This window comes from Neolamprologus multifasciatus, chromosome 11, assembly GCF_963576455.1.
Source record: "Neolamprologus multifasciatus chromosome 11, fNeoMul1.2, whole genome shotgun sequence".
Lineage (NCBI taxonomy): Eukaryota > Metazoa > Chordata > Actinopteri > Cichliformes > Cichlidae > Neolamprologus > Neolamprologus multifasciatus.
The window spans coordinates 7,316,655-7,605,012 of record NC_140449.1 but is presented as its reverse complement, the minus strand read 5'-3'; the positions used below and the strand labels follow the sequence as shown (position 1 = coordinate 7,605,012).

The 288,358-nt window shown below is 40.9% G+C and overlaps 4 protein-coding genes and 4 long non-coding RNA genes across 15 annotated transcripts; 4 read left to right on the top strand and 4 right to left on the bottom strand.

The window, feature by feature from the left end:
* Window positions 1-30,348: 30,348 nt before the first annotated feature.
* Window positions 30,349-32,309, top strand: LOC146507736 (uncharacterized). The gene is made up of 3 exons (XR_014876927.1): window positions 30,349-30,734; window positions 31,359-31,466; window positions 31,986-32,309. It is a non-coding gene; the product is annotated as an uncharacterized LOC146507736 (long non-coding RNA).
* A 20,228-nt stretch (window positions 32,310-52,537) lies between these two features.
* Window positions 52,538-253,284, bottom strand: ptprub (protein tyrosine phosphatase receptor type Ub). Of its 4 annotated transcripts, XM_085178198.1 has the most exons (31): window positions 253,051-253,284; window positions 195,531-195,662; window positions 150,984-151,255; window positions 142,532-142,613; window positions 137,734-137,849; window positions 131,778-131,952; window positions 128,852-129,145; window positions 123,167-123,484; window positions 119,716-119,825; window positions 116,228-116,429; window positions 114,028-114,130; window positions 113,671-113,944; window positions 107,201-107,237; window positions 103,644-103,782; window positions 102,661-102,684; window positions 102,256-102,410; window positions 101,452-101,639; window positions 89,640-89,712; window positions 89,459-89,535; window positions 84,987-85,004; window positions 83,413-83,449; window positions 82,433-82,530; window positions 78,520-78,636; window positions 77,396-77,550; window positions 75,883-76,018; window positions 75,070-75,219; window positions 71,900-72,214; window positions 69,295-69,420; window positions 66,691-66,848; window positions 60,009-60,144; window positions 52,538-59,903 (listed from the first exon to the last, which is right to left on the bottom strand). In XM_085178198.1, exons 1-31 carry the CDS (start codon window positions 253,118-253,120, stop codon window positions 59,841-59,843), a joined length of 4,350 nt encoding a protein of 1,449 aa, XP_085034324.1. In that variant the 5' UTR covers window positions 253,121-253,284; the 3' UTR covers window positions 52,538-59,840. The 4 variants fall into 4 exon arrangements, with proteins under 4 accessions (XP_085034324.1, XP_085034325.1, XP_085034326.1 ...); XM_085178199.1 differs by lacking the exon at window positions 84,987-85,004 and having other exon boundaries at window positions 253,051-253,283; XM_085178200.1 differs by lacking the exon at window positions 102,661-102,684 and having other exon boundaries at window positions 253,051-253,283.
* On the top strand, window positions 91,327-96,392 carry LOC146507735 (uncharacterized). Its single transcript, XR_014876955.1, has 2 exons — window positions 91,327-92,393; window positions 93,442-96,392. It is a non-coding gene; the product is annotated as an uncharacterized LOC146507735 (long non-coding RNA).
* Window positions 147,923-150,665, top strand: LOC146507734 (uncharacterized). Its single transcript, XR_014876956.1, has 2 exons — window positions 147,923-150,337; window positions 150,421-150,665. It is a non-coding gene; the product is annotated as an uncharacterized LOC146507734 (long non-coding RNA).
* LOC146507733 (uncharacterized) lies at window positions 216,500-253,044 on the bottom strand. Its single transcript, XR_014876954.1, has 2 exons — window positions 222,716-253,044; window positions 216,500-222,409 (listed from the first exon to the last, which is right to left on the bottom strand). It is a non-coding gene; the product is annotated as an uncharacterized LOC146507733 (long non-coding RNA).
* A 196-nt stretch (window positions 253,285-253,480) lies between the features above and the next one.
* Window positions 253,481-266,642, bottom strand: LOC146507731 (glucocorticoid modulatory element-binding protein 1-like). 3 transcript variants are annotated; one of them, XM_085178208.1, is made up of 10 exons: window positions 266,320-266,642; window positions 264,047-264,188; window positions 263,167-263,225; window positions 262,799-262,920; window positions 262,535-262,638; window positions 261,910-262,094; window positions 261,455-261,601; window positions 258,366-258,503; window positions 258,011-258,127; window positions 253,481-257,926 (listed from the first exon to the last, which is right to left on the bottom strand). In XM_085178208.1, the coding sequence occupies exons 2-10, from the start codon at window positions 264,169-264,171 to the stop codon at window positions 257,391-257,393; spliced, it is 1,533 nt and encodes a 510-aa protein (XP_085034334.1). In that variant the 5' UTR covers window positions 264,172-264,188; window positions 266,320-266,642; the 3' UTR covers window positions 253,481-257,390. The 3 variants fall into 3 exon arrangements, with proteins under 3 accessions (XP_085034334.1, XP_085034333.1, XP_085034335.1); XM_085178207.1 differs by lacking the exon at window positions 266,320-266,642 and adding an exon at window positions 265,354-266,305; XM_085178209.1 differs by lacking the exon at window positions 266,320-266,642 and adding an exon at window positions 265,354-266,305 and having other exon boundaries at window positions 258,020-258,127.
* A 62-nt stretch (window positions 266,643-266,704) lies between these two features.
* Window positions 266,705-282,636, top strand: LOC146507730 (discoidin, CUB and LCCL domain-containing protein 1). Of its 2 annotated transcripts, none has more exons than XM_085178202.1 (15): window positions 266,705-266,914; window positions 269,507-269,728; window positions 271,137-271,274; window positions 272,573-272,624; window positions 272,707-272,779; window positions 273,877-274,010; window positions 274,125-274,162; window positions 276,650-276,841; window positions 277,020-277,132; window positions 277,215-277,395; window positions 277,522-277,614; window positions 277,787-277,880; window positions 278,029-278,072; window positions 278,171-278,266; window positions 281,078-282,636. In XM_085178202.1, exons 1-15 carry the CDS (start codon window positions 266,812-266,814, stop codon window positions 281,455-281,457), a joined length of 1,953 nt encoding a protein of 650 aa, XP_085034328.1. In that variant the 5' UTR covers window positions 266,705-266,811; the 3' UTR covers window positions 281,458-282,636. The 2 variants fall into 2 exon arrangements, with proteins under 2 accessions (XP_085034328.1, XP_085034329.1); XM_085178203.1 differs by having other exon boundaries at window positions 266,779-266,914; window positions 269,479-269,728.
* On the bottom strand, window positions 282,274-285,409 carry LOC146507729 (uncharacterized). Of its 2 annotated transcripts, XM_085178204.1 has the most exons (3): window positions 285,147-285,407; window positions 284,746-284,983; window positions 282,274-284,662 (listed from the first exon to the last, which is right to left on the bottom strand). In XM_085178204.1, exons 1-3 carry the CDS (start codon window positions 285,309-285,311, stop codon window positions 283,113-283,115), a joined length of 1,953 nt encoding a protein of 650 aa, XP_085034330.1. In that variant the 5' UTR covers window positions 285,312-285,407; the 3' UTR covers window positions 282,274-283,112. The 2 variants fall into 2 exon arrangements, with proteins under 2 accessions (XP_085034330.1, XP_085034331.1); XM_085178205.1 differs by having other exon boundaries at window positions 284,746-285,409.
* Between the last annotated feature and the right edge of the window lie 2,949 nt (window positions 285,410-288,358).

Sequence of the window (288,358 nt, the reverse complement as noted above, 5' to 3'; positions counted from 1 at the left end):
AAGTTGCGAACAAAAGACAAAATTGTCTTAAAATGGATTTGGTGAAATGTGGGAAAAAGCATAACTAGCAGTCAGGGGCTGCAAATCAAGCACTTGGATGTCTGATCATCAGTAAGTGTGTGCAGAAAAAAAGAGCTTCATTTCAGACTCTACAGGCCTTAGTTAGCATGTTAAATGTTAACATATATAATAATAATAAACTGTATTTGTTTGTGCTTTTCAAACCACTCAGGGTCACCTTTCAGTACAAAATTAACAAGAACATTATTAAAAGAGGTTTCAAATCCAGGAAGAATAAGATTGTAAAACGTATAAAACAAGATGCTTGTGAGTGATACTCTGATGGAAAAAGATGGGGTTTGAACTGTGTCAGAGATTGTAATGGACAAAGGTGAAGTGGTAATAAGTTCCAAAGATGAGGTGCAGCTCAGGTAAAGGCTCCGACACTCATGGTGTTAAGTCTGAAGCGAGAAGCTGTCAGGAGAGCAGCTGAAGTTGAGTGGAGGGCATTGGAAGTGGTGTAAGGATGAAGGAGGTCAGAAAGATATGGGAGTGCCAAGTCACAGAGAGCTTTGAAAGTGAGAAGCATAATCTTGTACTAGATACGCTGGGGAATGGGGAGCCAGTGAAGCTGGATGAGAATAGGTGTAATATAGTCAGTAGACCTGGTGCAGGTGATGACTCTCACTACAGAGTTCTGTACAGTTTAAAGAGTATTTTTGAGAAGATGGCATTAAAACAATACAGATGACAGGGGACCAGAGCATGAACCAGGATTTGTGGGCTGTGTTGAGAAAGAAAAGATTGTGGCCTTGAAATGTTATGTAGGTTGAAGCACGGTGAATGTGAAACATTATTTGATGATAAAGGAGAGAGTATTGTCCAAGACTTTTGACACTATGGGAAAAAGCGGACCTGAGGTTTTTTGGCCACCAGAAAAAAAGTCTCGAAAAAGTACACGACAGCATGACATAGGTTTGCAAAGTTGTATCTGAACAAACCATAAGACTTCTGGAACAATGTCCTTTGCACAAATGAGACCAAAGTATGGCGGTCTGGCTACAATGCACAGTGCCATGTTTGATGATTGCCAAACAAAGCATATCAACACAAACATGGGGGTGGGGGAGATGTATTTTGCAGTCACTGAATCAACCATGAATACCAAAGTATTCTAGAGTCAAATGTAAGGGCATCCATCCAACAGCTTAAGCTTGCCCCAAACTGGGTCATGCAACAGGACAATGATCCCAAACACAACAGCAAATCTACAACAGAATGGCTAAAAAAGAAGAGACTCAGGGTGCTGCAATGGCTCAGCCAAAGCCCAGACCTCACCCTAATGGAAAAGCTTTGGCAGGACCTTAATGGAGCTGTGTATCATTCCATTTACTTATCACTAAGTAAAAATGCATTGCCTCAAACAAAGAAATCACTGTCGTTTGCTAATGAATCTATTCAAATGCAACAGTTAAGACAACACCTCTGGTCATGTTCGTTAGAAAGGATGATTACTATCCTGGCTCATCTTTTTTGTACTGTACTAGAGAGGGAGAAAAAACAGCAGTGCTCTGACTTCAGTATAATTAAGGGACAATGGTGCAACTGTGATGTCTTACAAGCCGATAATGGAGCCTTTAGTCAATAAGAATTGATCTGGGAGTCATTCATTAATAACCGAGGCTAAAAGTTATGGTGGTTTTGTCTTAAAGAGTCAAAATAATAGACTTTTTTCAGAATGAATGTTCATGTAACCATTTAACATTTAGCTTAAATTATACAGACTGGATGAACTGTTACTGTGTGTTAAAGGATTGCACTACAATAGCTAACACTTTATTAAATATTCTACTAAATAAACGCAGATGCGAAGATTTATACTGATTTCATGACTATACAATATTAACAAAAATAACATGCAGAATTAATCTATCATGGTAGAATACAAATGAGCTAAAATCTGGCAACGCCTTGCTAATGCTCCCTGGTTAACATGATGTATCTATTTCTAGGTGCAGTGAGACCTTTTGTAATATGAAGCATATATTCCCCAATTATGTAAAAAGAAAGAATCACTAAAAGCAAAATAAATAATACCTAATCTAATAGTTCGGCATTCAACTGGAAGAATCACTGACTAATAATTATTTATTCATTTCTTTATTTAAATAGGCAAACCAAAGGAATTTTTAGTAAACAGGTTTATTTTGCCAATAGTGTGGGTTGCTGCACAGCTTACACTCTCAAACAAATGATGTAAATTCTTCCACTGCAATATCAAATATAAGCAGTCACCCACAGAAGAAAATTATGCTAGGAGCATAACTTGCATTTGCATGCAAATGCACCAAGTGATTTTTGGCAGAGGCAACGAAGAGGAACCATCATTTAATGGTTGCAGCTTGACATATTGTGTGTTTCTGCGCAACTCACTAATCCTCGACAGTGTAATTGTTGGAGTCATACAGGGTTGTCAGGGCATAGAAAGGTCCTGATTAGCTCACACCTTTTACCATTCAGGGCTCTGTTCACAGGCATTTCACAGCGCTTTTAGCTTTGCCTTCTCATTAGTTACACAGGAGACCCGAGGTGGTATCCCTTCATTTAAGCTGATTATTTAACTCTGAGGATGGGCCTTCTCTTCTTTGTAACGTACAACAAGGCTGCTCTCAAACTTCAACCAAGAATTTAACAAGGCAGACTAATTTGCTCCACAGGTTACACGTTCAGTCGGCTAAAAACAATAGCCTCGGTTTAAATTCAATTAGTATAGGGATAAGTAATAGTACTGGCTCAAACATTTAGTTGAGTCCATAAAAAAATACTAAAAATGTTCAAATAAAATTGTGATTAAAAAGTTCTACAGCTGCAATTATTAAAACAAAACAATTATTTGATTTGTAGATTGTTTTTAATATATGCTCTTTGAGCTATAGTAGGGGAGAAAGGACAATTTTATATAATATAAAGATGTTGCATTTTATGAATGAATGATCGCACCTCATAATCGTTTAATTGTTGATAGCATGGCCTGACATTACCAGCATAAAAAAAAAAAAAAAAAAGGCGAAAATGCGTTTGTTTCACTGCATTAAGTTGGAGTCATTTTGAGTTTTAAGGGCTATTAAACACTCACATCACAATGTCTAACCCTTCTAATTGTCCCATTTGAGCTTCTGTGGTTTGTTTGAGCAGATTTTGCCCTGGTTCCTGCAGCCCCGAGCTGGTGTTTGCTTCTGCCTCCCTCACTGCCTCATGTTCTGATGGTCCTGGGGTGTGTCCACCAGGAGGAACAGCGATCACACTAAACACCTGTTTTTCATCATCCCACTCATCTGCAATACACCAGCACCAGCCTTTCCTCTCCAGCTTTGCCACATCATTTCAGCTGCCAACGTGGTAATACCAGGCTTCTTGGGATTTAATCTCTTTCAAATATCGGTATTAGTCTACTTACCTTTTGTCTCGTCTGCTTCCCTCAGGATTCCCCCGGTGTGTGTGTGTGTGTGTGTGTGTGTGCTGCTGACTGGCTTCCCTTAGAAAGCTCTGGACTGTCAGGAAATCTCATATCTCTACCTGTCTCCCTGTGAGTCAGGAGTGAAACTCAGTTTCTGGAAATGCTGCAGACTCACATGCAGGCCCACTCTGCAGTGTAGCTGTTTGGATTAGATTGGACTTTTGATTAGTCGCCCTGTCTGGTTTATTTACCTGTGGATTTTGGACTTTAACATATTTCTAGTGCAATATTTAATATTATAATAAACCTGTTAAACTGCTTCTGCCATCTACGTCTGCTCTGGGGTCCTTCTGTCCCAGTGTACGAAATGACCAAAATGAGTGAGTGCTAACATTCACAGTTCTGTTACATGCAGGCAAAAACAGTCCTCTGATAAAGACCAAGTAATTTTGACCAAAGGGTCAGGAATAACTAGTAAATAGATCTAGTGTCAGGCAGAGATGGGCAGTAACGCGTTACTTAATCTGATTACTTTTTTCAAGTAACGAGTAAAGTAAGGGATTACTGTTGCAAAAACGGTAATTAGATTACCGTTACTTTCCCGTGGGAACGCTGCGTTACTGCGTTACTAAAACCGTGATTTTTTTGCGACAATGTCTCATGACAATGACGGAAGCGAGTGCGACGTTTGTGACAACAGCTGTGTGCAGATCAACAATGGATAATATATAGAGTGCGGGAGAGATTATGAGCGTGCAGCGTTTAAAGCGTGGAAGTACTGACCTTACTTTGAGTTTGATTCCATTAAAAAGTGACAAAAACATTAGTGTCCGTTGTGCGTGGGAAGAAAACTTCTTTTTACAGCGAAAAAAAACCCCTAAACAAGCACCGAGTGCGCTACGACGTAATGGGAAATTCACAGAGAAACTCGCGGATTCTTCCACTGACCGCTGCGGCACACCTGCACCAGGGTAAACCTCTGCCTACCCCACTCCTGCTTTACAGTTGAAAATAGAGCAACAGGACCGCTAGTCTTTGATTTTATTTATTTTCTGCTGTGTTTTACTTGCATTTACTCTATTTGAAAGACTGAGTGTAAACACAAAAAATATTTTATTTTATGTGCTGGAATGTGCAGAAAATAGGTTTAAATGTTAAACTAATTTCTTCAAGTCAGAGAATGGTGCATATAATTTAATTTTTGCTTGATGCATAAAGTTAAAAGATTAAAATTGATAAGTTTTAAAAAAAAAGAGACTTTTCCATTTGATTACATTTTGTTTGATGGATTATGCAGAAAAAGTAGAATTGGGCTGAAAGATCTATCGCTTTATCACCTATTCAGGTTGTAAATCGTGTTTTTAAAAAGTAACTAAGTAATTAATTACTTTTGAAAATAAGTAATCAGTAAAGTAACAGGATTACTTTTTTGGGGAAGTAATCACTAATTAGTTACTGATTACGTTTTCCAAGTAACTTGACCAACACTGGTGTTGGGGCTGTTTGTCTCAGCCACTCATGTCTTGTTGGGAGAGATCACGGAATCAACTCTGCAAGAGAAAGTAGAGTAGATAGAAACTATGCTGTAAGGAATACAAGTTTGCTCTGCAAACCATAACACAAATTATCAATGCTACTGCTGACCTTTTAAACTTATGGGCACTACTGAATAGGTCTTTTGTTATTCACCACACATCTTCTGTACTGCGAATGTTCAGCTGTGCCACTGCCGGTCAGCCTAAATGGCCCGAAAATATGATGCTGGTGATTGAGGCCTGAGACATTTTTCTGTGATGGTCACAGTGCTGAAGTGAACCTCTCAGACAAGTATTAGAGTCGACAGTGGACCTGCATTGCAACCTCTGTATTTATTTGCAAAGGGCCACCCGTCTCTGTCTTCTCTGTGTCTTTATCTGCATGAAATGATGTATTGCTACTTCAGTGCATAAAATAGGCACATAAAGCGTGTGCTGCCTGGGCTGACACAAGACCCATCACTTGTAACTATGTGACACACAGCACAGAGTAACAGGGAGAACAGGCTAAGCTAAACCGCTGACTGCTTATGAAAACCTCAACTTTGGGTCCGTATGCATGAGCATGTGTTTATGTTCTTTTGAAGCAGCGACAGATGTTAAATTATACAACTATGAAAGAATCTCTGTGTCAGCGATTTTTTTTTCCCAGCCATTACAAGATCTTTGACTGTTTAATAATAGATAAGGCTTAATAGCTTCTTCGCTGCTGCTTCTGGCTGTGTTTGACATGTAGTGAGATAATGAATGTAAAAGAGTGTTGGGGACATGGGTCACATGGTTAACATCTTTTTCTGGTGCTAAAAATGTCCCCTCGCTCCCTGTTATCCCCCGACTACCACCTGTCTGTGTGTTTTAGACATATTTCTAAAGAGCTCATTTCAGTGTCAGTATGCCAACAATCAATCTTACTCCACGCATCGCCAGCAACAGTATGTTCAGCTTTCTGTTTTTCTCACTTAATCGGAAAAAATTTCCTCTAAAAATTGGTCACTTTATTTTCTCTACCAAATTAAGCAATAACACTTTAAAACCTGGACACATCAGTTTTTAAACTAGAAAACTGTTATTACTACAGCCCCATTTGTGACTGTCTGTAGCATGTTTGGGCCATTTTGAATGCAGTGAACAATGTTGGGTAGAGATTCAGATAAGCCTGGTACTGAGCACCTCTCATCCCAGCACAGGAACACGCTGTCATTTACAGTAAATACTTCACTCAGCCATAGCCAAACAATATGGTGACAGTATGTTGACAGTTTTGCTTCAGCATGGAAATGACAGGTTATTTCTGTTATATAAAATTCAGTCAGCCAGACACTTTTTAAAGCAGTCAGTATGTTACCTGTGCACATAAAAATACCTTCTGATTTTGAATTTACTTTCATGTGAGTGCACTTTGTTTGCTTTTTAAACCAGCAGGGATGATTGATGGAAAGCAGTCTGACTGGTCTGAGTCTGTTCTCTAAAACCTAAAAGAGGAATTATGGATTTGATCAACTGGTCCCTAAATGCAATTGACACCCCTTTCTCAACGAGAAGTTGAGAAAGTTGATATCTTCAGAGTGCTGAAGATATCAACCTATTCGGAACCATGGTAACAGGTTTCTGGCTGATCAGAGCTGGCTTAGCCCCGACTTATTGAAGAATTAAGAAAGCCAACGGCTGTGTTTAGACTGCTCCTTCCTATTCCATGCAAGGCCACCTGGGTTGGCTGGAAGACTGTTTACTTAGCCTAGCAGGGCGAAGGACACTGTCTCAGCTGAACTCTGGACACGCACACACATACATATACACTGATATGCTGGAATGGTAGCGCTGTGCAGGGCGGCTGCTGTGTTTGCTTTGGATTACTCCTCACCCTCCACCCGACCCTGTGGCTTGTCACGTGTTCCATACTGTTGTGCTGTGGACATTTATGTGCTTTTTTGTGCAGAGGAGTTTTTTTGTTTCCTGTTCTCATGCTGTCCTCCCAGGAGCCCAGCATGAGTAGAGGTCTCTTTTTTTCCTCTTGTACTTTCCCATTGTAGTGTATATTTCAGTGTTTTTCTTTTCTGTAATGCTACCGATCTCTGACCTGTATCCCCATGTGATGTCTGTGTTGTGTGTGTAAGGTCGGGGGGTGGGGGTGGGGGGGGGTGGGGTTCCTATTTCACTGCAGGGCAACCTGCACGTGGCGAATAAACCCTTGATTGATTGATTGATTAATTGAAAAGCACATGCGAGAAGATTTAACTCCTTCAGGTGCATCACTCAAGAAGTATTGAACTTAAATCTCATAATCTGCTGGTGCTACTGTCTTATTTTCCAGAAAAGGTTTGGATTACAGGTATAGATTTGTTTGTTTTTTTAAGGGAACTAAGTGTTTCTGCACTGCACTAAAAATGACTTGTAGGGAGGCAGCTCGGGTGGATGACAGGAATACAGATTGGGAGTTTTGCTTCTGTAGAAAGCGCTGTTGAAATATTCTCCAATAACCCAAACTTCTGCATTTACCCGATGGTATCCTATCTGAACTTACAGTGTTTTGTAAATGTCTTATTTCCACTTTTCCGTGGCAGTTGACACAGGTTCTCTGGTTGATTGATTTTGCTGCTGGTGCCTTATGCCTGTGTGCGCATGCGATAAGGCAGGTGGTTGTTAAACATGGTTGACATTAGTTAGAAGGTATGAACTCAGATTGAGGTGAGGCAGTATAAACAGATCTCTGTTAGTGGGTCCATCCCTCTGGGTCTGCTGCGCAGTGAAGCACAGAGATAGCCTTTCCATCCTTGTGGAGAACTGCTCAGAGAAAATTAGAGGCAGATTATTGATGAACGGCTTTAAGAAGTGAAAGCTCCTCCAGTGTGACAATGGGTGAATTATTCATTTCTTCACAGAGACCATTAAAATTTCATCAAATCTAGTTTGTTGTCATTTTTTGGCTTTTTTTTATTTTAATCGTGGATTGAAATATTCGCAGTCAGAGCAGAGAGAGGCAACAACACGCAATCATTTTTTAACCAAAACATGGCCACTGTAGTAGTCCTCATATTTATATTTTTCTTGTTCACAAGTATTTTTAAAAAATCATTTATTTTTTTCAAAGGTATTTGGCTATTTTAAATTATTTCTACTTCCACATCTATAAAAAGCTGCGATTTAAGCAAAAGAATCACACATTGTTCTTTTAATGCTAACACGTTACCACATATCAGTTCTTAATGCAAATCAGAAGGTGACAAATGAAATGTTAATCACTGATATATAGTGTGGTTCTTTTATGTTTAATGCAAATTTCTATGCGAGTGTCCGTAAAAATAAAGATTAATTAAGATTTGAGATGCTAGATGGCAATCACTGATGAATACGCTTTTGCTTTGACAAGTTTCCCACAGAAAAGCTCATTGTGTTACTTATAATTATTACTTGGAATTTGAAAAGATTTTTTAAACGCCCATAATTTGTGGAAGAAAATCAGATGTAACAAAAAAAAACAATGCATCAGAGGCCAGATAAAAGCATTTGTGCAGATAATGTTCAAAAATAGAGCGTGTCCAAGTGCATTGAGTTTTAAATCCTTTTTTGGGGGGTCCAGTTGTTGGGGATTGATATAATAACCAATATCCACGGCCTGAAACTAGTCACTTTAGTCCCCTTATTTTTAAGGCCCCTTATCTTTTTACTGGCCGTCCTCTCACCTGGTTTCTGTAAACACAATCTGGTGTTTTGGAACATCACATCCTCTGTTTTTCTCAAATTACCCAAAAACCAAATACAAACCTAGTAATAGATATAAGTTCATTCTTCGTATTTTACTGACAAACTGAGAATGATTTTTGGTCTAGACCACCTTAAAAACATTCTCAAAGACAGGATAAATGTAGCATTATCTTATTGTCTTTAATGTGGTCATCTGAGGCTGACAGCTAAGCTCTGAGCCTGAGATGACACATTAAGAAAATCTCTTCTTTGATGTCAAAAAACATTGAAAATCAAGCAGTCTGCAACTGCCTGATAACACTCATACATACACTGAGTTCATCATTAGAAACTGCTTATTTTTTAATATGATGATGCACTCCTTTAGTGGTTCTTTGTTACCACTGCAAGCAGGATTCAATTTATAGTGACCGAAAACTTTTTTCTTTTTCTTTTTTTTTTGTTTTTGTTTTTTTTTTTTGGCGCAAATGTAGAGGTCAACAGCAACACTTCAAAATAGGAAGGTCTTGGGTTTGAATACACGGCCCAGCTCGGGTGCCCCAGTATGGAGTCTGCATGCTGTTCCTGGAGGCAGCCTCCATCCCCCTGCAAATGTAACTTGGACAAGTGGAAGAAGACTGATGTATGCTTATCCATCACAGTGTAATGGGTAAAATTCAAAACCTGGACACACATATTATTACACTCCATATAATTCCATGTTCCTGTTGTCTGTCATAACATACTTTTGACTACCTGCAATTACTGAACGCTTGGTTACAACTGCCTGCCTTGTCCGTAGTGTGAGCTCCCATCAGGTATTTCAGACACAGGTCACCACTGCCTATGTGTGAGGAAAGGTGGAGAAGAAAATTATTGGAGTGAAGAAAGACATTTAAAAAATTGTGAGGAATACAGTGAGGAAAATTAAAAGCTTCGACCGCTGCCAAGTAGCCCTGTACACTGACAGTCTCTGTGGACGTTCCACCGACAGCTGAACATGTCTGATAAGAAGTGAGCCAAGAAACAGTAGCAAAAAGAGAGGTACCGAGACTTAAAGGCAGAACGGTGAGGGGGTGTGAGGAGGATGGTGCTTATTTGATAGAACAAAACTATATCTAATATTAACTTAAATGAAACCTCCTCTCACCTGTTTCTGTACAAGTGCAACTTTGTAATGTAATCGTGTTCTTTGATTGCCCAGCAGTAGCATTTACATTGCTTTAATTATTCTAATTTAAAAAAAAAAAAAAGATTTTTAAAAAAGATGTCCTTTGGATCAAGGATAAAATATAAAGTATGGTTTATAATTCTAACAAACTTGAAAGTCAATTTATGTCAACATCTTTATTTTTCAGCACAGCCATAATTATCTTAGGCAAGTTTTCTGCTAATTTGCGAGACATTCAAAGCTCTTCTTTGGATGTTGGCTGCATTTTGCTCTGTTCTCGGTCAAGTTGAACCCACACTGCTTCTAAAATGTTGAAGTCCGGACTCTGAGGAGACCAATCCACGACTGACCACGTTCCAGGTGCAATGGTTTGAAGTGTTTGCCCCCTTCATGAATTCCTATTTTTGTGTGTTTGTCACACTTAAATGTTTCAGATCATCAAACAAATTTAAATATTAGACACAGATAACTGAAGTAGTTCAGTTCAGTTCAGTTCTTTTTTATTTCAAACATATACATTCACCAACGTTTCATAAAATCATTCCATGCAGTTGTTTGAAAAGGAGTAGGCAGAAGTATATACTTATTTAGCCCCCTCGGGTTTACATCCTCGTCATCTAAATTTGAACAACAAAAACGTATACAACGCCTTCAACTTAGAACATAACATCACAAAAAAATATTTTCTCATGTTCAACTAAAACTATATTTAGATTTGCTAATTTGCAGAAGAAAATAAACATCAGTTTGACTGCTGTCTTGGGTTAATTGATTTTCTTCATGCTTATACTTATTTAAAATTTCTTTTTTGAGTTTTATTTTAAACTGGTTTATATCACTACTGACCTTTATTTCTTCTTTTAACTCATTCCAGAATTTAACTCCCGCTATTGAAATAGACATCCTGTTCAATGTTGTTCTTACTCTTTGTCATTTTAAATTCCACTTCCCTCTAAAATTATACCTCCCTTCTCTTTCTAAGAACCATTTACTTATTTCGATTGGGAGCATCCCTTTCCTTGCCTTATATATTATTTGCACTTTTTTAAACTTCACCAGATCCTGGAATTTTATAGCTTGCGTCCTAATAAAGAGTGCGTTTGTTTGAGCCCTATACCCCTCCTGATTTATTAGTCTAATGGCCCTTTTCTGCATTATGATTATAGTCTGAATATTACTTTTATATGTATTTCCCCAAACGTCTACACAATAACTCATGTATAGTAATAGCAAAGCACAATATAACATATACAATGTTTTCCTATCCAGAAATTGTTTTACTTTCCCCAAGACAGCAATGCCCCGTGCTAACTTTCCCCTCACATAAGTGATGTGTGATTTCCAACAGGCCTTTTGATCAATGATCACACCAATAAATTTTATGGCATTAACCCTTTCTAGATATATATTATCGACACAAATTTCAATGTTAATGTTTTTCTTAAAGTTTCAAGTAAACATGAAATGCAGTCTCTAAGTGAAGGTGTTTATTATTAAGGGGAAAAAGAAATCCAGACCTATGCCCCTGCATAAAAAAGTGATTTCCCCCCTAAACCTAATAACTGGTTGGGCCACGCTTAGCAGCAACGAGTGCAATCCAGCATTTGCGATAAATGGCAATGAACCTTTTCCAGTTGTGGAGGAATTTTGACCCACTCATCTTTGCAGACTCATTGTAATTCAACCACACTGGAGGGTTTGCAAGCATGAACCACCTTTTTAAGGGCATGCCACAGTATCTCAGTCTGATTCAGGTCAGATCTTTGAGTAGGCCAGTCCAAAGTCCTCATTTAGATTTTTCTTAAGCCATTCAGAGGTGGACTTGCTGATGTGTTTTAGATCATTGTCCTGCTGCAGAACTCAAGTGCAGTTAAGCTTGAGGTCACGCACAGATTGCCAGGATGTTTTGGTAGACAGCAGTGTTCATGGTTCAATTTACCACAGCTAGTCTTCCAGGTCCTGAGACAGCAAAACAGCCCCAGACCATCACACGACCACTACCATATTTTACTGCTGGTAAGATCTTCTATTTCTGAAATGCTGTGACAACTGTAATACGACATACACCTTCCAAAAAATTCAACTTTTCTCTCATCCATCCACAGAATATTTTCCCAGATGTCTTGGAGATCATCAAGATGTTTTTGGGCAAATATGAAACTTTTTGATCAGCAGTGGTTTTCTCCTTGAACTCTCCCACGGATGCCATTTTTTCCCAGTCCCTTTCTTATTGTTGAATCATAAACTCTGACCTTAACTGAGATGTGTGAAGACAAAGATTAGACGAAGACACATGTCTTAGTTAAGGTCATGAACTCTGACCTTAACTCAGACATGTGAATCTTGTTGTTCTTTAATGTTGAAACAAAGCCACCAAATATAAAATCTGAAAAAGATCAAAACAAAATATACAGAAATGAGTGGTGGCTCCAGATTTTGCAAAGTACTACACATGCCATGCATTTAGATCTCGTTTGTGTTTTTAGTGTAGTAATATTCACTACTACAAAGTCACAGAGACTGGAATTAGTTCAGTGCATTTTTTCATTAAAATACACAGTTTCTAAACTTGAATTCAAATAAAACTGAGCCATCAGGGTTTTAACATAGAGCACATTAATCTGCTCCTCCCAGGTGAGGAGTCGTTTTTAAAATCCATACATACTGTATGCTGTGGTTGCCTTAACAGACTCTTTAACCTTGTATGACTCAGGCTACATGTAATGATAACCAAAACAGAGCTTTTGTGACAGTTGTCTTTAGTAATGTTTCACTTTCAGCACAATGCACAAGAAAACAGGAGTCTTCGTGCCTGCATTTGTCCCTGCGTTAGTGGTTCACATTATTAAATGTTGTGCTTTTATATTGCCAGGTCTATCAGAAGTCAGAAAATAAACAACATCCACAAAGTTGGCCCACAGGCCTTCAATGTGGCTGTGGAGATTAGAATGCAAATTTATTGGAAAGGGCTTTCTTGTACATTCCCAATCTTCACCTGAAAAACTCAGGTTTATAGAAGTCTGCTTCATCTTTCGCTGTTGCCTCTATAGCTGAATAAACAAAGGAGCTTTCATTTTAATCAGCTGAGTGAGTTGTTAAATTCAGCACATAAAAGGGTAAAACCTTGTGGGTCAGAGAATTTGAATATTTTCTTTTTGGACCTCCACAAAAAAAGAAAAATAAATATTTCTGAGTATGCGAGACTGCCTTTATCAGCCTGAACATTCAACCAATATTCCATTTATGGTTTGAACAGCAGGCGACTGTTTTTAAAAAATAATCCAAGAACTTAAATAAACAAGAGCAAAAACACTGTATTTTGGATTGAGCTCATTTCCCACTAACATTCACATCTGTCTGAGGGTGTTTTCAGTTCCATTGTTTCTCAGCGGTTTTGTTTTTTTATTAACCATTTCCTCTATGCAAACTATTTTCACAGCTGTGCTGTTTTCTTCCTGCCTTCCTGCGGCAGTGTAGCTGGCTGATATGGAAGAATGAACTGCCGGAAAGAAATTACCTTGGACTGGATCTATGCTAAGTAAAACCATTTTTGAAAGACTAAAGAGCGCTCCCAGGGTTCACATCACATGAAGTATTACCGTCAATGTGAAAACGGTGTGATAATTGTGTCGTCTCATGACACCTTTTGGTGTTTTCTGCCCTACTGAGTGCTAATAACAGTTTTTGTCAATCAGTCAAACCTGATCCCAAACACCAGACTTTGTGATCATCTCTGTGGGACCCTGGTTATCATGTAGTTTCTTTGTACCTGAACAGAGATCACTACACACTGCTGTGCTCATCACCCCTGTCCACCCTAGTCTTTTAATCTGTCATGTTCTCTGTCTTCTTCACATGTTCTCTGACAGGGAAGCGTGTCTGTTAGACCAACAAGTATTTCTTGTCAGCTGTGTCTTGGTCTAAAATTGCTACACTATGGGCCCAGACATGCTAGGGCACCCAGAAGTGGTGCTTGCAGACCAGCAATATTGAAGGTAGTCGGCAGTGTTTTTCTTACTCAGGGTTACACAGTCTGCAAATTTAGAAAGGCTTTCTGCATTTACCTTGTTTGCTGAGGAATTAAACTTTTCCCAAGTGGGCTTTTTTGAAAGGGCTAGTTGTTCTCCCAGTCCAAGTGCATAAGAGTGCAAATTATTTAAATTATTACAAGAGGTCCAAAGGAAATAGCAGTATTCACTATCCATTTAGCCACAAACCATAACCTTATATGGACTAGACTAATAACGTTGTATATTAGGCCTATTTGCAGGACTACTATTACCTGGGGATCACAAGTCATTTGTAATATTTGCAGATAATCTGTAATCTTAATGCTAATGCTAACATTCCACTGCAATATACCTAGCATATTTTGCCAAACACAGACGTTTAGACCATATTTGGTGAATGTGAATGACTTTTCTTTTTTGTTTTTATTTTCCCATTGCTCTGTTCTTTCTCTTTAGTAGTTGAATTATGGAGGCTCCATTGGCAGTTAGAAATAAAAGTCCTGAATGTATTTCCCACTGAAAGTTAAGTAAGTCTTGTCTTGATGCATGCTCAATGATCCAGGTAAGGAAATCCGAGAGTTGATTCTGTTCATCTGGATGTCGCGTTTTCAATGGGAGAAACATTTAATCAGTCATCCTAATGACTTCTTTAGTCTCACCTGAATGCAGGTTTCCTCAACCTTATAAACAGTACATTTGCATAATGATTAAAACTAGATTTCTATTCATCTGGATGCTGTGTCCACGTGAATAGAATCAACTTTTTAAGTAAGGTTTGCACAGCAGGGAGACTCATTCGTAGAAAGAGGAAAGCTTAAAGGTAACTGTCATATTTTGGCTCTGCTGGCATTTTCTAAGTGTTTATTTAAAGGCTGGTGTGAACAAGTGGGCAGCTGGTGAGTATTTACAGGTAACTGGTTCTCAGAAGCTCTGTCAGAGAAGAGAGAGTGTTAGAAACTGGGAATAGTCCAGAGGGAATGCTTTGCTTATTGAGTGTTTTGTGAGAGATGAGATTTCAGAGATTTCAGCCTTACTTGCTTACTAGCTGCTCACAGGTGTGGAGTGAGCAGGGAGGTTCAGAACTGGTATGTCCTTTGCTTTGCAGGGAATGTGAACAACTGATTGGAGCAGGAGAGAGAAAGGCTGTAGGTGCCTGCAGTTCCAAATCAAGGCGAGTTTCAGGACTGCTTCCAAAAGCTGAAAAAGAAGGAGTACTGAGAAACAGAGTTACAATGTGAGGAATTCGTAATGGCACAGGTAACGTAGAGAGCCTGATCTGCCAGAAACCTGTGGCATCCATCAGCCTGGATATACTGCAGTATTGATTGCTCTTCTTGATTGATTCTTCAAAGCTGTGGAAAGGACGGCATGAGCTAGAGGAAGTCGTAGAACGGGGAAAAAGGAGCCGGTCCAAATACTCCACCTGAAACAAAACCCTACCCAGCTCGACCATGGCATTATCAGAGGTGCAAAAAGTCTGCCGGATGGTCGGATAAAAATATGCATTGCCACATTTGGTAGGAAACAATGTCTGCCTTTCAACCAGCTCAGCAGTTATGATGGACTGTATTCGAATTAAAGTTTGGTCTGCAGCTGGCAACACAGAGGTTTGTACATGAATAATGTGAATAATGTGAATAATGTGAATAATGTGAATAGTACTTTGGACAATCTAACTTTTATGATCTTGTAATTAGAGGCTAATGAAGTATTGCTTTCTTTCTGACCAGGATTTTATCTGCAAAATGCAGCTAACCTGCAACTAATATATTATAGATGTTACACTAAAGATATACCCACAGTGATTAAAAACAGTTGATAAAATGAGACGGTCCCGCAGTAAGTCAAATTTCCACATTATTGCAGTGAAAGTGCAATAATGTGGAAATTAGTTTGGAATCAACAGTGTGCCACCATATGTGACTCCAAGTACAGTGTTTGCCTTTGCAACTGCCACCATATGAGGGGAAGCAGTGTGAAAATGATGAATAATAAAAGGATTAATTATTTCTCACCCGTGCCACCAAGGGAGAAACCCCATATGGAGTTTTCAGTGAATGAATTAAACTCACAGATGTTTCAGCATCTGGTTGATCCTTTTGGCATTTGCCAAGGCAGGATGCATTACCGAGGGGGACCATACATGCTCTTTCCCCTGTTTTTGTGTGCTCACTTAGGCACTTCAAAGGACTAGCACTTAGTTTACACAAAACTAAAATAAACTCCTGACAGGCCTGCCGCCAGCTCACTTTTGGTCTAAATTCACACTGAAGTTTGCTGATTGCTTACAGACCTGTAACTCAGATAGTGGGATCAACACAGCTATCGTTTACCTCTTGATTTGATTTTCCTTTACTTCTGTTAGTCTTCAAATTGTGCAAAACTTTCAGAAACAAAATACACAGCGGAAGGTGGGCCTGTAATTGAGCTTGGCCAGAGCCGTCCTGATCACGGAAATCAATACATGAACATATACACAGGGCTGTACACGAGGCTTAAGAAGCTCTGGACTTCGTCATGTTGGAGCCTAAAAGCTTTCAAACGCACAGAGTGTAAAGAGAGGTAGCACAGATCATCATTGTGCTACAGGAGTGAGCTATACTGTAATCAATGTTTTCATAAAAAGAAGAGCAATCACTTTTTTTTATCACAATGTCAACATCAGAAGTTAATTATTTTTTAAGTCCGCATAACAAAGATTATTTTTTACACTAACAGGTCAATTTATCTCTGTAGATAAAGCAGACACCATGAGATTACAAGATAATTTACCAAGACAAAAATGAAAATAGTTTTGTTAAGATCACAGTGTAGTTATGGAGAAGTCTGCAGAGATAAACAAGTCCCCTAATGTGGTTACTGGCAAAGTTAGCAGGATGCAGTGCCAGTAGCTTATCTCTATCAGAAAGACACAATGCAGTTTCTGTCCATGTTAGATCCTGATTGCAGGCTGTTGCACTGATCACTAACAGGTACCACTTAATTATTTTCTACAATGGACAAGATACCATCTGTGCAGTTTAACACACAATGTGAGAAAAATAATACTTAATATAATAATAATGTTTTATTTCACTTTTTATGGTGAGAAGGGGCGTTTATACAAAATTTATAATAAGCTTTATTAAGTTTTTATTTATCATTAGCCATATGGATGTGAGCAATAACAAAAGAAAACAGATATAGCTACTGTGTGTCACACCACCAACTGTTTATTTCAGAAATCATAGTAGCTCACTTTCTTGCCGATGAAGAAAAAACAGGATCATTTCACAAATCCACCCTCCTGTTGGGAAACAAAGTCTTTTTATTTTTTAAATTCTATGCTAAATTGTCTACATTAACTATTTGCGCTATTTTATTTCCTCTTTTAAAGTGTTGACAAAGAAAAAAAAGCCTAAAAACAGCATGCTTGTCGATATCTTGTCTATGTCCTCTCAATGCTAATGTTTCATTGGATCCATGCAGTTGAAGACATATAAAGATAGATATGCTAATAATGTCAACATTAACAGACCTCTTAGAAAGCACGCTGCTGCTGCATGCAGGTTGAATGTAAGTATAAGTGTGCCAGGGTCACTTACCATGATTCACTTCTTCCTATAAGGGCTACATTGCTTTCTCTTCTGCATACACTTATCAGGGTGTGGCTAACCTATCCCAGCTAACATAGGGCGGTGTACACCCCTCACAGGTCCCCAATGTGATGCAGGGCTAACACAGAGATTCATACTCACATTCACCGCTACAGTATGGACAACTTAGAATCAAGCTAACCTCAATTTCAATAATGAGAGAAGAATTGCAATTCACTTGGATGATTTATTTAGATAGAGAAATTAATGTATTTGGCGATTCGATTGGCATAACTGGAATCCCAGCAATAATAGGATTTAGGACTGGACCCCCTCAGAGTCTAGACGCTGGTGGTGGTGAAGATGAAGACTGAGGATTGAATAGAGCTCTGACTGAGGTGGAGAAGTGGAGGAGGTTGCACAAAAGAGAGTGTGAAAGGGAGAATAACAAAGCACACAGATTTAAACCACGCAAAGCAGAGGCTGGATGGCTCAAAGAAGGCCAGCAAGAAGAATAAACTCTTGAGTGTCTCCCTCTCTTTTTTATTAAACCATTAGCAGCACTTCTGTTTTTTTCTGTATTTAAAGTTATCTGTTTTCATGGACAGAGTACTCAATAGTGTCAACCAACTGCAACAAATGCCAACAGAGCAAAAGGACTTGAATGAACCAGTGCAACTCTGCCTGAAAAATTGAATATAATATTAAACTTTGTCTGATGGAATCCAGAGGTAGTTGAAGTATGCATTGTAAAGGCTGGAATCTACTTTTCCCTTTGAATCTTCATCAGAATTTGTTATGTAGTCAACGTTTTTAAGATGCTGTGAGTAACTGGTGCTTCAAAATCTGCCTGGATTAGAAAGTAATCCCTCCTCAATCCTATCATTTTGACTTAATCTGAAACCGTTTTGTCACATCTGGGACTGAGCAGACCATGACATCCGAGCTCTAGCAAATTAATTTTTCTAACACTTCAAAGGCAGTCTGCCACAGCAAGAGCACCACTTTGCAACAGCAAGTTCATCATGCTCAGACCTTCGTACCAACTTTATACACAACCTGAATTGTTCTGATTCTTAAATATAAGACATTTAAAGTGAATAGACTCAAGTTAAACATAGTGGATCTCCTTTTGTTTCCCCCTTTTTTCCTGTGCATGCTTATTCCTATACCTATGTAATGTAAGGAGCATGGAAACAAAGAAACAGGACTTCTTAAGTTCTTCCAGAAACTTCAGAAAGAAGTGAAACGTCCAGTCGTTTTCATACTAACCGCCTTGACTACTATGACCTGGGTGACTGAGAACCTACACAGACATATTCCTATGTAATGACTTTACAGAAAACATACATATAAAGAAATGTGTTACTCCCCAAGTGATATAAACTTCTGAGTCACTGGGCATTTTTTTAGCATGCATCAGAAGTTATGATTGGATAATTACATGAAAGGATTTTCCGAGATTTCATTTGGTTTGGCCAATATTTGTCAAAATAAATTAACTTCTTTTGAAGCAAAGAAGCCAGACATCCACTGGTGTAAGCTCTAATCAGACAGCTATGAAGAAACTAAAAAGGAAGCTGTTTTCCAAGATATAAAATAAAAATATTCATGTGCTATCATTCAGCCTCTACCTACAAATAAGCCTGGTCCAGGGACACGCTGACAGTCTTTTTGAAGGAGACAGATACAAATACACAGAATGTAATTTAGGGAATACATTTAATATTTAAACGTATTTAGACACAGTAAAATAAATTAAGTAACAACTGACGGCTATAAAGGAAATGAGAAAAATTGTTCTGTAAGTACCTTTGGTGGGGTCTCTCTCTGTGGAGTTTGTATGTTATGTCTCCACGGATTTCCTCCTGGGTTTCTTTCCACAGTCCAAAGATATGCATTCTAGTATTACTACTGCTTCTGCTACTACTAATAATAACTTTATCTATAAAGAGCTTTCAAACAAAGTGCCAAACAGTTATTTGAAGATAAAAAATAAATAAATAAATAGCAATTCAAAAACTAATAAGCATAGAATTAAGACACATAGGATAGCACACTCCCCAATAGTCTTTTTTCTGGCTTTAGGAACTTTTAGTGGGCTAATTTAGGTGATGATTCTAAAGCCGTCCTATGTGGGAAAGTGAGATTGTATGATAGTTCAAAAGACAAAGTTTTTAAAAGTTTAAAACGCTGTTTTCAGCTGTTATTGTTCAGGATAATTGGTAAGTTTTTTGTTTTTCAGTTTAAATTAAAAATTTGAGAGTAAGCCAGCCCATAATCTTTGCTAATCATTGTAACCACTACAAGTAACTATACCTGTCATTAATTATTTTTGTAATGAAACTTATGTGTTAGTTTAACTCCATTTATTAATAATATTTAAGTGGAAACCTGAGCTTTGATAGTATCTTGGAGTCTTTGGTAGAGCTGAAGGTTCTAGTGTGTTAAGGAAGAAGGTTAAAAAGAGAAAGAATAGGAAATGTGCATCCTCTCTGGGAAAGTTGTGCATTTTTACTGTGTGTGTCATTAAATTCTTAATAATATTTGAATTATACTAATTGTTTCTACTTAAATTGCCATCGCTGGATGATTAAAAGCGCCATCTTCAGCTGACTTTAGCAATTAAAAAGAAATCACTCTGTTTAATATTACAACCAGTTATCTTTAATACTCCCCATTGTGACAAATGTCAGTATGTTAAATATGTTTGTTTTTCATGGAACAACCAGCGCATTTAAGACATACCAGTGTAATAATCTTTTACAATTATAGAAATAACCGACTCCCATACAAACAGTAGCCTTCATATAAGTAATAATAAAATAAGTGGTGCTTATTGTTTAATGTTGTATCACGTTTTCAGTTGTTTTAACAATTGATGTATGTTTTTATTTCTTTTACTGTGTAATTAAACTGAAGCAAAGAAAATGAGTGTTGTCATTTTTAAGTCCTCTTTTGTTTGAAAAAAGGGGGTTTTGTTTTATGGCAGTACAAACAAACAAACATGTATAAAATAAGCCTGAGTAGACAAATTACATGGTTTTCATCAACACTGCTTCCCCTCAGGCATCGGTGTAATCTGAAAAGGAAAGCTAGTGTTGTGCAGTGTAAGGTAATGGCCCCAAATTACATTGTTTTCTGCTGTAATTTTTGGTCTGTTCAGCAAAATAGCCTCACCCAGCCATCTGTTTGCTCTTTGTGTGTCCTTCAATTCACTGCTATGTGCTATTAGTAGTGGCTAATCACAAAGCTGAAAGGTGGACTGAGTGGACCCACCAAAACGATGAGAATAATTTGTCGGGTATGTAATAAATTAATGTGTGTTATATATCATTTTGAAATGTTTGGGGTTGTCTGTGTTCCTCAATTCCACATCATCACTGAGCTGTGACAGGGCAGGTGAAGCTCAACACAGGTTATCTAACAAATGTCTGTTTACGGGAGCCTTGCGGGATTGTTCAGAGACATTACGAATGTACAGCACACTTAATATTCCCCCATGTAACCATCATCTAACCTCAGCTTTGTTCAGACAAACAAAAACCTCTAAGATCATATTTTCAGAGATATTTCATTTTAGAAATATAATAAACATGTAAACACACACACACAAAGGGCCATAAAAACAGGGGGAAAACACATCAATCAAAAAAAGCAAATACTACATCTGTTTCCATTAGTGACAAAAACACTGTATAGTTGATCCATCTCATATCCATCAGTCTAACACATACAGAAGAAACTGAAAAATTTATTTGAATTATGTTACTTTTGTCCTCTTTGCTTTGGAAAGACAATGTGAAACATAATCAGAAAATATTTACCATTTACTATCAGCTCCTGTCCAATAGGAGCTTATTAAATCAGTTACTGAAGAAATCTATCTATCTATCTATCTATCTATTGAGCACCTTATATTTTGAGCATCCGTTCTGATTAGAAAAGAAAACTTGCCATCTTTGCCTCAGTCCAAGTGTAATTGTATACCAAACCGCTCATCTGGAAGGAATGTAAATCACCATTTCTCTTAAAATGCCTGATCTCACTCCCACAGATGGACAAACTCAGGCTCTTTAGGATCAATCAAGAAATTACTAGTACTTAGACAAGGACACGAGGAGCTTAGTGACTCTTCCTGCTAATCTGTGATGGACCTCGTTTGTACATTCCTAACTGAGCATTTTGCATTACAGCTATGTGCTGCTATGCCATGCTCAGTAGCGGTTTTTGATACGGGCGACACGGGCGGTTGTCTCCGGGCGGTTGCCCGGGGCGGCATCGTGGTGGGGGCGGCATTACGGGCATCGGCAAAAAAAAAAAAAACTACTCGTACTCATGCTGCCCCGACATCATGCCAGCGCATATCGGGAATGTCGTAGGCACCGATTGGGTTTGCTGGGAGTAAGGGCGCCCTCTGTTTGCGAGTGCGCCTGCTGCTTGCGGCACAGGGAGGAGAGGGCGGGGCGGCGGGGGATTCTCTGGCTGGCTGGAGCAGCATCTAATAACCAACTCGCAAAATAAAACAAAATTAAAACAAACCAACAAACATGAAAACACCAGACATTATGATACAGACTTATAATTTGCACCGATGTTCTTTCGAAATTCTATACGCGAAAAGTGAGCGCGAGAGCCCTTGGTGCGCCTGCTCGCTGCTGAAGTCAAAGTAAACTTTATTGTCATCTCGGCTACATACAGTCCAGTATATAGAGAGACGAGACGACGAGCCTCCAGTTACAGCAGTGCAAGTAAACAAACAATAAATATAAGAAGAGTAAGAAAATAAATATGCACTTTAGGACTCGGGGTAAAGGGATCAATAACAATTGTTATTGTTATTAAAATTATAAATTTTAAATTAATTTAAAGTTTATAATTTACAGTTTGATGATTTAAAGTCTCACACACAACCTGTCGACAGGGGAGGGGGGCCCTGCTGCTTCCAAATAGAGCACATTTCAGTCATAATGTTGTAAATCCAAGCCCATTATGTATTCATGATTTGAATCCTGGGTTGTGCGAAATCCCAGAAATACACCTTAGACCAGGGGTGTCAAACTCAAATACACAGTGGGCCAAAATTCAAAATTGGAACAAAGTCGCGGGCTAACATTAATATTTATTGAAAAAAAAAATCTTCCTCCAGCTTTAAGAATGAATCTTTTCTTATGGACTCAAACAAGTTTTGCTGAAAAACTGAATATGGAACAAGCAAAGCTTAATACTAAACAATATATATATTAGCTGTATAATACCAGTAGGCCAGCTCTAATAGTAATTTGGTATGGCTTCGCGGGCCAAATATAATTAGCGGGCCAGAGTTTGACACCTATGCCTTAGACAAAGTGAATCTGTGAACTAAGGTGTAGGTCTGTTAGGTTATGTTGTGGTGATCCTCGAGTTGGGGGATGGGTGTTCATACTGGAGTGCAATATTAAAACCAAGATGGACAAGAAAAGTTCAAAGCCACCAGGTCCTCAGTTTAGAAAAAAGAGAAAACAAGAGGAGGAGAAACGAGCAAAAGATACAGATAAGCAGATGTGTCATTGGCTAATGGCAGGTCATGTATCCTGAAACAATCAGAATCAGAATACTTTATTAATCCCTAAGGAAATTATATGGGTTACAGTTGCTCCAAGAAGAAATGGTAAAAAATAGTAACAGTAACAGACTAAACTCCAAACAATACCTTATGTGAGAGATTTTACACATTTAAGAAATAGCTTACATACAGATATACAGATCACTCAATTATAAATATTATAAATATCAAGGATTAACAGAGGTGATTATAAATAAATATCAAGAAAATTAGTGAGAATATTCCAGAAAAGAGCATGTGTTCAGCACAATATTAATTAGTCATTGTCAATTCTTTATTTGTCCTGTTCTCATTGTATGGTGAATTATGATGGCTGTTTGGTAGCCGTTTGCATAGTATGCATACTCTCTCTCTTTCATGTATGTGTGTGTTTCTCTGGTGAAATTCAGTATAGTTCCAACAAGTTTTATGTTAATGTACAATCCGTAATGTGTGTGTGTGTGTGTGTGTGTGTGTGTGTGTGTGTGTATCCATAGGGAGTGTTCGCCCAGGGTGCCAAACAGGCTAGGACCGCCACTGGCCATGCTAGTAGTAGTAGTAGTATGATTGTTGCAGTTATTTGTATTACATTAGTTATATAATCAAACGGCAAGGGTAATAAAAATGCAAAACACTTACATTAGTACCCTGGACGTGTGATCTTAAAGCCAAATTGATGCACATTTGTATAATAACAAGGCATCGAATTATAATAATTACAAGCTTTTAAGTAATTTTTGAGTATCTGTTCTGCTGCTGTACCTTTGTGGATTACATTTTTCACTCTTGTGGTTAACGTTCATCTGCATCAGACAGTTGCTTCAATACAAAAGCTCTAAAACACCACCCACTCATTAACAAGCAGCAAAGAAACACAGTAACTATCTAGTGAACACAGTAGTGCATTTATCATCAAGAGAGCGAAAGAGATAAATCTCAATAGAAATAAGAAAATAAAGAAATAAAAAAATAGAGCTAAAACTTAAATTCACTACATAGCCACAAACTGCCTTTAAATGAATACTAATGTTGCTTGGTGACAGCTGGATATGTAAGTATATAACGGTTAGCTGACAACTTAAATATAATGTTTAATTTTTGTGTCTGACACTTTCTCTAAATACACCAAGAAGGAAAAAAAAACATACAGCCATACAATTTAAAAGTGTTTTGTCCTCCAAAAGAAAAGAACAGGTGGTCTTTTCCTTGAGTGGATTGTAATATATTAGTATTCATAATTAAGTGCAGCCACACCATTATATAACTTGAATATTGAGCACTGGCACAACATGTAACACAGAAGTGTGTTTGTTTTTATTTTGACATATATGATGCTATTAATTATGTAATAAAACATGAAAACTAAAGGTTACATTTATAGTCTGAAGATATTCCAGATAGAAAACAAGTGAGAAGTTGCAAACTGGTGTCACGAATCGATGTAGCAATGTCAGCTTTGTCATGGAGGAAATCAGGATTTGATCAAAAATAATGATAGTATAGAAAACTGGCATTGAAACAGTGAACACAGTTTTCACACTCAATAGCATAATGGCCTGAAAATTGTTTGATAATTGTTTTCCTACAGGCTTTTAGATGCTACTCAAGTTGAAGTCACAGTTCTACTTACAATACAAATGTTTGAGCATCAAATTATACGTATAGCACTCGTTGTGCAGAATGGCCCTTCTGAGAATTATAGACTTTAACTTATTAGATCATAATTTCTGAGTGGTTAATTGTATATCATGGGCAGGAGATTATTTTAATTCTGTTGATACATGTAATGCAGGGTTGCTTTGTTTATAATAATCCATTATAATACAAACTCACTGAGTCCAAGTACTGCTGTAAGAACTGTTTGGACTTACAGTTATATCCATCTCACTGCAAACTTGCACTACAAACATAATGTTACATAACTAACATGACATAATTTTTGAATGTTGAGGGTCTGTGCTGACGGACGTGGGTTACTGACCTGGTAGCCTGGCTGCCCCTGGGTGGGTCCGGGATGGGCGTGGGGTTCTGGGGGTGCTTCGTCTCTGGGCTGGGGCCCTGGCTGGGCCTTGGGGGCTTGGGTCCTGGTTGGTGTGTTGCCGGGGTTGTGGGTGGGTGGGTGTATGGGGGCCCAGCCCTGGCGCAGGGTGCCAACGCTGCATCGAGCCACCTGGGGGGGTCTTCAACTGGTGGGGGAGGCTGTTACATCTTGCAGGAGGTCTCCTCTCTTCAGGAACTCACTCTGCAGGAAGGGGAGATATAGGAGAGATGGAGGAAGATCTCAGCCTGGGCGTCTATTGTCTTGTGTAGTCTGAAAGATGAGTGGATGACGGGGTGGGTGCAGTTTTCTCTGTGGTGGGGTCGGGTGGGCTATCCCGGGCTCTGTGGGGCCAGGCAGCGCTGCTGAACTGGGCCCGGTCCGGATGGGCCTGGGCCCGCTTTCCCTGGCGGGTTGCAGAGTATGGGGGTGCCTACTGGGGTCAGCGGGGGAGCTGGCCCCAGGGCGGAGTCACTTGCCCCTCCCTTCCTTCCCTCCCCATCTCCAGCTGCCTCCCTCTTCCCGCTCCACCACAATCACCCACACATGCAGGGCCTTGGGGTAAAGGTGTGTCACCAGGGTGCAGGGGAGGAATCCCCCCCTCTGTCCCCTTCTGGCTGCCTGTGCTTCAATTTTATCTCACAACTTAGACATTCACATTACTCACACTCTCATAACACATACATATAGGATCTTGGGGGTGGGCACGCTACACGGAATCCAAAAGACCATCAGGGTGTACACCTCACCCCTGGCGTCGTTGCCCACCTCTCAATTTTAAATACATGTAGACATTGAGGGCTGTCAGGAGGGGCTATGTGCTTACCTGCTGCTCTCTGGCAGGTAGCTCCATGCCCTCCTGGGTTTTAAATGCACCTTAGAACACACATGCATCAACACTACATATGAGCGGGCGGAGGGAGGTTTGGAGTCTTCACACCCCCCCGTTCTCTGCGGCCTGTTGGAGCGGGGGGGCCAGGAGGAGGAGTTGGCCGTCCGATTGGGGTCTGGAATGCGGGGCCTCCCTGCTGCTGCCGAGTTGGGGCGGTCTGCTTCTCTCCACCCCAGGGAAAAGGGTAACACTACCTGGGTCTGGGTGCATTTTCATTCTCCAGGGGCAAGGGTACCTAGACCTGGGGCTTAGAGTACGCTTGGGGAGTGTGATTGTGTGTACAGTGTCTCTCTATGTCTGTCTCCACGTTGGGTGAGTGTTGAGTAATTGCATATGAGAGCATGAGGGTGGGAATGGATGTTTGTACCTGTGTGTGCCTGTATGTCTGTGTCTATATGTCAGGTTGGGTATCAGACGCCACCTCTCTAGGGACATCTCAGGCCCTCCAAGGTATGGAGGCCTATCTCCCCCCACCACTTCCCCTGCCAGTGGCAGACGCCCTCAGACATCGGTGCGTTGGTGGTTCTTTGTGTCCGAGGATGGACGTCCAGGTACACACCGGCTCACTCCTTGGTGGCTGCTTGTCGGGGCCTGGAGCCTGGGGCTCGCTCGGGCCACTTCAGGGGTGGGGTGCCCTCAGCCTCTCGGCCTGGGGCTTGGTCACTCTGGCACAGCTGGCTGCCAGTGGAGCTCACGGGCACGTCACTGCAACCCCCCCTGGCTTCTGCTCCGCGGTTGCTGAGTGACCCCTCATCTGGGACTCTCCTCAGCTCTTTCTGGGACAGTGGCGCAGCTGCCCCTCTGTTGGTCTTCCTTGGTCTCTTGTGTTCTGAGGGCCTCTGGATGTCTGGAGTCTTGATCTCCTCCATACCTGCTTCATGCCCTGGAGGACGGGGCTGTGGCTCCCCACACCCTCTAGCAGATCATTACATGAAGGAACCTTTTAAATACAAACGCGATCATGCTCACAGGTGTACACACGGGTGCTCACACACACAAACTACACCATTTTTGGCTCCTACCTCAAAGCACACTGTGCGCTGTCGATATTACGTGCTGCACAATAATATTTAACATTTAGTATTTACTGTCATATTCCCATATATCATCGTGATGATGTTTATTATATTGCTCTCTTTTTCTTCTGCTTGTTTTCTCTTTTTTTCTTTCTCAACAGGTGATCCAGGTGATTGATATATCTATTTTTTGTCTGCTTATTTTGTTGGTCTTTGTTTTTTGCCCCTTATCCCCATCCCTCTTCCCCGCTGTTTTTCTTTCCCTCTTTCTTTCTCCCCTTTCTTTTCCCCAGTCAAGTCTGTCCCGTATTTATCAAGTGAAAATAAAATAAAAAAAAACAATAAAAGGTGAATCACAAACGGGCCAGGCAACAACAAAAAAAAAGAATGTTGTTTTCCCTTTTATGCTGTATATTGTCTTGTCTAACAAAAATATTTAAAAATATATACATGTTTCAGTGCAAAACAAAGGACAATACTTGCATCAAAAATATATTGGTGTAAACGTACAAAATACTTTTAAAAAACTGTTCAGTTCAATTCAATTCAGTTCTATTTATATAGTGCTAAATCACAAGTCACCTCAAGTTGACCTCATATTTTAAGGTCAAGACCCTACAATAATACAGAAAAAAACAACATTTAGGTGACCCCCTATGAGCAATCACTTTGCGACAGTGGGAAGGAAAAGCTCCCTTTTAACAGGAAGAACCCTCCAGCAGAGCCAGACTCAGGGAAGAGCAGCCGTCTGCTGCGACCGGTTGGAGGTGAAGAAAAATTGTTACGAGTGTACTAGTTCTTTTTTCAGAAGTTGGATTCCCATTTGAACCATGCAACAGATTTTTAACAGGAAGCAATTCTGATGCACAGGAGAAGTTGAAGTTTAGAGTGTTACCTCATCTGCTCTCCTTGATTATAACTGTGGCATCCTCTGAAATCCACATCACTTTTATTATTATGGTTGAGAGGTTTGAAGAGGTATAAACAAAAAAGGTAAATGGTAACAGGGTTTTATAATGTGGCAACTCTGAAAGGGGACTTCACTTAAGTCAAGATGAAAAAGATGATAGTGCCACCAGTAACAGGTCGTGTCTCATTTGGATCAAGAGTGTTTTGTACAATCTAAAGCCAAGTTATCAGCCGCTGCTTTACTGAAAGCGTATTTTATAATCTGAAGAATATGTATCTTTGTTTTCTTTATATTGCTTATTTTTTGTGCACCTCTGTCCAAAGTGAGACACCACTGGTTGGCTTTCTATCCTTCGGGGAGCACTTTACATAAACAGCTACAGCTGGAAGAAAGCACTCTGCATTGAGCTTGCAGCTCTTTCAATTTATGCGTTACAATAGCTTTCACAAACATCATCAGAAATCCTCTGCTGGCAATAATGGACCTCTATTCAGTCGCTGGCTCACACTTATCCCGCCAAGTGACATTGCCTGGTCTTTTGGACATCCTAGATAATATTATCTCTCCTGCACATACAATCATTATATTTCTACAGCACACGCCGTGAATGATCAGTAAATACCACACACAATAATGCAGGATCTACACACTTACATACCAGCACCAATGCAGTAATTAAAAATACACACTAAAGCACAAACGCACAACATTTACTGCAATATATGAGAGAATAATGAACAGCTGTCAGATATACAAGCCTTTTTAGGTTTGGCTTAGGTTATCATTTGAGGCTGATTAATTTGCTGTAGTTTGTCTATCATCCAACAATATAGGTTAAGTTTGCATAAACTCTCAGAAACATGTAAGCATATTTTGTGTCTCTATATTCTAGAACTGTGCCAGTTGTACAGCCCGGCCTGTCTATCACAGGGACAAAGAGACAACCGAATGGCTAATTAGTGATTCTTAATTATTATTATTATTATTAGTAGTAGTAGTAGTAGTAGTAGTAGTAGTAGTAGTCAGTGTTGGTCAAGTTACTTGAAAAAAGTAATCAGTAACTAATTACTGATTACGTCCCCCAAAAAGTAATCCTGTTACTTTACTGATTACTTATTTTCAAAAGTAATTAATTACTTAGTTACTTAGTTACTTTTTAAAAACACGATTTACAACCTGAATAGGTGATAAAGCGATAGATCTTTCAGCCCAATTCTACTTTTTCTACATAATCCATCATACAAAATGTAATCAAATGGAAAAGTCTCCTTTTTTAAACTTGTTTTATTAGTTTTAATCTTTTAACTTTATGCATCAAGCAAAAAAAGTTTTGTGTTTACACTCACTCTTTCAAATAGATGCAAGTACAACACAGCAGAAAATAAATAAAGTCAAAGACTAGCTGTCCTTTTGCTCTATTTTCACCTGTAAAGCAGGAGTGGGGTAGGCGGAGGTTTACCCTGGTGCAGGTGTGCTGCAGCGGTCAGTGGAAGAATCCGCGAGTTTCTCTGTGAGTTTCCCATTACGTTGTAGCACACTCGGTGATTGCTTGGAAGTTTAGGGGGGGGGGGGGGGGTTTTCGTTGTAAAAAGAAGTTTTCTTCTCACACAAAACGAATGCTAATGTTTTTGTAACTTTTTATGGAATCAAACTTAAAGTAAGGTCAGTACTTCCACGCTTTAAACGCTGCATGCTCATACTCTCTCCCGCACTCGATATTGTTGATCTGCACACAGCTGTTGTCTCGAACGACACACTTGCTTACGTCACTGTCAAAAAAATCACGGTTTTAGTAATGCAGTAACGCAGCGTTCCTACGGGAAAGTAACGGTAATCTAATTACCGTTTTTGAAATAGTAACCCCTTACTTTACTCGTTATTTGAAAAAAGTAATCGGATTACAGTAACGCGTTACAAGTAACACATTACTGCCCATCTCTGGTAGTAGTATTAACTGGATTAATTCAGCAGAGAACATGCAAACTCACACAGACCCAGGTACGGTGTACATTTTAGGACATCGTCAGGTCTCAAGAAAAAAGTTGTCAGGTATCAGACAAAAAAATGTCAGGTCTCAGTTCTCAAGAAAAAAGTTGTCAGGTATCAGACAAAAAAATTGTCAGGTCTTAGTTGTCAGGAAAAAAGTTGTCAGGTATCAGACAAAAAAATTGTCAGGTCTCAGTTGTCAGGAAAAAAGTTGTCAGGTATCAGACAAAAAAATGTCAGGTCTCAGTTCTCAAGAAAAAAGTTGTCAGGTATCAGACAAAAATTGTCAGGTCTCAGTTGTCAGGAAAAAAAATGTCAGGTATCAGACAAAAAATTGTCAGGAAAAAGGTTGTCAGGTATCAGAACACAAGGTACCAGACAGAGAGAAAATCTTCCTGCAGGTGGCGGTGTTGTCATGTCCCACCCGAATTGATTTCCAAATACGTCATCAACATGTGACAGTGGGAGAGCATAAGGTCATTGACCTCACAGGAGTTTTACCACGGTTCAGGCTCCTAATGACACAAGGTAAGTTGAACTTTTTCTCCCTTTTGTTCATATTTTTTGCCACAGTTGTGTTATATTAAGTTGCGGTTATGTTGTGAAAGTTACATATCAGAGAAGGAAAGCTAGTTTTGTACGAAACCAAATCAGTACTATTTTTGTCTGGCTAATTCATTCTAGCTAGCGACAGTGATGAAACGTGATTTTTTGTTTTTTAATCGGAGATGTTTCTGTTTTATTAGGAGACTTTCTCACCCCAACATCGTCAGACTCATAGCAGTTGCCCGCACTGAGTCCTGCTTTTTGCTGGCAGCTGAATACATTCATGGCGCAACCCTGCAGCAAGTGCTTCACACAGACAGCTGCTTGGTGAAGGTACCAATACTCATATTTTTATGTTTAATACATTTAGGTAGATGTGAATAATGTTAATACCCTCAGTATGTCTGTGAAGGTTCTCAGTTAATACCCTCATATTAAAAAATACTTTTTATTGCTGGCATTTGTTTAAATATGTACCTGAAACCATCTTTGTGTACAACATATAAAAAGACTAATGACTTTTTTTCTCTCGTGTTTTCAACCATTTAGAATTACCAAAATGATCTTTAATTGCCAAATGCCAGAAAAGTATTAGTAAAAGAACAATCTTAACTTTTTAACAATAAGCTTCCTTACTGTTTTGGTAGAATTGCTTTTTTTTTTACCTGGATGAGTTAAAACATTTTAGGTTTTCTTCTACAATATTCTGAAAATATTTTTCAGGAATTTTTGTCCTCCAGACAGGACTGGTGTAAGAGAGGACTGCAATCAGGGCTTTTTGATGGTCACTTCCAAACATTGACTTTGTTGGTCTTAGGTCCCATTGTAATTTATTGAAATTGCAATTGCAATTGAATACTAATCCAATTTGAAGTAATACATTTCCAGTGGTAGACCTGTTATAATGTCACACCTGGCTCCTCATTGTTTTATTAATATTATATATTGTCTTGATAGCTTGAAGGGGATGATGCCGGTTTCATATCACTGGACTTATCCATGGCAGTAGAGTACATCCATGCACAGAGAATCATTCACCAGGATATAAAGCCAGCAAATGTCATGGTAAGCCATACTTTATTTTTCTTTAGTTTGTTTTTGAAGATCAAAATAAAAATAGTATATTATTTATTTAACTTTATTCTCTTCAGTCTATTAAACACAACAGTTTCTCATTTGTCAAATGTACTGCCAGTACATGCCAGGATTTTTTTTTTTAAGTAAGAAGCCTTACATTGTTTCTTTAATAGTCCCCAAAATATATTGGTTGTTGCACACCTACAAAATTCCCAAACATGTTGTAATCAGTGTAGGCTTTACAAACTGAAAGTTTCTATTAATTTATTAGTCTGTTCCACTTTCTTGAAGGTGCCAATATGAAGCCATTTTTGTATTGACAGTAGAAATTCAGAAATCTCTTATTGTACTAGATGTAGGCTTTTTAGGAAGACACAAAAAAGAAAGCACATTATAACAGTTTTACACTCATTACACTGGCTTTTTAGAAAATTCATTTTAAAATTTTAGTACTGACTTTCAAAGCTCCGAATCGTGAAGCTCCTGCCTACATTTCTGATCTCATAGAACCCCATGCTCCCTCTCCCAGCCTGAGATCATCTAATCAATGGCTGTTGGTAGTTCCACCAGAAGACCAGAGGCAATAGATCTTGCAGAGCGGTGGCTCCCAGGTCATGGAATGCTCTGCCTCCATCATTATGTTTCCTTGATTGTATTTATTCTTTTAAACAGCAGCTTAAGGCTCATTTACTTAGACTGGCTTTTAACTCAATTTGTGCTGTAATTGTGCTGTTTTATGTTTATCTGTTTTATATTGTTGTGAAGCCAATTTGTGGTTTTTATCCTGTGAAGAGTGCTATATCAATAAAGTAAAAGTAAACTAATGAAAGGGGGGAAAAAAAGAAAGAAAAAAACCCCACAGACTTTCAAATGACATACCAGGAGGTGGTGAGGTAAACAGAAGGTCAGGTTTCCCAAATGGACCTGGTGCATTGCGTTGCTTGCGGATGTCCTGGGTGTTCCAAACTGTTTGCTCCATTTTTAAATCTCTTTGACAGTAGCAATATATAAATAATGAAATAAAGAAAAAGAGCGACAGAAAGGATGCAGGCTGCTCGTAAGCTTTCAGCTTGTCCATTTGCTGAAATGTATACAAAACAATTACTGAACAGTTTAAATTTAAATCACGTTTCACCACTGTCGCTAGCTAGAATGAATTAGCCAGACAAAAATAGTACTGATTTGGTTTCGTACAAAACTAGCTTTCCTTCTCTGATATGTAACTTTCACAACCGCAACTTAATATAACACAACTGTGGCAAAAATATGAACAAAAGGGAGAAAAAGTTCAACTTACCTTGTGTCGTTAGGAGCCTGAACCGCGGTAAAACTCCTGTGAGGTCAATGACCTTACGCTCTCCCACTGTCACACGTTGATGACGTATTTGGAAATCAATTCGGGTGGGACATGACAACACCGCCACCTGCAGGAAGATTTTCTCTCTGTCTGGTACCTTGTTTTCTGATACCTGACAACTTTTTTCCTGACAATTTTTTGTCTGATACCTGACAACTTTTTTCTTGAGAACTGAGACCTGACATTTTTTTGTCTGATACCTGACAACTGTTTTCCTGACAACTGAGACCTGACAATTTTTTGTCTAATACCTGACATTTTTTTTCCTGACAACTGAGACCTGACAATTTTTTATCTAATACCTGACAACTTTTTTCCTCACAACTGAGACCTGACAATTTTTTGTCTGATACCTGACAACTTTTTTCTTGAGAACTGAGACCTGACATTTTTTTGTCTGATACCTGACAACTTTTTTCCTGACAACTGAGACCTGACATTTTTTTGTCTGATACCTGACAACTTTTTTCCTGACAACTGAGACCTGACAATTTTTTGTCTGATACCTGACAACTTTTTTCTTGAGAACTGAGACCTGACATTTTTTTGTCTGATACCTGACAACTTTTTTCCTGGCACCTGAGACCTGACATTTTTTTTGTCTGATACCTGACAACTTTTTTCTTGAGAACTGACGATGTCCTAAAATGTACACCGTACCCAGGACCTGCGTGCTGTAACAGGGCACCACCCTGCAACCCAAAACTTTAAACATTTTGAGAGAACTTTGCATCGCTCCTTCTAAAGAACAAGATCCTCTGTGTCCATTTTTTTAAGAGACACAAACTGCAAAAACGATTTCACTAATTATTTGTGTCTGGTGTCTCCATTTCTCTTGTGTGGCTTGTCACTGCAGTCTGGCTTCCTAAATCCACAGTTGGTCATCAAAACTTTGGCAACTTTTGCCCTGAGGCATTTAACCAACCAGATTTTGTACATGGCTGGCAAATAGCACTGAGAGTCATGTGGCTATTTGTTTTCCTCTCAGATTACACACTTCTGTGTAAAGAGGGTCTACCTTACAATATAAAGCGCCTTAGAGTGACTGTTGTTGTGATTTGGTGCTGTATAAATAAAATTGAATTGAATGGGGGAAAAAAATACCTGGTATTTTCCATACATGTGCTTATGTTCGACATTCTATATATCCACTTTACCAAACATATATTAAAAAAATAGGAATCTCTATTTTACAGTAGAAAGTTGGATGAATTATTTGGGGATTAAAAGGGCTCTCGGGGGATTGGAGAGTACTAGAAGTACAGCACATACAGTACAAGGACAAAGCCCCCTCAACAGAGCCTCACCTGAGAACACTACTGGTTTATTCAATAGAGTAAAATATTGCTGCTGGGCACAGAACACAGTTCTTTGTAGTGCTTTTCCCTCCTGTACCACCCATGTTCCCCCCAACCGTGCTGACTTCAACTGTACCTTTAGTTCAGGTCATTGTATCCTTCCACTACAAGAAATGGCTTTGTACTTTTACATAAAAGTCTCAAAAGCTTTGTGTCAGGCATATTACACACCTGATATTGTACATTTGGAAAAAGTGTACATTCAGTACTTTTCAGTGTGTTCCATTAGTGCCTATATCCTCTTTCCTCTTCTCTTCTCTCTTTGCAAGTTTAATCTTTCAAATGATCTGTGTGCATGACACACCCGTACAGCCACAGGAAACACATACGGATAAAAAATATAATAACATAGTACAATATCCTCTCATGCATATTTCTTCAACCTTTATAGTGAAAGACTATTAGTCACTGTGACACTAAAAGGCATAAATAAATACAGCTATGGGTGAGTGGGTCAAAGGCCAGTGAAACAGAAGGGCTAAATACAGTCTATAGTTTGACATCTCGCATACTTGGGCCAAGGTGGTACGTGGAGTTGGATGGTGTGATGCATGCTTGGGGTTTTTTGTGTTTTTTTGTAGTTATCTGTTTTTTAATTTTGATCTTCACCTCTGCTGATATGAGAGAATACTTATTTTAACCTCCTTCTCCTGTGTCTAGGAATAATACGAAACTGTGTGTTAAGTAGTCAGTAACAGCATGGTGGGGAATGACCTGAAGAAATGCATAGCAGACAAAGGACGCCATAAAAATAGCACGCGTCTGCCAATTTCTCTCAAAAATGTATCATTTCATCCTTGAAACTGTGTCCCGTGAAACACAAAGCAGAAGGCACTCAGGCATGAAGGATGTGCACATGCACAGAATACATATTCGTATATGGAGGAACCTCACATGCTTTCTCACCGTTTACACAGTACTCGTGTGGGCACAGGGCAGAAGTGTAAAGTGTAAAGGTCCCTTTTATGTTCATAGTGTAGCTTTAAGGCCACGGGTCATTGTCTCTGGGAATGTCATTTGCCAGAACATTTTATGACACTGCTGGTCGACCTCATAAGCCCCAGGGACGCTGCTGAGAGGAAGAATCTTTGTATTAAAGCTATAAATAAAGTCATTGGAGTTGCGATATTGTTTCGAACCTCTAGGCTGCTTGCTCACTCAGCTCCAGCAAAGGAAAATTTTCTGACTGTGACAGGTGTTAGAAGATTGTGTTTGGCCTCTAGGGTTATAGAAGAAGTTCTCTTGACATAGGCTACTGACCAACAGGATGCTTTGTGTGAGTCATTGGCCCCCGATCAGGTCTCTCTTCTGATAGAGTAAGTATCCCATGTTTCACAGATGGGCAGTCCCCCCAGCACTGAACCACAAGCCTGCAACATGGTGATAAAATAGAGTAACTGGGCAGTGTTCCTCCTGATACTAAAGCAGGCAGGTTAAGGTCCACTGACATCTGCTTATAGTCTTTTGGCTTTGAGTTTCTACCTCATGAAGGCGAATTTGGAGCAAGTTTAAATGATGTCAAGGCACTCGAACAAGTTCAAAAACAACTGCAAAAAACAGCAGCAGGGAGAGAAGCAGACATTGTGGAATCTATTTAGACAGGAAATGTTTTCAACTTTTTTGCTGCATAAAAGTGAAAAATGACGACTGATGGGTGTTAAGCATGAATCTTTGCACTGCCAGATTCTTCCTCCAGTCATTAAATGAAAATTTCAGTTAATTTCAGTCATTGTTCATTACCCCCTCTCTCTCTCTCTCTCTCTCTCTCTCTCTCTCCATTTTTCTTTCTAATCATTTGATTGGCTGTAGAGACTCAGCTCTATGGTCTGAGTTGTTGTCTCTCCTCCAGCAAAGAGCTTTATCTTCATTTGCCAATTCAATTCTGTGACCGAGCAATGTTTTGCCAAGATGTTACCCAGTCACCTGCAACTAGATGTGGCCGCAGCTCCAGCAGAAAACAATCCCAGTCTTTTTCATGACTCGATATTGAAAACCAGCAAGACTGAAAATCAGATACAGATTAGATGTGGGAGCATCAGCCCAGTAGAGTTAAACGCAATAACCAACCATAATGCCATTGTTATATCCCTAAAAAGGGCTAGAGGATGAAGGGAGTTACGATAAAAGAGTCTATGTGAAAGAAAGACTCAGTGAAAGGAGGCTGAAAATGAAATACTCATTCCACCTGAATCAGCAAATTTTTACATTTTAGCTTGCTATAGCAAAGTTAAATTTTCTGTTTCAACATTGTGCATACAAAATATGGGCTTTTCAAGGTGAATTTTCTTTTATAAAATGGGACTTTGCAGGAGTGATGGACTTTTTTATATATAGCCAAGACTCTCCCAAATGATACATTGATATACTGATTCATGTTGACAGTAAGAAAGGCCAGGATAAATTACAGGCTTTAATAGTTTTTGAGATGTTCAAACATTTCCTAAAATTTCAATGTGAAAATAAAAGGCCCTGAAAGTCAGTTGAATGGACTTGAAAGTATTTGACATATAATGCTAAAATTTCACAGCATTTTTAACATTTTTATGCAAATAGGAAACAGGCAAGCACATTGATTTGGGATCAATTGATCAAGTCAATGAAGCTACGGAGCTGTACCAAACATTAAAACAAAGACAAACCAGATGTACAGGTTACAGAATAAAGGTTAACAAATGGTCAAAAGAAATGGCAGCAACTACCCACTAGGAGCTCAGCATGATCAAAACACTAAAGCTCACCACGCTACAAAGGTGGCCCACACTGAGAGACTGGGTAGCTCTTCCATGGTTGATTGCTGAGGGAGGCAACTGTGAACTAGTACTGGCTCCACAGCAGAGATGTGTGGCAGCTGAATCAGTGAGAGAAACAGGGGACACCCACACACAGGAGGAGTGCTAGGGCTGTAACACACCCTCTCATATGTACAAACTATGTTTGTAAAACGGGGTCACATATCATGTTTGCCAAGTTATTCTTTAACACATTTGACTGCTGTCGATTTACATGTACTTTGGAGCAAGAGCATAAATACCAAAACTCAGCCTCCATAACAATGGAGGGCAAGGCTAATAGAGCCTCCCTGTATTCTTTTAATAGGTAAGGCTCAGTGGTCATCCACTCTGAGGTCAGACAGCTGACCTCTTCTGTTTCTAAAATTGGGTGTGCTGTGGAATCCTAGTAAAAGCAGAACATCTAGGTTGAGATGTTTATTCTCCCAGAATGAGGACCTTGTGTTTTAAATGGCATAAATTTAAGCTGCATTTGAACGCAGTTGCTAATGGGTGTGGGAAACAAAGCTTTTAGGTGACTCTTAAATAAATATGCATAAATATTTATGTATACAGACAATGTTCAACATTACCTGTTAAAATAAGCTCAGGATTGACTGTTTTATTACTTCTAGATCAGACAGCTAGTGTGATTTCTTTCATCAACAAGGAACTTAGTCACCAGGAGCATACTAATTTACAACTAAGCAAGTGCTGTAGGGGTTCTTGGTCTGTCGTATGGATGCTAGGCTAAACCACAGGAACCGGCACGATTGTGTCAAATTGAGAGAAGCTAGTCTGAACATGGCCCCATGGCTTCAGTCCAGTGTTCATATTCTTTTGTATAATATACAATACAGAGCAAAAGTCTTGAGCCAATAGTCATTTTGCACTCGAAGGGGGGGAGGATTTAATCGACTCCATTTGTTTGTCTGTCTGTTTGTTAGCAGTCTAATGTCCAGTTTTCAAGATACCACATTCAAACTCTGCTTGATGGTAGATACCAATAACTTCTTGAACTGATTTAATTTAGTAATTTAGTGGTCAAGGTTGCACCAAAAATCAGAAAAAAAAACTTTATGTGACCCACAATGTTTATGGATCATGTTCAAATTTCACAACAATATACTGAGTACCTAGGTTGGCCAGGCATTTTATCTTGACCTTCATTGTTAGCGCCTACTGTTCAAAGTCTTGAAAAAAAGAATTTAAGAAACCACATCAAGTTATATAAATAATATGAAAGGACACGTATAGAGCTGTCCAACACGCTTTTTATTTTTCAATATGACGTCCTACAATGTAACAATGACACCGTAACAGGCTGACGTCAGCATGCTATAACAAAAACATCATAAAACATCAAAGTTGTCGTTTAGCCATCGCCGTTTCAGTTGGAGTTGTGCTCACTGAGTGCTGTTGTTTGCCTCGCAGACTCAGACTCACTTGTCATTTTTAAATTGGTCTTGAGCAATAGTTCCTGAGGCTTTCTGAAGGTCTTCCACACAGTTTTCTTTGGATATTGGTTACATTTTCACTCATTTTTTGTCCAGTCCATTTCCAGAGGAATTTTTTTAAGCCACTTAACACTGACCTATGAATCGTTCAAGCATAAAAAAGACACCTAACTCAAAGTATAAACCTTTGTTGTTTCTACACGTAACTTATCAAAAAAACAACCTTAAACTGGATCTTTAGGCACTTTGTTACAAGCAGCCTGTCACAAAAACACATGATATGGTGCAATTTTTTGTATTGGAATCTATAAAAATGGCAAAGATAAAACAGTTTAATCCATCCACCGCAAATAAGGCAGAAAAAAATCTAGCGAAGATCTGAGACAGGAGCCAAGAGATGCATCTCGACCTTCTGTTGTTTCATCTACTGCTTGTTGGAGACTCTGTCATGGTTCAAGGATGAGTTTCAGCTAGTGGTGTTGATGGAATTATGAATACAGAAAGTCAGATTTTGATCCACCAAGCAATGCTGTAAAAGCACACCTGGACAAAATAATCATAATTTTGATCGTCTTGACAGGAAACAGAACATGCAATTCCCATTTTCCTCGTAAAATGTAAAGAAATGAGGAGCAGCTCAAGACTTTTTGTACTCTATCATTTTTCTTCCACAGAATACAAAACAGTGTTGCATAGAGCATTCACACGATTCAATACAACACAAAGTAGTATTTCTGACTTATTACTTTCTCACTAAATCAAGGCTCGACTTGTCAGTTGAATGACTTATTTACACAGCAGAGATTAGAAAAGATTCTGAAATATTCCGGTTCCCTGTTAAAATGTTTTACCCTTGATGAATCTGTGAGACACAAAAAAACAACACAATGATGGGCTGTCATCATTGGCAGTATCTCAGAACGTACTGTATTTTGGTAAACAAACAATTATGGAGCTTGTGCTCTAATCTTAAAGTAAAAAAAACCCTTCTTGATGAAAATATCTCAGTACAGAAATTAGTCTGTTATTAACGTAAATTATACTAGACTACCAGAGTCTAAAGTGAGGCTTTCAGTATCATAGCATGGAAGAAGCCCACTGAGGGTCGGTCATCTCGTGTAATATCATCACGTTCGCACCAGGCAGAGGACAGGGCTTCAACACCAGACAAGATTACAGGGGGTGTCTGTCTCTCACACTCTATTCCCACCAGACCACTCTCCTATTTCCATAAAGGGTCTTCTCAAACAATTGCTTCTGAGGTAAGCTGTGCTTCAGAGAGTGAATGAATCCAAATCTGTGGACCTCTATTCTCTGTCAGCTTCATTTGCTGTTGAGAAATATGATCTGAACTGTTGTTAAAAAACAAAGAAACAAAAGTGAGATTATGGTTTAGAAGTTTGAGTATTTTAAATGTATGTAGTCCAAACTTGGAGCCACTTGTCCCTTCAGAAGGACTGAGGACACCTGGATACTCAGCGCCAGAATAAACCAGACTGTTTTGTTTGAGGATGAAGAACCTGAGATCCAGCTTATATATATATAGCCTCTCATCTCAAAGCATTCAAAGCAAATAAACCAGCAACATTAACTCAAGGGCTTGAGATTAGATGAAAAACCAGAGAGGCTGGCTTCTTTCTCGTCTCTCAAATTCCTATCTGTAACTTTTTCGTAATTTTATGCTTTGATTTTTTTAATTTTCTTTTCTTTTTTTTGTAGATTTCCTTTAGAGTTTCTAGCTGCTAGTTTTATTATGTTTTAGTCAGAAGATTAATGGTTTGAGCCCACGGGGTACACAAGAACAGGCAGCTGTGGGCGATAAAACTGGAAGATCAATGGATTTTAACATTAATGATGTTCCTGTTAATTATACCCCAATCCTGCTGGAGATACTGTTGGCACAGTCATAACAAGAGTTGTTTATGTCTTTGGTGAAGGGTCATTATATGTACAAGCCCTGGTTGGAGATCTATCCCTTTTTAATTATCTCTCCATTTGTTAAGTCCTGGTCATATACCCGCTGCATCGTGCTGCCAGCTGTACTTTTGAACTATAATGAGAAGGGGCGAGATTAATTATATTTTTAAGGCAAGGATGTAATAAACAACATCATGGAGGTCATACAAAGCAAACACTATCACATGAATGTCCAGAGGATAACAAAAAAACGACAAAGATTCAAAACTCAAAACGGGCAAATCTAAACGTAATATTTTGATTTATATGCTTACAGACACTTTGGTTATTAGTCAGTGTATGACTGGCACAAAATCTTCATATCGCCAATACACAAAGGCTTCGTGGTTGGTGTCACTAATGCGAGAACAACCACTCTACAGTTTAATAAAAACTGTAGGTTTTGTTTTAACTTTAATTGGTCTTTTTAGTTGGACTGTAATTACAGACGCCTTGTCGCTTTTCAGGAATTCTTAACAGGATTTGATTTGGAAGCCTCGACAACCAAAATCCAAAACCGCACCATGCTTTCAAAAGAATAATGAAATCTTTGTCAGATGAGTCGACAATTAAATTTGTGCGTTCAAAACAACGGATTATCTTGGTGGATGGTTGGAAATGAAAGCATTCAAGTTAATTTCCCCCCAGATTTCTGGAAAAGACAAAAACACTTTTACCAGACGTGCTGAGAGACGATCCTCGAGAAAAGCTAAGAGCTCCCCTGTCAGTAGTGCGTAGCATTGTGTGGTGCTAAGTGCCTCTGACTGAGTTCACTGAAATCATCTGTGCCTTCATTATCACTACAGAAACTGTACAAAGTCACTTGAATTGAACAAAAAAGATTGCATGACTTCATTGTTCTGTATTTTGGTTTAATTTTATGTACCATTGGCTTTTAGAAATACTCGGGTCCAAAAACTGAAATAGCAAGAGAGGTTTGGGGCCATGCTCCCTAATGAAATGCTGATTTCCCTTTATCTATATGTACATTTTAAGATGTTGGCAAACATTGTTCGTGTGGCTGCTCTTAGTGTTTCGCCTCTCACTTTTTGATTTTTAGCATCTCTGCAGCATCTATTTATTTGTTTCTCTCTCTGTCTGGATAGATAGACAAATAGACAGATACCTTTCATCTCTGTATGATTTCTCACATTTCTCAAACTGCACATAAATACCAGTGACACATTGTTTGTACAATATCATTTTTACACATCATTTCAGCATATTAATGAATGTTACTTGGCTGCTCCCTTATTCACAGTGGGAATAATCCTTTTTATTCTGCACCTAATAAATCTTAAAAATGACAAATATCTAAGTAAAGGTCAGAATTCCCAGCAGATTACAGCATTTTTCATTTTGTAGCAGGAAAACTAAATACAGTATGTGACATTTACATTTTTAATTTGACTATTTTGTGAACTGAGAAGCATTTTTCTAACTAACTACTAAGTTACGAGTAATGTTGGGATTGTACTCATCTAAAAGAAAATCACAAACCCAACAAAATAAATATAAACATTTGTAATGAATGTAAATATGAATGTGTAATTACTGTTCTAACTGCTGTGTTGTCAGGCTTTGTAAAATCACATTTTTGTAACCAGACTAGTTTGTAACAAACACTGTAATCGAGTATTTAAACCATGCTTAAAGTTAAAGTGTTATTTTAAATGCTTATGAAACATCATTGAAGTATGTTGCATCATGCTATGACCCCCCTAACTAGACTTTTCAGTTGGATCTGATGTCATTAGCAGCATCTACTGTGTCATTTACCTCCTATATGTAACTGTGGCAGTTACAGACCATTAGCTCTTTCAGGGTTGGATACTGTTATGGTTCCAGCAACAGGAATTGTGCTGCCGCCGCCATCCAAACTAAACTGATATGCACATGTAGATATATATATGTCACATCCAGGAGATATAAACACACACTAATGTCCCTTGCTACATTTTGCTTCAAAACAGCATTCTTTTGCTCAAGGGCGGCATTGTTGTGTTTTCAAAGCACTAGAAAAGGTTATGTAAAACGTGTTTTTGGATGCAACGGAGGTCCTTGTTTGCCACTCATGTGTCATGCGTAGTCTAAAATTACAAACAAGCCCAAGTTTCCTGTTGTTCACCCTTCTCCTTTGGGGATAACAGTGTAAATGTGCAGCAATCTACTATCCTAGGATACCAATGCCTTCCCTATCATGGTCTGTGTGGAGGCACTGCATTTCTGCAGCGCAGATTGAGTTCAAGCCCTTTTACTACTAGCAACAATCTAGGCCATCTCTTTATATTTTTTTTTCTGAAATGAGGAGTCTGTGCGATTGACAGGGTGTTAATAGCGCATGGATGAAACGAGAGCTGTTGTCTGTTCAGACGTGTGTGTCCTGACGGTAAAGACACACCTACTCTTTGGCCTTCCACACATGCTTATTATTCAAGCTGTTGGCAGCACTCTTCGTGTGATGCAGGTATGGAGTGTAAGAGGGTTATATTGATAGTTGTATTCAGAGCACATGCACACATGATACATTTTCTGCATGGACATCACTGACACTTTTGAAGCAACACCGACGCACATTTGAGTACCAGCAGCAGTCATTGGACTATTCCAACAATTGGTTGGTTTTCTTTGTTTATGGTACCTTACATAAGAAATTTAGACCGTACCAGATCCTCCAGTGTAACCTATTACTGACTGATCTCCACAGTCCTTATGTGCAATCAACATGTCTTGTTGAATTCTAAAGTGGAAATTCACAATTACTGGAAAATGTGCCTGCATGTTGAATATAACATTAGATTGTTCAATGCAATATTTCCAAAGGCACGTTCACCCCGTATTTATTTATATTTTGCTAGGAAACAGGTACAGTGATTTATTACAACATCTTCAAACATAAATGGAAATCCAGTATGCAAGGAAACACACAGTACAATTCTAACCAGCTTGAAAATCAGTGTTTGGTATGACCGCTGTTATTATTCAGCACAGCATGAACTCAGCTTCTTGTAATTTCTATAAGGAGTCTTCAGGAATAGTTCTTCAGACTTCTTCATGGGCGTTCAAAGCTCTTTGGATGTTTCTGCCTCTGTCTCTCTTCCACAGCATGTCTTCTATCCTGTCTTCCTTCTCTCACCCCAACCGGTCGCGGCAGATGGGCCGCCCCTCCCTGAGCCTGGTTCTGCCGAAAGTTTCTTCCTGTTAAAAGAGAGTTTTTCCTTCCCACTGTCACCAAAGTGCTTGCTCATAGGGGGTCATATGATTGTTAGGTTCTTCTCTTTAAGTATTATTGTAGGGTCTACTTTACAATATAAAGCGCATTGAGGCCAATGTTGTTGTGATTTGGCGCTGCATAAATAAAATTGAATTGAATTGAATGATACTATATGTACTATTCTCTAATTTCCAAATGATTTCCAGTGTGGGTAAAATATTTCAAAGACCAAAAACAAAACAATTTTTTGCTGCTGTCTCCACTTGTAGTTTTGTTTTCTCCTGTTGTCACATCTTCATGATAAGCCTTTGTTATGTACATGATGACTGCAACAGCCTTTAATCTTGACAATCATACAGTAAGTCCAAGCATGTCTGTGCAAATCCAAGTGAGTGCTCATGTAATGCATTAACAGATTTGACACCAAATTTTAATCCAGTTGATTCAAAATGAGACTGAAAGTTACCACAATAAATGAATCAGTCAGTGTCTCCACATCTGCGTGTGGAAATGCCAAGCGATTACAGTCTCAAGCACTTTGAAGAATTGTGCCCGCCAGGATTTGACTCTGAGAAGACACCGGTGCTGTCACACCTCACAGGGAGATTTATCGGAAGCTCCGCAAGAGGGTGCATGATTTCACAACACCTCTCTCCTGACTCAGGGGTCAGTGACAGTGACTTATGTGAGAGAAGACAGAAGTGTCATGGGGAAAATATGTGTCGGCTCACGTCAACACTGGTCTGCTCTCATATATGAAACAATAAGAAAGCAATAGCAGCAGTGATATAATAACTAATAATGGCATGATTGCATGACAAAGCCAAGTTCAAGTTAAAGTATTAAAAGGTTTGATCAGCAGCTCTGACCTTATGTTGATATGATAGTAGAAGATTTAAACTGGTAATATTTTTTTTAAATAATAGTCTCGAGCTGCAAAAGGCAGGCTTCTATTTCTAAAGCCAAACTACTGAGTTTTCTAAATAATGCTAATTCCCCCTAGCAGCTCTATTAAGTTAAGCTAACATTAGTTGTGGAAATTAACTCTCCAACTTTAGATTTTTTCATTTAACTTGCTTCATGAGGGCCTCATAAATGGAGTCTTAAATATGTACTTGATTTCTACATGATAGTGTACTAAAAGACAGAGGCTTAGGCATTATCTCCTAATTTAAAACTCAGCAGCTTTTAAAGTATCCATTGTAGTTTTACTGCAGAGTGGATCAGGATCCTAATTTGGTTTTAATGTAACTCTAACTGCTAAAAGCTGAGACAGACGAGATATTTCATCCTCCTGCTTTCAAACAGTGTGCCTCACTTTTAAAACCTAAAAGATAGTGTTTTAGGTTTTATAAATAAAGTCTGCACGACGACCATAATAGTATCTTAAATAACAAACGTGACTGGGATGATTGGTGTAAAAGAAGTTGGAACAAAACCTGAGGTAGCATTTAAGACCTTTTTTTGTGTTGAATTGTTTTGAGTAATCTGCAGCTCTGAGGTGTTAACTAATTAAAAATCCCGTGGCAACTGAGTAAGGCAACTGTGAAGAAAAAAACCACCAGCAATTACTTGTCGCAGTGTCAGCAGAATCTCCTAAGTCATATGTGTCAAATGTGGCCCGTGAGAGCTTGTGCATGACTGTAAATTACATCTGTGTGCCCCGGGTACCGAGGTCGAGAGGGAGAACATCTTAATGTGATGTACCGCCAGATCTGTTATTTAAATATAGACACGTGGTATCAACAGAAAATTCAAAATCTCAGCTAAAAGCTCATAAAACCATTTCAGCAACCACCAAAAAGCTAAAACAGCGAACTATCAAAGAGCAGGTAAACAGATTCAGCAAAAAGATGTAAAACAAAACAGGGACATGTCCATTGGGTACGGAAAGCCAACGTCTCACAGATACTGAAACTCCAGAATTCGTCATTCTCCAACCAAAATTCATTGAACCAGCAGCTAAAGAAGAGCACCACACTCTTCTTCACGTTTGAAAAACATTGTAATGAATTCTCACTTACTTTGGCTGTCTTGCTTCCACCATGATAAAATTGCACGTCCTCCACAGCTCCATCTCTCAGTGTGCTTCAAGAGTATTTTCCCATCAAAAATCTCTATTTTCTGCCTTATTTGGTTGCTTATTATGCACCAGTCTACCATAGAGTGTTGTTTACCACTGTTTCTTCCCCCCCAAAAAATGACATCTGACAAGAAAACCTAATTTCTGCAATTCAGTCCCAAACAAATTTCAACTTTCATAATTTATGCCAAATTGCAAAAAGCCTCTGTAACTTTGTGGCAAACAGAAAAGTTTATGTTTATCACTTTCTACTATATCAATCTCAGTTTTTTTTATGACTAAAATTAAAAAAACAACAACATCCACAACAACAAAAAGCTGGATAGTCTGGTCAATGAGCTACCAGAACCTCTTTTGTAATTTTACACATTTATTTCTTACAATTTAAGTCCAAAGAGTCGAGCTGGCAGATTTCTTTCTTTGTCACAGCAGCTTTTTCTTTAACATGTAGAAAAACAGTTACATGTGTAACTGCATTTTTAGGTAAATAGTTGTATATAACTTTTTTGCTGCCAAATGCTACATAAAATGTTTTATGTAACTGAAACATGTTTCTGTGGACCAAAGAAAATAAGAAAGTTATAAACCATATTTATATGAAACGTGTAAAATTACTGCATTTAATGTATTTTAACTATATATAATGCATGTTATAGAATGTAACACCTGCATATGTGTAAAAAAAAAAACATAGCTTTGATTTTGCCACCCTAAGAAAATGTCACTAGATCCGGCCCTGGTTCATGCACCACTTTATTCTGTTCCTTTTTCTTGTCACACAGTCACACTCGTGATACATGCTTCGACAGCAAATTGGGGTTCAATATTTTTCTCAAAGCAACAAACCAGTCACACAAGATTTTCTTTTTCTTGTACTTTCTGTGAGATTTCCAGTAATGCAGAGCATGTAACAAACACTCTCTCATTTTCTCTCAGACATAAGTGTGTGGAAATGTTTCAAAAATACAGCTATCATCCCATCACCTCACTGAGCCTGGCAAATATCAGTTTCTCTGTATAACATAATATGTGGCAGACTTTTTAAACTGCCGGTACGCATACTGTTCAAAAGGAAACAGTGGGACAACTCAAAATATCAAGGAAACTTTATTCAATATCTTATTGAGTTTTGTCCATTTTGACTGTTGTTGACTTTACTGAGACTTAGTTCGGGCAGCTTTAATTTTTAATTACAATGTTCCTGTAAGGTTAACAAGTTTTCCTTTGGCACAGAATTTTACACCATGCACCCCTGATGCAACCCTCCAAATGATCTGGCAGCGCACTAGCTTGCTTACTTGGAAACATTTGTATGTGTAAGTTAAACACATTTAACTTTCAATGTTATGTTGTTAAAACAATGCTGAATGAAGGGGACTCGACTGAAAGTTACTTACATGGTTAGCACTTTGAGCTAACAAGTGAAAAATCACTGGCTTGTATTTGGAGCCGATGTGAAGCCAACATTGTCACAAGTTGGAAAGTTTTATAACTCTAGAATTTTTTCTTGACTCAAAAATACACATTATTGAAGATAATTGTTAACCTCATTGGTATAATGTAATTAGGCGAGTAAGAACACCTGAGCTTTCATTGCATAAATCTTAGTAAAGTCAACGACAGACAAAAGTTGAGAAAACTCAAAAAGTTACTGAATTGCAGCTTAATATTTTGAGGGTTTTTTTGCCTGTTTTCTTTACAGTGTAATAGGCCACAGCACACATATTAATAGTGTATATTGCCATATAGTGTGTCCAGTTTTCCACTTTTTACACCCATTTATATACATTAGTATTCTATTCATCTTACAGCAGAGATCACTGACTGCAGCAGAGGTTTGCATCTCCATAAAAGGTCTTATCCTTACCTGCACGGACGTCATTTCGTCCACACCTGGACGAAATGATGACCCTTTTGTGTTGACACAACATGGCATGCATCAGAAACCATGTAAACTGACAACAAAGGTTGCATTCTTTGTTCTGCATTGCTTCGATGAGAAAATTACTTGTGACTCTAATATAATAAAGTGCATTTTAGATCCACGAGACCAGTAATGTTAATAAAACACTAATAGCATCTCATTGCAGGACCATGTTTATTCTAAATCTCTACAGTGTGCACTACTCTTTGAAACCCACCACTGTGCGCTACCCAGACGCTAGGCCAGAGATAAATCCTACTCATTTCCTGTGTTGACAGTCTGAGGCTGCTTCCTTGACTCGGTAAAATTAACGGCCCAGAACGTTATTTTCCCATCCAATATGCTGCCATCAATCATTCTGTGTGCCTTCATCACTTTAAAAAATTATGTGTCACTGTTTTCTACAAAGGCAAAGCAACAAATTTAGTCACCAGGCAAAGGAGTGCTGATAAAATGCACACGTCTGACGGTAAAATGAAGGGGCCGTACAGGATTAAAGTTATTGCGCAACAATTAGTGCTTTAATTAAGAGAGTGGGGAACTGGATAAATGTGCTTCAAAAGTAAACGCGGAGGTGCGGGCCCACAGTGTACAGCGTTGGGTCACATTTGCAGGTTTTCTCTGATCAATTCATTGACATCGGTAATAGCAAGGTATGTGAAATTACTGCAGCTCGAGAGCTTTCTGTGACTTACAGACTTACCGAGAAGAGGCTTAAACACTGACCTTACAAAATAACTAAAGTGCATCTAAAGAAAGTGCAATTTGCACGTCATTTGAAAATACAGAATCCTGGCAAAAGATTTAAAAGCTGGTATTCTCCTCAGTAAGTGCATAAAAGGAATTTATTTTGGCAAATTACGGTGGCTTGCACTTTATTTGTGAAGAGATCACAATGTGAGGGAAAAACTAGTGGCTGAAATAAAGTGTATTTATCATAGAATGACAACTAGCCTCATGTTCCCTGATAGACAGAGAAGAAGGTATATTACAGCTGTAGGCTGTGACTGCTCCTGTGTGAACTATATGGCGTCTTAGCAGGGAGCGGGAAATTGCAAGTGCCAGGGAACAGAAGTGAGTGACATCAAGGAGGATAGTATGGTAAGGGAGCATGTAAAGCGCATCCTCATTTCACTTCCAGGCTTATGCTCTCCTACTCCCTGATCACAGAACAGCAAAGGCTGATGGGAGAGCGGATGGGTGGAGGGGAATGTGATTTGAGGGCATCGAGAAGCGGAACTGACAGAGACGGATTCACTGTGGCCCAAGCATGGAATTGCTTTTCCTTTCCCCTGGAACTGAGCTGGAAGTGTCTGCGGCTGCAAACAATCTCTAAGCAGGAGCTTTCACAAAGCCCAAGAGCCAGAACCATGAAAGCTCCGAGGCAGGTAAGAAAAACGCTGAACTATTTAGAACAAGAAAACGGGTAAAGTCAGCTCGAGTGCCCAGAAACTGTTGCATCAACACAAAGTTGTAATAACACGATACTGTATGTTTTCCATCTTACAACATTAAGTGAAAAACGTGCGTTTGTGCACACAGTACGTGTCTGTGCATTTAAAGTGCAGACTATGTGTACAAAACCCTTCTTGTTGCTTATATGAGAGGAACAGAGTTCATGTGTCCACTGCTGTCGTGCTGCACAGCTAATTAGACAGGTGTTACAGAGCCCCAGGATACAGATAGGAAGACATGGGAGCATTTCACTCTCTCAGTTTGACACAACAGAGAAGGTGTTCTGTTCAATTTACACCTTAACCTGAGAGGAATTCCACGCGGAGTTTGGTCAGGTATCCTAAAAACTCGAGGTTTGCAGGCAGTTTTATTTGAAGACATACCTCCGTTCCTAACCACAGTCACTGCTGCTACCGTCGTTATGACCGTATTAAATGAAAACCCCATCATCGTACTCCACACTGCACTGAGCCACAAGATGAGACGTTGCAATGAAATGCATCATTAGAACCTATGTGCATTAGCTTAAAAACTACAGATTAAACTCCTGGTTTCTTCTAATGGTCCAAAGTCTCAGAGTTAACATTTGCTCTAAAGAGATCACATGAGCCCCTGGTGTTTCACCTCTAATGGTGCATGTCTGTGAGGACACTGGACTGAGATCCTCATTGTTACAAAACCTGCTTTTAACATTACTCCTCTTTTGCACTGCTTCTCCTCAGGTCGACAATGTTGTCAGGGTCTTTTATCACGTGAAGACAGGCTGGGGCAACCAATAAGCACACTGAGCCACAGTCTAAACCACTGAAGATGTGAGAGACTTTTAAACTCTCAAACAACCAAGTTTGTCCGTGCTGGAAATGTCATTCATGTGACTGAAACACAGGCAGGATTATTCAAGCTTCTACTGACCTACATGAGTGACTTTTCCTTTGTCTGCATGCATTTAACATGCATCTGGAGCAGATAATAAAAGAAGTGAAAGTGACAAACATCTACAATGAACAAGAAATGAATGCATTCACAGATATGTTGTCCTCAACATTTGCTTGCAGAGCTCAGCAAGCAAATGTTGCTTGCTGAGCTGTGCAAGCAACATTTGTCCGCAAATGTTGCTTGCACAGCTCAGCGTGGCCACAAGGGATGTCTACTGAACCAAAGACAGAGTAAGAATAACTGCCATCCAGTAGATATGACAAGGAGGTTGCTAGCTATTCTTCCATCTCTAATGTAAGCATTGCATTTGGCCATTCACGGTAATTACAGTCAGTTGTTGCCACTTTAGAGACACATGTCAAGCTCAATGCAATATGCAACATGGTTCAATGTGTTCGTGTTTTTCTGCTCATTCCAGCAGATTAACATCAAATATGGAGTTAGAATGCCACGGTGCATCAGTGAACTCAGTCTTTAAATAACAATGCCTTAGCACAAAGGCAAAGTCCAGTTAGTCGTCCACACCTAGCAGAGTGTGACTTTTCTTTTCTGCAAGTGTGCTCTCTCTGTCGTGCTTCTGAAACCTTCTTCATCCACTCTAAGAAAATTAAACGAAAAAGTAGAAATTGCTTTTCAGTAAATAGTGACAGCAAAACGGATTCGTGCCATGTTACAGGCGCTAAATCGGGATGTCTTGCATTGCTGGCAAAGTGTAATGTGATGCTGTGACAGCAGCAGAAAAGGCTGCCTGTTAACAGTATGTAGTTTAAAGGCAGACCTCACCGAGGACGCTGTTGTCGACGTTCTTTTGAGTGACATGGCAACATCAAATACAAGTTTCCGCAATGAATGTCGTGACCTCATCACCCCGGTCACACGGCAGAGCAGACAGCTGACAAGCGGGCAGGGGAAAAAAGCACCCCCCTACCCAACAAGCCCTCGATCAGCTGTCAGAAACTCACACCTCAAACAATCTCACCTGACACAAAACCAGTGAGATGCAGAGAGGATGAGGAAAGCACAAGAGGGCTAAAAAGGAAGGAAACAGATGGTGGGAGAGAAAGGTGAGGATGCTTAAAAAAATAGACGTGGACAAAAAGGGAAATTGCAAGTGCAAGAGTGAAATTGATAAAAGGCTGCAGAAGATGATAATTTTTTTTAAAAAAGACAGAGTTAGATAGTCAAATGTAGTGAAACCGGGGCCATGCATTATTCTGTTATTATCCTGTCTGACGGCGGTATCCAAAGATTTTTTTTTTTTTTTTTTGAGGTGCAGGCAAGCAGTCCAACCTGTGGAATGAAATATTAAAGAGCTCGTATCTGCATGCATGTAGATCCCTGGGTTCAGTCTACATGACATGACAGCATAATCCCCAGTGCTCTGAGTTTCAGGCACAGCATTAAACGAAGAAGCCATGCAGAGCGATGAAGAGAAATAGTTCCTTCTTCCCTTTAATTAGGTTTGAAGGTTGTGAAAGACCAGAACATGACACTGACAGTTGCTCTCTGTGGGCAAAAGCCAAGACCTGGAGACCAATTTGTAGCCAAGTCATTCAGTACTACTGTCTCACTGACCTGCATAGGGATGGGAAGACGGTGGTAATAAGAGAATAGCAAATTGTCATAGCAATATGTGCAAAATATTCAACAAGTTTAAATAAAGTATTAACCCAACAACTGCTAAAAGTAATAGTTTCACTTTTTGAAATTATGCTTTTGATAGGGTTTGGATACTAATGGCAGCTAGCTAGCTTAGCTTAAGGACAGGATCAGTTTGGCTTTTACCAGAAGGCTGGAAAGCAAAACTGCTTCATCTAAAAATATGACTGTTTATAGTTGTTAATTAACTGTTATGTTATTTTGTTACCTTGCTTGCAGCAATGACAGCATTACTTATTGCTAACAGTTAGCCGATTTCAGTTCGTGCATCGGGAGGAGAAATATAGCAGAGTGATTTTGAGTAGATTAGATATGGTCATTACTTTTTTAATGCGCAAAAGAATAAGAGTGTGACAGTAAAGTCCAAACTGCCTCCATGACAGCCGACAATTGCATTATTCTGCTTGCACAACTCTGGCTCTTTTGGCCAAGAACACAAAGTGATAAAATCGAGTGTATGCTGAGCTCAAACCTGCAGCCAGAGCCTAAACATCAAAAGGTCACAAAGGCATCGATGAGCAGTCAAGCTAACAGCATTGTGGCCTCCATTTCTGTTCATGCTTCTGCAGTAGAATCTCTGTGGTGATCGACAGAGTTGACATACTTTGGTTTTCAACTTTGCTTTACCTTCATGCTCATCCAACTTGCAGACTAGCAGACAGACAGCAGATATTTTAAAAAGATTGAATGTGCAGATGCGTTGGACTGCAGCCTCAGATTTATAACGTCAGCTGCTAATTATGTGACAACGCATTTAAGATCAAGTTACATAGAAACATGAAAGTAATGTCAGTGTAACAAATTACTTTCTGCCTGGAGCAAAAAGTTACATAATACAAAAATTTAGTTTTGTTTGTTTGTAGTAAGTTTGTTTGTTTTTTTTAAAAAGGGGAACAAAGTAATGAGTAATAAATTACTTTTTTTGACAACCCCAACACTGTTCTAGACAACATGTGCTTCATCCTTGTACAGAAAATACTGTTTGACGTTTAGCTCAGTGTGTTTTTCTGTGTGTGTGTGTAATATACAGAAAACAATCCTCTCTATAAAAAAAGAGCATGCAGGCAGTGTGGGAGTGTGCAACTATTCTCCACAGAATAGGGTGCTAAATGAAATGTAGACATTGTGAATGACGCCACATAGGTGTGAAAGACAAAGTGCTCTGGGAAGTAATAGCGTTCTGGGCCATGTTTCCATTTTGGATGCAGACAACATTTTTTTCACATAGCATGGCATTACTCAGCCCTGGCAGAAAGAAGATCAGTTGCCGCTATGGGGCTTCGTGAACCGGTGAACGTAGGGCTCCAGGGATGACAGAGTGGGGGAGAACTGGGGTTAATGCGGCCTGCAGTCGGGGATGTCTGGTGTGGAACAGAGATGGGAGAGCAGAGGACAACTGTGTTCTCCCTGAGGTTAATATAGTATTATCAGCTGCACAACTGTCCTCTCATAGCCGCATCTATTTCAACAACTGCTGGAGGAAAGAAGGGGGCAGGAGGCGGGGGGATGAAGACAGAGAAAGATAAGGGAAGAAGCTACAAGAGAGAGAAGAAGGGCAAAAAGGGACGAGTGAGAAAAAAACCTAGAAAACAAAGACAAAATAGATATTCTCAAGAGTGGACAGGAAAGTTTGAAGGCCTTGAAAGTTGATAACAGATTTAATTCTTCTCATATTATTTAATTTTAATGCCATAAAAAAGACCATAAAACCCCCAAAACAATAAAACAAAAACAAAACAAAAACACTAAGATGTCAGAAAATAGGAAGGTAGAAATCAAATCTAATCATTCTCAACGGGGGACATGTAATATGCAGGAGCTCCTGTGCCTGAATATGTTTTATAACTTAAAAGCAATAAAAGGTAATTCCATACTTTATTGACTTGAGTATACTCCCAGTGTTTGTTCCCTGCCTTTAGATGAAATCACAAAGACTCCTGCTCTTTCTTTAAGTTTGTCAAGGATCACAATGGAGTATGATTGATGCCAGTCGTCGCTTGTGGCCCCATTTTTCTGCTCTAAATAAACTGAAGGATAAATCCAGTTGCTAAGCCAGTCCCTCTAAGGGCTGACCTTTTGATAAGCTCATCTCTCAAATTTATGGCAGCTTGGAGAAGCATTATTGCCACAACCCAGAAATGGCTCATGTTGACATAAGATCGTTTACAAGCTTCTCCCCAGAAACCTCAAGGCTCAACATCTCTATGTGTGTACTAACAACGAGAGATTATCCTTGGAGCAAAATAACTTCAGCCTCTGCTTCACCTGAGATTGCGTTGTTATCGAGAGAGTGCGCGGTGGCAGAGACGGATTTTGTGTACACAATCCTGATATTTCATCACCACAACTTCCCAAACTTTTTTTTTTTTGTCTCTCTCTGGATTATCCAACTTCTCTATCGCCTGCCGTGTTCATCCCCCTCCTCCAGCTTAATTCAGCTGTTGAACTCAACCCCACAAATGACACAAGTCAGAGGATCCAAAGTTAAAGGTGGCTGGTGTTGGTGGTGGCGGCAAGCTACTGTTGTGCTACCCAACAGCGAAAGGCGAGCGTGATAAAGAGGAAAGGGACGGCCGAATCACTCATGTGTCCTCTGATTCTGGTTATCTGTCTCAGGCTCCTTGTTTGCCTGCATGATCCAGGCTGGAACCATCAGAAGCTTCCTCTCTTCCCCTTGTTCGTGTCAACCATGACTTTCACTGAACTCGGAGCACACTGTTGAGATAAGGGCTCCAATCAGAATGACTGTGGCAATGGAACCGGTGAGAAAACATGGTGGACGGAGCCATCTGGCTGGCTCTTCTCTGTCCTCGCTCTGCTGAGCACAAAGCTGAACCACCTGTCTTGTCTGCTGCACTCTATAGCAGAAGCCGAGTACCACCAGGATGGTAGAACAAGATAGTGTGGGTATGGTGTGTATTTGTTTAGTTGTGAAGAATGGCTTTACTCAGTGGATGGGACTTTGTTTAAGTCTCTATTGGTCCTAAGGAATCATATAATACATCCCCAGACATACACCAGATATTTATCCCACTTTCTAAAAGCCTGCAACTTTATTTTCATGCCATCTTCTCTATCGACTTATTGACTGAGGCTTGGGCAAGGTCACCCGCAGAAGCTTCTGGGACAATATTCTCCCAGAGAATATTGGATTTTATCTGCATCTATTAGCAAAGCATTTGGCATGAAAGAAGAATCATTAAACATTTAGTAAGATACACCACTGTGCTTTGAAGAATAGCATTCTGCCGATGTTAAAACCCGGATCATGTCTCTGTAGCTATTAGGCAACGAGTGAGCATGGTTTTGAGTCCCAGACATTGCTTCTTTTTACAGTTGCAAGACTGTAAAAGTCACAAAACTATGAATAATTTATATTTACTGTGCAAAAGGTCTTGCTTGGAAAATTGGAAATAGGTGCAGCAATTTACTGAAACATGCAACCATTTATGGAAATACAGTATATAAGGGGGGGAAATGGGGTTTGTACAGTTGCAATGACCTTGAAAATCGATATATGATACGACCACCTTCATTCTATTGTTTCGAACCTTCACACGACCTTTACTATCTCAGGCAAGCGTTCTTGTAGTTTATTTAAGTAGTCTTCAGGAATACTTCATCAAATCTCTTGAAGGACACTGAAGCTATTCCTTGGATGTTGGCTGCCTTTTGATCTGTGCTCTCTGTCAAGATGATTTGTCTTTATAGGTATTAATAGAGTAATAACACTGCATTAACATTGTGTTAGGGATCGTTTTCATGCTAATAAAGGAAGTCACTGCCAACCAGATGCTTTTCTGATTGCATGGTGGATCTACGTTCCTTTTCTGCATCGATTTTGACAAGATTCCCAACACCAACGTTTGGAATACAGCCATACACAATGACAGAGTCTCCACCATGTTTTACTGATGGATGTGAACACTGACCTTCTCTGTATATGTTGATGATAATTTGAACCAAAAGTTTCACATTTTACAATAAGACCTGTTGCTACTTATTTTCAGTCCAGCTCTTGTGTAATGTGGCATACTGCACCTGCTTCCCTTCCTTAAGAATGGATTTCTAATGAGCAGATGGATAAACTCTGGTCTTTACTGGATATACTGGTATGCTGTAGATACTAAAGCTATCTGCTGCATATTGTTTATATGCTGTAGATATTTTTTTTAGCCATGCACCTTCTTCCTCTGTCCTCCATTTGTCCATTTTTCTCACATTTTTAAGGACAAACTGAACACCATGCTTTTAACTAATATCATTTTTTGAATCACCTTATAGGTGCAAATACTTTTTTTATATATTATTATACGTTTATGTTAAACTCTGTTATATTTGGTGTAATACAAGGATTGAACTAAAAATGAGTGAAAAGGCGGCCAACTTTAAAAGAAAACCTGAATGAATATTGCTTAAGACCACTTAAAAGTAACAGTTTGGCTCCTTGGAAGCAAAATATAAAAATATGAGGGGGACACTCAAGACTTTTGCACAATATTGTATTGTCTATCCAAATACCTTAAAGTATATTTGTTTTAAAACTTCCATTAACACTAACATTAATCATACCTGATCAAATTACTAGATCATTTTTCAGCTTTCTCCGTTATATCAGCCAATAACAGAAGCTGTCGGAAGTCACAGTCGTTTTATAGAAAGATATCCGAGTGTATGTGGTGAGACTCAGCAGGGAGACTGAGGAGAAGCCGACATCTTTCGAGCCCATCAGTGACAGAATATAAGACAGGATGCTCCAAAGAGAGAGAAAAGACAAAGCCCTGTTGGATCCTGGCAAAGTGATAAGTGCCTTGACCACGACAGTCATTACACCATCAGAATTAAATGATAAGATTCCAATTACCAGCTAATTTAAACCGCCGGTCAAATATGAGAAATAAAAGATGGAAAAATGGATTTTATGTTGTAATGGCTTTCTGCAGGTGAAAAGGGAAATTGAGAAAATCTTGCAGATATTAAATAGGGTTGTATAAATGACCTGCCTCCATAAAAATAGCTCATTGCCTCATTAATCTACGAGGTATTCCTGCCCCTTTCACCAACATGACTAGTGGAAAAGTACCAACTTAGGAATACTTAAATATACCGACGCACTCCTTTAAAGTTTGTTTTTGCAGCTTAATCAATCTATGAGAAAATAAAGGCAAGTCTGCATAGCCTACATTGTCCTCATCCGAACAGTAGGGGGTCTTGTACTCTAATTAATCTGACTAGTCTCTCTGCTGAAGACTGGATCAGTTTGCAGGACTGCTGCATTATTCAACGTAGCCACGGGGTAAGAGAGGAAGTCTGTGGTCTGGAGTCACCTTACTCTGAGCTAAGGAGCAAAGCAAGAGATGGAGAAAACGATGAGGAAAAGACATTGAAAGTAATGGAAAATGAGCAGGGTGCGGTGGAGGGGTATGATTAAAAGAGATAAGGAAAAGAAACAGGGTGAGGGATCAGAAAGGCGGGTCAGATCAAATGGTCAATGCGGTTTAAGGTGACGGGAAAATGTTAAAAGATCACATCCGCATGAGAAACCGCAGGTGGGTCAGAGGGGATATAGACAGAAAGTCCATCTTTAGCCATCAGGTCTGCGCTTCTGCTGACAATCTGATCATGAAACCACGTTGTGTGTTGGGGGTTTTCAGCCGTGTATGCATTTTGTACAGAACATCCAATAAAAGCTGCGACAACGTCTTTTTTTCCCCCCATTGTTCATTTATTGTTAATCGTTGGTATCGCTCAAAAGAAAGATCTTTCTACCCCGATATACATCTCTCTTCTTATTTTCTTTCATTAAATACACACCATGTCCCCACAAATACAATGATCAAAAACACAGTAGTCATGTACTGTTGGTTCATACAGAAAACACGTGAAATCAAACGTCCTGTGTTGGCAGTTGTCACTCAGAAATAGTCATAATAAAAAGCTTTGGAATGGTAAAAGTATAATGCACTCACAGTCGTGGCTAAAGGTTGAAATAAATCATATGGATCGGGTTATTCTGAAATCACTGAAATGAAATGCAAAGCGTAACGAGCGCCCGAACACGCCTCACGAGCCGTTTTCGCTCGCAGCGCCGGGATGAACGCTCGTCGTTAAAAGTTCTGACAAAAACTCACAAAATGGTCATTTACAGCAACATTCAGCTTTATGGTTATGTTGTGGTTACTTACTATACGTCTTTACTCTGGGCAAACATATAATATATTATTCACATAACATAATATACATCTGTATATACATATTCCTTCCACCCTTAACAAAAAAAGTGTCCAGGCACTTCCTTCAGCAATCTTTTGCCAGATCACTGACTACAATGTAGCTACCTCATTCTTCCTCCTCATCACAAACAAGCTGCTCTATTTGAGAATCTGTGGGAGTCCGGTGATGTTTGTATACTGTTAGATCGCTCACATATTCTGGTTATCCCACCTGAACCAGAGTGTGAGCTGCAAACTAGCAGCAGGGTTGCCTTTCTCAGCTTCTGCAGGCTTCAAGCTGTCTCTCCTTGTTCATTAGGATATGTCCTGGAGTGATACCTTTACCACCCTCCCTGAAAACCTCTACTTAAAGGAGTCTCGGGAGATGTGTTTGCGCATAACATATTTTAAAAGGCCTATATTTTAAAATATCCCTAATGGAGCTTATTAGAGATATTTTTGTGGCTATAACGCAAAAGTGATTTAAAAAGAAAAAACAAACAAACAAAATCTCTTCCTCTGTGTAATGGGGTCTTTGCAAGAGCATGTTTCAAAGTTGTCTCTGATCATTATCACAAATCCCAACCTGACTGCTTCTTACATTGATTCAGGCATGAAGAGTTCCAGTGCTCTCCAGGCCCTGGCCAACAGCTGAAAAAGAGTGGATTTTGTTTATCCATCAACTCTGCGGTAAGTCAGCCGCAGTGTATGTGGCCAACAGCTTCTTACTTTTACTACTTTTTAAAAATCACATTTCTGCATTCAAAAAAATATGTTCGGCAATGAGCGGTGACCCAAAATAGCATTCCCACCATCTACTCCATCTTAGTGCCCCCTACCCCCTGCTTTCTTTTTGCTTTTCTTAGACTTTTTTTTTAATTTTTACAGCACAACCAAACGCCTCGGACAATGAATGAGTAGAAGAGGTGCAGACTGAGACCTGTGTGACCGCACCGGTTCAGACACTTCACCACAGCATTAATGGCGTATCATTTATCACACCAACGCTGTGGCATCTCGATGCGTTTCAAACAGCTTTCGCCATCCTCTCCTTTTGCTGTCTCCGGTGAGTATAAAGTACAAACAATCACTTCGGAGCGAGAACATTAGCTGATGCAGTACATAGCGTTTGTTTGTAGGCATATATCAAGATGAAGCAGTAGAACAAAGCAAAGGATTCAAGTCAGTCAGTGGGATTGGCACCGTGACAGTAACGAGACAGGAATCTCCCTCGGTGGCACCAGGCTCAGTGCCAGTAACGCCCACCTGTAGCACACATGGTAATCCAGCACAAACATTATGGGAAAATACAACACATTGCACTACTGTACAGTTTCTGCATCAATACTGTTGAATACTGGGCTGATCTGCTTTACAATGTAGGTCTCTTAAAATCTCTTGTTGTTGTTTTCTACCCCAGGTGAAAAACTTTGTCGATTTATTTGGTGGTTTCAATAAATCTGTCCTATCATTAGAGAATAAGGCAGTTTATGGTATGGTAGATAAGTCATGCCACGAGCACAGTGGACCGTTATTTTATGTAGCTCTTCCACGTTTAAATGATGCTGCTGTAACTCCAGAATTAGATCCAGCCTCTTCGGTTTGTACGAATGAAATGATGAAACACAGCCAAGGTGACCCTTGCTTTGAAGAGACAGGTCCACATTGCAGCTCCAAATATTGTTTTGCTGCTACAGAAACCCTTAGCACATACAAGATGTAGTTCAAGAGGCAAATAGGACCGAGAAAAGCACAAAAAAATATATCAAAAGAGATAAACATCACCAACAAGGAGGAAATCACAGCTGTACATTAAAGGTTAAAAGTCAGAACCTTGACCATGTTTTTTTTCTTTGCTCTCCTTCCTCTGCAGTCTTTTCAAAGCCAACTTCACAGGTCCAAACATTAAAGTAGAGGGGGCGTCACCGGGTGACCTTTGTCTCCAGTGCGTGGGAATTTGCTGCTGTCGTAAACGTTTAGTTGCTATCTGCCTTCAAAGCAGTCCAAGTACTCCAGGACAAGGTCATAGCAAAATCGATACTGGTCCTAAAGAAAGAAAAAGGAAAAACACAAAACTAGAGTCAAAAATATCAAATTTATTGACTTTTGGGTTTTTTCAATGAATTTACAGACTAGACTAAACTTCCATACCAGAGACTCGACCATGTTGGGTTTGCAGTTGCGTAGAGTTTTGACAGCATAGAATACGTCTACCATGTTCTGATACTGGATCATCTCGATGAGGATGTTGCAGGCACAGAAGGTCCCACTACGGCCACCACCATTGCTGTGGAAGAGAATACATTGTCTAATAACTATTACACAGTACAGGCATAAATCAATGCTGCTACTGTACCTATCCACAGGTGTATATGGACAATACTCAATGCTCTCTGCCAGGTCTGTTCAATCGCTTCATGATTAGTTACAGAAGTTACACAATGCAAACACTGCAGATACTAAGGTAATGAGACATGATGAACACATGGATCATTTGCTGCTCATTCCTCCTTTTGAAAGGCAAAGCCATGAATGTACACAAGCAGCATAGCAGCCCTCTCTGGCTGCGCTGATGAAAGCTGTGCTTGTGGATATGGTTAATGTTCAGATGTTACATTTATGGTTCAATCCATAGTGCTATGGATAGATGCTGCTGTAACTCCTCTTTACTGCTCTAATGGACATTGCCCAGAAAGCTCTGCTACAGTTTATGTCAGAGATAACAGTAGCAATTTTAGAGACTTCAGTGCAATAGCACAAACAATCATAAAGAGTCAAAGCCGGACAAAACAAACCAAAAACAAGAAGCATCTGACAAAAAGCATAACCAGGCTAATCTATAGCAGTGTTTCCTTTCTTCCATTTATCTATTCATCTTCTACAGCTTCTCCAGGGTCGGGTCACGGCCAAGTCCAGACCTCCTTCTCCAACTTCGCCAACTCCTCCAGCTTATCCAGTCAACGTAAAGGTACATCCTGACAAGCTGAAGATGCAAACTCTCCACATGTTCCGGGCCTATCCAGAAAACCTAGCCAAGGAAACATCCTAATCAGATGCCTGAGCCACCTCGTCCTCATCTGAGCACAGCCACCGTTTGAAGAAAGGGTTTGTTTCTGCAGTGTCATTCTTTCTGTCATCACTCAGAACTTTGTGATAAGAGGTGAACATAGGAATGTAGAATAACCAGTAAATTGATAGCGATGTTTTTACAGACGTGTTAGCATCACTGCAGATGCTGCACCAGTCTGTCGGTTCACTCTTTCACTCCCCTCCCCTAAACAAAAGCAGCTTGTCCCTCAGACTAGAAGGTACTAATGCTCATTCTGACCACTGCACAACTGTGAGCTGCTCCAGTGCAAGCAGGAAGTCACCACCTGGTGATGGCAAAGGAACCACATCATCTGCAAAAAGCAGCGATAAGACTCTGAGAGTGGCATCCTTCTAGCACTTGGCTCCAGTCACCATAAGCGGTCAAGTACCTTCTCCAAGTCCACAAACCACATGTACACTGGCGGCTCAAACACCCAAACATACTGAAATATTCTTCAGAGGATAAAGAGCTGGTCCAGCATTCCACAGCCAGGATGAAAACCACATTGTTCCTCCTTAATCTGAGGTTTGACCAACACAGAGTTATCATAGTTTTGTAGTTTTTAGTTTGTTTTTTATTTTTATTTCATTTTCAGTTTAGGCAGAGTTAGTTTTTAGAGCTGATTTTCTTATTTCAGTTTAGTTTTTCAGTTTTTATTAGTTTCAGTCTTTTAAATTATTATTGTATGAAAGGCATATGTCTGAGGTAAGAGTTAGGAAAATCATAACTGGTATTACAAAAAAAAAATCATTTTTGAAAGCAGTTGACTCCATGTCTTGTCGACATCCAAAGTCTCAATAAGCACATCTATCTATGACTCATCAGGCAAAACTAACAAATATTCCAACTAATCATATAACCTCCATTTTATTTAACTTTTTTTTTCATTTTTCAAAGTCTAGTTTTTATTTTACTGAAATATTTTTTCACATCTGGTTTCAGTTTTTAGTTTAGTTTTAGTTACCTATTATAACGTTGGACCAACTGGCATATTTATTCTCAATCTAGCGGTGTGAATAAATATGGAGAGATAAGAACATCACCCTCGAAGTAAAACTCACGGCTTTTGCATGCCGCACACATCTCAGTTTTCCTCTAGTTGGATGCTCACAGCTGACCTATAAAGAAAGTTCAGTGCAACGCTTATAAAAATGCACGGCATCAATGACTCTGTCGAGGCAGTACAAAAGATTATAATATAAAACACAGTGTTGATAATATCCAAAGATGGTTTGGGGTTGCCTCTGGCACAAAACAAGTGCAGGCTAAAAACTGTCTGAGATGGTAAGAGCTGGCCACTCATGTGCCTGCTGTGCTGCCCTGTTACTAATGTTGTGATAATGAAAGCAAAGATCCTTCAGTACATACATGACCACCAACACAATCGCAGTGTCAGGTCATGCAATCATTTAATGATCCCAGCAGCTGTCTCAATTAATACTAGCTGCTGATGGTAAGACGGTTAATTTAGTTCATCAAGATATTATTTCTTTCTCCAAAAGGTACAGATTGTTCCTGAGCACAGGTAAAGGCGCCTGTGGTCAAAGCAGCCGCAGTCTATTTATAATACACACTATATCATACAATATATGGTCCAGAGGGAATGGAAAAACTTAATTAAAGTTAATGCAAGCTGACGAGTGTGAGGGGAAAATAACAAATGGGCAGACAAACTGTCAACACAGAAATTTCTACCATGACCCTTCTGGGGCTGTGTAACATTACCATTGCATAATCCTGATATTTAGTAGCTGTTAGCAGTTTCGTGTAATATTTTATTTGAATTAATAAAAAAGCTAAAGTTTGTTTTTCTTTTGTCAAAGAAAAGAAATGTAATACTAAATAAGAAGTTGTATAACCGTATAACAAACTGGGTTGGAATCAGTAGTGAGCAGAGAATAGGTGGTTTGTGGGAAGAATGCAAGTCAGAGTTGCTTTGGGTCATGGTGCAGTATTTTCTTTCTAAACTACCGGTTTATGTTAGGAGTACGAGGCCCAAGTGAACGTAAAATTGACATGAAATGAGAGCATTATCGAAGAAAAAAAAGAGGCTTCGTGGCTGTTTTCGCTCGTGGGACACTGCTGCATAATTTAACAAAGTGTATGCCATGAAATAAACATTTCTTGAAATGGAATAGAAAAATTTGGCAAGTGATTGACAAAAAAAGTTCAAGCCTTCTTCATTAATGCATCAAATTAGTTTGATCCTCTGATATAATTTGCAATCTATAATATATACTTAGTCATGCTATTAGTGCAGCACTGTGTGCAGTCAAACTGACCACATTAGAAATACAGCACCAATAAATGGTTGGATATTTGCACATAAACATTTTAGATTCCCAAAAGGTATCTGATTGCCGTTGGTGGTCTACTTTTTTCCTTGCACCACTACGAGAGCGACATTTGTGATTCTGAGTGAAATGTTTCAACAGCTACCAAATGGATTGTCATTAAAGCAAGTGCCAACATCAGGGTGCTTTTTTTCTTATCTGAAACCCTCAATAGGACAGTTTTAGTATATATAACATTTTCTAAGACTTTATATTTGGATGATCACCCTCAAGTGCCCTGAGGCGACAGTTGTTGTGATTTGATGTTATGATGATGTTAAATAAAATTAAAATTGAACTGATCACGGCTGATGTTACTGGCTAAACATCAGGATCATAGGAAGAATAAAACACAGATGCTGTTTCCTGGTCAAATGCAGAAGTGCCTGAAAGGTTTTATTCCATCCAAAAGAAACCAGAGGGCGATAGCTGTGGCTGCAAAATCACTCCCAGTCTCTTAGAAGTTGAGGCAAAAACAGCTTTCTGACTCAGCCTCTTTACACACCTTACTGCTGATTTTATGGTTTCAGTCCCTCATTTCAGGTCACACACAAAAAACCCTCACTGGCTAACAAGCTTCCGTCACAAGTCTTCAGCCCCACTGAGTGTGCATTTTAACATTTTGCAACCAAGAAGGTAATGGTGGAAAAATCCATCTCAAGACTTCAAAATGGGACTTTAGAAACTATGGTGATGTCATTGTAGTTACATCCATTTTTCATACTGTCTGTGATCAGCATGTTAGCATTATCACGGTGAACGTGCTAGCATTCTTAGACTGTTAGCACCGCTTTAGACTAATACCTTTATTATGAGTTTAATTACCATATGGTGGGCAGTGGGTACACATGCAGTACTGTACAGAAGATCCATCCCCCATTTCTTTGTATTATGCTACAGGAGCAGTGATTTCTTGAAAGATGCAAACATAGATTGAAATACAGTGCATGAGGCAAAAACAGATTTTTACAGGCAGCTTGAAAGTCAGTATTTGCTACGACCTCCTTTATTCTTTAACACAGCCTGAACTTTCTTGGGTAGCTTTCTTGTAATTTCTGTAAGTAGTCAGGAATAGTTCTCCAGGCTTTTTGAAGAACATTCAAAGCTCTTCTTTGTGTTGATGTCGGCTGCCTTTTGTTTTGTTCTCCATCAAGATGATCCCACACTGCTTCAATAATAAGATCCAGGCTGGAAAATTAAGCTAGCAACAAAGTGCTAAAACATACAATTTAAATCTGGCATATTGACTCTTGGCTGAGTTGTCACACATAACAGTCAGAAAAAAAACAATTTATCTTACGAGACTACTTTAACAGATAACAAGATAAAAATCTGGATCCTTGGAAGCAAAATACAAGGAAATGATAGGAGGCTCAAGACTTTTCCACAGTACGGCATATATATATATTATCTATATGTACTCGTCTTATTTTTCCAGTATGAAATACATGTTTAACTGAATTCTGGAAAACAATAGTGGAGTGTAAGCAGAAAACAATCAGTAATCTGATGACCCTGTATCTGAATTCCTATGTATCTCATAAAAACAGCATTTGTTTAAATTGAAACACGATATGAATATAAAATATTTATACAACATAAGAACAGCTATATGAGAAACACTGTAAGTAGTTTGAAATTGAGAAATAACACAATAGTGTGGCATTTTTGCCTTGTATACTCTCCCGGTCATCATAAATGTAAAACGCTATCAATAAGCTGATGAAGGACAAGCCACTTCCTCTCTCCTGAGACAAACGCAGCCAGGTGGGCCTGGGAGATTCTGCAGTGTATAGAAGCAATATTAAGGCAATCAATCGTCGTCAGTGCTCTGGCAGTGCTGGATTTAGTGTAGTGAGAACCATCGCATTCTGTATTAAGCTATAATTGATTTGATCTCCATAATCTCTTTCCTGGTTGTCGTGGGTAACACTGTGTGACAGCACTGAGTGATGTGCTTCTGGATGGGGGCGGTGGGGATGAGCGTGTGATGGGTTGGCAATGAGCTGGACGGCCCATTCATATTCATCAGCAGGGTGTGCTCTCCGGGGCTTTAGGACAACACAGACGCATATAACACCACTGACTTCACAGCACAGCACGGCGCGATTTGATTTTCTACAATATAAATACTGCCATGATAAATCACGCTGCATCTCATTGTGCCAAATCGCACATAACGACACAAAAACAAGGCAAGAATCGGTCGCCAATTTTACATTTCCCATGTTTTTACATATACTTCCCACCAAGAAAACGGTGTCGGCTTCAAATGCACAGTCTTCAACAGCAGCAAGAGCTTTTCAGAAATAGAATGGGCACATTACTGTAGGGGTGGGGTTTTATAATCGATTTATCGATTAAAATCGATTCTGGCTTGGATAACAAATCGATTCATTAAAATCCTGAATTGATTTTTTAATATAAATTTATTTTGCCCGAAATGCCAGAATCTCTGGTGAAATCTCACAAAATTTCAACAACCACCAAACAGCTAAAACAGTAAATGAGAGCAGGAACACGGATTCTGCACAAAGACTTAAACACACAGCGCAACCCGCGGATCAGAATCAGTTAGATGTCGCCTTTCTCACAGTCGGGGCTGAAAGCCGACAGCTCGCTGATTCTGATCCGCGGGTCCGCGCTTTGTGTTCACGCCCTTTATGCGCTGATTCTAAAGCTGTTAGTTTTATCTCTCTCCAAACAATATTGACCGAACCAGCAGCAAAAGAAGATCCAAACTAGGCTTCACATAAACATCGTCATGAATTCACTCTGACTTTTACTGTTTTGCTTCGACTACGATGCACAGCTCTCTCTCTCTCTGTACTGTTTTCTGCATTATTCGCTTGCTTGTTACGCACAAGTCTACCGTTGTTTACAGCGCAGTTGGCCGACGTTTTTTTTTTTTCCGTTTTATATACTTCCGAAAGGAAAACCTAATTTCTGCCGTTCAATGCTGAACAAATTTAAACTTTTTAAAATTATGCAAAATGCAAAATGCTCAGCCTTGTCTCTAATAAAACCGCTGTAACTTCAGAGGTAATGTTCATCTGTTGATTAATGGTTTTCTTTCGTTTTTGATGTACTGCAGAATATTTTTATAAAATCCCAGGCCAGGAAAATCACCTTCATGTTTTTCTGTGTTTTATCCTCAGCTACTTTGACACAAAGGCATCTGCTGTAAATGTACTGATCTGAATTATAATAAATTATAATATTTCTGACTGTCAAAATTTCCCAGATTCAAATCGAATCGAATCGAATTAAATCGAATCGTGGATCGAATCGATTCGGGACCTTGTGAATCGGAATTGAATCGATTCTAGAAATCAGTGACGATACCCAGCCCTACATTACCGCCTTCTGTATCAATCTGCGTGACGCGTGCTGCTAAAACATTACTCACAGGCAGTGCACAACTGTGCGTCCTTCTCCACACTCCCTTTGCCACTTGTGCACTTGAGCCAGCAGGTTGAGGAAAGCCTTCTTGGAGTCTGGAACGTCGCGATATGCCGACCAGCGCAGAAACTGGAACTGACACATCACCAGCTGGCCCTCTTGGAGCTTCACATACAAGAGAAAGCACACAACACACATATCTGACACCATTGTTCTCTTCTGCTGAATATATGTGTGCATGTGGCAAATGAATTGTTCTGGGTGTTTCTGTACATCTTGTGTGGTAGCCAGTTAGAAGCCACTTTTGAGTGCTCCCCAGGCTGTGTGTTGGCATTCGGCGCTGTGCTCACTCAGCAGCCTGACTTTGAGATATATGGGTCTGTGGGAGTAAGAGGGGCCCGCGCTGTCTGAAAGAGGTCCCTGTGTGTTCATAACCTTGTCCTGTAGCATCTCACCCAATACTTAAGGACCAGCGGAGAACTGTAAGTCATGCAAATTGGGCCTGCAAAGACACCGACGATGCATGGAGGAATTGCCTCAGTGGAAGCGGGATTTACACAGTGTGCTCTTTTTTGTACAAACCACATATCCGTACATATGCTTACAATGCACTTCCTTTGACTTTTACTCACTACCCTTGTATATCATTGTCAGGCAAAGGAAATCTTCTCACTAATGCACAGAGAGGGGCTGAGTGAGGGAGAGGTCTGCGTTATTTTTGTGTGATTGTATTCCTTCCATGCTGTGTTAAGTCGCCCTCTCCCTGACTGTGATGTGCGCCGAGTAGAAAAGAGGTGCCATAGGTAGAGAGGGGAATGACGGGGGCAGTCGACACAGGAGGTGAGGATGCCAATCAAGACAGGAAGTTCTGGGCACCGCTTGTCGTGCTGCTTTTAATGGCATCGGGGAAACGCCTTGCATACAGATTTCTTTAGTAATTGGTTGATGTTGATCCTGAGCAGAATGCAAGTATGTGCTTATGTAAATTCCTGAGCATAAAACACGCATAACTACATATAAACAAACCAAAGAGCCAACACAGTGAAGTGAAAATGTTCTAGTCCTACAGATAAAACACATTTGGGAATTCTCTTCAGCTGAGGAAAGACCACACTAACATTCCACTTTGCTTCCTCGACTATGACAGAACCAGTGCCTTCTTTTTTTTTTTTTTTTTTTAGCCTATTTTCAGAGCTCTACCTAACGCTGCACTGTTTAAAAGGTGTGACGAGGTTTATGAGCAATTCAAAAGAAAATCTTCTTTGCTGCCGGAAAGAGTAGATGGCAACTGAAAATATGGCAGGCATCACAATGATGAAAGGTTCCTTTTTAGTATGCCAACGCGCGCATCAGAGAGGGAAGACACCTATCTAGGTAATAACAAGAAGAAATTGAAAAAGCGAAAGACTGACCTTTATGGCATGCATGTCAATGGCTTCCTCTTGCATGTTTTTTTCACCAAAAAGAAAATTCTTATAATAAAAATCATTCTCATGGGAATGTTTGATGGAAGCACTGGGGGCTCTGGTTCAATTTTCTGGACTGCTGAATATCAAAAGAATGTCCTTTGTAGTACATATAATAAAGTCTATGAATAAAACTTCTACTCATCTGCCATTGTGCTCGATACAAATTTTCAGGCTCTCGTATAGAGTGTATTTTCTTAAGGGGACTTATTTGACAAACTCTTCTGTCCCACGAGGTGTAAACTAGTGAAGTGCTGCCGTGTTTGCATTAGTAACGCAAAAGCGCACACTACACGGAAATATAGTCTCATGTGAAACCCCGAGTTTCAGTTTGCATCCATAAAGGATATTGTAGAAAATGTTAGATGTATAAGATTTATCTAAACCACCTGTAGTCTAAGGAGCTTGCAAAGAAAAGCGTCTGGACTTCTTTAAGTTGCTTGAAGACGTTTCACCTCTCATCCAAGAAGCTTCTTCAGTTCTAAGGTCAAATGGTGGAGAGTCCCAGATTTAAACCTAGTGGGAGTGTCCCCCCACAGAGGGACAAAAGGACCCCCTGATGATCCTCTAATCGCCTGAACCAAGGTGTGAAACTGGGTGTTTCCAGAGCCAGAGTTTCGGGTGAGTTCATTGTGAAACCTGGCCCCATCTTATCACGCGAATTCCTGAGGTCAGATGGCCCAGGATGTGAGTGGGCGTTAAGGCGTCTGGGAAGGGAACTCAAAACTGGATTATAGATGGCAGAGAGTTGGTGTCGTAAACCACCGCCTCTGTTCAAAGATGGTCGCTCACAGTGGACATAGATGGCTTCTTTCACTCCTCTTTCAAACCTCCCCACCATTTGACCTTAGAACTGAAGAAGCTTCTCGGATGAGAGGTGAAACGTCTTCAAGTAACTTAAAGAAGTCCAGACGCTTTTCTTTGCAAGCTCCTTTGACTACAATGACCTGGATGACTGAGAACCTTCACAGACATAAACCACCTGTAATACTTCTCTAGGATTTCAGGTGCACGTTAGAGGTGACGGATCCGAATGTACTGCAGGTAAAACCTCCCACTAAAGCAGTTTAACTTAATATTTGTGAAATATCATCGAGCTCAATAAAATGTCCTGCGCTGGCTGTTTTGGGATGACAGTGACTCACCCTCGTGACGTTCTTGACTCGAAATAGACGAGTTATGACGTCCTCGTCCGCTGACATAGACAGGAACTCCACTTCCATTGGCCCGTACTGCTGTAAACCAGGCTCCGGCCAGTACTGGACACATGGCTGCACAAACAACATGGGCAGAGACGAGTTCATTAGTGATTGAGCTTAAAGGAAAATGCATTTTTATGCAGCTGTGGCCATAATACTTGTTCTTAGAGCTCTGGATTATAAATTGCTGCTGGTGTTTATTAAAATAAAAGCAGCAGTTGGATTACTGTGTGTTTTCGTGGAATTTAAAAAGCCACACTAGTGTTAGTTGGAGAAGTTAGAGAAGCATTGCGAAGGGAGAGACCTAATGTGCTTTGAGAGATTTCAACAAGAGGGAGACAGAGCACCGCAGCCCCGCAAATGAACTCTATAACAGAGTTTATAACAAGATCTTGCAGTGGACATCTTAAAGTGGCTATAACTCAATTTTCAGACAAGACCCCACGGGCCGAAAGAAACGAGATGAAAACTTTTTTAAAGGGGAGTGGATGAAAAGTGGGATTGAATAGGATCATTGCATTTGTTTTATTCTGTCTAGATTAGATAAGGTGCTGCAAAGAACAGCCAGAAAAAAACAGCACAGCACCTATTTTCCACTTTAACATGTGCAAACCGACAGTAAAGATGAAATATTCAGAACATTTATTAACATTTTGGCAATGCTCGTCACGGCTTTGGAGGTTATACTGATAGTTTAACGCTTGAGGACAGTTTTTACAAACTGCATTTGGTAGCTTTCACATTTAGTCATAAAAATAATCAGTATCTCTGTCTTAGCATATATATTTATAAATCCAGTGTTGTTTGGGCTCTACTTTCTTCCTTCTTCAAATTTTTCCATCTTAGACCAAATTCATTTAGAGTAAGCGCCTGTTTTTCAAGGATCTCATGCACCGTAATACATATTTCACAAAGTTAATATTTAAAGACGGACTGAAAACCTTGTAAATCTAATGCCTAAAGGACACAAAGGAGAATGCGTGAGCTATTATCTTCAGTGCCTTTGGCTTTTACAGGTGAACTCTGCAACTCACTCCTTATTCATGCCCATATTCATTATGCAAGACTATAAATACAAGGTACTATGAGACTATACACAAGTACTTTAAATTGTCCTTCTAGCAGTATTAATAATAAATTGATGAAGGCCAGCGTTACTTTATGTTGCAGACTTATGTATTTAAATTGTTTTTGACTCTTGTAGGCTGCATCCTTATTTTAGGACCGTTCTCACTTGTTTTGAATGCTTTTCCTTGGGCTACATTACTGGACTGCAAAGATTTCTTCTTCCTTTATTGCCAAACTGATGAGACCCAGTTGTACCTGTCCCGCAAGCTTAATTATTCAGCAACATCGTTCTCTCTGCACAACTATTTATGTGCCATTAAGGACTGGAAGCTTGCCAATCTCCTTTAAGCTTAATTCCAACAAAATGCAGTCAGGTTGTGCCAGCTTTTGGCTCTTTCACAGACTATGCGTTTCCTTCTGCTACAACTCGAGGACTTACATTTGAACAGCTTCTCAGTCTGGTTTCCTATATTACTACCACAAGCTCATTAAATCCTGTTTCTTCCAGCAGACAAATGGCTTGAAGAGTAAAATCTTTACTTTTCTTTAGGGACACAAAAGCAAACTACACGCTTCATGTTTGCTCGATGCTTATAATGATTTCTTATGTCGTAATCAGAAGAAACTATGTGAAAGATATGATTATGCATGACCACATGGAAAAGACAGGTCTGCTGGGGTAGAGAAATCCATAATAACTTTTCAGCATATTGTTGTTGTTGTTAATTAGCCTTCCGCGCTCCCCGTGGGTTCTGTTTTAAGACTTTAGAAGATGGCAATAACGTGTGGCAGTCACTGATCTGATCTTTTCAAATTCCATGACAGTTTATTTCTTTTTTTTTTTTTCACCTAATGTCATCTTAAGCCCTTATTCACCTGCTCCAACCACATGAAATAGCTAGTGTTCAGGATTTAGCCTAGCAAAGACTTTAAAAGTCCCGAAGGCTAAAAAGGACAAGTTAATGACCACTAATCTCATGTTATGTTTCCACTAATTATTTTTAATATTGTTGGTTTAAAAATAATTTAAACCAAATTATTTTTAAAAAACATATATGCTCATAAAAAAATGTGAGCTATTTAAAAAAAAATCTAAGATGTGGCTGGAGGGTAATGCAAGCCTATTCTTCAGAGATGTATCTTGAGAAGGGAAGGAAAAACTGGGGCGAGCGTTATCTAGTCATGCCTTGAGATCAATGTGGTCAGGGATCAAAGCCCAACAAAATGGCATGAAAGAACTAATCCCGAGCACAGTAAGATACAGAAACTGTACAGGCGGGGGATGTCAGGGAAAGTCTCGAATAAACTTCATACAACCCCAAGACTGAGAGTAAAAACTTGCACGGCAAACAGTGGCTCCTCTGTGTGTGTGCATGCTCGCGTGTGTGTGTGTGTCAGATCTCAAACGTTTTAAGACATCTCTCTCTTTTTTCAGTGTCAACAAATCAATGGCAATAAAAAGTACCTAACACTTTGACCTTACCCAGGCAGAGTTTGACTGATTTAGCTGGTTGAGCATGACCACTGCCGTGCAGCCGTAGTCAAAAACCAGCCGCCAAAAATCGGCCGTGGTGCCCGGCAGAGGGTGAGGGGTCACAATGAAAGCGGCCTGCCGGTGGAAGCTGTCAGCGAGAGCAGCGTTGATGTAATTGTTACTCTCCCCTTCTGTCGTGACCAGGAACGCAAGGGCGCGATCGGGCGGGAGGACATCCATGCTGCGGTTCTTCTCTCGGTTTCTGGGTAAGAGAGCAATGCTGCACTCCTCCACATCCACGTGGGGAGTCACAGAGTTCAGCGTCTGCAAATGGAAATGTGTAAGAGGCCAGGTGAGAGGAAGGTGATGATAAAGTGAAATTTGAGAAACCATTTAAAAGTGGAATATGTGAGGGGTGATGAGGCACCGCAGAGGAGTCTGAGATCTTAGGAAAGAGAAGGAGGTAGAGGAAGTGAACGAGACAGGAGGAGGGAGGACTGGAAAAAAGAGAATACAAAAAAGACCAATGATGGTAATTGGTTTAGTCTTTTATACACTGAGGAATAAAGCATAGGATTGGCAAACTGCGTAACAAAGCTGAGTGCAATAAAACAAATAAAAAAGAAATGTTGCATACTAATTTTCCATAATGAATCGAATCATAATTACATTAAACAACTTGAAAAAAAATATTTGAATAATTAATGTCTAGCATCAATAATAGATCTGTGACTTGCTGATCTCAGTGCTACCAATTGGCTGTTAGCCACAGGATGACAGAGTAAAAGGCAAACACAGCTCTTTGGTTGGTTGGGAGGCTTTTAGCATCAATGCCTGACAGAGAAGTTTACAGGATCAAAGCGGGGAGTGAAACACTTTCCTATATGAAAAGGTAACAGTTTGTTACCACCAACATTACTGCTCCCTACATACATCCATCATAATTTATACAATATGCATATTTTATGAGGATTAAATGGCTCAAAATCATAAGGAAAAGCGCAAGTCTTTTTCGGAAGCACTTTGAAATGCTAAATCACAGTGAGTGCTGGTTGAGCAGCGAGCAGCAGAGGAAGGTGAATGAAGCAGGTAAAGTGTTTTGGAACACAGCTGGCTCTCCTGTCTCCTAATCAAAACCTAATAAAATCTTCTGAGAGCAAATTCCTTTAAACCACTCGAGGGGACATAAGTGGCAGTGGCAAAGAATAACAATGGAAACTAACATCATGTTTCATGTACGCACACATACATTATAGATGCAAACACGCCACACAGAGATATCTATTAGTCTGTTCCTTTATGCGCTCTTTGATGAACTGATGTGTGCGCTACGAAGAGCATCTTCGTCTCTGCATGCGTGTCTGTGTGTTTATTTGTTTTTCCCAAACAACCGTTCATCCTTTCTCCTTCATATCTGACAGGCGTGTTTGAAGTTGTTTGGATGAGCAGTTCACATATTTTGGTTAAAAGTCGACTGCATGTGAGATATTTATGGAACACCTGTGTGGTGTAGCTGCAATTACCGCAAATATATTCTCAACCTGTGGGAAACCACGCAGTGGAATCCAGGTACACTGAAAACACCTGCTAAAATAGTCATGTGAAAAAGAAAGTTTTCACGGGACAGTGCTGTCCGAGGAAATGCTAACTGCACCTTTCCTGTTTCTTTAAGAATTAAGAGGGTAAGTAGCAGCCGGGTGCTGCTAATCATCTGCACTTGGCTAATTGATCATCAACAACCGTGAGCACCTGTAAAAGCACATGTTTTGGCTCTTTGGTGCTCTGGAGGGTTTAAGTGTGTCCCCTCTTTCCGAGGAGCGGACATCCCAGGAGAATTCACCCTACGGTCAGACCGTGCAGTGCTCAGAGAAACTGTAAAAGATCCAAAAGCTGCTCCTCAGACTCTGCAGTCCTCAGCTAGCATGTTAAATGTTAAAGTTCATGACAGTACAATTAGAAAAAAACTGAACAAGTATGACTTGCTTGGAAATGACCTAAATTTGAGTTCCATCTGAACAAACCACAAGATTTCTGCAACAATGTCCTTTGGACAGACCAAAGTGCTGATGTTTGACTATGATGCACAGCACAACGGCACAAACACCTCATACTAACTGTCACAGATGGAGGTAGAGGTGATGATCTGGGCTTGTTCTGCAGCCACAGGAGCTGGGCGCCCTACAGTCATTGAGTTGACCGTGAACTCCTCTTTGTACTAAAGTATTCTAGACTTAAATGTCAGGCAATTTATTTAACAGCCAAAGCTTGGTTGAAACTGGATCATGCAACAGGACAATGATGTCAAACACAGCAGCAATTCTGTAACAGAATGGCCCAAAAAAAAAATCAGGGTGTTGCAATGATCCAAGGTCCAAACTTCCGACTGATTGATGGTTTGATTGCTGTGGATAAATTAATGCCTGTAAACCTCAATGAAATAAAGTAATCTTATAATGACGAGTGGACTAACAAAGTCATACAGAAAACGATTCAGCTTCATGTTATTGTTGCTGACGATGCTTATTTTCACATAACTAAAGTGGCCCGTATTTAAAAACAGCTTTTGTGTTTCTGTCTGTGATCAAGTTTTGTCTCCTCTCTCATGCTCATATCTGTTTATTATCTGAGTTGTCTCTATGTTGGTCCTTTCTGTCTTCACTTTCACTTCGCTCCCCCGAGAACATGGCTGGCTCTCCCTGAGCCTGCTGCAGCTGGAAGGACTGTTTGATCGTTGGTGTGCTCTCTCGAATATTCTGGGGTCTTTACTTTGCAATAAAAATCGCCTTGAGATGACTGTTGTTGTGAACTGGCGCTATATGTTAAAAAAAAGAACAAAAGAATTGAACTGAATTGAATCAACTGCCTGCAGGCGAGGGTGTTTAGGGAACACTGGTTACAGGGTCTGCAGGTACCCTGAATGTGAGGTGCTGAGAGAGCACTGGAGTTAAAGCACTGGCAGACAGCCTGAAACTCACAACCTGTGAGATACACAATACATTTATCTTACTTTCAGCTAAAGAAAAGTATGTGCATGTCCGGTGGCTGTGTTACTATCTGAATATCAGCCAAACAATATTAACTAAATTGAGCAAACCTACACTACATAACTACAAATGACTTCTAATTTGTACACAGTGGATCATTATTATGGCTCATTCTGACTTTGCAGCAACACTGACCTGAAACTCCTCTCGAAGCTGAGAGGAATTACTCTGAGAATCCACTCGCAGCATCTCTTTGTAAGTGACAGCAAACTCATTCACCAGGATGGCCGTCTCTCCGCACAGACACGCCTCTAGAATAGCATCATGGATGAAGATATACTGCTCCTGAAAAGACAGCAGGCGACATAATTTAGTTCATCGTTCTGGCTTTTGAATAACACATCAAAATATGTTATCTGAAGGTTGTAAGCAACCAGATGCTAAACACTACAAATGACGCAGGTTAAAACAGAAGCAGGTGAGAAACGTAAGTAAATAATCAAATAATAGTCAGAATGGGAGAAATCTTTCATAACCCGCCTTGTTCTGAATTAAACATGTGCTTTAATGTTAGTGGTGTATCAAGGCCGCTGGAGAATAAATAAATATTTATTTGTAAACAAACACATGCAGTGTGCATTTAATTAGTGCGCCCCTGCAAATAGCTACAAATACAATAAACAGCCAAGTCAACGTTGGATTTACATAATAAGAGGTAAAAATGCAAATGATGTGCACATCAAAGAACAGCACGTGCCTACACAGCAAACTGACAAAGAGACAGTCTTTCTCTAAAACTTTAGCCGTGACCTTTACATACATCTAGAAGTGGGAGTATGGAAATGTACCCCCCTCACTTTTTGAATTCCCAAACAACAGAAGGAAAAAAGGAATTTTTACAAGCTTGGCTTTTCTGGGGGGGTTTGAGAAGATTATATTAAGGATCGAGATGTCACCTGCTAAATATGTGAGATGTGCAAGAAATTGTGATTTCACTGCTGTCCTCACCTCCGTTTGAATCATGTTGATACGTCGAGAGCAGAGGGTTTTGACGCAGTTGTAGATATCCACCACGCCCTCACACTCGGCCATGTCCAACATGACATCCAGCACAATGTAGCAGCCGGTGCGACCTGCCCCTGCACTGCAACGGAAAGACCATCTTTTATAAGGAATTGTGTCTTAAAACATTAAAGGTCTGTGCATAGGATATGAGGGACCCATTGACACAAATGGAACATAATATAATCATTGTGTTATAAATAAGTAATCAATATTGTTTAAATGGCTAAGAATGTGACAGATCTGCTATATCTTCTATATCTACAAAATGCAAGTACATGGGTCAAAGGTTTTCATACACTCGTGGGCATGAATGTCATTGTAATTTGGGGCTTTTAATGAGCTGTTCTTTTTCCAGATGGGATTAACTGGACAGTATACATCTTTGGTGGCTTTAAAAAACAAGAAATGGCTGCTCAAGTTTGAATTTATTTTGGATTTTCTCTCATCTACACAGGGTCAAAGGTATACATATAGGCTGAAAATATAGACATACTCCCCAAAATCTTTTAATTATTGGTGATTTAGATTTTAAGATGTCTCTAAACGTCTCAGTAATGATCAGGATGGAGTACAACTGACATTATCTCTTTGCAGTATAAAAAGGATTTGTTTGTTTGAGTCACTGTACTGGCTGATCCTCAAAGCAATGGGAAAGTCGGTGAAGATCTAAGAAGGTGAATTGTAGAGTTACACAATTTGGAAAGGTTTCTTAGAGCCATTTCTAAATAACTGCATAATACAAGATCATCAGATCAAACAAGTTATTCGGATGTGTCACTACTTTACCCGGGTTTAGAAGAAGAAAGTTGCCGCCCCAGAGGAGAGGAAGTTAGGATGTTCAGGAACAACTCAACCAATAAGACTCAAGCCTACATGAACCATGAACTGGAAACTGCTGGAAACTTCAGTCAATGTCCACATTGAAACAAACTTGAAGAACTGTCAAGTTGTCAAACAAGAATGAAGCCTCTGCTTCAAAACGGTCACCTTCAAGCTCAACTGAAATCTCTGTCTGCCCACATGAACAAGCCGAATGCCTTCTGGAGAAAGGTCTTATTGTCAGACGTTTATTGTCAGAACTATTAGTGGGGATGACGTATATATAAATAAATTTGACCCTGTGAGCATTAGAGAAAATCCAAGATAAATTCAAACTTGCACACTCAATTCTTGATTTTTAAAACCATTAAATATGTTTGCTGTACAATTCTTCCAACCCCGAAGAAAAAAAAGTTCAAACAGTTGAAAGAAATCCTTAAAAGCGCAAAATTACCATCACATTCATGCCCATGTTAGAGCGACACATAGATATCTTATAGTAGAGTGCAGCGGTTTAGTGAGAGAGAGAGATTATACATATCTGTTACGCCAAAATAATGTATAACAGTTATAAATACAAAAGTTTATCAAAAGGTTATTAAAACATATATATAGCACTTGCAAGGCATTACGGTACCTGCAATGAACCACGACAGGGCCAGCATCAGGTGGCGTAGAAGCTTTAACCCTTCGTATAAAAGCCAACAATCCAGTGGCGTGATAGGGCACCCCGTGTTCAGGCCAGGATGTGAAGTGGAACTGACGTACCTCATGCTTGGTCGAGTATCCTCTCTTTCATCAGAAACACAGTGCACGTTAGTAGTTCAGGGAAAAAACAAAAACCATTGGCATTCTAATGCTAGCAAAAGCCTACAGGCCTTGATCTCGCAGAAGATATGCTACAAACTATTCGGAGACTTTTCCCCTCTGTGATAGATGTGACAATTCTTTTTGGTTCAGAGTGAGGACACCCAGGACATTATTTACGCGGGGTGTTAGGTCTTCTAGGACAGTTAGGCCTCTGGGCCCCGCATGTTAGGAGCAGCTGCAATCTGACAGATGTGCAGAAAGGAATTACTAAGGCTCTAGGGAGCTCAAGGAGGGGTAGCAGCTTTCTCTTTTCTTCTGGGAGGCTGCTGCAGTCACGTCGCAATTTCTTCTTCCATACAGAGATGACAAAGTAAAGCAATGCAAAGCAAAGATTTGTTGAAGACAGAAATCCAAAAAAAGAAAGTAAAAGAGCTATGAAAAACAAGCTGTCACCAGCTCGCTAACTCATGCCGATTTGAATAAGCAGCAGTTTGTGCCCGTGGAGAACGACTGTGACAGTGTGATGATAATGCTGTGTTTGTGCCACTGTCACTCCAGCACTGCTCTGAGCCCTTCCAATGAGAGATCCCCCAGGAGATTGACAGGATGGAGGCCATCGGGGGCACGGCACTGTAACAGCTATGCTGGAAAGACAGCAGGGGCATCCACAAAGCTACTGGTGTTAATTCCTCTCAGTTTAACACATGGACCTCGTGTCCATCAGCAAACCCCATCTAGTATCTAATCCCTTCTATTAATGCTCTACTTCTAATCCAAATTAATGCATCACCAGGTAACATGATTAGGTTGTGTTTACATTGGTGAATCACAGAAAGAGATGAAGCAAAAACAGAACAAGATAAAAGGAATGTGTTTACGAGTAATCATAGATGATGTTCTACCAGGAAAGAGCAATCACAAACTGAAAATATAAAGAAATGCAAAACTCACCCTCTCCACAGCAAAGGTGCGAACTGTGTATTCAGCGAGTGTCTCTGTCTTAAGAAGAGTGATTTTGATGTCACCATACATCTCGGTGTCCTCTGGCCAATATTTGCAGCATTTCACCTGTTTCAAAAACGCGAAGGCGAAGTTTGTAAACTACTGCAAAACTATAGAAAACGTGAGAGCAGTCAGTCTGCAGACAGAGAATAGTCAAGACACAATCTGTTTTTTAAGTTTTCCTTTTATATACTATCAGCATGTTAACAAATGGCTCACTGTGTTGCGTGAAATCACTACCCACACTTTTATTGAGTGGATTAAGCGGGTTGGTTTATGGTTTTGTGCACAAGCCATGCATTTTAGACTCCATCATGAACCGACGGCTCTCTGCTGAATTCCCACTGACAGGCAGCGCTAACTCAAGCAAAAGATCATTGGATGTATAAGATCGTTCTCAAATCTTTTCACAAAGGACACTGGAGGCTCAGTCATCTTTACTTCCTAAAATGAAGAGTAATGGTCTGAAGGCTTAAGTTAGGGTTTGTTAGATAAATCTAAGAGCCCTAGCATGTTTCCTCATGTCAGTATTGGATTTCTAGGGACTAAAATCCTTCCTGCGACATTTGAAATGAAAGCACTGCATTTAGAGAGAGCGCATAATAAAATACTACTCTTTAAAAACACAACCAAGCCATTTTCAACAATTCATTCCAAAGTAAAGGAGATAATTGTAAAATGCATGAACATTATTCAAAATAATGAGATGATAATAATAAACATGAAGTACTCAATTTCATGGTTTAACGAGAACAGAAATATAGTGATGTGAAATTTAACAAGTTTAATTTTTTTTTTTTTTTTTTTGGGGGGGGGGGGGGGTGTCCACACTTCAAATGATGTGGTAGAAAAAATAACAACCTGTTCTTTTGCAGATATCTTATCTTAGAGAGTAAAGAGAACACAATAACACAATAAACACAATAATCACATAATGAACAGCAGGGCAGTAATCTCTTTTTTGTACCACCACCCAGAACAATGGAGGTAACTCTTTTTAATTTAATGGATGTGTTATTTGGATTCAGCCACACAGATCACTTCTCCAAACTGGACAAACGACTACTGTGTGATTTTCACCATCCGCCACAGTATATGTTTCTCCCGGCTCGACTGAAGAGGCTGGAATATTTAAGGTGGAATTTAAAGTAACTATGTTTATGTAAGGTAGAAAATAATACTGCTTAAGTATAGCAAGCAGAGTGTGTTCACAGACAGCAGCTCTAGATTTGTGGCCTGGAATACTGTATATATGCATTTGCAGGGATTGCAGTTTCATGATGTTTGAAATGCATGCATTCACCAAAAAACTCCACAGTAGCACACAGAGACAGGTTTCTGAACATGGTACAGAAAGTTAAAGCTATCTTTAAACAGAGTTCATTTATAAAAGTAAAAATACAATAGGACTTTTGGTCCATCCTTGGGCAATACTTTAAATATATTGTTTCTGTCAGATTTGCGGTCAGCCGAAGCTACAAATTAAAGTTAACTTACTAAAAGCAACAAGTTGCTGTTGATGTGTGTTTACAAAGTATCCTTATATTCATCCCAGCTGGCCCCTAGCTAACAGAACCAGCCCAGTGTTGGAGCAATAGAAGTCATCTCTGAGGCAGAAAAAAAGCCGTGGGTGCACTCGGCTTCAGAATAAAACAAACACTACAACACAATAACATCAGTAAACTGCACGCTTTATCTGAAGATTTCTAAGACACATCTTGAAACTTCATTTATTTTAGAAAATGCATAACAGCAATCTGAAAAAGTAAATATAACTGTCTGACTGTAGCTTAAGACATTTAATAATTTACCCTTGAACCGTCATGCAGCTGTTTTTCTTAGATTTATAGTGTACATATTATTGATTAATGCAATCTGCACCACCCTTACACAATGTCAGGCTTTTTTTTAACTAACCTCATTTTAGCTTTTCTTTGTTGTTATCACTGTTGTATGTATCAATTTTTGAACTCTCCCATAATGACCCTTACTAGGTGCCTGTGGCACAACTTTGCTGTTAATTTATTGTTTATTGTAGACTATACTATGCTGCTGTAACACCACAGCAGGCTAAATGAGGGATCAATAAAATAGCCTGCCTGTCTAATTGGTTAGGAGGTAAATGAGACAATTATGATAGCATACAGTAAGTTGCTATCACCAAGAATAAGCAGGGAAATATTCTCTGTTGGTGTTTTGCAGCATTAGCTTGGCATGAAATCGCACAATAAACTGCATGTGTGTTAAATACAGGCAGTTTAAATAAATCCCCCAGAATCTTTAAATAAATCTACCAGAAGCAGATGGCTGGCTTAATGACATAAAAGGAAGGAAACAATTTGCCTGGTACTGTCCAAACAAAGGCTGAGTCACGACAGAGTAAAAATAGGACGGCAATGTCCTTGTGATTAGGAAAGAAAACAAAACAAACAAGAATGGTGGCTGCACAAAGATTTCACTGAACCTTTGTTGCATTCAGTGACCTATTACAACTTGTAACAGCGACCAACTGGTTGCCCATAGGTTGAGCCGCAACACCCTCGACCTCTGACCAACCGCTTTCAATCACAGGGCAATTGCACGGATCACCGGGTGGGAGGCAACGTGTCTCCAAACACTTATTGTGCGAACTGAACTGACTGCAATCAATCTCAGATACATCGGTGAAAGTTTGCAGATAACTGGCATGGAATTTATAAATGCAGACAGATTGCCAACATGTTGCAATCAATCTAAGTCAATCTGTGCTTCTCAGCAGTAGGGGATGAAATTCAGCTGATTGTATTCTGGTTACACGTCCAGATAATGCTCTCTCTCTCTCTCTCTCAGGCAGAGCAGGTCATCTACTAATCAGAAGGTTGGTGGTGCAATCCCTGGTTGCTCCAGGATATGCCAAATATCCTACGTCAAGACACTGACCCCTCTGATTGTTTGTAATTGTCAGCAAGTTGTATAAAGCACTTTGAGTGCTCAGGTAGAGCAGCAAAGTGCTATTTAAAGACCAGTCCATTTACCATATAAAAGCAAGGTTGTCAAGGATGTTATTCTCCACTTAAATCCCCATCCAGCAGCAACTATCTATGTGTGGAGGAGTTTCTGTTTCAGTTATGAAGTTGTGACTCAATCTGAATGTAATTAACTGAATTTGTCTTTAATGTGACTTTCTGTGTATATTGGAGGCAACAGATTTGTATTTGTGTTGACGTATCACAGTTAATTGCCATATTAAAACAAATATACTGCATGTAATTGCCAACTTCCCCCCAATTATTTGCAAACTGAGCCTGCCATTTTATCGTCTTGACACAGCAAAGCCACTTTGATGATGGCAAGTGACTGCCAGTGGTTGAAGCACTGGCCCCTGTCTTCAAAGCAACCATTTCAAAGGGCAACGTTGCACTCGGCTCCAGTAGTTTTGTCTCCTGTGCGACAGTAGCGTAAGCTAACAAAGTCTGCAGGTCAGCACCTCTAAAACTAGTCATTTACCATACATTTAGTTTAATCTGTCCAAAAAGCTTCCAGTTCACCAGATATTATCTTTCTGCAGTACTCGTTTTTTTCCATTCAGTTCTAACTCACCGCTGCCTGGAGCACGGCGCACAGAAATGAAAGTAGTGTTGATCTTCTCTTGTCCGCTTTCATCGAAAATGTTTAATTGTTCCTTTCACAGGCTTATGGTATCAAATCATCAATAAACCATAATGGCCTTTAGGCTGGAGTTTCCATGCAGAGCAGGGTAGCAAACGCACAAAAAGCCTTTCATATTGACACCAAAAAGTCCCCTTATGATAAATGTGGTCTTTTTCTGAACACTGATTGGTGACAGGGACGGGGGAGGAAAAGGAGAGTGTACATCACTTACCCTGCCAACCTCCACCAGCTTAGTGATCATGACGATGCTGAAGCAATTTTCCTGCCACACCATCCTCCAAAAATCATAGAGAGTCTCCTGCTTAGGACCTAGTGGGAAAAGGGAAGAAATAACAGAGAAAGAGACAAAAACGGCAGCATCAAAGCCTGCCCTCTCAATAACGGAGTTTCTGCTGTGAAATTTTGTATTATTGCGACCTAAGTGTCCTTTCTCAGATGGCAGGGTACTGATCTTTCGAGACTGTACCATCAATAAAGTTATTGGAAATTCCAGGCAGGCAGAAGGGAAGAGGCAATGGGTGACAAAACAACAGCAGTAGCTGATGATGAAAGCCCGGGGGACCGCCAGTCACTCACCAGGATCTGAGCAGGAGACGTTTAGGAAGTGAAAAACAGCTTTAAAAACGGGGATCACGTTGGAAGAAAAAGCTCTGAAACAGGAAAGTGCAGCTGACATCTTCTTTCTTTCCTTTACGTTTCATCTGCCTCTATCTGTTTAACAGGAGGGGAAGGAGGTGCGGGTGGAGGATGAGCAGACCCTTAGGGATTTTGTGATGGGAGCTCCCTAGAAACTAGCTCCTCCTAAGAGGGAACGCTCATATTCCTGCAGATCCCAAGTGACCATCTGAAGCAAAAGTGCATTTGAGCGACAGCGACTGAACTAAAGGTTCTCTGCGTGACAATGAACACATCGCTCCACATGTCACAGAGACTAAGAAGCTATAATTAATGTGTTTAATTATTCAACTCTACTCATAATTAATTCAGTGACTTCCCTAACACAGGCTCCACGGTTTGATAGTCACACTATCACCTTTGAAATTGGCAGAGAGATGGTTTTGGCAAGGGACTGTGCATGAGTAGGATCGTTGGCTGGATCATCTTCAATTTATTAAACTTCAACAAAAGGTACTCGCTGTACTGAATTCCCGCACACACAATTACACACCACAGCCTTGCCGGGATACTCACCCTGAGTGGCGATGAAGTGGTTGGATCGATGGTAGCCCTGAAACAGAGAAGAGGGATGACATGCTGAGTAAGCGATCTGCACCATAGGCACAGCTGTATGGGTGTCTCTCTCTCTCTGTGCTTCCCTCTTCCTTCCCTCGTTCCCTACATTCCCCTCTGTAAAGCCTGGTTTCTGTCTAATTCGTCATTGCTGTCTAACCTACTGATGCCTCCAGACCGCCTCTTTACCCTCGTTGACTGCGCAGACACCTGGCGAACAAGTGCCGTTTCTTGAAAAACTGCTGACATCCCTAAAATAAGCTATTTATTCAGCTTGTCAGGCTAGCTAAGCAAACAATGCCTGAACCCTTGTGACAGTTTAATAAAGATATGATAAAGAACCTACAGGTGTGCATTTCTAAATTTCAGGTGTCCGGTTTATTTAGCCATCTCTGCCTCGGAGTGCCTACTCATAAAAATAAATCAATTTTCGTTGGAGGTGCTATATGCACTGGGCGACGAATTAGCAACCCGAGAGGAAATTTCATCCTGAAATTCTTCCACTTGTCACAAGCCATACAGCTGGATCCGTGTCTTGCACACGTTACACATCAATGCACGACACCAGCAGTCTTCAAGAGGAAAATCAAAAGTAAAGCAAAGTTTTCTGAAAACCTTTATATCAAAGGATGCGACAACATTTGATATAGATGACAGACATTTTCATATGGCGAGTATGGGTTGAATATGAATGAACAATGAGATGTCACCTCTACAGCCTTGAGGGGGATAAACATGACAAAGACCACCTGAGGGACTTTGAAGCATAAACCCTTTTCAGGATGAGCAAACTGTTCAAAGGAGGTCCTCCTGGAAATAAGCACTGCTTAGCTAACCGTTTAAACGAAAGGAGACAACTGCCTTGAGATTGTATGAAAACATCAGCCAGAAAACTGCATAGATGGTTCCCTGTTTGCTGAGAGGAGCAGCTGGAATGATAATTGATGCTGCAATTACTTAACTTACAGGAGTCCGTGGAGAGGGAGAAGGCAGGTCAGGAATAATCTGAGAAGACTGCCAAGCCCGCAGGCTCTCATCAAATCAGTATGATGAGGCAATCCATGTTGATAACACTATTTTTTATCTTTTTGCAGAGGGCATCTTCGTAATATTTTGAGTCCGTCCACATTGCTGACGGATTGCTAAACTGAATCGCATCCACTCAGATAAATGTGGACATGTTTGAAATGGAGATGGATGACCAGTGCTGTGAGGCCTGCTATCCACAATTTCTCAGGCCCTGGCCAAACTCTATCAGCATGAATGCCAAGCTTTCTCCATATGAGACGGTTGCCATAACAACCGAAGGATCCTCCATCCAGAGAGAGGACACATCTCTTTGTGTTCATTTAAAATCATGAGCTAAAAAGGGCATTTCTTTTGCATTTGATTGGTTTAATGCGCACTAACCTGATACACCCTGACCTTTGAGCATTTGTGGATAGAGGACAGTGGAAAGAGTAAGGAGGAAGGGGGTAGAGGGAAAAGGGAAATAGAGCAATGGCAGGCAGAAGAACGAGCAGTTAAGTACTTACTTCCCTGTTAATCCGAATCTACAGGGTCCGAGGTCGAGGTGGGGTGGGAAGTAGAAAAGAAGACATATAGGCTAGTTAATGAAAGAAGCTTTAGGAGGTATGGTTACAGACAGCAGGGAAGCCTGTGTGTGCATAGGTGTTGATGAAAGAACAGCAAGAATTAGCTTCATCGTGTGTTAGCGCAATGACTTTGTGTGAATCAGTGACCTAAGGCCAATCCTGTTTGATCAACTCTCTTATCTCTCAGTTGTGTTTTTGTTCAAATTTGTGTTTTCTTTCCTTTTGAATTTGGCTTTAAAATTATGCAAACAGTATTTTCATTGCATCTCGCAAATTCAAAGCAGCTAGTAAGCTTATATTAGTATTCTGCTTATTTAGCATTTTGCTCTCGTTGGCAAATTCATGATGCACAGTTAAACAAGGCGGTAGTCCTACAGTTATTCTGCACAACCAGATGATGTCTTCTTTATTCTGCATTTGCTTTAACTCGTGCACTGCATATAACACTTAACAACGGAATGTGGTGTGTTAGTTACTTATTTAGCCACAAGATTTCGATACCACAAGATTTTAATTTTTTAACTTTTAGTCTTTGGCAGTCAGTTCATGAACAAAGCCGAGTACAGCTGTGCTACCAATTTGCAATGAGGAAAAAAGAAAAGGAAAAAGCATTTTCCCTTTAGGCCAGAGCTAATTATGCTCAATATTTATCACTTTAAAGCTTATTGGTGCTCGCCTTACCTAACAGGACTTTTGAAACCATACAATCCAACCAGAGCACCGAGGTCTACGAACCAACTCCTCTTGGACATTCTGACATCCAGACAGCAGAGTCTTTTCAGTGGTGGCTCCTAATCTTTGGAACAACTTACCTTCTTACATAAGAGCTGCACAGTGTCTCTATCATTTGAAAACACTTTGAATAACCCATTTGTTCTCCCTTACTTTTGGGTCTAGTTGAGCAAGGAATCTTATTTTTCATACAAAAACAGCCTTATTTACCTGTTTTATTTGACTTGTAGTGTGTTTAATTAGTGACTGTTCCATAAAGTGTATATTTTATATAGCTTTTACAGCACTCTGGTTAACTGAGTCTGTTCAAATTAAGCTACAGAAATAACCTAATTTGACTCTACAGCAGTCTCAGTTTCTTGTGTGCCCCTTGGGACAATTTATCAACCACCACCCGCGACAGACCATTTCTAGAAAACAGACAACTATACCATTGTAAGAGAGATACTTTCAAATGCAAACAAGATTGGTTCATACTTTATTTCTTAGGCTTGATCATTAAAAAAGCTTTATTTGTGATAAGTGAATGGGCTGAGCCAGAACCACAACAACAAGAACAATAAAAAATGTCATGATTCACAGCAAGTGAGTAGTTTTCATTTAAATTAGTCCATATTGAAGTTTTCCTTTATACAGTCGAGCTTACAACACAACTGAAAATGAGTCAAGTAATATCAAATAAGGGCTTCCTCTAATTTCACTGTAATATACACACTAAAACCCTTTTTACAGATTTAAATTCATAAAATCTCACTGAGGCACAAAGGCAGACTTAGTATAATTTATTAAGATTTAAACACTAAAAAAGCATTTTTGCTTTAGTTAGAATATGTGATGACCAAGTTCAGTTTGATCAGACCTTGTAACAGCCTGCGAGTGTTGCTATCAAGGTGCTGTCCACTGATTGGTAAGTGTGAACATTGCACAACCTGTGCCAGGGTTCATTACCAGGAGGCAGTCTTGAGTCCAGATGAAAGCTAGAAGGCCATTCAGACATGCACTCCCGTCCTGTTAATCTGAAAGCGTCTGATCGTGTCATCTTCATATTCAAATGGAAACCCTGGGCATCTTTTGAAATGCCTCCTAAGTGAATGCATCCAGTCACATCACCAGATAGGTACTATAAGATTATGACTACGTCTTTATAAATTGCTCAGATCATCACAGAATCCTTGTAAAAGTATAAACAGCATGAACTTAAAAGCATTTTTTCTTTTCATTCAGAAATAAGACTCGTTTACGAGCACGATGCACTCGTTGCCTTAAGTGTAACAAGTTGTTTGAATGTAAGACAGCCTTGCACATACTGAAGCCATAAGAAACAGTAACATAAAGGGGAATTAGATCTTTATAACACAATGCTGTCACTTTAACAGGCAGATAAAGCCTAAAAGTGTAACATATCCCGTGTCTGAAAAGGAGTCGTACTGCTTTTAAGGATTTAACATTACACCACTGTCTGTCACTTTTTCAAACAACAACAAAGGCCCTCTCTGCACTGCCTGTCACTACAGAATTGCATATGCATACATATCTCAACACTCGCATCGACTCCTCGCATGACAGATGAGTGTCCTCCTTGTCTGCGTATCCCAGCTAGCCATACTCGTAGGATTTGGCGCACATTTTTGGCTGCGTATGCAATCGTCATGAGGATGGGGAGAGAGGGTTAATCACACGAAGCGCAGTGTAATCATAGTTAATCCTGAAGCACCTGCAGATTCAGATTTTGCTAATCTCCTATTGATTAACTTATCACCTTTTTTTCTGCATGAACACTGCCCAACAACACCGTGAGAAAAGCAAGTGAACAGATTTAAATTTGGACGAAAAAAGTAGAAATTGAAAGCAAAAACTGAGAAAATCGTTGTATTTTTAGGGCCTTCTTATACATATAACAACAAGATATTACTGCTATTTGTTATTTACAATATTTACATAGATTAACTCAGCATGGATAAAGAGTGTAATGGTGTAAGAGTATCTTCCTGAAGTGGGAGGAGCCTGTTGAGACCAGTTATGAGGTGAGCCCATGGAGGTTCAATTTCTTTGCTGGGTAAATGTCATCTGTTTTAGAGTTTAAGAATTTAAATAAATACTGTAAATGTGTGTTTGTTTACTGTCACGACCACCCCAAAACTCTTGATGCAGATAAAATGCAAAGTAGCAACAGCCATTAAGCACTGCTCTGCTCTCTCTGGTCTGCAAATGCTACAAGAAGCTGGTTCAGATATGCAAAGTTCTGTACACACCAGAAAGAAAATGCAAATAACCAGTCATTAAGCGACAAAGAGAGAAAACAGAGATCCAGCACTTTGTCCCCTCTGCTCTGAAAGCACGATAATGTTTCAGAGGGAGGAAAAACTTTTCCATTTAACCTCTGGTGAAATAATCAAAGGCTGTCCAAAATATGCTCCACTGCGGCTGAGTACTTACAATTCATCTCGCTGGGTCAGGGAGTAACATCACTGACACTGACACTGTAGTGGCTGCTGAGTGGTGTTTTCCCTCTAATGCCCGCATGTCTGTGCCCTCAACGCTAATGGAGACCCTCACAATAACTACAGCCTAACAGCAGGCCAGGTTTTTAATGCCCTCTCATTGTAATGAACTCTCTAAAAGCATCTCACCACTGGCCTTTCTGTACAGAGAAATAAAAGAGGGGGGGAAAGCTCTATAGTGTCAAACATTTAATGATACGATTTGGCCAAAAGGTAGAATTCACCCAAAACCAAGTCAATGCGAGGAACTAAAAATGACATAATTTGTCTTTAATGTATATCTTTTATAAATGTCTGGCAGACTGTTATCCTAAAAAGAGAAGAATTATTTAAACTCTAACCATCCTCAAATGGAGTTGGGTGTACATAAGCACTTCTCTTTTTTTTTTCTTTTGTTTTACAGTCTGCCATACTTACAGTAGTCCCACTGAGAGGTGTGCAAAATAGATTTTGCAAGATCTAGATTGCCAGACTTCCCTTGACATTTCTCAAACGAACAGCAGTGTCACAACTATGACAGAAGATTCACAGGGAAACTGAAACACAAGTTTCTGCTTTTTTCCCCCACATTCCTGGTTAAATCATTTATTAATAACTAACTGCTGCCTTCTAAGCACACGCACTTCTGTTTTCTCAATAAAAAACATAGCCTCGGCTAGCTGTAATGAATGACAACACATATGAATGGGACACGTTAGCAACATACACATGTATTTCATATGATAAGTGAGAGATGTTGACTGCATGTGGTGTGACAGGAGGTGAATGGTGGAAAGGATCATCTCTGCTCGGCCCATCCAGAGATTGGATGATTGAAAGGGACGTCTATTTAATTTAGGGGGATTTGTAGCATCGTACAGAAAGGTTCATCTACTCTGCAAAGCATTAAATATATTTATCCTGTTCTGTTTTAATAAAAGTGATGGCACAGGTAAGTCTGGGTCAGGGATCCAATGTGGTAATTGACAACCATGGCATTTGGCAAAACACTGGCGGGAACGGTGTCTGATTGGATGAAAGCCTCCAGGTGAAAGTGGGGCAGCAGACTGGTGGGCTTACAGGAATGAGAGAGATGGACTGAGGCTTTGCAGAGTGTGAGAGATAGAGACTCGGCAGAGGCTATTTGTGTCCCATATTGAACCAAGACAGGAAAAAACAGAAAAGCAGCATCAGACTTACGTCAATGTAGTTTGCGTTAATGTAGTCTGAGTTGGGGTCTCCCAACAGAGGGTGGAGCTTCACTCTGTGTCGATCATCTGAGGCAGGTAAAAATAAAAGAGCAAAGAAATATTGAAAATACAACTGTCACAACATTTTCTGTGTTTTTATTGATTTTTTAAAACATTTTCTGATTACTTACATCCCAGCAAGGTGTCATGGCGCCCTTTTGTTTTGTCTTTTTTCTTTGTGCAGTCCCAGCCATCAAAGAAGCTCTGCGGATGAAGACGACACTTGTTGAAGATTTCAAGAGCAAAATCAAACACCTCCTAATCACAGTTTTCTCATGTTTTTCCAAGATGAAAAGGACGATTGCATCTTGCGGTCAACAAGGAGCAGCAGCTTAGATCGAGAGCTCCTGTACACTAGGAAGTTTGGGCTTTTATGCATTATATGTAATTAAAGAAAAGATCTGTGTTAGCCGCAGATAGTCCTCATCTGATCCCAGAGCCCTAATAAGTCACGGACCCCCCATTTGCAGCTAATCTTGTTAAAGCCCTCAGCAATTTAGAACTGGGTTTAAAGCTTTTGTGTCAATGAAAGTATCAAGAGGCAAACCAAAATAATCCAAGAATTCTTTTTTTTTTTTTCCCCACAGAGAAATAATGTCAGTTACATACAGTTCAGAGTGTCAGAGTTACATTCATCTGAAACTAATGAACACATTTAAATGTCAAGCTTCAGCTTTAATTAAAGCAGGTGAATGATGCACTGCATATTAAAGAATACAACATGCCCAGAGATTAGAAATCAAAGCAATTTGTCAGATAAACACAAAATCAAACACTATCATCATATCTATCATCTTGCGTGTTTGCCATCTTGTTCCGTTTATTACGTAATTCATGGTCGCGGCGGGGTGGAGCCTATCCCAGCAGCGACAGAGAAAGAGGCGTGGTACACCCTGGGTAGGTTACACAGAGAGAGAGAGACAACCATTCACACTCACGTTCACACCTCTGAGCTACTAAGAATCCCCAGTTAAACTAACCCCACTAACTGCATGTGTTTGTACTGTGGGATGAAGCACCTGAAAGATCCCACACAGACATGGGGAGAAAATCCTAACATCACACATATAGGCTCCGGCCAGATGGACCTTGTGCATTTGCTTCCAAATAATCCCAAATATAATAATAAGAGAAAATAACTCCGCCACAGGCACTGTGGTGCATGAAGACGCTCGTGTTTTTGATTTCTAGTGAACTGAGCAAATACCAATCATTCCCTGAGAATTAGAGGTGACCATAAGATGATGGAAATGCTTCCATGAAGTGCGTGGGACTGTAAACAACAATACATGCTGTCGTCATGGCTACAGCTACTAATGGTTCTGATAATGCAGGAACCGCAGGCACTGCTGAAAGCAGTCCATATGAAGCTTTGAGAGGTTGTTTTTAAAAAAAACACGTGACCCTGACCTCGAGCACAGTTCGGGTGAAGAGCCATTAGGTGATTACTGTGTGTAAGGTTGATTACATTCTGACCAGTACTGTGGAGCAGAAAATGTAAACGGATGGATGGATAAGCTCATCGGTCCAGCTGGATGAGATAAAACAATTTCATATTTGAAAATGTCCCCGAGAAGCAGAATTAATAAAGTAAAAAAACATGACTAAAAAGGTAAAAAAAAAATAAGACAACTGCTTACTTTACGGAACCAAAATCAATCAGCTTTAGGTCATGCTAAGTGCTAAAGAACATACTTGCATCTTTTTGTTCTTGGCTTTAGAAAGTAAGCTACGTGTGTTTCTGTAATAGTGCAGAATACTTTATTTATTTATATATTTATGTATCTCTTTTTCTTTTTAAAGAAAGCATAAGAAATGAAGAGGAGCTAGCTTGTTTTGGGACTACAAGCTTACTATAAAAGGGTAAAGTAGTCCATTTTCATTTGTGTGAGTGAACCTCCAGCCTAGCTTGGTTTTTAAAAAGCACATTTACAACTCCATCAGTGTGGATGTTATTGCTTTTTAACCAAGAGCGTGCCTTTTAACCCTCAGGTCATTAGCAAAGTAACATGGCTATTAAGAGCACACGAGACGCCTTTAACAGGCTTCTTGTTTCTCTTTTACAATCCTGAGAAAAAGAAAAATAACTTACTTGCTATGTGAGATAGAAATTGCCACATAAATCCACTTCACATTGCTGGTTACTGCTGTGCGACATACTGGCTGTTTGTGTACCTGCAGTTTACCAATCACAGTGTGCTGAGTGTGAAAGCAGACAAACTGTCTACCACCTGCTTCATGGATGGCTTCTTAGTCATACTATAACACATCTCATTCACCGTTATCTGCCTGTCTGCATGGATGCACCAGCAAGCATTTACTCGCCCAAGTTGTCATAAGTCACTCAGTGGCTAAATTAAGCTTGCAAACAGCTCCCTCAGATCTGTGAATAAAAATACGCACACACCAGTGTACCCCCAGTGGTTTGCAGCCACTTGGGGAATTTTGTGAAACTCTGCCCAAGTCTGCATGCTGAGCAGGGGATTACAATGCAGTTCCCCCCGCAGAGAGCCAAGAACCAGCCAAATCCTGCCTAGGATTACACCCTCCTCTCTACTTTCTTCTCCTCTTTTCACACACTTCATTTCTGGGTATGTCTTTCTCTCCGAATCCCTTGTTCTTGTAACCAACTACTTCTCTCTCTCTGTCCACCTTTTCCTTTTCTCCCTCCCTTATTTTATTGACACTACACCTCTGAGCTCTCTCTGCTTGTGTGAGTGCTCTGCTTCCTCTCCTGCTGCCTCAAGAGAGAAGCAGGAAAGTAAAGAAGAAGAAAAAATACAGGAAAAACTGTGAGAGAATGGCAGAACAGTGAAGGGGAGAAAAACAACTCAGGCTTACGAAGGACTGATTAGAAACCGTCGCTGGCAAAGATCAGTGGGTGGGTAAGTCAAGAGGATCACATCATTTATTTGTTAAATTATTACACTTATAAATCTATTTTTTTAATTTTAACATAGTGATGATGTATCAGTGTCTCAGTAGATTTTATGACAGTAACAATCCAGTGGCAGACTTACTGTGCTGGATTAATCTTTGTGTCACTTTGACCCATCAATTTTTCAACCGCATAATTTTAAGATGACAATGAATGAATTGTGGCTCTCCCTGTGATGACTTTCACAATAATCCCCGCCAAACACACACACACACACACACACACACACACACACACACACACACACACACACACACACACACACACACACACACACACACACACAGCCAAAATCCAATCAGAAATCGTATCTGCTGGAAAATATTCTAGTAGAAAACAGCAGAATTAACACGCTTGACCGATGTTTGTTTAAAAAAAAAATTTAAAGACAGGAAAAAAACCACCAGCTGCCAATTTTTTTATTTTTTTATTTTGTTAAACATAATAATTTGGTAGCCCCAGCTGCAACTAAACATCAAATCAGTGTTTGAATGAGTCCATCATTCTTTCTAACCTCAGCCTCAGGGTGCAAAGAGGAATAATGAAAGTTTTGAGTTCTCCAGTAAAGCTCTGCCGCTGTTTACTTGTACGTTTCTGCGGTGGGAATACGACGGCGGTGACAGAAACCGCCACACATATAAGCCCTTTTTACAGCTCACTGTAAATTCTTGATCAGTGTTTTTACAGAGGGCAGGTACTCCGCAGGGAAATAAAAACCTATGCCTGCCGAGGGAGTGTAATATGATACTCCTCATCATTTTCCTTCATAATAGAGAAAGACACCCCATAAAAACACATACTCTTAGCACAGAGGGGGGAAAAAAAAAACACAAGCACACACACAAAGAGGTGTGTATTGATTTTTTTGAGTGGAGTGTGTTTTGCCCGTGAGGGACAGTTTAATGAGTCTACAAGCAGAGTTCCAGAGGCGGAAACCATGAACCAGAGACAAAAGTTGTTTTCTCCCTCTCTTTTTTTTTTTGCAAATGTTTCAGGCCGCGGGTGACAGAGATGGACTTCTCCTCAGGTTGTGAGCTCAACGTTCTGCCACAATTGTTCCATCGGGGAGAGGCATTCAGAGTTTTGGGCCCTTCGTTAGATAGCAAAGATAGAGACAGCAAAGCACAGCTAGAGGAGAAGGATATGTAATGTAAAATGTAAAAAATGAATAAATAAATAAAACAGCAGAGATAGAGACGGGCTCGTTATTGGTAAGACTGTGTATTAGTATCATCATAATAGTTAAAAGAAAACAGGGCATTTGATCTCAGCGACACATAAGTTTTGAACTGGTTACACCATGAGGAATATTGGCTGACCCTTGATATCACTGGACACAAAAACCTAATAACCCCTACACACTACATTACAGGGTAACTGGTGATTTGTACATTTCCTTGTGCTAACAAATCCCATTAAAAGATGAGAACCGCAACTTGAATCGTACTGGCTGTGTCCAAAGCTGGATTTAGCTTATGCGCCTTGGGGCCAGAGCTCCAGAAGAAGACATGTCCCCCAGTGCAACATGTGACTCAATAATGAGTTCGTAAAAGTTTCTGGACAATAATGGGACACAAAGCTGTAAGACACACTAAACCAGGCTCTGGGTGTATGTTAAGTCAAATAAATTTGTAGCTAGTTTGCATCTCTTCAATAAGAAAAATATAGAAAATTACCATTGTTATAACGTAAGGACCCTCAGCTGCACATTAAGGAGCATTGCCATGTTTGAGCTGTGACGGGGTCGAGACTTCTGGCTCCCAAATAATTACACACGCAAATTCACACTTTGTATTGTTAGATGTGCTCCAACAGAAAACATATACCGGGCATCACTAATGACAGTATTGATCTAGGCATCACAGTCTAATGATTACTTGTGAGAATAACAGAGCAGTGGGAGATAAATACTATCATAAATACTACACAACAGGGAGACTGTTATTTGAAGGCTTGAGTGACTGGGTGGCAAGAGCTCTCTTTTCTCAATTGTTTTCCTCTGTGCTTTTTCATCAGTCTCCCTCTCACACAAAACGATCCCAGACAGCCACTTCCTCTCCTCGCCGCCAAAAAAAAAATATCTGGTAGCGGTGGACGATGAGGCTCACTCGAGCTAGAGATGTTTAACCTCAAGACTGAGGTCATCTCTAAGGCCCAGATGAGGGTAATTATTCATATGCACAACAACAGTGTGATCCAAATGCCTCTTTAACCTTGGTAATTAATTTCAGTGTGGGATAAGGAGGGCAGATGATGTGGAGGATTTCAGATTGATGGTCTCCCACTTTCAACATTCAGGCTATATGGCCTCTTTACGCTCACAGTTATCTTCCACTGAGGCTGTGGCTAGAGTGCCCTGACACAAGTCCAGGTGTGTGTTGGGATTTTGTATCATTTATGATTGTGAGTGCATGAAATATATTAATTTGCCTTTACTGAGTTAGTACACATCAAAGGTCAGGAGTAAAACATACAAAACCAGCTTTAAATAAAACAGGGAGGAGAAACTGCCGCAAAACTGACCTTGTGGCTTTAACTGGACCCAGACTTCAGCAGCCTTCAGCATGAGTATATCATTTGTTGGGAGGAGTCAAACAATGCTAACATGGTGCAAATTAAGCCAAACACATATTTGGAAACAATTTCAATTCACTTTCATAACACAGCAACAGTTGCCTCAAGGTAAAAACGCAGTCGAGAGAAAACCCCAACAATCAGATGACGCTTATTAGCAAGCACTTGGCGACAGTGGGAAGAAAAAACTCACATCTAACAGGAAATAAACAAATATCTCTTCTCCTGCTGTAAAAATAAAAACAAAACAACAACACACAGAACCTGAACCACAGCCAGCAACAACCCTTGCTTGCTTGTGTGAAAATAAAAGTACGTATACAAGCTATCAGCTCAGGAAGTTTACTGCATGCAGGCATCACGGTGAAAAGTTCATCTGTCAATATAATCTAATAAGTCACTGATATAATTCCAGGTGACATAAAGGTTATTTTCTGCAAATGTGAATGCATGTGTGCTTTAAAAATCAATCTCCTTTTTTAGCCTTGGGCACAAAAACAAACAAATAAATAAAACTGAGAAATACCGATTGTTGGATTTGTATTGTTGATTGTCATTTATGCTTAGAAATATCTACTCATATATGCTTAGAGTGTTATAATCAATGTCATGTTGGTAGAGGTTTGGTCCTTAATAGTCTGCAAAGACTTTGTGTGCATTCCAGGGTGTTCTGGCATTCACACACAACTTAAGGTCAGGAGAGAGGTTATATCTGCTCTTACTGATTTATGGTATAGGAGGACACCTACTCTGTATCTGGTTAAGTATAAGAGCCTTTTGTTTAGATGGACCGTTAGACTCCTGGCACCAGCTTTGGGGAGTCTTCACGGGCTCACACACACACACACACATGCTTACACAACGCACAGGCAAGGTACTCTTTGTGTGTATGTAGACGTCATATGTTAATGAACCTATGTATAGTCATGGAACCTCAATAAAACATCAGTGTTACGGGGAGCGGACGAGAGCGACTGGGTTTCGAGCGGAAGGAACGGCGCTCGTCACAGTTCTCTCCCTCGTATACGAGAATCATAAAGAGCTCTGCTTGGTGTTCAATGCTTTTGCTGTGTAGTTGAATTGTCTTGAACGTTCCAGCGAATAGGTTTATGCTATGAACCTAACACCGATCCACAACATGAAATCACAGCCTATAGGCTTTCTTACTATTCTGAAATTTCCAGTTTCTTTGGACACTTTACCAAATATCACATGGACTGGTGAAGTCATGGTGGACTGAATATCTGACCCAATTAAAAACTGCTGTTTTCCACCCCATCATCACAGTAGACGGCTCACACTTTTGGATAAATCCAGTTTAAAAATCAGTCAATTCTGAGAAAAGTTCACACCTGACTCATGAATCATGACTCATGGCTAAAAGATGAGGCTGGTGTCAAAATGTAGGTACAAAGGAGAGCTTTTATGAGATACAAGTTTGTTTAAGACAGGCCACGATCCCGCATAGGTATATAATCCAAAATATAATCCAAAATGCATTTTAACCTCGTAAGTCCGGCCGTGGTGGAGGTCTCGCGGTAATCTATCGCGAGACCTGGAAAGTCACGCCATTGTCTGTACCTGTCTACAGTTCCTTTGAATCCATTGTCTGTCAACTCTCAGGACCTGTTCCAACTGTCATAGCTGTTATTTACCGCCCCCCAAAGTCTAATTCTGTCTTCATAAGTGACTTTGTTGATCTCCTGACTCACATAACTACTGTTTCCCCTAATATAATACTCCTGGGAGACTTTAATATTCATATGGATAACAGTGATCATCCACTCACCAAAGACTTCTTATCCTACCTCGATAGTTTTGGCTTTAAACAACACATAAACTTTCCTACTCATACTAAGGGCCATACTTTGGACCTAGTTTGTTGCTCTGGACTTATTCCTTTTAACTGCAAAGCTGATGAACTGCTAATTTATGACCACTTGCTTCTTTCTTTCAATATCAAAATGACCTTTTCTATAACCAAGAACCTTCGTACCATTTCTTTTCAGAATATTAGGAAAATCAATCCTGATACTCTTTCTTTTGCTTTCTCTAGTCATTTGCATTTTCATAACCTGCTTACCCAAGAGGACTTAGTTTCCTATTATAACTCTAGTCTCAATAGTATTCTAAACTCTGTTGCCAAACCAAATCTGTATCATTGTCTCAGTCAGCACCCTGGTTTACAGCTGAACTCAGGCTTCTGAAAGCAAAAGGACGACGACTTGAACGCCTTTATAAGAAAACTGGTCTGAATATCCACAAGGAAATGTTTAATAATCCTATTATGTATTATAAGGAGTGTATTAATCAAACAAAATCTGCTTACTACTCCACCATTATCTGTTCAAAAGATGACTCAACCAAGATACTGTTTTCACTGTTCAACTCTTCTTTCAGGTCACCAGATTTTTTACCTGCTCATCTTTACTCGTCCTCCTTTTGTGATTCTTTAATGTTATTTTTCATTGAGAAAATTCACAAAATACACCAAGATCTGGTTTCCGAGGTTCCATTCAGCTCTTCCTGTGTAATTCCTCTCCCATCACACTGTTTTTCTGCTTTCCAGTTCCCCTCGGTTACTGATATTTCAGATTTCATCTGTGTTTCATCTGTCAAAACCTTCTACTTGTCAGCTAGACCCCATTCCTACAGTTTTGGTTAAGGCATGTCTGCCTTCTTTGCTTCCCCTCATATCTGCCATCATCTGCTCTTCACTTACCACTGGAACTGTTCCTGCTTTCCCTCAAAATTGCCACCATCACCCCTATATTGAAAAAAACTGGTCTAGATCCCAATAATTCTGAGAATTTTCGGCCTATTTCCAATCTACCATTCCTTTCAAAAATTCTTGAGAAAATAGTTGCCACACAACTCCACTCACATTTAACTAATAATAATCTGTATGAACAGTTCCAGTCTGGTTTTCACCCCTCCCATAGCACTGAAACAGCACTTATAAAAATAACCAATGATCTTCTTATGGCAGCTGACTCCGGTTTACTTTCCATTCTTATTCTCTTCGATCGACACTATTTCTCACTCTATTCTTCTCAGTAGGCTAGCCTCTATTGGTCTCTCCCATACTCCACTAGCCTGGTTTAAATCATACCTGTCTGATCGCACTCAGTTCATGCAACTCAAATCCTTTACTTCTCAGCCGAATATTACTCGGTCTGCATATTTTCAATTGCGCAACGTTAATCGTCTCCGTCCTTTTCTCACCCCACATGCCACGGCCATTCTTGTCCATAGCCTTGTTACTTCCCGGATTGATTATTGTAATTCACTTCTTTTTGGTCAAAAATCCATCCACAAGCTCCAACGAGTCCAGAACTCTGCTGCCCGTATCATCACCAGGACCCCTTCTGTCCACCACATCACTACTGTCCTGCAGCAGCTTCATTGGCTCCCGGTCAAATATCGCATCAATTTCAAAATACTCTTGTTCACATTTAAGGCTGTTCATCATCTCTCTCCTCCATATCTCTCTGACCTGGTTCAGATCATCGCCCCATCTCGGTGTCTCAGATCTTCTTCTTCCCTTTCTCTCTCCGTCCCTTCCCCCCATCTTGCCACCATGAGGAGCAGGGCTTTCAGCTGCTCTGCTCCTCGACTCTGGAATTCCCGACCTCCTGACTTAAGAAACATCTCTTCCTTCTCTCTCTTTAAGTCCAAACTCAAAACCCACTTGTACAAAATAGCTTATCCCACATAAACTCTCCACTCTCTTATTTTACCTGTTTATGTCTTATGCTTTTATGATTCTGTAAACTTCTTGGTTTTATGTTGCTTTTATTCTACTGTGTACAGTGACCTTGAGTGTTTTGAAAGGCGCTTTCAAATAAAATGTATTATTATTATTATTTTCTGAAGCTTTTCCCAGAAATGCATAAAATATCCAGGAAACCAATGCTTGTTGAAGAGCATCAAATAGGTGCAGTTTTGCTATGGAAACAGTGATTATCAAATGGAACTGATGCTAAAAGTGGGTGATCGCTTTAGATCATGAACTTTGGAGTGAGTAAAATAAATACAACTGATTTTGTTGCATTTTTCATCCCGGAAAATCATATGAGGTACTCGGAAATGCTAGAAAAACAAAGACAACTTAATATGTACCAAATTTAAGCCCATCCCCATGAACTTACACAGCCTCTAGTTCAGAAAATTCAAAACTGACATAGTGTGAGGACAAAACTTTACGTGGCTTCACCACATATGGTAATATTATTGCACAAAAACAGCTGATTCTGCAGGGTCAGATTTATTCCTTTTCTGTGGAATAAATCAAATTCATATCGTCATCTCATCTCACACCTGTTTCTTTCTTTCCACTGGGTACCACTCCAGTCAGATCCCAAGTGGACTAAAAAGGGAACTAAAAGATAACAAAGTGTATAAGAAAGAACAAGTGCAATTCCTTGGTGTTTGAAGCTTTTTGTATGCGCATTCAAAAGCAAGCACAATTACACCCTTCCTCCTAACAATGTTGGCAATTAAAGTCAAGCATTCCTGCTGAGGGGGAGCCTCAGGACAGAACTAGGACATGTCTAAGAAGTAGTGCTTTCCATCTGCCACTGAAACAACTGCAGAACCCTCAGAAGAAAAAGCCTTCAACTGCTAGGTGTTACAAGTTGGGATGTAACACCGTAACACTACAGAAAATGCAAGAATAATATTTAGTAATACTAATTATAATAACGTCACTATCAGCCAAGTTCTCCGAGCTGTTGGAGATAACTTGGCAAATATCATTTTAGTAAGTAATTTAATGGAAAGGTGTAATTTCACCTGTCATCTTTAAAAGGTATGATAATGATATATTTAAACTTTTTATTTATAGGAAGGGAAGGAACCACAATTAAATTGGGCGATCAATATGCCCCTAAGAAGAAGAGAAGACCAAATACAAGGTAAAATCAACAAGTGCACCTATATGTACTAAATTTAAGGTCATCTTCTCCTGTACCTTGAACCAATTTCAGTGGAACTTCTATTTTTAGACTGCGCTCTGAAAGTCCCGTCATGACCGCTTGCACTTGTGCCTCTGGAATCTGGCTGGCACATGCCACAGCTCAGGTCATTTCCATTGAACGTTCGCCTCAGGACGTTACAGCAGAACTTCGCTGACCCCAGGGTGCAAATTCATTGAGCACAGCCCCGTGACTGAAAATAAAAAATAGATAAATAAATGAAAGCATTCCTCCCCATTGCTAGCCTCCAATGTCACCGAAGGGGTTGGAAACTCTGGACTAAACAACTTGAAAATGCTGTTTGTTCTCTGGATTGTGCTTCCTCCTAATGCTCCTCGATACAAAAGTTGGATCAGTTTGTCACAGAAGTGGATATTTGCTCCCCGACCTCCTCTGAATAATTGCAAAGCACAGATGCATTTGGCCCGAAAGTGGGAAATGTGAAAATAGAAGCAGCTCTAGAATCGGTCCAAGTTTGGATAAGAGAGTGATCTTGAAGGGAGGACTGGACAGAAATGTGGTACTTTTAGGCATAATTTCACAATATCATGATCACACCCGACAAGTGTAAATTATGGAACTGAACCAAACAAGCACCTGAAGCACAAAATGTTAACTATCTCACAATATTAAAAATAACAAAACAAGCTCATCTCCATCTATGTTTTTGTATATTTCCTCCCTGTAGCATCACTTTTAACAACTTTAACCAATAAAAAAAGCTTTCAAGAGGCAGCAGAATGAAAAAGAGCAGATTTGGCTACACTTTGAGTGAAATTGTAGTAGCAACCATTGAAATCCATTAAATACAACAGCAGTGGTTTAGTGACACCTTCAGCTCGGAGTTCTGACAGCTCATTATTGCCTTTCATAGGCAGAATAGCATCTTTTAGCATTAACATAGCTGAAACTCAAACTTCATGCTGGGTTCATTGAAAAAACATTGCTCTTTGAAGTTTCGGCTCACGCTTTCTTCTTTGGGAAAGGCAAACACGTTTTCATACAAGTAAATATATAAATCGGCAACCTCTAAATCCTGCAAAGTGCTCTGCTTCTCTGCCTTTCAGTGTCAGGCAGAGCAGGTGTCTGCGCACCTGAAGTGACCATATTAAGGACAACTCCTCTCACTGACATCAACTAGCCAAAGAAGTAAAGGATACAGATGCGATCCAAGTACTTCAAATAGTCTGAAGCCTGAGCTTTTGGCTCACAGCAACTACTTGCATAGACTTTGACCTCATTATTTGAAACTTTGTCCATCTACCATTGCAACAGCACATATAAGACAGTAGGAAAAGTGTTATAGCTCCATTTTAAATAACTCAGCATGAGTGCACCAGCACCCATTCTTTATACCGCTGTTCATTTAACGTTGCCAGAGTGCAGGACTAATAGCTGTCTATGCTGTCTTATAATGTCACAGCGTTAAATAGGAGTACAACGGCGCCCTTTCACCTCATATTCCTGTTTAAAGCCGTAGCCCTCGGCGGTCTTCATCTGGTTAATGTGCTGGAGGAGGTCGGCCACTCTGACGGCAGGGTGGAGCTGTCCCGTGTGGTAGGGGGAACCTTTACGTCCACACTGGTGCCTCGGGGAGCCTCCCAGCAGGCTGCTGGCTTCGTTCACTGAACTTCGAGCATCACCTGAGCGACGCACACAGACACATTCACAGTTTGAGCGAGCTGAAGCGTTAATGACTCAGACACATCGCGGCTTGAAACATTTATCGTTTTTTCTAACACTTGCGCGTCACGTTTATACTGGTTTGAATGTGTTAGCAGCACAGAAATGCACTTTACAGGCCGATACATGACAAATACACGTCAGGCATGAAGTTTTGAATAGAGTTCGTCTCGATACAGATGTCTTCGTAATAGATCTTATGCTGATGCGTCGGCAACTCTTTCTCAGATAGTGTGAAGCAGACAAGAATCTCGAGCATCTTTAGGATAAACACATCCATCTTTCCTCCTCTGTGATGCTGACAACATTAGAAAGCAGAAAACTGACAAGAATCACAAATCATTTATTTTTTTTTATTTGCCATCTAGTGAGATTCTGTGTTTCTGTGTTGGCTTCAGGCGGTAGTCGCTGACAAGAAATCATACTGAAGGAGATTTTTCACATGTTGAAATTGATTGAAATATTTATGGAGCGATCGAGCAACGGCCAAAAAGATTACAAAGTGAGGGATGATGCGTGTCAGGTTCGGGGCTATGCAAAGCTTGCATGAGTGTCACAGCGGTGCACTTCTCTTACTTCGTGTGCCGCAAGTGTGTGAATCCATGAAGGAAAGAGCCATTCTTTCATCCTCCTGCAGGGTGCTCTGGTCTGTGAAACTGCGCTCCATAGAGCCCATATGGCTCTTCTCCTGGCGGTAGGTAATTGGCGTCTTATTCATGTTCCCTGGTTTCCTGTTAACGGATAGAGAAAACAATCAAGAGGCAATCAATATTAAGAAGAGATTGCCACAAGAGTCTCTGCAGTTATGTTTAGATAGGAAAAAAAAAACACAGAAAGAAGCTTGTGCACTTTTGATCTGCTGAGAGAAGAAAAAAAAGAGTGGTACACTCTTGTAACTCATGATTGACAGCCAGCAAGCGCACATGCACGTGTATGATGGATCACAAAACGATGGAAAAGCAAAGAGGTGGAGTCACTTACGGATAATAAGAGTAGTAGTCCCTTCTGGCAAGAGTGCAGGAGAAGAAGGGAAAAAAATAAAAATCAAGAGAAAGAAGAGATGTAAGATGAAAGCAATGTCAGCTAAGGGCAGAGTGCATTGATTACAGTGAAAATGAAAACCGTCCTCTCATGAGTTTAGCTGCGCAGGCGGCCATATGACACATGCGAGCGGATCAAGCAGGTGCTGACAGACTAAACCACAGCCGGGCAGAAAAATGTGTGTTTCTTTCAATCGAATACGTCTCAGTGTTACACTTCAAGGACTACACCACGCGGCTTCCTGTCACAGCAAATTTAATAATCAATTCCCTAAAAGTGAAATTCATGGTGGCTTAGGAGAGCAACGCGGGCTAATGTGCAGAGTAGAAGCGACTTCCACAATCAAGATTATTCACCATTACCCTGAACGCTGTGTCAGCAATTTAAACACCGATTGCTGGAGCCTCTGACTAACTCCTATTTTGGCTGGATCTTTAGAATTCAATTTATCTTAAACAGGCGAGGGCGTCGAAGCCCGATTTGAGAGTTTAGCTGCCGCTGAATAAATGCGGAGCCAGAGGTGTCGATGATTTACTGTAGACCTGCGGGATCATTGACTAATAATCTCTAAAAGCACACCTTTTCCCTCCCAATTACCATCTCATTTAAGGGTCAGGCGTCTGTTTGGTGTGTGTAATTAAGTAGCTAATTGAATTGCATCCGCCTTTAATTAAATACTTCACACTCAGGCTCTGCAGATGCGAGTTGTTTGGTCCCTCTGGTGCGATATAAGAAAAAGAAAAACAACGCCACGCCAGCTGTTCGCCCATCTTTTGGAAAGCGTGACCTTTGCAAAAGTCTAGCAAAGAGTAAAAGCCGATCACCGAGCTGCTGGAGAATAAAACGTAAAAGGTAAAACTATGCGGGGTGATTAAGCACAATGACGCATGTTTTGTTCACAACGTCTATGGAAAGTTGTTTACCCTTTCTTGATGATGATAATGACGGCGCCCAGCAGGAGGATGAGCACCACCAGGCCTCCGGCGCACACACCGAGGATCAGCCCCATCTCCTCGGAGTGCTGCGACACCTCCAAAGCCTTGCGATGATCTTTACAGGCCGCTACACGAGGGAAGACAGAAGAGCCGCATTAAAAAGGCAGAATGCAAACATAGAACTTAAAGGAATAAAGGGCAAAAAGGATTCAACAGAGGTAGGAAAGCTGAATTTTGTCATCCTGTCACACTACCTATCATAACCACTGCTAAGAGATCCGCTGATCTGATCTGAGGCATTTTCAAAAGAATAGACAGAAGTGAAAAACGTATGCAAATGAAGAGGCGACACTTTGAACAGTGATTGTCCACGCTGTCCAAACAGATGTCCAAGTGACATGTGCAAAATAAGCAGACTCGCTCCCACACGGAATGATTTTCTGTGATCATTTCAGACAGTTAAAGATATATGTCGCTACTATGTCTACAATGATCTTTTTAGGCAGGTTTGTATGAACTGGCAAATTTTACAAGGCTCCAAATTTGGGAGAGTGAGGCCGGTGAACTCACAGCAGCAAATCATTCTTGATTTAAAAGTTGTGCATTAAACATTATAATTATAACGCGACGTGTTTGGATTGCAATCCATGCTGTCGTACACTCACTGACCTCTGAAGTCAATTTTCAATCAATAATCAGTTTCCAGTCAGAAACCTCCACACTGCTTTACAGTACAGTCTCAAGGTGCCCCGCTGTCTGTGAGCTACTGGAAAGGTCGTTACCATAATAGCAGGTTATTCATTTCTCCTACATAAAGCTTCATACTTATGTAAATGGTGCTGAGCAGTGGGTCTTTCTTTGCCTTGTTCTAGGAGCCCACTGATCCAGTTTTTTTTCCCTGTGTGTCAGCCTGTCCTCCAGGCCTTGACAGCCTGGAAACCAGCCCTCCAGAGCTTACTGGAACAGTATATACTATCTGGAGAATGGGAGAAAGTCAGAGCAGGCCTGGGGATAGAGCTCTATCTTACAGCCTGCTGGGGAAAAAGAAAATCAGATCTGGGGCAGGGAAAATGAAAACAGAGCCGTGCTTTAGTCCAACTATTTGCAGCCATGGGCACTTGGGCCGCCTTAGAACCCTCTGTCCAAATAAAGATGAAAGTAGTGCAATATCATGGTAGGATTTGGCTGGATTTTTTTAATCAATCATGAATGTCTGACATATCAGAATAGGGGGAAATTAGTCACTGGCCTGATATTAGTCTAAGGCTGTTATTTCTGAAACTGCTTTGGACATCACTTTCGTGTCGCTGTCCTCCGATTACATATTAATCCGATAGCGTGACATCTCTGCATGTGCTGCTTTTAAACGTCGCGTCTGCCGCCGTGGTGAGAAAGGATTTAGCCAGTGAGTGATTCCTTTTGTGGTTTCTGTTCACACACAAGGACACACAAACATCCAAAATGCCTTTGTGTCTCTGAGCGACTGTAACCGACGAATAACAAAGACTCCAGCGCGTCTGAGACGGCGCTCCATTCAAAGCACCGTCTCAGCCACAAACTCAGATGCTCACTGTTTATTTTATGCCGCAACTTCATTTAAAATTAGGGGAAGGCTTCTTTATACGGGCTAAAAATGTAGCGGAGGAGGTGAAAAATCAATTTCAGTTTTCTGACATTTTGGACAGATAAGGCGGTTTTGCCTCTTTTACCCTCAAAATTTCTATTAAGCCAAACACGAGCATGAAATAGATTTCCACATGAATCCATGCACCTGCCAGCTGCCCGATGGTGGAAATTGGCACTTAGAGGAGAAATGGAAGTCTATTGTTGTGTTGAGCCTGCCAGAGGATCCTTAATTAAACTGTCACCTGGAAGTTGAAATGTAATCTCCAGCTTTGTTATCCAAGCCAGAATCATTTGCCTCCACTTCGCTTGTGATGGGCTGCTTGATAATAACGGCTTAGGACCCGATGATGCAGAGGCTCTGTTAATGGTAGAGGGATCATGGAGATCGCACGTAGCAACAAAAAAAAAAAAAAAACAACCCTGTGACCTGTTACACCTTGAAATTGGAAATACCCACATTTTTTCCTGTCATCAATGGGCATTTCAGGGGGTTTTCAGTTATATCACCATGCCTGTGGTGAAAATGTATTGCTGTCAGTTTTTTTAAATCATAACTTTCAATTGTGCATTTAACCTTTTATTCTTTTGTCTTATTTCCACTTCTCTTTCTCTACAGGTATTTTATTTTATTTCATTGCTAATTGTATTTTCTTTTTATCTTAGGAGCTCCATTGTTCATTTCTTTCATTCTGTCTCTGCCCAGTGTCAAATAAAAGTGGCAAATGCAGCATAAAGTCTGTTGCTGTGGGGACTTTTAATTAATCAGTGCCCAATTTGGCACTTGTGGGGAGCAAAAAATCGAGCTGAAAAGGCTGGCCTCTCCTTAGCCTCATCTTTTTCATTATTCTCTCACAAAAGAAGAGGCCTTAACCAAAAAAAAGAAAAAGACACCCCGCCAAGTCAATTTACTTGCAAGGCTCCGCTTACTGTTGCGGTGCTATGATAACTATAAATACATGACTTTTTATTTACCGTGATCTGACAGTGTACTATGGTGGAGGGGCTCTCCTGCCATAAGGACTTAGAGTCAATTTCTCTGCCCTTTTCATGTGCCTTTGAATCAAAAAAGCCGAGGTAAAGATAAGGAGGCAGGGAGGGCTTTCTCATACTGATAGGCCAAGGTAGCTCCATCCGGAAGTTTTGATCTGGAGAACCCTTCTGGACAGCGCAGAGGTCAGAGCCCTCAGATGTAGCTGTCTGGTGGGCTGCTGATGAGAACAAAGAGACTGCCTTTGATACGACGTGTCCCAGTGTCAGCCCCCAAACAAACAGGATGAAAGCCTGACCTCTAATCCTTCCCTGCTTGTTGCCCTTTTCTCTGAGGCCCAGTGCTAAACAACCGGGGCCGCCAGAGAAAATTTGTCCAGTTCTTCACCTTTTTACTTAAGAGAAGAGAGATAGGCGGGAACTACAGAGTACTAAGATGAAACCTTGCCTCTAACAACAGAGACTGTATGATGCTCAATGCAGTGCTAGATAACAAAGGGAGGAAAAATAGTTCTTAAAGTGTCTTTTTTTCAATTTTAATAATTTGCTGATCAGGTCACTAATTAGTTTGAACCGTCCGTCCCCTGTTAGTTTCCTCTTCACGGCAGGTTAACTATTTTTCGCTCTACCACGAGGTGTCACGAAGTAGCGACGCTGGGCAGTCAAACCGGCAGATCTGAAGTATTTGCACGTTTTAATGAACAAATAAATGGTGACAATGTATCGACAGCATATTAAAAACGAAAGCTACGCGAAGAATCACCTCATGAATATTTCATCCTACAACAGAGTAAACACACCATCACCGTCACATTCGTAATGTCCTGTCTTTCTACAAAAGTACACAATACTGCAAGTTATTTAGAAATGATGCAGGGAAATGGATTCAGGTCACAGTGTTTTTGGGAGGTGAGATATTTGTGTTGAATTACCTTTGCGAGCAATGCGGATGCAGTTTATTCTAGATTCCTGAAAGAGAAAGACAACACAGACGTCAGGGGGAAAGTGTCACTTTGCATTTTGCATGAAAGAGATGTGATAATAGAAGAGAGGATGTGAAATACTGAGCCGAGGCGCACGCATTTATTAAGTGGTGAAAAAATTATGATTACAACACATAAAAACACACAAATGCTTTCAAAATTATGATGTTTATTCCCAAGACAAGCAGTACGGACTTAATGTTAGAAGTGATGCTAGCCCGCATCTAGAAGGATGATGCCACCTTTCATTTCAATTGTTCATACCCTCTGATTAGAAATACAAATTACTCAACACGAGTGGGTGGCACTCACGTCTCCAAAGAAAGCATAAAATGACTGAGTGTAAAAGGACGAATTACCTCACAAGTTAAGATTCCTACTGACGACGGGAGAAAACAAAAAAATATCTAAAGCCTGAGATCTGTGGTGAAGTGTATGAGAAGGAGATTAGGGATTCTATCTGAAGGAGAAAAGCTGAAAGTTGAAACAAATTCAGCATAATTAAGAGGAGGGGTTTCAGACCAGTCCATCGCTATAAAAATCATTCATTTTATTCAAATTTCAGCTGATGGCATCTCTCTGTTACGAAAAGAACCTTTGTCAAACAGCACTAATGGGAACCAAGACTGTAATCCAATTCCATCCTGCCACCTCATGGAGGAGATGTATCATCAAATTAAGATTCAGAGATGCTAATTCGGGTATTATGGGACAATTATGCAAATTCTTCTATTCAGAAATGGGCAAAACGAGCTTTCCTCAAACTCCAGTTGCATTGCTTTTTTAAATTGAAAATACAATTTTAATCCGACACTTAAACAAGTCTTTAACTCCGTGGTTTAATCTGAAGATATAGAATCAAACTGTAAACAAACATGTCCGTCACACAGAGTGCCATTTCTCCAGCCCAACAGTGTGTAAAACCTCACCACTAGATATCAGTAGATTGCAGATTGGAGTCAACTGAATCCAGTTTTCTTGCCCCTACTAATTCAAAAGCTCTGTAAAAGGAGTCCAATCCGAGTCAGTGAAACTCACTTCTGACCGATACTGAGGTGCTGTTGAGGATATACTTTTCTGTTGGTAACTGCTGCTATTTTGGCTGTTCCAAAGGTTGATTCTGCAGGTTTCCCCAACCTTATAAACAGTACATTTGCACAATAACTGAAACCAGCCCACTGAATGAACAATGGACTGTGAGGTCAGTTCCTTGATCATTAATATTAATTATTATTAATATAAATTATTAGCTGAATCAGTTATTGTTGTAATGTAAAATAAAAAGCATACTTTGCTGGTAAAAACGTACAATTATCCTGATAGAGAACTCAACAAAAGGCAGCCCAATATCCAAAGCAAAAGACCTGAATGTCCTTCAAGGAGCCTGGAGAACTATTCTTGGAGATACTTTAAAGGAATTAAGAGAAACTTGCCTAAGAGAGTTCAGGCTGTGTTGAAGAATAAAGGTGCCCAAACCAAATATTGACTTTCATGCACCCTGAAAGTGAATTGAATGAACTCTGTGTTTGTCTCCATACTAGGGCTGGGCGATATGGCCTAAAATTCATATTGCGATATAATTTGAAGCATGTGCGGTAACGATATATATCGCGATATATTATTTTCTTCTGTATAACGTATTTTCCACACTATAAGGCACACTTAAAATCCTTTAATTTTCTCAAAAATCGACAGTGTGCCTTATGTATGAATTCTGGTTGTGCTTACTGACCTCGAACCGATTTGGGCGTGCAGAAATCTGTTAAAAAATGTTTTAGTACAACTTTGGTAAGCCGCACTGCTTGATGGATTGTCAGAACATTACGGCTGCCGTAGTGAGGAGCTTCGCAGAGTAATCTTGGTCCAAAACTCCGTCTACTTCAGGTCCCAAAGTCAAACGAACACTGAGAGTTAAAAACGGTCTAAATTCTTTAATCATCAGTGTTGCTGCTTTACCAGGTGTAACAATTAAGTTTAACATCCAGGCATCCATCCAAAACAGAAGTTATTAAATTTAGTTAGAAGTTAACAGGAAGTTAGCTCGCTAGTTTCCACCTAAACATGACATACCATGTTCTGACTGAGAGATTTTTTAAACTAATTAAAACGTACAGCTCTGCTACCACTTTCGACATAAATGAAGACAGAAAACTAAACAGCAGTGGCATTTGCAGGGTTACTGAAGTTGGACTACCTGGTATATAATGTTTTGCTATGTGATTGCTAGTGACACAGCTATGTTAGCATAACATTAGCACAGTGAAGCTGGAGGATGAACGCCAACTTTTTTTCCACTCGATAAAAGTTAACGTGAGGGATTCTGGTGGTCAGGGACAAATGCAATCGCATAGCAGGATGCTATACACGGGCCAAACTTCAGTCAAGAGAACAACTGAGATCATTCATCCACAATACGAGGTTAGTTATTAATATACTGCAACAACATGGGAATAGAACAGCTGCGAGAGAATTCAACATTAATGAATCAATGTTACGGAAGTGGAGGAAGCGCAGTTTTTGGCTTTCCCCATATTTCAAAAGTGCTTCATGTCTTTGCTATGACTGTCGGCATAATTTGCAGATGATAATGGTTGTAGCCGCTGCGATTCTTTCGACCAAAACAGGCGCAGCTTGATGACATCATCAACATGCGCTATCGCGATTGAGCGGTATAGTCAAACTCTATCGTTGGCCAAATTTATATAGTTTCTATCGTATATCGTTTATATCACCCACCCCTACTCCATACTGTATTATTAACTGAAATGTTATAAGCAAATATTATACTAGTTAATGCTATATATATTATATTTCCATGTATGTCTGCATGGTTCGATAAATCGCTGCACCAATTTCCCATTTTCCTAGCAAAATATAAAGAAACACTTTTGCACATTAACACAATACAACGAAGCTGACAGGTGGATTTATATAACTTACTTTAAGCCACATTTCTAATATAATTTATATAAACTGCTGTAAAATGATTATCAATTTGTTTTAATTAATACTATTCATCAAAGTGCAACCCACTTCATTTCCACTGCATGTATCAGGAGAACTGGTACATGCAGACTGCTGACTGGGGACTTTGAGCCTTCTGTGGACTGACTCAATTACATTAAACATTTTCCTTTCGAAAGAAAAAAAGCTGATTCATCTGAAGCAGTCTACTTTATGGAGAAAGCATCTGAAATCATTCATACATTCAATCATTACAAGCTTTGGCAAATTAAGACAGATACATTTACATCTCCTTAATGCAGATGATGAAAAATAGGTCGTCGTGATGGACAAGTAAATTCTTCAACTCGCATATCTAAGTCATTGTGCACTAGCTCAGCAGAAGTGTTAATTGGCAAGCTCCAGATTGTGGAAGAAACATCACGTCTCCCCACACTGTGCCAGTTACGCCAGAGGGGCTGGTGGCTCCTGGCAGCTCTAAATAGAAAACGCAAATGCCAACATGCAACACAGGGCTTTATGGCACACACTCAAGGTTTTTACAGTGTGTGTGTGCAAAGTTTGGAGATCTAAGTGTAGTGGTTATAAATGGGTATGCTGTATCCTTCAAAGCTACAGCCTTTATCCACAGCTTTTCAAGTACCTCTTTAGATGGATCAATCAAAGCAATTACAGAGGCTTGAGAGCCACTCTCTAGATGATTAGCATGGGTAAATACCAAATATTATGGGTCCCATATACTGTTCAAACTGTTCCACCATTATAGAGGTTCAATGTTTCCCCTTCACAAAGACAAAACCTTAAATAAACCACAGAGATTCTGAAATAACGAGGCGTCCCAATAAGTCATAAAACGTGATGACAGCTCTGTTCGCCCCCCGGGGTGCAATAGCTTAAATAACTGTTAAAGATGACAATTATGTCAGCACGGCATCAACAAGTGTTTAATCCAGGTGTATGTGACTTTCAGATGCTTCACTCTTGGGAGAGAAACTACTTTCATTGCCAGCTTCTGGAGTGCTCTTTAAAAATTTTTCTTCCACTAAAACGAGCAGGCATAAAGTAATTACGCTTCGCTCTCCTCTTTACAAAACACCACTACAAAAATATCTCCAGTACATGCATTTGTGCCTCTGTACGCAATCGAATTCAAAATGCCAACGTTCACTTTTCTGGCCTACATTTTTGTGACAGTGTGCGCACAATGCGAAAATGTGAAAAGGCCTGTGATGCATAAATGCACATGGAGCATAAGCAGGAAAATACAAAACAGGACAAAACATTTAGCAATTGCTGAACCGTTTCTGGTCCGTGCAGGCTACAGGAGCCAAACGTGGACATCTGCTTGATGGTTTTAATACACTTTGTCATTAGCACTTGGATGTGGCCACTTTTAAATGACTCTGGGAGGTGAAAAACTGCGCCTGCTAATGACGTTAATATCATTAACAAGCTAAGTGCCATGCCGTATAACTGTGTGCTCTGTTAGCAGTCTAATTACTGCTATTTTACACTCTTTAATACTTTTTTTGTTACATTATGCACATGACACCTTTTCTCCTGCAATCCTTGTCTTTTCATAATCCTGTTGTGATGTGTGTGGGTTATATACAAAGCATAGGTCGGCTTTAACTATACCGAACTCACTGACATCACACAGCTATTACACTGACATCAATGAAAAAGCTATATTAACCTCCTAGGACCTGCCGTCCACATATGTGGACATCACATTTTGGGTTATTTAGACCAAAATACTCAATTTTGCTCTACATGGGCCAGATATCCACTTACGAGGACATTATACTGCTACTGTTCTATCAAAATTTTAAATAAATATCCTCATACGTGGCTCTCATTTTTCTTAAAAACAAAAATAATGCATGTCGTGGAAGAGTTCAGGTCTTAGGAGGTTAATAAGATCCTGTGCTAAGCAATGAACACTGAGCAAGGTCTGACACACTAACCGAAATAATGTGTTTGTGAGGGTAAACTTGTTCTGACTAAAACTCCTCGTGTTAAAAGCTGATTTAAGTGAAGTCGGTTCGGTCCTGCAGCACCGATATACAGATTTAAACACTCACTGCATCTGTACTTCCAGGCAAAGCAATGTTTAAAGGACTGAGGACAATGTTGGCTGTGTGATTTGGCACTGTGCTCCCATCACTGTGGGTCATGGATGCTGGCCCCCTGCCAGGCAAAACAAAGCCTAATCCCATCCGCCGGTAAAGCCAGGCCGCCCCTATCTAATCCCATTCTTGGTAGCCTAGCTGTGTGAAGTGCTCACACAGCACTCCGTCCGTGTGTTTTTTCACTGGGTTGGAAAAAGATCTTACTGGTGGGGACGAGCCACCCAGCTCCTGTTTGCAGGATTTTTAAAAACACTCACATGCACACTCCTAATGAAAAAGCAGCCGACAGAAATCGGAAAAAATAAGCAGGCACGAGTGACCAAGCTTGCACGTATTTATCACCAGCTGATGATCACAGAAGACTGTGTTTTTACCTACGGCAATAACTTTCAGCTACATTGCCACAGTCTGTGAATATTAAAGCAGCAGCTTTCTACCACTGATCAGCTGCACCTGTGCCCAATTATCCTTAAGTAATTGCCTCACCCAGGTAGCAGCTCTTCCTGTAATGGAATTTGGAAAGGTAATGTGGCATCCTCTGGGTACAACTGAAGGTCTTTGTCTGTTCAAGAACAATGAAATGGAAGGAAGCACAGGCGTGTGGAAACAAGGTCTGCAAGTTTTTAGTGAGTGGACAGAAAAGCAGTCGCGTAAAAGCCTCGGGTTTAGTTCTGCGTTACCTTGGCCAGCTACATCTGGATTTTTCTCGAAGATAATTAACTAATTATTTGCATAAAGAAAGAGGGGAGCAGTCAAGGACATGGAGGTAACAGGACAGAGGAAGCGAATGAAGTGGATTGTTTACTCTGAGTAATTCCACTTAATCAGAGCTTTGCTTGCTGTAAGTAATACATGCAAGTAATTCCTGTCTCAGAAATGCTTTGTTTGCAGAGAATCAAAGTGGTAGGATGTAAGCGTTTGTAGTTTTCAAGTAGTTACATTTGCCTGCGCAGTTTGTTTTCATCCAACAACCTCTTTCACTGCATAAGTGCTTGTTCAGAGGTCCACACAATACATCAGTCACAGCATTAGTACTTTAAATACAGATACTCATTAACGCCAAACACCACTGGCTCAGACTTCATTTGAGTACCACTGGCCAGGGATTAAACTGGGATAATATGGAGATGGGTGTGTTTGTGTGTTAGCATCAGTGGTGAACAGAACAGTTTCCATACAAAGGCCTACAACAGATTTGACAACATTTAAGACATTAAAGAACAGGAGTGTCATTGGTACGATTTGACACAGATTATAACAAGGTCTGCAAAAACAACGTGTCCAGCTTTGCTGCAACACCAGTGCAAGTTTATAGTCACTCACCCCTCTGAAGTTGCTCATAGCCTGGAAGTAGACAAGGTAGCTTTTACGGGGGTCCAAAGGGCTATTCCAGTAACCATTATACGTGTGATTGTCACCCACAGTAAAGGGACTGGCCTCTGGCAGACTGCTGGGCGGCAGCTCGGCTGTGTAGTAGTGAGGCGTCCCTCGGGCCTGGGCCTCCCCGTGTGACATGGGCAACGGAAAGCATTCCTGCACCCCCAGTTCCCGCTTCACTTTCTTCCCAGTTTCTTCCTCAACCACTACCTGGTATGTGCTGTACAAAGAACAGATGTGCATTTTAATAAGCCTGGAGCATTGATGAAAATCATTTATCTGTGCCTGAAATGATCTCCTCACCTAACAGGTGCTCCTCTGCCTTGGGCGGGGCGCAGCAGGACAGTAATTGTGCTCTCTGTCTCACTTAGCGGAGACGGCATGTCTCCGTAATCAAAGGTGGGAGCTGTGGACACCAGACACAAAAGCTTACATGTCAAAAACAATAAAAGCACACGCAAATAAGCACACGTCTAGCCTTAGCCAGTGCTCATTTAAGCAACAATAATTGAGTTCATACACAGTTTCTGCCTCTTTGTCCTTTCACATACACATGTTCATCCTTGAAATGTCACGTAAGACTGAGCCTCACTCACTCACTATATAGCGTTTTCCTCATAGTACACTAACTAGTGGCAATGCAGACAGTTGTTGATACACTGGCATATCTCGCCACGTCATTAAGATAAAAAAATGTGCGCACACAGCTACATCACTATTGATCTTTAACATATTTATAGTTTACACTATGGAACTAGAAATTCAGAGATGAATTTTGAAGGTCAAGGGAGTCGACCTCATTTTGAATCGTGGGCCACATGCAGCCACACTTTGACCTTAAGTGGGTCTGATCAGCAAAGCTTGATTTTGTCAATGTGCAGTCAAGAAGTTTAACTACAGTGCAGATCAATTTTTCCACACGATAAAGTTTTTCTACTGTAGCAAGTGAAAAGAAATCTGTCAGCACGACTCTTTGGGCTTAAATTATAAGAAAGAACTGTGTCAAATTACAAAAATAAATCTGTTCGTTCGTTGCACAGACAGCCCTGTAATTTTAACTGGTACTTAATTACTTTGTTTAAGTATGAATGACTGTTTAACACCCCTGGTCAAAGCCGCACAAACTGTCTTTTTGAGCAAAGACGTTCCTTTGTCAGAATACAGGGATAAACGGGCTAATATACCCAAACCCCATATTGTCATTTTAAGTACAATGTTTGAATTTCCCTTCTAGTTGTCTTAGAAACAAGTCCAATTAAAAGTAAAGGGAGTGAAGCTAAATTGAATGGGTTTTTCATTTAAAAGGATTTGGCTAAAGTCATGCTTCTCCCTGGAGATGTGGCGGCACATTTTTCTTTAATATCAGCAGTCAATTAGCGAGGGGGAAGCGAGCAAACTATTCATGAGGAATCGATAATTATCATATTAAAAAGCAGTTCACTAATAGCGCAGAAGGAAAGAGCACGCATCAATTAAGGTGAGTTATTGAGGAAAACCAGATGCACTATTGTCGACATTACGTACTGCCAAAAAAGAAAAAAGAGGGTTCGATGCCAGTTGCCACACTGAGCCTGTCTGAGAGATTAGTGCCCGTCAGCCACGACTCCGCGTGCACGCGAATGAGGAAACGTGCGCGGAAGGATACTCCGCGGTGGGTGTTGCTTGAAGATGCTGACAGTAGTGGCTGTTGAAGGTGTTCAGTGTTTGCTAGCTGTCAGTGCAGATTTGAGAGACGCTCAGTGTAAGTGAATGTTCTGCACCGTGGGCCAGAGGAGGAGGCTGAGGATGATCTGCAAAGACTTTTGGACTCTATCTGTGGTCTGGCTCCACGCCAGATTGCTGTCTGCCATACAGCGAGTGAGCCTGTGCACTAAATCTATAATTAAACAAACCGGACCTCTCTGCAAAGAGATGGGGGCAGAGAGAGTAAATGTTCAAGCGAGGCCGAGTGGGAGTGGTCGTGCTGTGTGCTCCTCAGAGGTGTAATCTCATCCCTTAACAAGCACAAATGCATCATTAAAAGGAAACAGAAACACAAAGGTTGGATTTCTATCACCAGTAATAAGCTCTGAGACTCTCAGAAGGGGTGTTCTGGTCCCGAGAATGTTCTAAATCTTTCTTCACACATAACGCACAGCAGTGTCCCCTCTGTTGTGCTTTCCTGCTACCTGCAAGTTAATTTATGTCTTGAGGACTGTGAGATGACAGCGTGCCACTAGATTGGAAAGGCAATTGGAAAATAGCTCTTGCACTCTGGGAGCAGCAGTTTTGCCTCAGCGAGGGAAGAAGACACAGAGGTTAAAAGAGAGAAAACCTGATTTCTAATTATAGCACACAGTGGGTGAAGTCTCACTGTTGTACCTGCATGCTGCATTAGCGATAGGCAGCGATGGCACAGAGAACAGCCTCTACACGCCCGCCTTCATTTCTATCTTACAATTTTACACCAGATTTCGCACCGTCCCCCACAATAGCACGGATGCTCCGACAGCGGCGCTCCTACCAGAGATGTTAGTGGTGATCTCGGTGAGGGCCGTCTGGCCAAAGCCCTTGGCCGTACGTGCCCGAACGGAGATTAGGTAAGTCGTTCCAGGGTGGAGGTTGGAGAACATGTGGTAGGTTTCGTTCTTGAGCTTTGACACTGTTCTCCTGGGTCCTGGGACGTTGATGCTCGGATCAGATGACTCGATACTCTGGTAGCTGATCTGATGTCAGATAGGGAATAAAAACGGCATAAAAAACAGTTAAAATGTTTTTTTGCTCTGTTGTTATACCTGCTAACAAACTTCAACGGTGATTTCCCCCCCAGTTGAGTTCATCAAATAGGTGCACAAATGGCTCGGCCATTAGTAGTAAATTAAATATTTCATTGATATGATTCACTTGACATGAAATAAACTGCTTCACTAAATAAACATGCTAATTGCTCATGTGGTTTCCAGTTTCAGGTGAATACGTCTTGATTGGCATGGTCACCATTAGCTCAAAGGCATACGAGCAACATGGAGCTCTGGTGAGAAGCATTGTGAGCCGTAAGTGATTTTCTGACTAAGTAGCTCATTATGAAGGCCAGAGACGGAACCTCACGCACTAAAAAGTATTTCCAAGCATGAAAATCAATACTGTGAAGTGTTTATGAGTTTAATTAACACTTGTTAACACTACGAAATCGGTGCGCAAGAGTGTCCTCAAAAAAGTGTAATCTTTTCAAAAGTTTTTCCTCTAGAGGTGATTAGCTGTGCCTCTACCTCACGAGAATTTCCACTTATGCTCTTTGAAATAGTGGAGAGCTAAATGAGATGACCTTACCGCAATCAGACAAGGGTGAGCGTATTAGGGAAACGTGGAGCTGGAGGAGATCCACTTCACTGAAGAAACGAACACACACACGTTTCGATGCGTACCGTATGTGCTCGTGCGCGTGCACGTTGCACACGCCGGCGCTGACGCTCGAGCTGAACCGAAGCTTCTGCTGATTATCATAAGAAGAGCTTTATGTCTGCTCATGCTCGCAGGGAGAAGATAGAATTATGAGCCATCCAGTGACCGAGGACAGACAGACCACTGTGTTTCTGCTACAAAGGCACAGAAGAACGAGGAGGGCTTGCAGGACAGCTTTCTGGTCGATAGGCTCAGGCAGACTGGTCAATAGTTTAATCTGAGAGAAATGAAGAGGATTTCTACAGCTTTGTATAAAGCTTTCTTTGTCAGTTGAGGAAGATCAGTGTACACTACAGTGTAAAAATCTTGTGCAGCCTCCACTTTATATGTCAAACTAGAAATTCTATTTAATATATCCTTGAGATGACATTGCAAGAGAAGAAGGAAGAAGAAGGAAGGAAGAGTTGAGCATGGGTAGGCAGGCCTACTGAGTGCTTACTGCAGACGGAGGGTGTAAAGTAAATGCAAAATGATTGTCCAGCTAAGCAGAAGCCCTACAGCAAAAATGTGTGTATCGATTAAGGTGCCACTCTCTGTTTCTACAGGACAAGAAGACAAAGCCATGTGCTCAACGTTAGCAAAAGCATATCCAGTCATCGCTGCTATTTTTGTTTATAAAGACACACATGCATTGTCCGTTGGGTGGAAAAAGAAAAAAGCATAAACTGCAGCAGAGTGGTTGTGTGATTAAGCACATACTTTATCTGTACTGTGCCAGTTGCAGCAATGCTGAAAATGGTTCAGCAACTAGAGAGGGAAATATTTTTTGCACTAGGCAGGAAACAAAAAAGAACAGGCACGCTTCAGTTCCAGGAAATGCTGTTTGGGTTTGTTATTTTTTGTATTGCTGGAGATTTTTTTGTGCTGGTAAAAAATATTGAATATAAAGTTAACAACCCCTTAAAAAGAACCTCTAAATTTATCAAACCAAATGGGAAAATTATATTTTATTCTTGACCACAAAAATGGTATGGAAGCTGTAGAACAAACTACATCCACCTCAGTTTAATTTATGAGTTTAGTCGTATGTATGATGCAAGCAACCCAATAAAGAAACTCGGCCTGCAGCTAAGCGCCTGATCGTGCATTTTGCTTAGCTTTAAGACTTTACCAACTATCCCAGCAGCCCTTTATGTGTTGGAGGTACGTTTTATCCTACAGAGGTCACATAGCAGATTCCTGCACCGGGACCTTTACTGAACTGTGTGTAAGGCGTCTGTACTTTGCAGGCATTATATATTCTGGGGAGGTCTTGCATTGGATGACACCCAGGAGTGATTGCCACTCAAAATCTCAGAAGAAGATCATAGTTGATCTTCTATCACAGTTGAGTTCAGAGTGTCAGTCTCCTTTTTTCAAGCAGCTTGTATGACCTATGTCTCTCACATGATACATTGTTGATGGCACACGTGGCACAAATGTTTTACTCACTGGCTCAATGGTCTTTCATTAATTTGCCTGATTTACAAAATTAATGATGTTTAAATTTATTAAAACTGATTTTTTTTATTCTTTACATTTGACGTCTTAAAACTCCCTGCATCGCTTTTCTTTTCAGCAATAGTGTATGCACTCATACAATCCCTATGCTCACTTTTATCACTATACAATACCAATAGGGTTAATACCACTAGGCTTTCCATCTGTAGTATATAATATTTAACAACTTTATTTAGAATATTACTGGGTTTTTCTTTGTATTGTCAAAGCCACTTTACAAATAAGGCACCGTGGTGCAGGTGGCAAGGATAGCTTGGATGGCAGGTGAGGGAGAGAAACTGACAGAGACCTCGCTCTGTGCCTTTCAACTAAAATGCCGACAGTGTTTAACAGGACGTTGAAATATGATTAAACATAATACTATTTAAACAACCAAAGTCAGGTTGACATTAAATTTTCCAGCTGTCTGTCAGGGCAGGAGAGGAATATCAGAGTTACTATTGGCTAGAGAATCCGAGCTAGTTTGATGGTTTCCTAGCAATAACACGTTTAATATCTGTGTTTGTTTTACTGTAGATCAATGTCATTTCATTTTTTTAAAGATTCATCTGAGCATATGACATTCTCTTTTCTTTTAGTTGTAGTCTAAAATCACTACTGTACAGACTGCACTTAAATAACTGATTCATCATCATCAGACAGTTCAGGATTTTGACATCTATACGTTTGCAGACTTTGTACACAGAAATATTTTCCCAGTTAGTTTCTGCTACAGAAACCATGGCAACCCTGAATAAAGTTCAAGATAAAGCACAGAGAAGTTGATTAATCACCCATCCAGCCACTGGCATTTAACATGCTGATATGTATGGGTACAGCTTTGCTTGTTATTAGATTTGAATATGTTTACATTCCAGAATCATTAAAAGAATCAGCAAACAACAGCACAGCAACCATGTTAGCTGATTAAGTCAACTTGTAAATCCAGTGGAGCCAACAATGATAACAGAGAGACTACTAAATGCTCGCACCTGCCCCAATCCACCAAACTCTACAACCAATTAAATTTACACATCGAAGAAATTCACCCTCATGTCTCCATGGGCTCACCTCATACTGGGTAATAAGTCCATTGGGCTCAACAGGCTCCTCCCACTTCAGGAAGATCATGTCATCCAGTGGGGTGAAGGTGAGTGACTCCGGTGCGATGCCTCCGGGGACTATGAGAAATTACAGAACAAACATTTGTCAGGGAAACTGAAGGGCTAATCACACAGTGATCCTCTCCTGTCAATATCACAGAGTGAATGTCATTGTGGCCCAGAGCAACGCATCACACAAAGCACTCTGACACACAGAGCAGTAGGCAGACAAATCTCACAAAAAGGATACAGTTTATTCATGAACTGCATAAATTATGCACCCATAACAAAGACGAGAAAAAAGAAAACATTATAAAAGAATTATATTTTTTATTCTGCTTCAGTCAAAGCTTAAATATACTGATGAATATGTGAAGGCCTAAGCTCTCAACTATACACGGTTTTGGGGCCATTCAGTTGAAGTCCTGGTCCCAGCGGTGTGTGCGAGCACTGCGCAGAGGAAGACTGTTATGTGAGATTCAGGCCTGAGGCTAAAGCGAGAGCCAAACAGCTGAGTTGACTGTTTTTTTGAATTGGGTTAGTCAGGACTACAAATTAGCTTATTGGGACTTTTGGAAAAGGTGGTTCTAATTGACACACACTGTTTGTATTTATACATATACTCATCTTTATCTAAGCAAAAGAAAAACATTCACTCTCTTATTTGGTTGCTCTTTTTCTATCTTTCTCTGTACATATGTGTGTATATAGCTTTCTGAAAAATCCTGTTTGTTTAGATGTTTTTCGTTTTTTTGGTTCACGGCAGAATTGATTTCTCCTTTAGCCACCACGCAGAAAATCTGTGAAGGCACACAGGAATAATAGGATATAAGAAATAAGAACAAAATCCTATCTCGGGATTGCCCAAGTCTCAGATATGTTTTCTCTTTTATGTTATTTCCATCTAAAACTGAAATGGATCTTTTGTGATGCCGACTCAGTCAGCTGGTCACCCTTTCTGTATTAATGCGTAAGGGAGAGGGGAGAAGTTTTAATTACACAAAACTGGACTGATAATGGATTTGTGTATTTTGAACACTGATGGAAAAGCAGAATTACACCAATCTGGCATAACATTATGACCACTGCCAGGTGAAGCAAATAGCACTGATTATCTCTTCATCATGGCACCTGTTAGTGAGTGGGTGATATTATGGAGCAAGTGAACATTTTGTCCTCAAAGCTGATTTGTTAGAAGCAGAAATCTGGCAAAGCTAAGGATCTGAGCAAGTCTGAGATGTGCCAAATTGTGATGCTAGATAACTGGGTCAGATCATCTCCAGAACTGTAACTCTGGGATGTTCACAGTCTGCAGTGGTTTATATCTATCAAACACAAAGAAAGAACAGCGGTGAACCAGAAGCAAGGTTACAGGTGACCAAGGATCACTGATGCACAGAGCTGTTCTGGTAGAAAGGTGTCAGAATCTACATCCGCATTGCAGTTTGTTGTGTGTGGGGCTGCATAGACACAGACAAGTCAAGACGCCCGTGCTGACCCCTGTCCCCAAATGAAAGCACCAACAATGGTCACGAAGCCATGGAAGAAGGTATTCACATTTTCTTTGACATCACATAATAATAATAATAATAATGGATTGGATTTATATAGCGCTTTTCAAGGCACCCAAAGCGCTTTACAATACCACTATTCATTCACTCTCACATTCACACACTGGTGGAGGCAGCTACGGTTGTAGCCACAGCTGCCCTGGGGCAGACTGACAGAAGCGAGGCTGCCATATCGCGCCATCGGCCCCTCTGGCCAACACCAGTAGGCGGTAGGGTAAAGTGTCTTGCCCAAGGACACAACGACCAGGACAGAGAGCCCGGGAATCGAACCGGCGACCTTCCGGTTACAGATACGCATGGATGGCCGGTTGTGTGTGCATCGCTTACCATGGTGAAACACCTGGTATTAGGATGCACTATGGCCGGGGTGTCCAACTCCAGGCCTCAAGGGCCGGTGTCCTGCAGGTTTTTGATCTCACCCTGGGCCAACACAGCTGAATCAAATGATTAGTTCATTACCAGGCCTCTGGAGAACTTGTTGAGGAGGTAATTTAGCCATTTAAATCAGCCATGTTGGCTCAAGGACACATCTAAAACCTATAGGACAGCGGCCCTTGAGGCCTGGAGTTGGACACTATGGGAGGAAGACCAGCCACCGGAGGCAGTGTGATGCTTTCTACTTGGAAACCTTGGGTCCTGTCATCCGTGTGGATGGTACATTGACATATATCAATACCTAAGCACTGAAACAGCATTCCCTGATGGCTGTGGCCTCTTTCAGCAGGGTAGTGCGCCCTGCCACAAAACGAAAATAGTTCAGGAGCACAACAACAAGTTGTTTAGCCTCTAAATTCCCCTCGAAATCTCAATCCAATCAAGCATCTGTGGGGTGTGCTCGACAAACAAGTCTAACAAGTCCATGGAGGCTTCATCTTACAATTTACAGGGCTTAAAGGTTCTGTTGCTAACATCTTGGTGCCAGATACACCAGCACATCTTAGGGGTCGGGTGAAGTTCATGCCTCAATAGCTCAGGGCTTTTTTTGCAAGCAAAGAGGGATGACACAATCCTAGGGAGGTGGTGTATGTCCACAAAATTATAACATAGGACCGTTTCAATATGGTAAGCCTGCACTTATGAGAACGTACAGTGGGCTAACCCCAGACCGCAGTTTAGCATGTGACAAACTGAGCAAATGCTTTAAGGCAATAAAACGTTGGACTGCCAACATTTAGTGGGAACCACATATTATTGGAACTTGTACTTTGTGATAATTGGAGAGTGGAGGGTTTCTGTTTGTTTGTTTTTTAAGAAAATAACATTTAATAAGAAGGCCTGATGAATGACAGGTGTCTTTGGCTGTTAAGGAGCAAGAGCAGCTTTAAGACTTTTCCCAGCTGCTCTAATATTAGTGCTAATGTTACAGCTTTTTAAAGCAGTCCTACAATATTCTCACCTTCATCAAGGTTACAATACTTTTGAAGAAAAGTGTTTCGGAAAGGTGTTGATTGGATTTTTTATTTTAATCTCAGAAGCTTTCAGCTTTTTGTTTCTCTCAGTTGTACTGCAATATAAAGCAAGGTGATTCTGTTATTTAGCCTCCCTTCATTGATTTAAATGAGGTGGAAAAGATAATAAACAGAAACGCCTGCTAGTAGGAAACAACGACTTCAACAGCAACACATAAACTACATCCGCCATTATAAAACAGTTTTACTGAAATCATTAGAACTTTAATCAACATGGGATCAGATATTAATGTTGCACTTTGCTGCAGATCTAATAAACTGGTAGTGAACCTTGAATGTGTAGCATTCATCCAGTGGCTCTATTCGGTTTTAGTTTCTCTGCGCTCCGTCTTTTACCATCTATCTACTGTCTTTTCTGTAATCTCCTTCTGGGACTTACTGTCCTCCTCCGTCTGAAAGGTGACCTCTCTGCCCTCTTTCTTCCCCTCTGGGTTTGCCAGTGACAGACGGACATGGATGGCATGGTAGGGTGGCAGATCACGCAGCGTGAAGCGTGAGGCATTGTGTTCCACTGCAAGGCACTCGCGTACGGTGGTGTTGTGGCCGCCGCCTCCTCCCGCCATGGTGTAGCGGTAGCACAGGGACACTGAGTAGGTGTGGCAGCGTGTCAGGTTGAACGCCAAATTCTCCCACTGCAGGGACAACTGCCTGGGCTGGATATCTGTGGCGGCGAGTCCCCGCAATGCGCGCATGGGCTCTGTGAGAGATTGAGGAAAAGGATATGAGAGATACGGACAAGACACATTTAAGCTTTTATTGTGAAATATCAACAACATCCAGCAAATAGCCTGCATTACTAATATAACAGGACCACCCGGGCAGTTTTCAAGCTGTTCCTCTTCTACGTGCCGCCATACTGCCCTGCCACAATGCAGAGGTCATTTTGCTGCCAGCACAACACACCCACATCCCTGATGGCAGAACAGGAACTCACACCAATTGCGGTAATTAATCGGACAGGCCGCGGGTTGCTGTTGCACTCCCACCAGTCTCCTCCCTTTCCCCTACCGCAGAACAAAGTGGCCATGCAGTAGTTTCACTCCTTCGCCCTGAGGTTTAATCCGCATACAAAAAAACACAAGAGCATTCACTTCCGCTGGTCAGTGTTACTGACGGGTCATCGCGGTGGCCCGGTCCATATTTTTAGAAGGCACCGAGTTAATTCTGGTCACTGGCGGGTTAACCCCGACTTTCTCTAACTCGTACTAAAAGAACAACAGCTGCGTCTGTGATATTCCCCTTGAATTTATTTGCTCACTGAAAGATACAGAGAGCCTCTATACCCAGAGGCACAGACCGGCCAGTGTTCGGGAGGACGTCCGAAACTGAAGCAAGGCCAAGTTAAGCCAAGGACATCCTCCGTATCAATGGAGGTATTTATCAGTGGAAATTATTAACACAATCAATGCCGTTTTTGTCAAGCAATATGCTACATAACGCATTGTATGGCTTTATTCTTTTAATAGGGCACGATGAGTAATGGGCCAGGGAGGCAGGGAATGACAGCAAAGATATCGGGTACAGCAAGAGATCAGTGGAGTTTGAGGTTACTGGCCAAGGTCTTCATTCCCTCGCTGACTTGCACACTCAGAGGGATTCTCGCTGCTGCACAGATTAGTGCAGAGAACTTAAATAAAGTGGCTAATGCATCACTGAGCAGGGGCTAATGCATTAAGACAAGTATTATCTGAGAAAATGGATTCGAAAGGTGCTGTGTACTTGTGCAAGGACACACAGGCACACAAACAGACATCACATACATATGTACATATATATAGATCTATATATATATATATATATATATATATATATAGATATATATATATATATATATATATATATATATATATATATATATATATATATATATATATATATATATATAGATCTATATATATATATATATATATATATATATATATATATATATATATAGATCTCTATATATATATATATATATATATATATAGATCTCTCTCTCTCTCTCTCTCTCTATATATATATATATATATATATATATATATATATATATATATATTCCAGACTGTCTGAGACGCTTAGCCAGAGCAGTGGAGATTTTATGACAGTTCCAATCTATACTAAAGGTCTCTGCAATCACCAACTTTCTCTTTTAATTTGCTATCTGGCATCTCAGGGTAGATGGAAATATGAACAGAGCATTGATCTGAACCTCTTCCAGAGTAATGTGACGGTAGATAAATGGGTGGGCACGGTAATCGCACCGTAGTAGACTGCACCCAGTAAGAAATGTTAATGTACCATTGTTCAGTGTGACTGAGGATTGTCTTAATGGTGCAGTTGACAGTCTGCACAGTCTGAGAGCTAAATAAAGAGAGGCATTTAACTGCTGAGTTGATGAAAGCGCCACCAAAGCGGCCACAGTGTGCTCATTATGGGTTTTCTCAAAGTGGACATTTGTGCCAGCCCCTTCCCTTAGCCTCGTCTTATTTGTCTGTATGCCACGGGCACCCGTTCCCTGGCACCCCGTGGCATGAAAACTGCAGCCGTCCCAACATGGACGTTAGCCCACAGCACTGTGGTGAAGAACGGAGATTGGAAGTTAGAGAAGATGTGATTGGTTCTGGTTTACTTCCTCTAAAATTGCAGCATGGGACAGCAGCAGTATAGATTGTGTTATACAGACATTCACTCACACCCTGGTGCACAGGAATCCAAATCTGCCCATATAGGGAATTCTGCCTCTGAATGGAAGACATGATAAATGACATGCCAAGTAAGGCAAAGCACTTGTGTTCCTAATGTGCCTAATTTTAGTCGGGCTCCAGCGTTGGCTCCCTCTAACAGACCAAAAGCATCACGGGCAGGGGCTTTCCAGAAGGTTCAGTGACCCAGCAGCAGGTGGAAGCCCATTAGCATAGTTTGGGGACCACCTGCAGTACAAACGCTCGCCTCTCCTCTGTGGTTTACTTGAGGGGCTTCAAGCTGTGCTAATGCACCGTGCTGATAATCACAGCAATGGCTCATCAGGCACACCTGTATGACCATCGGAGCCAGGTGGAGACCGTGTTCACATTCACGGCCATTAGTTTTACAGCAGCGGCGCTAGGATGGCTCGCCACCACGAGGATGTATATGTGCACAGCGCAGCCGGCTAGCCAACATGCTTCACCATGAAAGAGTCAGATTAGTCACGGTGGTGAGACACGGCTTCGGGAGAGGAAATTCACTTCCTAAATACAAAAGAGGGTCCAAAATATCCCTTCTGTTCACCGGATAATTACAACCTTCCCCGAAACCAAACCACAACAACAACAGCAACCCCGCCGATCTATTTTCTCATACTTAAACGTAATCGGGCCAGCAGCGGGTGCATGCGCGTCTGTCTGTGTTCAGGATTCAGCAGAAGCATGCAGGGTGAGCAGGGGTGGTGTGGACCAGATGGTTTGAAGGTTTGGGTCAGGGGAACTCTGGGAGACAGCCGGTTATTAGAGCTACTGAAGGGTCAAGAATGTGAGACAGGAGGAGATTCATAGTGTTGAAGTGTATAACAAAATACACACGTGTCAGAACTGTAAACACTGATTTGTGTCATGCAAAAGCCAATCAAATGAAGCCCCCACAACACACACAGACACACACACGTATATATATATATATATGTACAAGATACACTGATGGGCCAAATTAATTTCACCTACACTTCCTCTGTGTTGAACTAGTGCTGCATCTAAATGCCCTGTTTAAAAGCTCAGCAAACACAGCAGTATTACTTATCCCACACATGGCTGAACAACCTAATGTCACAGTGGTTGAAATGTAAATACATCATTAAAGGCAGAGTTTAGTGACTTTCACAAACACCGATAGCAGCAACTGTGAAAGCAATTTCCGTACGTTATGATTCCGCTCTCGCTTCACCTCTCGCACGTTCGCTTTCATTTTTACTCTCACTTTGAAAAACTACCCCGACTCCACCGCCATCGCCTTCCCTCTACTCCTTCTTGCTATAAACCTTTTTTGGGGGGGGGGATTTTCTCTGTCTCTCGTTGTTGCAGAGCGGTGTGCGGGGATAGGCGAAGGAGGGCAGAGAGCTCACTCACGGCGCCTGATGAATGAGGGGTGTCTCTGGCTGTTGGGAGAGGAGAGTAGCTTTAATATGTCATTGGAGAGGAGGCCAGGGAGGCTCTAGTGGAGCAGGGTAGGAAGATATGTGAGGGATGGCGTGTGGCAGGGAGAGACCGTTGGGCATAGAGAAGAGTGATGACCATGGAAGACGTGAATCCACAGACTGCCTTTGGGTAACACAAAGCTCTCCATTTTGTGTGTCTGTGACTACATCGCACACATTGCAGATTCGGGCAGCGGTAATGACTACCTGCAGCTTCTGTGTGTGCATCTGCAGTAACACAGTTTGTTGTATGTATATTTAAAAGAGAGCACGGTTGTGGGGCCCTGCTCTTCTCCTGGGTGTTCTGTGTCTGAAGTGACAAACGACAGAGACGGGAAACGCGAGCGGGACAAAATGAACAAAAACAATACAAAGGTTTGATCAGAGCCTTAACATGAACCAGAAAAGAATTGTTAAGTGTTAGTCTGAATAAAGTAAGAGTCAAAAATGATAATGAGCCGTCTCTTTTTAAATTACAGTAGGCAGAAATCAACATTTTGGAGTTATTATTAGCCAAAAAATCTTTTTTTTTTTCAGTTTTCTGGCAAATTAAGAAAATCTTTCACCTGCTGATTCTTGTCCATTTGTTACACTAGCCAAATAAAATTTCTGTCTCCTCCAGTAGATACCAAAGAAGCCCTTTTTTAGACTAGCTACTGCAGTCAGCCAGCTGTTATCTTTTAAATAACCGTCAAAGCAATATTGCCATGCTGGCAGCAAATAAAGCCCCTTTCAGTCTCCTTGGCTACAGAGTTCAGAGAACACCAGTGATAACAAATATGCCTTTCTTATGAGATAAGTGCAGTATATGCAGCGACTGAGTCAGAACTTGTCTATCAGCTTCTCACTGATTGAATTTTAACAGATTATCATGACCAGCGCAGTCTCATATTGTAAGCGTCCTTTAAGTTACAGTGTGTGGCTGTTGGGCGTCAGCACAATGAGCTGAGGGTCTTTATTAGAACAGCTTCATCATAAGAAGGGGCCATATCTATAGGTATTATCTTAGCCGAAATTAAAAGTATAAGCCTATCTGATTTAGAAATTCACTGAGTTGAGTTAAAGTAGAGGATGAGAGCTGCCTCGCACTTTACGGTTTATTAGTGTTCAACGTACTTTATCCTCATATGGTTTGCTCGGGGGTACAGCATTGCCTAAATAATGCAGATACCTCAGAGGTTTTTCAGAAACACAACGTGTTGTTTGGTGAGCTATTTCCACTCAATATCAACCCCCGATAAAAAAAAAAAAAAAGATGTTTAAAAAAAGAAATGTTCTCACTTTCGTAACAACTCCAAACAGGAAACAGCTGACAAGACTGTCATCGTCTCTTCACACATGACAGCGTACAAGATTTAGAGCTGCACACTGGCATAAACAAGATGTTAACGATAAGGCAGACATTCATCTGTTATTCAAATTAAAGCTTCCCCGTGGAGCTTTTGAGTGGAGCTTCTTCTTATTGTCTCGTGCACACGCACTAAGAGGCGCGTCGACGTGAGGTGGCGTGACAGGTAGCGGGCTATGAAAAATATCAACGAGCCGGCACAAGCAGGAAGGACTCGTACTGCTTAATAGTAAACACGTAAACCGAGACTGAAGCTTTGCAAGAAGGGAAGCACAATCATGTGTGTGCATGTCAGGGATATGCAAAATGAATTTTGGGTGATTAGCAACAATTTTTGTCTGCTTACAAGGAATCTCCAGAGAGTACCGTGCAGTATGGATGATACACTCCTCAAGAGTGTGTTTAGCTCTTTATGTCATCGTTTGGTACATTTACCCCATTAATCTTCTTTAAATCCTTAAAAGAAAACACACTTCCTGTGTTAAAAGAGAGAATATATACAGCATAAAATCCCATTTTTATGAAGCTCTTATGAACCAAAGAGTTTGGGATTAATTATTAGTCACCTGCACACTTGGTCCTGCTCACGAGAGGAGGTCCCGGAGGGCCGGTTCCACCCTCTCCCGGTCGAGTCAGCAGCACGCTGATGTGATACTCTGTGTCTGGATCCAGGTGCCACAGCTTATAGGTGACCATGTTGACTCCATGCACCTCTGACCATGGAGACTGGCTGGCACGATACTCAATCTCCTTCCTGATAATAGGGCCATCTCCCAGGATAGAGTTGGTGTTGAGCTGGATGATCAGGTAAGTGGAGCCGGCACGCAGAAGCTGAGGCGGCGCAATGGGGGATGGGGGTACTGTCGGAGAAAATGAAAAGCAGTGTTTTCTCGTTTTCCTGGTTAAGAACACATTGGTATTGATAAAAGCACTTCCTGGCACGCCGGCAGCACTGCTGCACAATCTAGGGTGGTAAAGTTGTGCTATTAATTTTACTAATCAGTCGTATGCAAATAGATTTCTGGCTATGTTAAAGCCCACTGAGTCTTAAATGAGTCTCCAGAGACTGCAGGATGTGAGCAGGTCAAACTATGTTCAAATAGCAGATTAGTCATAGCTATTAACGGGGCGTTCAGAGCCTTGCATACATTTTTTTTAGCAAAGGGGTGAATGCAAAAAACAGCTGTGCATGCGTCGCATTGAACGTGACATTCTCTGTAACTCAGGCAATAATTACTGTGCGTGTTTTTCTCCAACTTCTCAGACAGCCGACCACCACGATGAAAGAGCTGAATACATTACTGCTGGTAAAGCCTGGCAAACTGAGAATTAATACCACTGCCCACGTCACTTTCTGGCAGATCCAAGCCGCTAAACACTTACACAGGCAACCGTGAGAGTGAGGGATGGGAAAGCCAAAAGAAATGTGGACAAAGCATGAGAAAAGATCAGAGTTAGATCTGTGGCTGTGACTAATCCTTCATCCCTGCCTCTGTCTTTTAGGGCCCTCCTCTCTGTGGGTTTTTCGACAACTTCACCTCTACTCTGTATTGCTTCTTTGTGCCTGCAGCAGCTCATCTTTTAACTGTCAATGGATGCATCTATAATAAAAGGCCAAATTTGAGCAAACAGGCAAACAGCCAGTGCGATTACCTTCAAAACATCTCACCTACACCTTTCACACTTTAAGTAGATTCAATTTTATCTGCTAATTTATCGTATCCCCCCCTAGTTCATTAATAGTTGTCTCTTCCATGAAAACAAACCAAGCTCTCAGTGCTAGTGTCTGTTTAATGTGGGACTCCTCGTCGGTGCAACATTTATGTTTCTGCCAATGCATTTTCAAATATGCTTAGGACAGAATATGTGTGCACTCAGGGCCCACAACAATAGCCCGAGACATACGGACAAGGTAAAACTGTTTTATTAATCATGTAGCTATCTCCGAGCCCTCCGTGGAGCAGTAGAAGGGCTTCACTATGATTCTCGCGTTCTTTCTGCATTATATAAACGAGTAGATCCAACTCATTAAGGGGATGATTAGGCTCTTTTTAGCAGAGCAGAGGGGAAAAGGGATTTATGAAAGCCTTGTTAAGTCAGCGAAGAGCACAGCCAGTTATGGAGTTTTAGGCAGCTGACATGAGAATAACTTAACTGGCCATCGCATTTACTGGTGGTGCAGCCTTGCCAGAAAGAACATCTTTGTCCTGATTATAACAAAATAAGGAAAGCAACAACCACAAAGACACAATGACACTTATTCACTGAGAGTGTGAGCAAATCACAGCCATCTGTCAAGTACATTCGCTGTGTCCTGGTTTTCTGGCACTCGCTGGTTAACGTTCTAGCAAAGGGGGCTCCTTTTTGCAGCAAATCACTAAAAATCAACCCACGTTGTCTTATCAGTAAAAGGACTATGGAAGCGAGGCATTACAAAGCTCATATGTGCCATGTTCACAATGTAATTTAAGCATGTGAGCATCCTAACATTCACTAATTCGTAGTAAATACAGCTGACGTTGATGGATGGTTTGAGATTATGCTGCTGGACATTTTGATGTCCAGGTTTTTCAGTCTGAGGGAAGTGTGAATACATTTTCAAAAATAAGCATAAAAAAAGACAATCTCATGCATGTGCCCAGCACTTTAAAAAAAAACTACAAAAGCAGGGGGCTTCCTCATGGTGGGATCCTAACTGTTGGCTAAAATTCACAGCAGCCCATCCAACGGTTGTCCACCAAAGTGGTGGACTGCACCAATCTATCAGCCAGCCAAGCGACAGACACTGATATCCACAGAGCCACTCTGCTAGCTTGGCTTAAAAACTCCTTTTGGGCTTGTCCTCACTCTCATTTGCGCTCAATTCGGTCTTTAAAAAAGTAATAACAAGAGCATACAGTAGAGGACAAGGGGATTGAGAATCCCTTACATCCTTATTTTCCTTTCTTTACTTTGCTGAGGGCTCGGGTTTGTTATGCCAGCAAACCATCCCGCAAGCCATGTCATTACTATGCTGTCAAAGCGGTGGTGTTGGGCGGTGGGGATGGAGTGAGTAATGGTAGTGAGGTCACCATCTGCGCTACATGATATGACAAGGGCTGCAGGAGTCCCAGGCAAGTGAACAGCTTTCTGACAGAGAGCTGAAGAGCTCAGTATGGCAGTCTATCTGGCAACTACAGCTCAGGATGCCGCACACGCCAGGGAGACTGTGGATATCATTTAAAAAGCCTTCAAGTGAGTCGCTGTAGCATACAAGTTGTGAATAAGAAATTTCTCTGGAAATAAATTAGAAATAAATGCGCGAGACATTCGCAGTCATGCACAAATGATATCCTGTGGGTATCTGTTTCCTTTTTAATTCTTCTTTCAATCACACGCAGTACTGTACTGTGTCCAAGAAAAGCAGGAAATCATAACGGCTGGGATGATGGAGAATGAAGGCTAAAAGAAAACAATAATAACAGTCAGAGAAAAGGGAAAAAGGATGTTTACCTTTGACAACGAGTTCAGCAAAGTTTGAGACTCCGGAGCCTCTGGGGGACTGAGTGACGCAGCGGTAAAGGTCTTGATCAGTTCGCTGGACGCTGTCGAGCTGGAAGGACACCACAAAGCGCCGATGGCTCAGGTGCTTGACTGACGCCATTGTTAAAATGTCCCCATTGTGTCTCTGGAAAGCAGAAAAGGACATGGTCAGAGAAACCAGGATAGGCCATGACCCTCTCACACGCACGCAGATATAAATCAATAACACAGTCTTTTACACCCACACGCACATAAGTGTAGATGTTTCTGTAGCAGTGTGAGAAATTCACAAAATACAAATGCATAATAACTCTGAACGACGTAGTCCGAGTCTTTAAAATCTAGAGCTATGCAAAAAAAAAGAGACAGGCTTTAAAGGCTGAGATGTCCTCACTGTTACTCTTTAGCATGAGTCAAGTTGTCAACACCCAAGATCTTTGGCATGGGATAATGCAACATGATAAAGTTTCTCCATTACACCCTCGACATCTTTCAAACTCAGTGTCCCAGTTTGTAATGAAGGCCTGAAGGACGGCAGAAGACAACGGCTGTCACATACTGAGTAGCCCTCACCATGACCGGAAACTGACCTTCAGTTGTAAAATTAGTGGAGTGTCCCTTCAGCTGATGGAAGAACTCGCTATCTGACTCACTAATTAAAACAGATTTTTAGCAAATATTAGTTATTTAACCTCCTAAGACCCGAACTCTTCCACGGCATGCATTTTTAATTTCTCTTGGATATTTGGGCTGATTGGGACCTGATGAATGTAAAAACAAAGAATTACTCAATTTTTGTTTCTGAAAAAAATGAGAGCCACTTATGAGGATATTCGTTTAAAATTTCGATAGAACAGTAGCCCTATAATGTCCTCGTAAGTGGATATCAGGCCCATGTAGAGCAAAATTGAGTATTTTGGTCTAAATAACCCAAAATGTGATGTCCACATATGTGGACGCCAGGTCCTAGGAGGTTAAAGGCATGAAAAATATGCAGATGTTCAATCTGCATGGAGTTGTATGCTTTACGTTGACAGTATTAGTATTACAGAGCATGTTTGTGTCATATCCACGCGGAATCCCAGAATAGCTGTGTATGTTTGCCTGTAATGTTATAGCATATACCATGACCAGACACTTCATTAGGTATACTCTGCAACTTTTGCAGTTTTTTTCTGACTTCTGACTCTGGCACCAGTAAAACAAGCTCCTGAAAACACTCCTCAGAGATTTGGGTCCATATTAATGCAGAATAGCATCACACAGCTTCTGCAGATTTGTCAGCTGCACATCCAAGTTGAGAATCTCCTGTTCCACTACATCCCAAAGGTGCTCTATTAGATTGAGATCTGGTGACTGTGGAGGCCACTTGAGTACAGTGAACTCACTGTCATGTTTAAAAAAACAGTTTGAGATGATATTAGCTTTGTATCACTGTGCGCTAACCTGCTGGAAACATCCATCCACAGATCAGTACACTGTAGTCATAAAAAGTCAGTAATAATACTAAGGTTATGAAAATCACTTAGTACTAAGGAGCTCAAAGTGTGCCAGGAAAATATCCCTGATACTATTACACCACCACCTGTCTGAACAATTGATACGAAGCAAGATGGATCCATGCATGCATGTTGCTTATACCAGATTCTGACCCTACCATCTGAATGTTGCTCCACACATCAAACCAGTTAGTGTTTTTCCAGTTTTCCATTGTTCAATTTAAGCTTGTGCAAATTGCAGCCTCTGTTTCCTGTTCTTAAGTGACAGGAGTCACACCCACAGTAGTCTTCTGTTGCTGTACCCTGTTTAACATATTCAGAGATGCTCTTCTGCATATCTTGGTTGTAAGTAGCTTTTATTTTGAGTTGCTGTTGTCCTCCCATCACGCAGTCTGGGCATTCTTCTCTGACATCAATAGAGGTCAGCAGTTTCTGAAATACTCAGACCAGCCAAACAACCAGCAAATGGTGCCAGACTGCCACATTTAAAATCCCACTCAAGTAACAAGAAGCTGACCAAGCATAGCTAATAAAGCAGCTGGTGAGTTCAGGTGTATAAGGAGTCTTTGCCTTCTTTTAGTTTCCCTGCCTTCTATTTGCCTCTGCTCCCTTGTTTTGGTACTTTGTTTACTTTGTCTTTTAAGTACAGGTTCATTATGTTTCATACACTGATGTTTTTTATTATAAACACCCTTGCACACACAACATCCAGCCTTCCCTATTAGCACGGGACACACACACACACACTAACAACCTTTATGGTTTCCCCCACAGTTACCGCACCGTGAACTCCTGGAACACAAAGCTAATAATGTAGCAATACACAAATTATTGCTATCTGGGTCACTTTTAGTTAGAGCTGTGTGATTAAAAAGAAGAATCGTCCAGTTGTGTATAATTTCATTAGAATGGAAGGACCATCTCACTGATTTAATCGTGCAATATTACGATCAGACGTTCTTTAATGAAAACAAATGAAATCTTGTTAAAATAATAGTGATTATGGGGGTAATATATGTCATGAGCGTCGTGCCCTAATGGAGCCCATCTTCGACTTCATCTGTCCTTAGCGTGCAATGTTATTGAAGCAAAACATTTAACCGTTCAACAGTTACAATCGGGAGACAGATGGACTTTAATGCATCAAAGTTTAATCACTCTAGCACAGATAATACTTGAATGATGGCATAAAGAGGCACAAAAGTGCAGAAATGGCCGCTGCTGGCTCTGAGAGGCACCAATCTGTCTGCACTTCAGAGGATGGGGTGTATGTGCTTGTGTGTGTGCAGCTTCTGTGTGTGTAGGGCTAGGCCTGGGTCTGGGGCTCCCTGAGCATTGATCCCCACATTGCTATTAAGGGTGGGCCTCTCCGTTGCACGGTGGAGGCTCCACTGGGTGTCAAGTGGTTCTCGGCCCCAGACTCCGGGCCCCCATCCTTAGCTTGGCTGGGATGATTGGCCGCTGCCTCTGGTCCTCTGGCACTCTTGCCCTTGGCTGTGGAAGCTCCATCCGGGACCTCCAGGGTCTTTCCCTGTCTGCCTCTAGCTCTTCGAGGGGCATGGTTGGAGTGTGACCCACATTTTCAAGTATGTTTCATCACAAATGATCTCACACACACACATTTGTCTGTTTCATCCTCACCCCCCCCCCCTTCTTTTCTCTCTTTCTTTCTATCCCTTTTCTTTTTCTATTCCTCCACTTTTTTCTCCAGTCTTTCACGCCCTGTTCACTTTAGCAAAATATTCACACAGATAATAATATGAATAATAAAATAAAATAAAATAATAAGATTACGAGAGGAGCCGACAGTGAGTCCATAGTGCTCCTCTTGGTAAAGCTAATGTGTTTGACACAACAAAGCATTCACACCTAAGCAGTCTTAGCAAAAAGAAAAAAGAAAAAATGTCCGCTTGTTTCAGTCTAAGAAGAATGGAAAGAAAAGCGAGTTGTGGCAGAAAGTAGGAAGTGGAGAAAAAACTGTGACAGAGAAAAAAGAGGCTCCAGTGAATGTTGCATGATGCACCTAGCTGTTGCACTGTGAGAGGCCTTTCTCACTTGTTCCACACCATTAAAACCACTAGCATCTGTCACATCCTCACTGTTTCAGAATAACACATTGGCTCTGGCATTTTTTTCCTCATGTTTTCAGGCCATTCTCTCCGCGTGTGAAATAGTGGACATGAATCATCATTCTAGTACTTTTGATCCGACAGCTTTCACAGAATGAGAATGTGAGCGGACTGTGATTAGCAGCGAGACCTCTGGGTTACACTAGGCCATTTGGGCTTCTGTCATACTGCTGATTTGAGGCTTTCAAAAAGCCACAGACCACAGGAACCTCAGGCCGAGTCTTGCAAACAAACACATAAACACACACCCCCTGATTAGGGTTAAAAAGTCAACAAATCTTGTAACCGCAGGAAAAAGAAAAAAGAATACAGTAATGTATCCTTCCTGCATCTTTTCTATTCCTGTTTTTTTGTTACTTGGCCGGTGAATTACAGAAAGGCGACAGCAGAAATCAGAATAAATCAGAGTAAATGAAATAGCATGCGATCACTTTATGTTACATAAACAATCTGGCTATAGCTAATTGGCGAGGAAACGACAAAAACGATCTGTTAATCTGGCAGGCGTGTACGGTTGAGACTGCGCTACAGCTGGTACTGCAGACACAATCAACACGAAAGGGCACAACAACAGAAAACAGCCTGAGAGGTGCATGTGTGGAGCAGACAATGGAAGAGGACAGCTGAAGGTAGAAGAGAGGTAGGAGGGGAAAAAAGCATTCCAGTGGCCTGAAGATCTCATTACAGTAGGCGTCTGTAGGGTTATGCCAGCTAATTACCCAACGCATTTGCCTTCATCTTTGTGTTTGACTAAATGGGTGGCTTGATCAGAGAGGTATGGATGATACAGTAATTACCTAAATCACACGTCTCCCATTTTCAAACAATGCAGAAGGTTTTCCTAGGTCAGCTTTGATTAATGCTGGCTGCAGTGGGTGGTAAGATGCTCAAAAGCACTGAATATGTGGCTACATGCTAACTGTATGCATGAGATGGACAAATTATGAATCCCTACATAGGTCTTTAATTGGAAGAGAAGAGAAGAGTTAAAAAAAATACTCATTCACATGGACTCAAATGGCGACCATCATGTGAATAGATACAGTGCAAAAAGACAAGAACACAGCGATCCTATCAGCAAGGCGACTTTTCAGAGGCAGCGGAGTGAAGACACTTCAAGGCCTTCATAGCCTTTGTAGCATTCAGCCTTTGTGTACCATCTTTATTTAAGGATAGATACGTCTGGGTTACATATAACGATAACACACAGAGAGAGACGTGACAGTTATGTATGCAGTAAACTGTAGCAGCATGTGAAAACTTAACCATGAGTCACAGACCTGCGGACAAATCACTAAACACAAAGATCAACACACCTATGATATATTTCCATTACGTGGATTGACTTATCCTAACCCAGGGTTTCCACTGTGCGTTCACTTAAAAGGTGCAAAGTAACTGATTTTAAAAGCTAAAACTGTAATATTAGAAAAATATGAACCAATTACTCAAATAATACAGACAAACGAGTGGCGTGATTTTTTGTGAGAGGAAACACACCCTCACTAATAATGTTAATAATAACATAAAGTTGTTTGCAGCCAACAGGAGAAAAAAAAAACATCAAGGTCCAAGAATCTGCATTTATTATTGATGCTCATCAGGGAAAGGCTTAAGACACGACTGTAAAACTTTAGATATTGCTACTATCCGCACTCTGAGAGCTTCCAGGATCGGTGACACTATTTTCAGGTCGGCGGTGATTTCATACCAACTGATCTCTAATCTAGAACATAACCTGCCCCGGAGCATATGAAATCTACAGCATACGTTACCATCATGATATAGCCTGGTAAAGTACAGAAAAAAACACAGCCTTTGTCGTACTAAACACCCAGGGTTCAACCTGAAGTTGCCCTGATAAGATGAAATCGAAATCTTGCTTCACAGTACAGGCCTCAGGACTCCTGGCTGTAGGCTATAGCTTCTACTTGAAATGAATGTTCAAATTTATTTTTTGAAAAGTCAATCAAATAACAACAAGGAGAAACAAAATAACCAGATAACAAGGAAAAAGGTGCAAAGTTGAATAAAATTGACACAATGTTTGTGGTCACATGTGTCTTTTTCTGTGTGCAGGATGGTTTTCTCTTCATAGGAAAGTGTGTGATGACTTTTACTGTGTCCCACGTGCCCAGGGAGCCTTGTCTAATAATCTGTCTGTAACATTAGGCACTAGAGTTAGTAAAAGAAGTGTTCCCTTTGCACTGTTGCCATGTTGAAGGTAAAAATACAACAAGCTGACACACAGTAAACACAGGTTACTTTCAGCAATAAACACCATCATGAAGCACTAACCTCCAACAGGAACTTCTCAGCCTCTGATGCCCTTCCAGCAGCAACACACTGGAAAGTGGCATTTTGCCCAGCATTGACCTCCTCATCTCCTAGCCTGGAGAAGTGTGGCGCCTTATCTAAAGAGACAGAGAGAGAGAGAGAGACCCACTGTGAGATAAAAAATAAAATTAAAAAAAAACCCATTACCTTTCAACCGTTCACAATGCAAGTCAGCTTCAGATTAACATAACATGTTTTTATCCAGGTTTTCTTTTTGTTTTTTTTTAAATGCAAGAACAGAAATTTCAGGCTTTTTCTGTTTTGAAACAGCAGTTTGGAGGACTTTGTATGAAACTGACCGGCTATGAAAGGCAACCATTAAAAACAGAAATCAGTTTGTCAATAGTTTGGCAGCAATTTATTCACATATTTTCATTCGGTTCATTCAGTTTCCATCAGCCTTTTCAGGCTCAGGGGTAAAAATTGATTTTCGTTTCCAGTTTCTCCACGGTCAAAATGAAGTCTAAATTTGCACTGCATTTTTAAAAAAAATTTAATTAAGATATAAAATACAAGAAAAACATTTATAGAAATTGAGTGTTGTTGAGGTTAAAGCCACTGATGCCCATTTTCTTTCCGTAATGTCTAATCCGCCGGTATGTACAAAGCGCTGATATTTTTAATGCTAAAATTGTTGTTTTGGCATGAATTATTGTTGTTATCAATTTTCAAATTTAGCATTCTACAGAAATGCTGAAAAAATAGTAAAGCACATAATTATTATTATCTAAGATGCCAAATTACAGTTATTTACTTGTGTTCCTGAACACACAGGTAGTTTTGCTCAACGTTATGCTCAATTAATCCGTGACTTCACAGAGAAGTCGAGTGCGTCGGCTCAAATTTGGGTATAAACAGGTGAATTCTCCAGTGAATTTTGACCAGTTTCCAAAATACTCCCGTTTCTTTGTTTTTATGGCAGGTTGGGTAATAAATGTGTTCAGCGCTGCGTATATATATTTATCGGGGTGGAAATTCTGTAAATGCAAATGTGGGCAGTGGCTCGCTCAGAACCCACCACTAAAATAACTCACAAACAAGATCAGATTAGAGGGATGTGGGAGTGAATCTGTGGAAGAAAAGCCAGCGAGTGAGCATCGGGTCTCTGCATTTCAACTAATAATGTCCCAGCAACCTGCGTGGGAGCCGCCAATGAGTCAGTGTGTGGGAGTAGCCCTCTCACCCAACTCCATGATTAACAATAGAGCAATGAGTACCAAACCCCTGCAGAGCCAAATCACTGGGTAAATGCTGGCAGCACTGCCTGCCAACTCTGAGAGATGGGGTAGCAAAAGTTGACATGTCACTCCAGATGACTGACAGGAGGAGAATGCAGGGCTGCTGTGAAGCCGAAGCATCGGGGAGAAGCAAATGTTTGCGTCTCACTCATCTTCTGCCTGGTTTTGCACAAGACTCTGTTCCCATCTAGCTGCGAGGAAGATGACAATTTCTTCATCTTGTTTGTATACAGTAAGTAAAGGAGAGTGCTTGCATTTGTACCCCACATGTGGCCATGTTTCCTTTGAGTGACTTTCCCTCCTAAGGTTTATTCATAATTCATGCGAGCCAAATATACAGTAAACAAACACTGAAATGAGTGTGAATAGAAAAGAACAAGCTCTGCATTTGGAACCGACTGCAGTGTTATACAGCTAAATGTGTCAGATCCTATCCTCGGGACTCTTTAGCACGATAAATATTTCATTGGGCTGCAACACTGGTTTCAGAGTCAAAGATTAAGACTCAGGAGAATACAACAAAAATGTCAACCATGCTTTATCCAGTATTCCCAGAAAGGAACTTTTTGTTGAGAGTTCCTCTTAGTTAGTTTTTTTTTTTGTATGCAACACTTAATGTCTTTTCACTCCTTTTCTTCCTCCACACTCTTTGCTGCCAAGTAAGGCAGGCTGGCTATGTGCCACATCATAAGGCATGTTCAGGTCTTGATGAGAGTCTTAATTATTTAATGACCACAGTGGGAGCATTCAGAAGTTGCCATCTGCTATGTCTGGAAGTAACAGGGTGTCCGACTGGGTGATATGCATACAGTGTGGGTACAAAGCAATCTTACAGCCAACGTTCACGTAATAGAGCTCCTGGTGGTATCCTCTGTAACGTGAAATCCCCGAGGTGTCCAACTCAGCAAGAATTTAAAAAAAAGAAATAAAAAACGGATATAACAGAGATTCCCCTGAGAGTAAAATATCCTTCAAGCTTGTGTCAGGTATATAAGTCACATGAAAGCAGCGTGGCTCAGGTGTTAAATGTGCTATGAGCTGACAAGAGCCCTTGTGTTCAGCAGTGGGACTGTACAGGGAGTGTGTAAGTGACAGGGAGAGACTTTGTCCGAGTATTAAGCTCGGGAGCTTTAGCGAATACATTTTATACAAAGACTGTACATTACTGTGCAAAAGTCTTGAGCCACCACTCATTTCTTTATATTTTGCTTGGAAATGGGAAATAGGTGCTGTAATTGATTTAAACGTGCAACCATACATGTTAATACAGTATATAAGGCAAAAAGTACTTTAAAAGTACTTTTTAATAAGCTTGAAACCTTTATTCTTCAGCACAGCCTGAACTCTCTCAGGCAGCTTTCGTGTCATTTCGTGATCTAGTCTTCAGGAATAGCTCTCCCGGCTTCTCTAAGGACAAAAATGGATGCTGTTTGGATGTTGGCTGCATTTTGTTTTGTCCAATGATCCCACACTGCTTCAACATCCGTGAGGTCTAAGCTCTGAGGGGGCCAATCCATGACTGATTGGGTGTTTTTCTATCCAGGTGTTCTTTTACTGCATTGCCAGTGTGTTTGGGATCACTTCCGTGTTTAAATATGAAGTCATTGCTCAATACACACTTTCCAGATGGTCTTTACATGGTGGATGAAAATCTGACTGTACTTTTCTGTGTTCATATTTCTGTCAGTTTTGGCAACATCCCCAAATCATGATAGAGCCTCCACTGTGTTTTACATGTGACTGTAGACACTTACTGTTGCAGCTCACTCCTGAGCTCCTCCATGCACAATGATGACTTGAACCAAAAATTTCCAAACTGGATTTATCATCTATCAGACCTGTTGCCATGGTTTTATTTTACCATACCTCAGATTTTTCTCCCTTTTCCTCTTCCTTAAAAACGACTTCTCGACTGCCCGCCTTCCACTGACACCATTTCCGGTGAGACTTCAGTGAACAGTAGATGGATCAACTCAAGGGCCAGATGCATCTCTCAGGTCCTCTGTTAGATGTTTTGAATTTCAGATAACATTTATCTGTTGTAGATAGTTTTGCTTGTTTTTTTTGTTTGGACTGCTACTTTTTCAGCTAATAGCTCTTTGGAAATCACCTTGTTGGTACAAAAATGCTATATTATATCTGTCAAACTTTCAATCTGTCACTTTTCAGAGATTCAACTTTCAGAGATTCAAAAAAATGGGAAAAAATGTTTTTGCAACAGCTTCTAGTAACAAAGTGCCTAAAGATGCAATTTAAAACAGGTTATTTTGCAATGTTGTCTGTTATGTGTAGACACCAAACAGATTCATCTTGTGTGTTGTTGCCTTTTTTGTGCTTGAATGACTCATAGGTCAGGGTTAAGTGGCTTACAAACAAAAACTCAAAAAACGGTCAGGTGCAAAATGTTCAAAGAAAAACTGAGACCTTCAGAAAGCCTGGAGAACTGCTAATCACTCACACAGTAGTGCATATATAAGATGTATCCAAGTCTGAAAACTAAAGCTAGTGCCAATGTCATCGGTGCCTTAAACCTAAACAAACCTTGATGCGATTCACTCGTCACAGTCGTTTCAGGGACCCACTAGTAAGTGATACACATTTGATGATACTGGAAATAATCCAGCAGCGGTGACTGTAATTTGGTGTACACACCAATATAGAAGGTGGCAGTACTGCAGCTCAACACTGATTGCCTGTTACCATAATAGGAAAGAAGAACTCCAGTTCCCAGCAAAGTGTGCGGCTGCAGCTGATCCATAAAATCAAGCTGAACTAGAAGACAGATAACACTCTACCAGCACCCGACAAACCTACCTTGTTATTGCTGGAGTTTGGGGAAAATTGCTGAGATATCACCAAGAGTTTGTTTGGTCAACATAACTGTGTAGCGAAAAACCTGACAATATGACAGCCCTAGCAGGTTTTTAAAAAAAGCAATATTGTCTTGCCTACAGTATGTCCATCTTTTATATACTATTTATATACTCTTGTTTCACACAAAGTTGTCAAGTTTCGGAAGAAAACTGAAATGCTCCTTTCACTTTTTCACCAGTGACACAAAAAGCCCTGTGCTGCAGGGAGCTGTTTATTATAACAGCAACAAACAACCCTGAACAGGAGGCGTTTTCATTAAGCTTTAAAATGCAGCTAAATGTAGAAAACCTCTTTATGAGTTAAGAGCATGAAAATGCGAAAGCCTTCACAGAGACTGAATTTGAGATTACACTGATTAACAAATAAATCTGCCTGTCAAAGCGTGCTGGAGGCAAAACGACAGGTGTGTTCTCAGGTGGAAGGGAGTGTTGGCATTTGGGTGTCACAGTGTCTTAATAGTGCCGCTGTTGTCACAGCGTGCCCCGGGAGAGCTTGTCGTACTAATATAAAAGGTCAATCAGCCATTACTCTTCTCCTCATCACATTTATATTTCATGCTGCTTTAAAATCTGTTTTACCCCCACCCCAAGAGAAAAAAGCTAAATATTTCTTTCCCGCAGCATCTTCTGTGACCGCAATCCACTTACAGCAAGGATAGTTGAGCACCATGATGTCATCTATGGCAATGTAGCCTCGCCGCTCCTTCGAAACCGTTGCCTCAATCAGCACCTGCAAAAGTGAACATTAATAAATGATGAGCAGATTTTATTCGTTAGCAGAGCAGCTAAAGCATATACTTTTCATTAGCCTGATGCTCTCGAAGCTGAAGTGTCAGCGCATTTGAGGGCTGTGTGAATTCTACTCCACTCTGCTCTTGTTCCTTCTACTGCGACAGACGGATTAATTACAAACACACCCATCACCGCATGTTTTACCTCAGTCCACGGGGCCAAGGGAAATAATTGATTTATCAGGAGGCACACAGAGTTGTTTTTGTTGTGTCGCATTCTAAACGCAGATCGGCCACAGCAGCTGATAATGCAACTTGCCACGAGACTCAAGGGGAGGACAAACCTCCACACCCTCCTATGGAACAATAAGCTGGATGAGCTGTGGGCTCTCATGAAACCTAATCAATATCAAATCACCAACCTCAGTACACTGAGAGAGTTATGGGACACGGGGGTGATGTTTGTTTTTGCACCACCAAGGACAGTCTCCCATCCACAAGTTTGATCAAAGGCCAGCTTTGAGTTATTGTTTCACATAATCCTCTGACAAAGTGATTACAGCATGTTTCCTATCGCTGGGTTTGGATTTTTACTGAAATTTTACTGAAACTCAAATTAAAATGAAATCACATCCTCAAAGCTGCTTTAAATGTGTCTCACATGATATTCTATATCATGTTAGCTTAATCTAAACAAGGTCAAATACACTGGCGGCCACCAGAGCTCCCCCTCAGCCTCCTGGAAGTACTGGATCATCTTTTACCAGGTTCAAAATGTTCCATTCTTATTGTTTAATGTTGAAACATTAAGCAGGCAACGTCTTTTAACACTTTTAATGCATCTTTTAATTGTCCCCTGGCCTTAAAATCCAAACAGTTACATCAGTCTGACAGGAGAAAAGTTACTATCACTATGAAAATTCACAGAATGCAAATTGGGAAAAAGCTCTGAATGCTGTCAGAAGAAACTGTGGTGCTGGTGTAGATACATATTATACTGCACCGTTGAAAAACCTGCAAAATAAAAACAAACTCAGGGAAAAATATCACTGTAGCTGAATACTTCTCTGACAATACCAAAATTATACTTTGCAAAACCTCTGTCTGAGAGCTGGTTAGGGTTTTTTTTTTTTTTTTTTTACTTTTTGATTTACACTGAAGGAACTTTGACACCCACATCATCTCTGCTACTGCAATCCTCTTATGTTTGAACACCTAATTTAAGAGTCACAACTGCATCTTCAGGACCTCTGGCCCAAACCGCAGCCTTCCACAGTCAGCAGGACGGAGACAGTCCACCTTCTTTGGGCTTTGAAAGAAAGACGCCAACCGGTGTGACAACAAACTCGGCCATGCGTGACCCCTAAAGGCACCTTCCCAGAGAGATGGTGATGGGATGTGAGGAGATTGGGGTCAGCTGGAAAAAGAAAAAAAGTCCAGACAGGATGCCATGCAGGAAGCCAGGCGTGCACAGAGGGGAGGCTTGAAGCTTGCAGAAGGAGAAGTGGAGTGGAGAGGAGAGGAGAGGTGAAAGGAAAAGCAGGAGGAAGGGTCCTGGCTGCTGGGTCTCCTGGAGTTGGAGGCTGACCCCGCTCTGTCCACAGCTGGCTGCTCTACTCACAGAGGAGCACTGAGGCTAATCTCCTTCTGTCAGAGTCAATTTTTCCTTTTTGTTCCCAGACTTTGTTGGAACCTGAGCTGGAAGATGGCACCGCTTTTCAAAAGCAATATTAACGTTTCACTGTTTTCATCGTTTTCCCCCTTCTTCAGGTTGTCAATTCGCTTAAAAGCAGAGTCCTCCCCTCTGATTTGATTTTCTCTACCTTTCCATTTTTCGCTGTCTGCCTTTATTTCTTTCATCTTCCTCTCACGTCTTCTTTACTTAACTCCTTACAAGCCCCTGCTTAACCAGAAAACAAATAAACAAATCATTGCTATAATGAAAGCATAATATACTTCCGTATGTTGACCTGAATTAGCTGTGTAAACAAATGCGGCCATGCCATTAGACTAACATCAAAAATTAGCCAGAAACACTGATTGGGCTTAATGGCATACAAGACAGAGGGAAAAAAATGTCTTGGAAGTCTAATTAAGGTGTTATTACTCTCCGCTGAGCTAAAGCACCGAGGAGATTGATTGCTGGTTAATCCTTGAACTTCTTAGCCATTAGAAGAGCAGCTTTTTACGAGGGAGACATTCAGAGCATTTGTTTTAATAAATAACCTCTGCAGATTTTTATTGAAAGCCACTTTCCCAATGAAACTTTCCATGTGCCTATTCTTTATTCTAATGAGCTGCTATTTTTCTTTCTCGGGATAAAAACGCAGGCAACGTCTTTTGGAGATAAAAAAAAAATAAGGAAATAAATAAATAAAAGAGTGACACCGCGGTGATTTACGGCTGATATAAGATGCACATTATGAGAACATATTACATTATCCTGTAATACTGGCTTTTAGAAACGGTTATAATGTATACAAATCTGGAGACAATTTATTTGGCCCTATAAACAACCTGCTACCTTTTCTCCAGTCACGAGACACAATTAGGCACACCAGGCTTTCACTCACCATGAGACGCAGTCATGCATTAGATAGATGACAAAGGATTGCGTGCTGAAGTAAATCTGATTGGGTAGGAATACCAAAGAATAGCAGCCAGTGTCTGAAGATATAATTTCAATGTCAAGAATCTCAATTTGCTCTGTACAGCGTTAAAAAAACGAAAACCTTTAACGTAGCCATGGGCTCAGCTTGAGGACTCTCAGCAGGCTACAGCGAGGAAAATAGCAGAAATTATCAGACAAAGAGGAGACACACGGATTCTCATTTACAAGCCTTTGATGTGTTTAATGCATGTTATCTTTTTCCTTTTTAACTGAAATTGGTTTTATAAGTAAACAAGATAACATCATGGGAAATCGTTTTACATATCGAGACTTAATAATAACAATGTGAGAAAATGTCTGTGCGTGTCTATGAAAGTAGACGCTCTGTCACTTTGTTATTCTGGAGCATTCAGGTGTGTCTTAACACAATGCCAAGGAGAAAAGATGTCAGCACTGATCTTAGAGGAGCAGCTGTTGCTGCCCATTAGCCTTGGAAGGGTTATAAGGGCATTTCCAAACAATTTAAAGTCCATCATTCACAAGTTTATTCCCATGTGGAAAACATTCAAACACTAGTCAATCTTTCCAGGAGTGGACATGGCAGCAAATTCACCCCCCAAGGTCAGACTGTGCAATGATCAAAAGAGCTACATGTCAGACTCCACAGGCCTCAGCTAGCATGCTTCATGTTCAAAAGTTCAAAACACTATAATTAGAAAAAGCCTGAACTCTAAAAAGAACATCAGCAGCACGGTTTACGTTTGCACAGTTGCATTTGAACAAACCACAAGACAGGTGGGGGTGAGAATTAGCTGTAATGCTCAGCACCGTGTTAGTGCAAATTAGTGCAAACACCACATTCCAACAGTCAGGCACCGTGGTGCAGGGCTAATGACCGGGGCTTTTTTTTGCAGCCACAGTCGCCGCAGTCATCAGACCACGAACTCCTCTGCACACCAACGTATTCTAGAGTCAAATATGAGGCCGTCTGTCTGACTGAAATCGGGGTCATGCAACAGGACAATGATCCCAAACACAGCAGCAAATCTATAACATAATGACCCAACGTCCAGACCTCAGTCGGATTAAAATGCTGTGGTAAGAGTGACGATGATGTGAGAGACCGATAAAGTCACACAGAAAATGATTACTGCAGTTTATCACTGCTAAAGGTGGTTCTACAAATACTCAATCCTGTACTTGTTTACTTTCAAAACGGTTTCACACGATCGTATATTCACATTTTCTAAATCATTTGCTAAAAAAAGAGGTGAAACACACATTGAACAAAACATTTCTCGTACAGTTTTTTATAGATGACACAAATATATAGGGAGTCAACATAAAACTATCATAAATGCCTTTGTGAATAATAATCATGTGGCAAACGTTTGACATCGTGTCAGCTGTGCAGCGTGTAATTAAAATTTCATAGAAATCACCAGGTAAAAGAAAAGAAAAAGAAAAATATTATGTTTGCATCATACCATATCAACAAATGGGGGAAAGTAAGAAAAGGAAATAAGAAGACAGGAGGGGTCGTCTGGGACCGGGTGGGTTCAGCACAGAGGTGCATGTCTCCGGCTCTAGTTAGCAGTTGTGGGGGCTCGATAACATCTTTAATATTTGATAACAAGATTCTCCAGGTATTGCAAACACTCTAAACCGATATGAGGCAGAGAGAAATATGGCAATGCACAGCAGATCGCACTCGCACGACATTTTCAATCGAGACATCTCAAGGTGATCTTACTGTCTTCTATTTTCCATTCCTGAAACCCATTGCACTCCAAATCCCAATTTCACATCTGTGATAGGAGGAAGAGACTCCTGTCAGCCCTCGCATTAATATACACGGCAATCCGATCAGAAAATTTACAGTCAAGTGTACATAAAGTGCAAACATAGACATGTTAAAGAAAAAAAGAAAAAGAAAAACATCATCATTCATTTTCGATAAAATCCTCAAACACTCAAGCGGGATATAATCAAGAAAATCATTTTTTAAATCACCAGGAAAGCGAACAAATGAGATTGGAGTGATTGTGGTTTTTCGGCATATTAATCCCCTTAGTTTTGGTGATTATCAGAGAATTTGTCAGACTCCACTTAATTACATTCCACAATGACATTTTCAAGAAATAAACAGAGAGTGCGTGCCCCAAACAAGGTATTTCATTACACCCCAAAACGGTGAAAGCTCGAGTGTAATCTCACGTCTGTATCTCTGCAGCGTAAAAGCCTGACATTTTGTGTCCCTGTGCTGTAGGCAAGAAACCGGCTCCTCCAATATGTCCTGAAACCTAATAAGGCAGAAGAACTTGAGGATTTAAAAACTGCCTCCAAAAGCTTGTGTGTTCCTGTGAGATTTATTTTAGTCACAGACAAGATAAGAAGGGCCCATTATCCACCGCTGCTTCAAAAGAGTGCTTTTCTACTTTAATGACAGTGTAAATCAGCCTGCCTATCATTTAAAACCCAAAGTGGAAGTATTACACCTGCCATGGAGCTAATATAAACAAAGACTTTCACCATTTAAAGTCACACAAAGCTGCTGCTATACAGCTAAAAAAAAACATGTAAAAATGAAAGTTGAACGCTGTGCCACTGCAAACTTCTTTTTGTTGCTGCTTTACAATAGAGGATGGCCAGCACTATTAGCAGTGTTGGGAGGGTTACTTTTAAAATGTATTCCATTACAGATTACAGAATACATGCCCCAAAATGTATTCTAACATATTCCGTTACGTTACTCAATGAGAGTATCGTATTCTGAATACTTTGGATTACTTAACATATTATCATGCTGTTTACAACTGCATGAATGTACTATTGCTGTGATTTATTACTGTTACTGAAGGTCCGCGGCTCCGAACCGTAGTAAAGGGACCTCTGACTAATACGGCGGTTCCGTGTAGGCTCGTAGCCGAAAACTAGCTTTACTTTGTTGTCTGGGTCAACTTTGCTAGCGAGAGACAGAGAGAGGCGTTGAAAGGCTGCTCCAACGGAACTCATTGTTTCGGAGGAAAACACGAACACGGTGTACAGTCGAGTCTTAATAGCTTACTTACAACTGGGCTGGTCAGGCACTCTTCTTGGCTGCAGTGGTTATTATTATATTTACATGCTTCCAGCTCCCGTTTCTGCTCGATGACAGCTCGTACTTTTCCTTTTTCTCCCTCCCTCGCTCACAGACACATAACGGGTATGGCAGTCCATTCTCCCTGCAGCACGGACTACACTGCCCATGATGCTACATTCTTTAGAGCTATACCTGTAGCATTCTGCCTATTAGCTTAGCACAACAACAACAAGGCGCTCTCTCACCCAGGAAACACGCAGAGAGAGAGCCCTGTAACCATGGCAACCGTAACGCTGCCTGGAACAACAGAACGTAGCTGTCAAACAAAACCCAAACAGCCCTGACCCGCGACAATATGAAACAGGGAAGTACCGCTGTGTAATCCATTTATTTCAACAAAGTAACTGTATTCTGAATACCACCTTTTTAAACGGTAACTGTAACGGAATACAGTTACTCATATTTTGTATTTTAAATACATAACGGCGGTACATGTATTCCGTTACTCCCCAACACTGACTATTAGATACCATTAAAGAAAACATTGAGCTTTTACACCTCCCCACTTGCCCTTCTCTCCGTTCTGTCTGTGCAACAGAGAGCAATGACGTGTTGCAAGACAAGGCCCACTGTCATTCCACAGTGATGAGGTTTTTGACTGCCGAGGGATTAGCAATGTAAGCCGTGGCATATGTGACTTTGTGGAGGCAGTTTGTTTTGTTTCCTTTGTACTCAGAAGCAGTATGAGGTCAGCTGAGTTAAAGTGAAATGTGAGATGAAAGTAGAAGAAAGAAAGAAGGAAAACTACGTTGCTTTAATTCCTCACAAGCTAAAATTGGATACAGTTTTTCTAACGGTGCCAATATCTGCTGATCAAATCCCAAATATTAGCAATTTAATCCAATCTATCTGAACACCGTGTTTCCCCCCAACATGACATAAAAGCCATTAGCAGTTTAAGCTGTTCTATTAAAAGCCACTACTGTCAATTCTAATTCAAGTGTAAGGCCCATCTTCTTCTTCTTATCTACTCCTCCTCATAAGCCCATTATAAAGCTCCTTCTCCTATCTGGAGCCTCTCATTGGCAGCTGCAGCATAATTCTGACTCACCTATGAGCCATCACTGTTTACTGGGACGCTAACGAGACCGAAAGACGAGAAAGTACACAGCTCCCCGGAGAAAGGGAAAGGAATAAACCGGCGATGTTCAAAACGCAAATTCAATAGCATTTGACTGGCGAAGAAAATGCAGGATAGGTTTTATTATTTTATTCAGGACTTATTTGCGCTGATGTTATGATAGGGTAAAACTGTGGTTAGCGAGTCTGTTTTATAACATGGAGATGGCAGCTCTCTTCCACTTCCAGCTCGCTCACTGTTAAACATGCAGAATGAGAGCAAACCCCCACTTAATGTATTTAATAAGGGTACAGTGAAAGTAGCGATTTGCGATGAAAATGCCATGAAGAGGAAAGAATCAGACAGTGTGGACCTCATTATTTGTCACTGATGAGCAGTTTCACTGGCAGGCGTCCTTTGCTACTCTGTTTATGGGGCCAAAGCTCAAGAGACACTGCAACTGGATTTGGCACTGATTAGTGCAGCTCGCTGTCTTCTTGTATAGTTAGCGATTTGTAGCTACTGACTTGATATCCAGAAATATAGCTACAGACGGCAGCGCTACAAACTCAGTGGGTTTCACTATAATGGTTTGTTTCTCTTTGAATCAAAGAAAAATAATGTCCCTTTTTAACTGAGGTCAACAAACGTTGGTGTTTAATTATAACCTGGAAAAGAAGTAGATACATAAAGTATGCCTGAAATATTATTTTCTGCTATGAGTCAAGTGCCCCTGACTGTAATACTGTTCTGTACAATATATACATGTGTTTGATCCTGTTAACCTAACATTGTTTACCTTATTTTCAGATCGCATGATGTCGGGAGAAAGGTATCACCCTGCATCTACACCCCAGGCCTGCACAACGCTAAGGACTATTATTTACATAGTGAAGGTCACATCTTGCAGGTCTGAATAGAATTTAATTAAGTCAGCAGGATTGACAGTTCTTGATAAAATGCACACTACTCAACTTAATTGCTTTTTGACAGCTCCGCAGAGTTTGCAGAAAGAAGAAATTGGATTAATAGACGGATAACGCTCACGCTCACCTGACTGTGCCATGTGCAGACCACAGCATATCAGACCCTCACAGTGCATGCCAGTCACTGTCTGCGTGCTGCATGCACACAATGGCGTACCACACGAATCGTTAGAGTGAAGTGAAAGTGCAGAAAAACAAACCTTGCGGGGTGAAATCTCCACCAGGCTTTCCATTGTGAGATCTACTTAGGTGCTTTAAGCACCAGCATTGGTTACATCCACAAGGGAATCGGTGCTAATTAAGTTGCAAATGTAAGTAATTAACTGTACCTCGAGGCTAAAATGAGTAGTGATCAACAGAGCCTCACTGTGTACCATTTTTAAGCTCTACATGATCGCGGTCAATGAGTCTGTATATCTACAACAAAAATAAATAAATGTTAAGTTCTTAGAGGAGCATCAAGCAGCTACTTTGAACAACACGTCCGACATATTAAAAGCGAGGATGACAAAGACTTTAAGTCAGTTTTAAATCAGTTTCATCAACATATTTAAATATGAATGGTTGTACCTGGTATTCGTTCGGCCAGAAGGTGCTGACAGCCAGCTCAACCTGATGCCACTGTTTGCCATGAGGCCCCGACGTGTTCCACACTGGACTGCCGAGCGGGCCGCCGTTGACCCGCACATATGCCCGTAGAGCCCCGGGACTGTGGCCATCACGGCTATACAGGAAGTAGCTGAACTGGACGCAGTGCGTGTCATTTTCACTCAGTGTCTGCAGCAGCAGCTGAGCACGATGACCCACGGCATGCTGGGAGGAGTTCACCAGCATATAGGACCCTGGAAAAAAAGCAGGACAGAATGCAGCAATTAATCGCTGTATTCAACATTTATGTGTTATTAAAAGTCGGGGTCATTAACTGTGAAGCCAATTTTTCTGCTGCTCCGTATTGGCCGGTTTAAGCCTGAAAACAATGTAAAAGTATTTTAAATCATTGCGTTCCTGTACACCAGCTGTCTTACATGTGTCAGAAACAGACATCATTTACAAGTTGCGGAAGTGAAGCGTGCATTTTAAAAAAAGTTAACTAGTCTCTCGAATGCCTGAGGTGTTTATTCATTTTAAATTGGAAAATGACGTCAACCACACAGACACTTGCACTATCTTCTACACCTGTGTTTTCCTGAGGCAGTAATAACTTTTTGGACATTCATGTATTTTTCATTCATGTATTTTACAATTTGACTGTGTTGTTTTCTTTAGAAACAAGGGGCAATATTGAAAATCATAGTTTGAGTTTATTTATATATGTAATAATGCATAATGGGAAAATTCACAATCTACAGTACTGCACAAAACTCTTGAGAAACCCATCACTTTTTTATTGTGCTTCGAAAAGGGGAATTAGGTCCAGCAATTTATTGAAACATACATTTAAACGCAGCATGTAAGGCGACTCTAATGAGCTTCAACACAGCTTGAACTGTTATTGCTTTACGTAGCTTTCAGGAATAGTACTCCAGGCTTCTTGAAGGAAAGTTGAAAATACTTCTTTGGATTTTGGCTCCTTTCGTTTTGCAGTAACGTTCAGGTTCAGGCTCTAGTGAGGTCAATCCATGACTAATAGTGTTACTGTGTTTTTCTATCCAGGTATGATTTTGAAGTATTGGTTTTTTTGGAGTCACTGTCATGCTGAGAAATTAGGTTGTTGTTGGTTGTTGTAAATCAGATGCTTTCCAGATACAGGTACTACATGGAAGATCAAAATCTTGCTTCGTAATTCCATTAATTCTGATCTGAAATCCAGACACCGTATTTTATAGATGTTATAGATGCTCATGGTTGTACCCATCTCCTGACCTCCTCCATACATATTGGTGATGATTTGAACCAAAAATTTTGGTGGATTTTGGATCCTTTACTTTGTCAGACCTCTTGCCAATGATTTTCAGTTCAGTTCTTGTGGAATTTGGCACACATCAACCTTCCTCTTTCCCTTCCTTAAGAATGGCTTCTTGACAGTAGTTAGTAGTGGACTGAACAACCATATCCATCTGTCAGGTCCTGTGTCAGGTTTCTGTTAGATTTGTCCTGTTTGTTAAGGACAATTTGAGTTTCCTCAAATTTTTTAAGGACACACTGCACACCATGCAGAAATGTGTCAACCTTTCAGCTACTGGCTGCTTGGGAATCACTTTGTTGATGCAAGAATGATATTTTATGCCTTTTGAACTGTGTTATATTTGGCATTTCTCAGATTCAGCTAAAGAAATTGGAACAAGTTGTGTTTTTGTGACAGGGTCCAACTAGCAACTTTGAAGTGAATCAGAAACAGAATACTTTATTAATCCTCAAGGAAACTGTGTAGACACACATGCTCCAAGACAGTAAGAACAGAAACTAAATACAGGTTGCAACATATAACATAATAGCTCTAATTATAATTGTTATTATATCTGTGTGATACACAAAATTAATATACTTTGACATCAAGTTTCCACTCTTATCTTTCTTATTTTCTCTGTAGAGGATGTAAATGGTAAATGGTAAATGGTCTGTATTTGTATAGCGCTTTACTTGGTCCTAAGGACCCCAAAGCACTTTACACTATACACAATCATCCACCCATTCACACACACATTCACACACACTAGTGATGGCAAGCTACAGTGTAGCCACAGCCGCCCTGGGGCGCACTGACAGAGGCGAGGCTGCCGGACACTGGCGCCACCGGGCCCTCTGACCACCACCAGTAGGCAACGGGTGAAGTGTCTTGCCCACGGACACAACGACCGAGACTGTCGGAGCCGGGGCTCAAACCGGCAACCTTCCGATTACAAGACGAACACCCAACTCTTGAGCCACGATCGTGCAAATGTGCACTCTTTGCTAAGTTGCCCGTCAGCTTAACAAAAAATCAAAACGTTCCTTTGGAAATGGTACAAGGACTGGACTGAGGATGAGTGAAAACGCAGGCAATGTCCAAAGAAAAACTTTGAAACATCTTTAGAAAGCCTGGAGAACTACTGCTCAAGACCGCTATAACAAAATGACAAGAAAGTCTGGCTCCCTGGAAGTAAAATATAAAGAAATGAGGGCTGGCTCATGACTCGCACAGTACCGTACAAGCGTATAACAGGAGGAATGTGAAAAAGAGAGTAAATTAGTTACATTAGTGCTCATACCGCGAACATGTCCATAGCACAGACTTGTTCATCTAATTTAAGTGGCTGAGCTTTGCAAATGAATCACTGAGGCATTTTTGGGAAGCAGACTCCCATGAACCAAGGCAAACATATCAGACAAGGAACAAATCTTTTTTTAACCACTTTTCGCCGTGTGAATCAGAAAGAAGAAAAATGAAGGTATTATCCAGCAAGTCACTGCTATGTGTGTAGGTGGTTAACAAAAGAAAAATTAAATGTGGGCTTTTGAATGTACAGACACATTCAGTTCTGCCGATGGCAGCAGTGAATACCGGAGACAGATGAGGGGACCGAGTGAGAAAAGAAACTGAGTGAGAAAAATGAGCCCATGGCCAGTTTCCCTCTTCCCTCTTCACCAAGGTGACGCCGAGGTAAAAACGAGATTCACAAACCCCCCCCCCCCCCCCCCCCAAAGCCTCCTCTAATCAGGCTAACATAACCCCATTGCCCTTTGCCTCGCATCTGTCCTGCCTTGAGTCTGTGCCCACTAACGTGATTAGCACAACAATGTTTGGAGACCTTCCTGTGTACTCAAATAATCAAGCCTGTTGTCTTTGTACTCCAAGGTCTTTCTGTTCTCAGTCAGAAACAAGCCCGAGAGACCAGACAGTCACAGCCTTGGCGCCAGGTGTCCAGAAGACACTTATTCTCCTCTCAGATGTAATAGCATGTGAATGGTGCAGAAGCCAGACAGAGGAAAAAAATCTTAACATCCCACCGAGTTTGCACCTCTGAAATAGGAGCCTCTCTGACAATAAGCATCTGGGGCAACACACCATACTTACAGAAGTACTCTGAGTTATGAATATAGAAGTCTTTAGCTTTTTTATCCTCATCTCTATTAAACGCCAAACAAGCACCTGATGGAGTCATCCGCTTCTTCACAAGCACAACCAGCCACTGAGAACACACTAATTACCTCTTTGAGCGCAAATAAGACGAAATGCCTAAATTTACAAGCTGATGTTCTACATAATGAGATTGAGATTCACAACCCTTAACCCCGGAGCCATAAAAAAACATTAAATCAAGGAGCTGTATGGCCGCTCATTACGTGAAAGCTATACTTGTGGCCTTTGCTATAAAACCGCATTGCACTGCAGCGCACTGTCAACACCTCCTGATTTGTGTCCTGTCCTGCGCTTGGCATCTCGGCACTCTCATTTCGCTTTGCTTAATTAGATCTTTCAGAGTCCGTCTCCTCTCTCGCACCCTCCAGGCGCACAAGGGACTCATAAAATACCAGAAAAGGGCTGAGGTGCTGAGGCCATACTGTCCTCACTGTGCCTCCTGTTTTTTATATATAGGCATTATTAACACCTTTCTGTTGACTCTGCAATAACGTCACGTGAGAACGGACAGAGCAGCCGCCCTGCTGCCCTTTAACCTGCTTGAAGACTCAAACCGAAGACGGAGTGAAGTCATAAATTTAATAAGGGTTAGCACGTGTGCGTGAAAGCAAATGATGGCGAAAAACTGAAACACTGTGACAAATTAAATGGAGGTCCTGGACACAGTCGGTGCAGTAATCCCGATATACTGGGAGATAATCCACATTAGCTCGCTCAGTATGGGCATTATGTATATTACTTGATTTGATTTGGCAAGTTTTCGAAGCCCTGCCTCTGTGTAAGCAGGAATTTCTGCTTCTAATTAAATGGTTGTGTCTGAGGGCTGAAAAGGCTAAGCAAAAAGCATTTAACAAAAGGAAGCATAATGGGAAATTAATCAAATCTATTTCTACACAATGTGTTTCTTTTTTCTCTTATGTAATCCATTTAGTAAAAAAGTAAATAGACATTGATTTTTTTGTGCCTTTTCTCAGACACAGACAACAAATATATCCCCTTTCTTTTAAAGGGAATTAACACTTTAAATAAGATACAAAGATATAATTTAATTCGAGCACACATAAGGCGGGAGACTGGAAGACCTCCGTGTACTTCAGAACCAATGTTGAACAGCGTGAACGGAACATGAAGAAAACGAAATGTTTTCAGGCATAAACTGAAGTGGGTGACGGTGCGACAAAATGTCTTTTTGCAGCAGCACTCTCTGCACACTCCATCTGACCTTGTTTGCCAAGTCTATATTATGGAGACAGAACATCTCTGCAGGGCCCTGTGCAAGACGGAGACAAGAAAAGGAAGGGCAACACCTATTCAATTTCCTCTCAATAACTGACACTTTGGAGAAGGCGTCGATTTTTGATTAAAAAAAAAAAACAAGCGAAAGAAAGAAGACCTCATCGGGGTCAAAGGGCTGCCTGCGAAGTGGTCCAACTTCAGAGTGCATTGCAGTGATGGGATTGTTAATATTAACCGTTAAGGCCAGTGAATTCAAGTTTACCTTGAGATAGGGACACGGAACAACATCTTAAGAAGAAACTGCGGAGATGAAAAAATTGTTATGTCCTAGCGAGTCATCTTCGGGAAGTAAAGAAGAGGTCAGACTGAATTGTTACTGTCTTGCACACACAAAGTAATGACACCGTTCAGTCACTCGAAAAAACCCTTGGATTTATCTGAAAAGCGCTCCTCAACCAGAGTTTGTCTGCTTTTATTATAGTCATCATCTCATTGATTGAACACCTGAACTGTAGCGTTCAGCGTGTCATTAGCACCTAAAACTGACCTAAACTGTGGCGTAAAGTCACTTTTGCTTCAGTGACACCTGCCGTTCATCCATTCAAACAACCAAATGTATTTCAGGTCTATAAGGCAACATCTGAAAAGTCTACAGCTATGATGGCAAACTGTTCATGTTGCTGTATCACCACTAATGTTGAATACTGAGGTGTATTGATCAATTTTCATGTTTACATTCAGTTTTTTAGCATTTTATGAAGTGGTTCAACACAAAATTTAAAACAAATATGTTTTTCAAGCTGCCCACACAGGAAGCCATTTGTTCATCGTGCATCGCTTTCAAGCTGACAGTTGGTCGCTTGTGAGCATTGCAGGTAACCTTGGAAACCCTCTACAGTATTTAGGTCATGCATCAAACAACAGTATCCTGCACTCTTATTGGTCGTCGCTTTAATCACTGAAGTGAGTTGCTGTTGAGACGAGTTTCTCTTGGGTCCCATCCGCTTTGTGTCTCCAGGGTTATTTTGACCATAGCTGCTTGGAGTTGTCAAATATCACTGGCTTTCTATGGTTACTCCATCGCTGCAAATCACCTCCAGTGTGGACACAGCTAAAAAGCATCTTAATTCAATCGTGGGGCGATCGTGGCTCAAAAGTTGGGAGTTTGCCTTGTAATCGGAAGGTTGCCGGTTCGAGCCCCGGCTCGGACAGTCTCGGTCGTTGTGTCCTTGGGCAAGACACTTCACCTACCGCCTACTGGTGTTGGCCAGAAGGGCCGATGGCGCGATATGGCAGCCTCGCTTCTGTCAGTCTGCCCCAGGGCAGCTGTGGCTACAACTGTAGCTTGCCTCCACCAGTGTGTGAATGTGAGAGTGAATGGGTGGATGACTGGATGTGTAAAGCGCTTTGGGGTCCCTAGGCGGGACTAGTAAAAGCGCTATACAAATACAGGCCATTTACCATTTTAATTGGAGACAAACTAAGTGCAAAACAGTTTTCTCTTTCTTCATTTTACCATGCTTCTTGCTGAGAACTATATGGAACTGCCCATGTCCTCTGACTCTACCCTGCTGCTGAGCAGTGTTGTGGGTAACGCTTTCCAAAGTAATGTATCACTGTAATCTCATAAATTCAACACTAAATTCAGTAATTACATTACAGTTACAATTATGTTGTTACTTGAATTACAAAGGTTTTTCAGTTATCTGAATGATGGCTGGACAGAAAGAAAAAACATCAAACATATTTGATCCTTCCTGAACACAATCACCGCTAACATGAGCTGAAATATGCATCAAGGAGGAAAACAGCGGTCCGCTCTAAAACTCTTGAGGAGAGGAGATATGAACATTAGGTTTATTTTTATTGCACGAAAGAACAAGAGCATGATGATAAAGTGCAGACTATATCAGGACACATAATTATTGCATTGCAGTGCTAGCACAACATTAGTTCAAGCATCTGCAGCATGAGACAGAAAACCCAGAACCCAGAGTGAGCTGCAACAGGTAACAAAGTCATGGTAGCATCACTGTGGCGTTCGCTTTGAAGACTCTTTGGGCGCTTTTCAACTTTACTTTTTCTTGTAGATTTTGTAAACACTAAAAGAAAGATTGTATTTTTGTCCTCATGGGAGTTTGTGTCCGTGTATGAGACTGTAGGTTCTGGTTTATATAGTTAACTAATATTTATGTGACAGTGCTTCTTACACATCATGTAAGAAGTAACGTGAAAATAATGTATTGACAATGTTGGGAAGGTTACTTCTAAAATGTATTCCATTACAGAATACAGAATACATGCCCCAAAATGTATTCTGTAACGTATTCTGAATACTTTGGATTACTTAATATATTACCATGCATTTTACAACTACATGAATGTACTATTGCTGTGATTTATTACTGTTACTGAAGGTCCGTGGCTCCGAACCGTAGTAAAGGGACCTCTGGCTAATACGGTGGGTTCTGTGTCGGGCTCATAGCTGAAAACTAGCTTTACTTTGTTGTCTGGGTCAACTTTGCTAGCAGAGACAGAGAGGCGTTGAAAGGCTGCTCCAACGGAACTTATTGTTTTTGGAGGAAAACACGAACACAGCGTACAGTCGAGTCTTAATAGCTTACTTACAGCTGGGCTCGTCAGGCACTCTTCTTGGCTGCAGTGGTTATTATTATATTTACATGCTTCCAGCTCCCGTTTTTGCTCGATGACAGCTCGTACTCACAGACACATAACGTGTATGGCAGTCCATTCTCCCTGCAGCACGGACTACACTGCCTATGATGCTACATTCTTTAGAGCTATACCTGTAGCATTCTGCCTATTAGCTTAGCACAACAACAACAAGGCGCTCTCTCGCCCAGGAAACACGCAGAGAGAGAGCGTCACCCTGTAACCATGGCAACCGTAACGCTGCCTGGAACAACAGAACGTAGCTGTCAAACAAAACCCAAACAGTCCTGACCCGCCACAATATGAAACAGTGAAGTACCGCCGTGTAATCCATTTATTTCAACAAAGTAACTGTATTCTAAATACCACCTTTTTAAACGATAACTGTAACGGAATACAGTTACTCATATTTTGTATTTTAAATACGTAACGGCGGTACATGTATTCCGTTACCCCCCAACACTGTGTATTGAGTAGTTACTACTTACCTTTAAGAAAAGTAATGAGTATTCTGTAATACACTTTTCTGAGTAAATACACCAACACTGTTGCTAAGTAACTTTAACAAATCTTCCCAAAGGCAAATGTTGCTGCTCACAGTATCTTTTCCGTCTCAGGAGAAAATAATCAACTTCATTTAAGGAGCCTGATGAATTCTGACCTGTTTCTGGTGAACTGCCCTTTGGGAGAATTAAGGAGCGAAACAACAAATCAATTACTGTCTAATTATCCTGCGTAGGTTGAAAATAACTAGAGAAACCCAGTTCTCTTAGGTTGTCTTTAATTTTGAGTTTAACACCCTCATGGAGCGATCAATAAACAAAAAAAGGAAAAAGCTTGTAGGATTCAGATCTTGGCATTGTCTGACTTTGGTGTCAGATGAAGTGCATGCAATGCTGAGAACAATGCAAGCTACCATACTTTTGCCATTAATGAAAAGTGAAAGTACAATAAAGTGTTACTCATCATATTTTCCTTGCATTTAAATCTGGAAGTCACTCTTGACAGAATTCAGCATGAAATACCCCACGCTGCTCTTTCTTTCAGCAGCCAGCAGATCATCACCTTAAACGTGCAGTACCAATCATCGCACGTCACCAGCACCAAAAACACAGCATGAGCAACTCAACTGCAAATATAAAGAAAAAGACAAACTGCACCTCGGTATGACAGACTGACGCACGCCAATGCAGCCCTTCCAAATGCTATAACACAAGTGACGTGCAGTTTATAGACACAAAGAGGTGACGGTTTGTTATCGGCTCACTCCCTGGTGGGACACAGAGTACATCCCCACTGTGGGGCCCACTCAAACAGGTTTTGCGTCTCACACTATAGTATTATACCGAGGTTATGCATGCAATATTTTATTGAGAGAATTGAAGCAGACATTTAAATGTAACACAAAATGATTTTCTTTAGGATTTAATTACATCCTCCTACACTCCTACTCCCACATGGAGTAACTAGTAAAGAAATATTTAGTAATTACAGCTAATAATGACGCTAACGCTAACTTAGAGTGTTCTTTTGTACGTCTGATAAATTATTTTGAGAGAATAATCTGAAACAATTTGTTGATAAATAAAGAAGTTTTAATGATCCACACAATCTTAATTTGAAAACAATAGAATTAAAAGCTTCCAGATAATTACGTGGCTTTAAAATACTTTAAATAATTTGAAAAAGTATGTGCTGAATATATCAAAACAACTAGTTTTGTGATCAAGGGGCAACCTCCAGAGCTAAAAGTTAAGCTACAAACTGCAGTACCTGTAGCACATGAGGCCGACTAAAATTGGCTTCTATGGATAGATTCTCCCATCATAACAACTGTAGCAGGGATCAATTTTACTATAACTCATCCACCTGGACATTTGATGTGTGGGTGTGGCTCCAATAATGCCAGTCAGCGTCTGGTAGGACTCATTTCTTTGAGACTTCTTAAACTGTGTGTTCTTTTAGTCTTTTGAAGAATTTTTAATAGCTTATCTGATTATTACAGAGTCTCCACGAAGTCTGAGCTCCAGTTTTGGTGAATAAAATTCCAGTTTTTATTAATCCAAATCATTTAAATTCATTTATTACAGTGGGGCCTTTAGCTTACAATATAAAGCTCCTTGAGTTGACTGTTGTGATTTGGCTCTATATAAATGCAATTGAATAGAATCTTTCATACAGTCTGTGGTTGTGAGACATCATGCAGATCTTAGAGACATCTCTGAGAACAGGAAAAAACCTTCAGAGTTGAGAATTAATTTTGATCAGTGAGATCATACTCTGGATTTTCATTCTTTTGGATCTCACCGTCATCTTTAAGAACTGGTTTAGAACAGAAATCAATGCAGTTTGAGATCTTAAATTGAGGTTGAAGGATATTTCTCAGGACCTGAATTTAAGAAGTATGGTGAAATGACCAAATTCTCATTCTGATAGTAAATTGATCCCGACTTTCAAGAAGAGTTTTGACAGAAAACTGTTTTTTTTTTTTTAAATTTCCCTTTCATCCCTGAGGTTCTGATAAGTGAAATAAAAATGCTATTAAATGGATTTACTGCTTATTTACAAAGAGATTCCAGTTTGTTCGATTTTATTTTATTTTATTTTTGCTTCATTTATTTTCTTCGCTTCTGATGCTAACTACGTAGTTAGTTACTACTAGTTAACTACGGTCTGATTATCCAATGAGACCATATCCCATCACTATGGTAGCACAATGGTAGGTGGTTTCATCTTCTTCTTCTTTCACCTGATCATTATAAGAGTTTTGCCACAGGATCGGTACAGTACAATAAACCAGTATCTTTTTACCATAATTTCCTAGTTTATTATCAAATATCAGGTTCTGTGATGACTGAAAACCACATTTAATGTGTATTTAAAAAGTCAAAAAGCTTTTGAATACACTAGAATGTAATTTATTTGTATATCCACTGACACTGTGAATCTGAGAATTAAAAAAATAGTATATTTTAAGTCACTTTTAAAAACTTTAATCTGATGATCTGATCTTCCCCACCATTTTTTTCCCCTGCTGCAATTTTTATTATTAAAGCTAAAGACTAGAGCATAGATCAAGTTATTCAGATCACACTGCAGTGTATAACGCTGCAATGCATACCCACACATGCAATGCATACACAGCAGCACCTTTCATGAATTATATTCTGAAGCACCATAAAATCTGATAAAATTCTATCTATCCATTGATGTTATTCCCGAGGGCAAAAAAGAACATCCATAACAAAATTAGGGCCCATCCACCACATCATAATTCATACCGTGCACCACTGCACTACAGGCTGGTCACAGGCTGCATGTGACACTATCTGTGACAAGCCACAATGGACACAAAACACAAAGCCGGGCGATAAACTGAGAACAGGATTTGGATTGTGCACTGCATCGGGATCACAAATTAAGCAAAGTATAAAAAGGTAAAGACAAAATAAAGCTGTTAAGAAGGAAGATTGTCAGAGGAAAAATGGGAGAAATAACATGAAAACACAACAAAAGGATAAAGTATATTCTTTGTTTATCCACCTACCGTACCAAAGGCACCAAACATTCCTCAGTAAAGCCTTGTTTGTCTAACATCCAAGGCCAAAGTCCAAGTAATCTCAAACACGCAAGAGAGTAGCAGGCCTACAGGTCTGACAATAATGGGATCAATGGCTGTGTTAGGGTTTAAGAAATGTCCTTGATGCTGCTTGCTGTGCCATTACTGTTAGTCTGAGTCGCTGCCACCTCTTTGCACTTTGGCCTTGATGTTCATCTTTTCCCCGTGTCTTCATCATGCACTCTCTCTATTGAGGTCATATGGGATTTCAGACTCAATCTCTGAGGGTGCCCTAACTCTGTTTATTTGCTGCTGTTTGCAATATCCTCCAAGTAGAAGAAGCTACTTTCAGCTGCTCCCTTATTCACAAGGGGTCTTCATAGCGGGTAACTCCAAATGTTTTGATTGGTCACGAGTTCTACCCCGGGATTGTTGTCTCCTCCGGGAATCGTCAGGCAAATGTGTAAACCACTACACGATGGAGCCACTGTAACATCCTATAAATAAATAAAGAGGGGGGAAGAGTGGGCATCGGCGTGAAAAGTACATCGCCATTGTCATTTCCTGGCGTTTGGTCTCACACTGAGAGATGTAGTTCACAGATCTAAAACCGCCTCATTATGTAGCAAAATTGTCCACAGAACCATAACAGCTTTCAGTGGAAGATGCCACAGTCTTGTCGCTAACACCACATGTTAATGTGGTTATTATCCATCGCTGCAGAAAACAAATGGCAGATAAAATTGTTCTTTGATTCTTTGTTGGGGTTTTTTCGCCTGTCTGACCTTATCGATAATTTGAGGCAGGCCTGGAAGTGTGTAAACAACGTAGATGGAGGCTTTGATAAAAGGAAACCCGTTGGGAGGATGGACAACTTCTCTTCCTAATGGAAGATCTCATACAGGGACAAACCAATAATAAGACATCACACAGACTTAATCGACCGACAGCAATAACACACAATGAGAGTGTTCCTACTAAGAGGCTGAGGATGACCTTATACTCAAAAAGAAAAGCAGCACAACAGTTTCATCTGAGCATATGGCAGTAAAGTGTTATGGCTGCCATTTTTTTGTCAGCATCCATTTTCATCTGTGAGGGATTTACAATACCCTCTTCATTTTGATGCTTCCAACTATGCTTTCTTACAAAATTCAAGTCATTCTTTTTGTATTACTATTATTCTGCAGAACAACAGTTCACTTTCACTTCACTTTTCTCGCCTACGTGCATCAGTTATAAATTAAAACTGCTTTATTGGTTGGAGCTCATCAGTTAATTAAGTCACTGTTGGTTATCCTTTAAGCAGAAACCTCACAAAAGGAGTTTATGCAAAGAATATGGAAATACGGAGACAAACCTTGTTATAGTCAGGAGTGTAGAGAGTATTAAATGTTATAATAACTCTGTAATGCAAAGATGTCTGTTCTAAGCAGCATAAGCCAGTATTTTTCCTGCTGGCACTCTGGTCTGAGCTGTTTATAAAGCTGTAAAAGTACAAGATGAAAGAATAAAGCCTAAAAAAACTTGTTTTTAGCTACCAAATCTATCTGGTTATTCTACACATGGCCTTTTTATGTCACTGAAACTAAGAACTGTGACCCAGCATCTTGAGTTTATTTTTAGTTAGGGTTTAGTTGAGTTTTAATAGTTTTGTGTTTCATCTGTTTCCTTGTTTATGAGTCTTTTCCTGTCCTCTGTGTTAGTCTGTCTTGTCCTCTGTGTTTAACTTTTGGTTATGCTCGTGCTTCTTTTATTTTGAAAGTCTTGTCTTTCCATGTTCAGTGTGTTTAGTTTTGCTTCCCCTGCGGCGTCAGGGTTATTTGTGTCAGCTGTGTTTCCCCAGGTGTTTCCACTTCCCTCTTCTGTGTATTTCCTCTGTCTCCCTCCCACTGTGTCGGTTTGTCTGTCCATCTCGCTTCATGTCACGTCAGGTCTCAGGATGTTTCAAGCTACTGTTCAAGTCCATGTTCATGTTCATGTTTAGATTACTTCACGCCAAAGTTGTGCATGTACTTGTTCAGTTTCATGTTCTGGTTTCACGTTCTAGTTTTCATGTGTAGTTTAGCTGTCCCCCGTTTAGTCTAGTTTGGTTATGCCCCCGTTCGCCCTGCTGTGTTTTGTGTTCGTGTATTCGGCCTATTAAACGGCTCGCTTTGTGTTACACTTAGATTCCTTCTCTTCCGTGTTTACATTTTAGTCTCCTTCACAAGCACACCGGCCATCCGGTCGTAACAAGAACAGGGGTGGAAGGTTCATTTTCTCCATTTTATCTCTTTATAAACTGCTACTAGTTACATTAGATCAGACGTTCCCAAAGTGTGGGGCCCGCCCCCTAGGGGGGGCGCAGAGCCATTGCAGGGGGGGCGCGGCATGAAAAGGGAAAAAAAACAAAAACAAAAAAAACAATGCTTGGACACTGCTAGCACGGGGCGCCCACACAAACGCAAAGCAGGAGATGAAGCATCGCTGAATATGTTTCCAAACCAACTTCATTCTAAGCCAAAGACTAGAAAATATGGTGAAGCACATCTTCCCTTTGGTTTTACCTGCACAAGTGCCGAGGTAGGTCTCCCTGCAGGATTGGTTTTCCCTTCGTCGGGAGCAGCGCTGGGCTGTTTAAATCACGGACAAACAGTATCCCACATTCTTGATTTGTAGTTCACAAACACTTGTTGTAATGACTAACTACTCCTGACATTTTGGAGATGCTAGCTCTTTATACAGTAAAGTTACAGTGGGATACAAATAATATCAGGCTGATCCTGCCACAATGTTTTTGAACCCATTTTGCAGAGGGATTTTTTGAAAAATGTATTGATAGCAATGTTAAATATTATTACACAGGAAAAAAAAAAACAACTACATGTAAAATAATTACACCGTGACGCCTCTGCCTTTGGAGGACGTGTTCTTGCGTGCGTGCGCGCGCGAGGGGGGGGGGGGGGGGGGGGGGCGCGAACATTTTTCTCGTAAAACAAGGGGGGCCCAGCAAAAAAAGTTTGGGAACCACTGCATTAGATGATGAAATAGTGAAACAGACAGAGTAAAAATCCAGCATTTAATCTCTATTTAATCATGATTTCCAAAAGAGTGGGAGCCAGATGTGGTTCACAGCCCATTCAATGGCCAGGTCTGTTTTAGAAGAACTGCTGCTGCACAGCTGGATGCCAACTCCATAAACAAGCAGGCTAATGTGTTGGTTTTCTTCTTTTTGTTGTAGTTGTCTGTTGACCGAGTATCTTATACCACCATGACCAGCTGAGCTATGATTGGACAGTTGCTGTTTGCAGAGGTCTATCTAAAGCTCAACAAAAGGAAAGAACATTCATTGAATTCACATTATGCAACCTACAAACTTCACACTAATAGAAATGGCATTTTCTTTCTGTTCTTTTCCAGAGTGAAAATTTGACATTTACTTCAGCAAATCACACGTCTGCTCACACACAGACTACAATGTCAGACATGTGAAAACATCACTCCTAGCTGGATAGGGAACCTTCTCCATTGCGGCTGGATCAATAGAGCAGCTTACTGCTTTGCATCAGGGCATGAAGGACAGACAGGTTTTCTATTCTCAAGGCTGACACACCACCTGAAGTGCAGAACCTAATCTCATTTTCAGCCCCCACCCATTCTATCATTCACAGCTCCACCTCTGTCATACTCATTCTCTTGCATTCATATCATTTTTCATTATCACCGCCGCCATCCATCAAGTAGCTTCACTCTCCCACACACAACATTCAAAGCAGTGAACATTATTGACATTTTCTGTTCTTTAAAACAATCTGCCCCTTTCGGCTGTAGTATTTTTCATTGACCAGAGATCAACTTCAAATAGCATCTCCTCTGTCATTCATTTCTAAATGCTAATAATGGACGTGTCACTTCCTCAATTTATCATTTTTCATCTCCTATTTCGAGGACTTCAAAGTATTCTTATTTATCTGCTCGCCGTGTCCTCGTTTCTTTGACTTCACTGTTCTCCAAAGAACTAATTTAAAATGCAAAAGCGGACCAAAGGGTGACAGAAAGAAAAAGTATTGAATTAGGCTGTACGGTGCCACGGGGCACTTCTAACCTTTTTCCAGTACTTTTCCTTTATCTACACTGTTAACAACTCATCTCCTTTTTTCTGCTCTTGACTTTATCTTTTCCAAGCAAGCACAGTGACTGGTTTCTCTACAGGTCTTTATCGCCCGTGGGGCCGAGCAGACCATTACCAATCCCTCTGGGGACAGCCCTGCACGCACCGGGTGGAAACGAAGAGAGTAAGGGAGAAGGAGGCCAGCTGAGGACTGATGTTCGAGCGCAAAATAAATGAATTACAACTGCTATTGTCAAAGTAGCTAGTGCCTTCCAGCATTTGAGAAAGATAAGGCCACGTCAGCAAGTGTTGTTGTCTTCCTTCCAAGGAGAGAGGCGGCTGGCGCTGACCTTTTGAATCGTCCTCCAGGCAGTTCAGGATCAACTGCCAGATTTGGCCAGAAGAGAAGCAGCTGAGTGGACATGAATAAAAAAGTGGAAGTGAGACAGATTTTCTCTTCTTGACTGTTTCTTTTTATGCGTTAGAACTCCAAAAAGGCTCTACTGTCTTTGACTGCACAGAGGAAGAATGGACAACTGGTGCTTACATGATGATAATTCAGGCAAATAAAATAGCAATCAGCAAACATAACACTATATTCAACACACGTGATTGCTAAAGCAGTAGCATGAAAAAAGCTGCTGTATGCTGCAAAAAAAAGCTGCTGTATGTATAAACTGTATCTCTAATTTAATTGGACATTGTTAAGAATGCCACCGTTTCACATATTTTACCCAACTCCTGTGTTGGGACTAAAAAGGAGCACTTGAAGGCAATCACAAAGCCATACCTCAAGTGTGTTCACTGATTATTTCCTCTTATGTGCTTAAAGGTCTGCTAATCAAAAAAATATCTCCCGCTGCAGTCCCGCATATTCTTAGCACTACATGGCTGACCATCCATGGAACAGCCTAATCATACGCAAGCCCTCGTGAGGAAAAAGCGTTCCCTAACTCAGAATGGAACAACATGAACACAGGAATCATCCGGCATTAAAAAAGACGTTTTCTGCGCATGCACGAGTGACTCTATTTGCACTAGTTGTTCCAACCACAGCCAGACCGACATAGGTGGGGTTATCAGCAGCCCTGAGCCTTCACTAGCTTTGGCCACAATCCAGCCTACTGTATATCAGATATTAACTCATTAACAGAGATTAGTTTAGTTATTAAACCTATACTACTTTTAATACATTGCAGTCTGTTAAAATGTAACCTACCCCTTAAAACTTAGACACTAATGAGCAGGAACTGCAATTTTGCTGTGTGACTGAGGAGTCATTTGTAAGGCAGAGACTTGACCGTACACACTTTAACATATTTGGTGTAAATAAATAACAATTGGACATTTTCTAATGTACATTTTTCCTACTTGACTGTCACCACCTTGTTTACAGCTCTCTGCTACCTGCAGTGTCAATATGCATGTCCCAGCTTGTTTGTTACACGGTGTGCTTAGCAACAGTGTATGTGTGTGTGTGCACATGAGACAATGAGGATAAGATCTCCCCTGGGGTTTCAAAGGTCGGTCAGTGGTGCAATTAACCATGCAATCAGGCTCTAACCTCTATTGCTAAAAGACAAACTAGATAACCACGTGGCCCTGATTCATTTCGTCTCCATTCAGTCTGTAAAGTGTCTATCAGCATCACTCTCAGCAGCATGGTTAAAGAGCAATCCCACACCACTGTTCTACAAAATGAACATGTCCTAAGGCCCAGCCAGACCGCTAAGAACCAGCTTCTATCAGGTCTGTGTTTATTTTTTAATTATGCATTAAGATATTAAGATTTTTTTTAGGACAGTAATCACCTCTAAATGCATTTCCTTTTTACATCAGTTTGATGCTACTCCAATCCACAGCCAAAAAGATGCATCAAGGCTCATCAAATTTGGAAGTGTGGACCTGACAACAGCTGTGATACGCCAGACTGGTCAACCTCATCTTCCTCTGTAGCGTACTGGAGGCCAAGAAGCTGCAAACAGACGCAGTCTGGGCGTGTGGCGAAAGAAGCCGAGACTTTCTTCCCGTCTTGCTCAGTTGTGGCTCAGGGGTGGTGCAGAAATCCATAACCCTCACCTCCTGACACTTAGCAGCACTTTATCAGCCAGTCATCACCCGCAGAGAACACATCGCACAGCCCTGGAAAACACGCTCTGTCCCTTAAGTATATTTAAAAAGCTTTCATAACAGCAGATACAATATTGATAAAGTGTGGTGCCTCTTTATATCACTATCCATTAAGATCAGTAAAATAGGTGTGTGTTTTGTTTTGTTTTTTCATTAGGTAAAAAAAAAAAACACATTAAGTTAAAATGCTGTGATATGCTGATAGCCTCTTAAGACCCAACACTGTATTCAGGCAATTTTAATAGTTAATTACAGATGCAGTGGCTGCTTGACATTTACATAAAAATTAGATTTTCTGAATTTAACTTGTATGGTTTAGAACTCTTCTGCTATTTGTCTTCACAGAATCTAAGCACGGGAAAAGGGGATCTATTTGTGCAAAAAACTATAAAATAACAATACTAATGAAATGTTTGAGGAAGCGTTCATAAATCAGCTTTTTCATAACATTTAATTATGTGCACCTAACAACCGAGCATATGTTCAAATGTAACTCAGGTGCAGCTCTCTGACAATAATAGCTTGAGAATATACACATATGGCTCTGCTTCACTGTCCTACATTCAATGCCAAGGGTATTCACACATTCCTCTCTAAAGCCTGCCCATTTAGTTTCACTGCAGCAACCAGGCCTTAAGGGCTTCATGCCTATTAGTGGTTCCCCTTAGCAACGCTGCCTGGACAACACGTCCATCCCATCTTGACCGAAGCAGGGGAAAAATTTGACACTGCGATGCACTGTTCCAGTTTATCTAGAGGTGTTTTATAAATACAGTACTGCCAAATACTGTTGTTATTAATACTAAGACATGTAGGACCCCAAACACAGATTTCTGTACTTCATGATTCCTTGTGGTGATGCTGGTCAACATTAAGAGCAAAATGAATGGTAGTTCACTAACTTGCAGGGGAAATGAGGGATGGCTGGGGAAAAGCAATCACAGGGCTCATTATTTGGCACATGAATAAATTCACACACAGACGACAGCTTAACGTAAGGATTATTAATTACAGGATTCTTGCTTTTTGCCTCTTTAGAGGTATTTTTCCTGCAATGACGCATTATTTATCTGTGTTTTACACTGAGTCTGGTAGGATCTCTGTATCAAGACACCATCGGTATCGTAAGAATTGTGACATGTCACAGACGTGCTGCAATCTCTAATCTTTAGAGTCAGGCATTACACTAAACTGAACTGCTAAAATTAGCGTCTATGTGACCTTTTCTTCTGGGATTAAACAATATTTTAGCTTTAGACCTACATAATCTTTGTCTTGCCTCTCAATATCTAAAGAGGTAGATAATAGGCATCAATTCTTGGAAGTCCATTCATTAGTTTCCTGGATGCACCAAAGGCTAAATTTAACATTGCTCCAGTGGAAAGACCAGCCGTCTGCACCCATCTAGTATAATTTCTAGCACTAAAACACTGAACAGATTCAATTTGTAGAGTTCTTTTTTTTTTCCTCACAACGACGGGACTGTGAATCATGAGCAGATGAGACCAGAGGTAGAATTTCCCCCACCGGACTCAGACGAGAGGCAGAGCAGTTTTGTGTCTGTGATATTCAGAGAAAGAGAGACAATGCAGTGACAGGCTAATGTTTTTGGGTTCGATTTTCATTAGCTCCTTGTTATCAGTGGTTGATCCCATTAACGTGTCAGCAGGGTAACATCAGAGGTTTCTAGGGACAGAGGGTGAAGACACGTAACACGCACACCATGGTTTGGTCATATCTGTGGATGGAAAGCTAATGAGCTACTCAGGAGAGCAAATCAGTGGCAGCTGACAAAAGCTGACATGATAGCAAGTTATTCTCAAAGCACTTCAGGGGTAATTAGTGTAGTTATACTACATGCACTAGAAAGATATTGTTGCTTTTGTTGTGGTATTTTAAGTTCCACTCAAAGTTGGCTTTGTGGTGTTTAATTGTTTTGTTCCAGGCACGTTGTATCCCAAAGTATTTGAGTCAACAGTGATAAATTAGCACATCACCATTCAAGCAAAAACATGCTTATGCAATCTCCTCGAATTCTCTCTTCCAGCGTCATCCACACATACAAACACATGTGCATGTGTGTATATAGACCTACATGTTGACACTTGTGTGACAATGATGTCAACAGACCATTTACTGCATGCGTCACCATTGTCATCAGACACGCTGTCCAGTAGCACCATTCATCTTGTGACACTAAACTCTGCCACCTCTAAGCTGCTGGATGCCAACACATTTAAGGTGAATGGTAAATGGACTGGTTCTTTGTAGCGCTTTTCTACTCTACTTGAGCACTCTAAGCACTTTATATGACATCCCTCATTCACACAAGCACATTTTCCCATGCTTTTTTTACTGAAGAGCTTTCTATCCAACATTCACACTCTGATGGATACATCGCAGAGCAACTTGGGGTTCAATAGCTTGCCCAAGGATGTCTGGCATGCAGATTGGAGCAGTCAGGCATCGAACCACCAACCTTCCAATTAATAGATGGCTCCTACAGCCAAACCTTAAAAGTGCTTCACCGGTGACAGAGCTTCTGTCTGCAGCTTTGTGATGTAGCAGCACATTGTTGGCTCCGCTGACACTGCTTTGCATTTATTTATTTGTACCCACTGAATGACCAGTGCGAACAGCAGCATTGCCATGTGGAAGCAAGGCGCTGCACAGATAGAGGGATTCTGTTCACTCCATGGCAGAAGGACTTCAGCGGCTGATGGATGGACAGGTGCCAGGCTCGGCCCAAGATGAGGCCACAGTCTAGTGCCAGACAGATAAATCTCAGGCAGACACTGATAGGCTGCAGAGTCATCATAATGACAGGTGGGCTGGAGCCAAAGGCAGGCGGCTGCGGTGCCGCCCATCCCAGAGGTGTAATGTGCTTGTGATTAACTGTCAATCCTTCCTGTTTGGTGGACAGACGTTCAAGCACAGTAAGAAGCACTCATCATTGTGACAGCTACTGTAGCTCTGACCTTGGGCTTCACCAAGAGGGCTGCACACATTTCCTTAGAAATTTCTATAAATGCAAACAATTAATCCAAAGCAATTAAGAATAAGTCTGTTTTTTTGTTTCTTTTTTATTGAGATTCATACACTGCATTGCAATAAACTACAAGTACGCCACAGAGCGAAGCAGCTCTTTAAAGGTTTTCATGGACGGATGTTTTTATATGTCACAAAAGGACAAATGCCGTTGTTAATAATGAACTTATTGATGGCGCAATTAACGGCTTCAAGTTTCAGCATTAGTGTCGGCTTCTTAATTAGCTTTCCATCCATCTAAATGTCAGGCAAGTTTTGTTTTTCAGACAATTAAAAACATGACAGTTATGTGAAAATTAGAAGTAATTCCCTAAAGATTTACAAAAGAACCGGGTGCAATGTAGCAAACGTGAAAAACTGTAAAAAAAAGCAGTTCTCTCTAAAAATTTACAATAAAACAATAATTTAACAATAAAAAGAGATCCAAGCTGAATCTTGAAGCTCAGCATGACACCATCCGAAACCTCGGGATTGCTTGTGTATGTGTGTCCCTGCCCACAGAATCGCTACTATACACTCTTAAGAAAGAAATCAGTATGTGACGGCTTATTGTGATTCAAACAAAACATGCTTTTCTTTCCAAAGCGACTGCTGCTGACAGGGTTTAGTGCTCAGTGAGTTTTTCTCAAACATCAACTCTCTTTCAATCACTGAGTTACATATCTGATTGTCAAAGTTAGTCTTAATAATCCACAGTCTGCACTGACAGCTGTGTTCATCGGAGCGCCTTTCTACAGTTGAAGTGCCTTGGGAAAAAAACATTTTTTGAAATCCACCCAGCGTACTGACAGACGCTGTATCTGAAAACAAACCCTGCATTTTCACCGCTGTCCACAGTGAAGGTGGGTATACATGGCTTTTTCCCAGTGTCGCTCCAAACTAACTGCGGCTTCTGCTTCCTAAGGACTTTTAAATGCTTTCTTAATGTGTGATGTTTTATTTCACTAGAAAATCTATAACATGCCCAGTAAAACTGGCTGTTTGCCAGGTACAAAGAGTGAAATGGAGCCAGATATATTACATCCATATATCTTTAGATCTTAGCAAATATGTGCATGACTAGATACCACTGAGGGTAGATCCTATATTTGTCTTGTAATACAAGTACGTCGGTAATGGCAGTGCAAAGCTGGGATAAAAACACACAAAAGTTCATAATTCACTCATCTTTGCCTGCTATGTGCTTTCACACGCTGCAAAAACACCAAAAAAAGGCCTATTTGTTTAAATTTTATTTATGCACATAGGAAAATGTGGCCGACCCATCACCACTAGGCACCATTAGTTCTCATACCTGACTCATCTTGAGAGTAGGATGAACGTCACGGGAAAAAATCCAAACTTCAGGCAGAAAGCGCTCGGCTATATTAAACAGCTGCACTAACCGTAAAATGTCAAAACCATAGGTGCTGCCAGTTACCAGCTTTGGAGCGCGTTTCTGCATATTCACAGAACGAGAAATTCAATAATTATACAATATTCTCAAGATGTTTTATGCAAATTAACGAATGCAACAAAGTGCCATAAGCGCTATTGGGACTGTAGTCGTCGTCTGATGAGGAACGCCTGTTGTTTGAAAACAAACACCTGCTGTGGGTTGAGATGGCCGTGTGGCAACGTTACGGTATATTACAGCAGCTGTGACTAAGTCCAAAAGTACGTTTAAAGCAACAGGTGCTGAATTCACGGCGTGGAGTGTGAAGGTGGTTCCTCCCACCACCCCAAAGTCATGCTTGTTATATTAATTGGTGATTCTAAATTGGCCATTGGTGCTAATATCAGAGTGAATGGTTGTCTGTCTCTCTATTAGCCCTCTGAGACCTGTCCAGGGTGTACTGTGCCTTTTACTTTCACCTCTCAACCCTGATTTGGATAAACTGTTAAGAAAATGCTTGGATGAACACCATTAAAAGCCCATTCGTGATTTATTTTTTTGCAGTTTTTCTTTCTTTTCTATTATATTCTTCTATTCTAACACTATTTACTGCTGCTGAAGGATCACATTCATACACAACAGCAAGCCGAAGCTAGTTGAACCCTCTCCTCCACCATAAAAGTGGTTTCTGTTTTCCAAAGCTTGGCAGAAAGCATGCTTTTCTTCCTCTGTTTTGTTTAACCTCCCATCGATTACTACCTCTGGCTGGCTGAGAGCAGAGAGACTTTTTTTTTCTCCCTTCTTTGTGGCACCTCTCTGTGGTGTGACATCCTTGTCCTGACAATAACACTAGGAGAGGAGAACAAAACCTTAAGAAAAAAAAGAGAGAGGGAGAGAGACAGAGATGCAGCGAGGCAGCACGGCCGCACAGCCAAACGCACTTTCCCGAGCCTTTGTTTTCAGCACATTGCCTTGAGTATGCAACTATGCAGAGTAAAACACAAAGAAGAGTGATTAAAACAGACCCAGGGAAAACAAATTTAGACTCGGTATTCCTCGTGACTGTTTTCCTTCCTTCGCTGCACGCAATGTTGTAATTGTGCTCTTCTGCTATCTTTTTTGTTACAGTCTGCTTCTGACATTACATTCTCCTGCTTTCTTGTCTATCTGTGTACCTTAAGGTGTGCGGATGATGAGTTGAGCACAGTTCAGTACTGGGATATCTGCCCTCCGGCAAAGTGGCATTCTCTCGGACTAAAAGCCAGGCTGAATATACATAGTGAATGTTTTGTTTTTTTTACTTAATCTGCATTTTGATGATACAGTTTGTCTTTTCGCATGTGATATAGACAAATAGGAAAACAATTACTTGCATTCCTCTTGTACTATCAGTGCTCTGTCAATCTGGGGAATTAATGCACACAAGCAAATTTACAGAACTGCAGAGAAGCCATCTTCAGTGTTTCTTGAAAGGCACAGTCATTTTTACAAAGCTTGCTTTAAAATAATCAATAAAACAAAGTGAACAAAACCTTTTCTTTCCCTCCCAAAAACCTCGCCTGGTTTTGAAATCTCGACGGACAACTCAGACTCCACTTCACCTCCTTGTCTGCCAGGGCTTTTATCTGTACCTCTTGCTTAAAAAGGATCAGAAACTGTCAACTGCCAGACTCTGAAGAGCTGCAGCATGGCCATTAGGCAACCACGGAGACTGCTGTGCTCGCTTTCAGGGGGTTTGCGATAGAGCGGCTCTAAAAAGCTCTGCCAAGCCCCAGCCTAAGGGAGCTCCTGCAAGCTCGGGGCCCTATTTCTGCTCCTACATCCAGACTGCACTCATCAGCCAGTCTGTCTGCAAACAACAATAGAGCCAGATGGACAGAGACTGAAGGATCCACCGGCTGGCTCTACTGTATAGGCAGCCAAGAAGTACAGTGCTCGAAGTAACTTTGTTAAGTCGTGAGGACATTCGTTTCAGAGAATAAACAGGTGCATGGGCACCTGGTACCCACACAGTGTTTTTAACCTCTGTTTGTCCAGCTGGTGTTTGCTGAGCATGCACATGCTATTTTAGAGACAAGCACGCACATATGTGCTTCTTTACTGCCATAACATGATCCTGTCTGCAAAACGCAAAGTCCACAATGGGCCAAAGCGTGTATGTGGTCTTTGTCCCTGCAAGGACGCCACCAGCACACTGATTAAACTACGCACCACATCTCATTAATTCTGACCATACCAGGGGAAAAAAGCTGTTATATTGAAAGATACAGTGCGCTACTGTTGTATTGTGTGGAAACATGTGCATGTTTATTGTTTTAACATCTTTTCAGGCATGAATGTAATTTAACATTCTAGATGCGCCATATTTAAATTAAAAAAGTGCCACGAGAACAGCTCGGATGAAGTGTTTAATCAAAAGGCATAATTATTCATTCAAGACTTTCTGGGAAGAAGAGTCTAAGATTAGAACACTGAGAAGAGTTACTGCACGTCATAGAGCTGTGGCCTCAAAATCACTTCAAATATCTAAATGTGGTTTGTTTGGTTTTTGTTTGGCAAAGATTGTCCTTCATCTTTAGTGTTCTTAAAGCACCAAATTACATGGTTTTGCACCATATGTTCAAATATCACCTGACAAGTATCTCTCAGCTAAACAGTTTTATTGTTTGTTTGTTTTTTCCTGATTTTGCCAAACGCTAATTTAGGATGTGCAGTCCCATTTTTCCACACACTGGGTTAGTGTTCCTTCAGCTAAATCCAGCATGTTTTTGTTTTTTTATTTGACTTTATAATGAAAAAAATAGCACTAGTCCCAAAGTAGATGGCTTACTTAATAGCCAAAACAAAGCTTATCAGCCATCTGCTTGCATTGCATTTAAAAGTCCCAGAGGTCTTATGAGACCAAATGCAAAGCATGTTAGGAACAAAGAGGGCAGACTGTACATTTCTGTGTGGTTCAGTGACCTGTTGAGCCTCACAGGGCACGATCCTTATGAAAGGAAGCCAAGCAGAACCACAGGGGGGAGTAAAAAAAAAAAAGCCCGAAAGCCAGCGGCATTTGCAGACGAGCCTTTGAAGTGTGGATAGGGTGGATAGGGCTAAACCTTTATGCTTAATACGTCACAGAGAGGATTTAAAGCTGCTCCCTGCCTATGTAAACAAGCAGGGATGGTCCATGTGTCCGTCCACATTTATGAAAACATTGTCTCTGGAAATTTTTTTTGTTTTTTTTAAGCACACACTAATAAACATGGACAGTAGTACTGGCATATTTGCATATATGAGGGAGATGATTTAAGCCGTTCCTGATTTGCATTGTCTTTGAAGTGCTCCTATTGGTAGTGTAAAGGAGTTCGACCCGTTAAAGCCCGCAGAAACAGGATTAGTCTAGCCCCGCTTCCTAATTAATTGCCGGGATGTTTGGCTAATAAATCTTGGTTATCTGGCCCTCTAATCGTAGCAGGAGATAGCAGGACTCTGACCCAGCCGCTGGAATGTTTAACAGTCTGTGCTTTCTGTAATCAAGCTCAGAGAAATGTGGAGGGAATATCTGCTTTATTTTGCTCTTCTCCTAATTTAATTAAAAAAAGATAGGCCACTGCATTGCGGAAATTGTAGTGCATCATTAGATTAGTCGCTAATTGGCTACCAGTTCTCTGCAGCGAGTTCTGCTGTGTGTGTTTTTAAGAACTTTTCTTGAAGAAGCAAAGTTAGGAATTGTTTGACTGTGGTAGATAGTTCTAGTACACACAGATGGAGTTTCTTGAGACTGACATGCTAGCAGACATCTGAATAGAAAACATAAGGACACCCTCACACCCAGAGGCATAGAAGGCTACAGCAATGAGCACACGCTGGGAAGGCAAGTAGCTGGTGTTTGGCTGCTCCCACCCCACCACAGACTGCTGGCCTCTCCAGAGAATTGGAGCCGAGATCTTAGTCTAGCTCTCAGAGACTGTTGCAACATGTCTGAGCGAGAGGGCATTTGTAATGCACCAACCAGGGCTCGAACAGAACTGCAATGTCATCTCATTCTCACTATCATGAGCAAAGTGTGAAATAAAACTCAGTGTTAGACTGGATAGAATATTTTGGGAGAGGGTTGGGGGGCGGCAGAAAGTGAGCAAATGAGTGAGAGAAAAGCTGAGATGCAGGTGCAAATGTGCAGCTCGAGATTCAGTGAAATGGAAAACGTGTGTGTGAGGACTTTGGTTAGTTATGTTGTGAGGACATAAGTCTGCTTGGATAGTCTCGTGATGGGGACTTGGTCCAAACCTGGTCCTCATTTTCTTTTAAACAAAAAAAAAAACAAAAAGAACATGAAACTTAGTATTGCGACTGAGCTTAGTAAGGTTAGGTTCAGCTAAGCTTGGGGTGAAAGTGAATTTTATGTCCTGTGTGCATGTGCAAAAATAGATGCGTGTGATCCTGGGCTGGGAAGACTCCTCTGCTCCCAAAGAGGCCCCAGATAAATTAGGTTAAGTGATGTGCAAATCCCACAGCTGTTTGAGGGATCGTTTTGCAGCCATATAAGGGGCATCCAGCTGCGCGTCGCAGATTGTCCCCGCCACCTCAAAGGGAACACACGGGACGACGAGAGGAGTGGCAGAAAGCCACAGGAGCATTTTGAAACACTATATTTCCCACAAGTTAGATTTTGAAATTCCCTGTTTTCTCAGCAAAGAAAAACATCACAATCAAAGCATATAAAAGAATATGAGTTTCCTCTGAAGTTATGATTATGGCTTTTTCTATTGCTCCCTTTAGAGAGCAAGGCCCTTAGCAAGGTGACAAGGAAGCCGCCTGCATAGCGGTGGGAGCTGGAACTTAATAATTGTACTGTCACAATAAAACTGATGCAGAGCCTCCAGATTTCAGTTTATGGCTTTGCTTCAGAAAAACAAAAAAACAGCTGATTCGCTAAACATGGCTGCCTTACGCTTCCCTACACAAATCAATTACTGTCGGTGAAGAACATAAGTCAGCAAAGTGGATGCATGCAAGATGGCTTCTACGTGCCTGTGCCAACTTTATTCACGCATGTCTTGCGTTTGTGTGGCACCAATTTACTGCGTGTGGCAGTGTCCTCATTCCCATCATTTGATATTAATATCTGAGCAAATGCTGTCAGACAGCTCTTAGGGAAAAACCCCCAGCAGTCATTAGCTGTAACAACCTGGGAGTGTTCCTCGCTCTTCACTGCGATTAATTCAATTCAATTCAATTCAATTTTATTTATATAGCACCAAATCACAACAAAAGTCACCTCAAGGCGCTTTATATTGTACAGTAGATACAGAGAAAAACCCAACAATCATATGACCCCCTATGAGCAAGCACTTTGGCGACAGTGGGAAGGAAAAACTCCCTTTTAACAGGAAGAAACCTCCGGCAGAACCAGGCTCAGGGAGGGGCGGGGCCATCTGCTGCGACCGGTTGGGGTGAGAGAAGGAAGACAGGATAAAAGACATGCTGTGGAAGAGAGACAGAGGTTAATAACAGATATGATCCAATGCAGAGAGGTCTATTAACACAAGGTGAGTGAGAAAGGTGACTGGAAAGGAAAAACTCAATGCATCATGGGAATCCCCCGGCAGCCTACGTCTATTGCAGCATAACTAAGGGAGGATTCAGGGTCACCTGGTCCAGCCCTAACTATATGCTTTTGCAAAAAGGAAAGTTTGAAGCCTAATCTTGAAAGTAGAGATAGTGTCTGTCTCCCGAATCCAAACTGGAAGCTGGTTCCACAGAAGAGGGGCCTGAAAACTGAAGGCTCTGCCTCCCATTCTACTTTTAAATACTCTAGGAACAACAAGTAGGCCTGCAGAGCGACAGTGAAGTGCTCTAATAGGGTGATATGGTACTACAAGGTCATTAAGATAAGATGGAGCCTGATTATTTAAGACCTTGTATGTGAGGAGCAGGATTTTGAATTAAATTCTGGATTTAACAGGAAGCCAATGAAGGGAAGCCAAAACAGGAGAAATATGCTCTCTCTTTCTAGTCCTTGTCAGGACTCTTGCTGCAGCATTTTGGATTAGCTGAAGGCTTTTCAGCAAGTTTTTAGGACATACTGATAATAATGAATTGCAGTAGTCCAGCCTGGAAGTAATAAATGCATGAACTAGTTTTTCAGCGTCACTCTGAGACAGGATATTTCTAACTTTAGAGATGTTGCGCAAATGGAAGAACGCAGTCTTACATATTTGTTTAATATGTACGTTGAAGGACATATCCTGGTCAAAAATGACTCCAAGGTTCCTCACAGCATTACTGGAGGCCAAGGTAATGCCATCCAGAGTAAGAATCTGGTTAGATACCATATTTCTAAGATTTTCAGGGCCGAGTACAATAACCTCAGTTTTATCTGAATTAAGAAGGAGAAAGTTAGTGGCCATCCAGGTCTTTATGTCTTTAAGACATTCCTGCAGTTTAACTAATTGGTGTGTGTTATCTGGCTTCATAGATAGATAGAGCTGGGTGTCATCTGCATAGCAGTGAAAATGTATGCTATGTCTTCTAATGATGCTGCCTAAGGGAAGCATGTATAATGTAAACAGAATTGGTCCTAGCACTGAACCCTGTGGAACTCCATAATTAACCTCAGTGTGTGAAGAGGACTCTCCATTTACATGCACAAATTGGAGTCTATTAGATAGATATGATACAAACCACTGCAGTGCAGTACCTGTAATACCTACAGCATGCTCTAATCGCTCTAATAGGATATTATGGTCAACAGTATCGAATGCTGCACTAAGGTCTAGCAGGACAAGCACAGAGATGAGTCCACTGTCAGAGGCCATAAGAAGATCATTTGTAACCTTCACTAAAGCTGTTTCTGTGCTGTGATGAACTCTGAAACCTGACTGAAACTCTTCAAATAAACCATTCCTCTGCAGATGATCTGTTAGCTGTTTGACAACTACTCTTTCAAGGATTTTTGATATGAAAGGAAGGTTGGAGATTGGCCTATAATTAGCTAAGACTGCTGGGTCTAGAGATGCTTTTTGAGTAAAGGTTTAACTACAGCCAGCTTGAAGGCCTGTGGTACATAGCCAATTATTAGAGATGAGTTGATCATATTTAGGATCGAAGAATTAATTAATGGCAGGACTTCTTTGAGCAGTTTTGTAGGAATGGGGTCTAAAAGACACGGAGGTTTGGAGGAAGTAATTATTGAAGTTAACTCAGAAAGATCAATTGGAGAAAAAGAGTCTAACTTAACATCAATGGTACTAAGAGTAGCTGTAGATAATATTACATCTGTGGGATGATTATTGGTAATTTTTTCTCTAATGATAAAAATTTTATTTGTGAAGAAGTTCATGAAGTCATCACTAGTTAACGTTAAAGGGATGGTTGGCTCAAAAGAGCTCTGACTTTTTGTCAGCCTGGCTACAGTGCTGAAGAGAAACCTGGGGTTGTTCTTATTTTCTTCAATCAGTGATGAGTAGTAAGATGTTCTGGCTTTGCGGAGGGCTTTCTTATAAAGCAACAAACTATTTCTCAGGCTAAATGATGATCCTCTAAATTTGTGACACGCCATTTCCTCTCCAGATTACGAGTCATCTGCTTTAGGGTACGTGTTTGAGAATTATACCACGGAGTCAGGTACTTCTGATTAGAGACCTTAGTTTTCACTGGAGCTACAGTATCCAGAGTGGTACGTAGTGAGGAGGTGAAATTATTAACAAGATAATCGACCTCTGTTGGGGTAAGTTCAGATAGCTGCTATGCTGTGTGTTGGTACAGGGCATTGACGATGATAACAGTGGGTGGATTATATTCTTAAACTTAGTTACAGCGCTTTCAGAAAGACATCTACTGTGATAAAGTCTACTCTCCACTGCTGTGTAATCAATTATTGTAAATCGATTACAAACAATACAAAGACAGCCGAGCCAACAATGCCATGATTAAGCTAACTTTACTGGCATCTGCGATGGTCTAACACTATGCAATAAACATTTAGAGTTTTATACCTTTTTGTTTTCCACAACAATTTTGAGACATCAAGCTGTGGCTTGCACAAGCATCTGCAGCCTCATTCCGTTCACCATCGCAAAAATACAGTTCCCGCTTTGTGCCATTCACACTCTATTACTGCAGTCAGTATGTCTGAAGGTAGGAGGCACTGAACAGATTTGATGGAGGCAGTAAAAACTGCAATGGCTGTGAAAAAGGAATCGAATGTGGTAATCCTACAGATGCCATAAAAGCACACAAGGCACTCCTCGAAACGTGCATCTTTCATTTTCCAAAGCTGTTGTAACCTTTATCCTCTTTATTTCCAAACTTACCAGCTAGGCCAACATTTACAGTCAGAGCGGAAAATGTATTCTATCTGCAGACCATCCAGTATTAGAGGGAGGCCTTTGTTTCTCACAAATATAATCTCCACAGACTTATTATCACCCCCCAACACACACACACACACACACACACACACACACACACACACACACACTGTCTCCAATGACATTGAAGAATCCTCATGAAAGCCAACCCTTCCTCTTCTAATTCGTCAGCTCTGCCTTTGGAGGAGAGGGTGTAGAAGAAAGGGTTTACATCGATTTACATTGGCCTATTGAATTTACTCATTTTTTCCAAACATAATATTAGAAGTAATTGTGATACAACATTTTGCAAAAGTCTTGAGCTATCCCTTTTTTTTCTTTTTTTCTTTTTAAGTGGTCTTAAACAACAGTTCCCCAAGTTTAGCTGCTTTTTCAGGTCAGTCCTTGTATTTGTATATACGTCCTTGTTTGTCTCAGAAATGGTCTCTGGCTATCAAGAAGCCGTTCTTAAGGAAAGGAAAAAGGTCAAACAGGCTGAAGTATGCCAAATTACACAAGAACTCGACTAAAAATCACTGGCGAATTGAGTGATGAATCCTAATAAAATATGAAACTTTAAGTTCAAATTGTCATCAATATCTATGAAGGCAATCAGAACACAGGTGGCTGTCTACATCTGTAAGTGACGGCTGTAAGTAACCAGCTCAAAGTCTGTGCACTACAATGCTTAAATAAACTTTGATTTAAGGATTTCAAAGGTGCAACTCCAAATACTGACAAATATTTCTTTTATTATAGACAGAATACATTAAAATTCTTTAATTAAAGTCTGTGATCTCATATTTTTTCCCTTAATGCACTATGACCTTTGCAAAAGCAGGAAATCAGTCACTGGAATACTTATAAAAGGGTGTCAGTAAATTATTTAACCCATTTAGGCATGACAGTGTTTTAAACACACAAAGAAAAAAGATCATTTTAAATAAAGTTTGAATTCATCTTTGTCTTCAGTCATCTGTGGCGTCCCTTCTTCATCCAAGCCTTACCACCGTCACGTCTTTCACACTACAATAACTCATCTGAAAGGCAATACGCTTCATATGTGTTAATAGAGAATAATAAAGTTTGGTGAAGCAAGAGAAGCCAATTATCAACAGTCTCCTTAAAAGCTTAGAAGTGGTCACACATATTAAACAGACGGCCAAAATGAGAAGCGGTGCAGATATTTCATCTGTCAGATCTGAGATATTACTGTTGTCACTCCTAACTAACACAGCTCTGTGTTAGTTAGGAGTTATATTTCAGCTCGCTTCTACCATCTATTTCCACGTGTGCTGATTTCCCTCCATATCAGATATCATTAAGGACGGGAGTGAAGTGAAGAAAGGGATGCCAGATCTGATGCAGACTATTTATATTCAGGCAGCTCGGGCTGATCTGAGTAAAAGACAGGCAACAAATTCAGGGAGAGCTCTGCACCCCTGAGACCTGATATAATATATTACTTATTGTGTATAATTCAAATAGCCATCCATCTCTAGTTAGTCATTCCGCTTGCATCAGGCCTTTCACATTCATTATCATATCAGTTAACACGATTTAATGCAAATGGCTCCACCCAGAAGCAGTGCCTACATATCAATTACTGACAGACTGTTGTGCACGACAAGAGTTATTATGGTAACAATGCTGAGTTAAATTGCACCTGAGAGGAAGTGTGTGAATGCGAATGTCAGGCATGGATAAGACATTACCCGGGAACATGAAGAAGAGGAATGAAATGTTTTGTCCCCACTCTATTATTCTATAAAGGACCCTTTTGGCACTTCATGAGCCTCCAACCAGATGCTAACTCAAGAGGATCCTACATCTCAAATCAATGTTATTTCAACAAATGGTGATGAAATAACCTACAATCAGAACCTCTACTGGTAACTAGATTGCCACCCACCATGTCTACAGAAGAAGAAGAAAAGAGCATAGAAATCATTAAGTCTCACAGCTCAGGATCAATAGCTGAATACAAATTGTGCTCATGCCATTTGCAGGGATATTTATCTCTGCAATTCTCTTGCCCCCCAGGTATGAAACGTATACGGCAGTTTCAGTCCTAAATGATACATCCATCAACTAGTGAGCCAAAGTGACAGCTGATGTAAACATAGCACATGTAGACACCTTTTTTTTTCCAGGACTCAACAAATAATATGTTTTGAAACAATGACAGAATCATTTTCAGATGCTTTGTGCGATTTAAAGTGCAGGGGTGCATGCTTTTACGAGTTTATTTGCGCTGTTGTGCTCTGTGAAGAGTTGCAACTAGTTCTCCCCACTGGGACTTTTTTTAAGAATGAACCGAGTCCTAGAGGGCACTGCAGTTATAAGCAGGTGGTGGTGGATTCACACTCCCACAGGAGATCGCTACAACATTTATTTCCCTTTAGAAAAGCAGTCAACCTGACAATGAAAACGAAGCAAACGCCAGAAAATAATGCCTCTCAAATGGCGAATCAGCAACGATAACTGCAACATTCTCATCCCACAGCGAAATGAGTTTAATGTATGAGGGATGTATATGTCAGGAATTGGAACGAACCAGAAGAGAGACAAGTTTTTTTCCCCCCTTCTTTCATTAAATAACTGCAGAGGTCTGATATAGGTTACATTATCTTTGCTCTAAGTACAATTTTCTGCAGAGGTAAACTCTCAGTTATCCAAGCCTGCTGATAAAGTGTCGGCTACACATGGGTAGGTACTCCCTTACCATTTTTGTCGCTGATACGTTCTCCCTCGCCTTACCGTGTCTTTTTCTGTTTTCTGCACCAGTGGGCTGTTTCCATTTTGTTGGTGCCATCATGAACACAACACCAGAGCAAAACCAAAAATCTATCCTCTATACTCTTTGGCTCATATCCATATGAGTCTTCGGAAGTCTTTGCATTTTTCACCAAAAATCATTCTTTAAAAGGAATCCAGACTTTGGTTTTTTTTTCATGTCACATACTTGATGCTGTTACAAAAGTTTTTAAAAAAAGACATCAGCATATCTGTTCGGGTAAAGCTGGCCAAAGACAGTCGAACAAAGACCGGACTGGACAAATGTTTCCGATGTTTGTTGTCTTATCTTCACCGCCTGTAAATATCTCTTAAAACTATGAAACATGTAGTTTAAAAAACAGTTTCTGATGCCTAAGCTGTAAATTACTACTTTGCCCCAAATCCTCCAGAATCCCCCTTGGATATAAGGGTAAAATCCCCGCTCAGTGCAGCCACACATTCCTACTGGTGCGATCAGCCAGCGAAATTTGCCTCCTCAGCACTGGTGACTGCTTCATCTTTACCCCGTAGCAATAACGCCAAGTCGATTGCGATTGTTCATGGAAATTTAGTAGAATCTTTGATGGATGTTTAATCATTTATGAGCATGTTAGAAATGACTCAGGCTCAGTACTAAACTACAATCATTCAAAGAAAGTACACAGTTTGACAAGTTTAAGTTAAAAATTCATAGAAAATAAAGAAAGACAGATAAATGAAATCAGTTTTTGTATGTTAATCTGGAAGCTTTGAAATTGGTTTTTGCATGCTGTCACGTTTGTGCAAGTAATTCCTTACTTCCTGTGTCAGGGCTGAAACAGCCATTCTCAAAGTCAAGAGGAGAGCAGCCCACTTAAAATTCCCAAATTCCCACGGGGCCCACCCAATCTTAAATGTTCACTTTAATCAAATTAAGAGAGAAAAACAATTTCCTTGAAAATGTTATTCAAAAAGCATTAAAAAAAAAACACAGGCTGTTAGCTAAAAATCGCAATTGCAACCCAGTCATATGCAAAGAGTTAAGGCAAATATGTAACCCACCCGCCACTGGAACACAAATGTCAATACAAGAGCAGTAATTAGGCTTCTTATTCACTTTTTATATAAATAAATCCATGTATATAAATATGTAACTGAACATTGTACACACTTTCAGATTCACTGGTCTATAATGTCAGTGGGAGCAAGTAACATTTAAAATGGTGATCTCAGGCACACTCTGAGTGTGAGTACAGAAGCTCCACCCACCTGCCGTTCAAAACTTCTGTTTGTGAGCAGCAGCCAATCAGAAGAAAGTTGGCAGGAGGGAAGAGAAAGAAAACACCTCTTTTCAGCTATGAGATAAGTGGAAATTAGCATAACAGACCGTGTTTAAGGTGAGAGAAATAGTCACAAAAGGATTTATAAAGTAAACTTTTTGAGTCCCAGAAATCTCAGCCAAACACACTACAGGCACATTCACTGCTACTTCAGTAACTTTTGTATTAGGCTGATTAAATGGCACACGGCATCCTGCTCTGGATATAAATTGTAGGCTGTAGCATCATCCAACACTGATATAATTGGTGTGTGCACAACCTTGGCAACCTTGTGTTCTGCAATATATAAAACTTTGTTTATTAACTGGGAAGTTTGTTTGTCAAACCTTTATTTGCTGATAAGGAACCCTGTTTCTCACCTTTTGCAACAAAGCTGCATACAAAGCGCAGGTCTATTTTATGGTCTACTGTGTCACAAGCTCATGTTTGAGCTTATTTATGAGGCACAATGTCATACATAATTATTCAGAGTAAGCCTAAATAAAAGCAGACTATTCTAAACAAAGATGCAGCTCAACAACAAAATGCAACAATGACTTGTTAATACTGTGCTAGAGCCAATAGTGTCCTAAACCTGACCAACTACATCCCTTTTTACTCACTAATTACAAAGATTTCTCTTCACCAAGAGTGTAAAACAGATTTAAATGCTCAAAGCAAGACATCAGATGCTATCTTGATAAGGTGTGTTGATGTTTTGGAGAAAATTATGTCAAGATACACTTTTAAGAAATCACTGCAAAAGCTGAAGTTTCCCATGATTTAATTGTAGTGCCTGATGATGCCAGAATGAGAGACTGCATCCCTAAAGTCTTTGTTTTGAGCAAAATACCGTCAGAGCTGTCAAAACCATGAACATTTTTTAATTAATAAAATGTTATCAAAGTAACAAATTTGCATTCATCTCATCTGCCAGTGTTCAAGTGCTCAGACATGCTTTACTCTCTATATTCAAACTGCTATATGGCTAATGAATGAGCTACTGCAGTTGCAAACGAGGAGTTTTTCCTTCTCTTTACATTTTCCCTCCCATTTTTAATTCATATGTATTGGGAAGGCTCGATTCAGTCCTGTGCACAAACAGAATTTTAAGAAATAGCAATGTGGTCTGGTTTCAAACAACTTTCCAGAACCTGTGATCTGCAGAGATTTCAAGAGAGTTGGAGCAAAGTATGAACACGGAGGAGCAGAGGCGAGCACAGAGGCTGGGAGATATCCAGTAGCACACACCGTCCGCACTAGGCACACATACAAAGCCAATTCCAATCTCCAGATCACCAAAGAGAGAATGTGTGATTAGCAGAAAAGAGGAGGATATCAGAAGAGGAAAGAGAGCTTCAAATATTTAAAGAACATGTTCAAAAACAGCAGGCAGTAGTAGAAATGTCTTTTAACTTCATTCAAGCATTCACATTTGATTCACAAAGATGCTTTAACTCTGTTAATCTTCTGCTTACTAAAACAGCAGCAGAAAGACTCTGTTGGATTAAATGATAGAAGATTCAGTTTTGCAAGTATTCTTCTGACCGCAGCTCTGTGCTGTGAGCTTATGCTACACTAGAATATCGATATCAACACAGTAACTGGGATTTGTGTTTGTACTACGTGAAAATATTAGTTTAAATAATGTGTATTTCACACTCACATTCTCCAACCCTGTTTCTTAGAAATGTGCCTGAACTCACTCGGTGCTTACTATATAGCGGACTATTGAGTTTTATTGAGTTAGCTATTTTGCAGTGCTGTCCAAATGTTTAGTGAGTATATATATAGTGTCCTCAAATTACCCCGCAGTGCTCTGTAAAAGTAGTGCAGAACCAATAATCAAGCTTTTTAGACCATTATGAGTTGCAGAGAAGGGGGGAAAAAGGCAGACAGAAAAGAAAGTGCATCACAACATAAACTCAAGCCAAGAACAGGTATTTAAACATCATTTGTATTTGTTTCACTATTTCGTTCAAAAAGTAATCGTTACGAGTGATGTTTCTCATTTTGCAGATAAATAGAGTCTCAAATAGAGTTTAGGCCGTCAGTAATGATGAGTGAACGTTTTCTTTCAAATTCAATCTTCCTCTATAATTTCTCCTTACAATGGCAATACCTGACTGATGCTCCAATACAAACCGTTTTCTTCCTTAAAGAAATATTGATTTCCTAAGTAGCGAACAAAATTTTAAGATTATCGCGTGGTTTAAAACCAATCAACAATTACTACTGAAAGAAATACACTATATGTATAATGTGAAACAAAAATGAACTTATAAAGCTTTTCAACATCTGAAAATATGAGAAAAGCACTAATGCTGTCATTGTAACACAAAACTTTTCCAGCTTTCTTGAACGTCTTGTAAAATGTGCAGCAGTGATTGGCAACTGTGACCGTGCAACACTTCGTTGTTTGAATCCTGGCCAGAGTTTGTCTGTGTGGAGTACTACAGCTGCAAGTTCAGGTCTGACGGCACTAGCCGTTTCAAATCCAGTCTGAAGACCTACCTATTTTCCAAGGCTTTCGGATCTCTCTGACACCTCTTATTCTATTTTAGCTATTGTGATCTTTTATCTCATTGGATGATGTTTGCATGTGTATGTGTATACATGTAATTTATGTTCACGTATGTGTGCTTGTGTGTGAATGTGTACATTTTTGTATATGTATATTTCATGTACACATATTTTTCACAAACAGATATGGATGTCTTACAATGTTTTTGTATAATGTTTTCATCTTATCTATTTTAATTCTTTTCATTATATTATCCCTCTGTTCAGCACTTTGGCCAACACTTGATGTCTTTTAAATGTGCTACTTGACTTGACTTCCGGGTCCAGACTCTGTTTCAGGTCCCAAAGTCAAACAAACACTGTGGCATCACTGAGAGTTACAAACTGTCTAAATTCTTTCATCTTTAATAAAATGATCAGTGTGGCTGCTCTACCAGGTGTAACAATTAAGTTTAACATCCAAGCATTCACGAAAACAGAATTTATGACATTTAACGGAGTTAGAAGTTAGCATGAAGTTAGCTCGCTAGTTTCCATCTAAGCATCATATACCATGTTCTGACTGAGAGACTTCTGAAAAAAATAAAATGTACAGCTCTGCTTTTACTTCATGCATAAATTAAGACAGAAAACTAAACAGTTGTGACTTTTGTAGGGTTACTGAAGTTAGGCTAGCTGGTATATAATGATGTGCTACGTGGTGGCCAGCTACACAGCTAAGGTTAGCATAATATGAACACATTAGCACAGTGAAGCTGGAGGATGAAAGCTAACTTTTTTGCTCTTGATAAAAGTTAACATGAGGGTTCCCAGTGGTTAGGGACAAATGTAATTGCATGGCAGGATGCTGTAAACAGACCAAACTTTAGTGAGGAGAACAAGGAGGAGATAATCTATCCACAGGTTAGTAATTAAGATACCGCTTCATGGGCTGGGCTGTAGTTACATCGTAAGGTTTTAAAAACTGAGCTTTAAAATGAATAATGATGATAAAAACCAAGAGAGGCCGGCAGTGATCACTGACTGTTTTAGGGGCTTGTTCAGATTAAATAGAGCAAGATACAAAGCATTAAAACAGGTTAAAAACACAACAGCCTTAATAAACACAAAGTAGTTTGGACCCGGAAGCTGGTTTCGCCACGTTATCACTTAAAGACTGGATTCCAGTCTTCATGGATGTGAGATAGATGAAGTGCAAAGAATAAATTGTTATATGAATGCAGTAAAAAAAATTACTTGTAGTCTAAAGCGCCATGAGTGGTCCATAAGACTAAAAAAATAAATGTGACTACATTACATTGTTAAAAGAGTAGGAAAAAAATATCTAACTACTCAAGTGTGTCAAATACAAAAGTTACTGGAGCTGACACCCACATAGCCATTTTCAAAAGCTGTACTAATACACTCTTCAAGTGGCCGGTTATTTTATCTCACATGAGTTAAGGTGGTTCACCTAGAAAGTGTATTTAGCTACAATAATTATATTATTTAAACTGCAACCTTGCACATAAAAGCCCTCTAGCTGCCCCTCTAAAGTGACACTAATTAGACAGAAACCAACCAAAGGGGGCTGCATTATCATGCCTTCCTATCATCTGGGTACCTGTGTGGGTGAGTGAAAAACAAAGAATTTAAAAAAAGACTGGTCACAGAGTATACTTCAGCTTCAGTGATTGGCAAAATGTCTGCGTTTCCCAAATATGTCTCTATCATTCACATTAATGAATCGCCCTTACCTTGTTGAGGAGGCATAAAGGGAGCAGCCACTCGCTTCCCTGAATAGCAATTCAATTAATCTGTTATATTTTAAAAGCTTCTGTGTAGTTACAGCATTTTTGAGATGCTTTAAAAGGACACTGGGCTTTCAGACATTTATATTATACATCAGTGATCAATGAATATGATGTCCTTTGCCTTGAGGTAATGAGTCTTAAGCAATTATCCCAGTGAGCCAGTAGCTCCCCTTCCAAGCTGCAGAAGGTTTTCTAGCAAATACCACAGTTGATTTCACTAATTATTTCCTGCCTCTCTGATTGAAGGTGTGTTAATTAGTAAAATCAGCTGGTGGAACGTTTGGCTGGAAACACGCAGAGTCTACCAGAAGACCGGACTCGTCTCCTTTCAAATGAAGTGCTGTCCTCTGTAACCCAAGCCAAATGATAAATATGGCTGTGCAATGTTAAAAGGTTCCCCCCAAACCCTTCAAGAACAAAAGATGCATCACCATCCCAGAAAACAAACAGCAGACTACTTTATCTCATCTCCGATTTCATTCATCATGACACAGTTTTAGCCTTGTAGGCGAGCCTTTTCTGTAAAGCTGATAAGTCACTTCGGCTATTGCGCGACATTTTTTTTTTTTTTTTTATTAAGATTTACTCAGCTGTGACTTTGGCCTTCATATTTTTGCTCTCCCTTTCAGGTCCGTCCTCACCTATTTTTCTCCCCAAAACAAAAAAACACTGCAACACATCAAAAGGAAATTGTTCTCTTTTCAAAGAAGAAAGGGGGAGGTCTAGCTTTGCAAACAAAGAAATCCATCAGCTATTGACATTTGAGATATCAAAAGTGACATAAACGAGCCGCGGACACAAAATTCTCCCGACTCTCGCGCAGGATTATTGGAGTCTCAATTACCTCTGGGACACCTTTACGTTTCACATTCACTCACTGTTTATGTTCATTTTCACTCACGGTTTGTTTAGGCTCAGGCATTAAACTACTCGTTTAAGGTGAGGCACGAAAACTGTAGGATTTGCAGAAACGCATCTGCAGGCTTTAGTATGCGTACAACCGCACGTCTCCAAAGACAAAAGAGTCAGAGTGAAATTAAAGCTCCTACTGCACAGTTTCTGTCTCCCCTCTCCTCTCCCAGCAGAGGCGAAACAGGATACAGCAGCTAACCCTCTTGCCTTCAGAGCCCCCTGGGCCTTCTAACAGCGTGTAGTCAGTGGGAAATAATCTTACTAGAACACTGGTTTACCAAAACAGCCCAGATAGTTAGTGCTGATCCAGCACTCCAAGCCAAAACATCGCCCACTCCAGAAGAACATCTGGGTCCATTCTTCTTCTTCTCGCAACAACACACAAGGCTGAAGTGAGCTTGACTCGAGCACACAGAGCATAACATAAAATGCATGAAGATAACACAAACATGATTAAATACATGAATGATAATCAGTAACCATGAAATGTCTCCCACACATTGTTCGGATTAAGAAACGTACTTTAACAATATTAAACAAGCGTTAGCGTGACGACTTTAGATTTTACCCCCAGCATGCACTTCATCGCTGTAATGACATCTTGAACAAACAGTGTCCTATCACCGTAACTGATCAGTTATGCAACACCAAAAAAATGCAGTTTTTGAACAAAATGACTGTCTTCAAATAAAAAGTTACTTTCGTCTGCTGCCGTAATCACATGGGGTAATCACCACAGCGGGTAGCTCTGCATGTTTGATTTGGCAGATTTTGAATACCGGATTCCCTTCATGATGCAACCCCAGAGGGATTTGTGTCTCCTCCAGGGATCAGACGGCTATCTTCAGTTTAAAGTCAGCTACACCTAATGCAGTAAAACCAGTAATGAGTCGCTGGTTTTAAACTGAACTGATTAATCAGAAGATAAAAGAGAACATGAATAGAAAGCAGCTGTGTATTTTTTACACTTGCTTTCTCCTAAAACAGTCAAATAGTATCTGCATGATCGCTATGGAAGACTTTTCTCCACATACAGCAAGGCAAAATACGCCTGAGGGAAGGCAGAAAACGTAGAACCAGTAAGGATGGCTGGAAAGTTCTGATTTCTGGTTCACTCTGCCTCATCTTTTCACACATGCAGAAGGATCTCAGGTCATTCTCAATGACACGCACCATAATGTGGAGCTGATCTGTGGTGTGTAGCTGAGGCCAAACAGAGGTGAGAGGAGACGGATAAAGACCAGAATGGCTGCCCAATAGAGGAAATCAGGCTGGAAATACAGATGGATGCACATTTCACTGTATGAATTAGCTCTGTTAAGGTCATTACATTGTGTACATTGTGTACACTGCTGCAGTACGTATCAGCTGACCAGACTCTAACTCTACAACAATACTTAAAGCCATAGTTCATACAAGTCTCAACCTTTCTTTGACCCGAGGTCCAATCGAACTATAAAGTCTATTTAAGGTCTCTCGGGCATTTATGTACAAGACTTCTGCACTACTAGCTAATAAAATAAGGTACACAGTCAATAAATTGACTCCGTAGCTTTTTGCAGTGTAGCAGAAACACAGAAACTGAGACGGATTTAGACAGAATCAGGATCTTCAGTGGATGTGTGCTGCCGGAGAGAAAACATTTACAAAAAAGATGAGAGGAGCGTGAGGGATTAGCATGCAAAGGATGGTGAGACTAAAGCGGCAGCATATTCAACACTTTGTTTTAGTACTGTCAAAGTTTTTCTGCGTGACTCAGCTGAAAGCTGTCCCAAAAACTGCACATCCAAGAGACACTGTCTGGCCTTACGGCTGCTGAGGCAGAAAGCGAGGAGGGAAGTTTGTGGGAAACATTTCAGCCTTTACAGTATACCTCGCACTTGACTTGGGGGTGGGTGGGGCTGTCCTAATATCTGTATACATTTTTACATGATATAAAGTGTCCTACTGAAATATCACTGATACAATTCCTTTCTCTAACACACAATGACAAGACAAGCCCAGACATGTCTGAGACGGAGAGCAGCTGGTTACCCTCTGATGCTTTCCAAAACATAAAAAAGTGTTCCCACTAAAGGTGGAAACAACAAACCTGTTTCAACAAACCTTGAGGCACAAAAGGACCGTTGAGTCTATTATAAAGGCATGTAAGGAGGAGATGCTAGCAGCTGGTGATGCGTAACGCAAATGGAAGCAAACAACTCCGCCAGCATCACTGGAGCATTTGCCCGTTACACTTTGTATGACAGGAAGAGCAAACAGCTGATTAAAAAGCTGAACCCACCACCATAGGCAGGAAATATTTTTTTATTTCAGTTTTATTATGCAACAACATTGTGCAGCTCCTAAACTTTACATGTTTCACTTACTTTAGTTACCGTTAGACTAAAGCAGCTGTGTTGTAGTTTGACTTTCATGATTTTCATTCAAAACACTACGTAAGCTTCTTTTGCATTGACAGTTAACTTATGCTACGTCGCTATAATCCTCCTGCTGCTGCTGCTGCCACTAAGTTTTAATAGGTTCGCATAATGACAGCAAACAGTTGGAAAAGAACGATGGAAATTAATTTTATCTGCACTAATAAATGCTGCCGTCTATAAGCTGCAATCACAGATAACATCTTGTTTCTTTTTCTACACTATCAGAAATATCTTTATCGTAATATTTCTCAAAATATCGGTGATATAACTTTGAGGCTACAGAAGAACACCACGTTTACATGGATGTCATGAAAGACATGAGGCTCTTCGCTTTTGCATTACACACCTGAAACTCTGACATCCCTGTCATTTTGACTGTAGTAGCAGGTTTTGATAACAGTGATCAGAAAATGCTGATTTGGAGCCGAGTCTTACAAATGAAATGCTATGAAATGCTAAGAAATGGCGTGTTATTCAAGGTGTTAACCAGCTGAGGTATTTAACTTTTTAAATGCAGCCACATAGATCAATTATCCACCCTTTCTGTTGTTTTTTTCTTGAAGCCTCTTAGTCACCACTGGCACATTCCTTAAACAAAGGAACTCTTAAGTATTCACATTCTGAATGAGGAATCCAGGGTCAGCATTCAGCTTTTCCCCCTTACTTGTACTTGTTAGAGCTTTGTAATGGCCTACGAGGTGCCCCATACTTTTTGCTCTACTTTGCCTGCTTCACGCAATTTTCTCATCCAAGGACACTTTGGCGTGTGGACCGAGGGAGCTGGCAATCACTCAGTTCACTTCCACCAACAAGGTGAACAAGGAAAGCTAGATACATCACCATTAGCTGTTTTTAACCCCATTTAATGGATTTTTCGCTTAAGGCGACCCTGATACAGTATAATGAATATTGCAGCAGACCCATAACTTTTCAAGCTTAATGAATCTGGCTTTCAGAAAATGAGGTACACTTGACATGCAAACACATTCCTCTCGTACAAGGTTATCATCCTGCACGCCTCACTTGTTCATTTAAACAAAAGCGAAAGAACGAAAGATTATCAAAAATCAGCCAGAAATCTCCGCTGTAATTCCAAATAAAGTAAGATGTGATTAAAAAAAAAAAAGGACCAATCTTATTAAGACCTCACTGCGCTCTTTCTTCCTTTTTCTTTTTGTTTTGTAAGACTATTTTGTCTTTCATGGGAGCAGTAGTCTCTAATTTCTCCTGGGAGCCACAAGCTGCTGCTATCTCAGCTGTGTTTACTAATCTTCCCTCGACACCAATTTCTCAGCCCCGCAAAGTTAATACTGGTCCAATGTAAATAGCCTTATCTCATAAACTCTTGTTATTCCCCCCACCTTAGCTGCCCAATGTGATACATGGTTAGAAGTCAACACAAGGGGATTAAGTCAGAGAGGAGGAGAAAAAGACAAAAACTTCCTGTGTCTGTATCTGCGGTAAGATTATCCGCCTTAAATAACACGGCAGAGAAAATGTCAAGTTATAACACAATGAAGAAACGCTGCTGTCAATATACAGTGACAACATTTAGGAGAGGAACATGAATAATACAGGGGTTCTTGCGCAGGGCTGAAGGATGAGCGTCTAATAAATGAGACAGAATTTGTCCCCTGGTCGACGGATCGATTGTGGACTGACGCTCACAGCCGTCATGTGCAGATTACGCTACCTGCCTCATTCCACCTGTGCAGGTCTGTTCCACCGATGGCTCTGGATTGTTGTAAATGCCATGGCAGTAAGTTTTAATTAAACCCGAAGGGAAAAGTATTAATAATCTCATTGCCTGCTGTGAACTGGATGGCAGCTGCAGGCAGATTCTCGCTCGAATGCTGATGATGTGTGGCTGAATGAAGAGTGATTTGGGATTAAATGTGAGATTTATCGAGTTCAGAAGTGTATTTGGATAACCACCTGCAGACAAGAAGCAATTTTAATGCTTTAAATCAAAACCACAAGTACCCGGCTTTTAAATTACCCCTGCAGGGTGTTTTTGACCGTTTTCAAAGGCTACTTGAGTTGATAGTTTCCAAACGGACAGAATGTTCCCTGAAGCCTGCGTTTATTTCTTTTTAGATGATGTATCTGATTGTATCCTATCTTGTCATCGCTCCATCTGTTCCTCTTAGCTGCCCCGTCTTTATGTCTACCGAATTAGCTCTGTTCTACCAACAAATCATACCAGTGCTTTCTTTGAGGCTTAAAGAAACGGTTCCTCCTATTTAGTGTGCAAGTGCTCTCCCCATCCTCTTGTAAAAATGAAAACTTAAATGTACGTCTGTGTCATGGATTTGTTGCATTCTCATTACCATATCACACACTGATTGATTGGTTAAACCCGAGGGAGGTCAATTTCTTAATCATATTCCAAGTTTTCCCCCAGTAGAAGTAGTTTACCGGAGAGAGCACTGCAGCCACTGGTATTTTATGCTGAGAAGCTGAAACAGCAATCTTCTCTTTGTCAGATCCCTGTAGGTATTTGTTAATGCAGAGATGGAGGAGCGCCTTATAAACTATGCATGCCATCACCCTCTGGCAACCACCAGTGGAGAAGATGATGGCAGGGAAATGCTGGTTTCCATTAGTCCTGTGAGGCTGGTTAACATAAAATTATCCTTGGGGTTAGCAGGAAGCAGATAAAACCAGGGTGAGGGCTTCATTAAATTTGATGCATAACGTACACAGGACATTTTTAAAGGCCGATAATGCCAGCCACATTAATACAAACAAGTCTATGTATTGCCCAGACATGAAAGCAGGGCGCCTGTGTCCCATGCACGCTCGTGTGCCGTGTTTCAGTGTCTAAAAACACTACAAAGTAAAGAGGACAGGGAACCATGAGAACAGAGTACTCACCCTTCAGCAGGTCAGAGTTGGCAGAAGGTGAACTCTGTGTCCTAAACAACAGCCAGTCAAAGTCATCCTCCTCTCCTTGGGTGAAGTCACACAGATTAGGGTCTGAATCCTCTTCGAACGTGCAGCCAGCAGCTAAAAGGTGAGAGGAAAACGTCAACTGACCATCAGTGACAGAAACAAAGTGCATCAAGACAGATTCACCTCAAAGGTTAAAACTCCACACAGGTTAATACACAATTTTCTACTTTCATTGAAATCAACAGCCTGTTTAGTGTTGAAGATGAATAAGAAAACAATAAACTAGATATTTGTTTAAGAAGCCATAACTAGAGAATGCAGCGGTTATTGTTTCAGCTTTAGTGTCATGGTAATTTTATGAGTCACAACTTAATGCGACCTGTTTTTTATATTCCCCCGGGACTTCTTCCTTTTATGGAAACTGGGGAAAACAAACACAGCTTCACAATGTCTTCCTCCTACATCTTCCAATCTTAGCTAGATGTGCATCAAAGCCACACTGACCACCTCTCGACGCTTTCTGGCCAAATAAATAGCCTCAGCTCAGTGTTGATGCGAATGCCAACGACACAGCACCGGTTTCAAGTAATAACTTGGGTGTAACAAATTGGTACAATAACTGTAACAGGGATTGCAACTTGTGTCTCTCCTGGAGTCATTTTTTCACCCATAACAATTACAAAGATGGTTCACTGTGAATGCTACATTATTTGTGCTAAAATTCAATAAAGTGATCAAACAACACTGTTGTAGCAATTTGCAGACAAACTGCTGTCAGAAATCAACAATGTGACCACCAGTCACATTTCAATGCAGGCTCAACCCCATGTCGTTCTCAGTGTGCATTTCAAGCACACCAACTTGTTCTCATATGAATAAATTCTCTCCAACCAAACCGACAATAAGCCCGAGCCATGTGAGTGATAATTACCTCAAACTCGCACAAAAAGAAACAAAGCCTGGCAAAAGCAATGATTACCCCTGAATCTGAGGAGAAATACCCCTCCCATAAAGCATTGACAAACAAGACTACACATCCTAAAGCCCTTTCACAAAAGGCATATACAAATAGCAATAACATTTGCAGAAAGCAACCACTCTGGGGAATGTAGTGATTATAATAATACCTCACAACCTGCTATTCTATGCGCCAAAAAGCAAATTTTTTCAAATTATATTTAATAGCTATGGCTTTAATGGCCCTTGGGTCCAGAATAATGTGCTTCAGTTGTTGCTCTCTGCATCTGTTGCCATATTTCACATTAGTCCATCGGCATGAGAATTACACTCTAACAGTGGGCAGTTTGAACTGCTCAGTCATAAGACCAGAGGTTGTGTCAGTACTAATTGGAGCAGGACAGCACGAAACAGTCACGCTAATGACAGGAATAACCACAAGCAGGTTCTGAAGGTGACCCCTGTGATATACAACTTTATTGCTGCTCTTTTTTCTCTAATCCTCAATTTTGAAAAATGGCTTCAGTATGACAGGCTGCAGAGAAAAACACATGCAGCCTTTCTGTAGTGAGGATTCATGTTACTATTGTGACCGCTCCAGTTGTTATAGTTAGTTAGTTATAGGGCAAATAATATTGTAGCATCTGATTTTTTTTTTTATCCTGTGGTTTCTGGGAGTGTGTGTGGGTGATTTTCAATGCTGTAGTGCAAACAATCAAATCAGAGGCTGACTGACTGTCACATTTAGGGCATTGATCCCACGACAGTTGAGATGACACTACATGGGGGGGTTGATCAGATCAGTGCCATTCCAGCTTTTCATTAAATCTAAAAGCACTCCTGTTTCAGAGTGAAAACTACCGTTTAATAAATAAAAAAGAAACTAGATTCAAAGCATCGCAGGACTTGCCCCAAAAAACCTAGAAATATTCCTGCTGTGTATCAACAGCTTGTCTGATAATTGACAGATCAGAGTTCCTTACAAAGGTGAGATGCACAGCTCTTTCTTGCAGCTTGTCAAACTGCAGCTACAACTCGAGGCTGCTGTTGGAGGCATCCTGCAGTTGTGAAGGTCGTCTCTAAAGAAATTACACTCACGGTCTGTTGGCTTTGCAAGTGATGGTACATCTGCTGTGATGGGCTGCTAGAGAGGAACGACCACTCTCCTGAGTGAAAAGACCATCCCTAACGTGACATCATTCACGAGTTAAAACTTGTGCTCCATGATGATGTAGACCACGTTACAGATCTGAGTCATTTTCACATACTTATTTACTCTAAAAGTCTACTGTTGTAAATGGAGCGCAGGGTACTTCAACATGTATGAAAAGCAGAAAAGGTTGAGCATCAAAGCAGTCTTTTGTATATTTCTTTTACAGCATAATATATTTTTTTAATTGACAGCATGTTGTGCTGTTTAAATTTGAGCTTACTGCATATTAAGTACTAAAATTAAATGGCACAAGTAGTCAAAGAGCACAGAAGAGGGTTTCATTCTGGCACGCTAAACTGCTGACTGGATCATCTGTGTCTGAAGAGGAAAACATGAGACTAAGCATAGTGCACATAACAATTTCATTAAAAAGAAATTATAATATCCTTGTATTGTAGGGCAGCACGGTGGCACAGTGGTTAGGACTATCGCCTCACAGCAAGAGGGTCCTGTGCTCGACTTCACCACCTGGCCAGAGTCCTTCTGTGTGCAGTTTGCATGTGGTCCGATATGCACTTAGTGGGTTAGGTTAGTTGATGATTTTAAATTGCCACCAAATGGTTGTTTGTCTCTGTGTAGCCCACTGACAGACTGACGACTTGTCCGGTGCGTACTCCGCCTCCTGCCCTATGACACTTGGGATAGGATAGATGTCATGTTGACAGCAGTAAAAAATATCCAACTTCAGAGTATATATGACCATTCTGGTTCCTGAAATATTTTTGCGAAAATAAATAAATAGAATTAAAATGAACAGATTTCCCATTTCCTGGCTTAGATAAGGGAATCTCTGATTTAAAAGCAAAAATCAGGTTAAGACACTAAAACTAAATTAAAATTATCCCGCTGACTAATTTAGCAACTCAATCCTCTTCTCTTTCTTCCTGTCATGTGGCAAGCACCTCACAAAGGCAAAAAAAATGTCCCAAACTACACTTGAAAACAGACAAAAACAACATTAACCATATAAAGCTACACTAGCAGCCATATAACGGCATAATGAGACAAATAGATGCTTTGACGGACATGCTAACCTGCTTAAAGTACCATCCAGCCTTCTGATTTATAAAATTATGTGTTGCTGCTGTCTTGTTTCAAAGGTTAGCACCAGTCCAATTTATTGAACTGCAGCACAAACAAACACTTAGAGTGCCCTTGCCTACGGCCAGCCTATTACAATATCGCTACAGCCTTCACTGATTGTATGATAGCACAGGAGCACGTTTACAATCATGTAAGCTTGGTCCATTGGGTGACGGTAGCAGCCAACCAGGAGGGGTGGGAGTGTGTGCATCACCCTCTGGGTTTGATTTATTGCCCCATGCTGGGCTGTTACTGCACAGATCTGCTGCTGAGGCCAGGGGTTAATTGTCCCGCACTGGGGTCTATTTCTAATAGAACAGCCAGAGATATGGGACCTGACACATCCAAACGCTGGCACTATATTATTCCCCGCTGCTTCAGTAAATGAAGCACGCAGACTCCTCCCTACAAAAGTCTCGGAGAAGGAAGCCAAAATCTGAGGCCAGAGCTACCCCGGGAGTGTCATCTCCTTTAGAGCACACTGGGAGAGATCCAGCACATCTATCATGACAAGCACTCTCCCTCCGCTGCTCCTTCTGGAGGACCAATGGATGTGCGGGGTGTCAGTGGTCATTTTTTACCTGAATAATTACAGCATAATTTAGTGCACTGACCAGTGCATAGCTAGACACCGCCAAGGTTTGGTGGCTGAGAAAAAAGACTCATTTAAGAGCTTGAGCCACTGTTCATCCTGTTGTTGGCTGATGTATGTATTTGGCAGCATTTCCATGTTAAGCATAAAATGAGATGTTACTACTTCTTGGATAAACACTTTCTAGGAATGACACAAATGAATAGAATAAATCAAGATAGACGACAACGTCCAGTCTCAGTGTTGAGGCTTTCCATTTTTATTACAAATGAAGTGGCTGATCTGCTGTCAGCCCTTCTTCTCTCAGCATTTGCAGCTTGCAGAACCAGCAATAAGGCTTTTTCTAAAAGATTTTCTAATGAATCTTCCATGTTTTTTATTGTAATCCCAATAATGTAAATTTTAAATGCATATTTAAATTCATAATAATTATTTATTTACTTGCCAAATCAAATCAAATGTTTTACTTTTTTGAAATCTGACCAGCCAACACCAGTCAACTGCTTGTTAAGGCAAATATCTAATCAGCCTGTCACACGGCATCAACTCAGTGTGTTTAGGCATTCAGACATGTTCAAGACGACCTGTTGAAGTTCAAACCAAGCATGCAAATGGGGATTTTCCAAGCGCAATCGTCTCTTGAGTGCACAGAGAGTGGTCAGAAAAAGAAAGAAAGCTCAAAAAAGGAAACAGAGGCTACAATTCACCCCAACAGAAAACTTGAAAAATTGGCATCCATAATACTTTCTATCATTAGCTCAGGCTGGTTGTGACGATAACGGTGTGGAGGATATTTTCTTAGCACACTTTAGACCAGTTAGTACCAACTACATTGCTGAACATGTCCATCCCTTTATGACCACAGTGTACCCATTATCTGAACACACCAACAACATCGCAAACTGGTTTCTTGAACACGAAAATGAGTTGAGCACCCATTGTATTCAAATCGCTTACACAGTCACCAGATCTCGATCCAATAGAGCACCTTTGGGTTGCAGCAGAACAGGAGATGCACATCGCAAACGTGCAGCTGACAAATCTGCTGCAACTGCATCAATGTGGACTAAAATCTCTAAGGAATGTTTCCATCATAAAGAGTTAAGACAGTTTTGAAGACATATGGGGGTTCAACCCAATACTAGCAAGTGCATGCTATATTTTAGGTATATCAATTGTAGAGCAAATGTCAGCTGTGATGAATTAGTTTTCAGGATTTAATACCAGTAGAAAACATAGTGGAACTGCTCAGTGGTGCTACTGTAAATCATCACTCTGTGGTTCTCTACATACAGCACAGCTGTGAAATTATGGGAGGGTCTGACCAATCGGGTGGTGATTTATAGACTAAAGTGAAAAAGATTTGTGTCACTTTTTGGTTTCATCTCTTTGTTTAACACTAATCTCAGTATTTACTGTAGTTTACGCTTGATCTCCACAGATTAAGCCACAAATAAATCAATACATAACCTCTCTGACTTGACAGAAAACAGAACTAGCTTAAGATTTACACCGAGGAAGTGAGGAGCCGGGTTCTGTCAGAAGACGTATGTAGTGTGTCCTCCATCATTTCATACGGACATAAAAGAAGGTGAAAACCGGTTTGCAAGACTCTCCAATTTGGCACAGCATTCGGGCTGATACGTAAAAAGTCTTCCCCAGCTTTATGTGAGCAGTAAATCACGTCTATGAGCCTCTCTCTGCTCATATCAGCAGTTAGTGTCACATGTAGCTCTTCATATTAGATTTGGTATCTCGCCCTCTGTTTACTTGTATAATCCCCCGCCTTGCTATCTAATTAGAGTGTCGCTGTGCGCGGTGAATATTGTCAGAATCTCTGCTTATCCCCTTTATTTGCATACGTTTTCAGCATAACATCGCTGGCCTAAGCTTCTTTAAAGGTACCGCTACTCTGACAAACTTTTCACTTGAATAAATCATAATCAGAAACACAAGCAGAAGAGAGTCCTTCCTGAGCCACAGAATACCTAATAGTTAAACTGTTGTTGGTATTTCAAGACCGTTAAACAATCAGTGGACAGCCATCAAAGTGAAATCTTAAAGTGTACGCCCTCTCTTTTCTCTGTTTCAAAGAAGAAGAATGACACACTTTTGAAACCAGAAAGTAATCCTTTGATCTGAAACACTGCAGCTAATCTTTTCGCTCCTTCTGAGATTCCGTACAGAGAGTGAGCAGAATAAAAACTGCAGATTCCAAAAGGGCAGTGTTTGTACAGATTGTAAATTAGCAGCACTTGTTTGAGTACCAAATTGCCATATCGACCACTCACAGAGGCAGTAAAAATCTGTATGGGAGAACATTGGGGTAAATTGGCTCAAGTAATGTCATTCGGTTGGGTATATAGCCACATGACAAAAATTCTGGGACTCTTGACAACAGCTCACAGGCGGCACAGAAATCCTTAACATTTTTAATCCTTTAATCCATGTCATAAGACCCCTGACCAGGTCTGAACTGCAGAGTCCTACCTGTGGCTCAGACTTGCAAAAGATTATAAAATATAACTATGCTAGGAAGTGAAAGAAATGCTAATAAATAGCATATTTTCTTTCAGAAAACAATAGACTGTGTTTATGGATAAAATGAGGCGACTGCAATGCTACGACACAGGCTTCATCACTGATGTGCAGCAAACAGCCAAATATCTGAAGGTGAAATTTGAGATTTGCACAGTATATCATCATATCACCCATACCTGCATGCACTATTAAATAAGTGGAAAAGTAAATGGAGCAATCATAAAGGAATATACACATTATGTGCCATAATGTGCTCTCTGTCCACTTTAGCAAGTCTATAAATGACTCGTGCAGCTCACAAATGGATTATTGCCAGCAGAGTTTTTCGTGGTGGTTTTGCACTGAGCAGCACTATTTGTAAAGTGGTGTTATTTAGTCTTAATTGGACAATCAGTGATTGAGAGGATGTTTCTGCCCATAAAGGATCTTTCAGGGTCTTTTCACTTCTATTTATCTTGGCTTCAATATAGAGCGTTATATACTGCAGCACTCAGTCACTTTAGACCTTTACTGGCGCCCACGTATCATAATTTTCCACCACAGCTCAGATGTGAATGTTTTTTTCCCCATAAACACACAAGGTTGAGTCGGTAACATCTACAAGGAGGTCCCATCACTGGGTGTGTGTTGCTCTGTTTGTTGAATGTGTTGATGATATTTTCTTAGCTACTTTATTGATGTAGATGAGAAGATATTTGTTGTTGTTATGGCTCCATCATTCAGCCAGTAAGTGTAACTTAACTAAACTAAAAACTGGAAAGAAAACAGGAATCCTGATTCAGTTTAACCTGAGATCCATTTGAAAAATGAAGATTTAAGGAAGGAATGCGACATTATAGAGTGTGCTGCATTAACAGCTGTTGTGAGAATGATTTAGAAGAAATGTTACCTTTGGACAGAGGCAGGAAAAGTTTCTCCCCCTTGATTTTACTTTTTATGTGAAGCTAAGACAGCTTGAAAGGTATCGACAGTAAACTTACATTTTACTGGCATATATGAGAGTGACATTGATCTTCTCGTACAATCCTCAGCAAGAAACTCTATTTCTGCAGGTGTAAAAACACCACTTTAACACACAATTTCATGAAATAAGATCCAAGTTGGCAGAAAATCTGCAATTACTCTTTCTTTTCCCTGAAATTCCTAGAATTTTATTTGGATACCATTCAAGACTTGGCATTGCACGTGGAAGGTTTAATATCCTGTGCAAAAAATAAAAACTATAATAATAATCAGAGAAAATGTTGAAAAAAGAATGATAAACACATGCAGCTGTAAAGCATTTTGGTCTTTTTTGGGGAGGGTGAAAACACAACAGAATTCAAAAACACTTGAGACCTAGCTGCTTGTTTATAACAAAAAAACAAAACAAAAAAGAAACTGCTCCAAAAAAAAGATGCGTATGCTTTGCCGTGCTAGAAATTCCAACTTCTGCCCTTAATTATTAGGCAGCCCGGATAGGTAATGAACACCGGAACCTTTCAAATCATCCAGGAAATGCAACCCGGCGAAGAGGCGAAGATGCTTGTTGTATCATCCACAGAAGGGAAACAAACTGTGCTGAGAAGCTGAGAGCTCTTCCACTCCACACAGAAAGCCTCATATGATTCTGGGGTGAGTGCACGTCTGGCTGGTGGGGATCCAGGTGGGAACGGGTGAGTAATACTGGAAGCAGTTAGGAGGGAGGAGAGTGGTTGATTTGCATTGCTGTGAGTGTGGCCCTATGCATCAGCAGGGGACAGGTATATTTATTCACTACAGAGACTCTCCTCGCCAGCACTCCCCTGGCTGCCTCTGAAAGCCATCCATCCCCACACCTGAATATGCAATGAAATCATCTCTCTGCCTCCCTGGGCATTAATAACTCAACCCTAGTGGCTGGATGGGCCCAGTCAGACACAGAGGGGACTGGAAGCAGATTGAGAGAAGAAAGGGCTGGAGATGGCGAAAGAGTACCGCAGAGGCGCTCAGCTTCGGGGTGTACTACGTTGAAAAACCAGTGTGCTGCAAGGGAGCATCTGGAGGGGGCGGAAAAAATAAGCGACTTAAAGAAAATTACTTGGGTGGGTGAGAGGAGAGCTGAGCCTTAGGGTTGCAAAAGGCAAGACCCCCACTGCAATAATAATGTGCTCCTCAGATCCTCCCCCTTACTTTGTGGAAAAATATCAATATCGTATAGTGATAACACAGCTGAACGGCTACAGCTCACTGTCAATAGAAATCAAAAGTGTACAAATCAAGACGGTTTATAAAGCTGGTGGAAAAACACATGACCTATTTCACCTTATTGCAGATGTTAACCTGCAAGTAAAGAGGATAAAAAAAAAGAAGAGGAAACAAAAGTAAATCTGTCTCTTTAAGTGAAAAAACTATATGTATGTTGTTACATTTGTAATATTTCAAGATACAAAGTATCAATATAATGACTCAATCATATTATACTGGAAGCTTTTTTTGTAAAACATTACATTGCTGGTATAATCAGATCAGTTCTGAGGGAAATGTGACATTTTACAAATATATTTGTAATCAACATGCATTCTGTTCATGCTCTTGCTTTCCTGCTGTTGTTCCTTTTCAGGCAGCCAATCACATGCATACAATTACATCCAGAATTTGTTGGACAATGACACGTTTCTTACTTGTAATTTTGCCTCTACACCACCACAGTGGATTTGAAATCAAACAATCAACGTGTGATTGAAGTGCAGCCTTCCAGATTTAATTCAAGCAGTTTTTAAACTGTTTCGGGAATTACACCCGTTTTCATACACAGTCTCCCATTTTCAGAGGCTCAAACTAAATTCGACAAACTAACATACTTTTAAAAATAAGGGTTGTTTTTAACACTTGAATGAAAATCCTTCATAAACGACTGCCTCAAGTCTAGAATTCATGGCCGTCAGCAAATGCTGTGTTTCCTCCTTTGAGATGCTTTGCTAGGTTTTTACTGGTGTCACCTTCTGATGCTGCTGGTTTGCTCTGCATTCTGTCATGTATTTAATAACTAAGCTTGCTCTATTGGGTTGACATCGCCCACTGAAGAACATCCCATTCTTTGCTTTGAGGAACTCTTGGGTTGCTTTTAGAGTTTGCTTTGAGTCCATCCTGGTACTTCTATCAGCAGTCACACCAATAAACACTATTGAATCAATTCCACTGGCAGCCATACATTCCAATGCCACATCGTTGGCTACACCATGTTGGGTGTAGCCACAGGGCGTACAGGGCATTTTCTTCCCATCAGTCCAATAAGTTCATTTTGGTTTCATCTGTTCGGACTGTTAGATGTTTTCTAGCAAAGTCTAATCTAACCTTCTTGTTCTTCAGTGTAACCAGTGGTTTGCACTTTGTTGTAAATCCTCTGTCACTGTGACAATGATAATGATACACCTACTTCTTCCTGTAAAATTTTGTGAAGTTTTTTGTAACCATGGAAATAATTCTGTCATCATACACTTTTTTCCTCTTCTGTGGTCTTTCAGGACCTTTGATGTTCATCAGCTGCACTCCTTTTTAAATGTAGCCACTCCCTTGTGGCGAAGGGCAAATACAGAGAATTTTATCGTATCTGGGGCCCCTTGTAAACTATTGCAAGTCATTAAACGCTCTACCAGCTGATTAATATCCCCCCCCCCCCCTTTTTTTTGTGTGTGTGTGTGTTTTGGGGTTTGTTGTTTGTGTTTGTTTTGGGTTCCTTCTTAGGTTTTGTTTTGTTTGTTTGTTTGTTTGTTTGTTTGTTTTTTCAATTTTATTTAAGCGTGTCTGTGTGTGTGTGTGTGTGTGTGTGTGTGTGTGTGTGTGTGTGTGTGTGTGTGTGTGTGTGTGTATTATTGTATCTGTTCATGTAAGAAAAACTAAAAAATATGTGAGGGGAACAGATTGTATTGTCATTGTAAACTAATGTACACTTGTCTCTCAATAAAAATATGAAAAAAATGGTGCTCAAGGCGGTTAAACTGGGGAATTTGAAGAATAAACTGAGGATGTGAAAAGAAAAAAAAAATGTGGCCACTCCTAACGTTTTTCATCATTCTGATTTTTAATTAATTTTTTATTTGTCCCAACATAATAGCAAGAGAATAGGCTTGCCAATAAAAATGCTTGTTAGTCAGTTTTCCAATTACATATGAACCTCCAAAAATGGAGGCCTATTAAACTGGCTGTAAATAGTTAATTCAGTATTTTTGTTGCACCCCTTGAGTTAAAGCTAAACTGCTGCACTTTAATTAGTTGTTTAATGTAAAACTCCACTGTGGTGGTGTAAAGAGGCAAAATTACAAAACAAATTGGGCATTAACCAAAAAAAGCAGAATATCCTAAATGAAATCCTTGTGGATCTTTTAAATTATATATGGCTCAAATCTGTTGTACTTTTTCTTATATCAAAGAATTAATAAAAACATTCAGTTTCATTTGTCAAAAGTGACACGATAGCTGTTACCTAATCAGGATAATAAACCCCTGATACAGAGTAGAGGTTGCTTTGTGTTGCAACAATTAACATTTAACACCTGTAATGAACATAAAATACTCTGGGATGAGTAAAGTTAAAGACTCGTATGCTCCTACAGCAAAAAGAAAACACACACATAACCTCTCCCCCTTGTCTACTCCGGTAATTTCCATACTTTCCCGAAATTCAAATGAAGTAAAGTTGCACAAGCAAAGAACATTTTCCCTTTTCATCTTCCAAGCATGAACAATGACAAAAAGGCTTCCTACAGCTGTATTCACGGCGAATCCAAAGATACCAGTCAGCCGCAATTCATCTTGAAATTAATTTTGCCTTCACTTTGAAAGACCGGTACAATATTTCATCCTGGATGGTGGGTTGATGATAAAGGTATCCCAGATGTCAGTGGAATAAGAATCAAAAATATTAATCTTCTGATATCAGCCTGTTCTGTGCTATTCTGAGGGCAGCACAAAGAAAAAACACAACAAGGACACGGAGACAAAAGCAGCCTGAGCTTGTTGTCTCTTGTTTCTCCTTTTCAGTGAAAACATGAAAACATCAATTATTCCACTTTCTAGATCCTGCTGGTTTAATGTCAAGGGGAGAGAAAAAAAATCTCTGTTCACTGATGAAAGGGCATTGGGTGTAATTATTCGATTTTTATTTGTGTTTTTTACTAAAATTATCTATTCTCATTGATATCAATACATATTCATCTCCACTTTCTCACCACCTCCACAACGGGAAAAACGAGGAGCATGCAGTCTCTGGCCAATACATTAGGTACACCTGTTCGACTGAATGTTAATGCAAATTAGTCACATCACAGCAACTCGGTGCATTTAGATGTGAAGACATGGTCAAGTTGACCTCCTGAAATTCCAACTGAGCATCAGAATGAGGAAGAAAAGTGATTTAAGTGACTTTCAATGTGGCGTGGTTGTTGGTGCCAGACAGGCTGGTCAGAGTATTTCAGAAACTGCTGATCAGCTGGGATTTTCCCACAAATCCAGCTACAGAGAACGGTCTGAAAAAGAGAAGAGAGCAGCAGTTCTCTGGGTGAAAATGCCTTGCTGATGTCAGACGTCAGAGGAGAATGAGACGCTTGGTTCAAGTTGATAGGAAGGTAACAACAAGTCAAATAACTACTCATTACAGCCAAGGTACATAGAAGAGCATCTCCGATTGCACAACACGTTGATCTTTTTGGGCTACATCAGCTGACAATGGAAAATTATAGAACTATTGCCCGGTCTGAGAAATCCTAATTTCTTGTGGGAAATACAGTTGGTAGAGTCAGAGCGAATTTCCCATTGTTTAAACACCACAGTCTACCTGAGTGTGGCCATGTCCATCTCACAGTGTATCCATCCTCCAGCAGGATAGTGAGCCATGTCACAAAGCTCAGATCATCTCAAACTGGTTTCTTGAGCATGTCAATTAGTTCCCTGTACTCATATTCCCTCCACAGTCCACAGATCTTCATCCACTGGAGCAACTTTGGAGGAGATTTGCATCCTAAGTAATGCTATAATGTCAATAAGGACTAAAATCTCTGAGGAGTGCTTCTAGCACCTTATTGAATATCAACAGAAAACATGGTGGAAATGCTCAGCAGTACTAAACCATCACTCTGTGATTTTCTTTATACGGCACAGCTGTAAAATAACGGGAGGGTCTGATCATTATGTTGATGATTTATACTATGAAGTAAAACAAAAAATTGTGTTACTTTTTGGTTCCGTCTCTTCATTTAACACTAATCTCAGTGTTTGCAGTGCAAGAATTAGGACAGCTCTGCAGGCAAAACGCCTTTGGAAAATAACCAGTACCAGCAAGGTGTACCTCATAAGGCAATTGGTGAGCGTATGTGTTTTGTGACAGCAAAGCAAAATCTAAAGGCCCATAAAATAAATCAGTTTAATTAGCAGGACAAAGTCTGTCTGGCTCACTCTTCAACATCTGCTTTTCTTTGGAGAGACAGAGAAATGAAAGGGGGAAATCTTATAAAGGAACTAATCCTGCAAGTTCAAAGCGGGGGAATAATAACTCCACAGTGCGCCTGTGGAGTGTAATGAGAAACCCACAGCAAAGTGAAGGACCAGAGGACATGTGTCTCTTCCAGCCAGTGACAGACGGAGATAAACCTGCAGAAAGGGGCCTCTTACATGTGAAGGGACTTTACCACCACTAAGCCAAATACTGCTTGTTTTGATAAAGCGCAATAAAAAAAAACATCTGTTTATTGAGTGATGTCCATCAGCTCTCTTGCTTAATGACTGTGTTATGTTTATAATTCCTGGTTGGTTTTCTCTTTGGTTTAAGGCAAGAACTGAAAGAACTGGCTGCATAAAATTGATCAACTGATCTCCAGTAAACAGCAGAGGGCTCTATTCTGACTGACATTTTTCACCATGTTCTGACATCTGACAGCCGTGACTGAGTAAGTGATCAAGAAAGTACACAACAAATTAATCAATGATAACAATATTGGACCTATGGCGGCACAAAAACATGCAATTTGAAGATTGAGGTGTGGAAGTTTTTTTTTTTGCCATTTTATGAAAATTTATGGCCACGGGGTTAATTGATTAATCAAAACGCAATCATTATAGTAATGAAGTTTTGTTGGGAAGCATGCATAAATGGCTCCCATCTAATTACCTTCCTGACCTTTTTAATTTATGGTTAAGGAAAACAGCTCATGGATCTTTACTTCTTTTCTTTTTTTTTTGAAGATGTATATAAGAGAGTCCACGATGTCCATCAATGTCAAACGTTACAAAATGACATGTTAAATCTGTAAAAGTAACACAGTGACACTGATGAGTATTGGAGCTCTGTGTAGCCTAATCACATTTCCTGTGAAAACCCACAGTCTCATTCAACAGTTTTTATATATCATAAAGAGGAGATAAATATTAAACTATGACACACCTCACTTATAAAAATAATTGATCCCTTTAATTTAGATAGTAATGCCTCGTGACCTAATCATAATGATTCATAATCCATCTTAGCTTCACGAATCACAACGTTATTACATTCTTTCCACTATGGAGTCGTTCAAATGTGCTTAAGAGGTGATTATGATGTGTCAAACAAATAAAAATACACACACACACATTTGCCTGTTGATACATTACTTCTGAGTATATAGTGTATGTGTAGTCTTTGGGTAGGTACTGTAGCAGGACGTGTGTGATTAAACAAGGCAGGCTTGAATGTTTCCACCTGATAATGCTTCCTGTAGCTGTTGTCGCAGCAGCTGAATTGCTAAAGTAAACATATGACTCACTGCCCGGCTGAGCAGTGTTGTTGGAAAACAGCTTCCTGGTTCGTAGACGGGTCGTTTTTGTGTGACTTCATCACATGTAGCAGAGGGTAACCCAAGGGTCGTTTAAAGGTCACAAGTACAGCGTCTGAATTTAACATCTACACTTATTTGGGGGTAAACAAACTCCCACACCAGAGGGAACTACAGACACTCACTTCCCACTTCAGTTGACCTCCACCAATCGCATGCAATCCCTGACCAGCTGAGCGGAGTCCGTTTGACTGCACGTCCTCTTCAAACCGCCTGCAGCGTCCCAGCTCACCAAGGGTGGGTGGGGGGGAACTGGTGTCTATCAACTCTGCTAAACTACATACCCCGTAGCAGCTTCACCGCTCTGCTGCCTGTCAATTCCACTTACACAAAGGCAGCCAATTGCTGTCTCCACAACCTGCAGCCTTCAATTCCACTAACCCACATATAGGATTGCATGCAGGGAGGGGAAATGAGAAGAGCATTTCAGTTCACGCAGCCTTTCTTTGTACGTCTGTGTTTCTAATTCGCCATCCATTGTTCTCGTCTGGAGCACATTTAGCATAAAACATGCGCGCGCCGCCTTCCTTTGTTTTTACAGTTGACATCAGTGAGGAGGAGACAAAGGACAGATAATTTTACCCTTCGTACAGGGCAAAGCCATGCTCTGCCAAAAATGTCAGAAACGGTCTAGTGTTTTGTAAAGACCAACATGATCCTGTGCCTGTGAATAGAGATTGAAAATGTGACGTCATTCAGGGGCAAAACCGCAAAGAATTCTGGGAACTCGTAGCAAGGGGTACTAGCGCACGCAGGCTTTCTGTTGAAATCAGTTACACAGCGATAAAAAGAAACACAAAAAATGGCAAGAAGCTGTTGTATTATTAACTGCAATAGCTGGTCGCATGACAGCCACGGGAAGCCGACGGGTAAAGAGATCGGTTGTTATCGGATTACGTCGTTGAAGAGAAATTGTTTGAGCCATGTTTCCGAAGTAACAAAGAGGCGACGGATGGCCTGCAGCCATTCAAAGACCAAATATAACGTCCCAGAACACTCCAGCTCACAGGTTAGTCTGCTCCAAGCATTTCCACAAAGGTCAGTGTTTTGTAGTAGTTAATACGTCATTTTCCATAACATAATTGGTGATATAGGTTACAAGCAAGTCTAGCGCTGAACGGAAATTGTCGCGCAATGCTCCTTTGTTTATTGTGCATAAATAGTGAATTGTAATGACACAATATTGTGTTTCGCTTCTGTTATTACCATGGTACATGACAAAAACATATACTTTTATTCACAGGATAAAACAGTTGTTTTGTATCACTAATTGCCCAGTACGATTACAGCATACAGTATTATTGTCACTGCTACATTTCTGTAATGCGAACCAGAAATTATTTCCACTACTAATTAATTACCGTTGAGCTCAAAGGTCCCATTAATAAACGGTTAACGAATGTGTATTTATGAAGACGATTTGTGAGACTGGTAAACTTATGATACGTACGATGGTCTTTTGTTCTACACGGTGCATTTCAAGGTCCTGTACCCATCCGTCGGTAAACTGTACCTGGGCTTGTTGCAGTGACCTGAAGTTACTAAACTTCATGAGTGTATGCACTCACTCCAAGAACCGTATAATTATAAATATGAGCGTGGTGGAAGTTGGGCAGCACGCTAACGTCTTTTGTCCACTCTGTGTGCTCGTAAGGGTCTAACCCTTTCACTCCTTTGATTTTTTCCTCGTATCTTTTCTTTGACTTTTCATCAAGTCTTTGTACGGACCGGTATTGTTCTCCTTCGTTCCTTTTTTGGGAGGCAAAGAAAAACCAAGAAGGTGTTGAAACCGGAGAATGAACGTTTTGCGGTGCTGCAAATGCTTGCATTTGATGCGATACTTGGATTGTTTTGCCACGAGTTCCCGGCATGCAATGCGCGAAAGTCACGTGGTCTGTCAATCTCTATACTCGACCTAACAAACAAATCTTATCTTGAAACGAGAGGAGGAAAAGTGGTGCACTTTGTGAACTCCCAAAGAATCTGCATGATGTAACATCCTAAAAACATGCTTATGCATGTAACACTGATCTGTTCTTTATCTTTAACATATCTTTAAGTTTTGTTCTTGTTTTTTAATCTGTGTGTTTGTTTGTTTCATGCCAAATCTTGGTTTGGATGTCCTCCAAAGGCCATGACTTATCGGGAGAGATGCAAAATCTTCCCAAAGTAAAAGAGTTCAATGACGGTGTTAATCCGTGATAGCAGTAAAACAGTAAAACAGCACAAGTTGTGCTCTTGTTGACTCCATCCATCCGTCTTCTTCTGCTTATCCGATTCAGGGTCATCGGGGCGCTGGAGCCTTATCCTTGGTCTCATAGGGTTCGTCGCAGAGCTAACTAAATTGTTCACACTCATAGCCACGGTCAAATTAGGATCACCAGTTAAACTTATATGCATATCTTTGGACTGTGGGAGGAAGCCGGAGTACCCGGAGAGCACTCATGCAGGCACGGCGAGAACATGCAAACAGAAAAGCCTCAACTGGCTCATAAATTCAAATCCAGGACCTTCTAGAGGTAACGATGCTAACCAATACGCCCCTGTGCTTTGGCTAAGATATATTTGAATTATTTAATGACATGCCTGCAGTGTAGAATTGTGTCTGTGTCTATGCAAATCAACACTCATATCTCCACGATGGAGGGGAAAGTATTCAAGAGACTAGCACGCATCAGCTTTTTTGATTAATAAACAGAGATTTTAGGGTCTGATTGCATTTGATTTACATCTCACTGCAGGACACTCGATTGTTCTAAATGAGACAAGTTCAAATTAGCGAAAAACAAATAGAAATGAAGAGAATGTTAAAGCAGAAAATGCATTTAACTTAGCATGCAGATGCGCAGCCTTACATGACCTGTTTTAAACCGCAGCTAAGCTTACGTAATGATAACTGACAGAGCAACCGCCAGTGTGAATCTATCATATTAATAAAAGAAAGAAATCTGCCTGACAGCAAAACCCAAAGTGTTGACTGTAATTAGACTGCACAACACTCTTAGTTTGTTATAGGCTGAATACTATTTTAAGACGGCTGACTCCACAGCTACTCAGACGAGGAGCATCGTCCCATTTCTGCCTGACATTTTAAGGGATTAGAAGTGGAGAGGGCTAGTTCCACCTGTGCTAGGGGAGAACGTGGGGGGGAGCCAAGAAGTATTTAAATCTACTTAAATAAAGAAGTTAAGTATTTGTGTGGAGAGAGGGTCGTGCGCAAGCTGTGCGGCTGATTTGGAGAAAAGGATTGCACTGAAACGAGTCCTCAGACAGGTGCTCTGCCAGGGCCCCCAGAAATGATATGAGAGGAGAAACTCAGTGCCTGGCACAGATTTTAATGGCAATAAGCAGGTGGAGGTGAAATACTCAGTTAAACATACAGGTAAACATATGTAATAAATCCTCCATATTTTATCTGAATGTTTTTGAGAAAGACGCATTTATACAGCTATCTACTAACGATTTTACAGCGTGTAAAATACATCTTATGGCTGTACGACTGATCACTGCAGGAGTCTATACCTGCAATGATGCAAAATAAAGACGGGCCAAAAATGGCCAACAGCTTGCTGCTCACTGTGGAGTCCTCTATTAGTGAACGAGAGACCGGGGGATTGATTTTGGACACAGCTGACAGTTCCTAGAAAGAAAAGAAAAGGAACAGGAGGAAAAAGCAAAGCAGGAAAGAAAGAAATTCAAAACAAATGAAACATCTGGCCCTATGTAAAGTGAAAGTGAGGGTTTCTTCTTCAGTTCCTGTAAAAAATAAATAAATAAAATAAAAAATAGACAACCTGCTTCTCCAGATGGCTCCGTGCACTAAGATGATGATCCTATGGGGGATCTTGTGAACAGCATTGACAGTCTGAATGACAACAGTGTCAACATGCACGGCGCTGAAGACAAATGGAAAACTGAATAATAAATGCATGGGTAGGAGGGGGGAGTAAAAAGTCAAACTCCTCTAAAGGGGCATGCTTTTTCACCTTTTAATTCCTTCCTCCTCTCCTCCCCAGCCTCCACCTGCTCTCCACCACTTTCTGGGCTACCACCCAGCTAGCCGTCAGTGCCCACCTGATCGTCTCCTCGTATCCGGGCACCATGAGCACATGGTCTTTTGGCCTGCTGTGGACCAGTTTCCTGATGCAGCTGCCACCTGCCCATTCGTGTGGTGTTTTGCATCAATCTCGCTGTGGCTGAGGCCAAAGCGGCCAGTCCAGTGCTCGCTCGTATGCGCGCGAGGAGTGTGCGCAAGTGCCTCAGTAAGCATTCATTTATATACGCTGCTGCTGCATGGAAACAAGGCGAACCGGCCGCCAGTCAAACAAAGATGGACATGTAGAGAAATGGGAATAGACGTGGCGCAATCACAGATGAGGATGTGCTTTCACATTCGATTCAGGCAGAGATGGCCAAAAAGACACCAAATAAACCTAATTCCCGACTTTCCTGGCTGTCGCGGCACATAAATCCTGCCCTCTGACTTCATTCTCAGCAGCATTCAATAGTTTATAGTTTCAAATCATCGCTTAAATGCGTGGATTTTGACTGTTTTCAAAAATATTTGGCGACATCCACCCATCAGCTGTAACTCCTGCTTAAATCCTCAGAGAACACATGAAAAGTAAAAATTAGAGGCCAACTTCTTCATCGGCCTCCTAGAAGCACATGCTCCACATCAATCATCAGATGCATAATGAGAGGAGCAGCAACCTCAAATTAAAGCCAGGGATGTTTTTATTTCACACTGTGTCTGATTTTTTTTTAACATAACAAATAAGCACGTGTGAGCGTTCCTGCAGGTCTCTCGGGGGCTAATCAGCGAGGCTTTGACAGATCATCTGCTCTCGACATCATGCAATGAGGGAAAAGGGAACACAGGTTCCTGCGCTAAGAGTTCCCGCATCTGGCTGGTTGTGTTAGCAACAAGATGAGGACTGTGACCGAGACCATGTTTAAGCCATGTTGGGCCAAGTGTAGATGGCAGGAACAAAGAGCCTTGTTTAAAGTGATTAGCTAGGCCTCAGTCACTGCACTTTGAAGGCACACTCAAAGCTTCCTGTGTGGAAAATACTATTTTGAACAAATCTAAATTTCCATTCACTCCCCATGCTTTGGATTCAAATGTATCACACGTTACTAAAAACCCCATGGATTCACACCTGGACCTGCACATCTAAGGAAAATGTTTAAAAGCCTTATGTTAAAGAAGGAGAAGCAGCCTAATGCTGCTGATTTCATGGCAACAAAAAAGCTGAAAACATGCATCAAAGTGCAACTGCAATTTGTGCTCTATTAAAATGCTGCAAATAAAAACTAAGCATGCATGCTACACTGAGAGTTAGAGATAGGAGGAAGAAAGATCAGAGGTAATAGCACTGCCTACTGGAGCCCAGCCAGTCAGCAGGGGACAGTGTTTGAGGTGAGAATCCTGTGGGGAACAGAGAGATGGAAGGCTGCCAAGATTTGCTGTTAGAAAGCTAATTAAACTATTGGCCCATTGTGAGGGAGGTGAGAGTTGAAGAATGGGCTCATGCTCACCCCGAGCAGCGGCTCTGTAGCTCGAGAGCAGGCGCGCTCTCCGAGGGAAATTTTCCAGAGAGTTATACAAAAAAGGCAGACGAGGGCCTTTGGATGACGCCGCTCCGTCTCTCTGCTGATCATCTCTCCTTTCTCTGTTCGTGCACTCTCCGAAAAAGCAATTCCAGGGATCCTTCTGCAGCCTCAATCACTGTCCTGTGAGAGCAGTGATGAGTTCCTCATGTGTTCAGATATTAAAAGGGAAAACACAATACGCCGCCACACAATAAATTCCGCACAAAATCGGCGGGTCGGGCTTACGCCGCGCCGACAAGCAGCGGTGCTGTGTGTGTAGCAGGCATCTGTGGCTTTACTCTCTTGTTTATTGGACTATGAACGTGGGGGCGTCTAAAGGAGCCTCTGACTGACGGCAGCAGCTGTCTTTCTTTGAAGCTGTGGCACACAGGAGGCTGGAGACTAAGTGATTTGATGACATGGCTCCTTCTAATATTTACTTTACTAAACAATATTTAAATATATATCTAAAGCAAAGGGAAGGGGGAAAAAAACGCTTGCAAATGTTCAGCAGGAATGAGAGTTAATGGAAGCATCCACAGGTAGGTGCGCAACATATTTGTCAGACCTTTCTGCACAACATCAAACTCAACATAAAAACACTCTGAGAGCAAACAGATGGGGCCCCTTTAGTCCACGCAAATCATTCCTCCCTTTGCTGTCCTAGTCACACATAAATGCTGTAATTCTGCCGCTGAAGAGATCCGAGAAAAAAAATGAAAGAAATCTGCAGCGTGAGAACGTTGTCCTGGCATATGTGCCAGACTGGTGGAAGACGGTGAGAGAGGCCTTCATTTGTTATATATGGCTGCCTGCCAAAAAAAGAAAAGAAAGAAAAAAGTAAGAGCAGTGTGCACGTATGTGGGCTCTGAGTGCCCATCCAAACATTCTTCTTTAACTAAACGTTAGAGCTGAAGTGCTTTACCTTTGTGCATGAAAGGAAACGGATGGAAGGAGTGAAAGAAAAGCACCGTCGATATTTACCGTTCCCATTTCTAATGTGTGTTGCTGCAAGCCGATATGGAAACATTTATGTTTTATAAACGCATTAAAACCACATTTAGAAAATCAACTAAAATATCACCTCTGACATGATTACATGAGCTCAGTGATGACATATTGTTATCAGTGGATGGAAAACCCCTTTTATTATCTGTGCTAATGTTCGGGGTTACACTCTGCATTGACAGAGCCGCCACAGGAACCCGCACAGCCCTCAGTCTGCATCCTGCTGTATCTCAGTTGCAATTCTGCACTGGTTGGTCAGCCTGGCTGATGGAGGACCTCCAGGCTATCTCCTCCCCGTACATTCAGCCACAGACGTGGGAGCCGTGCTGAAAAAAGGGAACTAGAGGCTTTGCAGAGGCTCCGGCTAACTGAGAAGTCAGGGGGGAGACGGGGGGAGGGCTACACAGCTGTAGAGCAATTTCACTTTTACGCCGAGATAAGCCTGTATGTTTTATCACTGCTGGATTCACGTCATTTGTAACTGAAGTTTCCACTTAGCATGCAATGATAAAGTGCCAGCTTAAGCCACGCATGTGAGATACATCTTTACTTACCAATTTATCTGAACGGATCTATTTTTCATTTTTCTGCTTAAATTCATCTAAGATGACCCAGTTCTCTCAGTACTCGGAATTCTCTTTTGACTGTCGACAGCCAAAGACATCAAACACAAATTCAAATGCCCATCAAATATGTAGCATCAGCCAAATCACTGAAACATGACTGACTGGTGTGCTATTTGTCCTCCAAAAGCTAATAATTTCAAAGGCCACTTGTTTTACATCATTTTTTTCTCCACCAAATCCTAAAAAACAAAATGTACTTGAAGGCAAACGCCGAGCGGAGATAACACGTTGTATAAATGTATACACACACCGAATAAAAGCTCGTTTTGCAACACCTTGTCTTGAGAGAGAGTCTTTTTCCACAGGACAGAAGTGCACCTCAAATAGATTTTTATGGCAGCGCCCTGTGAAAGGTTTTAGCTGCTTTCAAAGACCAATGCGATTTAGTAAAAGGTCACAAAATAATCCAATCCTTTCATGAGGTGTCTCCTTCAGATCTCCTCCCCCCCTCCCCCCTTTTTTTTAAGTGCTGCACTTTTGTGTAATAATATCTTCCATGAAGGTGCAATCTTGGCTTTGGAAAGGTCTTGAAAGGGGAATTAAATTGTTGAGAGCACAGAAACACTACCACCCTGTAATCCTCAAGTGTCTGATAGTTTAATTTGCCTTCAAGTACAGTCATTCAATTTGTGCGCCATGCTACACAGTTATAATCTATACTTTCAGTGATGAGTGTTTTTCAAGCTTAACAAGATACTAACAGCATCCAGGGAACCATTTTAATTCCAGTCTTCCATTGGGACTTTTATAGCCTCATTACTCAGCCAAAGTAAAATAAGTTAAGGGTCTTAATCAGGGATCAAGCAGTTTGAGACCTCTCACTGAGAAGATTAAAGGTGAAAATACCCTGGGACACCTGTCATTAGACTGGAGTGGGGGGCTGAGTGGGTTTTTATAAGGCTGCTTTTCTCTAATATCCTGCTCCCATCATCCGATTGTCTTCCATAGTGGTGGAGAATCCCTGCTGGGACACTTCACTTCACATTTCCTCAGCACCAGACTGACAAGCGTACGCCCAGGAAGATCCTCTAAAAGACGGATTCATCTCCTAATTATAAAATCTGACTATGCTGAAATCAGACTGCTATTATTGAAACCGTAAAGAAAACAGCTAAACATCTCATCGGCCTAATTATGGCTGTCAGAGAAAAGAACCTATAGACGAGGGCTGGCTCGATAGCAAAGAAGAAAAAAAGATTTCTAAAAGCCTTACAGCATCTCGCTAAAAATACATTCACTTTTTCAGTCAGGAAATCAAAAGTTCTTCTTGTCAGAATCTCTCTAACAGGCTTCTTCTTTGGGTGGGGGGTAGACAACTGCTCAGATTGGTGAAAACAAGAACCAACTGGATCTCTCTAGATGGCATCACGGACTGAGTGAGCATCCATTTTATTAGCACTGCACACAGAAGGATGCAAAGCGATAGGCTCCCATTGTGAAGTCCGCGGACTGAGATGTTTCCATCATGATGCCCTCTGACAACATAATTATGCATTGTATCGCACTTCGCACGGCTCGCCAAACCACATCAGCAACAGCTCAGGGTCCAGTAGCACAGCGGCGGCGGCGGTGGTGGAAAAGCTGAGGGATGCAGGGGGAGGAGGGGAGGAGGTTTGAAGCTCAGACCCTGGAGCTAAGCAAATGCAACGCAGTGGCAGAAGATTGGAGTCCAGACACAGAGGGGCTGAAAAGGGATGTCAAAGGAGCGGCAGTGGTCTTTCACTTTGCATCAACGTCAGATTAAGGGCACTGGCAAGAAGAGCAGGAAGCTGAGACACCGAGGGGCAATGGTGGCAAAGGAGTGTGAGGAGCAAGAAAAGAGAGTGTTAATCCTTAAGCTAGCGCTGCCATGGAGCATAACACGAAAGTCACTTTAAGGACTCGAACCACGATGGAGGACGATGACAAGAGATCTCTCGCACACAAAAGCAGAAATACAGGCGTGTGCTGTAAACCAAAAGATATTACTTACTCAAGTAGCGACACTTGACTGCAAACTCACACGTTTTAAACATATTTTTTTAAAAGAGTGTTGGCGTGAGCGTGCACCAACTCACCCTTCACCGATTAAACCGACACAAGTTTGGTTAATTCATCATTCAAACAGACTTTCTCATTTTGTGGGGTGGCTGTAGCTCAGGTGGTAGAGCAGGTCAGCCACTAACCAGACTAACCAGAAGGTTGGTGGTTCAATCCCAGTCTGCCCCAGTCTGCATGCCAAATATACTTGGGCAAGGATACTAACCCCGTGTTGCTCTCCATCGGAGTGTGAATGTGTATGAATGTTAGAGCTGAGGTGCTTGTGTGATTGGGTGAATGAAGTAGTTGTATAAAGCTCAACTCAGACGGAGTAGAAAAGTGCTTTATAAGAACCAGTCTATTTACCATCTTGTAACTGCAACACTGTCACATTTTTTCTTGCGAGAATGACAGGAGGAGTCCAACTGAGTTTAAATGAAAGCCTAAATGAGGTATGCAACCACATCCACACAAATCAGTCGCACGATTTCACTTTTTGCAACATTCAGCACCAGAAATTTCAGGATGAATGATTCAGTGCTAAGAAACCAAGAAAAGACATCCAACCAATCAAAGCGTAGCTCAGCACTGATGGCAGATGGCAACTTCCAGTATTTCCCTGTTTGCAAATGTGTTTTATCACTTTTCTTTCTTTCTTTTTGCTTTTTATTTGTTAAAAAAGTGATCGAGACATATTTCACTAAGAATATTTCATGAAATGTTCTGTCTCAATATTGCAGAGGTTATATCCAATATAGAAGTGTGATAACACAGAGGATGAGAGACTCCCTTCTCTATAATCGCGTGCCTCCCGCTGTACAAAACAATGTGCCTGCACTTGCGCTCCTCTGGGTTCTTTTCACCACTTTGTCTTCAAGAAAATGGACACGGAAAAAAATCCAAACGGTGACACAATGCCAAATAAAACATACAGGGTGGGCCTTTGAAATATATGCATTTGGTTTTTTTATCCGTCCCAGATGAGACAGCAAAGATTTGCCGCACCACGCTGCAAATGATCCCCTTTAACTCTCCGAGGTCATCGCTGTAGAAGTCCAGGTGACCCGTGGGTCCTTCCGCAGCCAACGGGGGATGCAAGGTAAACCGGGCGGGGGCTTGAAAAGTGGCTCCTCAAATCTCCACCTTCATTAATCACACTTTGCATGCCCACGGCCCACAGAGCAGTGTGACAGTGACAGCGCTGAGAATGATTAATACTTAATGCAGCGTTTAAGAGAATGATTTATGCCATCTGTTAGTGGATGACATGCTGCAGAAGTTGGCTTCAGCACTAACACACACTTGTCAGCAAGGATTAGGAGAATGATACATAACTTAATCTCAGGAGCAGCAGGTCACCTCCAAAATTAGGCTGATTCTGGACCATGAACACAAGGAGGAGAGGTGGGTGTTAGGGGAGGATATACAGGGGTGGATGTGCATAACCCCAGCGAGAAATTAATTGGAGCTGGCCAGGAACGGTCCAGCGTAATCAGGCACTGTGTTCATTCAGTATTAACCCCTAACATGCAACGGCCTGTTAGTTGTTCATTATGATCTCTAACCATACATCCATCCATTTCCTGCTAATTATCGGTGAGTGTGGTACTGAGTGGTACGGTAGTCCGTGTTCGTGTCCTCCAGCCTGTCCTGGAAGCTTCTGAGGCATTTACAGAGCAGACAGGGAACATATTCCCTACAAAAATAGAAAAAAAACCTCTGACTTCTAACCGATCCCAATGAAACGGAGCACCGGCTCTGCTGGAAGCTCCATCCGAGTGTCCTCATGCTTCATTCTGTGGCTAATGGAAATTTTATTCATGATCTAAAGTTGGGTTTTGATGAACAGTTCGCCAGCATTTTTCACTCACTGACAGTAGTGTTGCCATGCATATGGGTACAAAATTAGGTAATTTCAGACCTTAATTATCCCCCCCACCCCCAAGTAACTGTGCTTATCCATTTAGTTTATGACGCAGAGAAACAGTTGGCGATAGTGCCAACAATGTGGTGCTGAAAAGTAGAAAATTACTGAGTGCCGCTACTCTCTGTAAATCTATAATGATTTGACTTCACCATCAAAAAAAGCTTCTGGAGTAAGAAAATTTAACAGAAGAAACCTAAGATTGCCAGTTACAATCATCATGTGGCAGCGTTCTGATCCCAGATACAGTCACATGTCACCTTGTGGTTATATCTTAACCTAAAAATCTAGAGTAATACTTCTGGTAAGTTTATCTAAGCTTGTGGGGACAAGAAGAACAGGTCAGCTAATCAACTGAGAGCTTTACCTTCAGACTGTGTTCCCTACTTCCAAGAAAAGTCCAGTACAAAGTGTCTACAAACAAAACCAAATATTACAGATATAAGAGCAACCACAAGACTTGTTTTAATAAGCTGATGAGGCAATTAGCATACGTAGTCTCTGATTTAATATTCTACTGATTGTGAGCCCTTTAAAAAAGCTGCACCTTTCCAGGCGGGTGTCACGATTTGTTTCTGCACAACCTCCATACAGAAGTCCACCATCCACCCATTTTCTTGACCTCTTATTATCCCTCTTATCCACAAAGCTAACACATAGAGACAGCCAAACATATTGAAGGTTCTCATTTTTAGTTTTATGTAAAGCTGTAGGGTGGTTCTGGGCTTTAGTGGGCTTTAGATTACTATACTTTTACAGAGTGTACAACATTTCACCAAAACTTAAACCATGAGGGTAAATTTAGAGCAAGAAGCCCTAACCTCATGCTACTGCACTATTACAAGCTCCTTCTGATCTCAATACTAGATTGCAAATGAGCAGCCTTATCTCCCCCTCCTTCTCTTGCTCCCCATTGGCCCTGTAATATTTACATATTCAAACAAACTGTCAAAGTCCCAAAGCAAACAATTTGTTATCCACCAGAGTTTGCATGGTTAAAAATATTCCACATCTAATCTGCATAAAAGTATCAGTCTTTCGTCAAGGATTACTGGCTTTTCTCGCCGTCCTCTCTTCCTTTTGTTCCTCCCAGAGCTTTCAGATGACAAGGTGAATGCAAGGATAATCAGTTTGGTCACCGCGTTGAATCTTCTTTTTTTTTTTTTGCCTGGAAGGTTACACTCTTGTTTCACGTTTGAGGTTCCCGCTGAGAGGTAATCAACAAAATCAATCCTTCAACAATACCCCCGTCTGTACTTAACCCAATAAAACAGCCTGTCCAAAACTTCACTTCGCATTACTGTTAGCATCGCCCTTTCATAATAAAAACCATTAAAAAAAAAAAATCAAACAAAGCACACAATACTGCATTGAAATAGGTAGAAAGGGTGTCACTCAGTGTAACTATTCTTGAACAGCAAGTGTTTTATTCTACACAGTGGGGATGTTTGTCAGTCGTGGGCAAGCACCGTCTTGCCTGTGCCTGTGTGGCTGTAGCTCAGGTGGTAGAGCAGGTCATCTACTGATCGGAAGGTTGGTGGTTCGATTCCTGGCTTCCCCTAGTCTGCATGCCAAATATCCTTGGGCAAGATACTAACCCCAAATTGCTCTCCGATGCATCCATCGGAGTATGAATGTGTGTGAATGTTATCTAGAAAGCACCTAGAGAAATGTGCTTGTGCGAATGGGTGTGAATGGGTGAATGCACAAGTTGTGTAAAGCGCTTTGAGTGCTCAGAAGAGTAGAAAAGTGCTATATAAGAACCAGTCCATTTACCATTTACCTGTCAGTAGTGTCCAAGAGCATGGGAACAAAATGCAAAACTGGAAAAGCTTGATTTGTGGATAAAGTTTCCCAAAACATCCAACACGTCGCAAAAAGATGCCTCACACGAGATCACCTTTGGAAAACAGTTATCATTCAAAGCTGCTGGTGTGTGCCATACGTAAACAAATTAGTAATATGTTTTTGTTTTTTTTATTACAGCAAAAATACGAGCTGAGGCGTTTTAACAAGCCAAAGACACAGCATGTGATGTGCTGGAGCTGCACGCTCTATCCAATTAATTTAGAGTCATGAAATTGCCACCCTGCGCACCAAAGCCAGAAAGTGGAGCTGTCGGAATATAAAAACATTACAACTATTTATAAAGGGAAGATAATTATTTCCCGCAACCTATTTAACTTTGCTTTTGGTTGCACCTTTGCTTTTTGCCGGTGAAAGTGCCTCCCGTCTGTCTACAAATAGACGAGAACATGAAATAAATAAATAAATAATACAACAAGGTGCTTCTGGCAGCGAGCGGGAAGGCTTTTTGGAGCAAATATTGCACCGTAGGAATCCACAGCAAGATCTGCTTTAAACAAGCAGCGATATGTCAAACAATGCTAACCTCACATCGCTCATTTCTCAAATCACAAGCGATACTGATGTCTCATTAGCGCCCAGGCACAACTGTAGAGTCTCTGCAGACCGATGCATCAGCAGACAGAGCTGTAAAGCAGCTCTTCTCCTCCTCCTGTGACTTTCTACATGAACTCCAGTGCTGTAAAAGAAAAGCGGGGCAGTATATGGGAAGCTCATACACGCTCATGATTGATTGATTGTTACACAGTGGTAAATCAGAGAGTGGGGTGCCTTTTCAATCACGGGCAAAGTCTTTGATCATAAATAACAGCTACCATCTTGCCTTTGGCAGTTTCATCTCAGTATAAACACAGGCACTTGGCAGTCATCGCGCACAGTGAAAAGTCTCTTTGAGCAGGAGACGGAATTCTTCACAAATGTAAATTTATGTACACCCATTTGACACTTTCCACTCGTGATTGGTTTGTATTTTGCCTCCTTCTCCATCCCACTTATTATAGGAGATGATTAGCAATTTTTCCAGGCCCATTCAGGCAATGAAGAAGACGACCAGGCGGGATCTCGAGTCTAGAGCCCTGCCTGCCACAATAGACGGCAGGTAAATCCCTGCCACGCGTCGACAACAAAGAGCCGCTGCAGAAATTCACCTGAGACCCGAGTCTGTCCTAGTCTGCAGAGGAACACCGATAAAAACTCTGTTAAGAAGGCGCTTTCTTCTCAGGCTATTAGCACCAAAGAGCGCTTGTCTGCGCTTTTCTTCGTAATTTCAGAATGGGTATCACAATTATCGAGCCCGGGAGAAATTACTGAGCAACGTAAGGGCAATTTAGTCATACTAAAAAAGAAAAAAAAAAGAATGTTGCATTAAGAGCATTATTTCTCACGTCTGTCCCTTCATTCAACTCGTTTCTGGGTCCTACTTTGAATTCGAGACATTTATGCAGACCAACTTAAGAGCAAAATCTCACCACTGACAATTTGGCTGCTAATGGACCCATCAGTTCTAAATTCACAGCCAAAAAAGAAATGCTTTCACAGACTTGGACTCATTCTTGATGGGTCTTTCATATATACATATATATTTATATATTTTGACAGTGCTTTTCAGGGGTTTGCCAGTCCCTCTATGATGTGAAGAGAAAATGAGTTAAGAGCAATCCTTTTTTTTTGGCAGGGCTGCATCTCTCGAAATCCACAGAGTAGCACAGAAAAAATATAAATAGATAAAGCATAATAAACACACTTAAAAGCTCAGTGATGTGTACGTACAAGCTGGTTTGGCTTTCATAAAGAGCTTTTCCACTTTGCCCATCAAGTGTCTGACAGAGTAAAGGATCTCAGACTTGAATACCAACTGGAGACGAGGACAGACACCACAATGATCCACGTGGACCCGTGTCAACCTAATGACAACCAAACTACACAAATATAATTAACGGGCCACAGTTTTGTGGATTTTTTGCATATATAACCAGCCCATTATCATGTGAAAGAGGTCCAGATTCTTTCTAAACGATGAAATCTTTTTATGCATCTGCATTTGCATACGCAGTATTTTCTTCCTTCCCAGAAAACGGATTCACACTGAGTCAGTTATCACTTCATTGCCTCAAACTGGGTCATCGTGTCTCCAGGCACAATTACAGCCAAAACCTTAGCGAGACAAATTCGCTGTCAGTCTCTGCGCCACTTTTATGTATGTGGCACGGAGACTGACAGAGCTGTCAGCAGGACAGTTAAAGATGAATATATATTTTATATATATATATATATATATATATATATATATACACATGCGCACACACACACATACACAGAGAGGATTAAGCTGTGGATCATACGGCAGGCCTCGCAGGTCGATAGGAGACAAATGCATCTAATAAGCCGATGATGAACTCTGAGGGTCCCTCTTCTGGGGCCCTGATTCTAACAAATGTAGTATTGACTTCACAGACACTCAAAGGAACACGTTACGTTTCCAGCAAGGACAAAGAGTGCTGAGAGATGAGACATGAGCTGCAGAAGGTTCCAGTATGGATCATACAAGCAGAGCAAAACAGACATGCAACAGCCTCACAGCCTGACAGGACAAACCAACATAGTGTAAAGACTATAACTGTTAATACAATACATTCACCAGGGCTGGAACTACAATACTTATCAATATTGCTTAAGTATTGCCTTTGATATTTCCTAAACTCGAAGGGAAAGTCTTCTAAAGTTTTTTTTCACATAAAACATTAAAGTCAAATTATTTTTCATTGAGTAAACATTAATATTAACATTAGGAATGTTAGTATGTAAAAAACATTAGTAACTTACTACTTCACTGAAGTTCTGGTTACAAAAAAATCACCGTCCATAAATGATTAGATTGCAGTGATTTAATGGTAGTGCTAATACTTAACATACATTTGAATGATTAAGAGAAAATGAAGACAAAATGTGGGAATTACTTCCAGATACATTATTAATATGACTTCCTGGAGGGTTATCACTAACCCCCAACAATAAGTCAGGAACACATTAAAGCCATTTCACCTGCAGTTATTCATCAAAGTGATTCAGTAATGTTAACTACTGCTATGCAGCTCCACGCTGTGCATTATACATATGACTTATGGGGCTCTGAGGCTGAATTACAGTCACATGCTACAGAGTCTGGTGAGTCAGACTGCAATGGCACTGCTTCACCTGTGTGTATGGGCCTAAGTGTGTATGTGCACACAATGGGTCTAATGAAGAAGAAAAGAGCATTTATAATTCATCTTTAGTCACTGATCGTTTCCACGAAAATCTTTCCTTCTGCTATTTTATATTTCAAAATCATTGCTTTAAATTTGTAGTGAAAGCAAAATAATAATAAAAAGTAAGTGTACACAGACTGGACGATGAGATTAGGGTTTTTTTAACATGGTAAACACTCAGTCTTGTGTTTATTGTATTCAGTTAAAGAATTCTGTAGTTTTGGTTAAAAATAGAGTGACACAAGTATCACAGCGTCCATTCTGCTTATACTCTAGAAAAAAGCTAACTTGTGTTCAAGCAAACATACTAATCAACATTTTTTAACACAGCCACCGGCCACTTCATTAGGTCCACCTTGCTAGTACCAAGTTGGACCCTTTTGCCCTCAGAACTGCTTTAATTCTTTGTGGCATGACTTCAGCTGCATTGAACATGCTCAGCAATGGTTTTCCAACCTTCTGTTGACCAATTTTGGTGAGCCCGTGTAAAATGTAGCCTCAGTTTCCTGTTCCCAGCTAACAGGAGCTGCCTTCAGTGTGCTCTTCTGCTGCTCTAATCCATCTGCTTCAAGGCTAAAGGTGTATAGGAGATGCTGTTCTACATACCTTGGTTGCCTTTCAATTAACTCAAAGCAATTTGACCTTTCCCTCCTGACCTCTGACATCAGAGGGGCATTTTCTCCCACTGGATAGTTTCTTTCTTTTCAGACCATTCTCTGTAAACCCTGGAGATGGTTGTGTGAGAAAAATATCACCTTTCTTCCTCATTCCAATGCTGCAGTTTGACCTCAGTTTGGTCATCTTGATAATGTTTACATGTCTAAATATACTGAATTGCTGCCATTGGATTGGCTAATTATATATTCCCATTTTTTAAGAGAAAGCTCCAGACACAAACAGATTGTCTTCTACTGTTTGCTTTCTATTAGTACCAATGTCTAAGCATAAGAGGAAAAAGCATGTTTATAGCCTCTAAGAAAAAGTGATTTCTATCGTGGTTTCTAGAGCTACTGTGACCGTGTTCGTCAAGATTTTATACGCAAAGAAACAAAAATCGAAAACAGAAGTGGTCACATTTGAACATCTGATCGGAGCAGGTGAATGACACCTGAACCCCGGGCCTCTTTGGAAACATGCCACAGTTTATGCCTGATGATAGAATTATTGTTGTTTTTTAAAGAACTACAAATGACAGAAAACTATGTACTTAATATTTCACAGGAGAAGACACTTTTTGAATGGTGGTCTGTGGACAGAGAGATCCTCTGGGTCCAGCGCCGAGCGACCTTCAGCAATATGACGTTTTAGGCAGGGTCGCACTGGCCTCAATTTTCCGTGGCTTTCTCCATCTCTTATATACAGACTATAGTAGTGTTAGACTAGGGTATCACTGTGTGTGTCTGTGTGTGTGTGTGTGTGTTTTCAGCACACTGTTTATTTTGTCTTATTGTGTGTTAGTATTAACGGTACTAACGTTACATTTATGCACACACACATGTGCGTTATCTGTATATTTGTGTTTATCTTTCTGTGTTTGCATACAGTGCACATAGTTGCTCGTGTGCCATGTGGGTCAGCAGTAGCGAAGCGGAGTGTGTGATAAATGTCCTGTTTGGTGCTGACAGAGCAGGTCCTGGAAAGCTATACGGTCCCAGGGGCGGGAGGCTAATCATGGCGGTTTCTCTGGAGCCCTTATGCCACTGAATGACAAACAACTGTAAGCGCCACTCAACAGAAAAGTACACACAAGAATACACGCTCACAACACTGATTTAATCTCCGTCCCAAATGTTGATGATCAAGTTGAGTCACGTTAAATTTGTCCATAAAGCCCTTTAACAAACAGGTTTATCGCAGGGTGGCTCCAAAAAGAGCAGAACAAACCAATGAAAGACTAAAGCTGGTCTTGATGCAGTCAAGACTCATCCTTGTAGCTGGTAATAAATTGACACAGGGATTCAAAAGCATCTGAGTGGCTCTGAGGAAAAGGTAATGAGTGTTTTCGGCTTTTCATTACCTGGAATTTAATTACTTACAACCACCAGAGTAATGAATGTGTACGCGAGCTTCGTTTAGCCCACTGTGAAGCATTTTGAGTGTTTTCCATGCTTATCCTCTTGACAATATTTGCATTGGTGATCAGAGCTGATACTGTGTGTAGACACAGTTCTGTTTAACAAAACATTAATTATGTAAACCCAACAAAAGCAAAGCCAGCTCCCCTGGCCTCTGTTTTCCTCCATTTCTATCATTCTCTCATCCACTTAAGTCTGCATTCATCCCTCCATCCTGCAAATGACAAACACACATATTCAGAAACACACACACAGTGCAGTGAAGCAGAACGCATCTGGCTACACACCTCGTCAATCTCACACTGCTGTGTGGCCTTTCTGAGGAACAACTCTGGCTCTGTCCAGTCTTGCTGCTGCTGCTGCTGATTGGAGGTTTCACTCAGTACTGCATGAAATCCCACATAACACAGACAGGGAAAATATGAGCAGAGGGCGAGAAAGGGGTACACAAAGAGGGGTAAAAGTAGAGGGAGGGGCAGCAGGAGGAGTAAAAAGAGAGGGAACGGGCTAAAGAGATTAAAAAAAAATGAGAAGCCAACAGGGGAAAGGAAAGCTGCAGAAAGGGCAGAGCGAGACCAGAGAGAAATCTGAGATACACTTGTGCCTACCAAGCACTTCTTTTTCAGCTCCAGCAGCACTAAACACATGCATATGAAAAGCGCCGGTCGCTGCAATAGCAGCACGGCTCCCTAAAACTCGTCTGAAGCGTGGCGCTGCTATGCTGAGAAAAATAAAACGTTTTCAACTTCCAGCGCTCTACGCCATGGGCGCTAAAGACATGCAAAGTTCTCGGCGCTGCCAAGAACATGCCATAGCACATCTGAAAATAATGTGGAGGGAAAAAAGTAAATAGAGGACCCCCTGTGAACATGTAGCCTCAGGTTGCGTTGTCAAACGGATGGATCGGGTCGATCGAGACGTGAATGGAGCGCGGCGTGAAGGAAAAGTATGACAAACAGAGCCACAGCTTAACGACTCATAATAGCATTACCGCCTCTTCTAACCCCCCGTGCTCAAGGTAAGAATCACTTCTCCTGAGCACGCTGGGGCGAGAAGAGAGTTAAAGGAAGCAATGACACTGACTGAGGAAAGCACAGTGCAGCTGTGAAACCTCTGGCAGATACTAAAGGAACACTCCACGATATCGTCATACTAATCCTCCTCCTCTGGGTGCAAACTGCAGACGTCGCACTGTCAGAGCACAAATGAGGTGTGCTGCACCGTTGCAAAGATAACAGCTTTCTTTACACCTCAATGTGTGTGAAAGACAGAGAAAAGACAGAAGGAGACTGGGAATTTAGATTTATAGTGTGCATGCGTGCTTTTGTATTTTAGTGATGTCATAAAATGGCATTTTAGGACAGAATAACCAGATATACTTTCTGCTTTTTGCTTCGCGCAGACGCTCTTCTAATTTTTTATTTTCGAAATGAACAGAAAATTAATTACAAGCTTTGGTGGTTTTCAGCAGGTTTTAGGGGATGTTTATTGGGTCCGTGTGTGTCTTGTTTCATCTGTTATGTTTAGCCTGTGTCTAAAAAGTGACAAGTGTTTCCAAACTACTAATTTGCCTATTAATATAATAAATGGGACCTGTTAGTTTTGTATTTGCTATAGTTTATATATGAAGAGATAATAAATCGTTAGAAGGCATAAGCACAGAGTTCATTTAACTGTATGTGTATATACTGTAAATAAAAGATGGGCATAGCTGCTGTTTTGAGAGGTCCATTTTTTATCCTATGTTTGAACATTTGCTGGACTATCCTATCCTGATTGTTCTTGGTAAACCTCTCCACACTCCAAATTATATCCTGTTTTAACCCCTTTGTACCCCAGAACAGTCACGGCAGCAGGCGAGTTCCTATTACTGTATGTGTATGAAGACAGGCTTTGTAACATATAACATTTGTTCAATCACTGAATCAGAAAAAAAGCTAGAACAAGAGATTGATTTCTAATTATTTTTTAGGAAATATCATCAAAGCCGTCAATTTTATCATTTCAACACAACTAAAACACTTCTGCCCACTAAACTCTTCATGAACGGCCTTAAAATGGTTTCAGCCTTCACACTTTACAATATATCCTCGTGTTACCCAAGCCTAGTATCACATATCTCTATCTGAGGGTCCAGTAACCAGACAAGCCAAAAGGCCATGTGTCCAATCTGCTGTAAAAACCCTCCATGCCCCTGCCCTGCTCTGCTAATACGACCTTATTTGCAGGCAGCAGAAACAGCCATCTCGATCATGTGACCATTCCTCGTTTGGTTTCCAGTTGCAAGGCATGGATGTGGAGGATTTTATCAAAGGCCAAGGAAAGAGGGCAGTTAGTCGCCACATACACAGCTAATTCCACTCCCTTAAAAGGTGGCACGGCAAACAGGAAGCTCTCCACCCTACATATTGCTAAAGGCCAAAACAATGTGAGTACAGTGGCTGCTGAGATAATAACATAACATAGTGTGTTATGAGCTTTCATGTTGCTAAAACCACTAATGATCTACCTGACTGACTGTCTTTGTCTGGGTTTGCTGGTGCCTGGCGGCTCTCCTGCAGCACGGTGCCACACACAGCGTCACCATAATGGAAATGACAGGAGGAATTCGAAAGCTGTAATTTTCCCGAAATTATAATCTGCGCTTGTAAACATATACGTGTCCATGTCCTCGTTTACCCTGCAGGATCTGCGGTAGCTGAGCGGAAAGAATAGTCTGCATCAAAACACCCTTTGCCAGAATGACTTCATTTTCATGGGTGCTGTGTTTTGTGACTTTAAAGCCAGAGGTTGCATTCAGCTCAGTTTTCCCCATTTCCCACAGATTCTGGCCCGTCAGCCTTAGACTGACAACACCAGGGCGGCTGTCGGCAGGACGTGTGAGATCTGTCCCTCGTTCCCTCCTCTCATCTCCATGTGTCTGCATTTTTACAGCTCTACCTGCTCCCGCCCCCCCACCCCTCACGCTCTTCACCTTGACCAGGATACATGACTGGGGAGCCAACAAGCCCGAACATGTGTATGTGAAGGTGTGTGTGTGCTTTCTCAAGCATTTGTAGGTCACAGAAAAATAGCCTCACTAGGAGTCTGACAGAGGGCTTACTTCTCAGTCTGGACCGGCCCAAAAGCCTTTCTTATGAATGTTATATTATAGTGGTGTGTGCAAGGAGAATACAGAATTTGTACAATATATACACATTTACAAAAAAAGAAAAATCAACAGGTGAGTGCAGACACAAAGCTATTATAATGCATCACAGGACAATTCATGAAAGTGGCCGTCGCTGCAGCTCCCTCAAGAGATTTAAAGTGTTTAATCTGAAGCACATGGCTTCATGTGGATGGCTTAGACAGCTGTAATCTAACATGCCTCAAGGAACAAAATTCCTCTGTTATCCAGTCACTCACATCTGATGGAAAGTGGAAGGAACTGGGCCGCAAAAGTGGCCATAAAGTGACTGGAACTGCTTCCTGTGAATGATGCAAACCTATCTCGCTAACTCTGGTCCCCAAAGGACAGCTTCGGAGCACAGAGTACGCTGACATACAGGAAGGTGAAAATATTTTGCATATATGTCAGACGTCCATGTTTCAAATCAAACAAATTTTAATATTAGATAATCAGAGAAAATACAAAATGCAGTTTTTAAATGATGATTATTTATTTATTTATTAAAGGAATGTGGTCACCCAAATCTAATAACTGGATTTATCACCACTAGCAGCAAGAGCTGCAATCAGGTGTTTGCAATAACTGACGATGAGCCTTTCACATTACTGAGGAAGAGTTCTAGGCCGCTCTTCTTTGCAGAATTGTTTAAATCTAGGCACATAAACAGGACCTTTAAAGGTCATGCCAAAGCACCGATCAGATTTACTGCTTTCCTCCAAATGTAACGGGGATCAAACATTTGTCTCGTCAGTCCACAGAATATATTCCCAAAAGTGTTGGGGATCAAGATGTTTTCTGGCAAATATGAGACGAGCCTTTTTGTTCTTTTTTAATCAAGAGTGGTTTTTGTCTTGGACTCTCCCATGGATGACAATTTTATTCAAGTCTCTTTCTCATTGTTGAATCATAAACTCTGACCTTAACTGATACAAGAGAGGCCCTCAGTTCTGTAGATGTTGATTGGAGTTCTTCAGTGACCTCCTGGATGAGTCGTCAATGTGCTCTTGGAGTATTTCTGGTAGGCCAGCACTCCTGGGAAGGTTAACCATCTTGTTTCAAGTTTTCTCCACTAGTGTTTAATGGCTCTCACTGTGGTTTGCTGGAGTCCCAAAACCTTAAAAATGGCTTTGTAACCCTTTGAAGACTAATAGATGTCAATGACTTCTCAGCTGTTCCTGGGTTTCTTGGCATGATGTGTTGGTTTTTGAGATCTTTTAGCCTACACTTTGTCAGACGGGTACTATTCATGGGTGTTCCTGATTCAGCAGGTCTGGCAGCAATCAGGCTCATATGTGATTATTGAAAATAAAGCCAGTTCTGCAAAAAATATGTTTAGGTTATGATTTAACAAGTGGTACGGAATTACTTTTACACAGGGCTGCGTTTTTCCCTCAACAAAGGAAATCATCATTTAACAATTAAACTTAGTATTCACTCAGGTAACCTTTGTCTTATATCAAGATTTGTGTGATAATCTGAAACATTTCGCTGTGACAAATGTACAAAAAATGTGAAATCAAGAAGAGGGCAAATACTTTTCACAGCACTGTACATGTAAACCAGCACCAGTCTCATCAACTAATGAAGCAAGTGAATGTAAGAAGTGCTGCGGATCAATTCAGGTTAAAAGAGGTTAATGCTGTTTGCCCTCCGGGTAACAAAAGGGCATACCTTGCATGACTGCAAATGTTTGGACATATTAGCTACATAAGATATGTTTTTAAAACCAATGGAACAAAAAAGCAAAAATGGCAGCACGGTGGTTAGCACTGTTGCCGCACAGCAAGAAGGTCCTGAGTTCAATTCCACCATCAGGTCTTTCTGTGTGGAGTTTGCATGTTCTCCCCGTGTTTGTGTGGGTTCCCTCCGGGTACTCCGGCTTCCTCCCACCGTCCAAAGACATGCAGCTTGTGGGGATAATCCAAATTGCCACTAGGTGTGAATGTGCAAGTGAATGTGAGTGCGAATGGTTGTCTGTCTCTGTGTGTTGGCCCTGCGACAGACTGGCGACCTGTCCAGGGTGTACCCCGCCTCTCGCCCTATGACAGCTGGGATAGCCTCCAGCGCCCCCCGCGACCCTGAAAAGGATAAGTGGAAGCAAATGGATGGATGGATGGAACAAAAAAGTAGGCGGTATAGAATGACAAAAACAACCAATGAGCATCTAAAGTCTTAAAACACACACAGACGCAGCCATTACCATAGGTCTGACATCAGCCAAATTACTGAAAGGAGCTTTTTAAACAGGCACCTGCTCATTACCGGAGGATGATTCACTTTTTTAAATTACAGAGCAACCACATGACCCAGGTGCATTAACCGCCCCTCCTTCCCTGCCTCCCTTCATGGCATCCAGAGATGCAAGCTCATGCACACAGATGCATACACAGCTAATCCTATTAAAAAAGAAAACATGCACAGATTTTAGTTCTAGGTGTGACAATTTTACTCTGCGCCACTGTCGCCATCAAGACTTGGTTAGTATAATCAAGTTAATCTGCATAGTGGGGACTGGCTAATGAAGTTACCTTCTCCCATCACCCCAGGATAGGAAATTATGTCTCTGTCGGGGGTCTTTTAACCTCGACATGCTTGCACGTTTCTCCCAACAGCCTCCGGAAACACACACCTTCACACACCAGCTTAATGAGTGCCTGGGGAGACAGGCAGACACACACACACACATAGACACACACACACACATAAAGACGGGTCTGCTTTGAGCTCACGTTCACTCTGCCTAGAATACTGAACCCTTCCCAGAAACACTGAGCGTACTGTGGATCCCGAGAAGCCCTAAGGCTGAGAGGACAAGGGCAAAGATGGAGAGAAAACACAGAGCCTTGTGAGAAATGCAGTGGGAATGATGAGAGAAAGAAGCGAAATCAAGAACAGAAAAGCACCTTGGTACCGCAAGAGATGTGACTGATCCGAGGATATGTCTTTTAGAAAGCTCAGTGAAATCTAGTTTTACTTCATGTTCAGTTTGTTACGAGCATTGCAGAACCAGCCCAAGTTTAGGCATTATTTGAGACTCGTGACAGTTTTACAGGAATTTTCACATCACGTTACCACAGCCAAATGGAAAGCAATCAAGACGCTATCAATTTATCAGTTGTATTTATATCAAAACCCTATGTGTAAATGTTTACGACCAAGGCATCCCTAAAAAAGGAAGCACATTGAATCGCTGTGACTAAACATGGCCGCAGCAAACGAGCAGCAGGCACCAGCTGTGAGAAAGCAGATGTTTTCCATCTTTGTCTTCCAGTAATTCAGACTCACCACTGTCGGCAGCTGTTTCACAATAGAAGTCTCCCAGTAAAACAAACAGATGCGAGCTTTAAGCACGAAGCGGTAACCTACGCTCACTGAAACGAGCTATGTGAGCCATGTGAAACCTTGAGCCTTAATGTTGCTTGTTGGTTTATTTTTGTGAAGAATATTTAACATGGCTTCCCCCTGTTGACTACGTTGGTGAGCATGTGGAGCTCTGTCTTTTCATTTCCTCGCAACTTATTAAAATCAAACAAGTTCAAGATAATAACCGGCCAAATTATTATAACTGGATTAATAAGAATGTGTAAACATCAGGGCCGATCGATTGTCTGGTCAATACGGTCTCTATTTGACTAAATTCTCCAAGCTCGTTTGTCTTGCAGCCATCGGTGTCACTTTCATAAAAGAAAAGCGCTACATCAATAGCCTCTGATCCTTTTTTGATTATTATTTTTGGCAGCAGTAGAAACAGAGTCGCTGTGAAAGACACCCTTATGTTTTCACAACTGAGGACTAGAGTCCGTGTTGTGGGAGCTTAAGTAATGTTTTCATTTTCTGAACTTCTACTCAGACGCGACTCCAGACTACTTGGTGGCATGTCAAAGAAGTTCTCACTGGGACCGCCCTTCGTTAAAACAAATGATCAAAAAGGCCAGTTTAAACTTTACAGCACTTATCAAAGCTCAACTACAACAAGTCCAATCCTCAGAAACACTAAACGAATTTGTCTGTGCTAAAATTATCTGCTAAAATTCACATTAAAATCTTTTTGTTTCGATTGTTAACGTATTAGACATGGTATATTTCAGTATGATGGCTCTAATATACAGCCCAACCAATATAGGGTTTTTAAGACCCAAACCAACACGGATATTTCGCAATCCAAAAATCTGACGTTCCAATATATCGGTCAATGTTTTGTTTTTTTTATACTGTAACGTATGGCAGGGCAATATGGCCAAAAATATTTATCACAATATATATTTGAAAATTTGCAATAACAATATAACTGTATCGTCAATTATAACTGACGATATAATTGATGTGAGACAAAAACTCCACAACTTTATTAGTGCAAAAAAATCCCCATCAATTTATTTTCACTTAAGCAAGCAGCTGTTTATATTAGTTTAGTTCATTAGTTAGTTCCCCCCACCGTTACTTTCCACAAGTACTTATTTATTTTAAATATCAAAAATAAAACTCCAAGCTTTACGACACGTTACTGGAGAGGACACTAGTCCACATACACATGGAGGAATCTATTACAGAGATATAACGAAGAAGATTTTTTTTAAAAAGGGGGATGAGAGGCGCCACCGTGTGGTGATACACTCTATTACAACAGCCACAGTAGCAACTGTAGCAACAGATTTCCCTAAAATTTTGTATTAAACATTCAGCTAGTAGGTGTATTTGTGTCGTTCCAAGCACCAAACGGTAACATGGAAGTAGACTATAAAAAACCTATACAAAACGTCAACACTTAGAACTAGGGATGCACCGATACCGATACTGGTATCGGGTATCGGGGCCGATACTGTAAAATGTGTGTGTACTCATACTCGTAAAAGTTAACCGATACCATGAACCGATACCAACTTATTTCATTACTCAGAGGGTGGCTTGTCATTTCTGTTGTAGTTTTTTAGATTGGCCACTAGGGGGCCAATTATTATTTTATTTATTATTTATTTTATAATTTTTTTATATTTTATTATTTATTTAATAATAATTATTTTGTGTGTCTGTTTACAATATGGACACTCTGCAATAATTTAAAAGTTTATTTTATTCGCAAACCTAATTTGTATTTATTTTATTCCAAACAGAAGTGTTTATTTATTATTCTGAAAGCTCGAGACAATAGTTCAGTGATATTTTGTAAAATTACAATGTGGAGACTCTGCAGTAATTTAACAGAAGTGCTTATTTTTCACTTGAAATTTTTTTGTGGTCATTTTTATTAAGATTTTATTTTTCATCGGCAGGGAATATAATAAAACCTGTCTTCCAATTAATTGTATTTGTGTGTGTTTGTGTGTGTGTGTGGTAGAAGTATCATTTTTTGTACTCTGTATCGGCAAGTACTCAGATCCAAGTATCGTATTGTATCGGTTTGAAAAAATTGGTATCGTTGCATCCCTACTTAGAACTATTGAAGGGTGTTTCTCTCATCTCTACTTTACTTTTAAAATCTTTATTTATCCACTCTAGTAAATGTTGATACCAATAAATGGTAGATAACCAATATTGGCTGATAAATCAGTCATCGTTTTGTAGCGGGTTTATAATGGTACCCTTGTCCAGTTGCCAGCTCTAGCATTTATCCAGCTGGAGCTACAATTAAGCCAGTCTAAACGTACAATAGATTCCCCTTTTTAAATTTAAAATGATTTAATCTGCTGCAAATACTAGAGTTTCATGTCTATTTACGTGCGCTCCACAGACTAAAGACAGATTTTCGGAACTCGTCACCTCACATGACCAGTAGAAGATAAGTAAGATTTCTGTCATCCAAGATTTTCTTTGGTTGACTACAACCCTAATAAACCTTTACTTAACCCTCAACTATATGTATAGTTCCTACATCTTTCTTTTAGCAGAAACTACTACAGATGTTTCTAGACACGTTCTGTGCAGCTGTTAGGTAAGAACATTCAATACTGTTCGAACTTATGAAAAACTCATCTTGTTCTCAATAAAACTCCCCTTCAATCTTTCTTAGCCTTTCACCCACACTTCTCCTTTTATGAAGTTCAAACAGAACGTATCAACCAGACATTTTATTACAACTTGGGAGAAAAAAAATTTCTTTCCTATCTGTGGAAAAAAGACAGACGTACAGACCAATCTTAAATCCTTCAACAGAAGCTTGTGGCGCCACAGGGACTCACTGGACTGGGATAAATCCTCAGTTCCATAGCCTCGGCACTGAATGAGCCTGTTCCCCCAGGGGTACATGTGCCCAACCAAGCCAGCAGACAACCAGTGAAGTGAGAAACCTCGCTCTAGAGGTAAAACCTAGTTAATTCATCTGCTATATTGAAAGTTCACCAATGCATCTACCAAAGCTGCTGCCAAATCCAAATCTAAAGTTGTCTCCTGTTTTTATCGACGCATACAGCTCACAGATTGAGACATTTGCCCTAGTCGTGACTCAAGAAGAGGAATTAAGAAGTCAAGTTGTTTGGGAGGAGTTTTCTTCCTTTGCTTGTGCCATGTTAGCCAGACAAACACATTCCTGTCTCCCTCTTGTTCTGGCAGCACTATCTCAGTTAGGCCTCCATGCTGTGCAGTCCCTCTGATGGGATTAGCTCTTAAAGACTGTGGAAAACAATTCCCTGCTCCCTTCTCAATAAGGTCAAAACAAAGCATTGTTGTGTCATGTCATGCACTGATAATTCTGCCAGCTATGCACCTGCAGCAATGTTTTCTAATGCGCAAGCAGCTGATACCAGCAAAGTTCATTGTAAATAAGAGTAATGCGATAAATTAGGTGGTTCATTTGATGTAACCTTTTCGTGTTTGGATAAATCTTCCCTCTACATTGTTATTATTCACACTGGCCTGCTTCCATATCCTTTCTAAAGGGCAACAAATGGCTTCACTTATGGAGGTGGTGCAGAGGCTACAGGCATTGGGTTACCTCTGCACAATAAGAAGCTGTACTAACAACAAAGTGGCTGTCATACCACTCTTTGTTTCACATGCCAGACGCAGGCTATCCATTTCAGCAGCCATGTTTCATAAAGCAGAGGAGGGCCAGGACCCAGTGGTTTCAGACTTTTAGTCCCACCTACAGCTTGCTCACACTATTAATGAGAACATTAATAGTCCACATTAATAGAACATTAATAGTCCACATTAATAGTCATTAATAGAACATTAATAGTCCACAAAAATATCTCAAAAACAGTGTTTATGTGTGTGAGAGAGAGACAAACAGTCATGCATCTTTCGTTTTAGAGCCGCTGGTGTTAGGCAAACACATCGGAACATTGCTTAAATACCTCGGGGAGGTGTACAGCAAAACATTACCATTTTCTAATTAGGTTGAGACAAATTCTATAAAGTTTGAATGGGCAAAGAAGAAAGATAAAGCGGGAAGGTGGAGTGCTGCACACTGTGGGTAAACAAAGCAATCTGCAGTAAAGCCTATTAGCGCAGGGCAAGGGATCTCAGCATCAACAGGGTTCCTTTGTCAGTCGTCTCATTGTCACATGATAGCAATGCTAAGAAGGGTAATACCCATATTAACCACTATTCTCCTAATGCTTTTTCTCCTGTCTCCTGTGATCAGCCCGCTTCTAGCCATAATCCCGAACTAAGCTGATTCTTAATTACCCTGGCTGCCCGAACAGACAAAGGCCAGGGCCGACCTGCTCTGAGGTCTCTGACACACTTTGTACTTCGGCTACTCTATAAACACAGAATGGCTACAAAGCCCGTTCCTATAGCAAAGCCTGGCTTTTTGATCTTTGCTGTGCAATGCATTTATCATCACAACAGTGTGTCCTAAGAACGGTATGCTAATTTTTTTCATTAGCATTTTCACTCCGTGGAAGAATAAAACAAACAAAAGCGCCATAATAATCCACAAGGCTGTGATTTATGGAAGTTCAAAATGGCCAAAGGAGTTCAGCAAATATTTACATATAATCAGGTGGGAACAATCACCACTCTGGCTCTGCCACATACGCAAAACACACACGCGGCCAGCGCGCATGCAAACAGCCACACACTGGAGGGCCAAGCAATAATTACAATCTTCTGTTTGTGGTTTAGAATTAAGCTCTTTGTTAACGACACCCCGTGGGCTCACTGGGCATTCTTGCATATTTTTTGGCTTTTGTGCTAATGTGAGACACGCAAACGGTGCTCTGCCTTTGGCTGCGGTAGGTCCAGGCTATTTGAAAATACCATGAAAGCATTCCATGCATATTAGCCCTTCCAGGTCTTTCGCTAGACGTCTGCCATTCATATCAAAATGCCAAAACCAACAATAAAAGCGCTGAATTCTGGATCCACAGGGCATGCACGGGCCCTGTGAGTCGGCGCCTGTGCAGCAGCTCACTTCACAGGGATGCAGTCAGTCGTTTTCTACCATTGAAGTAGGGCTGCTCAATTAATCGAATTTTAATCTAAATTACGATCTGGGCTTTCAACGATCATTAAAAATAACTGAGCCGATTATTAGCACCTCCCTCGTGCTTTACTCTCGCGCTGCTCCGTGTGGCAAATCGAGCGCACCTCTCTGCATTTCGAACACGTGGACCCGAGGGAAGTTCGGAAAGCTAAGCAGAAGTTATTTGGAGAGGAGAGTGACTGCCATTGGTTGAAAAGAGAGGTAAAAACAACTTCAGTGGTGTGGAAACATTATGGGTTCGCGGAGTCAGACGTGGATCAAGTAGACACAGTGTGTAAACTTTGCTACAGTGTCGTAGCTGCACCACAGAGCAACACTGCAAAGTTCACTAAACATAGATGTTTACATTTTTCATTTATGTTTTATATTGCAAACATTTGCACTGTTATCAGTATTTGCACACTATTTTATATTCTTTTTTGACAATCTTTAAAGTCATTATTCAATACATTGTTATTGTTAAATAAATATCGGCAAATAATCGAGATCTCAATTTCAGTGAAAATAATCGTGATTATCATTTTTGCCATAATCGAGCAGCCCTACATTGAAGTATATTTTAGAAACTCAAATATTATATAGTAGCAATCTATAAACTATAGCATAATGTTATATAAATCTCCAATTTGATTCAGTGACTTTTCCACGTTAGTAGTAATGGCACCCTCTATTCTAAAAAAAAAAAAGAGCAACAGAGGAAATTCAATTCTTCTACTGTATGACAGACAAGCATTTCTGCAGATATCAAGTGTACAGAATGGCACTGTCATGCCATTGCCCACTTCAGCCTATCAATAAGTTCCTCTTCTCATGGGGCAATTACCTTCCCACTGCCAGCCTCATGTCAGCTGGCACACAAGTCAGACAGCAAGCACAGGTACAAACAAAGGTTTTTCAAACCACTCGATGAGCCGTGTCTCAGGAACATCGGGCAGCTAAGAAATCACTTGCCCGGGAGGACCCTGGAAGGCCCTCTGCAGCACTCCTGAGAGCCCCGAGGGCACGTTTGCCAGGGCTACCCTACTTGGAATTCAGGTAAGAAGATGACCAGCTTTTTTTATATGTCTGCATAAAAAGACCTAAACATCAAAGCACTGTGCAGACATTAATCTTGCACCTGTTTCTGAGCAACACAAGAGGAGCACCGCAAACTGAGGATAAAGGGCAAATATTTTCTTGGTGAGGAGCTCTCTCCCTCTTCATTAGTGTCCTTGAAGAAGTGACTCGCATGCTGTCTTAATGCACTGGATAGCAAATACAGATCATGTTTTTGCCTTTGGGCAATTATACCATCCTGCCAAAGAAAATGAATAATAGATACTGTTTTCTATAAATTGGCTGCTAATGAATGGCTTGAATGTGCACACTGCAGATCAGGCCACACAGAAAATGGTAGCGAGGCAAATCCTGAACTTGCTCCTGAAACTATAGAAGCCCATCAGATAGGGTGCAAAAGACAAATATATAAATTAATATATATTATATATATATATATATATATATATATATATATATATATATATATATATATATTTGGGTTGTCACAATCCCTTGAGCAACTGCTGAAAAAGCGGCGTGTCAAAGTGAGAAGTATTGTGACGGGAGGTCATGTAGGATCGAAAGGAGAGTTTCAAGAGGAAGAAGACAATAGGCTGACTGTGACAAGCTGTGTTTGAGAAATCAATAGCCTCTGCTTTTGCTCTGTCTCACTTCAACACCTAAGTCAGAACAAAGCTTTCAAGGCTGGCCGAGTTCCCAAACTTTCTTTACTAACATCACTTGACAAAAGCTTTTCAACCCATCTAGCGGTTAGAAGCCGACACATCTGCTAGCGTATCACAGCACGTTGCCATATTCTGCAGACTCACTGCATTTGTTTACATTCAAAACTGAAACTGGTACTCACACAAAGCACCCGCAGTCCAGAGGAGAACGAGGACTGCATGAACTCTACAAAAATAAGAAAAATTACGAATCTGGAGGAGTACCGTGCAACGTTCCTCACATGGACCTATGATGAAACTGCAAGCAACAGCCACATTAGTGATAAAACCATCCAGCCCCAGTTTGGGTGTATTTTCACTTCAACTAGAATTTCTAATAGTTATTTAATTTAAACTCCTCAAAAAGAACCCTTAACATTTTTTCTCACTCCAGCCTATAAAGGCTCAGTCACAGGTCAGTGCACTGTGTACAGTTAACTCATTTCTCTGTGTGCAAGGTTAATGTTAGGACAGAGACTATTTGAACCAAAGCAGGTTTTTTCTTTGTCCTTAACACTAACCAAATAGTTTTGGTTCTCAAAACCTAACTAAGCACAATAAAAATGAAATTAACCCTTAATCCAGTCTCTTTTCAGCCCAAGGACAAAAACTGCTGTATAAATATTATATTTCCACTTTAAATGGCTCATTTAAAAAAAACTACTTCAGTATGAACTATAAATATCAAATATTAATTACAGTTTTTAGATTTTGACCCTTTAAAGAAGAGGGACTCTAGCTGAGGTGGAGCTACATGCATGCTCCTACATGGTGCTGCCAGCTCTTCTCTTTCTGTCTGTGCAAAAGTCACACTGTCCTTATATTTGCTGATGAGACAGGTTGGGAGCAGCACCCTGCAGATTTGAATTGATTTATTATTTGTCCTGTAAACACAAAATGCACATCTCTACACGAGCATGCAGTTCCTCTGTGATTCCACTGGGATCAAACCTCTGGCTGCTGGGACGTAGCAGAGCCTTGCACTCTATGTGGAAGACAAAAATATGGGGATGACCAAAACATGGAGATGGCAAAGTCCTTCCTTTCACTGCTTCAACCGTCTCTTCTCCACCCACCCTCCAATCAGATGATTTAGAGTTGGACTCCAGCTGGTCTGTTTCCACCTCTGAAGCCTCCTCCATGTCAACCTGAGAGTCCTCAGAGGAGGATGAGGCGCCATCTTTCCAGAGCCTCCTGTGTGCTGTAAAGTCTTTCCACCTACAAAATGACTGCTCCTGCACTCCTGCTCATACTTCTTACCATGGCTGCTGTGTAGCTGCACAAACTCCTCGAGCAAGAACCAAAATAAAGTCCAGTTTTGTTTTGGTTCTGGCTGCTGAGATATCTTTAAAGCTCTGAAAGATTACCTATGGCTTATAATTATTGAATTAGTTTATAACACAGTGAGGTCTTTAAAGAGAAAAGACTAGAAGGTGGACATCACGCACACACACACACACGTGTCATTTATCATGGGTATGTTTGTGTCACATTAACCATGTCTTGAGCTTAAGGGAGCAGCAGCTTTGTCTGGTTGTTTGCACATGTGCATTGTGGATAAACCTCTGGTCTTTGACAGGAGCCTGATAGGAGACTAGCTTACTAGACAAGCTGCCACTGGCTCTGCTTTCACAGCTACGTTTGCAGGAAAGTTAAACAGGTGGAGGTTCCCCTTAGCATCTATGACAAATCACCTGTTTCAACGAATTCACTTTCTTTACCACCGCGTTTCGTTTTCGTTACCTTCCCGAGGTTATGCTTTAGCGTTTGCATGCATGTCATTCTGTCTGTGGACAAGATAGCTTAAACATTTTTGAGTGATCAGAATATAAAACTGTGTAGGGGGTGGAGAGTAGGGTCGTGTTAACAAACCATTACAATTTGGCTTACATCCACCAAGATCTTCAAGGCAAACTTAATTATTTGTTGGTCAAAAATTGACAAAAAACCTTGTTACTTAGAAACTATCATTCTGTGGTGCGATGTGTACTGTCAAAATATATAAAGTAGTGTATAAAGACTTAAAATATCATGTTACATTTGACCTCTGACCTCTTCTTCAAGGTCATGGAGCCATTTAAAATGACTGATAAAAACATGTTGGAAGGGGATTCTTTGAGTATAGTTCATTCATTTTATTGTGACTTTGTTGTGCAATTGCACTAATATTTTTAATACTCCTAAAAGGCGTAGTACTTTTTTAGGTCTATTAGAACTATTTTTAATAGCTGTTTCTTTTTTTAGAAATATATATATATATATATATATATATATATATATATATATATATATATATACACATACACGTCACAGGTAGGGGTGCAACAATACACAAAATTCACGGTTCGGTTCTGTTCGATACTTTGATGTCACGGTTCGATATTTTTTCGATACAAAAAAATGTTCATGCCTTTTTAATTTGTCATTTATTAAAATGATAAATATATATTTTAACTCAAAAGTACAGTTTTTAAATTTTTATGTAGCTGAAACAACAAAATAATAAAAAATAAATAAATCTATCTGATCGAAAAATCACTCATGTTTGGAAAAGAGAGTTTATTACAGAGAAATGGCTCTTTCCAAAATAAAAGCTATGCTATACGCTTCTTCTGGGCTATATTCTCAGCAGCATATTAAACATATCAGGTCCCCATAAGGAGAATCATGTGCTAACGGCTGTCTAAATGACTCGGGTAAAGTCTGTAGCATGCATGCTTGTTGTTTTTGTCTGCTTCCACTTGTCTTTGCACTAGGATGATGTCAGCGTAAATGTGCAGTCATATTCGTTGTGTTCCCACTAGTGCTGTCAGCGTTAATCTCGTTGAAATGACATTAACGCCATAACGCGGCAAATCTCCGTTAACGAGTTACCGCGGATCACCCCGTGTGTGGGGCTGGACGGCGTCAACACGTTAATGAGCTAACTGCGCTAACGCACTAGTTCCCACCAATGTAATTGAGCATTGCGTGGCACATCAGACATACTGTTTTACTTTTGTCCATGACGTGCTTACCTTCAGGGTCATACGTCACATGAAAACCAAAATAGTTTCAAACGCCAGATCTGAATGAGGGTGGGGGAGGTTCATTTTCGGGTAACGTTGAGGCAGTTGCCATGTTGCAACGAGCTTAGCTTCTGCCTTGCTAGCTTGCGCTGCGCTCAGTGGATCTGCACTCAACAGTGCAGCCTAGGCAGAGTAGTCGAACGCAGATCCACTGAGCGCTCAACACAGACAGCATCGTCAGAAGAAAAGTTGATAAAATAAATAAAAAAATTTGTATTGTTCGATACATATGCGTACCGAACCGAAAGCACTGTATCGAACGGTATAATATCGATACGAGTATTGTTGCACCCCTAATCACAGGACAATACTACGAATGTTTCATCATCTAATACTGATTCAGCACTAACCTAGATCTTATTTATATGTCAGCAACTTTGAAATAATATCAGTATTTTAAGCCCCAGAATTGGTTGGTGAGTCAACATCATCACATGTTAATTGTACCTTAAATCAAGGCCTCTGTGCTGGGCCCTAAATTATTCATATTATATATAAATGACATATGTAGTGTTTCCAAACTGTTAAAATGTGTATTGTTTGCTGATGACACCACTCTGTATTGCTCAGGTAAAAACCTAGAACAGCTTCTGACTACAGTGGAAAAGGAGTTAAATATATTAAAAAACGGGTTTGATACAAATAAGTTATCGTTAAATATAAAGAAAACAAAATTGATTATTTTTGGCACTAGACAAATGAAAAATGTATCTAAAATCAGGGTTAATGGAATTGAAATCGAAAGAATGTACGAAAATACATATCTTGGAGTGATAATTGATGATAAGCTGAGTTGGAAGTCTCATATAAACCATGTGAAAACAAAAATGTCAAAAACCATTGCTATTCTCTACAAAACAAAGCATGTCCTGAACAAGAAATCATTATACACACCTTATTGTACTCTGTTGCTTCCATATATGACTTATTGTCTGGAGATATGGGGTAATGCATATAAAACAAATACTCTTCCTATTTTCAAGTTACAAAAAAGAGCTATAAGAATTATAAATCACTCAAACTAACATTTTGTTTATTAATCTGAATACCCTGAAATTTTATGATTTAGTTGAATATAAAATGGCACAGATAATGTATAAAGCACAAAATAACTTGCTTTGCCGCAGTACTCAGAAGCTGTTTAAAGTCAGAGAGAGTCAATATGACTTAAGGGGAACAGATTTCTTTTAAAAAAACAAGATAAGGACAAATATAAAGCAGAGATGTGTTTCTGTTAGAGGAGTTAACCTGTGGAATAGTTATGACAGTGATTTAAAAAGGTGTGGTTCATTTTCCTTGTTTAAAAACATGTTTAAAAATAGAGTATTAGAAAAATATATAAATCAAGAATGAAAAGAGCAAAAATAAAAATACTGAAACTCTTGATTTTTTTGCTGTGATGTAGTTACTTATCTAAGGTGGAAGGTTTTTTGTTTGTTTGTTTGTTTTTGCTTTGTTTTATTCTTTGCTTCGGGCCCTGTGTACAGGAGCTGCATGCAAAAAGATCTTTTGTTAAAAGGGTTGGCGTAATAAGTAAATGCTTCAGCCAATACCTTTTGATTAGCCTTGTCTTGTGCTTTCTTGCTTTGTGGTAGATCTTTATTCTGTATTCACTGAGATATTTGAATGCTAATCAATAAATCAATAAATCAAATCAAATCAAAAGTACTGTAAACTTGTTATATGACATCAACAGGTTCAAAATCACTCCGCTGAGTGACTTCCTGCCAGCTGGCACCTGTGCTACCCCAGCTGCCATGACCTACCCATAACCCACCAGCAATGGCAGCTGTCACAGCTGAGTGTCACCCCGTGCCATGAGACTGTGCTGCAGGGAATCTTCAATCATGTAATGCAGAAGCTATAACTGAGAAGTTATTGCCTTCTTTTAAAAGATCTCAGTTTTAGTTATAGATTTCATGCAGGGCGAGCCTTGAATGCTGTGCTCTTTTAAATCAGCACAGTAGACATTATCCACGCTCTGTTACACTTTAACGCTCTTCAATTTCCACTGTGCTAATAAAGTTTATATGAAAGATTGTCAGTCTAATAAGTGTGGGATGCATCAGGGTGATAAGTGTTCAGGTTCATCCCTGGGTCTGCGTGAGGATATTTCTTTGCTGGAAGGAACTGGTCAAACCAGAAATACCACTTCCCTGCCTCCCCTTGAGAGCAGGTCTCATGGCACAGAGGCAACTAAATTCTGCATCTATTACAGGGAGAAAAATGTCCTGAAGAGAGTGTTTTGACTTTTAGAGGAGTGTCAGGGGCTCATATTTCGCTGACTGTTTCATATGCAAAGGACTAAAAAAGAAGCCGAACAATAGGTCAGATCTCGACTCCACAATCCCGTCCTAATTCTGCACTTTGATTCCAGCAGCATTTGTTACACACCGCATACACCAACTCAGAGGGCCTGAAGATTCTGGCAGGAAATTTTGTTGACACAGAGAAAGGTAAAGAACTGAAACACGGCCAGCGGGCTAATTTTAAACTGCTCAGGAGGCTTTCTTTTCTCTGGGCAGGGGGATAAGGAGCGGCACTTGCAGCATCAGTCTTGCAGACCCAATTTCTGCAGTTGGGAAGGCACTGCCTTGGGGAGGAAAACACTGGGACTGAAACGGCTGCAACTCAGAGCCCTGGTTATTTCCTTGTCGGCTAATTACACACCTGCATGTGCATGCACTCGAGCTATTCACTTTTCTTATTCAGGCTATAAACTCTTGCCAATCTGTGTTCAGTGATAATATTCCATGTCCGTTACTCAAGTGAAACATGTGCTTTTAAGTGATAATGAGCATGTTAGCTCTTTGAATTCAGACCAGTACATCGACTACATATTTTATAGCTTCCCTTTATGATCCAGTATGCAGCTTCCCTGTGAAACAAAAGCTCACTATTTCCTGTTTAAAAGCATTTCGACTTTTACCTCTTTCTTGTACGCTACGCATACGGCTAACATTACTCCGCTCTTTGTAGGCACTTACGTCATGCAGGTCCTCGCTGACTGACCAGCTAATTCCCACTCCTACATCAAACTTGCAGGCCACTGGCGCTATGCCACTTTGATCAAATTTAAGTAAAATGGACTTCCCAGAGTTTGAAAGATCAATAGCACATTAATAACAACTGGCAGAGGGAGCAAAGAGACCCGCACTCTGGCTGTAGAGTGGAAAGGAAGAGACAGGCCGAGGCAGGCGACTGACTGTAAATCTCTCAACTCTTGGCATCTCTTCCAGGGTGTTGGAAGGTGTCACAGTAACCCCGAAGAGCTCACCGTAGCAGCAGCTCAAGCCCCTGCTAGCATCAGTGTCATGGCAAGTTCAGTCACTCAGCAACACGGGACCCTGCTGCATGTCAAGGCTTCAGCGTGTGATTTCGTGGTCTTACAGGCAGAGACGGAAGTGATGTTAACATGCACACGTATGAAAATGACAGGGGACCACACATACACATGCAATTTTCATCAATATGCTAACACATTCATAGCGTACGTCACAGAGTGCAGCTTTCAAATTAAAAAAAAAAAAGAATGAGCGGGCTATGAATCTATGCAAAGAACTAGAATACATTTAAATTGAATTTGAAGAGCCTCAGCGATCACAGCTCAGAAATCCACAAGAAGCCAAGCTTTCGGCCAAACGTGCAACTCGATTATTTAAAAAAATGTCTGAAATGTAGTGCGGTGTAAACAAAAACAGAATGCGAGGATCTGCTAATCATTTAAACCCTACATTTAAGTGTACACAGCAAGTGGCACATGACTATCAGCTGTACATTTTCAATTTGATGCCAGCAACGTGCTCCAAAAGAAAGTCTGGACAGGGGCATGTTTACCTCTGTGTTGCATCACTTCTTCTTTTAACAACACTCTGCAAGCAAGAAGGCAAGAAAGGAAAAGGTTTTCCCATTCCGCCTTGATGTGAGCACCTCAACAGTTCATGGCCTCTTTTTCATACGTTTGCTGTAGAATAGCAGCGCGCAAGTATTGAATACAAATATGATCTGGGGAGCAGATGCCATGCTAATTTCTCTAGTGTCTCGTTGCTTTACGTTTCACGGTCGTTTATTCTTTTCTAAAGGAGAAAATCTGTTTTTGGATTTCCCACTTGTTGTTTCTCAGGACTCCCGTGGCCTGATTCCTGGCCCCTTAATAATACACTTACAATAAGAGACCTCGACAGGATAATAAGTGTCATGTATAATTATCTCCAATCTGCCAGGTTTCCCTCCCAGTGGTTCCTTTCAGCACTTTGTGCAGGCCGGCGAGACCAGATACAAAGCAGTGAGGGCACACAGAGAAAGGCAAGGCTAAATGGCACAGGAGACACACACACACGCGCGCGCACAGCGGAAGCAAACCTGCCTTTGGGCTTTGCCCTGTTCTCAAAGACAACGACCTGCTCTTTCTCTGCCTCTAAAACATGACTCCCAACCAGTGCTTGACCTTTCTGAAGAGCAAACAATCCTCTACCTGAGTAGGCCACAACTCACAGAGCTCTTCAACAGACAGGGGGAGAGAAAAAAACACTAAGTTGGGACTGATTTAGAAACAGAACACTAGCATGTGATAATTAAAAAGAGAACAGGAAAAACGCTTAGCAGGATTAATTAAGCACAACAATCACAAGATGTGCGTGAGCCGCAGCCTGGCATAGGAGAAGACTAATAAATGCCTGCACACTCAGCAGAGCACCGAGATGGGGAAGATGCATGGGAAAGACATGAGAGATTAGCCCAGATGAAGACGGAGCAGGCCCCAGACCGGACACATGCCTTCACTGATGAGGCGTACCAATCATGGCACTTGGCATGAAGCAGAGCTCCTTGAGTACACACGGTAGATGGATACGTTTCATCTTCCAGCCTTGTGAGATGAGTAAGCCGATCGTGGCCTGGCTCTCTTCCACGTAGCCCCACATTACAATAGATGAGAAACAAGAGAGACAGGCTGGAGAGCAGAGGGCTTCTCTCATAAGCAGCCTGTTTAATCAGACACACGCACACGTGCAAGCCGAAGGCAGAATGGCCGGCATGCACGAGCTCTGCAAATGTCCTGCTGTGGCCTCAGCAGAAAAACAAAACACCCCAACAATCTCTCTGAATGAATCCCTCTGTCGCTCTCATCTTCTCCCTCTCTGAAATTCTTTCCCCACCGTCCTCCCGCTTCAATCCCTTCCCTCACAGTTGCAAAGTTTTCCATCTGCTCTCTGAATTACTGCCCCTGATCCCACAAAGATGGAAATCAACCAGTCATTTCAGGAGTCTGATTTAGGCCCAATCCTTACTGCCCGTTCGTATTCCATCCGCAGATGGTGGCCTGGCTCCTGCAGGGAACACTTCCACTTGGTGGATTTACTGCAATTCTGTGGTGCGAGGCAACATTTTCTACATGATGGGTATTTTTTTTTTCTTTCTTTTTTTCCAGCAATAATTCACAAATGCATCAGAGGGTCTTTTTTCCCCTCCCCATTCAGTTAGAAGCTTATTACAGTGAGCACGTCTAATGGACTCTCAAGAACCAATATGTAACAGCTACAAATAGGCGCCAGGAGATGAATAATGCTACAATAATAACCTTTTGCAATAAAGAAAATAGTCAAACTGGCACAGCATAAACATTTAAATAGCCTGGGAACACTTCTTTTGAAATAATATAGCGACCGAATTATTTTAGCCACATATATAACGTTTTATTGTTGTCTGTTTGGTACATGTATCAATACATCTGCTAATGCTTGTATAGGTGTGTGTCAACTTTTAAGTTAGTCAGTTTACTATGATGCATGATTAAGTTACATTACTGGGTTTTTTTTCTTAAAATTATGTAACAGACGATCTGATTCTCATTGCAGCTCCATCCCCTCTATGCTTCTAAGTGCAGGTGTTTCCATATTACACATCCCAGGATCGGTGCTTTTGTTTATGCAGTGTAAACCCGAGGCCCCGAGGTGTTATTCATCCCATGCCACGCTTAAGCTAGACAGTCTGGGCTCCGCAGCCCTTTTCATCTTGATCTAAGCGTTAGCTTATTCAGGGAAATAAGCAAAAAAAAGGATATTCCGCCTTAACTTTAGATCAAACTGGGAAATGAGTCATGAGACGCGGGATAATTACACCACTCAGTTGACAACATTCAGTGCTAATAGAGGAGACAGATGGTAAGTGAACATTCGTTCTATTCCCTTAAGAGACAACAGGGGAGTGAAAGTGGCAGTTCGAGCTCCATAGGATGGAGGAAACGCGCTCATATAGCTGTACAACTGGAACGTCGACCGTCTACATGACGGGCTCTTTATGCGAATTTGATGCAAATGTCGTGCTTTTCTTTATTTTTAATCAAACACACTGCAGTGAGTCCAGTGCAGCAGATAGAGATAATAATCATTTCACTTGACAGCCTGCATTGACCCACAGCACAAGCAAGAAAGGGTTATGGATTGAAAGATATGGATCGGAAGAGGTGAAAGGGGCGAGAAATGAAAAGAGAAGTGAGCCCTAATTGTTCTAAAGCATCCAAGGTGGAGACGTGGTCCTCGCCCAATCACAGCAAAAGAGACTCTCTAAAGATTGTGAGATTCAAAGCTGCATTTATGCGTGCTCCCTAACTTCGCCTCCCACGGGATTCAGGTAGGTGGGGGAGCCATGAGGGGAAGTCAAGCCAGGGGAGAGGAGGGGGAGTGGCATCAGTCACGTAGAAGAGAAGCTGCAAAAACTGGCAACTAAACTGTTACCTATTAGCAGCTAATGGGAAGGTGGAAGACGTCAAGGACTTGCAACACTCCAGTTAACAAACTTTAAAAAAAAAAAAAGAAAAAGGAACGACAGCATGTACATTTTTGTTGACAGACTCCCTCACACAGCGTTGTGTAGCGAAGCGTTGCTGTTCCATTCAGCTCTTTTAATTACCTGTGTGTGATTTAATCCTTCATATGTCTCAGCCCATTCCTCTTAATGATGTGCTCCATTCAGCTCTCCACAAAACATATTATGCTTGGTTTGTTGGGGGAGAGGTTTTTTATTTTTTTTTAGTGCTGTTTTTGTTGCTGCTGCTTCTTTCACTTACACAGAGCATCAGTGGCTTCTCCCTTGTCTCGTGAACCAGTAAGCAGGGCAAGAAAGAAATGCAAATCCTGGCAAAAGTAATAATGGAAAACATCAAGCCAATTTCCTTCCGCAGGTGACAAGCGCTGTGGTGCATATTTATACAGTCTGCCGTGTAAATGATATCCATGTTAACGCCTTATTAGCCTTATTAGGTTTAATGCACACTGTGCATATGCATGTGTGTGCATTAATTCAAACAGGCCCAAGTCATTTCAGGCACTGAGAAAAACAATTAATCCAGAACACCTGAGTTTATACCTGTATCTGAATAAATGTTTAATTCCTTAATATGACATTTATTCTCATTGCTTTTTTTCTTTCTCCTTCCACCTTTCAAATGAGGCAGTTTTTTCTCCATTTCTTTTCTAAAGATTTCATTTATAAGGTATAATCCAATCTCAAGAATAAACTACAGGAAAAAGTCAGACACTGCAACCTATTCATCTGAGAAAAAAATCCTCACGGTCTCCCAATCCAGCCTCGCAATAGACGAATAGACTTCTTCTAACAATAAAATCAGCCTCTAAAATGTTCTCTCTTTTTTAACGTGTCAGTTTTGAAATTAAGAGCCGCTTGGTGAGCTTTCTGCAGCCAGACAGCTCACCTCGTCCAAGGAGAAACAGGAGCATCTCACCACCTTGAGATAAAAATGTGGCATCTGTGAGAAAGACTCGTCTAATCCCAGAGTGCACGCGACAATTAATCAGTAATCACAGCAGTGTCACATTCAAACTTTTTAAAGAGTCTCCGACTCCCCCTGTTTAAACCGACGCCGGAGTGGTTTTGGTTTTTGACGGGGGGGTCTGGATGTCATCAAGGATTGGGTCAAGGCTGTGGGGATATGAGAGACTCGTGCACACATGCTCTGCGGGGATCTCTGATTTTATTTTTCGTTTTTAAGGAGGAAAACCGTCGCTCTGAATGAACTGATGTCTAACTTTGGATCGCAGACACCGTTCAGGCTACCTGGCGCCTTTAAATGGGGCTTGAGCGATAACAGAAAGCAGAAGCGGCGCAGCGCAAAAGGGCTGTGCTGTTTAGGGAAATGGAAGCTTTTTCCCCCCCGACCCAGAGCACCCATTCGCAGTCATCCTAACCACCAACCTTTGTTTTTGTTTGTTTTTTCTTCCTTTTATTAACCTTGGAAACTTGAAGCTTCAGTTTATAAAAGTTATTGCTCGTAGCTTCTGCTGGGAGGACAGCGTCCCACGGTAAGTCGTGGAAAGGGGCAGAAAGGCGCAGATAAACGCAGCAGCGTGTTTTGGAGGAACAGGAGCACAAAAGTTGGCACCTCCACCAGATTCGCTCCGCTTTTTCTTTCAGTGGACTTTCATCCGCATGGTAAAACTTCCCAAACGTGTCCACGAGATCGAGATGAACGTGTGCCTTACCTGTTGGCCCCTCGATGCCATCGGCGTAGATCTGAACAGTCAAAATTAAGAGAAAGGCGCAGGTGTTCATCGTGTAGATGATTTAGTCCACTTTAAATGTGCAGAAGAAATCATTTCATTTACTTGGCGCGATCCGGCAGCGCAGGCAGAGCGGAGCCCATTTAGTCCCCCCCAAAAAAATCTGACTGAGTGGAGTTTCGGAGACACTGAAGCAGACAGGGCAGAGCTAGTTCTGCAAACTGACGTCAGGGTAAACATTTCAGGGGAGAGATTTCTTTCTCAAGCCCACTTTCAGTCCCAGCCTCCACTTCGCCCTCCGCGGGATTCAGAGTATGAGCCGGGCGCCTCCAAGCGGTCAGATCTATCAATAGCACCTCGGTGCTCAAACGTCGGCCAAGCAAAACCCCACAATGTGAGAGATTGTGTGTCTCTATACCTGTATGTTTGTGAGAACCCTTTAGTTGGCAATCACTTTTTTGCGACTCTTTTATTTGACCTCACTGCCTCAAAGTGCAATCCTATGTGTAAAAGTAGATTGTAAGATTTAAAGAAAGGTTAGTCACGCTGCTTTAAGAGGTCCAGACACAGAGAATAGATTTGGCTCAGACAGTGAGATACTTTTCATATATTTAATGTTAAGGAGAAGCTCTCTAATCTTCCGTGGCCAGAGGCTCCAAACACAGGTACAGGAGTCTGATAACAATGCCTACAGGCGGAGGAATAGCCTACTTATTATTCCAGCTAAAGCTACATCACTGCACACAGTTGAGAATTAAAACTAAACATTTTCATTTCACTCCTGTTTAAATATGCTAAATCGTGTTTTAAAATCATATCAGCAACCTGAGGACTAATGAATCAAGTAATGCACAAACTATCCTGGAAAAAAACATTTTTTTTGTCATGTTAGCGACCGTTTTACAGCTGAGGTAAGATGTATACTCACACAAGACAGACAGGTAACCATGCCTTCACGCCTACCCATGACAGGTGCAAAGCATATCTCTCCATAAATTAGGTGGTCTGTCATGTTGTGTGCATTGAATTTGCATTTAATGAGACTACATTTTCTCTCCAACCCCAGCTGGCTGTTTGTTGGAGTCCACCTGATATAATGGACGGCAGAAATCAGGTATCATGCAGAGTGAAATATAAAACGCAGATGGAGCGACTACATGGAAAGAGGTAAGAACCCCACCGTGACTTTGATACGTATAAATGCATATCTGGTTGTCTTGCATGTCATGGTCATCCTGTCTGGTGTGTGTGAAAACAACAACAATTCATATTTGAATATGAATTCCTGGATATTCTTTCCATCCAGCAACGTGTGCACTTGTATTTGATTACAGCTTTTTCCTCCCAGCCTAAACGCCTCGCGTAAGCGCTGATGTGACAGTCGCTCTTGTTCAGGTTAAAAGCTGACACATTTAGCTGCTGCTCCAGGACCCCCAATTTGATCAAGATGCCATTAAGCAGGCTAATCATCATTCATTTTGCTGCGATGTGTGAGCACTAAGGCCGTGGATTAAATTAAAGGTGGCCACAGAGATGCATCTAAGTCCAAACATGAGAGCACATTGCAGACTTTAATGCTGTTAGCCCGGAATGACAGATGAATGATACGACGCTCAGCCGATTACTTAATTTAACCAAAGGGGCACAATGTATGTCAGGCTAACAATTCTAATTACACCTGCGTGATGCACAGCAGACCTTATCTTCCAAGTATTCGAGCCACAGAGCAGCAATTTATATAAACAAGCTCAGAATTCTCCATTATAGTTTAATTTGTGTTAAACTTAATAGAATGTTGCAAAATACTGTTCGAATAATCCAACAGCAGGACAGGTGTCAGCGGAGATGCTGAGAACCGCACTACGATGAAAGTCATTTTATCAGCTGCCACTCACGTTGCCTCACAAACAACTACATCTGCCCGGGCAGTGTTGTGCATGAATTGATAATAACATATCATCAGAGTTCTGAGAGAAGCTGTCAAAGGCAAATCATCAGCGTCTATCACGCGGCCTTGGCATGCAGCTCGAAAAGCAAACAAACAGCGAAACCCAACGGGGAGGCAAACATGAGAAGGCTACTGTACTTCGCTGTGTGTGGCCTAAAACGCAGAAGATCGGTCAGTCAAACCGGTGATACCTTTTAAAAACAGGACAATTTCCACCGGCTGTCAAAAAGAAACTGCAAGTCCAACACAGTGACGAGTAGGGATGGGTACCGGTATCCGGTGCCATCATGGCACCGGTTCTGACATAAACGGTAGTAACCAGACCGAAAAGCAGCGCGCATTTCGGTGCTTTATTTCGGTGCTTTTTTTTCCTGAGCTGTGATACACTTTCTTCTTCCTTACATTTCTATTGGCGGTTGGCAAACAACTGAAAGGTGCATTACCGCCACCAACTGGTATGGAATGATACACTTTAGATTCTAGCCAATCATTTTACGTTTCGAGGATAGTAGGCGGGTCCAGGTACGTACGTTCTTTTAGAGCAGAGCTACAGATTAAAAATGCCCAAGGCAAAGCGGTCAAAAGTCTGGCTGTACTTCACAGCAAAAGATGCAAACTCAGCAGCCTGCAACAAGTGCTTTAAGCTGATACTGTCAAAGGAGGTCACACTTTAAATCCGATGAACCTAGCCCTGCCAGTGTAGCAGAAATGATGATGGCAGCAGCAGCCGTTCTTCTCTGCGTGAGTAGCTTAATGTTGTTCGTGTGTAATTTACGTTGAGTAAGCTAACCGCGTTATTAAATTAATGCATGTAACGTGAACTAGCAAACACCATCATAGCTACATGCGGCTGTCTTCTTGTTTGATGTCAGATACTCCCTTCACCCTGGCCAAAAAGGCTAAAATGACCGAAGAAAAAGTGGAAAACAGCTAAACATGAGAGGTTTTTGGACAAAGTTTGTGTTTTTTCCATTGTTTAAGCACTGCTTCCAGCCCAGAGTGATACCATATATGCCCTATACCTGCAGAAAAGACTAACATTGTTATCTTTTTACAAAAAAACAGCTGAACATGAGAGGTTTTTGGACCAATTTTGTGTTTTCCATTCTTTAAGCACCGGTTTGGGCACCGTTTAAGCACCGGCACCGTTTCAAAAGTACCGGTTTGGCACCGGTATCGGATAAAACCTAAACGATACCCATCCCTAGTGACGAGGGAACTCACAGCAGCAGTGTTTCGTACTCTGCAGGCTGATTAGCTGTTCAAATACACTCGTTTCTGTTGTGCGGAGGTCAGTAAGGTAACAGGTGTCCGCGTGAGACGTTAGAACAATCTGACGGTGAGAAGTAATGAGATGAATGAAGCTGCGGAGATTAAAACCAGCAGGGAAACTTTGAATAAACAATGACCTCTGTGCGCAATTTATTGGCTTCCTGCCTGTACGGTCAGTAGATTAACCACCAATGTTTTCCAATTTCCATCAACGCCCGGACTTTAAAAAGGATCAGTAAATTGAGTGGTGTGAAGTTAGCGCTTGAAGAAAACTCACACGCTGCTACTGTTAAAAATTCATAATGTGAAGCTTTTTATTCAAAATGCATTCGTTATCGCTCAAGGTCATTTTGATGGCTATTTCTCCCTTCTTATTTTTAACTAGCAAGGAAATAGTTACTGCAAGATTCTGTATTTGTTCATACTCAGTGTAAGGGGAGTGATTAGAAACTGGGAGCCATACATCTTCAGGCAGGATGTGTCTGCAGATGGTCAAATCCTAATCACAGCCTGAGTGAGAAATATTTCACAAAATCTAAAAGATATAAATCGCAAAACACAAGTAACAAAATAAGTACTTTACAAGTTGCTAAAAAAATCTATCATTAATTAGTGACAGTGTGCAGCTAGAGGAAGAGTGTCATCAAAGACGGCAGACTTGTAAAGGATTGGAAACACTGATACTATGTGGGTGATAATAATAAAAAAAACAAATGTTAATGATTTTTTCTGTTAAGTGCTGGTGTCATATAAAATCTCAAAAAGCAGTAATAAATCTTCGTATTGCAAAATAGGGCATATTATGACACCCGTAGTGACTCGAACAATGGTTCGGGGCAGTCGGTCACTTAATCGACGAGTCGTTTCCGTTGTATTACCTCTGATGCTGTAAAATCCAGCATTTCCATTTAAGAACGTTAAAAAGCGTCTGTGTGAGAAGACAACCCCACTAACCGCTGTCTGTACTGCATATTTCACTGTGGAAAAAGTAGAGTTTGACAAAGTCATATTGCTCTTAATTGTTTCCCCGCTCCGTGTCTTCTTTCAGTTCCCGGCACATTCCCTCAATTAGTCCCGCAGAATCCCTCTGGGGTCGTCTGCCTCACTTACTTTTATGTTTCTTTGATGCCTTTCTCCCCATAATCACCTTTTCAATGTCGCGCAAGCCTTCTGTCGCCTCGTCCCTTCTAACATGAGATCCCTCCCAAAACTTTACACTCCCTTGTCCAGGTTCTTTGTGGATCCCTGATTTGTCCTTTCTCTTCTTGCCTTCCCTTCCCAGCCCATGAAACTTCTGGTTGTCTGCCTCACTGATCTCTCGGTCCCCCTCCAGCGTGTCACTGTGGACAACTCTGTCTGTCCTGCCAGTTTCAGCATGACAACGCTGGCTGGTGTAGGCAGAGAAATGGGCAAAGAGCTGAGGGTTTATTGTGAGATGAGGGTAAGATGCAGCACATAAACCTGTGATAGAATGAGGCTGGATCGCTGTGGCTGATTTGACAGAGGGCAGCGAGCTCTGGGGATGGCTGCTCGTCTGGCTTTTACGCTGAGTTCGAGGGTGTTTTAGCGAGGAGGCTTTTTTAGATGTCCCTTTATTACAGCTCTGCTTCCTTTTGTCCTCCGAGAGCTCATCGAAGTCTACACAAGAAGAAAATTATCGTTAATTCGCTTCATCGGGGTATCTCTGCATGTGCTGCGTGATAGTTTTGAATGCTTTCTCACCATAAACACGGTTATGGATCCTTTTCTTTTCAGTCTGGCTGCGCCTCAGGTCTGTGGCTTGTTTCACCGAATCCAAAAGCCCAAACATCTCACACAAGGAATTAAGCAGCATGACATCTAACAAAATAATCAAGAGTCAGCTACAAAGCTTTTGAATGATTTGTCCACAATGAAGTCAGCTCTTTGCAAAATCAATAGCAATGAATTTTCAGAGATTTAGCTGGCGGGGCCTTTATTGAAAATCTTTTTGAAACCTGATTTTTCAAGTTTTGACTCAGCTGACATTTTATTAACATCAACACTGAATCATTTTTCACAGTCCAGGGGTTAGATGGGTACCACTGTGGGCAATTACCTGTTTCCTGCAGGTTTCCGTTCTCACTGCGAAGCTTCACCCGCTTAAAAGTGCTGAACAGTTCATTCTGGAGGCTGGATAGGACCTCCCCCATCATCCCGCAGTCTGCCACACCCTTCCACAGAGTCAACACCCCGTCTACAGGAGGTCAAATAGGTAGGGCGTTATAATGGGATATCAAGAAATCTATGCAAGTGTGTGCATGTTTGTCCTTTCTTTTTGTCAGTTTGTGTGAAAGTATACAATGCTTTGTGTTGCTGTGGGGACAGGCAGCAAGAAAAATAGGGTTGGAGGTGACATTTGGAGAGAGTCAGAGCTTTGAAAGAGGAAGAAAAGAGAGAAGAAAAACAGAAACAGAATATGTCAGGGTTGGATAAACACTGGGAACAAATATACAGAGATAAAGGAAATGGGAGTGATGCAGCAGTTGGAGAGAGGATGTCAAATATGTGACAGAGGGAACGACAAAAGAGTGTGAAAATGGGTCAGAAAAGAGGTGCTCCAAGAGGAGAGAAAGGAGGGCAAGGCGAATTTGAGAGTGAATGAAGAATTACTGGAGGTCTGTGCAAATCTGAGCCAAAAAAAGGAAAACAAGTCAAGCGCATGAAAGTGGTAAAAATGTCAAAGATGGTTGATATGAAATGCATGCAAATTTATGTTTGCTTAAAAACTGTCGAGATAAATGCAGAATGTCTGGTGAAGATATTCCAAATACCGTTTAAGGCCCTCTGAAGTTCAATTCATTCATTTCTTTACATCGTGCATTACAGAGAAGCAGCGCATTTCCTCAGCAGCTGATAGAGGAGTAGAGGTATAAGCTGCGAATTGGCTATATGTTTTAAGCCCTATGACAAGCAGCACTCCATGTGCTGTGACACATTTCAATTTGCCCTTCACTAAACCATCTCAGGCTATTTTACCGAGGACCCAGACTGAGAGCCTGACAATTTATTTGGAGCTGATACCAATACCTATTTTTAGGAAGTAAAAAAATTCAGATATCAATATTGAACCTTATTCTTATTATTAAAACATCTGTAAAATACTACCAAAAATGTGACAGATTTTCTAGAGCAGAACAACATATTTTCTATTTTGTGTGTGAAGATTTTCTTAAAAAGGTTTTACCTTTTTAAATCGGCACAAACTGTTCCGTGCAAAAATACTGAGCCACTCCGGGGTGACTGTAGCTCAGGTGGTAGAGCAGGTCATCTACTGATCGGAAGGTTGGTGGTTCGATTCCTGGCTTCGCCTAGTCTGCATGCCAAATATCCTTGGGCAAGATACTAACCCCAAATTGCTCTCCGATGCATCCATCGGAGTATGAATGTGTGTGAATGTTAGCTATAAAGCACTTAGAGAGATGTGCTTGTGTGAATGGGTGAATGCACAAGTTGTGTAAAGCGCTTTGAGTGCTCAGATGAGTAGAAAAGCGCTATATAAGAACCAGTCCATTTACTTATTTCGTTATGTTTTGCTTCCAAGGAAATTAGACTTTTTTTTAATTTTTAAAGCGAGCAGCAGTTCAAGTCCAGGTTTTCTGAAGGTCTTTCAAACGTTTTTCAGTCCAGTCCTTGTACCTGACCTGATTTTCAGTGGAATGTTTCTTTTGTTTGTTAAGTCGTTTAACATTGACCTGTGAATCAGTCGAGCATAAAAAAACATTACACGTGACAAAGAACGAATTTTAAATTGTATCTTGATGGAGCTTATTACAAGCAGCCTGTGTTAGATTTCGGTTAGATTTATGGAAGATGCCAAAGATGTCACGGTTTGATATGCAAAGTATTATTGAAAGGTTTTGTCATGGTTCATGGAAATGTTGGACATCTTGTCAACAAACTTGATGGATTTCTGAACACAGAAAAACACCATCAGATTTTGATCCGCCATGTAATACCACGTGGAAAGAATCTGACTAACAATGGCTTCACGTTTCAGCATCACAGTGATACCAAACGCACAACGGAGCACTATCGGTCATGGATCGGCCTCCCCAGAGCCCAGAACCTCCTCAAGACTACTTAAAGAAAAGTTGAAAAAAGCTTGAATCAGAGGTTTCAGGCTGTGTTGAAGATTAAAGGTCGTCACACCAAATATTGACTTACAAGCTTGTTAGAACTTTACAAACTCTGTTTTTGACTTATATACTATACTTCAATGTATGTTTTGACATTTTAGTAAGTCTCAGCACATTTTTCCCTTTGTCCTAGCAAAATATAAAGAAACGATGGATGTGTCAAGACTTTTGCACAGTACCAATATCGATGCATCTCTAGGCTAAAGATGCATCAATATCTACTGTCATCTACTTTAAAGAGCACCTGATAAGGTCACTTAAAACACCTATAAATCAAAGTTTGGTTAGAATAGCACTTAGAAATGTCAGATGGGGTCAGCCGCTCTTTAAGGACGATCTGCAGAAATGGCACAACTGCAGATTCAAAGGTTCAGTGGTTTGGTGGAGGGGTCAAACAATTGATGCTGCAAGAGGTGTGACACAAGGGACAAATGGACTGCAGGATGACTCATTAAACCCTTCAGGGCAGGTTTCAGGGCTCACAGACGTACAACCTCTTGAAGATCTGTGGGCTGAAGTTGTGCCTCCACCCATGATAGCATTGAAACTTTTAAAGTCAAACATTTCTAAGGAACATTTCCTTTAACAGATGGAAAAGTAACGCATGCCAGGAGTAAATAAAACCTTCATGATGCCGGAGCCTACAGGACATATTCTAGCATATAACCTGACAGACATTTGCAGTTAAACATGTGACTTGCACACGCTCCATGTGCTGTGCCCAAAACTGCAGTAAGCCACTAAATGGCTTCTAAACAGAGCATATACCCATGTGGTGACTGCTTAAGTGGAGCAGTAGAGGTGAGCAGTTTGCTGCTGTGTAGGATATCATGAAAGGAGATGCCATCTGCTTTCCCGGTTCCAACAGTGACTGATTGTGCACAGATTTTCCCGCTGAACAGTAATTATCTGGGTGTTATCTTTATTTAAAATAGGGCGTACCTGCCTTATGCAGTTTATTAATCTATTCAACAAGCAGCCCAGTGTATGCACGTGTTCTTATAATTACCAGGTACGTCAGCCATCTTTCTTTTGGTAGCATGTCCATTGGCTGTTACAGGGTTTAGAAGCCTCCGTGGACCGTTGCTCCACTCTGCTGCTGCACTAATCCTATCCTGCAAACTTTCCTGCGCCTCTGCCGCCTTATGTGCATCTTCTGAAATGGGAACAAAATGCAGTGAAACCCATAATGCGACCACTCCTCTCTGGATATTATTTTCTTCTAAACATTAAAAGCAAACTTTTTATTGCTGATGTTTATATTTAAACGTCAAGCTTATTTCAGCGTTCACTACTTTCCAAAAAATAAAAAACCCCTAAGGCTGTGTTTCTTTTCTGTAAACGAAAGATGTTCAAGTGGTTTCCAAAGTGTTTAGGTTCTGTTTCCTGAGTGATGCCGCAGCAGCCCAAGCATATGTGGGAGGCAAAAAAAAAGCAGCAAACTGAATGCCAACTGAAATCTACCTGTCACGGGAGACACCTGCCCTCCAACAGGGTCAAGAGCCAGACACGACAGGCTCGGCTGCACCGAGTTCCCAGGAGGAAGCCGCGTTCTGTTGATCAGCACATCAAATTTAGTGCTGTGGCAGGTGTTGCTGCACAGGGTGTCATGCTGGTAGAAATCTATCTGGCCGGAGTCCATCATTTTCCTGCACGGGGAGAGCCAGGTTAACACTGCAAAGTTTCCAGGAAAATATTTACGCTACGTAGCTACGGGGGGATGTTAGGACTGAATTTCCAGTGAGTTCCTGATAGCTTCGCAGCGGTGTGCTCGACACAGAGTGCCTTGATCTGGCCTCTGGAGGAATGAAGATGAAAAGAACAGATAGGGCCTTTTGAGCTTTGTGTGCCATCTCACAGTAATACCAACAACAAGCGCAAACATGATAAAGAGGTGAGAAGTGTTTCTCGGCAGCTTGCATCCGTGCTATTTGATCCTGCTATCATGATAATGCCACTTACAGACTGCCTCTGGAATGCACCGGCAAACCCTGACAGACTTCAAGCAGCTGCAAATTATATGAGTGAGACTTTAGCTGTGCGCCGCTCTACAACAAAAAGCAGACAAAAAGAAGTTATATGAGTCTACCTGAGCATTACTCCTCCCAGCCTGATGGCTCTTTTCCAGTCCTTTAGAGTAGCTTTTCCTGCCAGATGCACAAACTGCTTAGGACTGATGAGCTCGTCATTGAACTGTTAAAAAAAAAAAAGGGGAGGACAGCACACATTATGTTTCTGAGAGAGTAATAAGACAGAAGGGACCAAAATGCCATCCCGGAGAAAGGTTTTCAAAATTTAATTTTGCAGTAATAATAAGGTAATAATTAAACGATCACACTAAACATCAACTTACTTTGACGCATCTGACGTTGATTCCGGGGCACACAAACTTCTTAAACAGCAGCACCGCCCTGCTGTCCCCGCAAGTGATGGGGTAGCCATACTCGACCTCATCTCCATCTGCTTCACTGTCATCTAAACGTTACAGAACACAAACATCGTGACCGCCTGCAGCGGCATTACAGTGTGCATTCGCAGTAATGAAAGTCAGAATCGTCAAACACCCCAGGAGGTTTGTCAATACTCTCCGTGTATATCTGTTAAATGACAGTGAAGCTTGAGAGATTCATTATTCCGTTTACTGCATCGGTTAGACTGAATAAGCTGTGTGTTTGAAAGGTTCAGTTCAGCAATTAGTTGCAATGTCTTTGTGTCATTCACCATGATGCGTCTCTATGGCCAGGACTGTAGTGCCAGTGTCTGCAATGTCATCATTCAACCTGCAGAGGGCGACAGATCCACACATATAAAATAATTATTTATTGCACGCAAGCCTTGGAAATATTCTTAAAATGCGTGCAAGTTGGCTGCATGTATACGCAGAAAGACCAGATGTCACTCTTTATGTGGGACTGCAAAGCATTTTTATTGTTTATAGAGGAAATATCCTCAGTGTCAGCATTTGTTAGCTTGCTTTAAAAATAACTTTTACAATTTGCCTGATAAGGCATTGATGACGTCTTTATTGAGACTTGGGATGTCTACAAGAATTTCAGCCTCCATACAATAATAATTAAAGAAGTCTAAAACTAACACTGAAACTAAGAAAAAAAATCAACTAAAGCCAAACATTTCCAAACAACAAAAATACTGACAGCCACCAGTGCTACTCAGTGCACAATAAAGGAAGATTTTTTACTATAGCCAAAGGAAGGTCAGCCTGCATGATGCTATGCCTGTCAATGATATTTTCCCCAAAAAAATCTGTCTTTTTTTGGCAATCTGTGAATGCATCCGTACTGAAACTCAAAGACTGTTAGCTAAAAGAATCAACAGTGAAATAACAATTTCAGTTTCCTTTTATGCTCATTGTATTTATTTAGCAAGAGTTGGAAAGGTTGCCTTTAAATATAATATAGTTGTTAAGGTGTCTCACTTTAACGGTTGGGATGTGGTCATCTTCTGTATACCTGCCTGATTTTGTGTTCTTTGAATTAAGTCTGCATTAAACTACAGATGTATCTCACATAATTTGTTTAACACAAAGATCACTGTGCTCTTCACACAAACAAAGCGCTTATATTAATAAGAGCCACTTTACCCATGCAGGACGGGCTGCAGGTGCAAGACGACTTGAGATTTTCGCTCAGTACTGCTGTGCTCTCCCTCCTCTTCCCTCGCAGTCATGACCTCCTCTGAAGACACGGTGACCTGAGCACCCGCCATCACCTCTCTTCTCGGAGCTGCAGACAGAAAAGGGCGAGCAGGCGTGTTAACGTCCGCATGACAAGTGTGCACGCTTTAATGCACATGAAAATCACTGAGTTTTACCCGCCCACCCCCTCTAACAGCCTTTTCTTGCATGCAACTGTCATAGAAATGAGTCCATACAGGGCTTAAAATGACATAATCCTCACATCACCCGGGCCTTGCTTCCTATGCTGCTGCTAAGAATGCACAAGAACATCGTAAATACTGAAACAAAAGCTTACAGCTTTTACTAAAGCACTGCCTACAAACGTAACACAGCAAAGTCTATTCAAGGATATTCATCTATTTAATTCATTCAGTCAAAGGAATAATCTGACATCAGATCAGTCAGTCAAAGCGTTGCACATAGGTGACTAGTTTTTGCACAAAAGCAGCACGATTGTTCAAGAAACTGTTGAACAAATGCAATCTGCAGGAGCATTGTTACCAGATGAAATAAAGCAAGCTCTAGTTTATATCAGTCTGCAAGGCATGCTGCCATGTAGGCTGCCTATATGTGTGTGCTATAATTATGGCTACAGAACACCTTAAGAATTTGCTTTAAAAATTGGCACATAATCACATTATGGAGTGGTCAAATGTGAACAAAGTACCCACTGGACTGTGATAATATATGGTCAGTGCGAAATGGGAAACCGCTCCAGGGTAAAAAGCTACCGATTAATAATAAATAAAGTGCCTTTGCAATCATTCGAGCCTGGTTCTCTCTATTATATCACTTCAGCCCAACATAAGTAGGAGATGATAGCAGATACATATGAAAAGCACCGAGAAGAAACTCATTTATAAACTGTTTGGGTGATTCCACAGCAGAGACACAGTGGCTGGCAGGCTTGTTATGCAGTAAAGAGCACATAACAGCACAGATTAATAACTTCCACGCTGTATTAAGTGGCCTTAACGCAGTGTGGATCACCAACTCATACAGCACGAACAGTTGCGTGCCTCGCTCACACTCCTGCACCCACTCAAACTGACGTCTGCTTGGTGCGGAGGCACGCACACCCCGACAGGGACGCGCGACCCTGTCCTTTTAAAAAATAAAAACAAAAAGGCGCACAAAACACCGTGTCCCGTGTCAAACTCCCACACACTCTACCTGCGACTGTATGTAGACATTGTCGTAGTTTTACTCACCGTTTTACAGCAGGGGATAATTCATCCTCCGGTCGTCAGAGAAGTGCGATAGCATGCGCAGTGCTGCTTCGCTTAGACTTTCTGCAGTGAAGGCAGCATTTGCCTGAGAAGCATCTGTCCCGCTGTCACGAGAAGCGGTTGGCTCGCACGCGATGTGTAAATCGGTCAGACTGCTCTTATGTGGCTTGGATTGAGCGCCTCTACGGCTGTGCACAGGCTGAAAGCTTTCCAGCCTCAGAGCATGTTTCCAATCCAGTGAAAATCCACAAGAACTATTATTATTGTTAGTAGTAGTAGTAATATAATTATTATTACACAAATTACATATCTTAGCTCAACAATTTGAGTTTTGTTTAAGTTGTTATAAGTGTAGCTTTATGGTTTTAGTACGACAGGCTCAACCCTCACGTCAGCTACATATTTAACAAGCACGGACCGGACCAGGGATTTTTTTGAGGTGACCTTTGGAGAGTCACACCACCAGGTGGTGTAATCCTTACAGCCAGAAGCATCAAGGCTGCCCAGATTGGGGCTCGTAGTGCAGCAGGATCAGCTCTCCTGTTCATGTGTGTCGTGACCAGAGCATGCCCCAGCTCTCTCTCAGGTACAACAGACCCACATCTCCAGTATTCTGATAACTTCCAGTCTATAACTTTAAACCAGATGATGAATGCATGCATGGCCTCTCAGTCTTTCTTCTTTAAAATGACAGTCAGAGTGCTCCTAGATCACATGAATACTCTGTGATACTTTGATTGGGGACTCATGGCATAAAGTGAATAAATACTTCAATTTGTTCAAAATTTGGGTGCGTTTGACGGGAGTCTCCTGGGACAGCGACAAATCTATGTTTTTTAAAAGCACTTCTCAAAGCAGAAAGGTTTTTAAACTAACTCATTGACGAAGACATTAAATGGCTGGAATAATAGAAAAACACGCGTAAGATTAAAGAAAAAAAAAACATACCTCTAAATCTTGAGGGAAAGGATTAATCGTGGCTTTAGAACAGGCGCTTGTTATATTTTTGTTGTTGCCCTGAATTCACCGGAAGATGGCAGTCTTAGCACTTAGACTGAGAACGGAAATTCGGGCGAGTCAGACGAGGTGTTTCTGAATGTTTCATGTTTGCTTTAAAACTGCACTTTCCACCTTTGACACACAAATAAAGATTTGATTCGGCATTTCCATCGTTTCTAATGAGAGTAAATAAGAAGCACTGCTACCGCTGGCTGGTCTCAGGTCAGCGAACACCTACGGATCGGGCCAGCCCTATTTGGGAATGGAATCCCGGACACCAACTTGATTGACGCTTCAGGAGAGCCAATTGGAGACGGGGTTCGACACTCGTGACCAATAGTAAATATCCAGTACTCTGTGCTCCAACTTTTTATTGAAGCAAGACCCCTCGAGTCAGCGAGGCATGCACCTTACTTTTTTATCGCCGAGCTCCTGGAAATCATGCTCGCAAAGTGCGAAAACATCGGGGATGCTGTGAAGTCTTTCATTGCCGGTTTGTGGATCGCTTTAAGCGTCTGTTCGGTGTGTGTTCGCGGCCAGGAGGGTAAGAAAACGCCTGTTATGTTGACGCTTTTGATAAGATAAGGATTGTGACGTGGGAGACCGATTTTCGCACATTTCGTTAGCTGCAACTAGAGCTGATAAGTAACTCGCTTGGTTTGAAGAGTTTTCCCCGTTTTTTTTTAATTAATCGCACGATTATTAATAATCAAGACTGATGACGTAGGATGAGCGCCCAGTCGGCAGCCTCCTTTAAAACACATTTCTGCTGTGTTTAAGATAGTTGTGTCATATAACCCTGCTAACTATTGCTGTTTAATGCATTTTCATCAGAAACTATTATTGGAAAGGCCACCATGCCTTGTCCTGTATTCTGCACTCTACACATCCACACTTATGTTGCTGTTCCGATCATCTTTATGGCTCTAAGCCAGAATTAAAGTGCATTAATGTGTCTGTATTTAGGTGCAAAGGTCGCCGATTGGAAGTCATGTTAACAGTTTTTACAAACTCTTTCCTTGCCCGTGTACCTAGTGATCCCAGCAATCCTTTCCCAGAGTCTTTTTCTTTCTTTCAACACATCAGTCAGGCCTGTTATGAATCACAGTGACCATATATAAACATAGACAAACAAGCTATTGCCCTGCAGACTATGACTCCACCAGTCAGCCATACCACAAATCTTCAGTGTTGTTTTTGTCTGTCTCTGGGGCTTTGATTTCCGCACATCGGAAGATGATTAAGCCCTGGATACATCATTATTTAACTTAGCAAATATGCTATGCACCAGCTTTGGTGGGGCCTAGGTTTGGGGGAAACATTTCTACCTCCGGGATTGAATAAGGCGATGTAGTGACAGGTAGCATAGGTGAACATCCTGTCTGCTAGTGTGGACCTGTAAGGACCTGCCAACAAAGCATGAAGTGGAAAACTCTATTGCTGGCGTGTTTCTGATGGACTGTCTGCTATCCTAACACCCAAGCTTTCTGTGGTTTAGCTCCTGACATTTCTAAACAGGTCAGAACAGCCTGAACACGAACCCAACAGACTGTGGGTGAAACAGCCCAGTGATCAGGGGGGCAATTACTGGTCACCCAGACATTTCCCAAAATTACTCCCTCTTTAAAGCTGGGAAAAGTCCCCCGTGGCCGGCCTCCGGAAGGTGACAGATCCATGCTCTGCTGCCCAGAGTTACAGTATGTGGCTGCGGTATTTCCAGGGAATCCTTTGGGGACTTGAGGGGGGACAATAACAGTCGAAGGTTTATGATATGAGGAACTGAAGTGCTGTTAGGAAAGAGGTGACCAGCTCGGCTGATGCAGGAGGAGACACAGGGCGAATGGAAGGCTACCCTGTAACTTCCAGTCAACAAATATTCAGGAGCCTTTTAAGGGAAGCAAGGACAGCGCTGGTGTTTAGGCTCAGACTGACCCTGGTGCCTTCCTCAGGTTTTGACCATTCTTGGAGCACACTACTTGGGGGAGTGAAAAGTGAGGGTGGGGAGTGTTAGTGTCTGAGCTTGTCACCCCCGCAACACCAATCTCTGTTTGACTCCTGTGGGAAATTTTGAATAAAGTTCTTTTTTTTTGGTGACCAACAGGAATCTTAAACCGTCTGAATGTTTGTGTTTTCTGTTCCTCTTCAAGTGTTAGTCATACCAAGATGTAGTATATCAGCACTATGCTTTTTTTTCCTTCCTTGCTTTTGCCTGGGGAAAAGCACCTCTTGGTACTTAATCTTAAACAATTATGTTTTGCTCTGTATCCAACGTGCAGGTCACAGGTGTTACAGTCGAGCTCTTCCCTCGTTGGTATTTCAAAAAGTCGTGATGACAGAAGGATAAACATGCCCTGAGCTGGCGTACATGCTCAGATCAGACTCGTTGCTCATCTGTCTTGAAATGGTGTATTAACAAAGCCTTTAATATTTGTATTTAATTAAGAGAGCCAGTTACATAGCCGTCTCTGGTTATGTCATTTTGGCTTTCCTTAAGGTCTATAATTCCACTCTGCTCACTGCCGTCAGCAGATGAACAGTTGAAAATATTAATCAACTAGATGCTGACTCAGTTTGTAAAGATTTGAGACCAAAAGGCAAAAGATGCTGAGATGAGTGCCGGGAAAAAATGTTAGTAATGGAGAAGTTCAAGCAGTTAAACATGATAACTCAAGGAAGTCACCAAGGATTTTTAAATTGATATCAGTGGTCAACTTTTCTAAAAAAATCACTCAGGATTTTCACAAGTGCATCTGTTCGGAGGCTGAGAGGTAGCAGTGGTAGCACCAGTATTTTTTTATGTTTGAATGTTTCATAGGTCAGCGTTAAGTGGCCTGACAAACAAATAAAAGGAAAACATTCCTCTGGTCTGGATGGAGCGTCGGTGAAGAGACAGCCACTGTCGCTCAAGACAACTTTAACAACATTACAAGAAAATCTGGCTCCTTGGAAGGAAAATTTAAATAAATGAGGCGTGGGTTAAGACCTCTGTATCGGTTTTAGAAGTGAGTGATTAGGAAACATGAAACTGAAAGAAAAGGAAATCAGAAGTCGTTAGAAGTTAATCTTGATTTTTACCGTGTGAACTGTGCCCTTTTTTTCTTGTCGTAGCTTTCTTATAGTGCTTGTTTTGTGTCAGGTAATGGCTGTGGACATACGCTGCTGGCACCAGAGTCGGGCACCGTAGGCTCCCAGAACTATCCGGGTACCTACCCCAGTAACACCTGGTGTAAGTGGAGGCTTCGTGTACCACAGGGGCGCACGCTGCGGCTGCTCTTTGGAGATTTTGACGTTGAGAGCAGTCCAGGCTGCAGCAATGGCTCTGTGATGATCACAGACAAAAACGGAGAGCACAGCCTGGGTGAGCACACCTCTTGATTGTTTTATTTATTTATTAATAGATAATAAAGTTAACATTTTTGGTGGGAGAATAAATGAATTTACTATGTTGTAGAGAGTTTGGGGGTCTCTGACATATCAGTCAACAAATTTACTTAAATGTTTCTTTTTTATTTTAATAATCATCAAGTTCAAGCTCTCTCCACATACACACTGTATGACACATCACATAGGTATGGCCTTTAACTGACCCTTCAGACCTGATTCTAGGGTCTCCTTTCACTCTCTGTCACTCTCATCACGTTTGCTGACTCCACTGTGGGAATGACCCTCACTGTCCAATCGTAGTTTTTCCTCATAAAATCACTTTGTGTCCATTTCTTGTAAGTTGTTAAAAGTCCATTTTAGTGTATTGTTTGCCAGCTCACCTAAGCCACCAGTCAGTGCTGCCAAAACATTACCCCGCAGGTTCTCCCTGTGACCCCCACTCACACAAACTTTGCAGCTGGGAATGAAAAGCTTGCAGCTGCCTGATAACCAGATAATCAAGTGTTGTGGAGCGAGGAAGGAAGGATCAGAGTTTAGAAGCACTGCTTTAGCATCATTGCCCTAAGAAAAGTGGTCTAACTGCATAATGTTACCCTGAGGCAATGAACCAAACGAATCCTGTTTTTAGTAAGTAAATGAAATCAAAGTCTGCCTTTTAAACAACCTCGTGTACTTCTTTAGATTCTTCCTTTCAGGCACATGCACGTTAGTTTTAGCAGCAGCAGGTATTGTCTCATGGTTCCTGAAAGGATTGGGACACCACCCCCCTCCAAGTCAAAGGTCAAACTGTTCTCATCCTTATTTTACTGAACAGCGACATGTCTTGTGTCATTAATTTAAAATATATAAATACACATTTTAAGGGAGAGGGGAATACCAAAATGTGGTCACACACCAGATGTCTGATGAGAACTTTCCCGTGTCCTCATCAAATCTTAATTGACATACTTACTGACAGAGACTTTGTTCCCTCTCATTACTGATGATCATCCAGTCTGGATTGTATAACTCACTCAGGACATGCCATTGTGTTGATGCACTGACAGAAAAGGCAAACCATATTTCACAGGAGACGTGTAGGTTTTGCAACCAGCTGCATCGTATCCTGAGGGCATAAAAGTTGCTCCAAATTAAGGGTTGAGAGATTCAAGAGATGTTTCACTAGGCTGACTATTGTATACATCATCAGATTTCACAGCGCCTCACATTCTTATAGAAACTTCTCTTTGTTTTGTTTTAGTGCTTTTCTGTCTAACAGACTGTCAACTCTTCATTATTAAGGACTGGAAATGGATGTTTATAGTGCACCGGCGTGTGTGCTGACAGACGTATTTATGTTCTTGTGCTTTATAAACGTAGTTTGTGGGAATGTGTGTTCACAGGTCCTCTGTGCGGGAAGCTTGATGCAGCCGGGAAGAATGTGACATTTAATAGCAATGAAGTAACAATAATGTTCAAGTCGGGCCGACATCGCTCTGGACGAGGGTTTCTGCTCTCTTATGCCACAGATCAGCAGCCAGGTACTCCTATAATTTATGCCTTCTGACTGATGTCATGCTGGGTAACTTTTGATGGAAGCTTCTTTGTTATTCCGATTGCATTGGTTTATTTTTTTTCACCGTTTATTTATAGCAGAGTAAATTTGACGCAGAAGGAAATAAAACCACAGAACACCAGAGCATTTCTGGCCTTGGGTAATCTGCAGGGCCAGGGATGAGCCTGTGAAATATTTTAAACACACTAAATATATTTGCACACACTAAAGCACAGAAGCTAAAGGGGAAACAAGGCTGTTATAGCTGTTACATTATGGTTATTTGCCTGATTTATATGTTATATAGGTGCGAGTGTGGTTGTGAGAGAGATCTTTTTTTAAGTTTACACTGATACAATCATAACACTAGCTGTTCTGTGAATATTTATCCTTCAGTATAACACATTTGCCCGTGTGTTGACGTGCGCGTGAGTGTATGAGTCATTGCTTATTGGCATTCACCCTCCATCGCCTCCATGTTGGCTCCGGCGTGTTTGCTCAGAGAGCAGGAGTTCTACTCCTTCTCTCGGGCTGAATGGAATGAGGCCTCACGCTTCAGTCTGTCACTTGGACCGTCTCGAGCTCTCCTCCCCTCCTCTTCTTCAGCCTGTTAACCACTCCAAGCCCACTGCCGTCCTGTATCCGTCACTATAAGGCTTCTGAACCCAGCGGCTACTTGTTTCTTGTTTTCAGGGTTTTTTTTATTTGTTTTTCTTTGTACCCCGGCCAGTTGTGACACGCATACACCCGGTATGTTTATTCATGGATTAAACCACAAATCTCAGTAAATGATACACAATATCCGATTCTCCTTGGGTATTTTTTTAAATGACCATGTAGCCTTACTTACTTAGTCTGAATAGCCTATATTTAGACTAAGTCTTAATTTTCCCGGCTGTGGCCTTGTGTACTGTGCACTATGTATCATAGTTTCCTGTTTTTGCTCAGTTGTTTATGAAATCCAGCAGTGTCTGGAGCTAAGTCTGTACTCAGACATACAAACCACTGTCTGTTGGCTGTGATCACACATGGACCTTTTGCTTTGCTCGCAGTAACAAAGGCGTTAGTCACATCAACGGTGATGACCACTCATGCCTGACTATAGCACAGTTGTAGCATCCCAGACCGTCTCACACAGTCTGTTGTCTGTTTGTGTGGTTGAGCGAATGCCAAGGTGGTGTTATGCAAGCCCGAGACACATGGTCCACCTGTACATGCTGTCAAAATGTTAAAAAAGATTCATTTTGAGGAGCGCCGTTTGAAGTTTTCTGTATATGTTTTCAGATCTCATTTCATGTTTACAACGGGGATCTCATTTTAGCTCGCAGCATTTAAGGTAAGCCGTGGACCTCTGCGTCTTCATCTCCGATTCAGTAGAGCTACAAGTATTTCTCACATGTTCTTCTGCTCCTTCTCAGCGTGTACTGCCCTGCAGGATGCCAGAAGGTCACAGGGGACGTGTGGGGGAACTCTGAGCATGGTTACAGAGATGTAAGCTCAGCAGATTTCATTAGGAAAAGCTGTATTGTACTAGGGCTGCCACGATTAGTCGACTAGTCACGATTACGTCGACTATCAAAATCGTCGACGACTGATTTAATAGTCGCCACGTCGTTTGAAGCTTTGTAAGATCATAAAAGACCCAGGAATAAGTAGTAGAATTTAAGAGTGTAATAACGGACTGAAACAGAAGATGGCAGCACTGCATGTACAAGGATGCCAGCTGCCGTTAAACCCCGAAGAAGAAGTGTCCCAGAATTCCCAGTTTCCAACAATGGCGGCAGCTAGTTAGTTTTAATGTTACTCTTATTATTCTTTCTGGGTCACAAAATAAACGTTTAACATATTTTCAGGCGAGAATGTAACTGTGTAAACCTCAAATATCTGCTAAGTTTATCAAGACACCACTTATTTTCAAAAGCGCTCCGACGTTTTCGGAGACGTCTGTTACCCACTAGCTCGATGGCTAGCCGGGGGCTAGGCTCACTAGAGTCCGTGAGAACAGCGGACTCCCGGCAAATCGTTTTCAAACCCACCGCCGTCTTTCGCTACTCAGGGTAAATATATATAAGTCACTTAGATAACTTCAAAATGTTATTATTTGGCTTTTTTTAGTATTTTATTTGTTCCTGAGTAAATCGGTTTGGCTGAGATTAAAGTTATAGTTTTTACACAGCTGAATAAATGTCAAGCAGACAGCTGATTATCAGAAGTGTGAGATGCTTGAGAATATACTCCGGTGTCCTGTTATATTTTAGATAGCAAGGAGTTTATTAAACTTCACCGAAACAATCTGCAGATTTCATTACAATTTAATAAACTATCATCTTGTCTTTATTTTTAGTTAGCACATACCTTACACACTTAAAGCTGTAAGCTAATGATAGTTATATAAGAGCAGATGCTGCTGGTGCAATAAGCTGTATGTTTTATGTCCAATGGATGATGATCTGATTAGTCGACTAATCGCAAAAATAATCGGTGACTAGTCGACTATCAAAATAATCATTTGTGGCAGCCCTATATTGTACTGTGCTTCTTATCAAATACATGTCTGAAAGAGGCTCCATCTCTCTCTTCTGCCACAGACTTCGGTGTTGTGCAAGTCTGCAGTCCATGCAGGAGCTACATCTGACAGTCTGGGAGGCCATATCACTGTGAATCGTGGGAGAAGCCTTACGCTGTATGAATCCACCTTTGCCAATGGAGTCCTTTCGAAAATGTATGTGTTTGTTTTCCACATTTTAAATGAGATCTTGTGGAAATGTCTAGCTGCTAGTTTAGTGTAACTGATTTGTATTGATTATCAATATTTCTTTTTCACTTCTTTTGACAGGGGATCACTTTCTGAAAAGAAGCTGCTTTTCATCCAAGGTATGAGCCTGACTTTACATTCACAACCCCAAATAAAAACAGAATCTGATTTGCTGATCTCATAAAGCCATATTTTATTCTGGATCTGCTTCTTTTAACTCAAAATGTTTTAATTTGGTGAAAGGTACTACAGACAGGCCATTTCAGTAGCTAGACTTTGGCTGTATCCCAATTCAGGGTCTGCAGCCTTAAAGTACGCAATCCTCAAGGGCCGCGTACTTAAAGACCGTTAAGGCGGGAAGTGCGAGGCTTGTGAAAAAGGACGGTCTAGCCTCCTTTGCGCTGGCCAGGTTGCCTAGCAACCATGATACTAACAGCTAGAAACGTTTCATAAAGCTTTGTTTGACAGAAATGAAGGAGAAAATCATTTGTTCATTTGTTTGTTTGTTTCTACATGAGCTTTGATCATTCTCTGTAAGATTAAGGTCAGCTATTGAACGGCGTATATTTTAAAGTAAAGGCTTTAAAACCAAGTTAGTACAAACGTCACTTATGTCACATAACTTTGCCGACATGTGTCCAACAGTAATGTTTTAATGTTCTTCGTTAGTAAACATTTGCACATAAATAAGTGACATAATATTCAGTACTTACTTAAAGTTTATTCTTCGGGCGCCCCTCATCCGCCGTTTTTTTTTTCCGGCAAAATTATCCACACCCACCGCTGCGCTATGCATTCTGGGATATGTTGGGCCACGAAGGCTACACCGCCACGTCCTTAAAATTCAGGGAAATGAAGGACGCATCTGAGGGCCACATTTCGAGCAGCCTTCGAGTTGGGACAGCCTTCGTTGTGTCGCTGTGACGTAATCGGCCTTAAAATGCGGCCTTTAAGGCTGCAGACCCTGAATTGGGATACAGCCTTTTCTACCATGAAGCCTTTCTGTTCTCACAGGTGGTTTAGCATCGTCTTGCTGAGATTATTAAGGCCCTCCCTGAAGTAGAGGTCATCTGGATGGGAGTGCATGTTGCTCTAAAGCCTCTATATACATTTCAGCACTGGTGGTGCCTTTATAGATGTGGAGACCTCAATTTAATATGCACTGACATCCCATACCATCGACCGTTGTCCACATATAGTTTCTTCTTTGGTTTAACCTGTACTTGTGAATGGCATGGTGAACTATGTTCACAGATTGACTTCTGGAGGTATTGATTTCTATGATGTAATCATTTGTGCTTTTAATGCAAAGATCACAGGGATCTGATTCAGAGTTTTGCGTTACCCTTGCACACACAGATTTCTCTAGATCCTCAGACCCTTTTGATGATATCATGTAGATGAGAAACTCTTCACACGTTTATGCTGAGCAACATTATTCAGAAAGTGTTCCAAAATAATTGTTCCACAATTTGTAGACCCAGTTTTTTGCAGATTAATGAATCTCTGCCTCTCTATGATGCTCTTTTTTAAATAATAGATCATGTTACTGACCTGTTGCTAATTAACCTAATTAGTTGCATAAATTCCACCAACTGTTTCTTTTTTAGAGCCACTTACTTTCCAGCCTTTTGTACCAACATGTTTTTTATTATTATTTTTTAATAGATGTTTTGCTGCCATCAAATTTAAAATGTGCTCATATTTTTAATATAATAGTAAAATGTCTCAGTTTAAACATTTTGTATTGTGAATGAATTTATGAGATTTGCAAATCACTGCACTCTGTTTTTGTTTTGTTTATTAAAAATGTTTACATATTTTTTTACATGTTACACGGTGTCCCAACTTTATTTTTTTTATTTTTTTTAAATTGGGGTTGTATAACTTAAGATGATGACGTTTAATGTTCACGATGTTTGAGGAAAGTGTTTAGACAACCTTCGGCATGGCTGAGCGGTGTTCCAACAAAGGTAGGAAATAGGATGGACCCCTGAAGTGTAAACACAGGTGGTGGAGCAGATGGCAAACAAAGACCTTGGATGAAACTCTCTGAACATCCAGGATGTTATGGAGACTGGGGGGACATGGGTTGCATGAATGACAGTCTGAAAGGCAGAGTGACAGAATTGCAGTGAGTTTTAAAGAACAGGAAGCCGACACCTATTCACCCAGAGGTGGTGGGCAGGAATCCGAGTGGATCGGAGTGATGACGATAGAATAGCAGGCGAGAAGACTCGGACAGCGTGGGAAAGAGGAAGTAAAGAAAAGATGAGAACAGCAGGACTAGCGCAAACACCAGGGAATGCAAACACAGCTCTTCCTCGCTGAAGCTAAAGGCTTCATTACTATCTGAAACAACCGGTTTGCAGTTTAGCTTCTTTAAATAAAAACGATTTACATTTCTGCACATTATTTGTTTAGGGTTTTTTTTCTTCTTCTCACTTTTAAGGCAAAACAGTGTCCATTACTTTCTCGATTTCATGCAGTTCATCACAGGGAACATGAATCTGTGTGGTTTATAATGAAAACGTGTAGGCAAGTGTTACTATGAAGCTCAAATTATAATTCATCAGTTTGTTTGTTTTCCTTTGATCCGTGAACAGAGTGCAACAACAACTTGGCTGTTTCTGCTTTAAACGCCTCATCTTTTGCTGATAAAAACAGTCAAGAGCAGACAAAGTCAAGGAACGGCAGAAATAATGATTTCAGCCATAACTTCCTGCTCTGGACAGCAGACGGTAGTGATCAGACCCCGTGGGTGGAGATGGAGCTGAGCGATAGAAGCACCATCACAGGTAAAAATAACAATAATAAGTATTTGTGTACAAAATATGCTTGGTTTAAGCAATTTATTGTGATTTCATGAATCAGAGATGGGCTATTTTTGTTGTTTAAAATCCACGAAGCCTTTTATTTCTTTTTGAATATTGATCTGAAACAAAATCAAACACGTGTTGTTCTCTCTTTTGTCAGGAATAGTAACGGCGGGATCAGATGAGTACTACATGGAATCCTACATCCTTTTATATAGTAAGGATAGAAAGAACTGGAAGCTTTACAAAGATGCTGCAAGCAAAGAAAGAAAGGTAGGTGTTCTACTTAATGCTTTCACTGCCCCAACTTCCCAACTTGCAGATGCTATCTCATTTTGGTCTTTGTGGCTCTTAGGTGTTTCAGGCCTACACTGATGGACACCTCAGAGTGCTCAATAGCTTGTTTCCTCCTGTGGTGGCTCGATTTGTCCGCCTCCAGCCGCTGAGTTGGCACGTGAGGGCTTCAGCTCAGATTCAGGTCCTGGGCTGTCCTGTTAGTAAGGCCACACCGAGGTCTTCCCGTCCACCAGGCGGTGGTAGGCAGTAGCTTATAAGCTTCCAGATTATCCACAATAAAGTTTGGTTTGTTGCTTTTAACATGGTTTGATTTGCAGCTGAGTTTCCTGATGTGAAGTTTTCCTGTCTCGATATTTCCCCAACAGACTCTCCGTCCATCAAAGTTAACTCGGGTCCACTGCTCCCAAGCCCCACTCCCACCACCACTGAGTGCACCGTGTTAGTTGAAACAAAACAGAGTATGTACTTGTGTCATCCACCAACTCACCTGTATGAAGTTTATACGAGTAGATTAGAGTCACACCAGTGCAAACAGGGCAATATAGCCATTAATCTGATAGGCAGCACTTTGTACTTTGTAATAACAGCAGTTGTTCAGTTGTTTACGCAGACTCTCTTGCACTCTTGCAGGCTCCAGTCAGCCAGTAATAGTGGCAGTGGGCGTGGCCCTCGGCCTGATGATATGTGGCAGTTGTGTGTTGGCTGGATTCTGGTTGAAGCGAAGGTACTGCACATGTACTAATGTTTACCTTTCCTGTATGGGCATACTGTCACTGAAACTGATTTTTGATACATGGATTGCTGTCACTAAATATCAACATTCATTATTTTATTTAACCTCTGAGTTTGTTTTTTGTTATTTGAAATTGTAGGAAAAAAGATTCACAAATGAAGTACTCCTACTCTGTCCCCACAAGTAAGTCTAGCACTTTTCAGATTCTTTTTTTAATATGCTTTTTAGTTATGAATCCTTTTTAATGTTGCAATAATTTTATGGTTATGATTTTTGTGTAGATTGTCAGAGTTTCAAGGAAAAGAGTTTTCCCGGCTCACAGTCGTACCCTCTGGTTCGAAACGTCCACGATGCACTACCAAACCCTCCTCTTAATGGTGAGAATTCACATTTTTATCAATTACAGGAAGCTGCTGGTGCTGCTTTGTTCTTCTGCAAGTGTCGTCAGCTGCTACCTTTGAAGTTTATTTGTCCTGCTAAGTGTTCGGCTCTCCATCTTTCCCGCTCTAATAGTCTCTAGCTTCAGTGGTCAGTTTGAGTAGCTCACGCCAAGCCTGACAGGCAAACAGTTCTCTCCACGGGCTGTCCATTCTTTCCTCTGGCTCAGCCCATCACCCGGTCACAGCATAAACATTCCTTTCTTTGGTCCACAGAGGCTCACTGAAAGAGACCCTTTAATTGGAGCTCGATACAGGGCACTCAGCCTACTCCCCCCCTCCTCCCAGCAGTCCCATCTCTGCCTCCCTTACCCCTTCCCTCAGTGAGGGGGCCCTTCTCTGAGAGGTCCAGTGATAAACAGGACAGACGGTCAATGCTAAGACAATCAAAGCCCTCAGTAAAGCCTGTCTAATTAAAATAGCTCTGGGTCTTAGACTCCCTGTGTGCTCTTGAAAGTCCAGGCCTCCCACACCACGGTGTCTTCTGCGAGGACAAAGAGTAGTCTGGATGGATCTAAGTGCTAGACCGTCAGCCCTCATCCTTGCGATTAGATGAGACGTTGTTGGTGGCCAGACTTCTCGTGCAGCGCTCTGCATTGTCCTAGAGACAGCTATTTGGTAGAAAAGAAGCAGAAGTTTCACAGAAATTGATTTGCAAGATGTAAACAAGAAGTGGAGTTTTTCCCATTATCAAAAGTAGCCTGCTGCTAGATGTTTTAGTATCTGTGTGTTTAAGTTTGTGTAAAAATGTCTTGATGCATGCTCAGTCATCCAGGTCAGGAAATCACAAAAAGTTGATGTTGTTCATCTGGATGTCGCATTTCACTGAAAACGCTGCATCCAGATGAACAAAATCAACAATCAAACCAACAAATCATATAAAAATAGTGATCTGTGATCTACTGATCTGGCAAACCAAGAACTTTTAGGAGCTACAGTTCTGCTGGTCGGAAATGCCGACAAATCCCATGACTTTAAAAGCACCCAGACGGGAGTTGCGGTGCATATCTTCACTCTGTTAAATGTAGAGTCTGTTTGTGCACCAAGAAAGTCTTCAGAGGAAAACTACCTCACAGAATTCAGAGCGACTTTTAGGATAAGCCAGAGTCGTTCTGGATGCTGTGCAGAGATAAAACTGAACTTTTGTGGAGAGAAAAACGGAGCAGCTGCTGACAGAAAGAAGACCAGGCTGCTCTGTGGTTGGGTGGCACGAATAAAGGGAAGAACAGATTTTTATTAAAATTCAGATTTTGTTGTTGTTGTGCAGGCACTTCAAGAAGCTGGCTTCTAAAGCAGACCTCAAATGTCTATAGGATACAGCAGCTTCAGATTTTAGAACCTGAACATTATATAAAAGTCTGCGTGTGTAAGATGTAAGTAAATGTGCCCGGGCCCCTCAAATTAATCAACTGCCAAATCCAATTTATGAGGTAACACTGAGTGAATAAATGTATTCACTAGTTTATTGTGTCTTTATCAAAACAGTTTGGATTTTTAACTTTCTGCCATAGTTGCAGGATTGATGCTACTCTCTTATTGGTCTTATTTATAGTTAGGTCAATCAGGTAGGTCATGTCATTGGTAGCGTTTATGTGCGTGTCACTGTTTCTGTCTGTAAACTAGGGCTGCCACGATTAGTCGACTAGTCACGATTACGTCGACTATCAAAATCGTCGACGACTGATTTAATAGTCGACGCGTCGTTTGAAGCTTTGTAAGATCACAAAAGACGTAGGAATAAGTAGTAGGATTTAAGAGTGTAATAACGGACTGAAACAGAAGATGGCAGCACTGCATGTACAAGTATGCCAGCTGCCGTTAAACCCGAAGAAGAAGATGTAGCTCTGTCCCAGAATTCATAGCGCAGCCCAGCTCAGTTTCCAACAATGGCGGCAGCTAGTTAGTTTTAATATTACTCTTATTATTCTTTCTGGGTCACAAAATAAGCGTTTTACATATTTTCAGGCGAGAATGTAGCTGTGTAAACCTCAAATATCTGCTCAGTTTATCAAGACACCACATATTTTCAAAAGCGCTCCGACATTTTCGGAGACGTCTGTTACCCACTAGCTCGATAGCTAGCCGGGGACAAGGCTCACTAGACCCCGCGAGAACACCGGACTCCCAGCAAATCGTTTTCAAACCCACCGCCGTCTTTCGCTACTCAGGTTAAACACAAGTCACTTAGGTAACTTAAAAATGTTATTGTTTGGCTTTTTTTTTTTTTTTTTTCCTTCAAATGTATCAAATCAAAATAATCGTTTGTGGCAGCCCTACTGTAAACACAACAGCTCGAAATGCAGGGGTGCAGATTGGGGTCATGTTAACAAGCCATTTATAATTTACCTTGCATGCACTGAGGTCTTGAAGGTCAACCTAATGATTTATTTCTTTATAAAAACCTTGTAAGGTGTGTATTGTCAGCATGTAGAAAGTACTGTATAAAGATTTGAAATCTCATGTCACATTTGACCTCTGACCTCTTCTTTACGGTGAAGTAAGTTTACATAGTAATTTTTTATAAAAGGTCGATCTTTAAGACTGTGCTTAAAATTCTGCTGCTTTTGTTCTTATTGGCAACAATTAGGAAATGATATACCGGCATATGGAGATACTAGATCCAAATATCATGTCACGTCTGACCTCTGATCTCACGAAGGTTTGCTGTATGTCAGGTGACCAGGGAAAAAAAAAATCTTGTATAACTTTTCTTACATTTACATTTTCTCTTTTCTTCTCTAATCCTCCTAGACTATGCTGAGCCAGCTCTTACACCTATTGGACATAAAGTTGGCTCAACGTTTAAACCTTCCTCAGAAGAGTGTTATACTACCCCCTTCACCTGCAGCCATTATGATACTCCTGGCTGCCTGCCCGAGTATGCAGAGCCACTTCCTCCAGAGCCTGAGTATGCCACTCCGTTCTCAGATCAGCCCTCTGACTCCAGCATCATTACTGCACCGACATCCAGCCACAGTCAGTATGACTGCCCCTCACACAGGGTGCTCTTCAATGGCTACTGCACTCCCGCGCTACATGCCAATGGACCAAGACCAGTCAGTGCTGTCTATGCAGAACCCAAGTCTTGTGATTCTTTACAACAGAAACACACATACGAAGATCCTTTGTGAACACAGCAAACTTAGACTCAGGAAAAGGCTCTTTGGAGTCAAAATGTGTGTTGGCACCAGAGCAACACTTGGAGTGGTCTGAAGTTGAACAGTGAGCTGGACAGTGCTGTTCAGAATGCACTAACTGGACCTGCCGTGAGTGTTGTACCCAAGGAAGTCACTATGCATATGAGGATATTCAGACTAAACACTGAGAGCCACATGGAGGCAGATATTTCCATCAAGGAAGTATGGGATAGTTTTTTTTTCTTCATATTGCACAAATAAATACAGGCTCAGTTTGTCTCAGAGATACTGTTTGATGAAATGTTTAATCACATAACTGCACTTTCCAAAAGCACATACAGAAATGTATGTGTAGTCTTCTCCACAAATTAAGGCAAAAAAAATGAATATGTTACAAAGCATTGTATTCACAATGTATCATTTCAAAAACATTTATGAAGCACTATAAATTGTAACCTGTAACAAAGAGTACTGTTATAATTACACATAACCACTAGGTGGCTGCCACGAGCTTCAGACGTTAAGCAACAATGGACTGTGTTATTATTTGTCTGCGCAGATAATTATCACCCGGTAACATACCAACAGCTAAAAATAACTGCTTGGATTGTAGTACAACTCAGAGGCACGAAAGGCAATAAGATGACATAATTAGGAAGGACTGTCCTTTGCTTGGATGAACAGCCCTTTCAGCCACTTTTCCTGGAGAAAAAAATGCTCTGTCTAGTTAAACAAGTCTCCAGAGGAAGAGTACGTTCCTCTGCTGGAGGCCGAGTTATCGCAAAGTGTTAACATTTTAAAAAAAAAAAAAAAAAAACACCTTCACTGGCCTTGTTTGTTAGGCCTTTGCTGCTGTATAGCACCTTTCTCAGAATTACAGAATTAAGTGAAAAATTATAATAGTTATATTTGTATACTTGTATTTTTTTTTTTTACTTTATATTATATCTCATGGAAAGTTGTTTTTTGTATAGAATACATGTGGTTTTATAAATGATTAAGTTACTAAATAACTTAATTAAACCTGTGACACTGATGTTTACTACAGATCCATGTTTAACATATAAAATTGTACTTGTTCCTATTTCACTCTTATTTCAAGGCATTTTGTATAAAAAGAGCCAGGTGGCAGTCCTCAATCCCATAATAAAATGCTACTAAAAGCCCATCAAATTGCATTAATGTGACATGCTTTCTGGTATCATAATACAACACTGGGACTACACCTCTTCCACTGCTGGATAAGGCACAATTACACAGATGTGTTAGCAACCAGTTGGTTTGGTGTGTGTGATGGATGGACATCAGGCTCTCTTGGAAATTAGATTTTTTTTTTTTACCTGGATATATAAAGGACTGCTAAAATGGGGTAAATCTGTACATACACGACACTTCACTCACATACATCAGGACTGAAAAGCTGGTGGAGAATAGAAAAAAAAAATACATGAATTCTAAAAGTAAACTGTGGTTGTGTTTTAAATAGAAAAGGTTTAGCGTTGAGTTTCAGCACAATCTTAGTGTGAAATATCAGAAAAACATTTAAAAAGGAGTGCAATATTACTGAATTTCCAATTTGAAAGCAGTTTTGCTTAAAGAACAGATTCCATAAGATGTTCAGTCTGTTATAATCTTCCAGCCGCAGTAATTTACTCTCTTTCACTTTCAGCATCTGTGCTGAACTCTTCCCTCTGCCCCTCCTCCTCTCTTCCCTCGTGGGAGTAATGCACCAGAGACTGGTGTCTGTTCCTGGACAGTGCGTCTTTAAAGCGCAGGCCGCAGTCTTCGCATGCATACGGCAGCCCCTCTCTTGCTCCTTCTGGTTGAGATTTGCCTTCGTTCCCACTGATCGGTGTAGAGGCGGGATGAGAAGCAATTAAATCTGAGGAATCCCGAGTATTCAGAACTGCGTGTGAGTCGATACCTGGACTGTTGGGTGCATTTAACTCAGCGCCGGTTGGAGGTGTAGTTCTGGGGCGCCCGGGCTGACAAGCACGACCTGTGGGTCCTCGGTACACGCCTCCAGTCTCCCCTGTGACCTCAGGAGCCAGCCCGTGGACTGTGCGGTAGTGGAAACGGATCCCGGAGCGGTTAGAAAAGCCCTTGCCACAGATGCTGCAGATAAAGGGTCTCTCTCCAGTGTGGATGCGAGTGTGGATCTTTAGCGCTCCGGACTGGGTGAAACACTTGCCACACTGGTTGCAGCGGTAGGGCTTCTCTCCTGTGTGCGTCCTCTGGTGGGCACGCACCCCTGCCAGATGGGGGAAACCTCTGCCACAGAAGCCACATGAATATGGCTTTTCACCCGTGTGAATCCGCCTGTGGATCTTCAGCGCTCCAGACTGGCTGAAACTTTTCCCACAGTCGGAGCATGAGTAGGGCCGTGCACCAGTGTGCACATTGAGGTGTATGCGGAGGTTGCTGTGTGAATTGAAGGCCCTGCCGCACTCTGTGCAAATGAACCCGGCTGGTTTGTGAGCGTGCTCGGAGCGCTGGTGTTGTAGCAGCTGGGACGGTCTAGAAAATGAGGCGGAGCAGTGCATGCAGAGATGCAGTGACGACAGCAAGGTTGTAGAAGTCCTAACCCTCTCCTCCTGCTGCTGTGCTTGCCTGTGCTGGCGGTGGCACACCTGATTACAGGCATGAAAGGAGTGAGGGCAAGACAAGCATGGAAACGCACCAGAGAGCCGAGCAGAGTGCGAGTGGGCGAGCTGGGGGCAGGGTAAACAGGACGTTAAAGGGCAGTGGTGGTGGTGAAAGTGATGGTGAGCGTGGGTGTGAGAAAACGGGGAGTCTGTGCCCTCCTGGCGGCCTAGTGTCTGGGTACAGGTTTGCAGGCCGGGGTGACAACACAAGTGGGGAAACATAGAAAGATGGGACAAAGACGCTCTTGAAGGAGGCACATCAGAGTTTTGGTTCTGGCTCTGAGTCCCTCTGTCTACATCCTCGTTCTGTGATCGGCTGGGCAGGCCCGTCTCTAGCTCAGATGTAGTGGTGGTGGTGCTGCTGGGTAAGGTGGACTCTGGTAAACACATGCTAAGGCTCACTGGACCAGCAATACTGAGATCTTTTGGGTGGGATATGGTCTCTGAGTGTGGCGGCAAGGACAGAGGCTGTCTGGATGTTAGGGTCTCAAATGAAAGAGGGGGACTGGAGAAAGGGCAGCCAGGGCAGGTGCAGGCATGATGCAGATCTAAAGCTGAAGGACAAACCGAACCACATCAGTAGGAAAATTAAATTTACAAGAAAATGGGTGGACTTGTTTATTTACACGGCTCATACCTTCTCTCCGGTCTCTGGTCTCTCTCGCCCTCTGTGATGCCCCTGCACCCATCTTTTCCTGAACAGGTCTAAGTGGCTCAAGCGATGTAGCTTTGAACGCAAGAGCACCATCAGCAGCACCACCTCCCGCCACGCCCCATGCTGCATTAAGCACATCTGGCGGATTTTTTGAGGAGTTTCCAGATGTGATAAGGTCACCGAGGAACTGATGCATCTCCATCCAGGAGCACTGACCATGCTGCAAAAGGTACACAAAGCATGAGTGCAGAGGCTGCATGTGGTGAGTGAACAGAGACTCCACACAGTCCAGTTAGCTGGCTCGTGTGAGCTACTGGCTGCTCTCAAAATAGGCTGAAAACGTGACGTTTTAGCTAAAGCAAACAACAGACTCGCTTACTTACAATATCGCTACACTTGTCTTTGTCCATGAATTCAAAATAACGCCGCCGCTGGCGCCACAAAACCCACAGCAACGAATTTAAAGTTTTAAATTTCGATAGCACGAAGCTGGAAACGATGGAAGAAAGTGCACTCTTTACAGCTTTTACACCTCGGCTGTCGACCATCCGTGTAGCCCACTTAAAACATCCCGTCACCAGGCATTGTAGTTCCGGGATTTTTAAATCACGTGACGGGAGTTGTAGTCTTTTTGCTTTCCCCCTTCTTTTTCAGAAAGACGGGCGTTTGTTTATTTATTTATTTTTTTCATATCTACTGGAAGTTGTATTAATTTTTATATGTATTTATTCAATTTATAGCATTTATTCAATTTATAGCATTTATTGTATCCTGATAAACTGCAACTGTTATGTCAAATATCAAATGTGATTTTTGACATAACAGTTACAATTAGGCTGTAGTTACCTACATGTTTTGTTTTGTTAGGTTACACCTATTCCACTGCTGGAAATGCAGATCTAATCAGCCAATCACACAGTACCTGCTCAGTACATTTAGGTGTGTAGACATGGTCCAACGGTCCAGAGGACCTGCTCAAGTTCAAATTGAGCATCAGAATAAGGAAGAAAGGTGTTGGTGAATGGTTGTTGGTGTCAGGCGGGCTGGTCTGAATATTTTATAAAGTGCTGATCTACTGAGATTTTTCCACAAAACCATCTCTAGGGTTTAAAGAGTATCAGCCAAAAACAATAAATATCCAGGAAGCATCAGTTCCTTGAGTGGTCAGAGATCAGAGGAGAATAGCCAGGCTGCTTCAAGCTGAAAGGAAGGCAATAGTAACTGGAGTAAGCACTCGTTTATGTAGAAGAGAATCCCTGATTACCTCCCTGATGCAGACAGGCTACAGCAGCAGAAGATCACACCAGGTGTCACTCCTGTCAGCTAACTACAGGAAACTGAGGCCACTGTTAAATCTTGCCTTGTATCAAGATTTTTTAGGCACATTTGGGCAGAGCATGATTTAAACACCATGGTCTACCTGAGTAATGTTGCTGACCATCTGCATCCCTTTGTGACCACAGTGTACCCATGTTTCAATGGCTGTTTCCGGGAGTATAGTACACTATGTTGCAAAAAAGCTCAGCTCATCTGAAACTGGTTTCTTGAACATGAAAATCAGGTGGCTTCACTGTATTCAGGTGGCTCCTGCGGTCGCTAGATGTCAATCCAATAAAGCACCTTTAGTTGGGGTGCAACCGGATGTGGAGCAGACAAATCTGCAGCAACTGTAATGCCATCATGTCAAAATGAACCAAAATCTTGGAGGAATGTTTCCAGCACCTTCTATGCCATGAAAAATTATTATTATTATTATTATTATTAAAGCTGTTCTGAAGACCAAAGGGCCTCTAACCTGGGACTAACAAAGTGTATCTAATGAAGTATCTGATGAATCTATGTCTATGCACACACAGACCGTGGGTAAATATATAATGCATTTTACACCCTAATAAATATATTTTTAAAGTTGTTATTGACATGAAATTCTCACCAGATGTCGGTAACAACCAATCCAGTCCACACATGCCAAGAAATTTACCCATAGGTGGCCATAAATTATGTGAAATAATGAGAAATAACGCGGGAAAAGTATTGAACACACGAAGAAAGGTAGGCACAATCCATCAGTAATTAGAAAGCAACCCTGCTGCTTTAATACCAGCTGGTTCAGTCCCAGCTGATGGCTCATAAAAATGTTTCATTACCCATTACCAAGTTGTCAAATATCTCATGATGAGATCTCTCACAAAACCTCCCTGTTTCAAAATATACTGATGGCACTGATTACGGAAATTTCTGAACTACTGAAGGTTGCACTGAGCACTGTTGGGGCTCTAATCTGGAAGTGGGAAGATTTCTGGCAGGAGTGAAAAGAATAATCAAGTGCCAGGGACCACTTGTGGAGAACTATGGAAAGACCTGCAATCAGCAGGCAACTCAAAGAAAACAATAAGTACTGCACTCAACTGCCATGGCCTGTATGCACACTCACCACACAAGACTCCATTGCTGAAGAAAAAATACGTTGAAGTTTGTTTAAAGTTTGCTGAAAAACATTTAGAGAAGCCTGTGAAATACTGGGAGAATATAGTCTGCTCAGATTAGACGTAATTGAACTTTTTGGATGCCATGTTTCGAGGTCAAAAGACACTGCATATCACCCCCAAATCACCATACCAGCAGGGAAGTTTGGAGGTGGGAACATCACGCTCCAGGGCTGTTTTTCACCCTACGGCACTGGCATGCTTCATATAACTCCTGCCATATGATGATGACGAAGATGAAACAAGGGTGGACATTTCAGCAAGACAATGATCCCAAACACACCGCAAAGGAAACTTGGTCTGTTAAAGAGAAAAGAAAAGCTGCTAGAATGGCCCATTAAATCACCTGACCTGAATCCAAGTGAAAATCTATTAAAAATAGAGATCATGGAAGGGACCCACAGAAGCTCCAAGGTTGATCCAACTAGTTTCTCCATATAGGAGGCATGTGAAGCTGCCATCACCAGCAAAGGCTTTTATACAAATTATTACATTTCAGTAAGTGTGTTCAGTACTTTGTCCCTGTGTCAAGGACATCTGTGGCTTGATATCTTTGCATGTGTGGACTGGATGGGTTAATACCAACATCGGGTGGGGATTTCATGTCAATAGCACCTTTAGAAATACATTTACTTAGAAAATTGGTGACGTGTTCGATACTTATTTTACCTGCGGTGTATATCAAATCAAATCAAATCAAATTTATTTCTATAGCACATAATAATACAACAAAGTTGACCAAAGTGCTTCAGAGTCGGTCAGAGCAATAGCATAAGACAGAATAAAAAGAAACAGTTAAAAGGAGGGCAGGAAACAATATGAACAATATAGGGGAAAAAACATAACTAGCCACGAAATAACATATTAGTTTAAATCAAAAGCTAGACTAAAATAATAAGTTTTAAGACGAATATAAGGAGGGAGGTTATTCCAGAGTCTAGGTGCTACAACAGCAAAGGCCCGATCACCTCTGGACTTCAGACGAGACCTCTGTTGTGTCAGGAGCATTTGATTGGAAGATCTAAGTGCCTTATTAGGGATATACAAATGAAGGAGTTCGCATAGATAGCTGGGAGCCAAATTGTTTAAAATTTTAAAGGTAAGCAAGA

Excerpts from the sequence above, each read along its gene's own strand:
- ptprub (XM_085178198.1), bottom strand. The coding sequence starts at position 253,120 with ATGAACACCTGCGCCTTTCTCTTAATTTTGACTGTTCAGATCTACGCC. Across the intron at positions 195,663-253,050 it reads TGGCATCGAGGGGCCAACAG|CTGCTGGCTGCACGTTCGAA; the intron begins GTAAGGCACACG and ends CTCACCTTTTAG. Across the intron at positions 151,256-195,530 it reads CAACTCTGACCTGCTGAAGG|GGTCCTATATGCTGGTGAAC; the intron begins GTGAGTACTCTG and ends CTTTTTTTCCAG.
- LOC146507730 (XM_085178202.1), top strand. The coding sequence starts at position 266,812 with ATGCTCGCAAAGTGCGAAAACATCGGGGATGCTGTGAAGTCTTTCATT. Across the intron at positions 266,915-269,506 it reads GTGTGTTCGCGGCCAGGAGG|GTAATGGCTGTGGACATACG; the intron begins GTAAGAAAACGC and ends GTTTTGTGTCAG. Across the intron at positions 278,073-278,170 it reads CTCCTACTCTGTCCCCACAA|ATTGTCAGAGTTTCAAGGAA; the intron begins GTAAGTCTAGCA and ends ATTTTTGTGTAG.
- LOC146507729 (XM_085178204.1), bottom strand. The coding sequence starts at position 285,311 with ATGGTCGACAGCCGAGGTGTAAAAGCTGTAAAGAGTGCACTTTCTTCC. Across the intron at positions 284,984-285,146 it reads AAGACAAGTGTAGCGATATT|CATGGTCAGTGCTCCTGGAT; the intron begins GTAAGTAAGCGA and ends TACCTTTTGCAG. Across the intron at positions 284,663-284,745 it reads GACCAGAGACCGGAGAGAAG|CTTTAGATCTGCATCATGCC; the intron begins GTATGAGCCGTG and ends TTTGTCCTTCAG.
- LOC146507731 (XM_085178208.1), bottom strand. The coding sequence starts at position 264,171 with ATGGCGGGTGCTCAGGTCACCGTGTCTTCAGAGGAGGTCATGACTGCG. Across the intron at positions 261,602-261,909 it reads GCAGGTGTCTCCCGTGACAG|AAGATGCACATAAGGCGGCA; the intron begins GTAGATTTCAGT and ends TTCCCATTTCAG. Across the intron at positions 258,504-261,454 it reads AAAGATGGCTGACGTACCTG|ACGGGGTGTTGACTCTGTGG; the intron begins GTAATTATAAGA and ends GACCTCCTGTAG.